The 215,682-nt window shown below is 40.6% G+C and overlaps 4 protein-coding genes across 8 annotated transcripts in view; 2 read left to right on the top strand and 2 right to left on the bottom strand.

The window, feature by feature from the left end:
- Window positions 1-22,875: 22,875 nt before the first annotated feature.
- Window positions 22,876-169,690, bottom strand: vti1a (vesicle transport through interaction with t-SNAREs 1A). 4 transcript variants are annotated; one of them, XM_047032869.1, is made up of 9 exons: window positions 169,493-169,690; window positions 147,975-148,033; window positions 146,979-147,089; window positions 132,305-132,382; window positions 127,709-127,729; window positions 121,318-121,402; window positions 83,510-83,580; window positions 81,039-81,100; window positions 22,876-24,540 (listed from the first exon to the last, which is right to left on the bottom strand). In XM_047032869.1, exons 1-9 carry the CDS (start codon window positions 169,584-169,586, stop codon window positions 24,447-24,449), a joined length of 675 nt encoding a protein of 224 aa, XP_046888825.1. In that variant the 5' UTR covers window positions 169,587-169,690; the 3' UTR covers window positions 22,876-24,446. The 4 variants fall into 4 exon arrangements, with proteins under 4 accessions (XP_046888825.1, XP_046888828.1, XP_046888826.1 ...); XM_047032871.1 differs by having other exon boundaries at window positions 24,457-24,540; window positions 81,027-81,100; XM_047032872.1 differs by lacking the exon at window positions 127,709-127,729 and having other exon boundaries at window positions 81,027-81,100.
- A 206-nt stretch (window positions 169,691-169,896) lies between these two features.
- On the top strand, window positions 169,897-185,431 carry zdhhc6 (zinc finger DHHC-type palmitoyltransferase 6). 2 transcript variants are annotated; one of them, XM_047032783.1, is made up of 11 exons: window positions 169,897-169,955; window positions 170,709-171,239; window positions 171,430-171,521; window positions 179,361-179,520; window positions 179,974-180,132; window positions 181,822-181,875; window positions 182,697-182,864; window positions 183,013-183,054; window positions 183,251-183,396; window positions 184,554-184,600; window positions 184,783-185,431. In XM_047032783.1, the coding sequence occupies exons 2-11, from the start codon at window positions 170,973-170,975 to the stop codon at window positions 184,884-184,886; spliced, it is 1,239 nt and encodes a 412-aa protein (XP_046888739.1). In that variant the 5' UTR covers window positions 169,897-169,955; window positions 170,709-170,972; the 3' UTR covers window positions 184,887-185,431. The 2 variants fall into 2 exon arrangements, with proteins under 2 accessions (XP_046888739.1, XP_046888738.1); XM_047032782.1 differs by having other exon boundaries at window positions 183,248-183,396.
- A 532-nt stretch (window positions 185,432-185,963) lies between these two features.
- On the bottom strand, window positions 185,964-198,668 carry acsl5 (acyl-CoA synthetase long chain family member 5). The gene is made up of 20 exons (XM_047032994.1): window positions 198,494-198,668; window positions 198,172-198,280; window positions 197,844-197,908; window positions 197,624-197,725; window positions 197,406-197,505; window positions 196,811-196,989; window positions 191,716-191,748; window positions 191,473-191,524; window positions 191,293-191,366; window positions 191,086-191,163; window positions 190,863-190,997; window positions 190,627-190,761; window positions 190,333-190,428; window positions 189,961-190,033; window positions 189,674-189,762; window positions 189,386-189,502; window positions 188,372-188,515; window positions 188,200-188,301; window positions 187,783-187,854; window positions 185,964-187,419 (listed from the first exon to the last, which is right to left on the bottom strand). Exons 1-20 carry the CDS (start codon window positions 198,647-198,649, stop codon window positions 187,273-187,275), a joined length of 2,058 nt encoding a protein of 685 aa, XP_046888950.1. The 5' UTR covers window positions 198,650-198,668; the 3' UTR covers window positions 185,964-187,272.
- A 10,938-nt stretch (window positions 198,669-209,606) lies between these two features.
- Window positions 209,607-215,682, top strand: part of gucy2g (guanylate cyclase 2g) — a 15,655-nt gene continuing 9,579 nt past the window's right edge. Inside the window, exons 1-7 of the mRNA XM_047032505.1 lie at window positions 209,607-209,641; window positions 211,715-211,897; window positions 212,200-212,344; window positions 212,513-212,648; window positions 212,870-212,973; window positions 213,091-213,257; window positions 213,607-213,753. Coding sequence (XP_046888461.1) covers window positions 211,736-211,897; window positions 212,200-212,344; window positions 212,513-212,648; window positions 212,870-212,973; window positions 213,091-213,257; window positions 213,607-213,753 — 861 coding nt within the window. The 5' untranslated portion in view covers window positions 209,607-209,641; window positions 211,715-211,735. The remainder of the gene's footprint in view (window positions 209,642-211,714; window positions 211,898-212,199; window positions 212,345-212,512; window positions 212,649-212,869; window positions 212,974-213,090; window positions 213,258-213,606; window positions 213,754-215,682) is intronic.

Raw genomic sequence — 215,682 nt, 5'->3', positions numbered from 1 at the left:
CTTAATAAAAAAATAATCATAATGGCATTTCCCCCATACTTACTGCAATGTTCTGCTTGAAACGGGGACAGACAGTGCTCTGTAGGCAATGCACAATTTTAGAGCGTGGCACTAACCAGTTTTATAATGGAATAAAAAGCATTTTTGATCTGCATATACTGGGCCTTTTCCTGGGATTCTAAGTTAAACAAGAATAAATTGCATTTATTAGAAGACTTCAGAAATGTTGATGCTTTTTGAACAGAATAAGATCGTCTCAAACCACCTTTTTGCGTTTCATGCAATAACTTTCACAAATTGGAATCTAATCAGGCCATGGCCATTACAAGGAGAAGGTCATCATTTTAAGAATGTTCAGAAATAAAAAAGTAAAAAAGCTGAATTCTCCTTGTTTTTCAGTAGCTCTCTTTAGTCCTAAATGGTAAGGTTGAACAGTTATGAATTCTTGAGCGCACTTACGCGCCATATATTCTGTTGCAATAGATCAAGGTCAGGCAGATAAAACAGCGAATGAATATCACAAATTAGGTAGTGTTGGAATAGGTTTAAGTGTGGAAACAATACAATACAATCTAAATGATGGCCCCTTTTCTTGTGTACACTGTTGGTTACTTCAGTGTAATTTGAAAAAATAATCCATCGCATTTTATTATTTATTTGATGTTCATAGACACGGTTCTATGCTTGTGTGCGTGCTCATGTGCGCTTGTTCTTTTGAGCACAGGTGCACCGCGCGTTCCAGTATTGTCCATTAAAACAGAAAAAGATAGTCTTGTATACTTCTATTTGAGAGAAGACAAAGTTTAGATTTATGTTTCTATCAAATTATATAGAAAATTATCAATATTTGCGATACACAATCAAATATGTAGCTAATGACAAAGATGTTTTGAGCTATACAAATGCGTTAAATACAAATTCAGCTTAGTTATGAAAATGCTGTGTTGGCAAACAGTTTTTGTGTAAATGTCCTAAACCTAAATATAAACTTACCTAGACCTAGGTACTTAGTTATCATGCATTTCTGCAATCCTTTCTGCAATCCTTTCTGCATCATTACCACTAATTTATCATAGCTAAATGAGGTGAAAGTAAAATGTTTGTTATCTTGCGTTTACCTACCCAATATCATTCCCTTATTGAATAGGGAGGGGAAGTGGAGCAAGCATCAGAGAATATAGTAAAACTAGCATGCCTATCTTGGGTAATCATAAAGTCTGTGTAGGCTGCAAAGTGCCCCATTGCTCCAAGCCCTACAAACATTGTGCCCACACAGACAAGACCAAAGCAGTGGAGTTCCAAGCTCACCTCTCCCTGGATTGCCTCAGCAGGTCCCAGAGAGTTCAGTGGGGTTTGCAGTGTGTTATCACGCCTGCAGCAGGGCACCTGCTTATGATGGTATCTTATTGACTCTAATCTAAGGGAGCTTTTAATAGGCTGATGACTGACTCATATGTTGTGCTAATCTAATGTGACTAATCAGTGAAAGCATATTACCTACTCCATTTTGCACTGTTATTGTTAACATGTGTGATCTTGAACTTAGACTGATATTGAAACATTTAAATCACAACTGAAAGTAGTGTCAATGCTACCATGACCGAATACCCAGAATTATTTTGTCACTGTGAAATTGCTGTGTTTGCAATGTCAGTGGCCCATTCTTGCTAACTTGAGGCTGGAGAGATTGTCCAGGGGTGTATTCCAGAAAGCAGGTTATGAGACATACCCGGGTAAGTTAACTCCCCAGCTGACATTGTAGCGTTGTAGCAACATTGCCAGTAAGTTGCTGCAACATTGTGTATCAGCTGGAGAGTTCATTTACCCGGTCAAGCTCTGTGTACAAATAGTTAATTACCCACAATGCACCCATGTTCCCAACAGTGAGGGCTGAAATAGCTCTGGTCTTAATTAGCATATTATAGGGTCTGTCTACACAGTTGTTTTCATAGTAACAATATGTGCTTTTTAAATACCTTTTTAGTGGTTACAGCAGCTTGATTTATGCCAGATTTTCCCTGAGCTAGATGAATAAAACAAAATAACGTTTTCTCTTCAACAAATGGAACTTGGCATTTCACCCTATTTTGCATTTAGTCAGTTGCAAATGTCCTTATTGTATGGGAATATCTGCTAACCATGAACATTTTTCAGTACTGTTTAAATTAATTCTATCAAATGAATAATCACATGGTTAACCACAATTATATATCTTCTGATGGCCCTGGACATTGTGTAAAGGACAGTAATGTGATTTAATATGCATTTGATTATGTAAACTTTTTGTGACATATGTTCATTAGTGTATGTTTATTATGTTCATAGTAAAAGCAAAAAGCAAAAAGAAAACCATACTTGTTTGTAAGTGGTTAATTCTGGTGCTGTTCAGTAATCAAACATACAACAAAAAGAGGACAGAAACTGGGGGGAAAAAGTGGGGGGAAATGTAAGGGGGAGATAAACACTAAATTACGAGTTATTTAAAGTACAAATTATTTAAAGATTTCTTATATATTTATAAAATATTATTGTATTGAAAGCTTTTAAACTCAATTTCCGACAGTGTTGTACAGAATTATTTTTTGGATTGATGCAGTAACTGTTAATAACAACATTGAAAGCCTCAACCCATGACAAACAAAATCAAGGTGTGCTTTTCTGTGGCAGGCAGGCCAGACTTTAAGTTCATGATAAATAGCACCATACTGGTGTTGTATCTCCACTTTTGTAGGTGTTGGCTGCAGGAATAAGCTAACTGTCTCCCACTTATCCACTGTTACAAAACACAGCACCGTGGGAACCATATTAGGAAAACCGAGTGAACCTGTCTCCTTGATCCAAAACAAACACAGTCTTTTCAGATATAGTTGTGATAGTCATTAATCAGGCCAACGTGGGCTCCAAAACACTTCAAACATGGGAGCCACCTGCAGTGGTGCTGCTGCTACACAACATGCCCTAGCATTCCACAGCCTGAGAGTCATCATTCCAGCCGTCCCAGCCAAGGCACACTGCACACCTGCCTGTGGATGGTCTCAGCCGATGGTGTGCAAAACCACCACTCACTTGTAAATGTTAGGTAAAGGTCAATGATATACAATGCAGCATGTATAACATGTTGCATGTTGTTGTTGTATCCTTATCTGGCACTTCACATGTGTACATTGTTTATTCCATTCTGACGTCTGTCCAGGCTCAATTTGATCATGTGCTATTATGTGACAATTTTATGTATATTACATGTTTTGGAATATATATTTAATGTATATTACATACACATTAATAACTTAATGTATATGTGGGCAAAATGTAAGTGGATGTGCCAAAGGGTTTTTTGTGGTCTGCTTTTAGTGGCAGATATAATTTGGGGATTTAAAAGTGCCAACCAAACCCTAATTATGGCTAGATATTATAAGAAGCCACTGGTGTATATTAATAAACAATAACATAAAATACTTACTGAGTATACAAGGCTACTGCTCATACCATAGCCTTAACACAGCATTAAAAACAGATATTTAGACAGACATAACTTCACCTCATAACATGTTTTCATTTAATTAAACATTTACATGCAGACAAATATGATGTTTGTTTATCTATGCAGTAGTACTGTAAGTCATGTGTAGACCACCTGCCACCTGAGGACAACAAAGAAAACATTAAGAGAACTGGCCCCATTGTGCTGACAGATTTCCTACTGCAAGTTCCGTACCTTTCATAAACCAGACAAAAAGGAACGTCAAAAGAGATGCACAGAACATTTGTGAAAAACTAAAGTTTTGTCCAAAACACAACCCCCACTTAATGTTTTGGACTACAATGAAGTACCTTCTTTAATGCTAGTATTGTATTAGGACTGTACCACCTTTTTGCTTCAGTGTGGGGGGGGGGAGGCTCTGATTGTGTGTAAAGAAAGAGAGAGACTGAGCAACTCATCTCAGGAGCTTCTTCTTGAGTGGGAACAGGAAGCAGGAGACCACCTTGTTGAGAGAGAAGAAAGACCAGTAACAATGTCTGTCATGAAGAGGAATGGCCTATAATTAATACCATGCTGTGAGCTATCTGACCTGACTGAACCTTGATTGAGCATTTAACTATGTTGTACGTTTGTCTGTATATGCCTGTGTACCTGAGAAAGAGAGGGAGAGAGAGAGGGAGAGAGAGAGAGAGAGAGAGAGAGAGTGAGAGAGAGGGAGAGAGCGAGAGAGAGGGAAAGAGAGAGAGAGGGACAGAGAGGGAGAGAGGGACAGAGGGAGAGAGGGACAGAGGGAGAGAGAAGGACAGAGAGAGAGAGAGAGAGAGAGAGAGGGACAGACAGAGAGTGAGGGACAGAGAGAGAGAGGGACAGAGAGAGAGAGGGACAGAGAGAGTGAGAGAGAGAGAGAGTGAGAGAGAGAGAGAGAGAGAGAGAGATAGAGAGGGACAGAGAGAGAGAGGGACAGAGGGAGAGAGAGGGAGAGAGAGGGATAGAGAGAGGGACAGAGAGAGAGTGAGGGACAGAGAGAGAGAGAGAGAGAGAGAGAGAGAGAGAGGGACAGAGAGAGAGAGAGAGAGAGAGAGAGAGAGAGAGAGAGAGAGAGAGAGAGATAAGAAGATGAAGTGGTATTGATTGAGGGCTGGCTTATTTAAGAGGATCACCTTCTGTCCATCTAATGCACTGCCTTTGCTTGGGTCTTTCATTTAAACGTGTTTATGAGACACTTATTTTAGGTTATATTTATTGTGTTTCTGTAAAAAAAAAAATAGAACAGGACAACAAAGATGACAACTAATTGTATTACCAGTATTGATTATTTATCAGTATTTCAAGCCAGGGGCAAGTTTGTAATAAAACCATAAGAAACTCAAACAATCCCTTTGTTTGCTAAATCACCATTTGAAAAAAACGGTTTTAATTCCATGTTTATAATTGTAATAGCTTTAGGTTGTGGCTACACTATTGTACAATCTACTAAATTAATTGCCATTGACAGCTGCCACAATGCGTGTGACCTCCAGGAAAATTAGATGTTTTATGATGCAAATGTGGAGTAAGGTATCATAAATGACTCGACTGTTACTCTGATGAATGAATCTCAGTTAGTTTTCCCTTCTTTTCATAGACAGCAGGTGGATGAACAGATATAGATGAAAAGTAGATCATCAGAACTCTATGCCACTGTAACACAAGGAATACAACTTCTGAATGGTTTTCAGACTACAGGCATTCATGTTTTTTTTGTGGAAAGGCACCAGATGAATGGAAGGGGACACATACCATATTCTTTATCTGCAGGGAACAGCTTTGGTTTGGGGGATGACAAAAGACAAAGTTAAGTATGATGTGATTTGGAGTAACCAGATTGCTACCATGCAACTAGTTTTTGACTGCTAAAGCAATGTTCAAGAAATATATTATTGAATAAAGACAATGTTGTTTTAAATTATAAATATTTTGTCAGTGCCTGACAACACTGACCTTCTGAACTGAGTTGAGTACCCTATTTAGTTTAGAAAGTTTGACCTTATAATGAGGACAGTTAACACTATTAAATAAGCTTGGAATTAAGATGGAATTTGGTCTAAGGGCATAGATATTACCAATATTGAGCACTTCTGTCCAGAAAGGAAATTATGAAAAATATGTTCTTTCTCTTAGAAAGGATATACCCCATATATTAGCCATATCAGATTGTTCAATGTCAGACAATCAGATCTGTGAAAATGTATATTCCCAGTCCAAGTCCATCTCCTTTTATGCCCATGCTTCTTTCATCATTGGTATCTCATCATGGGACTCTACTAGTGTTTTCTGGCATAGTTGCTGAAAAATACTTTAATTTGAGAAATGAATGCAGCAAAATCAATCAGCCTCAAATTCCTGTCCACTATATTTGTGATGGCTTCAAGCAAGGGGCAATCAATACTTTTCACATATCTGGCTGACAAACAGGCCTCTTTTGTTTTGGATGACTTATAGCTTGACATTTTTATAACAAATTCCAGTTAAATTAACACTTCTGTAAAAATGTATTTCCTGCAATGTGCCACTTTGTTTAGGCTTTTAAGAACATAAGTTAATTTGGGCCTCCTTAAATATTTGCACTGCATCAAATTTCTTTCAACTGAGCTCAACCTTGAATTATTTGACACACATTACTGACACAATTGCCTGTCTGTCTCCCTGAAATTTACTGTAATTTCTAATTGTTCACCAGAAAAACAAATAAGTACAAACTGGAAAAGCTAGAAGCTTGTCTTTCTCAACAACAGTTTGATACTTTCTTTACCTCCCTTCTCTCCCCAGACACAGCATGGATATATGATACCATTGTTTAATTGCATTGTCATTCTTTGGCAAAACCACCAGTGTGAATGAACAAGCAAATACTTTTTCCTCTTGGTTCATGGATTGGACTCACTAGGGTAAAATGAGTCATATATATATATAAAAAATCTTCATTAACAACCTCCCAAATGCATCATAAGCTCAGAGATCAGATCACAGTATATTTTATCAATATTAATAAGGATAGGCGAAACTCCTCAAGTAATTACCAGAGTCCCTGGGCTTTGATTTAGACTGTTACTAACGCCTCTGCATCTTTAGATTAAAAAACCAACCCCTTTTATTTAATAATATTAAATCTCGACATGTATCTTCTAAAAGCTTTAATAAGACAAAGATAAGATTTGCATCCCCATACAAGTGTAGTTTTCAATTGATTATGAGGCCGCCATTGATGTGTGAGAAATTGATGTTTTCCTCTGTTCTTAAGGGGTTCTAATAGAAGGGGCGGGATTCGAGGAGGAGACTTTGTCACTTTGATCTTCAATCAGTAAAAATACCCACCTCTTCTTTGTCAGACTATATTTGGTAAATAACGGTGAAAAAACATGAGCTTTAATGAGATTGATGGACTGAGAGACTGATAGAGAGATGGAAGATTAGAGAGAGAAATGGAGGGAGAGAGAACAAGAGGGTGGGATAGAGCTGGAGGTGGGAAAAAGGAGGAAAGAGAAGAACCGACAGAAAAAGAGAGGGGACAGATTCAGAGTGTTCACTACTAAAAGGTATTTCTAGGTGTTGGACTGATACGCAAACAGTGTATTACGTACGCTTGGCCAAACTCATACTCATATCAAGTGTGGTTCCATTTCTGGCGTCAAGAAACCTATTTGTTTTTAGTGAGTTTTTGAGTCAAATTTTACACTACTGGCACCATGTGAAGGATGACCTATGACACATACCAACCACCTGGCTCACCAAAACCCACCCTTGTTTCTGTCAACAATGTTGTGGTTTGTAGATCACACATACGGAGGAATTGCCTATCTCTACGTAACTTATCCTATCGAGCATGACTGCCACACTGTAAATATAGACACTACTGGCAGCTACTCTATATAAAGCTGTTTAAAAACCTGAAAATATCAGGTGTGTGAGATTTAAGACTGACGACTTAGAATTCCTGACATCAGGTAAATGGTTGCACACATTTGCAGGAAGATAATCAACCACGTTACAAGTTAGGTATTTGAGCGCTTACTGAAACAATGCCATAGCTTTTAAGGTTCGACATCCTTAGGTGGCCTATTAGAATGCCCCATAGAAAGTGTGCACTTTGGGAGTGGGGGGAGGGGCTGTGCTGAAAGTCCTAATTAGCATGCTTTGTTGTTCACCAGAAAAGGAGGGTAGAAGGCAAATTAAAATTAAAGAGGTGACATAATGAAAGAGACACAAGGTGGAGAAAATGGAGATATGGCCTTTGTGTCCCTCGTCTGCAGTCACACCTGTGGACAGCAACAAGAGAAAGAAATTAAGGGGTGGAAAGAGGGTCAGATGAGGTGGATTAAGAGACTGAGTCATGAATGACAGATGAGATATTTCTGGACAGGTTGGAGAAAAGGAATGGTAAAATGGATAAAACAAATATATTTGAAAACATTGTTGATCACATGGACAAAAATGAACAAAAGATTGAATGAAAAGGGACTTGGGGAGTGGACAGAGTTACAAAATAAAAAGAGAAATGGGCATCATAACTTTTAAATACATTAATAGGTGTGATGTAATGGAAAGGAAGATGTGAGAGGAAGAGGGAGGAAGAGTAGAAACAGAAAAAGAGAGAGATCACAGCTGGGGGGGGGGGGGGGGGGGGGTAACAGTAAGGGCATTCAAGGATTTAAAGACCCAGATCAACAATGGCTCAATAAAAAACCCATGCATGGCATAAAAAAGGTGTACAGCTAGACACAAACATTAATTTACAAATGTTTGCATTGTTAAGGAACTAAAATATCTGTCAATGGCATTTTAAAGCATTTGTGGTTTGTTTTTGCATGTTTTGACATCATCTCATTTTGTCCTTGTGGGCCTTATGATATAAATTGACCTATATTCTGATATCTGTAGGGGAAAATGCCTTGTTTTATTTGGGATTACATTTCATCATTCAGTCTTTCAATTTGAATGTGTGTTCAGCTGTAGAAGAAGATGATTTTCTCAGAATAGTACAGTCCAAACAGAGGGGTTTTGTCGTCAAAGTGGAGACATGAGACAGGAGACATGAGTTTTACCATAGGGGTTCAACTTGAACCATATTAGTTAGGCAAGTCGAGCTTCCTAGTGTGTTTCCTGTTTCACCAATCTGTGACCAAAACATATCAACATAGATATAACATATTTATCTGTAAATATAACATCTATTTATAAAGCTGACAAGGATTGCATTTAACTTTAAAAAGCCACCTTACATATAATAGATGTACAAGTAATAATTATTTAAACTTATTAGACAAAATGGGCCTGCTTCACTTTTGTGACTTTGAATTCAGCTGAGGACTGAACATTCATTCATTTCATCTGAGGGCTTAAGGAGTGTGGAAGAGTTTAGAACTGGAAAGCACATGTGAGGTCTGAAGGCTCATGTTGAGGTTACCGGCTCAGTGAAGCCTCTGACCCAGCGACCACCAGCCTCTCAAAAGTAACTCAACCCAAAACAGAAAATGAGAGGCCCTTTCTTTCACCCCTGTTAGTGTCTGCATCCATAAAAAGCTCAAGTGGTGAGTCTGGCCAAAGATGGCTGCTTTAAACCTAAAAACCTTTTACCAAACCATTGAAACCTCCTAAAAAGATATATTAAGATGTACTGTTTAGAAAACAAAATGAAACACAAAACAATGTGTTCTGAATTTCTTGAAACAACAAACAGTTAAGATCAGTTTTCATTATATTGAAAGCTATTCCTTTGCTCATTCTCTTACCAATACACATACTGTACATCATAAAAATTATTCACATACCAGCACCATGGCTTTAACCATCAGTCCTGAAAAATTGGTATTAAACGGGTTGTAAAAAAGCACTTCTTAAATCTGTCAATTATTGGCGTTATTGATGCACATAGTATAGCAAGAGAGGCAAGAAAACAGCTTCAGGATGGAGGGCATAAAGAGGAAGGTTTCTGTTAATTCATGACTTCTAATTGGGCTGGTAGGAGCACTTTCTCATGAACTGCTCCTAAACTGTGGAACTCACTACCTGTTTCCATCATAAATGCTCCTTTGCTTGGCCATTTGAAGAATTAGCTTAAAACATGCCTTTTTAATCAGGTTATTAATTTAAATGGTGTCTGTTCTCATTGTTTTAGTTTTTACTGTTCTGTACAGCTTTCAGTGCAAGAAAGGCAAACTGCAAATATAATTTATAACAAGAATAAGAATACATTTCCATCATGTAGATGGGGTTACCATTTAAAATCAACACTGACCCCTTAAGGACATTGATTAATTTCTGCCCTCTTTCATTTCTAACTGGCCCTAGGACAAAAAAAGGAGGTGGAAAAAGTTAGATCTCATTTAAAGGAATGAACATTTAGAAGGGCAGTTGCTCTCAACACCCATCAGGTACTTTAATGCCCAGAATTCTCCACGATTGCCCCCCCCCCCCCCCAAAAAAAAAAACAGTGTCAAAAAGTCTGTTTTCTGACCGCGTCTCATTTGCATGTTTGAATAATACATGCTACTTATGAGCATATAAAATGGAATATGGCGTCATTTGAAGGAAGAAATAAGACCTTCCGAGTTAATTATAAAGATGTCAAATGTCAGCTGGTGAACCCAGGACCTTAAGGTTGCCCTCTTTAGTTTGGTGATGATATGCACAAACTATGGATAAAGTGTCATCATACATATGGTTTTCAGAGCCAAAGAAAAACTTTCTCCCTTACTTCATTACTATGCACCATCAGCTGGGATCCTGGATCATACATTTCCAATGCTATCACCAACACTTATTATGCTCTTCTACCCGTCTCACTGTGAGCCAGGAATGAATACAACAAGGAACAAAAGGACTGCTAAAAGGGTTCCAGTAATATCTATGCATTGGTGTGTCACATGTTAGCCTTTAAAGGAACTGCTGACCAAAAAATCTAAATAATCATTTTTCCTCTTACCTGTAGTGCCAATCATCCATTTAAATTGCTCTTGTGTGAGTTACTGAATTCTGTAAATACCAGTCATAGAGATCTCTGTCTTCTCTTGAATATAATGGACCTAGATGGCACTTGGTTTGTGGTGCTCAAAGCTCCCAAAAATCTATTTGTAACACTCAACAGGACTGGATCTTTCAAGAATTCATCTCTGTCCGGCTGATATCTTCAAAACTTGGCAACAACAATCTAGATTAATAAATAGCACAACAGGTAAATGGAAAAATATGGACGCTTGATTTTGAGGTGAGTTTTCCCTTTAAATATATCCCTTGGGGTAGGGGGGTTGGGCTTCTTTCAAGCAAAAAAACATGTATATGGCTAAAACATTGCAATGATGAGTATGTGGTTGTGTATGCAAATTGGCCTATTTTGGTCATTATTGAGCATTACACAGGATCATCTCAGGGAGTCAGCAAGTGGAAAGCTGTGTGGGTCTATAGTGCCCGTGGGTGCACTTTGACAGGGCCCGCCAGTCAAACAGGGCAGGCTTCTCTGTGTTTCTGTCAATCTCCCCTCCTCTGAAGTTCATTTAAAGGGAGGAGGGATGCCTCACTAGGTTCTAACAGGTAAGAAGACCTCATATTATCATCCCTCAGAGAGAGCAGGGGGAAAATCTGATGTGTTCTTTCAACTGTACTAAACTTTAGCCAGGCCCACTGACTACACACAGTGGCAGTCTGCTTATTAGGAAAACGGAGAGCAGGCAAAGAAAGAGAAGAAAAGAGATAAAGAAAGGTCCAAGATGTGGGAGATGGAAAAACACCAGAATAAATATTTAAATTAGGGTGTTAAAGTGTTTGTGTAAAACAGACAGATTAAAAGATAAATACAATACAATCTGTATCAGCGTGTGAATTGTTAAGACCCAACGACAAGGCTACCTGAATAAGCTACAGGAAGTTGAGAGGTAAACTGTCCACTACCCCTAACTAGCCAGTCACTAGCTCCTGTGAGCCTGTGTGTTGCTCTTACGGTGGACAGCTTGCACCACAGGGTCCATTTAGGATATTTAAGCTTTACTTTAGACTGAGTTAGGGTTGATGGTAATGCTGATGATATTGTTACCCACTCTTTTTGTTTTAACAGTATCCATGTTTGCAATCACTTCACTTCTGGACCCCCATCCCTCAGCCAAGTGTATAGGAAATATAATGCATAACTTACCTATTATATAAGATCCATGTAAATCTTTGCAGTAATTTACAATATTGCCATATACTCTGTGCTCTGCTCATGGTAGCATATTTGAGACATAAGCTGTTTGTTTAGTTGGTGGGTAGCAAGTTGGAACACAAGCTCTGAAGAGTCCAACCTTAACCCTCAACACCCAAGTGCACGCTCATCAATCCCTAAACACACACACACACCTCTGAGCTTCCTCAATATTTCATACAGTCAGCCCCAGTTGAACTTCTCAAGGCCGGTGAAAACAGGGCTCAAAACACAGACATGAAGTCAGGTGAGCTTCTCGACGCCCAGTGACTAGCTCAAAACACAGACTTCATTTATTTTCAGTCGTCTGGCTGTCAAAAGAAAGACGATTAATTAGTTCAACATTGTGAGATGACTTCCCACAGAAACTCTAATTTTAGAGAAACAGGTCTTAGTTTAATCAATATTTTTTGAAAATATCATATTCTCTGCAACCTGGTATAAATGTTGAGGGTTAGCCACTTCCTGTCCTTTGCTGACCTCATCAAAACATGGTGTATGGGGGGTTAGGGCAGTTGTAGCATGTAGTCTTGAAAAAATGTTATTTTTGAGTCACTCAAACTGAATATCGAACCATCAAACACACCAATTTTCGCCACTCTGTTTTGTCTGGATTTTCTTCAAGTTGGGTGTTATCAGAGTGTAAACTACTGTATGTGTATGTTTTCAGCCCGTTATTTTTTCTCTCTCTCCTTCACTGGCTTGCCGGATGTGTACCAGTGAATGTGTGTTTGCAAACGTGTGCTGGCTTTGTTTTGTTTTTGAAAATTCCTTTGATGTCCTTGTTTATTTATTTGTCTGCAGCAAAGGCCTTTTCAGCGGTTAGGGCTACAGTGGATTGGGCACATGTAGTCATCCATGAACAAGGAGCCTCTCTGACAGATGAACCCCTGACCTCACCTTCCCAGCATTCTCTAGTACATACTGCTAAAGCAGGCTTTTTAAAGATACGCAACACATCCAGACATTTTTGTCTGTCTGTCTGCCTGTCTGTCTGAGTATCAATGTGTGTCACTGTGCAAATACCAGCACAATAATATCCTGTTTTGTCTCTAAACAATAACATATCAAATAATAGAATGTCTATTCCTTAGTGAACAGATAGATGCAATTAAACATGTGACGATAGCTCATTAAATTAATCATTACTTTTAGCCATTTTCATCCACTGCTATCATTCCCTCCCAAGTACCTATTTAGACCTCCACTATAGGCCTATTGAATGACTTCATACTCTAAGGGTACTTTGTTACTTCTGGAACCCTGAAACTTGAACCTGCATTCCACACCTGGGAATAATGCACTATCTTGTCTAAGATCTAATTTAATTGCCGAGTTTTTCAATTATTGTATGGTGAGGTTGCTAGCTGAGTACACTGTATCATTGAAGGAAGAAGGGTAAAAAACATTTATGTAAGTACTACAAAAGCCTTCAGGTAACTCAAATTAAAATGGTCAATGATGATGTGACAGAAATGTAAAAAAGGAGCATCCAAGGGACCACCACTTAACCTGTTGTATTATTATAATTTTTTGAGCAGCCAAAATGGGTTTGATAAAAGTATCTGCTAAATTAACATAATAAAATGTCAAGAGCTGTACACATGCCATCATTACAATACACATATTATGTATTGATCTGAAACAGGCCTACCACTATTTGGAGCAAAGCACAATATGCAACAACTTGACCCTCTCACACAATTGATAAAAGTAAGCATCCTAAACAAAGTCAATAGCTTAAGGAATTATGGGTTGGTGCCCAATCAGGATGCTTTTTGTAAGGAGCCCATCATTACCTCACAGTGTGCTAATCAGTCACACAGGTCTGTGCTGCTATTTGAAGAGTTCGCCCCAGATGTAGCTACTTTAGGGTAGCTACTTCCTATAGTATGTCATTTGTATATATAGATATATATATCTATATATATATATATCTATATCTATATATATATAGATATATATATATATATATATATATATATATATAGATATATATATATATATATATATATATATATAAAGAAACTGGGGGTGGGGGCACAATCTGTTGTGGCACTGGACTCGCAGCTGTGTCTGAAAAAAAAATTCTTACAAGTGCACAAATGCAATCAGATTTCTAGTGTTCAAGTGGAGCTTTGGATTCAAGTTAACTGAATAGACCTGAAGTGACATTTTTCATTTTGTTGTTGTTCATATAGAAATACTGCAGCCTAGGATCAATCAATAGGCTCCAAGAGGCTCCATACATATTGTATTGTGTATACTGAGTATACTGTAAATAGTTGTCCTTTCCTGTTCAAATTAAAGTGGATACTTTTTTGTGTAGTGTACTGTATCTTCTGAGGCGGGCAGTATACACCATCCCCATCACAAATACATGTATTTTATATCTAACAATATCATTACATACTAAAGCTGAGGTATGAGAGATGAGTAGTTCAGGGGACTAAAGTATAAGTGTGCATGTGTCAAGGGTGTGTGTCGGCCATGGAAACCCAAGGCTGCAAGCAAACTGTTGACAAAAACAAAGTAATCTAAGAAATCAGAGCCGTTGGATACTCTGGCAAAAATATTAACTTGCAACAAAAACATCTGGATTGTACTTACAATTGAGGACAATTCATAAAATTGCTGTTTTTCTGATGCAGTATATTACATTTCTTGACCCACTGTTGCTTATTGAAGGCTTGCCACCACTTATAGAGACATTTTTCACTTTGAATGAGACCCATGATTCTAACCACTATTTTAAAAAAACTAGATGTTTATAAGAATTTGAGATCATGTGCTAAAGTACTGTCCTTCAACTACTGAATCTTCTCAACACATTCGTATACGTATGCACATATGTTTGATTTGTTGATGATTGCAAATACTTTCCCAGTGAAAGAGAAGCATTCATGAAAGTGTTATTAATGGCTGCCATACTTTCTATGGACTGTATGTCTCAGAAATTATGTTCAGAGAAAAGCTTCCAGTTGACATTGAGCATGTCACCTTCTCAGTGTGCTGCATCACTTTTTCTTCTGTCAGCCATCCTTTCATTCATTTATTTGTTGCTTACTGCTATGTGCTCACCCCACACTGCTTTGCCCCCCAACCTCGCAGATACCCTCCCACTATTTGCCCAACAGAAACTTAGAACCACATGAATACCAGTTGAAATGTATTATTCATAAGTTGCTATGTACACAGTCATTATTATTTCAATGTGTATAAATGCCTTAAACATTGGATGAAAATATGCCTTCTCAAGAAATATCAGGTGCCACTAATGAACAGTGACCATTTATTACATACTGTATTGGATATCTTGTTTCAGTTACATTTGTGTTCTTTCCAGGCTGCATATAAAATAATGATTTCCCATAATATTAAAATATTACAAGGAAGACCTTGGTTTCTGTATAGTGCTGTTTTGGTAATGAGAGATTAGACCCTAACTCACTGTAGTTTTGGGTTGCCACTGCGAAACCTCTGGCTGATGTTTTAAAGATTGCCAGTGAAGGTCATCTGTATTTTTTTCCAGAGCAGTCTGTGAATTCAGCATTTATCCCATAGTGTAATTGAGCACCTTCAGAGTCTTTAGAGCACACTGAGGAATTTAACCTCAATCAATCACTCTTTGCGGTCAGTTCAACTCAGTTTTCCTTGCAACTACTTAGGTTATGAATTCTCATCTGCATAGTTTTTAGATTCAGAGCTTGTTTGGACACCAGGTTGTTTACTCTAGGAGCAGGGGCGGTTTTAGGTACTTGGAGGCCCTGGGCAAAGAACAATTTTGAGGCCCCCCATAAGCCGTACCCCCAGGAAAGAACCCTGTATGTATGTGAAGTGAAGTATATACTGCACTTTTAAGCTATGAACATTATGTTGCGCCTGCCCAGACGCAGTTGTGTGGTGGACAGCTTGGATACCGATCTAACTAGACAACATTTGCAATCTAGGTGAACACTCAAATTATTTAACCTATAGACCATAGTATTACACATATCAAAACAGAACTAACACAACAATAGAACTTCAAACAACTCTTATTTAACTAAACTAATGTCCTTAACTTAGTAGCTTTTCAGCTTGCATTAGGGCATTCTGGGTACCAACAGCAAGGCATGAGTATAGGCAATCTTACAGCATTGTGTAACACACTTCGGTTGTGGATGGTATGTCCAGAAATAAAGCCAAGTCACTAATTTAGTGGCAGAATCCATTGTTGTGTCTAAAAAACTATTTTAGATACAGTTTAAGTTTAGCTAGCTTACAAATCCTGAGGATAGCCTACTGTAGCAGACCTTTCTATGTGACAACAGACAAGGGTGTTTATTCCCTCCGGAGTTGCCGTAGGCTGATGCAGAAATTATTAACGCTACGTGAATTCAGTGAGGGCTGCTGATGTCAAGAAAAGCAGTGGTAAAATACAAGTTATGAAAAGAGACCGCGTCCGTGTCTTATTGTCCACACGATCATATGTATCTAAAACAAACTTACAAAGAGCTCGGTTACACTACCAATGTTGAATTAGTAATGTTTTTAGCGATGCTAGCGTTATTTTGCTAACTAGCCTATAACATTTCACTGGGTCTTGCAGCTGTTTGATTAACTGAAATTATTATGAAACGTTATCTTCTACTAGCCATTTGCCTACTTTAGCAAGTCACTGTATTTCCAAGCCCTGATAATTTAACTAAGACGACACAGTAAATAATTCCTCTTTCAAGTAATAAGCCCCCGTTCAATCATAGACACTCCACCACACGACAAATTCTCCTGATAGAAACTTCATGACCTGAATCATATGTTCCATGCAGGATTTAAGATAAAGTTTAGCTATAAAGAATAGAATTAAAGAATTGCGTTTTCATGATTGATATGAATTGTCATTTGTTTGCAATGACTAGTGTTTTATTTTAATTAATAAAAATAATAAAAATACCATGTGCCGAGGCCCCCCTGGTGGCCGAGGCCCCGGACAACTGCCCCGACTTGCCCAATGGGACGCACCGCCCCTGTCTAGGAGGGACTCAATACAGACATGGTGTGATTTTGCAAACACAGCAAAAACTAATTTAGTTTTGATTAATATGGGGATGATCATTTTCAATCCCCCCATCACATTTGCTTTGAGATCTTCAAATCCTCTACATCAAATTATGCAGATAACCCATACTGTAAATACACATGTATGTGACAGTATTAGGTAGAGAAGCACAATATACAACTGTCCACAGGAGTTTTATGGCTGTGATTCACTTTAATAACCACGATAAAAGTAAGAATTTATCTATTCAGAATTTCTGGTCAACTCAAGACCTATGGGCCAAACTGATAGGCCTGTTCAGCATAAACGAATGCACTCTTTTACACAAGGAGATTGTTATTTAGTAAATTACTTGATTGCCTATACAGGTCAAGAGTGGATTGGCACTTAAGTACCCCCTTGGGTGACACCAATAATGACACAAACCATGGGTAGGAGTTTCAAACACTTCTGAATTTGAAGATACACAGGAAACCTAACCTTTTTATATTGATATTACATCATCTTTAAACTAAATATTGAAATACCTAAGATTTGTATACAAATTTGACAGCTTATGCTGGCTCAACAGCTTCAATAGATGTATACAGAGTAGTCTGAACAGTAAATAACGTATCATTCATAGACATGTGTTTTACTATGTTCTGATTGGTGAGGAAGGTTCGACCCTGTCTCCCAGACTTGGTCAATTCAGATTGCTTGCCTTTATCCTCGCTGACTTCTTCCCCCTTTTCTCAACTGATTAAAATTTGTGCCACAGCCTCTGGGATTCGACGATTTGAACATATTTTATTTAACCGCTTTTGTAAAGCCTGATATTCAACAGCTGTGATCTTATCAGAATTACAATTTTCAGGGTCAAGGAGGGACTCTGCTTTAGAAAGGGTGGGCACCATCACTCTGTGGAAAAAGAATGTGATACAAGGAGGGAAAAAAAGAAAAGAAAAGGGAAAGAATCTCATGAGTTGTCTTTAAAAATGAATGAGAAAATGGGTAATCCCAGAGTCTCGGAATGGGTAGAGGGAAAATCAATATGGGCTCACGGTTCATCTAGGCAGTCAGAAAACCTTGAGATGAACAAAAGTTGTGCATTTTGTTGCCGCCGCTATACGTCTCAGTAGAGATGTGTATGTTTCTGAAAATTACCTATGTATGTGTGTGTAACGGGGTGTACTGAGAAAGTCTTACAAGATATGTGTTAAAACAGACAAAAGTGTGTTAAAATGTGACAGTGTTGTCTTGTTGGGCCCTCACCGAACAATAATGTTGTCATAATTTGCTTATTTTGATAATTTCTTTACTTTGAGACACCATCACACACACCACTATTATCTCACAACCACGTTAACTTTACAGTACAGAACACGTAGTGTAGGAGAGATATGAGGGCAGTTGGGTACATAAGAAGACATCATACAGATTCTGTAACCTTTGAACTCCCCATTCAATTGACCCCTCATGCTAACCTGGCAGGATCCCCCTTTGCGAGCCAACACCCCTTTCATGAATATTTAACAACCTCCTCCCCTGTCTGAGACAGAGGTAACACAGAGGGGGATAAGGAGAAGTGGGAGGGGGCTGTGGGTGACGATGGCCTTTCCACACATATCGCAAGCACAATACCATTTTACAATTTGCACCGGTGTTTCTCTCTCACCCATCGATTAATCAGTCGGTCCATCTATACGTTTTTTGTGTGTGTGTGAGGATTGAGGGGTGGAGTGCTGTTCAGGGTCACACTGAAAAAATCCACTTCCCTCTCCTACCTCCTGCCCCCCCAAATTCATCCATACCCCTTCGCCCCCTTTTTTGACACCCTCTGTGTCACTGCCATGCTAAGCGAAGATCCCCCCCCCCCCCCAATGCACACACACACAACCCCCCAGTTCATTAGCAATCTCTTCAGTAGCCTGTCATGGCGGATGTGCTCCATCAAAGCTGATCGACTCCCCATTTTTTCCAGAGAGATGTCGCGGGTTATCACCGCTTGCTCAGATCTCCAGCTACGGGGGGAACATGACTGGCAGGCCGTCTTTTGAAGACAGTGATTTCTCCACTGATGCCTCCCAGTTGGAAATTTAGAATCGTGTCTGGGAAGACACAGTATGCAAAGTAAATTACTGTATAGGCCATGGAACTGGAAGAAAGCTCCATGGTTGGGCCTAGTGTGCCTTGCAGGCAACCTGGCTCCAATCTCTTTTCTTCTTGATTTGTCTTCTTTCTTGAACCATTTTATAATGGAAGACAGGTCTCAGTACTGACCATTGAATATCTATCTATACAGGCAGGAATCTGTATGTGTGTGTGTGGCTCGATTATCTCGAGTACCAGGCACTGTATAAAGTTTGAGGTGTACTGTTCAGGACCCAAGGACGTGCAATGTCTAATGTAAAGTTTTTGGGATGTGCCATGATGTTGACCTGCACTAAGTGATGGAGCCATGGATCTTGCGGGAACGGGCACTGCACTAGCATTCACCAAGAATGGAAACCGCCAACAGTGACTGCACTACAGTACACAACTGCACTGTTAGTTTTAATCTAAAAAGACAAAACACAATTAATTGTCATGATGATGCACAGTAACCGTATTGTAGATTTTAAAGGGGGTGGCATCCCACAACTAGGGTAAAATCAATTTCTTAATACTACAGAAATAAATACTTTTACCAAAAATTACAAGGTTAACAGTACACAAACATTTAAAAGGCTTAAAAATACTGGGTCTATTATATCAAGTCTCCATTATCATGCAAATAGAAAAGCTGGTTACAACTGTATTCCTTTGCAGTAGTAAAACGATAATTTTAGCTCAAAGGCTATGCCAGTATTCTACAGGGAGTGATGAGAAAGAAAAGGAGAGGGAGATTGAGGGAGGGAGAGATGTAGGAAGGGGGAGGAGGGGGTATCAGTAGTTTAGTCTGGCACAGTCTGGGTCTGACCTAGACTTTGTTTGCTCATATTGTATTATATAGTTTGCTTGTACATGACCATAGTTATTTGAGGAAGTCTAGGTGTGCACTGACAACAGAGTGCAGGAAAAGCCATGATTGGATTTGACTGAGATCTTGCTGTGGGTGAAATGTAAACTTGAGTTTTTTATCCATCCATCTTCCTGAAGAGTCAGGTTCTATTTTTCCCCCAGCATGGACCAGCAGAGAAGGAGGAGTTATGACAGGGACACTTCGTTATTGTTGAAATACAATACTGCTTTAATGAAAATTTTACCACACATAAGCACTCTACACATTGACAGATTACAAATTTACCAAACTGCACTACCAAAAAGGTGTGGATGCAGCATCGTGTGTTTGTTGCAACTATGGAAGACAGAATCTTCTGATCATTAAACCTAGAACGTGCAGCAGGGGTGGACACACTGATACACATATATTTGAACAGGAGTACCCTTCATTGCACTGACCATCTCAGCTCAATCACTTCAATAGACACGCACACACACACACACACGCACACACAGGCAAGCGCACGCACACAAACAAGCGCACGCACACACACTGCTTTAGCTTTGTGACACGCACAGATAATGGAAACATTGTAATGTCCTTGTAAGCCCAAACTCACACGCATTGATGGTATCTAGAGAAGACAAGAAAGGAAGAGAAAGAAATCCATTCTAAGCTAATGAGTAGAGGGTGACAGGGGGGGGGTGGAGGATTGCACGTGTGACAGTTGTGATGGATATGTGTGTGTGTGGGCACGCATGTGCATGGTCAAACAGAGAGGCAGATTCATCCCTTTAGTCAAACAGTGTCATTGTGGATGACTCCCCTAGCTAGTTCGCTGAGGGCCTCCACAGGCGGGACCCGAGGGCCAGGCAAGGTGGCCTGACTCTCCCTGAAATGAAACGGATGCCTCCCATCGAGATCTCCCAGACAGGATTGTTTATCCTGCTTTAGAGACACCTTTTCAGATGGAGAAACATCCCTACTGCGCCGGTCACAATCCCTGTTCACCTAAACGTCTGACAAACTCCCGGACTTTGTGCTGAAAGGCGTTTTCTCCCCCCTCCATCTGGCATAGTCAGGGATTTGTCCCTCTTCCTGGTGTTATAAATGTCTAGGATGCTATCACCAGAAAGCCTTTCACGAATTGTGTTAAATACTACAGTGTGATGTCATCTCTGCTGAGGTTGCAAAGATATGATCTGTATTGTAAACATACAGGATCGTTTAAGTGACAAACACATTCAGCGAAATACACATTCCAAACCACAGTGGGATATAGCTATAGATACAGTATAGCTCTTGAAAGAGCTTTAACTCTGGATAGGACACCTCACACTGTCAATGATCATATGACAGTAGAAAGGGACCCCCAAAGACTAACTTACTTTCTAGTAAATGGGAAATAGTGAAAGCTTTGAAATCTGTTTAAGATATTGAATGACTAATCATTACCCCCTCCTGCTTGTTCCTACCATCCCCCCATGTTTTTATTTTTCTCTATGCTATGTGAAGCATGCACTTTCACCTAATGAGGGTTAACATCCAGCTTAATTAAATATTAAAAAGTGTCTGTACCTGCTACTATTGTTGCCCCTTGGAATAAGATATAACCTAATTTTGACAAGTTTTCATCTTTCTCTTTCTGCGGCAAGATGCTCATCGAAAACAAAATCAGTCACAAAGAGAGGAGGGGGTAATGAATAATCTATTTCATATTCCAAAGGCACCCGCTGCTCCAAGGGAGGGGGGAAAGAAGGAGAGAAAAGTACGGATAGGAGTGTGGAGTGAGAGAGAAGAGACAGATTGGATGAGAAGAAAAGAAAGGGATAGGTCGAAAAACCAAAAGATGGAGAGAGACATAGAAAGAAGGAGTGAGAGAGAAAGAGAGAGCTGGCAGATGATCCTCTGCGTCTGCCAAGGTATCACATGACAGGGCCTCCTGTTTAAATAATAAAAAAGGGGTCTCTAAACAAATCGTTATTTCCTTCCCCCCACCTCCCACCCACATACCCTCCTCCCTCTTCTATAAAAAAAAAAAGAAAAAAACTTGTTTAATGCCATTTCTTAATGAACATAATAGCCGGCACTAATAATGAAAGAAAATAAATACATCTAAAAACGGGCTCCCCGAGTTGTCGCCGGTGCTCAATTATTTCCTTGTCAAGTGGGTCTGGTTTAATGAGGCCCTGTGGGACTGACGGCTGTCAGTCAGTCCTGACTTTTTGACACCATTACAACTTCAAATAGAGGCGCAGCCACGCTGCCTTCCACCGGCGCTGCAACTCGGCTCATCTGACAGGCTGGAAGTGGGGGGAGCAGGAGAAATTGAGAGAAAAGGAGGAAGGGGGAGAGTGAGTGGAGGAGAAGCAGGTAGAGAGAGAGAGAGAGACGGATAGGAGGATGGTGGTGATGGAGGGGGGGGGGGGGGGGGGAGGGGGTACGCACATACCAGTACACAGGTACATACTGTAATACGCACTCCCACACAAAGATATTTAAGCCAACAAGCGAGCGCATGCACGCCAAACTACGTACCAACATCTTGCCTATCTACGCTAGAAGCTCCCACAATTCCGTGCACGTACATGTGCACATGCAAACTCGGCTAACAGCATATGGCTGAAAACCGATCGCAGGTGTCATTATTAGATGAGATTTGTTGAACTGTCAGGTAATTTACTTCACTCCTTCTTTTTCCAAGATGATATTTATTTCTGTCACCCTTTCATTCATTACACCCCAATTTAATGATGAGCCCCCCACATAGTAGAGTCGTGGCACACTATTTTGCTGCCTATTAATTTGGGTATTTGAAGCGGTGCGCTGTGCTGCTGGTAGTTCTGCCGACTGGCCGTGGAGCGGAGGGCCCTCCCGCAGGGACCGTGAGCCTCCAAAATAAGATGATCCCACCCAGCTCTGACATGTAATAGCTAATGGTCCTGTCGCTGTGTAGACCGACAAACGGACAGAGGGAGAAGAGAAAGAGGTTGTCTGGGCCGGACTTGGGCCAGACTTGGGAGGACAGATAACATGTTCCTCTATGCGGGCATGTATGTGTTTATGTGGATGGGGTTAAGGGGACATGAAAAGTTTAGCTGAGAATGTATGTGCGTTATGTGTGTGCTCTCTTATGTACTGAGTTGACGGGAACTCTACACCACAATCACCTAGAATTGCTTTCTCCTCATTTTAATAAAGAACTTATAATAAGAATTAAACGTTTAAAACACACATAGCATGCAACATTTCAACGTTAAGTCTAAGTATTTTACAAATCCAAACTCCAAATAAATACCAATTATATGACTGAAAAACAGAACAGTTCTTTGTTGATAAAAAAACATGGTCCTGTTAGTTATCCAATGATCTCCAAGACAAAAAACAACTGTCTGCATTCATTTAAGTTTAGAACACCCACAATCCTCTCTAAATACACACCACTATCACAGACACTCTAATAAAAATCAAAAAGCAATCATTTCTCAAACACGTACATAAATAAATAGTAACCAAATTAACAATACTGTGTAAAGAAAACACATCATATGCTGATTTGCCAGTTAGTACAGTATATTGCTAACAATGAATTGAGAATCTATTTCAGAAAACAGGAAATTGGAGAATATTGAAATCCCATTCATTGTGTGGACAGTGGAGCAAAGGGGGCAAAGAGTCAGGGCTTTTAGAAAAACATAACATTTCAGAAGGGTTAAAGTTTTAGTAACTAAACTTGAAGTAAACCTCATGCACTTTGCTTTAAATCTATGTGAGTTATTTGTTATTGGATTATTTGTATACTCTTGACGTCAATAATTTGATGTAAAAAAACGACAACAAAAACATACAAAAGTCAGTCACCAAGTCTGCAACCCGAGAAAAAATGTCATGATTAGGATTGCAACAGCTAGTTCTTACCCATCAATTGTGTTTACATCATATACATGGAGGATGACAACTTAAATCCCTTTAGGTAAGTAGAAACAGAATTAAAAAATGACTGACTACCAACTCATTTTCCTTTTGTATCAAGGCACTGTCCTTTGTGCTGTAAAACATGGGTGGCTTGGTTTTATAAAGTGGGTAGCAATGTGCTTCATGCCTGGAGCTTGAGTCTGAATTATAACATAATATAGGTTCCCGTGTCTATAGGCTATCTATGGAAAGTAAACAGATGTCGCACATTCTACATAGATGCAGAAAAAGTTGATATTGAGAATGTTCTCTGCACACGCTTTCAGACAATGCAACACACACATACACATGTTTTAAGCAAGCATGTTTTTTATACACACATGACTGCACAGATATTACATAAGATTTGGATGTACCAAATAAACAACAGCTATTCGTTCTGCATTCCCATAGGTCTTCTACCCCGGGACAGTCTAACCCCATGGAACATCAGTTGAATGACAATGGTGAATCATTTCAACTTTCATAAAAATATGTACATACAAAATAAAACTGAGGGTCAGTATGCCCCATGTGCCTCCTTTAAAAGTAGAAAAGAAAGAGGAGGGAGAGACAAAACAAAGCAGCAAGAGAGTAAGAGAGGGAAAAAGAGTGGAGAAAAAATAAAGAAGAGAAAGAAAGGAGAAAGGGCCCTGTCAGGCCCTGGAAAGAGTGATTAATGGGAGCCATTTGTCCTAATTACGCTAGAGCAACGCTTTTTGTCGCTATTAATCACAAGTGTTTGTGTGAAGGTGTGTATGAGTGTGTGAGGGTGTGTGTGAGTGTTTTGAGATCAGTGGCCTCGCAGATTGAAATAGATGGCCAGAATGATGGTGAGGAGGATGATGGCACCAAGGATGAAGACCAGGATACGGTTCTGGATGATCCTATGGAAAGAAAGAGGGAGAAAAAGGAGAGAAAGAAATATAAGACAGAGGGGAAGACAGAGAGAGAGGGTTAGCTAGAGTTCACAGTCGTAAATTTGTATCCAGAGAGACATGTAAAATACACCAAGAAATATGAATGTATTTATGCTCAACACAAATGACCTACTCTATACTCATGTTATCATGTTTAATGGATACCGTGGGAACTACATACAAAAATATTTGGTTTTGTCACACACACATGCAAAGACAGTAGGATGTAAACATTTGAAAGACACAAACTGAGTCCAAACAAACCTAAGCGTTTAACTTACAAAAAAGTGAGTGAAGGACAGACAGAGAGTTATAGAAACATTTTAACATTATATACATGGATTTATTAGTGATGAGAGAGATTTAGAAAGCATAAGTGGAGGCTACAGTTCAAGACCAGTATGTACAGTAGTACATTTTGTGTGTGTGTGTGTGTGTGTACATTTAGCTCCAGCGCTGGTCTCTGGAGTCTGTCTCCCCAAACACACCTAAACCCCACCTCCCCCATACTCACCCCACCGTCCACTGGTTCTGACAAATGGCAGAATTATCACATTTGCTGACATGTGGAGGGCTGGGTGGTGGTGGTGGTGAAGGGTGAAGGGTGGTGGAGGGGGGCAGTGTCCACTGCTCTAAGCAGGAGATGAATGGCCCATGCTTCAACCATTCATCATTGGGGCTGTGGAGCTGCAACTCTGGGACTGCATTCTCCCACCCCTCCCCATCGCCTCTTACACCCTTTTATGCCCCTACGCTACGTGCCCCATATATGCATTCGCTAGTATTGTTATTGTGGGGCTGTCGTAACCAGCGTTGCTCCACCACAGTGGCCCAGACCAGGCCGCAGGGAGCCCCACGCTGACACTCAGAATCAGGGGCCCCTAGGAGGGAGGCTACCCCCCTCTGCCTGGCAACGGCTCAGCACTGAAAGACCGAGCAAGCACGCTGAACACTGAGTGCCAGTGAAATGCTTGTATCAAGACTGCTTGTATGTGTTACATTTACATTCTGTGTTTGAGTATGTTGACTTTGAGCAAAGCTTTGCTGCCTTTCTGAGTGTGACGTTTCCTCTGTCGTTGTGTACTTCAGACGCAAGCAAGCGTACATAATGGTATACATTAGTAGGCCTCTACGTCAGTGGGTTGAGATGTTTATGACATAGCAGCGTAGCTCTGACATGCTCCTAGCATCCACTGTGTTTATCAGATGGCGGCGCTCAAAGAAATGGTGAGTCTGCTTCGCTGGCAAGGGAGCCCGCTCCCAATTGGGCGGCGGCGCCTCGGCGTTTGCATAATGCAGAGGCGATGGCAAGGGTAAAGCTTGGAGAACATTAATCAGAACGTGTTTAGCAAGGCCGCATCTCCCTCATGTCACCCTTTAATTGCCATTCATTATTTAGCATGATTATTTACCCACCAAAGCCCAATGGAGTCCCTAGCATGTATGTGTGCGTTGTTCTGGAGGGGGTGGGGTTGCTGTTAGTGAATTTTACAGCAGTGGAAGGAGGAGGTAAGGCATGTATGTGGGTGTGGGTGTTTATGTATCTGACAAAGACTTAGTGTTGTCAGAAAAGTGATCTAAGGCAATAGTAATAAAGGAAAAATAGATTTAGTAGCATAGTGGTTCTTCTAGGGTACAGTAGCTGTAGGTCTAATTCAGAGAATTCACCTTTTTTGTTGGTTAACTTGGGTACTGTGTGGGAAATATCCCTTCGCTTAAGGCCTCAAACAACAGAGTATTGGGACACCACTAGCTCTCACGGGAACGCGCAAAACTAAGGGGAAGGGGTAAGGGGAAGGGGTAAGGGGGAGTGTTGGGATTCGGCCTAAGTCCTGCATCATAATTTACTTGAGCCATGCTAAAATCCATTTAAGGAACAGTATCTGTGACACGCTAAAAAGTGTTAGCCCTGCCCTCCTCCAACAGCCGCTGATGTCCCGTCTGCCCCCCCCCCCCCCCCCCGACAGCCCCCTGTCCCCCACACACACAACCCACCCATCCATACACACCCCACCCCCAAAGACAGAGGGCAAATGAAAAGAGAGAGAGCGGGACAGAGTAAGGCAGAAGAAAGGAAAATACTGTAAAACAACAACAACAAAGTCACCAAAAAGTGGTCACCACGCAAAGTTCACAGTAATTGCAGGAACATAAGAAATCCATCTCTACTCAACGTCTCGGACATTTTAAACAGATCACGGGTCAGAAAATAAGACGTCATATTCTTGTTTTCCATCATCCAGTTACTTAATTCGAAAAATTATTAGTTGTTGACTTGATACAAAAGACCTCATAGACAGTGTATATATCCTACTTAGTTCTAGAAAGTGATTCCTATCAGCATCTCAGTCAGGAACATTCACTGTCTGTGGTCATTAAAACGTGGTAAGTTAGTTCAACAGTGACATTTAAATCGGAATCAAGCTTACAAACGGAACCTGGACCAGAGAAAAAAACATGATATCTTCCACCATACGGTAGATCCCGCTTTGACAACCTTGCCAGACAGAACAGAACTTATCAAACCGGATCCATCCTCTGTGCTTGACACTTGACATGAGAGAAAGAATAGGAGGGGCGGGGTGAATGAGGGGAAGGAGTGAGTGGTTCCTGAAGGCTTGGGATAAGCCTCACCTTTTGCTGCACCTTCTCAAGAGGCCTGCTGTGATCCCCCCTTTCAATCTTTTTCCTTCTTTGTCATTCTACCTCCCCCCAAACACACACATATTGATACACACTTGGCATATATGTGATAGAGGTAAGATACATAAATAGAAAAAGGGAAGAGAGGAAGAAACAAGACAGATAGAGTGAGAGACAGAGGGAGGGAGGGAGAGAGAAAAGAGACAAAAAAAGAAGAGCAAAAACCCTCGAAGAGTCCATTTACCCGGGAAAGGAGAGCTGGAGGAGAGCCTCCTCAGAGACAGATGAAAATAATGAGGACTTTTCTGTCAGGAAAGATTTACAAAATCGTACCAGTGTTATTAAAATTTAAAATCTCTAGCTTTTTTCTCTCCTTCTCCCTCTCCGTCTTCCTCTCCCTCAGTGTTTTTTTTGCAGTGCACCCTTATTACCAGACCTAATGAGGCCAAGGATACACCTCTATGTTGTGTCTGTGTGCGTGTGTGTACATGGTGGGGGTCCAGCCCCCTTGTGCTCGAACCCCTGAGTGCCCTAACACCCCCTCCGCCCTCAAGGGAGAACACATGCACAAACACACACTTTATGATGGTTTCTTGGGTGGACAGACACACAAACATGAACACATGCACACAGACCTCAGAAAACAAACCTGCTCCCACAGCCCCCCTTTCCCCCACCCCCCTCTTTCTACTACTATTCCAATAAAACAAAAATCAATCGCTGTCTGACCCGTTATGGGTCTCTTTCCTCTAAATCCTGGGAATATGCAGCATGGGAGAGAGGTAGAAGAAGAAAAACTAAAGGAACGAGGGAGGGGAAATGAGGGAGTAAAAGAGGGAGGGAGGTGCACCAGAACGATCAATGTGTTCACAAATGGTTTGAGTGATGGACACAGCACTGCAAAGCTGGGGGGCCCAAGCCGTGACTAACATGTGCTCTTGTGATCATAAACTAATACAAATAAATGTTTTATTATGGTGCCTGCACACCCTCTACTGAGCACATATGCCCACAAGTAAAAGCAGTCTTTGAAAACAGGGGTTATGGAAGAGCAGTGAATTGAGTTTGAACAAAAAAAAGCTTTTTGAAAAGATTTGTAAAATTTCGTAAAATACACTATACACAACCATACACAAAAGTAGCTGAGATGTGATAACTTTGCACTGTGACTGGTAAATACAAACAGTTTCTTGACTCCGACCACTGAAATACTTTTCGAACTATGCACCTCTGACCTCAATGTTCAGCTGTCCTTACATGCATTATCTGTCATTCGCTTTGGAGAAAAGCCTTTGCTGAATTCATTGTATGCAAAAATCTTAACACACACACAGAAATGCATACAAACACAGAAAGTGTAGTCCAAGCTGCTGTTGTGAAAACTGCTCGACCTGTACTGGGAAGGTTGGATCCAGCTTTAAGGATGCTCTGGCCCCCAAGAGATTTACAGACACACACACACAAGGAGTGTAAACTCTAAAAAGTTAAGGGTGCTAATACTGCTAGAACCATTACATTTTTGTAGAAAAACAATAAAACAGCTCTGTAAGGGACTGTTTATGAACTATGCTACTTTCTTTTGGACCTGAATAGGGTTGGGGATCAGCACTTCACAACTTATTTTGGCCAGGGACTAGCAAGGCGTGATCATTTTTCTTCTCTGGGGACCATTCACCTTGGATGAGTGTGTTATTGTGATACAAATCTAATCCTGACTAATACACAAAGTACTTTGGTATGAATACGATGCAGGCAGGCATTTCTCTATAGACCATGCATGTATGTGCACAGGTTTATTTTCTTAATTACTGTGCAATGAACCAGTGTCAACATCAAAGATTTTGAGTGAAAAAATTACCAAGACAAAACTAAATGAAATTATCTAAAACAAATATTTTAACCCTAACAGTAATATGATCATACAAAACTTGATGTTGTATCTTGTGTCTATATTGTAAGGAATGTCTTCTCAACTGATTTGACACCTGTCAGAGCTGCAGTCCTAATCCCCATGCTTCATTCAAGTTTCAACGGTATTTCCCTAAAAGCTGTTTGTGATCTATTCAGTACATTGGTAAACACAACACAAATGCATGACAGAGAAAAGTGAGTTATTTTAGGTACAATATTAGGGCCCATCTTATTTTTACTCTACAAGTTCAGAAATCTTTTATTTGTCAGCTCACAATCCTGGCCAGCAGCAGGTTAGCCTGGACATCTCCTGGAAGATGTGTTGGAGGGCAGAGGGAGGGATATCAGGATGGGGTAAGGAGGGAGAGAGGAGAGGATGTTGGGAGAAGGGGAGATGGAGGGGGAAAAGAGGAACACAGACAAAGAGAAGAGCAGGGGTCTAAGCGTGTATGCTGTGCATTTGTGTTTATAAAAATGATAAAAAGAAAAAATGAATAAATATGAAAGGTGGGGTGGGGGGCTGGATGAATGGATGGAGAGAATACCTTGTTTGCAACTCTTTCTGGTATTTTTAAGAACTTTTGCCTGGAGTGTTTTTAGGCAGCTGCAGAATCCTAAACCTGATGTGATGTGTACCGGTGGCTTTCTGAGATTTTCTCATATTTTTATAGATACCCGGATCACTCTCCTCCATGGCAGCCAGCCAGCCAGCCCGGTAGCTCTCTCCCCCTCCTGTGTCTCGTACCTTTTCCCATTCCTTACTTCAGTCCCCTCCATCGCCCCCTTTACCTTGTTCTCTCTCTTGATTCTTCCTCTCCCTCCTTACTTACCTCTCTCTCGCCCTGCCCTACTCTTTACATCCTTTACACCCTTGTTTCTCCCCTTATCCGTCCTTCACTTCATTGTTGGGGAGACAAAATAAGTCTCTTTTCCTGCCCCTTCCGTGTAGGAAATATCACTAAAGGGAAACTTGATTTGATGTAGAACAATGCAGGATGAAACAAATATCAGAGACAATTTTGGACACAAAGGACACAAATCTGAACAATGGAGGTACAAAAGAGGTTCAAAATTCCAAGTACACAGGATTATAGGTAATGAGATGAGAGTGAATTGGACTCTAACTGGAAAAACAATCTTTCTGCAGGGTACCTCAAGTGCCTGACTCCTCCTACAACAGAAGTTCGTTGTGACAAAAAGGTGACCGTAGCAGAGGGAGGGAACCACAGTAGCCTCCAGGTTGATGTTGGATATCATGCTGTCTCCAACGCTTCCAATAAATTACTTTCCTTACAATTTAGCCTCGCTGCTAAGATTTCCGAACACAAGAAACTCTCGACCACATTCCAAGAGCCTGGGCCAGCTGCGGATCTTGTTACCGGCCCCGCTAAAAAGGACGTAACATGAGCCGCGGAACCATAGGCCTCGAAAACTATGTTGCATATACATTTTTATAGTTTGTTCAGCATTGAAATCTCATTAAAGGACATGAATCATTTTTGTGCACTGGCCACTCGCTTCACCAAGCATGGGGTGAGTGGGAGTGACAAAAAGAGAAGCTGAGCTGGGATGCAATGGGAGACAGACCTGGGGCACTGGTTTATGACGCCTACATGCTGTGTTTCTGTCACACAATATCTGGCACACAGAGACAGAGAGAAAAGAAAGCTAGACATTTCACAACGATATGTGTTCAATTCTTTCATGAACAAACTAATCATCTTAACAACAACAACAACAACAGGTTGCATAACTGCTTTCCCTAAAATATACTGGGCCTCATTCTCGAACGCAGTTAAGAAGAATTTAAGAAGGAATTTCTTCTGAATTGGATTTATGAAAATATTTGGCATTCATTAAAGTTCTCTCATCTGGGATTTGTTCTGAACTTCAGAAGACTTTCCGAACTCGAAATAGCAGTCGTAAATCGGCCAGAGTTGTCTCAAATGCGATTCCTTAAAAAACCACAAGGATCACATTTAAGAAAACTCTCTGTATTTGAAGTGTTAATGAAGTTATGAGAAATCGTTGGTGATTACGTTCAACTATACAGACTATGGCAAGCCGTTTCATCATTTAACCAATGAATTCTTTATATCCAGAATTTCATTTTGGATATCAAGAATTCGAATTGTTGATATCAAGAATTCATTGGTTAAATGATAAAACGGCTTGTCATGCTTAGTAAAAAAGCTTAGAATTGTATTTTTTATATCAATAATTCAAATTTTGTATATCAAGAATTAATTGGTTAAATGATAAAACGGCTTGCCATAACAGACATCCTCGGATTTAAATAATTATAATAATTATCCTTGCTTAGTGTGCACACTGTTAGATCCAGTGGAGAACAATTCCACTGCTCATCTTACTGGTATGATGTTGCACCGATGCACCTGTGCACTGGTTGCTTATCGCTTGGACATAACTTGCGTCCTGTTGCTTTCCTAATTGTGTCAATTCTGAATGCACACGTCACTGCTGTTGCGTGCCCTTAAAAGGAGCTTTTTGGGGCGTGTATGTATGCAAATTCAGGAGCACGAGGACGCGCTTTCAACTTCAGAAAACTCTTCCCGGGGAGCACAGCTCAGAAAACTTCTGCTGCGTAGGAACACATTTTGAAGCGTTCATGAATTTGGCGGATATCTTTTTCTTACATTGTTTTTCCAAAGCCCGTAAGATACATTTCAAAAGAAACTTAAGAAAATGTTCGAGAATGAGGCCCAATGTTCTCAACATGCTTTGACAATGCTACAGGCTGTGAACTTAACCAGGATGATAATTTGATACCAACCAAAAGTTAGGTGCAAGTCCATGGCTCACTGACTACTAAAGTATATAAAATTATCTTTCACAAACAACACAGAAATTCACATTCAAGGCAAGCTAACTTATTTTACTGATCCATAATTATTCTTAATTCAAATTAGAAATAAACTGCCTAAAAGTAATTGAGGCTTCATTGTGCCATTTTTGTTTATGTTTGCATCTTTTTATTAAACGGCATGGAGGCTGCTTTTGTCTTTTTTTCTGAGTTTTAAAAGAAAAGTCTCAAAATATTAGTTTTAAACTCCCTGAAGCTTCTTTCAGCATCCTGAGTCTCTAAGATGATGTTAATGTATTGCTCTTTCTCTCAGGCGCATCTACAGAATCAGTTAGAGCAGAGGTCTTCAACCCTGGTCCTCAGGGACCCCCTGTCCTGCACGTTATAGATGTTTCCATGCTCCAACACACCTGATTCAAATGAATGGATCGTTATCCAGTTATGCAGAAGTCTGTTAACGACCATTAATTTGTGAATGACCATTCATTCAACCAGGTGTGTTGGACCAGGAAACATCTAAAACGTGCAGAACAGGGGATCCCTGAGGACCAGGGTTGGAAACCTCTGAGTTGGATAGGAAAGCCTGTTCTATAATGTCTCTCATACAATGTATATAATTCTTCAAAATCCTTACAGGTATATTCGCTGGTCACCTGTCACTTCTGCAAGAGTCTGCCATAAACAAAATACTGTAACAGTCTGATGTCACTGGCATTGTCAACAGATCTGTTAACACAGCAAGTGATATTGCAAAAGCAGACAAGCAATGTTCCCTACAGAAGTTAACCTTATTGAAAGCACTTGTATGTCGATACGTGGTACACAGACAATACATGCTCCACAAAGTGGAAAACAGACTTTGTACAAGAGAATAATGTGCAAATTCTATAAAAAAAACACTCAATGGCTTCATGTTACTGTCACTTCAATCAGGTATGAAAGAGTGGTAATAGTACCGCCAGGCGGTACAATACCTCGACCGTCCTTGCCACGGCAAAGCACAAGAGTTGTGGAGTGGTTTGGGAGATGAGGGGGTGGTGGTGGTGGGGAGGGGATATATGGAAGACACTTTAAAGGCTGTTCCTCAACCTTTGGAAACAATGCCAGGACTGTTAGCAGAATGGTTCTTTCAATCTAGTTCTTTCAGAAAAAGAGAAGCCTTCCATATACATCTAATTCCGACAGCTTACCCATAGCCAATAACAAAAATGGTTGGGTGCTCAATTTGGGTCTCTTTTGTTATCTTCTGTTTACATAGTTAGAGTACTAACTATGTACTAGAGACTAAAAGTCTGTATATGTTCACAGGGTAAAGGTGAAAAGGAGATCATTTTGGTATAGAAATATGCCTATGCGAGACATAAGGTCAAAGGTCATGTCAATATGCTGCAGGGCTGCAAGCCCAGCCTTAACGTTGACCACACGACCTTCAGGTCACTGATCCACTGTGCCAGTGTGGCCGGCAGGCAGGCAAATTTGAATGAGAGTCAGACAAGTTTTGTGTGAGCACATGGTATGTGTGTGAGTCTGTATCAGTGCATGCGTGTTGCATCAAGATGTGTCTTGTGAAATTTAGTAAAGTGGCGACATGCGAGTGGTTAGTCCATGTAAAATAACTATTGGTTGACTGAGAACAAAGAACTTCACCGCTCCAGTGTACTGCTGTTTCTAACGCTCTAGTGTATAGTCTAACACAATTGTCTAATGCTCATAAAATGAAAATTATTTGGTATCTTGCTCTTGCAATCAATTCGATATCATTGACTTTGATTCGAAGTCAATGATACCAGATCCACAATGTGGGTGAAATAATTGCATTGTTTAATAATTTTGCTGGTCACTATAACCAGTCAGGTGCCTGAAAGTAAAAAAGGTTATGTGTGAACAGCAACAGGATGTAAAAGACTAACTATGCAGAGGTGAACACAACCTGAGGTTCAACACCTACCACGGATTGCTCATTTTCATACACCTAAATATTCAACTAAAACTCGGGACATTGACAGCATTAACTGAATGAATATTGTCTCAGATGGGGATTCTGTACAGTATGGTACCATATCCTATCAGTCTTCCTATCGTATCAGTGACCCATCCAGAGCTTTCTTTGGTTAGTTATGCATTTTTTTATATAAAAGGGTAATATGTTGAGCCAAGGTAATTGCATACAATAGACATGAAGAAGAAACATTTATTTGTCTATCAGCATGACACAAACATTCAGGGAGTGTCTGCAGAAGAAATGTGTTCACTGTATTTTCTCATCCTGTTGTCCTTCCTTCAAGGGCAGCCATGAGCAGAGATGTGCCACATCAAAGTGTCCAAGTGGACCACATGGATACGATATTTGGTTCATTTGACACACAACTAGCACTGTGCCGCTTGATTTTGACTGACACTCTCGACCGTGCCCCCATGCCCATTTTGGCACAAGCGATGTCATGGCGAGCTGGGTAATTTCACATTCCTACATCCCACATTCACACAAATGTGCTCACGTGAGAGAGAAACCACCTTAAGCCCAACAGAATTGTCACCTGTACTATGATAGTGCTACTGCCGGCCTTGCGCCATCCGAAAACCATAGCCCTCAAGGTATGGAGTGAGTATGTCCGGTGTGTTTGAGGGGGTGGGGAGGAAATAGGGGGATAATGTCATCTTCCAACCCAACGTTTGACACTACAAGTGAGGTTTTAGTTAGTCTAAATAATCAATGCAGTTACATTAAATTTGCAGACTGGCTTCCCCTCTTTTCCATCTTCAATCTAAACTGCCGCTGTGTGTGTTGCAGAAAGAAAGAAAGAGAAAGTGTGAGATAGAGAGAGGGGGGGAAAGTGTGGAAGAGAGACAAAGGAGGAGAAAAGGAGTCATGTCAGTCAACAAGAGAGAGAAAAAAGCGAATGAGAGAAACAATGTTCTTGGGAGAAAGTGAGAGCACTAATATAGAGCAAGGGAGAGATACAGCTCTGTGAAAAATTTTGAGACCACTGCAGCTTTTCCTTTAATTTCTAAAAAAAGTTGAGAAGGAAAATTTGAGTGGGTAACAGAACGGTAATCTTCTGTTCCTAACTCAAATTTTCCTTCTCAACTTTTTTAGACACCCACCCACACACATTGAATTAGCCTGAATTAGTTGTAATTGTTAGTTGTAATTGTTTCTGAGTGTGTGCCCCCTATAGGTCAGACATTTACTGGCATCAGGATAAAGGTGTGACAGGCCAAGGAGAGCGGAGGGTTCCGGCCTGTGAATACCATCATTGACCGTCATCGGGAAGCGTGACCAGGGAAACGTGCCTTGAACTGATTATAACAAAACACGACAATACTTTAATGCTTTACTTTACTTGGATGGAGCTTGCGAAATAAATGGAATCAAGTTCACTAAATCCACGTCTCCTGGACTCTATTTAGATCACGCGTCAATATCCAATCACCGGAACCCCAAGAATGTCAAACAAATTAGCCAAGTTTTAGCCATTACTTCCCATTCCATATGTTCAAACTTTTGACTGGTACTGTATATATATATGTGTGTATATATATTAGTGCTGTCAAACGATTAAAATATTTAATCGCGATTAATCGCATTAATGTCATAGTTAACTCGCGATTAATCAATTAATCGCACATTTTTATCTATTCTAAATGTCCCTTGATTTATTTTTGTCCCATTCTTTTTTTCAAATTTTAAAGCTCTTATCAACATGGAAAAGTGGTTGGGATTGCTTCGTGCAAATATTTTTTTTATTGAAAACAACATTGCAATCGCCTGGCTTTGACGAGGGGGCGGAGAATTCGCATGAATCGCATCAGCTGTGTGCTTGGCCATCAAGTGGTATCTCGCGCTCGCCATCCACTCAAAACATAACGTTAGCCTACTACCAGAGAATGTCTAATATCCGTAAACGGGCTCTGCTACTACTCTTTAGCCGGCTCGCAAGCCAAACAAGTGTGTGTGGCGTGCCTGTTGTTTTATTTCCGGTCTAGCTAGATCCGGTGTGGTGTTGTAGTCTTTCTAACGTCGGTAATTGTTGCAACATCATGTGAAAAAAAACTACAAAGTTTGCTAGGCCAAAAAGAGCGTTAATCGCGCGATAAAAAAATTTACGCCGTTAATTTTGGTTTGCGTTAACGCCGTTAATAACGCGTTAAACTGACAGCACTAATATATATCTATCTATATATATATAGATAGATATATATATATAGAGAGAGAGACAGACAGAGAAAGAGAGAGTGGAAGAGAGTGAGAAAAAGAAGGGTCAGAGTGAGAGGGGAAGGGGCACACAGATAGCAAGATAATGATAATAGAGATTGGAGAGGGGTAATGGGGTAGAAGCTTTGAGTGACACAGATTAACTCATGATTGGTATGCTTTCTATTCTTGCCTCCCCAACGCAAATTTTTTTAGAGTGTGTGGGTGCGTGGATGTGGGAGGGGGGCACCAGTGCGGCGGATTTGTTGCAACAGTTATTGACTTGTTGCTCTGAGTTCATTTGCTCAGTGCTCTGGAGGCTAGAATCAATAGACTCTGTTCTATACATTACAAATCAGGGCCTGCAGCCACTCTAGGTCAGAGCGGCTTTTCTATGGGAGACTGAGTGACAGAGAGAGAATAAAGGCACAGAGAAATATAGATGGAGACAGAGATAAATATAGAGGGAGACAGAGAGGTAGAGAGAGACAAAGATAGAGAAGGGTGGGGGGGTGTCTACATAAACTAATATGTTTGTGTAATTTACACTATCTTTTACATTTACATTTATTCATTTAGCAGACGCTTTTATCCAAAGCGACTTCCAAGAGAGAGCTTTACAAAGTGCATAGGTCACTGATAATAACAACAAGATAGCCCCACAGCATTGCGGGTAGTTAAAAACAAGAAGTACATATTGTGAACAACCAAAAAATTGTGCTAAAGGGAAGAAACCATAAGAGCATGTAGTTAAACAAGTAAAAAAATTACACAACATTAATCTCTAAGTGCAGGTGTACCTGTAGGAAAGCAATAAAAATAGGATTAACTAAAATAGAATACAACAGTTTAAATCAGCTACCACTAACCAACAAGAGCAACAGTCTAAGCAAGAGTCATTGTGATCCTTGAGGAAACTTTTCCTCCACTTCTGAAACAATTATGTAGAGGATTGCCTCCCTCTTGTACCCTTGTCAAGTAGGCGTGAGGCACATTGAAAGTCCAGTGAACAAAGCTCTAAAGTTGATGAGCCATTGGGGCTGCATGGGGACTTCCTCTTTTAAACAAAAGAAAGGAGACAATCTATATCTGTAGTTGCACTCTGATGCCTGGAGAATTTTCAGTATGTTAATGATGGACTACAATGGTGTTCAAGTAGCCATGTTTGACATGCCTAAAGGTGCCAGTATGGTACTCAGACTCCGTTACAGATGGGCGGGCCGCCGGATAGGACGGATTAATTAGCATTTCTGTTGCCTTTATGGTTCTCCGAAGGCTGGGGGTGCTGAAAACAATTCACCGCCAGAACAGTAGGTGGAGAAGCGTTTTTTTGTCGAAAACACGTTGCTTTGTTGCGTCTTTGTAAGTTAGAAATCGTTGTTGTTTATCTCCCACCTCTCATCACACGTGTTACCAGCTGTCACTAGTCAGACGATGAGTGCAGCAGGTGCAGTCACATAATATTATATTAAAGACTGTGGCTAATGCAATATAACCACCTGAAAGAGCAAACTTATCTCTATCATGGTAGGTATTATTTGTGGGGAAAATAGTAGCACTCTATAACAAAATGATATGCTTATCTTTAGAAACTTTTAAAAACGATTACATGAAATGAATACATTCTTATTTTCTTTGGTATTTTTGTGATTAGCAATGATGATTGCTGGGTAATATGTATGTTGTTGTGCAATGGCAAGTCTCTATTTGATCATGTGACGAGACGATACGATATAGCACAGGTGTCAAACTCAAGGCCCGCGGGCCAAATGTGGCCCGCCACATCATTTTATGTGGCCCGCGCAAGCTTAATGGGCTATTGAAATAAGTCTACGCTGCTTTACAGCGTGCATTGACCATAAACAACATCTCTCACCATGCATTTCGATTGTGTTACGGCAAAGTGACGACATCCCGCCTCTAGAAAGCAGTGTATGCACATCAGTGTTAAACGCAAAGTTAAACTGGGTGAAGGCGATCATGGTTTGAATGACAGCACTCCAATGCAGCCGGTTCTGCGAACGTACCCCATGTGCATTTTCAGCCAAGGTTCTCGGGCATTCAACCCAAGTTGGTATCGCTCTCGAACTTCGAGCCAAGCTAGCATGTTTCTGCTTCCCTTGTCGACAATTTGGAGCCAGGAATGATGACGACATCACCTTCATTAGACAAGGTTTTACCAATTGGAAAACGGCAATGTTTATTTTACATAAAGCTCAAAAAGCTATTCTGCTTTCAAATGAAGGGCAAAAAAAGTTTTGCTCTTGCGCTATGCGCGCTTGCATTTTGTCACCAAACACTGAGAAAAATTTTCACATTTTTCCTCCAAGAAAAACAGCAGATTGTCCAAGAATTAAAAGGCGGACTTCAACTGCAGCATAATAGGCCCTATGTTCACAAAAGCTACAACAAAAACACCATGTTTTTACATCGTTACTGACGTTACATCGTAGTTACAACTGGCCCTTTGACGGCAACCATAATGCTGATGTGGCCCTCAGTGAAAATGAGTTTGACACCCCTGCGATATAGACAAGGCTCTGGTTTTGTGAATTCATTTCTCCACCACCAAGTGCATAATCCAATGTGAAAAATGATAAACAAAAAGACTGATATAATTGGAAACAAAAAGATCCATACAAACTGTATGTACAGTCAAAACTACAATGTACTACTCTAGGTCACTAAACTGTGGCAGTCAGTGCACAGACAACAAACTCACGTTTCTGAATTCGCTAGAGTAGAGCATAAACTAGCTCACAATAAACTTTCTCTCCAAGAAGTTCTCATCACAGACGTCTTTCAAGAAGACGACCTTAGAGAAAACGCCTTTCTGTCGAAGTCGGAAATGATGTCGTTTGGAAATGATGTCGTAGCGGACCAATCACGGCCAAGGAGTATCCGTCGCTGAACAGCACGGCATGGCGGATCGACAGGAATTTCAACGGTGCACGGGAGAGCTCTCCGACGGCCCCGGAGACGACGGAGAGGGCGTTCCAGGGCATCCCATCTATGTGTAGGCCCTTCCCATGTGTCCGTAATCGTGAAGTACGGAGTACCATATAACGGCCTTTAGACACGTCCACCACACTGTTGTGTTACACAATGTTAAACAACATTACAGTCACACCTATCATGCCGTTGGAAATAAACGCCTGTTGGCCATGGTGTGTCTTCATCTACCAGACTGTTTAGACCTGACTGTGTACTATGGGTTAAGTCCCTCCCTCAGTCTGCCTTCCATTGCTATCCCTGTGCATTCAGCACATCAGAGTCTGACGAGGACTCATATAGAAAATTCATGGGGGAACAGGCATCAATTATTAATACAATAGTAGAAAGAATTTTTGGGGGGGTTTGTGTGTGTGTCAGTGACCACTGCTGCTCCGAACTGAGAGTTCAATTATATCCACCCAAAGAATGATAGACATGGGAAGGGGAGACAACAGATAGAGAGAGAGAGAGCAATAGACAGAGAAAGGAAGGGAAAAGATGAAGAAGGGCAAAGAGAGGTTTGATGGGCTTACAATATTGGGTGTTCAATGAGGTTTGATCAGGAAAGCGATTTGGCTTCAAGTTTGGAGCAGGGCTCTAGCAACTCCTTGAAAAGGGGAATGGAGTTCCCCAGAGTTTAAACACAAACTTGGGCCTGGTGCTGGTTCTTCCTGCCTCTGTCTCTTGGTTTCTCGATGTGGTGTTCCGGTCAGCAATCTATGGGGTCATCTCAGCAACATTGATGTAACCAAGGTTTGCTGACTGGGGCACTTCCCCTGCCTCTGCAGCCAAGGAAAAGCTGGGAGAGGAAGGGAGGCAGGGGCTGAGGCAGGACAATGACTGGAGAGGAGCGCTGAGGATTACAGGTAATACCGTGTTCATAGGATCATACACTGCCAGGTTAGGTGTCAATTTATTAATTATTTTGTTTTGTTTCTGTTGAGAAATTCACACGTGGTAAGAAAATTGTGTATTTATAAATAGCACTAAGCATGCAAGGTTCAGAATATGTTAATAAAACCAAATGGTTTACCATCAATACAAACTAAGGCACCTGTCAAACCTTTTTTTATTAACAAAGTCTGACTCTGACCATCCATGCAGTGTCAGCAGCATCCCCTCTGGCCTCATAGACATTCTAATAATCAACCCCTCTATACTGGCCAACTGCTGGATGCTTGCTGTATTTGCCCTCTGTCTCCCACCCAGTCCAGGTGCTTATGGAGGCCCTGTGCTTCAATGCATTAAAACTGCTGCCCCTTGATCAAACTAGAAAATACCTCCCAGGTCAGTGAAGGGCTACCTCACGCCAGTTAACAATGCAGCATTTAAAGATCAAACAAATGCAAAGTGGCGGGTACACAGGGGAGAATCCGTGCAAGCAAAGCAGCAACAGAAAGGCTGGCCCAGACTTCTTCTCCATCAGGGAGGATATAACGAGCAAGGGGGCCTGTCAAAACAGTGGCGTTTACAGAGCAATTCTATTAGCTGCGTTGTATCGTCGCTACAAAAATGCAAAAAAATTGGTTGAGAGCTCTAATTTGGGATTATGGGTTAAATTGTGTCAAACAACGCAGTTGACACAATGTACCATTGCTATTTCTGGCAGTTGGTGTAAAGTGCTAAGAGGGTGAATCAGCACTGTGCAACATTAGCTTTGAAAAACAGTACAGAAAAGGTCACGCTAGGTTACCATCTTATTCTAGGTTACTCCATCACAAGACTCCAAAAGGAGCACGGATATGTCCTTGAGCCATCTCCATTTCCAAAAGAAATAAATTATTAACGTGGAAAGAAAACGAAAGACAATTATCAACACTGACATAAGATTATTGTAAGAAAAATGAAATATATTTTTTAATGAGCACCATGCGAGACCCATCTGAGGGTGTTACAACAAAGCCAAGTGAATGCAGGCCCACACATAAAACATGCAGCATAGGGTCAAGCTTACCCTTGAACTCTAAAAGCAAACGCTCAGATCCATGTTTGCTGACAAGCAGCCAAAACATTCCAAACATGAGTAAAGGCCTTCTGAGGCACTAATTCATCTCTTCCTCCCTTCTGATATAAAAAAATATATAATAATATTATAATAAGTAAATAAACCAAAAAATACAGAAATGACTACAAACAACACCTCCCAAGTTCTTTGTTGTATATAAAGATGCCTCTTTTTGGGGAATAGAAAGAAGCAACATGGGTGGGGAAGTTTTTTTTTCCTCGACTGCATGGTTAACCAACTGACCTGCTGTCAAAGGAGCCTTTGTGAGCTTGCCCTGGCAACTGGCCAATCAGATCCTTTGGCTTGTCTGTCTCCAGGAGGAAAATGGTGCCCCTGGTATGTAATCCATGGCAGCAATGCTCAGACAGGCCATCAGCAAAAAACGCTGGGCCATCCAGAGTAGCTAGAAAGAAAATTACCTGTCTGGCCAAGAGCCAAGTGACTTGCGACTTCAGAGCTTGTGGTTATTTACTATTCCCTAAGAAATCTTCTTTATTTTTGCTACTGAAGTTGGCAAACACAGTAGGTCTACTTAAATGATCAAAACCAGGAGTGATTTCAAATAAGTGGGTACATGTGCCTGTGAGCAAGACCACTTTCATAGAAGAAAGCAATTGGTATGTATTGTTAAGATTTTTGGGGGGCGTTTAGGCACACAACTGAACTGACACCATAAAATGTCTACTACTACTGCTACCATTGAGGTATGTCGAGAGGTTTTCAGACTTGAAGTGTCAGCCTCCACTGAGCAAACATCAGATCCTGTATCGTTTACTTGCTATTGTGAGTATAGTGTCATAAGGAGGGGCACCGTACATACCGATACACACACCTCAAAACTGAATTGATGACTGAACCTATTGCATACATATGCATACAGTACACAGACCACATTGTAAACACATTCACACACACAAAATCCTCCACCCGAACACTGACACGCACAGTATTGTTGGCAGTATACTCGGAGGGAGATTCAGGACACCAATTTCACACCACCGGGCCAGTGAAGGAAGAGTAACAGAATCCAGTTGTTAAACCGTGGAGGGGAGGGGAAAAGGGTGTTGGGTGGTAAGTGTACAATCCCATTCCCTCAAACGTTCTCACAGTTATCAATTATCACAACCCCTGCCACACAAGCATGGCTGTTGGCCTTTGTGGCGGTGCTCTAGTTAACCCCTGTGGACATAAACAAACCAGCTTTGCTCTGTATGCATAAGACAAGGAGTGTAATAATAAACCAACTGTATTTCTGTTGTCCCTTGCCAGTGAAGTCATAGCTATTGTGTGATTAAGGTATGTAGAGTATCAAAACATTTCACAGATCTTTTAAGAAATGATGGGATGACAAATTGGAAGCATTTATTCTTGAACAGTAATAAGCGACAACAGATTATGATTTTTTTATTTATTGAATCATTTATTTGGGTCCGCCAACACAAATACTGAACTGGGACTGGACTGTTGCCAAGCAACACAAACAGTTTCCTACACACCAGCAGGCTAGCTTTGTGTAGGTCTACACACGTTGCAGGCAAGCTATTTTAAAACATGTCCATTTATCTGTATGTTTCAATATGTTCTGCAACCAGTGAAACAATAGTCTGCTGTGGAAATATTTTCATCATTGAGGTGCAAAGTTTGTTCAAAACTAAGATTGATAACAATCGTTATGCAATTAAGTGTCATTAGAACACCTGTATAGCAGTGACACATGTACAGTTACCCCATGCTGTTATACTCTATTTCAGAACTCATGGAATGCTTCTTGTCAAATCAAATTACTTGGTCGGAACCAACTGTTCTATAATTTTAGTTTACCCCTTCAGCTCAGCAGATATCTCCAAAGGGGTCAGCACCTCAAACAGCAAGGGAATTGACAGCAATAACCTTGTCTTCCTCTTCAGTTGGGTTAAGTGCCTCACCCCTGAAACTGCCCACGCAGGAATAAATACAGGGAAGGGGAGGAGTGAAGATGAGCAAGGTGAAGGAGTAGGTAAAATGTAATGGGGGAATTGTAGGGAACAGTCTTGCAATAACATGACCAACCCCCCAGTAGACCATTTAAATTAAGGCTTGTGAAATGCAATAAACATAATAGTATTGAAGAAAGAAATACTTTTGTTTTTTTAGCAGGGTTGGTATACCTGCTCATGGCAATGAGGGTAAGAGTGGGGGGAGGGGAGGGGACTGAGGGCAATTCACAACATACATCAAGGGGCAACTTTGCATTTCTTTTCTGGGTATTCTATTCTGAGCTCCAAACCACAGTGGTGAGTAAAATGAGAGGGAATGTTGTGTTTGGTTTAAATCTAATTTGAGGCTCATGTTTGTTTTCCAGACCTTATTTTGCAAAAAAGAAGTGGACTTCCAAAGCTGTAGGTCTTCCTACCAGACTCTCTGACATTAACTTCCAACGACTGCCTTACTGAGAAATTGTGGGCCGTCAACTGTAACAAGCCTTCCCATTCCCCCCCACAAACCAAACTGCCACCATAGAATTTAACCTAATGAATTGCAAGGTTATTCTCTGTGTCACCAGAACATATACAACCACACATACATATAGACATATTAAAACACAAATATTAGCAGTCGTCTTCTTGCACTAATTGCGACTCACTCCCTGTGGGAGGAGAGAGGGGTCCTTGGTCGATAATTAAACGTCGTTTGGGAAAGCAAATGACATTTATTAGCAGGGAATAGGGCCAAGTGCCATTATTTACATGGAAATAATCTGGAGCGTTCTGGTGGCGCTCTTTTAATGTTACGGAAATAACTTGGGGAAGGGGATGAGTACAATCGCTCGCTCCCGTTTCCTGTCTTCACACCCAAGAACAATTAAGCCTGGGCGAACAGATGGGGATGCTTCTGAGAGAGAAAAAGCTCCTCTGAACGACTCTTCATCTCTTTCTTATCTCTCTCTCACACACTGATACACACCCAAACATATGCGTGTACACACACACACACACAATCCTAGAGCTCAGTAAAACATACTCAAATGGGAATGTAACAAACTGTTCTGTGCAAGAAGGGGAGAAGGCCTAAGCCTTTTTATTCCCCAATAAAGTGGCACAAATGACCAGTCTTGAATCTTCCCTAGGATGCACTACACTTTGTGAAAAATAGAGTTGATTCTTCAAATAAAAAGATAAAACTACAAATTCACATTCCAAAAAGAGCAAGGTTGATCACTGTCAGTGATCCTGATGGATTAAAAGTGCATTTGAGGTAGAATCCTATAGCCGAGAATTATTTTAAAAAGTACATAGTCTGTATCGTATATTAATGAAAGGCCCAGTAAACTCCATATTCCTTATCTTTAGAATGGTCCTTGTCCGGCAATGAATTTGAAGATCAGAACATGCTTTGTGTAGTTGCTAAACTCACAAACACACACAAAAGAAAATGGATGTGTTAATGTTGGCAAAGCTGGTGTAACAATCAGAAAATTACATAAAAGGGCGATGTTGTTTAATCTCACCCATCCCACAGTTGGGCTAGTTGACAATATATATGTGGTTGGATGTACCAAAGAAAAAACATGTGAATATTAAATAAAAATTAAGCAGCAGAAGCTGGCCATGCACAAACTGCAGGCACTTTATAAACATATTTTTATACATATAAATAATGGATATCCACATTTTTGTGTCACACTGCAATTACTGTGACATTTTACTTGAAAAAAGTTGTCTTTCTTTCAGGCCCTTGACTACAGAAAGCAACATAGACAACCTAAAAGGCACTGTGGCAATTACCTCTGCAACAACTTTCCTTGGTCTCCCCTATGTAATAAAGCACAAACACACACACACACTAAGGACAGAAATATAGTAACTAAATACCTACACCAGCGTGTAGCTATCATGAGGAAAGTACAGACCTAGTCTGACATAGGGTATGACAAACACTACTTAATACATCCCCACCTCTCCAGCAGTATCAACAACCCTATTGACCTGGATCCTGAGGGGGTTAGCACTTTATCCTTCTTCAGGCATTGGGTCACGAAAACTGAGTCCCCACCATTGTCACGCTTGTTTCTCATCTTTGTCTCACTAAGTACAATGATTGTGCTATATATCCTTTGGGAACACCGCAACAAAAAGAAGTGAACACCCCATACCTATCCACTCTACTCTGCTTCTTGCCCTTTCAGCCCCCCATTCAGGACAGGCGAGAGTCTTATTGGTACAGCAACCCCAACCAGACCAGATGAGGTGGTCATAGATCAGATGACAGTCCGACACCACCACTTTTCCCTTTAGGCCCACCTCTTCTTTAGATTAGGTTTCTGAAAGAGAATATCCTGACATAAAAGTATAAACATTATATTTCAAATCACGCCTTCAATTACCACTGATATCAAATGCCATATTGCACTGTACCTCAAAATGTTATCCAAAATCTCTACCCAACTCAGAGCATTGGAGAGTGTCAAACCTCATGAAGTCATTGTTGTCTGTTGCTACATTAAAAAGGCAAAACACCCTTTCACCCTTTGTCTACTGATGTATGGACACCCCCCCCCCCCGCACCTGTCAATGGATAACATGAGTCTACAGTGACGTGTATGTGATTATCAAGTGTCCCACTGCCCACTTCAAGCTCTGATCTCATGTGGGTTTCTGATTTGATGTTAGGGCGAGACCGCTTCAGGCTTTACTGAGTCAAAACTTCCAAAATCTGATAAAACAGAGTACTGGTCAGCGTTATTAGTTTCTGTGCCAGATACCTTTACCTCACCCCCATCACAGGGATTGATCTGCTTATCGTCCCAGATCAAAGGCTTTCACCGGCACTGTACATTTAAGCTCGGCCGGGTCTTCCCACGTCATGTCTAAATATTAATGATAATAAAGTCTCACACCCATTCTGTGTCATAGCCAACATTGATCGCTCAGCTCACTCAGCCAATTAGAACACAGCCATCGTAATGTGTCTCGGCATATCAAAGGGGAAGATCCATCGATCTGTTCCTGGATCTTAACATTTACTGTAAAAAGGTCTCTATTCTGAAAATAAATACAAACTAGAGAGGGTACAATTTCTGGGGAAATTGTAGGGTGTGCTTGCTTGCGTCGGTTGCAGGTGGGTCCGTTTTCCCATCTAGTGATATTTCCAAGCATTTAGCCTACTCATATCCAACTTATTCCTTGCTCCCATGATCCATTTCCTGGATTGTGGGCGCGACTTCCGGAGCCGGCAATTGTCATGGTAACGCTCATAAACAGTCATCGTGATAAACTAATTCTGATTCGAAATAAAACATGTGGGAACACAGCCTGTTACACCTGAAACGGGACAATTTGATCATACCTCTGCTTTCTACTATCGAGGGATGGGAGGACGACCTGAAAAGGTGGACTTAACGTATACAAGCATATTTAGCTACTATATTAACTCTGTTGCTACTGACGGTGAAGCGATGAATAACCTGAAAAGCTCTGAGTCTTATCAGTACTGTAGCTACCTCCACAGCAATAAAGTTGGCCGCGTTTTAATAAAGTTGGTCGCGTTTTAATAAAGGAGGTGGGACACAACCTTGTTGTGTAGACCGAGCCTAGTCCACATCACAGGTCCTGGGTTTTAGTTTCATCGTCAGGTGAAATACAAACGGCTGGGTGCTCATGTGTTTCTGGACCAGGGCACTACTAACCAACAACAATTCCTATATGAACACTTGCATCCCACCTTTACTGGCAGTACTGCAATTAAATCTGTGGAGGTCTTTCGTATCCCAAACACAAAGTAGGAAGCGGATTTCCTCCGTCGGCTTTTTGTCCACAAAATGAAATGATTAGACATACGATAATGTTTTGGGTGGTCTCTTCAGCTACATTCTTTTGTAGTCCTCATCTGTTGGCAGGCGATGGAAACTGTACCGTTTGTCACAAGAACAATCCCTTTTTGTTGTGGGTGTGTGTTCAACACACTGTCGTTGAAGCCACAGATTTAGCTAAGTCTGGTTGTTAGTAAAGCCGCAAACAGCGCAACAGGTAGCCTACCAGAGGTCCGCAATGACATTTTATAACAATAATAATCACAATATAAATGACAACATATGTTTAAAAACAAACCAGTTTTAGTTAAATTACAGTTGAAATTACTTTAGAAAGAATCACTGTTGACGGCTGGCTGGGACTAACGTATAGCAAACAGCAACTTCCGCTACTCACTGGAAGTTTCACCTATAATCATTTCTACAGTAGACCCCCTGAGAATAAGGTGGATAGGCTCTGTGCACAATCGTACTGACGAACTTCCGCTGTAGCCAAAATTCGGGCTATATAAGGCTATCATGTTTCAAAGAAAAACGATTATGGATAGAGAGGGGCAGAAATACAAATGATAATACATAAAAACGGACAAGCTTCTATACTACACTAAAATGAACACATCGCTAGCTAGCTTAGACGCTAGCCGACCGGAACACCACATTATACTACTTACGCTCATAGTTGTGCAGATAACTGGATATGTACAGTTTGAATCCCTTGTCCCGCTTGCTTGTTGGAGCAGGGGAAAAAAGCATTTATGATGCGATGGACGTCACTGACGCTTATTTAAGGCAGGTCTTGGAGACATCTACTAAAGCTGAGCATTTTGGAAACTCAGGTGATGGTCTCCAGTAAACCGGAAACTGATTTCCCGAATTTTGGCAACAGCGGAAGTTCGTCAGTACGATAGTGCACAGAGCCTATTGCAAAATTCATTAAGAACACCCTTTGAAACAAGAAAACCCCTTTGAAACAAGCTCCTATAACAACTTTGTCACTTGCAGTATTTCAGATGGAATTGCGATTCAAATAGTACCGTCTGCTAACTGAAAATAAGCCCCCCAAAACGTCAATAAGTTCAATATTAATTTAGGAGGACATAGCTAATTAAAAAGCAGTTTGCTATAGAGGCAAGCTAGCTGCTGTTACTATCCACACTTCACTGATTGTTTGAAAGCGCCGGAAATGAGAAAGTTTCTTTTGTAATGGATAATGTATAGAACGCCGGTCATTATTGGGAAAATAAGCCCCTTCAGGACGAAACAAAACGCCTTCACTTCGCGTCGGGGTGCTGTTCGCCCTGTCTGGGTTTATTTTCCCAATAATGACCGGCGTTCTATACATTATCCTGCTTATTACATGGCTACTTGCCAACAAAAATAACTTAACACAGTGTGTCTTTTTACAATGTATTTGTTACCATTCGTATTGTTGATCAGCAGAGAAATAGTTCGCCAAAGACGTTGAACTTCATAGACTTTGAACATTCTTTAGGCTTCAAATCAGCTGAGGTTGCTAAGCAACAGAGTACGCTGGGGTCAAATATGAGAAAATTGTTCACCGCAGAACGTTGGGAAGCCTCATTCAAGTGAATGGAGCATTCTACAGTATTAAGAACAGCCGTGTAATAAGACATAATAAAGTTTAGCCATAGCTGTGGCATTGAAGACCGTACTGTAGCATACTACTACACACTGCCAGTGGGCGAGCCGAGTCTGTGACTCAGAGGCTAACGTCAAAACAAGACGCGGTCTCACTCAAATACCAAGTTTTACACAAATAACAAAAATATGCTGACCCGCTGGCTGTCTTCACAATCGCCATATCTTTAAAACACTGCTCTCCATTTGGATGTAGTATTGACCCTGGTACGAAATTAAGAAAATACTCATCAGACGCAGATCGACAACACTGTTAACACTCGTTGACAACACTGTTGTTGCTGCCGCAATCGTCAATGGAGGCTGACGGGTCTCTACTGTATCAAACAAATCAAAGTTTTTACAGCAACCTACATTAAAATCTCACCACCTGGCTGTCTTCACAATAGTCATATCGTCATAAAATTTACCTCTTTCTGTTTTTTCGTGTAAAATTGAACCATAAAATTAGCTACGAAAATACTACTATGACGCTTTCTAGCATGGCTACCGCCTAAAAGACTAGGCGGTCTCACGGGCGACCCGCACTCGCTCAAATTACAAAGACTTTTACGACCTAAATCAAACATCCGAGATTTCAGTTCCATTCGAAATCGCTTTCTCAACAAAGCCAAATGGTTGGGATTTTTTGGGGTGGTATTTTTCACTCGTAATCCAAGTTCCAATTTGTGTAATACAACGTCTATATGACGTTGTATCCATGCGTCGATGCTAGCGTGTGCTGACATGGTGACGTAGCTAGCACAGATTACCCTTCGTCGACTAAAGGCACTTTGTCGCCACAAAAACGTTGTAACCTCCTAAACTGTGCAATGGAACGTAAATCCGAATAGAAGCAACGCAATCGCTACCAAGACCAAACTTTTGACACCACCGTTGTCTATGTAGTCCAAATATTGACTGAAAATAAACAAAAATAATAATAAATAAATATGTGAGATAACAATGGTTGTGCCCTTGCCGAAGGCAAAGCACACCCAAAAAAAGGGCTTAGGGGAGGAGGAAGGGCCATGGAGCAGCTCAATAATGGCCAATCGGACAGTGGAAAGTGCATCTCGTTTCTTGGACAGAACACAGGATAAAAAAACATGGAACAGAATGAAAAAAGTTTTCATGCTACATACAGAATAATGTTTTACAACTCCGTTCCAAGGCACTTTCCTCCTATTTCTATCAAACTCATTAACATATTTTTTTTACTTGGAGGTTTCTAAATCAAATTACCTGCTTACTGTAATGATACAGTATGGTTAAATTGTTGTACAAAAGCAGTGACAGGTTCCCTTAAAGTGCCTATTTACAAAGCTTTCTGACATTAGAAACAGTAAACATCAGCACATTTCACAATATCAATATCAGCAGAACATTCCATCCCGATACAGAAATCCGTGTCAATTGTGTATATAATATGCTTATACTCATTATTGGAGTCTTAAAGCCAATCAATCACAACCACCTAATCCCCCAAACTTTCAAGCTATTATTTACATATACATTTATGCATTTAGCAGGCGCTTTTATCCGAAGCGACTTCCAAGAGAGAGCTTTACAAAAGAGCATAGGTCACTTATCATAACAAGGAGGTAGTCCCAAACATTGCAAGCAGTCAAAACATGAAGCATACATTGTGAAAAAACTAAACAAGTGCCAAAAGGGAAGACCCATAAGAGCATGTAGTTATACAAGTTACAAATTAAAACAACATGAACCACAAAAAGTGCAGGACTGTACCTGTAGAAGAACAATCAACAGTAAAATGTATTAAATATTATAAAGTGTCTCAACATTTTTGGCAAGGGGTAGTGTTCAGTGCAATTCGGTGAAGGAGGGGTAAAGACTTCTCCAATTAATGATCAATGTGGGGTTAAAGGTTAGCATCAGTTGTTACTATAGGACCACTCTCATCCAATACCACACCACCCGACATGCCAAATAACATGCGGAAAAAGTAGTTCTCTTTTATATGACAGTTTAAGCCTCATAAGGAAAACATTTTGTACAAAATATAGATCAAATCAACTTGCCCTAAAATAAATCATTAGGACAATGAATCAATGAATACTACAGAGAGACAAAATGGGGGTGGAGGGCTTGAGAGAAAAGGATACATAGATTGGAATACAACACATCGAATCAGCCATAAATGCTCGTAAAACCAGGGACACCACTTGTACAAAAGAGGCTAAACAATCCAACCGCTGACACTATTATCCCACTGTGGGGCTGCCATCTCCGATAGCCCTGGCCTAGAACTCGACTTAACTGCAGCCATTGTACTAAAGCTGGAGGAAGGCTTGTTCATTACTATGGTCTACAATACTTCTCTTCATAACACCATAATACACCACAACACTATGCAATGGGAATGCGACCATAAGGTTTACATTTCAATTGACAATTGACTGACCATGACTGGCATGGATTATTTTCACCATGAGCAGTTAACAGTATATGATTGAAAGTTTATTGCGTGGAAAAAAGTTGGGCATTATTAACACTTTTGAGGATAATATTTTAATGGATCCATTTTAACTTATTAATCAGGGCTCTCAAGTCTCACGCATTCGCCGTAAGACTCAAGCATTTCAACCCATTTCTCACGCTCTCATGCCGACACCTTTTGTTTCTCACGCATTTCAACCATTTCTCACGCCGAGAAGTAATGGATAACTTGTCCCGCTCTATACAATTAATGAGGCGCAGGCATACTGAGGGACGATTTCTGCCGAGATGACAGTTGTCTCGAGTTATACAAAGTTAAATGCCAAGTCATAAAACAACACCCCCCCTCCCCTGAGTGGTGTCTGTTGTTATTTCCACCAAAAAATAGCAGTTACTGAAAACGTTGAAAAGAATATCTACAGAAACATTGTCCCTGAATAAGTAACTAGAGGTGGATGATATGAACGGTATAGAAATATGCCGGTATGAATTTGGCCTATAGTATGGATTTTGACTATACCATGGTAGCCTGGTCCTAACTAGGGATGTCACGAGAACCGATACTTACGGTACCTTCCGATGCTAAAATAACAAAACACTGACGATGCCCATTTTTTTTAAGCACTGTAAGTACCGTGAGCGCCGATGCCAGATGTTAGTATCGGTGCTGCGCCTTCAGGAGTGTTCCAGTCGACGTTTACATTAAGAAAAACAAGATAACAACTGCTGCTTTAGCGATCGCCCCGCTTCGACTTGTTGACAAGAAAGGCAAAAAAAGTAGTTTGCGTTTGAGGCAGATGACCGTGGCGTTATAATTAATCCGCAGAAGCCATTATGCAAAAAATGCTACCGCAGTCTTCAGACCAAGGGGGAATACTTCCAATTTAGCTAAGCACCTGAAAGATCGTCATCTGGATTTTTTTTAAGAATTCAAGGCAAGTTCTGATTCAGTTCCAGAAGAGGCGCAGCACCGATGCTAACATCTGGCATCATACAAAATAAATCAATGTTCGTTGAAGTCGCGGCGAAATTCTGAATACATCCAAAGAATGCTCTTTTTCTGTTTGTTTAATCTGTCATACTAAAATACACGTTACATGATGTTTGAGATGGTGGGCACGTGTGTTACAATGGCTTATGTACATAGTTTAGGTTAGCTGTAGTTTTAACGTTAGCCCATAGCTTAGAAGGTAAACTCATGTCATGTTCATCTTATTAGCTGAAGGGCTTCCCAGCTAACACATGACGTTGCGGCAACGTTGCCAGTAAGTGCTCAGTTGGTAACCCGCGACGTTACCTTCTGGCAACGTCGTGGCAACGTCGTAGCAACGTTATAAAGGGAATGTTGCCAGTTGGTCCCATGGGCAACGTTGCCACAACGTCGTTCCTTGGTCGGCTGGTTCCGTTATTTTTAGACCAGTGGGCAACGTTGCCGCGACGTCGTACCTTGGTCGGCTGGTTACGTTATTTTTAGACCAGTGGGCGACGTTGCCGCAACGTCGTACCTTGGTCCGCTGGTAACGTCATTTTTAGGTCCGTGGGCAACGTTGCCGCGACGTTGTACCTTGGTCAGCTGGTTACGTTATTTTTTGGTCCCATGGACAACGTTGCCGCGACGTTGTACCTTGGTCGGCTGGTTACGTTATTTTTTGGTCCCATGGACAACGTTGCCGCGACGTTGTACCTTGGTCGGCTGGTTACGTTAATTTTGGTCCCGACGACAACGTTGCCGCGACGTTGTACCTTTGTCGGCTGGTTACCTTATTTTTAGACCCGTGGACAACGTTGCCGCGACGTCGTCCCTTGGTCGGCTGGTTACCTTATTTTTGTCGCAGGACAACGGATCTTGAGTGCAATATAGTGGTTTATATATATAAATGTAGACACTGCATGTAATTCATGTGCTGCTCAGCCCCAGCAGGTCATTGGTCATCAATGTTCTCATATGCAGACACATATCGTAAATTAAAAAAGACAGAATGTGGAATATAATTTAGTCTTTCATTCTTTACTATAAACATGTACAAAAGCAATCAATGTGTGATGAGTAACATGATTAAGCAAACATTATTTGTAGGCTATAGCACACCAAAGCTGTATGACACACAATGCAAATTTGTGCTCCAATAGTTTTGTAATAGGCCTACAAAATTGTTAAATGTGACCAAAAGGTAAGCGACTCTTAAGAGTTTCATTTTCAAAGACAAGTCATCACAGAATATTACAATTCTTCCTTAGCAAACCTGCCCCTCAGTCTGCCCCTGAGCAACAACTTTGCGCATGCCCATTTCAAGGCATAGCTGAAACTGGGCTTCCTAAACAGTTTTTGCCGGGGTCCTACCGTCTTTTACACAATGGATTTTACCTGGAAATAAGTTACTTCAAAGGTGAGTTTCTTTACAGACATAGTTTTAAATATATAAACATATTTTTAGAAATTGGATGGGGCATATAGGTTTGAAATTGAGTTGTTTATAGCGTTATATCAGATTCACATTGTTTACGTTAGAATTTCGCTAGCTAGGTTAAACCCTCCAGAAAGTTGTTTTGAAATACTGAAAATGCATACATGTTATCAAAGTTTAGAGTCTCAAAAATCACCCTCAAAAGAATCAGTGAAAATAAACGTTCAGAACTGTTAGAAAACCTTGTCCCAAAATAGTTTATTTAGCTAGCTAGCCCTGAATTTTCAAAGACGCTAGCGCGTGGCTGATCACGTTCACAGTCGGTCATGGCATGCACAGCAATGGTGTCTGTAAAAGTATCATGTCACTAATTCTTCCAATTTGTACATGACATTTGTTTTTGGATAAGTTTATTCGTTTTAACCTTTAGATGCGTGAGTTCAAATATTTCAGACACTTTCACCAGAGTCGTGAGTTATTTTTCCAAAACGGAAGGTATGTAGCTTTAATTAGCTTCCGTTACCTAGCAACCTAAGATAATACTCGTACCAATGCTACTACTTGCTAGTGTTACTTGTTAGCCTACTAATTGTACATTTTGAAGCCATACTGTAGTGTTTATCATATAGTTTCTGCCCATCGGAAAATAGTTGGTTGGAATGTTCAGAATCACACATGTGCGATGCTACGCTGTGGGGCCCTGCTTTCGAACGATCACATATGTGCGATGCTTCTTCAATATCAATATACTAATAGGCTACTATGTACGTAAACTACATTCCACTTTCATTTCTGTACAGGTGATCCGACCACCATCACAAGTACTGTGTCCCTTGGAAATTATGGTAAAGTAATGAATGACCGTTTATAACAGTGACAATAATTGTATGAGCCATGGCAACCCTAAAGGCTATGCTTTGAAGCAAAAGTATGACTTAAAACGTTTGCATCACCAGATGCCATACCTCTAGGTGTCAACTCTGGTCTGGTGGAGGAGAACCCATAGGGCGCCCCGGAAAACAGCTGGCAGCCAGGCTAGTGCAAATATAAGACACTCAAAAAAATACTCATACCATTGCCATTGTAAGGCATACCTAAGTTGTTCTGATCGTGGGGGGAAACATATTTGTCAAAACAACAAATGTTGTCTTACTAATGCTTTGTATACCCCATTCAGCTGTACCATCTTGGGCAAAGACCAATCAAGGTAACATTTGTTATGTACATCAATGTTACAGCTAATCTAGAAGAACCACAGTGTATGCCAATCATGCAAACTCTTGTAAACTTGTTTTACTTGTCTTTAATTACAGACACATTACAGGTTATGCTCCGGAAGATAGAGACATTGGAAGAGAACCAGCGAGAGGCTCTCCTGTTCAGGCGACCACAGGGCAGACACACTGAAGAGGTGCCAGTGATGGACCTACAGGTGGCCCAAACACAGGCTGAACTTCAAGACCTTGAGGAGCGCCTTAAGGTGCTGGAGTTGCGAAAGAGAGCGGTAAGTGTTTGGAGATCCCACAAACTATGGCTTACACGCATTCAACGTTCACATTGGTGCTGACAATAAGTTCATGACTTCTAATTCCAAACGCTGTGATGAAGTAGAAGACGGGACTGGGAGAGAAAGCTGTGGAGCTCCGCATAGAGGAAACACTCAAACACACCCCGGCAGCCCATTCAAAACCAGCCAGGTGAATGAATCATGTTTGCAACTTCCATATCCAATCTTTCACATGGCTATGACACAAATCTAGAATCACATAATATTTTAATTGATGACGTATATTATTTTAGATGTGATTTTTTTAATGACTTGTATAGCCCCTTTTCACACGTGCGATTATGTTAATCGAACACTAACTTATTTTGTGCTTCCTTGTCAGGGCCAACAGACAGAACTCATAGCGGGGACTGGAAGAAGATTCTAATTCATTTTTTGCACTTTGTTTGTTTGGCACTTTTGTTTTGCAGTGTTTGTTTTGCAGTGTTTTTTTTCTTTGCAGTGTTTGTTTTGCAGTGTTTGTTTTGCAGTGGCACTTTTTATCACGTATGTATATATTTTGGCCATTTTAGTTTTTTAATTGTAAATGTTACATGCATACTTTGTGCATTGTCATTTTAGCAGACGCTCTTATTTACAGTAAGTACAGGGACATTCCCTGGAGGAAAGTAAGGTGAAGTGCCTTGCCCAAGGACACATCATTTGGCAACCTTCTGATTTAATAGCCTGATTTCCCAACCGATCAGCCATCTGACTCCCCTTTAGTATAGGTAGACCACATATTTAGGATTCCTATATGGTGAATGTACAGTGCCCTCCAAAAGTATTGGAACAGTGAGGCGAATTCCTTTATTTTTGCTGTAGACTGAAAACATTTGGGCTTGACATCAAATAATGAACGTGAGACCAGAGATCAACGTTTCAGCTTTTATTTCCAGGTATTTACATCAGGATCTGATGCACAACTAAGAAAATATCACATTTTGTTTGAATCCACCCATTTGTCATGTGATCAAAAGTATTGGAACAGATATACTTAAAACATATTTAAGTGAATAAGACTTAATATTTAGTTGCAAATCCTTTGCTTTCAATAACTGCAGCAAGTCTGTGACCCATTGACGTCACCAAACTTTTGCATTCTTCCTTTTTGATGCTTTCCCAGGCTTTCACTGCAGCCTCTTTCAGTTGTTGTTTGTTTTGTGGGGTTCCTCCCTTCAGTCTCCTCTTAAGCAGGTAAAATGCATGCTCTATAGGGTTTAAGTCTGGAGATTGACTTGGCCAGTCTAATACCTTCCATTTCTTGCCCCTGATGAACTCCTTTGTTGTTTTGGCAGTGTGTTTTGGGTCGTTATCTTGCTGCATGATGAAGGCTCTGCCAATCAGTTTGGTTGCATCTTTCCTTAAATTGGCAGACAAAATGTTTCTGTAGACTTCCGAGTTCATTTTGCTGCTGCCATCATGTGTTACATCCTCAATGAAGATTAATGAGCCCGTCCCAGAAGAAGCCATGCAAGCCCAAGCCATGACATTACCTCCACCGTGTTTCACAAATGAGCTTGTGTGTTTGGGATCATGAGCAGTTCCTTTCTTTCTCCAAACTTTAGCCTTTCCATCACTTTGGTAAAAGTTAATCTTTGTCTCATCAGTCCATAAAACTTTGTCCCAGAATTTTTGAGGTTCATCTCTGTACTTTTTGGCAAATTCCAGCCTGGCCTTCCTATTCTTCTTGCTAATGAGTGGTTTGCATCTTCTGGTGTAGCCCTTGTACTTTTGTTCATGAAGTCTTCTGCGAACAGTAGATAGTGATACCTTCACTCCTGCCATCTGGAGGTTGTTGCTGATCTCACTAACAGTTGTTTTAGGGTCTTTCTTTACAGCTCTCACAATGTTTCTGTCATCAACTGCTGATGTTTTCCTTGGTCTACCTGTTCGACGTCTGTTACTTAGTACACCAGTAGTTTTCTTCTTCTTCAGGACATTCCAAATGGTTGTACTGGCTATGGCCAATGTTTCTGCAATGGCTCTGATTGATTTTCCATCTTCTCTAAGACTCACAATTGCTTGTTTTTCACCCAAAGACAGCGCTCCGGTTTTCATGTTGTTTTCACCTCTGAATACAGTCTGCATAGACAAAACCTATCTTACCCAATCTGAACCTGAGTGTAGACATTCAGTGGTATTTATTGATTGAATAATGTATGTAATAGGACACACCTGGGCAACAAAACACACCTGTCAGTCATATGTTCCAATACTTTTGCTCACGTGACAAATGGGTGGGTTCGAACAAAAAGGTGATATTTTCTAATTTGTGCATCAGATCCTGATGTAAATACCTGGAAATAAAAGCTGAAACGTTGATCTCTGGTTTCACATTCATCGTTTGATGTCAAGCCCAAATGTTTTCAGTCTACAGCAAAAATAAAGGAATTGGCCTCACTGTTCCAATACTTTTGGAGGGCACTGTATGTACCTTCCTGCCAAAGTAAATTCCTTGTCTGTGCAAACTTTCATGGCGATTAAAACACTTTCTGATTCTGAAATGCTGCCTCGTTTATGATTTAGCTTGAGTCAGGCTACACATCACACTAACATATTCCTCCTAACGTTGGCTATCTATTATACCAAAACAAGTAGCCTTCTGGGCAAATGAGGTCTGCATATGAAATATAGGTTACTTCATAATTAAGTAAATTGTTGACGTTGCAGTTACGGACTAGCAACGTCACAAAATTACGTTGCTAGGAGGTTGCCGTTACGGACTGGCAACGTCACAAAACAACGTTGCTAGGAGGTCGCGGTTACCGACTGGCAACGTCGGAAAATAACGTTGCCACGACGTCGCGGTTACGGATTGGCAACGTCCTAAAACAACGTTGCTAGGAGGTTGCGGTTACCGACTGGCAACGTCGGAAAATAACGTTGCGACGACGTCGCGGTTACGGACTGGCAACGTCAGAAAATTACGTTGCTAGGAGGTTGCGGTTACGGACTGGCAACGTCGGAAAATAACGTTGCCACGACGTTGCGGTTACGGACTGGCAACGTCAGAAAATTACGTTGCTAGGAGGTTGCCGTTACGGACTGGCAACGTCACAAAACAACGTTGCTAGGAGGTCGCGGTTACCGACTGGCAACGTCGGAAAATAACGTTGCCACGACGTCGCGGTTACGGATTGGCAACGTCCTAAAACAACGTTGCTAGGAGGTTGCGGTTACCGACTGGCAACGTCGGAAAATAACGTTGCGACGACGTCGCGGTTACGGACTGGCAACGTCAGAAAATTACGTTGCTAGGAGGTTGCGGTTACGGACTGGCAACGTCGGAAAATAACGTTGCCACGACGTTGCGGTTACGGACTGGCAACGTCGGAAAATTAACGTTGCCACGACGTTGCGGTTACGGACTGGCAACGTCACAAGATGACGTTGCGGCAACCTACTGGCGCCCCACAGATGCACGGTCCAACGTATGTTTGGTCATCGCGTGACGTTGCGACAACGTCAGGGCAACGTAAATGTGTTAGCTGGGTTAATTGCACTTTATTATGTTGTGCTATGCTCTATTGCACATGTTTTGTATGTCTTTGTAGGACATTTTGCTATTTATCAAATATTTTAAAGAAGTTCATGGTTCAAGTAGCCTACATGGAATCTTAGACAATCCTCTTTTTTTACCATGGTATCGAAATTGGCATCGAGAATCGTGTTATTTTAATGGTATTGGCACCGACTACTGAATTTTTGGTATCGTGACACCCCTAGTCCTAACCAGACCCTCGTGCATTTCATTTGTACTGAGGGTCTGGGATCGCTCCATTGACAAGCGTTAACTTCCTTGAAGGCGGGTACTCTGATGAAGTTTAAAACTATTGGATCTGCCCAGAGCCACTCTGATCTGCAATAACCAACCGCTAACGTTCGCCTTAGACAACTCCTTCACCACTTTTGTAATGGAGCTAGCTGCCGTAGCTGGAAAATCAAACTTTTCCTGTTGGGCTTCTAAGTTGCGCTGGCAGCCAGGCTACATAAGCCCCCCAAAATGAAGTTAAAGACAGTAGCCTATCCTATCCTAACAGTGACACCTAATAATAAACGAACAGGCCTATATAACAATTCTTTCAGCAACAATTTGGGCAAGCTATACGCGACACCAAGCCCCCATGAAAAAAAACGAGTGTAACACACACACGCGTGACGCGCACTGCATTTGACCACCTACAGGCATGCTACGATTGAACAAAAATTCCACTAGACTATAATCATTTTCTTTTCCGAACTGATATGTATTGGGCATCTCTCAAAACCGGCAAACTCATAGCCTACACACAGGTAAAACACAAACACATTATTTATCAATTTCAGACGGCTGTAAGTTCTCTCTGCTTTAGCACTGCTTATCGGAATTGTCAAGTACCTAAATGCGATAAAGAATGGCAAGGTTGGGGAAAGCACGGTCCATGTCGTTGACAATAAGAAATGGTAGGATGCTGTGTGTGTTTAGTTCATTATTGTCCATGCTCAGCTCCCGGTACATAGTACCAAGTGTAACAAATTCATCAACTACATAATCGGCCTTAGACAGATATTCCGAATAGAACTCTAACTTTCCGAGCAGCTTCGGGGTGACAAAAATGTTTTGGGTTCATCACAGCAAATTTCTCAGCCATTCTCTTGAAATTAGCAAAGCGATGCTCTAACTGCGAAAGTTTACTCAACGTCTATCCTACTGTACATCTACTACGTCTCTACGTCATGTAAACAAATTGAAAATGTAGCCTATATATATTTAGTAAAATTGTCTTTTAGTTAATCCCCATGCTTGATGGAGTAACAGGAATGAATGAGACACTAAAACCACCTGATGATCACGATAATCCTTGTTCATACAACTAGTCCAGGAACACTGCGCCACAATAATAATATCACCTACAATGAAGGAATCTGATATATTTGCGAAGAGATTGCACACAACTATATTGAAAAACTATATTTAGTAAAATTGTCTACCATAGATACAATCTATCTAATTCCACTTAGTACTGCTAGTTTATGTACCCTTAGTATAGATAGTCCACATATTTTAATTTTAGGTTCCTATATGTTTATTTTATGCACCTTCCTGCCAAAGTAAATTCCTTGTCTGTGCAAAATTTCATGGCAAATAAATCCCTTTCTGATTCTGATCAATGTTTTGTTGCCAAAAAGAAATTATGAAAAGAGAAAAAGAAAATCATCGATCGCGGGGCCCCCTCGGGTGCGGGGCCCGGGGTTTACGGCACTCCCGCCCCATGGGCGCGGTAACTAGGGGTGCTGAGGGTGCTGCAGCACCCCCTGAGAGCACGATGATTTTAATGATATCGAAAATCCACCACTGTGGCTGCGCGGCACAGTCCCGCAGTAATGGACTGGACATCGAGAGCACCGGGAGAAAATGATCGAAAACCAGGCCACGAAACGTAAGGGTGGGGCTGAACAAATAAGAGACAAAAAGACATCACCTTCACTCGACAAGGTTTTACCAATTGACCATTCCCGAAACTCCTCCCTAGAACGGCCATCGTCCAATCGTACCTTAGCAACCGCTAATAAGAGAAGAGAGTCCGTCAAGCTTTGACTCAGAAGCAACATGGTTAAACGGTGTACCTATGAGACGTGTCGATCTGACACTAGATATCCCAAAAGTTTAGAGGGAGGTGTGGTATTTTTTCCATTTGCAAAGCCGAAGACTCAAGAGGGAAGGTGCCTGCAGTGGATAACACAATGTGGGAGACCCCACTCCCAACTTAATTCAGAGAACATCACCAAACACACATAGAATATGTCTGCTCCAAGGTAGCTAACGTTAAGCTGCCAGCGAACGATATCTAAGACGTTAGTTGAGAGAACATCCCCAAACAGTTATGGTTCATGTAAACTTGTATTATTACCACTACTAGTGCATAACTAGTCACTCCAACACATTTGTTAATGTTAAAATCAAAATGTTAACGTCTGTAAAATTGCAAGCTGAGCTAGCTAACGAACGCCAGCAAGTTGCCAGGAGGTTAAAATACTGTATCAATGTTGAACAAAACGTCCCAACAAGCCATTATAAACGTATCTTATTTTAATCTTTGTAGAATTTTGTTAGTGGGCGACTTATTCCTGAGTTTCCCAACCCTGTGCTTGCTGTTCAAGTGCCTGGCCAGACAAGGCTACTTGAGACCTGAATGCTTTGGCTTCGATTTTTTTGTTTCCCCTTCGTTGCTAATTTTTTTATTATTAATTTTTTATATATCCTCCCACTGCATATTGCAGTCCCTTGTGCCTTGATCTGGAAGATATCACGGAGGTGTTACTCCAAAAATCCTCACTCACACTGACAGCTATTGACCTTATTACGGAAGTCTTGATTGGCGCGGCCATCCGCGTATTCTCATTTCCGGTTTAGATACTTTCTGCTTTATAAAGGTACTAAAAGAGAATGTTAAACAGGCTCTGGTACTAATTTAAGGCTAATAGAGATGCCCAGTGTGAACTGTTCAATTTGTGGCTACCATAACAGCTGGAGAAAACGGAATCTAACCCTGTATTATCATTGTTTTGACCATGGAAAGAAGAGGTCAGAGTGTTGTGGGTAGTGATGGGAACTTCGGATCATCTTACTGATTCCGTTCTTTGAATCTCGTTCAGTAAAATGAACAAATATTTTCTCTATATGTCCACTGCAAACACGTATCATATTATCATGTAGGTTAGTGCATGATATGTGCACCATCAGATACTATTTCAAAAGAAATTCCTGCATTAAGATAATGTATCATGACAGTTTGTATGATTTGGTCATTTATTATCACACTCGCATTTAATTATCACGGCAAACAATTACACTGCCCTAAACTGTAAGTGTAAATGTAAAGTGAAAATAACAAAACCAGTCAGTATGATGACTTGAGCAAATATCATTCACGCCCTACTAAAACAGCGGCCACGCGAAAGGGAATGCAAACTCTGCCATAGCCTGCTTTGTCGGTGTTATTAGTCAAAATGGCAAAGAAATCTGCGGTATGGCAGTATTTTATTAAAGTACATTTACATTTACAAAGTACCGGGTGACTCGAAAAACGTTGAATGCAAACTCTGCCAACAACGGTTTATTTTTCATAGTTCGACGTGGAATATGATGTAGCCTACCACCTGAAAAATTGAAGTTGGTCTAGCCCTACTTCGGGTTGGGTTGAAAAATGTATTTGCCTATTATAAGAATCACATCCAAATCAAATGACATTATCTTCTCCGGCCAAGACAACAAAATCTTTCTCTGTTACGTAAGTTTGCATCCTGCAAGTTTTCAGGCAGTGATAAGCGCGCTCTGATGATTTGCATGTTAAACAAACAATATTTTTTCATTTGTAGTACATTGTAAGAGATACTAAATACCATCGGCATTCGGTTACAACAGGACTGGTGATACGAGTCTTAATATTAATAGGCTATTAACGGCTGAATCTGCAATGTACAGCAGCCATCGAGTCAGATCGCGAAAATGTTTGTTCGTTTTTAGTCGATTTTCAGACATTTTAGTCGAGTCTTGGTCGACCAAAGAAAATCTTTGTCGGGGACAGCCCTATTATTTACCTAGGTTATCAAAAAGTCAGAGCAAATTTAAAAAATTAGCCGTTTCATCAATAAAATAAGCACATATTCAACGACTACACTGCCCATTTTTCGTCACATTTTAATTCAAATACTGATTTTCACGTACCGTTTAGCTAAAATATGAATAGTAAAAACTGAAAGTTATGAAGTTTGTCCGCCTCTCCTGACATCTTGCAATGACTTCTGGGAAATCATGTGAAAATTAGAAAAATAGTTTTTGGAGTTTTATGTAAAATAAACAGCTGTTTTTTCAATTGACAAAACTTGTGAATGTGATGTTTTTTTGTCTCTTAATTTTTCAGCCCCATCTTTAAGTTTCTTAGCCTGGTTTTCCATCGTTATATTGTTACTAGCTAGCTTTCGATGTGTCAGTCCCACTGTTGTGAGTGACTATAAGCTACGACAGTGACACCCGAAGTACGTTCCTTATATCCAGTGTAGGCCTATTTAATAATTGCTGTCACGGCAGAAAATCCCGCTTGATGTTGGAAATGGAAGCAGGGTTTTCAGTGCTTTAGTGGCGATGTCAGGATAGCCTTCATCCAAAACACCGATAGAGTTGTTGTCTCAACAGGCTTCATTGAGTGGTAACTATCACTTGTCATGTGTCAAGAGGAAGAGGCATGATACCACTCAATAAAGCCCACAAACTTGCAAACAAATTGCAAAAAACACAAGTCTTTGCAGAGCTTTTTTGCTCAGGGGAAAAGGCCCGCGAGAAGGAGAGAATCAGGTCATTTTTCAGAATAAAACGTCTTTCAGACTGATAATAAATTAAAAGGAAATAATGTTATAAATTATTTTTATGCAGCCCGGTACGAAATGACCAGTACCGGTCCGCGGACCGGTGGGCACCGGTTGGGGAACGCTGCTCTAAAGACCCGGCAATTCAATCAATTTTCCGGCACATTTCCAATGTAATGCAATGCAGATGTGCACACCACACTCAGGGAGCTGAAGGAGAGTGGGTACAGACGTCATTTAGCTGCGCCACTCAGTATGCTTTTTCGTTCATTTTGCATTTCTGGAAATGCATTTGAATTTGAATTGTGGTCACGATTTTGCAGTCACGTTCTTAAAATGAAAATGAATTTGAATTGTGGTCACGATTTTGCAGTCACGTTCTTAAAATGAAAATGAATTTGAATTGTGGTCACGATTTTGCAGCCACGTTCTTAAAATGAAAATGCGTTTCTGGAAATGCTTTTTAATTTTCAAATTTGACAAATTCAAATTGAATTTTTGCATCTATTTGCTGGGGAATATTTTGAAAATTAAATATATTTCTTTTTAATTTTAATTAAGTGAAAGATTGAGCACTCTTGAAGAAGAAAATAAAAATGCAAATAGGATGATTGATTACTAATTTAATTTATGAGTCAAATAATGCAGCCACATTCTGAAAATGCTAATGCATTTCTGGAAATGCATTTGCATTAGAATTTTGGTAACAATTTGCTTCCATATTATCCCCGTACTCGCCATTTCTTTTGGATTGACCATTCTGGGAATTGTGTTGGACGTAACAACAGTAACTAAGGGGGCATGGCCCTGGGGAATGGTTAATTGAAAACGGCTACGTTTTTTTTACATAAAGCTCAACTATTGCGCTCAAATAAAGGCCCATAAATGTTGCTCGGGCGCTACGTGCGCTCGCATAAAGTATCGGAATCCCGAAATAGTATCACATCAAACACAGAATGTGCATGCATTAGCAGGGCAGTTGTGGTGGCGTATACGGGGCCGGTTCTGGTGGGCTGGTCAGGATCAAAGTCTAGGGCCTATTTCTACATTTACATTTAGTCATTTGGCAGACGCTCTTATCCAGAGCGACTTACACTAAGTACAGGGACATTCCCCCCGAGGCAAGTAGGGTGAAGTGCCTTGCCCAAGGACACAACATCATGTGGCACTGCGGGGAATCGATCCGGCAACCTCCTGATTACTAGCCCGACTCCCTCACCGCTCAGCCATCTGACTCCCAGTCCGTCCCTGCCGCCCCGCAACATTAAGCCCCCAGCACCCCCTTGACAAAATATGTTCCCGCGACTATGCCCCGGCCCCAACCCCCCTTCGCTACTGGACAGAGGTTTTTCTGAGACTGAAGCTGTTTTGCACAGCTGAATCCATTTACTGACATCAATAAATAAATACATTCATTTATTTCAAAATGACGTTTTTGTAAAGACAACATTTATTTATTTAATGGGACTTTTATTTCCTAATGCCACATTTATTTATTTATTGAGACTTTTCCACACCACATTTATTTCCACACATATTTCCACACCACATTTACTTCCACACCACATTTATTTCTGTGCTGTATTTATTTCCGATCTCACATGCAAACGAGAGGGGCGTGGTTATCTTCAGACCAACGCAGCTGCACACAAGATCGAAAGGTAGATAGTAGGGACACGTCGTGTAATTCTCTAGCCGTTTTAAAGGCTATCTTTTCCTGGTTTTCTGCCACCATGCTGCGCACGCATCCCGAATGTTTACAAACAAATAAATGGTCCGGATCCGTCTCAGACCGGCGAGGAGGGCAATCCGCGGCTGGCATGACTACCCATTAGCCAATCAGAATGCTCGTATTGTCATTGCCATGTAATAATTCATATGAATTATTACACCATTAGACCACCATTTCATTTTCGCCAAGAGCGTTAACGGACAGCTGCCTTAGACAACAAAAGCATGGTCACGCCCATAGTTTGTCTAGAGGTTCAAAAGTTGTCAACCACAATCATTTTGTGACAGAAAGTCTAAAGCCAATTTACTTGAGATATCCCTCACTGCTATACAGTCTTTTTGCATGGTGCTTTTTTCGACTATGTGCTTAGGACTGTGCCAAAATATGTAATTCAAGATTGGTGAATGGAAACCAGTGTTTAGAAATGGTTTATGTCAAGTCTGTCCTGAAATGCTCTACCACAGTGCAGCTTTTAGATGGGACTGGTGTGTGTCGACATCTTATTAAATAGAAGACAGTCTAGCCCAAGATGCATGCAAAATGGACACACAGAGCTTCTCTGTTTCAGCCAGGTCATAAGGCCACTGTCTCTAGTGAGGAGGTGCAACGCTAGGGCAACGTTTGCCCTGGCAGGGGTAACTAGCTCCTCATATGTGTGTGATGCTCAGGGATATATTCAAGTTGGCAAGGGTTGGGTTAGGTGTGTCTGTGGGGGGGGGGGGGATTCACAGGCTCCAAACACTGACTGGGAAAATCGCACAATGCTGCTAGGCCATGATGCTATTGTTCTTACACTTACACTTTAACAGTTGTTGCCCTGTCCTTTTAAAGCTGGGTGTAAAGACTGTGCAAACAGGAAGCACCTCTGTGTCCATGCAAAGATTCTGACAAATAAACTGCCCTGAACTTGAGAAGTGCATTTGCATTCTTTTTAAGTACTGGTTCTGTTTAAAGACATCCTAAATGATAATTGGAAAGTTGTACAGTAGATACAATTAAGAAGCTCATTCAGACAATACCTATCTTAGGGGGATCTTGAGCTGACACATTTAAAAACTTGATTTCCCATTAATTTGCCTCTTCTGGGTCAGCGTTTTTATTTTTTACATACTAGTGAGAGCTTTGGCAGACACAAGGTGAGGGACAGACACTGTGAGAAGAAACTGAAGGCAGGAGGGGGGGGGATGTCATTTTAAACATTCTGCTATGATCACATTTGCGAGTTACTGAGAAATACAGGAAAAATGAAATAATAAATTGTACCCTTCCGAAAACCTATAAGCGTAATTCAAAAACAAACATCCTGTACATAAACTTGACATACAGCTGTCTTCAGTCAAGGTCATTTAAAAACAATAAAGTGGTAGCAGCTTTGAAAACATGGTGTGTGTGTGTGTGTGGTGAGAAGAAGTGGCAAAAAAAAGAATTTAAAAAGATGTAATTTACAGTGAGGATAGCGCAGCCGTGCGAGGAGGGTCATTCCAGTTCGGACAGGTAGCGACTGGGTGATGTTGACAGTAGAGGTGCAAACCAACCCCCTTGTCGCCACGGAGACGCTAGGGTCGATGGTAAGAAAAAGGAGTCTTCTCTCAAGCTGGCATGGGGCCTAGTCTAGCACAGGGGTGCCCTGCCAACTGCTCCTCCCCTGCCACCACCCAGCTCCCTGGCTGGCTGATGGGGCCAAACAAGCCCAAACGTTGGCCAAGAGGGCAGAGAGGGCAGTGCCAGCTGGGCTAGCACTTCACTGCCGAGCACCACTCTCCAAACAAACAGCTCAGTGGGCCACAAGCCACAGGCAGCACGGAACCTGTCATTACAGACTGAGCGTGGCTTGTTTCCTACATCTCCGGCCTCGCTCTGCCCTGCACTGCACTGCACTTGTCACATGTAAAATCTCCTGAGCGATGAGTCTTTCCATTCATAATGTAACGGAACATTATTCGACTTTATCACCTATGGACCTCAGAGGTTAACAAAGTGATCAGATGAATTAGAAATGAGGAGAAGAATATTGAGGAAAAACCTTGCGGACGAATGTGAAGTGCGTGTGAGAAAGGTTAGGGACTTGAACCAGTGGTTGTCCAAAGGTTTTCTTAGAGATGAATTACACAGTGGCAAATTATACAACATTCAAGCAACTTCCTCTGATCTCTTGCTAAAAATGGACTATAATCCGCTACGCTATGTTCTATGAAAACGTCCTCAGGATAATTCTGCTGCTTATTACATTTATGCATTTAGCAGATGCTTTTATCCAAAGCGACTTCCAAAAGAGAGTTTTACAAAAGAGTATAGGTCACTGATCATAACAACAAGCCCCAAACATTGCGGGTAGCCAAAACATGAAGCATACATTGTGAAAACTAAATAAGTCCCAAAGGGAAGAACCATAAGAGCATGTAGTTGAACAAGCTATATTTGAGGGAAAAGACCAAGACCAGGAAAAGGGCTTTCTTTTCAACAATGCTAAAAGGGTCAGTTAAGACAGATTATCATACAAAATGTCTGACTCTGCCCTCTGGTATCTGGTATTGCTGGAATGTAATAGCCAGGGGAGAAAAGGGGAAGCAAACAAAACAACCCGTGTAACCAGTTTGCCTGCAACAATGATCCCGATAGAAAGAATGAGCGTGAGCAATGTTATTCACGTAATTCAATATCCAACCCCTATCTACAGTATACCTTTTTTCTCAAGCAAAGATATGTTTCTCGGTAGTCATCCTCAAGTGATTTGAAGAGGTACAACAACAACAAAAAAATATTGGCACTGCAAAGCATTCTGTTTATAATTTTTTTCTTTTTTATAAACTTTTAGAAAAAGGGAAAAAAGGCTTATAGGCAGGGTAGGCAATGTCGTTGAGCAGCACTTTGCTGAAATACATGTACCATCCTGATAGCAACCAATAAATATAAAGGTTTGACAGTAAAATGGATTCAATCTGATATCTGTGGGCGTTGCAGGACTGTAATAAAACACGACCAATCATTAAAGTCGGACCGACATTGGACGGCATTCGGACTGAATGCAATCATTTGATGGGCTACTTGTCTGTCTGTCTATCTACCTACATCCCGGCAGTAGTCAGGCAGCATGTTCATCTGTTTTGGGGGAGGGGCTTTGAAGGGAGGGGGTGGGATATTTTGGTAAGAATCCTTTCAAACTTGATCTAAAATGGCTAGGTTTGAACTTGCCTATCCTGCCTTTAAGCTAAAACAAGAGATTTGTTTGAAGCATAACGGAAGAAAACATTAGTTGTGCATCTTTAGGCTCAAGTCTTACATTTAGAGATGTTGAGTAAATATAAAAATGTACACTCATGCTTTTCTTCATAAGATACTCATCAGATGGATACTTCAAAAAAATGTGGTTTGTCAACCAACCAGGCCTACTGTACATTTCTACCACAATATAAAATATTAATGTAGTCTGAGCCGAATCAACACTTTGTTACAGCCACCAAACTAAGGCTCAAACGGAAACACATAAAATAAGTGAGGCCAAACTCAGAGTAGCTGTTTGTATAAAATTTAACTTTTTCTGGAAGATTTATTGTGCAACAAAAGATCGGCACCCCCATCTTACTTTACAGACACCTCTAGTCTAGATAGGAAACCGATAATATGAGCCACCTTACCAACTCACCCTTATCAGAATATATCAGTTTATAAATTAGCATTCGACTGAAAAAGAATTAAGTACTCTGCCGAGGTCATGATCTGGAGACAGGCCTTTTCCAATAGACACCGGAGCCATGATTTCATAGCCATCCTGTCGGCTGTGGAAGGACACACCTACTCCAATCAAGGCCACCCAGGTGGAGAGAGAGATAAAAAGCAAGCAGTCCACATAACTTCATACTCTCCAACATGAATATTGGAAATAGTTTGTATTTAAGCATTTTACTTTGAGTAAACAACTTCTAATAATTTAAGAGATCTCATGAATCCATATAATTTGTGAAAGCTCAGTAATAATAATAATTTTAAAAAGCATTGTAAAGAGGTGTGTTACAGATACCTCACCCATTCCCCATCTTAAGAACATTCAAGACTTGACTCACTACACAACATCACTGCAACACCACCACTGCACAACACAATTGGGTGAGTGACACTGAACACTCTCTCTCAAGTCGGCTTTTAAATTAAGACAAAAAAATTATTGGAGCAATGAGAGATGGAGATGGAGTAAGGGGGAGGGAGCAAAGAAAAAAATTAAGACAAAGACTGAACATAAAAGCTTCTGCCTTTTTATGTGTGAAAGAGAGAGCAGCATTGAAAAGCAAAATGAGAGTGATGTGTTTAAATAAAAAAAACGGAGGACAAGTGGCAGCTGCGTGCCTTTATCTTGGAATCTGAATGAATCGAGTCACCGGCGGTAAACACACACACACAAACACTTGCCCTGACACATCCGCTTAGTGTATTCTCCTGCACACATGGAGCTTGATTAGGATGATAACGGATAACATCATTCACGTATTGTCCCATCACGTTTTTGATGACATTCAAAAACAAAATTGGCTCATGATGTGCATAGTTTAGTCCATTTCATTCAGCAAAAGTTTGCGTAAAAAGTCATTGCTACTGTATGAGACAAACGCTGCCATACATACATGGGATAGAATTAATGTTAAGAACTTAACAACTAATGCCATGAACACTTCAACAATTCTCATCTCCAAATTAACTTCATTATGTGATGAAAATGATGATGTGATAATTGAAGACTTTATGCGTTTTTGTTATAACAATAAGTAGAGGGACAGGAAAGGCAGGGGAGAGAAAGGGGGATGACATGCAGTAAATAGCCCAGGCTGGAATCATATCTGGGCCGCTGAGGCAAGGCCTTACAGTGCGTTCACACTGCAGCGACGCGAATCGCTTGCCTTCCCACAGTTCACCACGCTCGGGGGCGTTTCAAACAGATAAATGTAGAATGTAGTTCTCTAAAGTCACTGTTGTAGTTGTTATGGCCAAGTGTGCAGACTTGGGTTTACGTAGTTGCAACATCGATCAAAATACAGCTTGTATACAACATACAAAACTGTTTAATAGACATACACGTTGACATGTGTAAAAAACGTTTTACTATATTCCTCAGTCTCTGCTAATCTGTCGATACGATAGGGAGTTCCAGCCGGGCTAGCTAGCTAGTTACCACAGAGCAAAGTTACGTAATGTGACTAAACTGACAGGTACAAGCACCCACAACTTCGGCAAACCTTGCGCCATGCATTGTTTTTTTAAAATTAACATCTCTGTACAAATACAGTTATGTATCGTACAGGACTGGGTAAGCAGCCACACAAACGATTAGTTTCTCCTCCACCTTGAAACCTAAAAAGCTAGAAATGTTTGCCATGGTTGCTACGTTACGAGAAACAAGAAAACACTCCGATTGGCCATCGCTAGCGAAAATCGCTCCTCATTTGCATAAAGTTTAGAAAATCTGAACTCTGAAACAATGAAACAAATGAGGACCTGACTACAATCATAGCATTAGACCATAACTTTGTTATGATGTCCTAATATATTATACAATTGAGGGAGACTCTTAAGCTATAAATTCACTTCCCTAATTTAATTATTATTTGGGTATTTTGATAATTATTATATTATTACTATACTTATTTTTTTTTATATGAGGTTGTTATGATGAAGTGCTCTGTCCTAAATCCAAGTGACATAGTGTGTCAATGGGGTAGTCTGTCTGTCGGTCCTCCTATCAGTCCATAAAAAAAAGTATTTGTATTTATTATGAGACCTCTCAAGGTTGGAAGCTTTTATGCAATAGAGGGGGGTAAAGGACCACAACCCTTGAGAACTGGCATGACAACTAAGCCCACAAAAGCTTCAGCTTGATGGGAGTGATGTTACAACCTCTTCAGTTTCTTGAAAAAAATATATATATCTTTGGTCCGTTGTGATAAAGGGAATCTTTTATCCCATCTAAAACATCAGTATCAACATTTCCAAAACGGATGGGCTCACATTGTTTGCTGCACAAACTCCCTCACCCCCTCCACACACTCCAAACTGGGTGTCTGTTAGGGTGTGTTAAAAGAACACAAAATAAAGAGACAGACAGAAAAGGGGAATGTGATTGACAGGATAGAAAAGAAGAGTATAAGAAAAGAAAAATCAAATTTCAACATTCGTAAATATTTCAAGCTTCTATAACCAACCAAGGAGAGATCAGAGAGACAACAACAGCAGCAGAGCCCAAGTTTTATCACTGCTTCAGATGCAAACCAAACATCAAAAGTGATTTTGTACTGTGTATATATTTTTTTGTTTTGTCTGAACAAAACTACACAAGTCCTCCTCAATGGAGGAAAGTAATTAACCTTAGTGTGTACTCCAATGTACTTCAACGTACAAAGATGGGCCATTCATCTATTCACTTTATCTTAAAATCCATGCCATTTGAACAAATGCATCACAAAGTAAATGGTGACTCAAAATATCTGTGCCATCGGACTCTTAATAGCGTATCTCCCAGGCTTCCACCATAGAAGTGAATCGAACTGCATGGGGCACACAATCTGAAGAAATGTATGCACATGGCATCTGAAAGTTACACATGGATTTACATTGTTTACTTTGAGATGAGACTGACCATGTGAAGGAAAGGCAGAGCCTTACCATCCTGGCAGCCAATCTTAAAGTACCCCCGCTGCAACTTGGCATGGCACTGCCATGCGTCTATGCCTGGCATGGCCTTACGTGGCATGCAGCCCTACAAGCAACAAGTGGGCATGGGTCCCCTCGGCGATGGAATATGGGGAGAGACTGTCAATTTATCTTCTTCCACACACACATGCCGACGTCCACCAATGCGGTGGCATTCTGTATTCTTCCAGGCAGCTGTTGTGAGCGGCCCAGACGTATGCACAATGGCATGCTGGGAGGGAAGACAGTCAGGGTAGAGGCAGTGTGATCGGTTCTAATTGCTTCAAAATGTCCAGAAGAACGCCCCCTATTATCTATTTAAAACGCCTGATAATGGTGGTGGTGTGTGTGTGTGTGTGTGTGTGTGTGGGGGGGGGGGGGGTCAATGCGACCCAGGCAGAGCGAGGGAGCTTCTCCGTGCCGTCTTCGCCTCATTATTTCCATCTTGACGGACGCCTGCGCTCAACCCCTGGATGAATGGCCCGTGCTGAATAAGTTATCACGGGGCACACAAAGGGAGAGTGGGCTCTACAAACAGCACGGCGGCTCGGGAAGAAAAAACAAATATATAAATCCCATCCTGTTTTCCCAGACAAAAAGAGACCCACTACAGACTGTGAACTCACCTGTAATTTCAGCAAACATAGTAGGAGGAAAGTAAGGAGGGATGAAGGAAACAAAGGAATGAAGAAAAGGAATGAGAGGCATCTGTGTGCATACTGATATCCGCAGAACATTATTCTGTTTAGTTTTTTTCTGCCCCTCTGTTGGCAAAGCTTCTCTTTAATTTTGTGGGGTGAACAGGGACTTGCTTTGGACAGCATGTAAGATGTTTCAATGTGGGTTTTTTGTTGTTCCTAAGACAAGTCTCTGACTGAGATCACTGCATCAGTTTGTTACCCTGTTTTATATTTCTTTATCGCCTTGTTGTTTTGTGGTTGTTGGTGGTTTGTCCACCTCGACATGTTCTCTCACTGAGAGAAGACTCGGGCCTTTCACGTTGGCTACACTTAGTGAGCAGAGTAGGGTTGGATTCAACTGCCACTAATCACTGCAAATACTGGTGCCACCACCAATCCTCCTTCTCTCATTCCTTCACTCCATCACTCAAAAGTAGTGGGGGAACTTTTTGGACGGGCACGTCTTTTTTCCTCTGACTGGGAATCAGAGGGCGCAGCAGCCCGACAGGCAGATCAAACAGGGCGGGTACCCTTGGAGTGACACCTGGAGCCACTTCAAGGGGGGAGAGCGCCACAGATCTCCAGTCAACTTGTCTGAACGATGGCCTGTCAGATAGGGGGAGGGGGGGGGGGGGGGGGGGGGGGGCTCAAGCAGGAAGTGGTAGTGGAAGTAGAAGAAACAAGAAGGGGAAAACACACCACCACCCCAATGTCATACGAGGTTGACCCACTGGGCTTCGTAAATGTAAGAGAGCAAAGTCTCTCCTGCAAAAACTGGGTGGATAGTGTGGTGGGTTACAAATACCCCCTTTCCACCAAAGTGAACCGGGAGCTAGTTCGGAGCTGGTGCTAGAGCCAGTTTGGAAATGGTTCAAGAACGGAGCTTACTAAGAACCGGTTTGCTTTTCCACGGGCGAGAGCCACCACAGATCCACGTCATTACGTCACTGTATACGTCTCATATTTCCCAGCAACGCTAGTGCGGTAGCGCCAAACACAAACACAACATCAACAATGGCGGACGTTTCGGTGGAATCGTAGTAAGTCGGAGCAAATTTACAAATGAGCAGTTTCATCAATAAAATAAGCACATTTTCAGCAACTACACTGCCCACTTCTCGATACATTTTCATTCAGATTTACAAGTACCGTTTATCTGAAATATGAATTGTAAAAACTTTGCAATGGCGGCCAAAGCGTTTTGTTGGTCACGGTAACCCCGCCCCAAGTGGTTCTTTGTTGGTTCGTAAACTAGACCAGCTCCGAAGTGGTGCTCGTTGCGAACCACGTACGAACCACGTACAAACCACTTTTCCGGTTCCCAGTCTGTCGAAAGAGGAAGAACTGGTTCGCGATTAGGCACCGGCTCCGAACCGGCGCCCAAAATGCGTTGGTGGAAAAGGGGTAAAAGTAAATAAAAGCTGAGGTTTAGGATTTCCTACTGAGCTGTAAGTGGCATTTTTGATTAGACACTGTGTCACGCAACATGTACTCATGACTCCATACACACAATTAGGTGGGCCGATAACGAACAGTCATTCCGTAAAACCATCTTTGCATGTCTTAGGTATGGTCCAGAAAATTCAGTTGAGGAAATGTCAGTTTTATTCCTCAATAGGTGAATGAATCCCTTGTATGAAAAAACGTTATGGATTTGCCCTATGATTTGTCTACCTCTCTCTTCTCTACAACCAGACTTGTTTGTGTCTTCTTTCTTTAAAAGCGTCAGATCAGCAATCTATAATGGGTGAGGTGGAGGGAAAAAAAAGTAAGAGGAACATTGCATAGGGGAGGAGAGAGTGAGAGGGAAGAAAAACAGAGTTTGAGGGAGTGAGTAAGAGACAGAGTGAATGAGTGAGTCAGTGAGAGAGAGAGAGACACACACAATGAGTGGATGAGAGAGAGAGAGAGAGAGAGAGTAACAGGCAGAGAGAGAGAGGGGGAAAGGGGTGTTACTGGTGCTTGTTTGGCTCTGGAGCAACTGCTAATGAGGCTAAGGCGCACCCTGTCATTGTCCCAGCAGTAGCCAAAGCACACATTCACACACAGACACATGCACAAATACACACACACATGCACAAACAATCCTGCAATTTCCTCACACAGCCTGAAAATAAAATAACACGTGGCGAAAGATCTGTCTTACGGAAAAAAGTTAACTAAAATTCTTGATTAAGTACAATATTAGAGAAGACAATTTTACCCAAACTATTCTAAACAGGACTACTGTGAATCTCATATTGGACTAACCCTATCAAACAAATACATGTGTACCCGATTTAACCTGTATACATTTATACAGTGGGAAAAATGGGTTTCAACAAACTGTCAAGCATCCATATGTTATTGTGGCTGAAATAACATTGACTTATATCTGGGTTTGGTAATACAAAATTTACAGTAGTCGTCAATGGTCAGACATTTCTAGATCTCTTAGATCTACCTATTTGTTTTAGCCAGCCACGAAACCCATCTCTTCTGTAAGTGGTTTCTCAATCTGCTCCACAATCCACAGATGCCAGCTCTGTCACCTATAACTGTCCACTAGGCTCTTGGCACTGAGCTTTAACAATTCCATCCCTATAGTACCAATGCATCCCCTATAGTACAGTGCATTGATGTACATGCACAGACACGCATGAAGGCATGCACGCACACACTAACACAAAAACTAGACGCCTCCATTAGGAACTGGCGAGAGGGAAAGAAAGAGAGAGAGAGCACCCAGATACAATTCATGTTTTAGCTGAACATTTGCCAGAGAAAGCCACAGAACTGAACGTGGAGAGTTCACAGATAGGGCTGACCCAGAGGGGGATGCACTAGCAAATAAAGAGGGGGATATCATGCCAGGCTGAATAAATTGAGAGACAAATGAACAAGTACAAATGTAGAACATATAATTTTCAGCCTTAACATCGATAACAGATCAGTGAGGTTGATCCACGGGGAGGGAACCCACTCATGGGACAGGGAACATGAAGCTGTGGCTAGCACTTATTATTATTCTTTTTTTGTTGCAAAACACCGTTAAAGGCATAGGGTGGCTTTAGATGGAAACTTTTCACACAACCTTAGTTGAAACCAAGTTGCAGTTGAATTGTATTGTGTAAAGCCTTCTGCAGCACACTTGTGGAACTAGTTTACAGCCACCAAATGCAAAAGTTAGTGAAGATATTCAAATAGATTTCATCCGGTGAGAAATTTATACAAAATAAGATACAAAGAAGCAAATGTACCTTCGATGACACTTTCCACTTGATAACATCTAGCGAGAAAACGATAGCATTCAACAAAAGGAAAAATCATCAGTCTAGTTTGCAAATATTTGTGAAATAAACATTGCACGAGACTGATTATTTTTTGCTTCTGGTAGCGGTCAAACAAGTTGCGTGAAAGTTTCACTGTGTACACTGGCCACTACTCAACATTTCTGAGTCCTATGAATGTGTCAAAGTTTGATTAACAGTTTTGCAGTATAGCTGGGTGGCAAGCACTTGCATGATTCTACTTTGACATGAAAGAACATGATAGGATATTTTCTGACATCCAATCATTTGGTGTCAAAGAACCTATTAGTGTCAAACTATACAGCACGTTAGAAGTTGTACAATATGCTGATTTGATGTAGATTATACAGATACGGTAACATTATAAGCCTATAATTTAGGTTCTGAGTATGTGTCATTATCGTTTGAGGCCACAGGGGCTGTTCCACAACTACCAAAGGTGTAAGGCAATGAAAATGATAAAGACACATCAGTGTTAGAGCTTTGTCTACCACCTGAAAGCTAAGGTAGGGGAACGGGAAATACATTCTATGACTACTTCAAAAGGGGTAACTCTTCTTTCCAAGCATCATTCTGGGATACAGGTGACACAGGTGAGTAAAAACTCAATATACAGGCGGGCCATCACACAACCCAAAATATAAAATGGTGTGGGTGTGTGTGAGAGAGAAAAAAAAGATACAGTGTAGGAGTGTGTATGTCCATGTGTAATGTGTGTCTGTATAAATGTGTGTGGGAGTGCACAAGTGGGAGAAAGCACCCCTTGAAAGCTCCACCCAAACCTCCCCCTCCCCTGGTACCAGCTTTTCCTCCACTTCTTGAGAAAAAGGCATACCAGATAAATACAACAAAAAAAGACTGACTGGGTGTAAAAAAAGAGAGAAGAACTCAAATTTGTTCTGTCTTTCAGCTTCAATTAAAAATAATATCAAATCTTTTTGTTCAACTTCACAACAAGACTTCAAGAGGGCCCCTAAGACTCGCATCCATTTGCATCCCACCACAGCCCACTGGTGTCTTCTGAATTCCATTAATTATATGACCTACATATCATATAGTTAATATTTCAAACTGTGTGTGTGAGAGAGAGACTCAGTCAATACTAGAAAAAGGGCTAAATTAGGAGATCTTGAGGACATCAGAGCCACTGTATTCTAGACGCTTTTACTAAAGCTTCAGACTTTGATCTACTCCCGTCTCACATTGTTTGCAAATTCCAGTTTATTGGGATTGGCAAACAAGTGAAGACAGCCACACATTTTCTTCCTTTCAACAGCCCTATCACAACCCGTTTTCCACTAAATCAAAAGGGAAATAGGCCAGGCCACTACTGCCTTGGCTTTAATTGAGAGAATGTTACAAACAAGACAATAGGGACAAATTGCCACAGTGAGGGTTATGTTATATCTACAATGAATGAAATGTAGATATGAACTTCTTCTACAAGAAGATCTACAAATCTTGGGTTTCGTTAAAACAGAACAGTAGCTGTGGTGTAAGACAAACGTTGTCAGTATTAGTCTGTGTCCTCTTGAGGTCCTAGTGCAAGCTTTGCTAGCCCTATTAAGGTTATTTCTGTGAAAGTAAAGGGAAGTCAACTAACAGTGGCGGCTAGTAAACCTTCAGTCCTGAGCCTGGGTCGGATCTCTTAATCAGTGTTGAGAGTCAGTGCAGTTCCCTCCTCTGGAGGTCGAGGCCCAGTCCTGCCACCTCAGCCAGCCATGCTGCTGCCAGCCCCCCCATCATCAATATGGAGTCCTTTTGCGGCCGGGCTTGCTTACGCTTTCTGTCTGATATCTCGGCCCCATTCCCATTTCAAAGGGAGGTCCACACGGGGGTTTGACTTTTTGATCTGCCTGGCAACTGACTCGACCACCTGCATATGCAGGATCAGCCGCCAGCGAGAACAGACCCCCCCCCACCCCCTCTTCTTCCAAGAACCCCACCTCCTTCCGAACCCCCAGTGGTCAGAACTGGGTCTGGAGCAGCATCCCAAGCTGTCCTGACCGGGAGCCTGCAGAAGCTTGACATGAATGGGGTGTAGCAGCAGCAAGAAAGCTTGCTCTGCCAACGCTGGTTCCATTTCACTGGTGCAAGAAAAGTTGTGGGGGTCATTTTTTGTCCGGCGTGAGGGTCATAGAGTAAAGGTGCTGTGGCCACAGACGTGACGAAGGACATCGCAGGATTCCTGGAGCTCCTCATTCGGACATGGCTTAGACACCCCACACTACCTTCACTGTAGAACTGTGTAAAACATCCCCCCCCCTTTCACAGCCACACAAAATACTACACACAGGCAGACACACACACTGCTTTCGCCCTGACTAAGGAACAAAGAGCTGCCACATCTGATGTGTTAAAAGAGATCCTTCTATTTCCCCCCCTCCAAGGTCTAGCTTTTCATTACACTAGAGAGACTTGCTGTACAATAAATTCAGCGCTTTCACTTACATGATATGCAAGGCATATTTGTCCACTATTTAAAATGGTAGGTTTTAACCAGGAGTCAGAGTATAAATGATTGATTTGAGCTGACGAGATCCTTCACTGAGGTGTCATTGTTGCTGCATACCTCTTGTACAACTATTCTTTATTCCCTTGAAGGTTTTCGTTACAAAAGAATCACTGCTGCACACTGCTGAAATCACGGTGAAAAAGCAAGCATTTTAATTGTGCATCATCAAATTTCATAATGCTTCACTCCTGATAAGTATCATTGATATTATTACTTTTTAATAACATTATGATTTCCTTTAACAGGCGTTCCCATTAAAAGTTAATGAGATCACCATGACCATGACAATATAATTAAAACCCTCAGGATTTCAGATGATTTGTATGAATAATTGACTCTGAGCTGAAGCGCATCAGATGACATTCGCTGAGTAATTGAGAAGTAGTGGCATTGTGCGGGGCGTGTCATACAGAGGGGTGGTGTGTGGGACACAGGTAATTCAACTTTCAACGCACTGTCTATGTAGGTGTCTATTTAAGCCACTCCCATTCAAACTAAACTCTGTGGTCGACACTGCCCTACCTATCCAACGACCACTCGAGATATTAGTCTAGAGGATTTTCAGAACGCGCTTGTTTTCCAAACACTTTGTGTTAATTTGTTCCCTTGAACCAAAGAAGGTGGAGTAATAAAGTGTAAATACTCAGCTGGAGTGATATCCAGAATAGATTTGACCCATGACAGATATTAGATGGGAGTTCCAAGTTGGAGACATTCCAAGAAATGTTTCTAATACTTGGATGTATTTCACGCTTTGTATTTTTTATTTACTTGGTAGTATCACCATATCACCCTAACCATATTGGGCAGACACATGTTGTTTACCTAGTGTGTAAGTAGCTAGTTTTCAACTATACCTGAACTATACCTCTTTTTTACATGACGAAGATACAAAATACGGAATTATACACAGTTTCAATACATACAACAGCCAGCCATCTTATTTGTGACTAATATACTCTATATTTAACTTTTAGTACAGCGAGATAAATAAAACCAATGGATAAAATTAGTTTAAAAAATCTGCCGAAGTTGCGGTATCCAGTACAAGGTGTTAAACTTTCAGTTTAATTTGCACATGACACTAAAAACATGTTACAATACTGGGACACTTTAAAATGCTAAAGACACAAAACGGTGACAAGTGTAAAGTAAAAGCCAAAGGAGACAACACCATAAAATAACAACAATTGCTATGACATCTAATACAAATGTGCAATAAATCTGTGAAACCCATGGAAGCAAATAATATAGTAAATAATTGTCTGAAAATAGGCCTGATCTGAGATATAAGAACACATGTTTTTGTGTCTCTTTCCTTTTCCCTGGCTAGACATGACTGATAAGATGAAAAACCAACATGCATCTTCAAACCTTTAACAAGAGAAGGGTATGTTTTTGGTGGGTATTTCTATAATATGAGGAACAAGGGTGCTTTTTCAGGCAGAGAGGTGGTTGAGAAGAAACTACGAGTCAAGCCGCTTCGGAAAGCCCTCATAAATCCTCATTTGAGCCTGCTAACCAGTGGAGACGATGTACAAGAAGGAGGGTGGAGAGGGTAGATGGGGGGGGGACGTGGGCTTGACAGGCGCAGAGCTCTTAAAATGCTACATTTGATTAAGTCTTCCCATTAGGTGACAGCTGAACTTTAACATTAATATGATAATATTGAAATAAGTGTGTGTTATTTACTTTGGAGCCCATGGAGGAGAGGGGGGTGGGGGGAGTGGAGACAGGATGAGGGATGATGAATGATGTCTGGACAGCTCTTGGGTGACACCGGGCGAGCTGAGCCCCCCCCCCCCCCCCCCCCCCGTCTCTAATCAGACTTGACAAAATGGAGACATATGCAGAAATATTGGTTACAGTCGGCGTCACAGGCTGCCCTGGGCCTCCTCCATTGCAGCGTGAGGGGCCCTGCACGCCTGCCCCAAATTGTCTATGGGCACTGAAGCATCTATTTCAATTGGCACTTCCTTCCTGGCCCTGGGATTTTACATTAGGCCAGTGTCATTTACATATTACTCTTAATCAAAAACCACACGAGGCAATGGTGGAAAAAAAAGAAAAGGAAAGAGTGATACAAAACCGTGCCGTCATGGTTCAGGGGCATAGCCACAGAGGCATTTTATAAAATGGAGATGTGACAAGACATTAGTCTGTGTGTGGGTGTGTTTTGCATGTGTGTGTTTAAGAAGAAAGCAGGGTAGAGAGAGAGGGAGGGGGATGTTTGTCTGCTTTGAAAGGAAGGAAGTGTGTGTGTATTAGGGGAAGAAAGTAGGGGAAGTTGTTCCTATGCTTTGAGTGAATATCAATATTGTCTATGAGCAAGTGAATGTGCAAAGATGACAAAGGACGGAACAAAGAAAGAAAAGTTGGTCAGGCTGAGCTGGTGGTAGGTTATACAGCAGAGGAGGAAGAAGAAAAGCATATCAAACAACACAAACAGTGCTGTTCCTGACAGTTCAAATAACAACCCTTCTCACAAATGACAAAGAATGATGCTAAATTCAGACAACAACGCAAATTTCCCAAACTAAAATCTAAATGACAGGTGAGTACAGATGATCACCCAGTCTCTAGCAGGGCCCTAACCACAGCCGGGCAATTGAGGGAGAATGTGAACAATGAGATATTATCACAGGTAAAACAACATCAATTTGACAATGAAAGATGTAATGTACAGACAATGAGGTCCTACATGCAACCACAGCACCAGTCTTGCATTAGGAGGTGGTAGAACGGAATGATCACAGGTGAAGAAACATCTTTAGAGGTGCAGTAGAAGCATGATCCCTACCTGGCCTCTTACCTTCTCAGCATGCCTGTCAGGATACGGGAACTTTTGCCTAGGTTGGCGTCTGTCTCCCTCAGCTGATGGAGGAGAAATAGAAAGGAAAGCCAAGGTGACTACAGCTTACAAGGATGAGATACATGAGAGAACAACAGGCTGAGCACATAACTCTCACCAGTGAAAACTCAGATTACTTACTCACTAACTCTGTTTTAAAGCATCATACATACACATTTCTATTTTACGTCAGCCCCTAAAAATGTAATGTATAAAATGAGAAAACTGGCGGTAGTCCAGCCATTATGAGGGCAGGCATTGAAAGAATTGTTATCAATATTCCTCTAAATCCATTGGTGTTGCCTGTTGCTTGTCAGACTTGAAGGTTGACATGACTCGGCTACAGTACTCATCATTTACTTCACAAGTCATTTACTTTTTAGATGCATGAGTAGCCTAGCCTATGCATGTAATTATTGAGCTCAATAGCTGCTACGAAAAACATGAATTATACTATAGTAATACTGTATGCCATGGACGACACACGATATTTATGGCGTTCTTGCCTGTTTTTCACATCTGTAAAACCATCTGCATATTTTCTTTGTCTTCCATCACACATTCCCTCTTTTGCTCTGCATTTTTATGATTGTTTTTACTCTCACAAATATACTTTATTAACTTCTAAAGATACTTTATATACTTTTAATAATATGTGTAGAATAGGTGCATGAATGTGTGTGTGTGTGTATGCACACACAAAAAATAATGACAGTGCAGTAAAAGAACAGCCACTAAATTCTAGCTGTAGTCATATTTCTGATGAGGGGCCTTTTCCCAGTATGGGGCGTCTGTCTATCTGACTGTCTGTCTGTTTCCAATCCTTTTCTTTCTTTTTCCATGGATCTTTATTTATGTTCCTTCCTCCCCCATCTCTCTATTTTAATAAACTGCACTGTTTAGAGAGATGGCCAGAGTGTGATCTAGCTTAACATTTCCCATATTTTCCCTTCCTCTTTCTTTCCCCTCCTTATTTCACTTCATTTCCCCCTCTCCCTCTCTGTTTCTAACCATCTATCCATGTTCCAATCTATACCAATGTCTCTCTTTCCCCTCTCTCCCACCTCCCTCTTTTTCCAGCTCTCTCTCTTTCTCTCTTTCTCTATGTCTCTCTCTCAGTCTGGCAGGCTGTGTTGGGGAGATGCTGGATGCCAGATTCAGGGACAGATGTGGTTTGGATGTGGATTGGGCACAAGCTCTGACACTAGCCCCACAGCTGCCTGACGTCTCTCTCTAGCCTGGATCTTCCCCGGACCAAAATCCTACATTCAGAGATATTTATTTTCATACAGTACTTTCTTTCTCTCTATCACTACCTCCTTCATTCACTCATTGCCACTGTTTAACATTTTGAGAAAATGACAAATGAATGCGTAGATGTGTGGTTTTCAAAATGTTTTAGTTCTGATAGTGCCACTGGACCACAGTTTAATACTGTGCCGTCCCACATCCAATGATGTGTCTTAACATTGGCCCTCATACTCCTCCTTTCTCAGTTTTAATAAATAAATAAATACAAAATGTGCAAAGGCATTCACCGATCTTTCCATCATGTGTCTTCCCATCTTGTTATCCTGCTCTTTGACCTCCTTCCTCTTTTTGCCCCACAAACTGTCTTGGAAGGGAGAGGCTGTGTGGGAGAGGGGGGGGGGCTTTGCTGGCTCATGGGAAGAGGAGCGAGGGATGACTATTCTCTGCAGACGGCAGACCTTTTTGAAAGGGGCTGTTTGATTTTCTTTGAAATCGGCTGTGAGGCGCACTGCCATGTTGTGATCTTTAAGCATCCTCCGTCGAGGAGGCCATACGAACCGGGGCCCCCTGACTGTGCCCTATCTCCAGCGCTCTCTCTTTCTCGCTCTCTCTCTCTTCCTGCCTGTCTGACTGTCTGGCTGACATGCTGGCAGGCAAGCAAGGTTGGTGAAGAGGACACAAAGTAGGCAAGGGAGGTGATGGAGAAAGAAAGGTGTGGGGTGGAAGGTAAAGACTGATTTTGAGGACAGCGTTAAGATACAGCCATGGAGATAAAGAGAGGGAAAGGGATTGCTGTGTTTGTTTCTGTCTGTCCATGTAGTGTTCAAATATAAACTGATTAATAAACTTAAATATGTATTCAATCAGAGAGTATTGATATGTGCTGATGTCCGTGTGTCTTTGAACATGTGTGATCATGTAAACTGTGTGTACTAAAGTGTGTACTAAAGTGTGTACTAAAGTATTCATGTGTATCCTGCTTGACCAATCTGACATCAGCCATCACATCACTGCCTGGGACAGATAAAGCTTTCATGCTGAATGTCCCTACTTGGCTACAAAGGGTTTGTTATGTGCCAGCCATTAATCTGCCTGTCCCTTTGGAACTGCCATGTAAACACTTGTTAGATCATGAGGGTTCATGTCCGGTGTGGATGTGTTGGCGTGTGTATGGGTCTTACCCTCTCTCTGGCTCTCTGAATCTTTTCACGGTCAGTATTTAAGTTAGCCAGGATCTCTTGGCCCACTTGCTCTGTAACAGAAAGGCAACACAATATAAGTTTGCACCTTGTGACCTTGATCTTAGAATCACTTTTGGGAAATTGCTATAATAATGGGATATTAGTCAAGTGATTTTTTTGGTATGCAAAATTCACCTAACTAGATTCATTTTTTATCTATGCATTTTTCTGTTTATTGTCATTCAGAAGTGTATTTCTTACGTATCTTTTTTTCTGTTTATACATTTGTGCCAATTCATTAACAATGAACCTTTTCAGGGTTTCTATAAACCCAAATTTATCTGAATCCATAGTTTGAGTAGTGCTTAATCAAGAAGCCCTTGCGTAAATGTACAAGATGTTGTAGGACTCACCAATTGACAAGGTGACAGATGCTTTTCCTTGCCCCATGCACCACTACAATATAGCAGCATGGATTGAAGGCTGTATTGAGCTGAGGCACTATTCATAAGACTTTTTATAAATGCTGTGCATCAGTTGTTGGTGTAAACACATTAACGCACATGTTCAAAACATCTTCAACAAGACAAGTGACAAGCTTGTCATTGGTCACTGTCATTCCCCCAGTCCCTTGGGTTGGTTAAAAAAAAAAAAAAAAAAAACACCAATACCAAATAAACAACAAATATCGCACCATTGCCATTAACGTAAGATGAGACTGCATAAGTGTTAAAAAATAATGTGAGGGGAGGAAAGGAAAAAATAGATAAAAAAAAGGATCTTTGCGCGGATCAAAGACAGGCTTTCAAAAGCACCAAACAAACGGGAGTAAACAACGCACTGCTGACTGTATTACACTACACAGGTGCCGAACACCAAAGGGCCCACGTGCTGTGCGCCTGTTTGGGGGAACGCCTCAAAAATGGGCTACATCTGGCAGCTAAACAAGATACAGAGAGACATAGACAGAAACAGAGAGAGAGAAAGAAAAAGAGAGAGAGTGAGACAGAAGGAGAGAGCTCCATTGAATGAGTGACGCTTCCCTCCCTCTTCCTCTTCCCTTCAGTTGTTCCATCGCTCATGCACACTCCAAATATGTCTCTTCCTGCCTTCATTAATATCTAATCAGGGACGAGACAGAGTGAAGAATACCCAGATTAAAGAGTGTAGTGAGACAGTCACATGTGACAAATAGGCCAGATTAAAAGACTGAGAGCAGGTATTAATAACCATAATAATACATGCCCCTTCCCGGTCCCCATCAAAAAAGAACAAGGGATAAACAGGAACGGAGGTGTAGCGGAAAGTAAACCTTCCGTTAAAAGACGACAGAGTGCACCTATTCATCTTTGTCCAAGATGCGCTCCTTTTTTTACAAATTTGATGACAAAAACTGTACAAGCAAAGTCACTACGGCTTGTGCCATAAAAGGAAACCAGAGAGCATGCTTCCTGAAGAAGTATAGGCTGTGAGAGAAGATTTATGATGCCAAAGTGGGGAAGAATAGGTACCCCAGTACGACCCTTAGTGTAAGGACCTCGAGAACGCAGGATCATTAAGCCCACACTTGTGATACAGAAACACATTAACACACAAAATGCAGGAAGAGAAAACCAGTATTGGCGGACAGTCACCTTTCAGTAGCTAACAATGGGGCCTAGTCGGGTCGCTTACATAAGAATTTGAGTTTTATCCATTTATCCCAGTTAAAGCTTCACATCAAAGATATTCAAATCAAAGATTTGAATACTTTTACTATGCACTGGCAACAGTAGTGCAGAAAGCACTGTCCTTTTGTTTGGTATTATTGTCCTTGCGAAGGCCCTGTATGGTGTGCTGTCGTGTAAAATCCATCGCAGGAATGATAAAGTGTTCCTCGGCCTGACAAACACATTACAGCCTCTGGATTCAGTGGGTACAGGCTGCAGTAGCTCAGAGATTAACATTACCCTTAGCTATGTGACCGCAAATGGATGTTCCCATTAAGACCCTCCCACCCCAACCAACACACTACTCCCTGGCCCCCTCTCTACCTCCTTCCCCATTCCCCACCCCTGTTCATTCTCCTTCTCATTGCACCATTAGCTGTGTACACACTGCCCACCTTCTCCACCCTCCCCAGGGAGGTAAAGGGGAGATATGGATGACCTTCTCCTCCTCCACGTTCGTTACATCCAGTATTCCTCTCTTTTTCTCACTTGCACTTTTGTCAGAGTCGTTTGTCCTGCCATGCATTAACAGTTTAGTCAATTTTCATGTATGTCAATGTTTTCTACATATCTTACATGCAAAGGGGATTCTTGTTGCATGGAGGGTAGTTTAGAAATGTTCAATATGGCTTTCTATAAAAATTACAAAGAGACTGTGGAGGAGGATGAAAGATGGGTTCTCTCTAATAACAGTCTCCTCCCTTGGCATTCCGTCTAGAAAACAAAGGGAAAATAAGGATTTCCCTGCAAATTTCTATGTTATTTTGACATTGATATGAGATATTCACTGCAACAGCTGATCTGACATTGTGCTTCTTGAAAGTTTGTGTGCTAAAGAAAATGTACAGATGCATTCGCTTACCATTACCTCTCTCACAGTCGAGTAATAAATCTAACATCAAAGATCATTGTTAACTTCTGTTAAATTTTTGTTTGTTTAAGCTAAATCTAACACTTTTATTTAAATAGTCCCTTGCATATTGATTTAACAATCGAATTTGTTTTGGTTAAGGTGATAATTAATTTAACATGTCAACTGTTAAATATTTATTGAGCATTTATAGACCATCAATGATAAGATGGGCTACCCAAACAGCGTTAGTAGCAATTTAAAGTTGGAATTAATTTATCTTCCTGTGCCACTAATCATTAATCATTATAACTAACCATTATTACTGTACTTTATCATTACTAGATTCCACCATAGAGATTCCTATTGGCGAAAAACCTCTAGAATGAGATCCATGAGGTCTGTTTGATTCCCTGATGAAGCTTGATGCCTAAACGTGTCAGAGTTTGTGTAAGGTTTAACATGACAGGCATTTCAATTGTTTTCAGTGCCTTTGAATTTTCATTCCTTTTTAGTCCATTACTGTAACGCTAAATCATATTTATTGTCACTACAACATTTGTAGAAATGATGAGATTTTGATGAGAGAAACAAGAAGTAAATATGTTCTCTCCTTCTCTTGTAAGTAGTGTGGGGTCTCTTCATTAGGAAAGCTAACCATCACAACTTATAAACTGATCATATTAGTGGCTTTTTTTAGGTTACTTCCTTTAAACCAAGGATGGCCAAAGCATGGGGAAGAAACAATTTTCCTGTTCATGCCGATGGTTTGTACTTGTTGCTCATTAGTATTTAATGTATTCCAATCCCGTTTAAGCAGCTATTAACAATTTAAATGACCCCGGCTCTAAGGCCTTGCTCCGTCTCACTCGCTGAAGATCCACATCCCCAAAGGTCCATTTAACAAGGCTATTACTCCATTATATTATAATCACACTATCACGGCAGTGACTCGATTTCACTTGTCTTTTCACCCCTCGTAGGTTAGAATTAACCGTTGGATTTTTTTATTTTTATGAACACAGTAAGAAAACAGAATGATAGAAAAGCTTTGAAAAGTTAGGAGCAGAGCTATGCTCTCAACTTGGGGAAAAAAATTGCTCCGTATGCTTGAGCCTCGTCCATTAATTTTAGCGGGACAGGTTATGCCTTTTCAGCATGAGAAACACTAGGTGTTGCGCGAGGACGTGAGAAATAGTTGAAATGTGTGAGTATCACGACAAATGCATGAGACTTAAGAATGTTTTTTTTTGCGTGCTAGTTTGCTCCTTGTCAAGTGACAACAGAGCGCAGTGAAAAGGAATGACTGATGGCTAATATTAATCAATCAAAAATCTGCATTAAAGTTAAAGAACGTAAAGATTATGTTTAATTGATTATGGAACTTTGGAAAGGACGGTGGACCATTCACTACATCAGCTCACAGCAGGCACCTACTGTGTAGTAGGCTAATTAGCAAGCGTTTTGTAAGAAATTAAAACAGGTTGCACCATAACGATAATTTGCACTCAGTACAAATGCTCTAAAATATATTTTGAGGTCGCACAGGCACAGTTTTGGGAGCATAAGCCCCAAATGGTCGCAATTTCAAACCATGAGTGGGTTAATGGTGTTTGGTTAGTCTCCACATACTGCACAGTGCTTCACACCGTTGGCAAAGAGGAGACACAGGTATCCTACTTTAGTAATCAGTTATTCTACTTTTTCAAATTCCTTTCCAGTAGTCTTTCACACATCAATTCAGTAGGAAACGACTTAACTTCAGTAGAGGGTAGTGACCAAAGGGTTAACATCTAGTTGCTTTCAACACTGGGGCCCAGGCTCTACCATTCTCCAATGCCGAACAACAAGTCAAAGCCACCATTCGGGAGCTAATTCCCTTCCCTCCCCCACCCCAGCTGCCCTCAGATCTCCTTCTGTGGACATATAGGTATAATTGGACACGTCATACATTTTACAGTAACTGTTTCAGAGCATTTCCTCAGTGAGATGTCTAACGCTTCTCTTCCTCTCTTTTTTCCCTTTCCCCTGAGCCAAAAGGGTACAAGCCCTGACATTGGTGCATTCTGAAGCTCGGCACAGTTCCTTTTCATTAGGTGGTTGAAACCACTTTTTGAAGGTTACCACACACTTTTACGCAGACACCATACGCGCAGCAACACACACACACACAGGTGAGTATATATATACACACACACACAGGTGAGTATATATATACACACAAAGTCAAGTAATACATTTAACATCAATTATCATTGCCAGCATCTGTTTCATTTTTGTTTGTTTAAGCTAAATCTAACACTTATTTAAATAATCCCCTGCATATTGATTTAACAATCGAAAATGTTTTGGTTAAAGTGATCATTAATTTAACTTGTCAACTGTTAAATAGTTATTGAGCATTTATAGACCATCAATGATAAGATGAGCTACCCAAACAGCGTTAGCAGAAGTTGATTTCAAATACACCTGCATTTTGACTAAATCAAGTTGGAATTAATTTATCTTCCTGTGATACTAATCATTATACCATGGTCTGGGTGAATACTCGATTTTGATTGGCTGCAGGGGTGTCCATTATCCATTATCGGGTGATAACGGACACCTACTACCAGGGCCGGACTTAGGGGTGGTGGGGGCCCCTGGGTTTGGGTACATTTTCGGGCCCTACCAACTATAGGCCTACATGACTTTGAATAGAACAAAATGATACACAAGCTATATGTATTTAGAGCTGCACGATTCTGGATAAATTAAGAATAAAACAGAGATCACGATTCTGAACAAACAATTAAACAAAATAACATAATTTATGAAATCTATTAAAAAATAATTTATTAATTAATTTATCTGAGTGAGATGGTCTGGGTGAATACTCGATTCTGATTGGCTGCAGGGGTAATCAGCCAAATAGTTCCAGCAAAACTGTTAACCGTTCTAGATTATTGAGGGACAATGACATGGCTAGATAGCTGGATAGTCTTGATGTTAAACATACTGAAAAATTATAATTACTGTTTGGAGAATATGTCAACTTTGACGTAATCATCTCACATTCATTTGCAATTCAACTCATTACACATGCTGCGGCCGTACTGTAGCCTAGTACTAGTATATGGCCGATACCTTGTTCGTGAAAATCTTGATATTGATTTTGGGACAGTGACATGGCTGGTTAGCTAGCAAATCTTCTTCTCAAACATACTGTAAAATTATACTTACTGTTTGTCAACAGAAAACAATGTTATTGCCTTAAAATCTTGCTAGCATAATGTTAGCTTTCGGGCTAATAGCTCAGCCAAAGGAAAGCCGGTGTTGGTTTTATGAGCTGAACGGACTAGAATTATCAGAGTTGGCTTGTGTTAAAAAAAGTTAAGATTTCTATTGCAGAATGCCTGAAAACATGAATTAATGTAAAAAAAAAAAATGATGGCAAATGACCATGGTATAAGTTGGATAGTGCCCTTCGAGGTGTCTAATATCACCTGATAATGGACACCTGATAATGGACACCTGATAATATCCCCTGATAACGGACGGTTCACGCCTCCGCATTGTTCATTATGTAAGGGATAATGTATAGAATGCCGGTCATTATCGGGAAAATAAGCCAGACAGGGCGAACAGCAAGATCGGTAAGCCCTATATGTTTATTGTTTGCGCCTTCCTGCCACAGTAAATTCCGTGTTTGTGTAACATAGGCTACTTGGCGAATAAACCGAATTCTGATTCTAATCCTAATGGAGATGGGAGAAGAAACCCACCCAAATTAGCTTAGGTTAAACAGACGTGGGAGGAAATTGCCACAATTGTTACAAATCAAGTTCACATACATTCAGATTTCTCATGAAAATATTTTTATAATCATTGAAGAAATGTAACACACCATAAATCAAAACAATGTAAAGTATGCTTCGCAGAAATAAGACCCTGGCCTCGCCAGCAGTGCGCACGGACCAAGCTTGCGCCCTTAAAATAGCATCTGAATAATACGCCATTGACTTTAGACCACGTTTTTCCTGGTCAGTGGCGGAATTGTTTTTCGAAAACTGCAAAATAGCATCACGAGAGCGCAAAGTCATTTCGACGTGCGTCTGTGGAGGGAAAAGTCGGCTTTGCGTCGAGTGCAAACTAGGAATTACACTTGTCTCGTTGACTAACTCAATAGGGGTTATGCGGAGCGCTCAGCGTTCGACCGGAAAACAGATGTAATCGTTTCTGCTTCTCATTTCTGTACACATCTGCAGCGCCAGGTGATCCAAATAACTTATATTGACAGGGAAGTTCAAGGATTTTATAAGTTGTATTACTCTCTACATTAGGCTAAGTGTGACAGGAATAAAGTGATGAGTTCATATAACGTTATAATAGCCTAACGTTAGTGCTACCTCCTGGGAAACGGTCTAACACTAGCTCTACACATTAACTACAACGTTACAGTAGGCTACACAGCTACACAACTAGTGCTGAGTTATCAATGAAATATATGAATTCAGCAAATTAATTTAAGAAGCTAATTTTAATTTAGTGTCATATCCATATCATTATTCTGGTTTCTATAGCTAGGACCTATCATTCCTAGAAGGAATTGCGTTTATTAGCCTACTACTAGACCAAAAAAAACGTTAAAGTTAGCAGGTGTATAAGATAACGCTACCAACAAAATTGACCTGTAAATAAATACTGTCACACTGGTAGTTGTTGCAGTTGATTGCCAAACACTGCATTCTTTGAGTCCACTTGGACTTCTACAGGTACAGTCTTCTTTTGACTGTTTTAATCGTCTGCAAAAAAAAAAGGGTACTCGGGGCTCTGGAAGTCCGCTTGGCAATCCTGTGTACATGGGAAATTGTAATTAAGGGTAGCTCCTTTAAACACCGGCTATAGTAGGTGGCCTTTACTACACTGTGTTTATCTCAAAAGCGGCCGGCCGGAAGTAGTTACATCTGTTTTGTAGAACCCGGAGGAATGTTGCGCATAACCCCTATTGCGCTGGGTGCAAGAGAGGGCCCAGTGTGTCTTTTTACAGTTTATTTGTTACCATTCGTAGTGTTGATCAGAAGAGAAATAGTTCGCCAAACACGTTGAACTTCATAGACGTTGAACATTCTGATTAGAAAATCAGCTGACGTCGCTAAGCAACGGAGTACACTGGGGTTGAAAAGTTACCGGACTACTTGTGGAGTGCTACGAAAGACGTGAATCCGAGGCAAAAAGGCCACTTCCCTTGACAGCGGTCAGTTATACATAGCAACGGTCTGTTATCAAAAAATAATTGACCGCAGAACGTTGGAAAGCCCCAGTCAAGTGAATGAGGCATTCTACAGCATTTAGAACAGCCGTGTAATAACAGGTGATATTGGACATCTCATTATCCCTTACTTATAACTAACCATTATTACTTTACTTCATCATTACTAGATTCCACCAGTAGAGATTCCTGTTGAAATCACACACATATATTCATCTTCTGAACAGGCGGTGCACTCAGCCCAGGTGAAGGCCTATTTTTGCATGTGTAAGGGAAGAATGGGAAGCGGCCTTTAAACTGACCTGCCTACAGTGGCTCTCGGGTGAACTTTCCTGCAAGTACATACAGAGACCCACAGTGGAAACAGGCTAAGGAAATCTTTTGCGCAGGCAGGGCAGTGACAAGCCCAGTTCAGGGCCCTTCTCTTGCATGTGTATGAGGAGCGGCAGTGGGCAGTCAGGGCAGATTTCTGGGGCCTTTCTTCACTCCACTGGGCTCTGTTTTATTCATTGGCTGTGCCCTGACCCAGCAGAGCTCCTGTTCTGACAAATCACTTCTGATTAAGACAGATCTCTATTAGTCAGCCACTCAACTTGGCCTATTCATCATTCTGTGCAATATATCCCCTCCTCCCAGTCCTCGTGCGCCTGTCCGTCAGACCATAGCAAGGCGCAAAGGAAATTTCCGCCCCGGTTTTAAATGGCTGATTACTGCCAATTGGCGGATGGAGAGATGTAAGGGGGTCTTATGGGTGATAAGACGCAGGTTTAATGGGTATAAATGACCGGGCCTCTCAGAGACCATCTGGTAATAGAACCATTTGTTTAAGGCAGAACGGAGGGTGGGGAAAAATAAAGGCTTGTTCGTTTTTTCCAATTGAACTCCCCCTCCTCAACCTCCACCCTTCATCTCCTACTCAAGCTAAAACACTCTGGTTCCTCTTATTGACTTAGCGGCGAGGTCCCTCTCATTTGTCGTGAATGAGAATAAATGAGGTTCGGAAGAAGGGTGGTTGTTTTACATTACAAAATGACTCATACATTGACATTATAGATTGCAGAATTAGAAGAACATATGTACCCTGATACTTATTTTTGACTGGTCTCCTACTTAATACCTGCAATTGCTAAAATGAACAACTATAGCTGGTGTTAAATACATCTGACATTGTATTTTTTGCTTACCTGTAAAGGTTTTAACACTTTATTTAAAGGATGCAGCACTTTTTTTTACACGCAAACAACACAACAAAAAACTGCCAAACCGTCAATTCATAATGTTGCATTGCCAAACAAGATGGATGATAATTAACCCAAACCACAAAACTGGTGGTGGAAGAGGGAAGAGAGAGATTGTGGATGCAAATCGGGGGAGTAGGTTTCAGTCAGCAAATTGCTTGGACTTAATCAACCAGCATTACTGAACCATCCAAATGAAAACGAATGGACTTAAGGCAATTGCTGTGATTGCCTCACACGTAAAGGTACAGGAGGAAAACGACACTTTTCAGGGTCTTCAATTAAAAACAATGAATTTCAGAGGGCTGGTCAGGCTGTGCGTCTACAGTATGCCCGCTGATCAATTGTACGTCTCAAACAGACTTGACTGATTAATTCAATTTCGACTGCCAGTGAAATAATTTCACTTGCGTTGATTAAGCTTGTGGTCGAAACGTGTAAAAAATTTGTTGAACTAAAAGTAATCTCCAAATAAGATAAAGAACCTACATATATTATTCATAAATGGATGATGTTTGTGTCATATGAACTATACCTGGGCCGCAATACAAGTAAAAGAGAACAATCTGTCTCAAAATCTTTGAAACAGATGGAAATCTGGTTTTGACAAAGCTTAGGTGAACAATGAAAGATATCTTACACATGAAGCTTAGCGCCAGTTCAGTCAGGCAAGACCAAACTCTGCACGCTCGGGCCATACACGTTATGTCTCACTACTCACTCCCCCCGCTACGCACGCTCTCTCCTTTCCCTCTACTTCTATGCTGGGGCAGTCATTGGGGTTCTATGTTCGATTAGCCACACTCTATGCCATACTCCAGCTAGCTGGACTTCTGTGTGTGCGCTGTAGAGGCTATTATAGCACAAAAGAGCGTGCGGACATGGAATTCTGCGGGCATGCATTAGTTTGTGTCTTCTGTTTAATTGCGTTGATTTGGATACTGCGTTTCTTTTTTCTGGGATTATCAATCTAAATGAAACTGACAAATAAAGTAAAGTGTTAAAAGTGTTTACTGGGTCACAGGAGATTTATACTGGGGCAAGTGGATCTCATCACTGACAACAACATGTCTATAAAAAGTAGGAAGCTGAATGGACAGAGTGAGTGAAGGAGAACCAGAGAGAGTGTGAGGAGGACAGCCGCGTAGGGAGGATGAATAACTGCCTAAATTGCAATAGCGGGGGTATACTAGGGGAAACTTGACTTACCCCTGACTAATTACACGCTGCATCTGATATACCATCTTCAGGCGATTCCAGCAGAAAAAGGAAATATGTTTTTGTCAGTTTAACAAAACAGACCCGAAGAAAAATATATGGGAAGAAATTGAGGAAAGGTGAAGGGTGTGGGGAGGGGGGGTGGGCTGGGCTGGGGTGGGGGGGTTATTTCTCTGGTTATATTTATACAGTTTAGGAATGTTGATATTCCCATTACTCTTGATTAAAGGCACATCTCTAAATGTACATCTCTAATCAAAAAGCTGATAGACAGATAAAAGCGTGTAACACACATTTCTTGCCTTTTAATTATCTGTACAACACCACACCTCAGGCAGCTCTTCCCTGCCTATCTCCTCAAACTTGGCCGAAACACGGCAAAGGAGATCTAACACTCCTTAACAGTTCATTATCCAATAAGAAGGAGGCGAAAACACACACATGCACACACCAAACGCTTTAAAGCAATCTTCACAATTAGCAAAGACCTGGGGGAGGCCTCTAGTCCTCTTTATTAGTTCGTCCCGAATTGAAACACCTTAATTATCTTTGTAATAAATGGACACGGTGTCAGAGTCATTTGCATGTTTTGACAGGGCTTGTCGAGAAGCAAGTGGAGTATTTAGCACATTTCATCACCTACTGATTATGTTTTTGTTCACAAAAGAAGTAGAATAATTAGTCTCTGCTTTGTTTCAGCACCATCATCCTCATTCCAAAGGTATTGTGTAAATTACAACCAAAAGTCAAAGTGAACAAAAAGTGAATGCTGTCCCGATCAAGGGTTAGGGTTTTGATCGGGGTCATCCTCATCATTTTGATGAACATTCTTATTGGAATTGGACAGGGCACATATGTTTCTGCTTTAAAAAATCTATCCAGTACAAGTGCATCACCAGATCTTTATAAAATCCAAAGCAATCAACCAAAATATTTAATTTCCAATTCCTTACAGCTCACTGAATGCATCCGTCAACGATATGTAAAACACGTGCACTCCCCAAACAAACAAACAATCTGTAGGGACACAGGACTGTCAAAGGTAATTTAGCAGAATACGAAAAGGAGGGCGTGTAACCAAGACATCAAACATTAGCCTGAGCTGAAGGCACAAGCCGGTAAGGGTCGTAAAGCTGACAGAATCTGACAGTTTGTAACACTTAAGGATTATTTTCCTGAAAAGTAGAACTCATTAATACTCATGAGCTAACCACTGATTGCAAAACACGATGAAAGAAGATTGGTTGGATGGGGGGGTGACAAAGGGTGCTCCTCAGGCCAATTTAGTGACCTTGAATAAGGATCCGATTGGAGATTCACTTTCCCATACTGAATCTACCACAATTCATTAGGTAACAAAGTAAATGCACATTTCCATTACTGTAAATTGACCATAATAAAACAAGGAGTCTTGGAGAATGCCGAATAAAATAACTTTTTTATTTTATCGTACAGTCTAAGGTCAAGATATAAAAACAAATCTAAAGCTTGACAAAAAGAATAAAGATGTGGCAATTACTGAATGCTAACATCTCTCTAAAACAGCGTTCAAACCAATAGCTTCATGGGCCATATATAGATCTCTGCTCCTACAACACTTAAGATGTCAGAATATCAAGTCATGTAAAGCAAATACTCCCCTGAGATTGTAGTGATAGTCTGACGTCTCTGTGGCCTGTGATGCTCAAAGGTCACATCACATTCCTATTATGCCATGTGCCAAGTAAAGGTGTTCAGAGAATTTAGATTTGCCAAGTAATTGCTAGCGTATGACACTAGCGTCAGAACACTATGCCATTGTGCCCCTAGTCTCCAACGTTGGGATAATACCAACATGCTTTCCCTGTCTTGTGAAAGGCAAATAATACCACTATTATAGGGGGGATATAAAGCATAGAAGAAAAGCAACAATCACCATGCGCCACATTCAACAATGACCACAGCCACTGAGATAAAGGTGGTTATTGTCAGCTGGCAGTGTGAAAACACACAACACAGTATTGATAGGGAAGAGACCACATGACCCACTGGTTACTGTATACATTTGAGTCCAGCTTATATTGTTCATGTGTAAAACTATTTGAAAATCTCAAAACAAAGAGCCAATAAGACTGAGTAATAAAGTTCTTTACTGGGCTTTCTTTTTTCAAATAATAGCCTATGCTTTAGATGGGAAAACAATTAGTCTTTTATTGAGATGTATGTTGTTGAGCTGCATCTTCCTTAAAAGCAATGCAACTAGCCTAATGTGAGAAACAATCCTTCTGTGTCTTCTGTACTTCTTGGTATACGAGAGCAACCTCAAACATTAAACCTCAAATAAAAATGTATCATGTCTGCCCAGTTAATATTGACAAATATATGCAGAATTTACTAGTGTTCTAGAAATATACAGTATGTTTTCCAATGGGTTTTAACATCTTAATTCATACAGTAGTTACCAACCATCAGAACTTGTTGAGTGGCACAAACCGGAACCAATGCAGGGGTTAACCACCTTCCCCATAAGTTCAGCTTTGAGTTTCCCTTGTTAAAAATAGGTTACGTGTAAGTACTAATGAGCAATGGGATCATCATGTTTGCTAAACCTACATCGGCTTTAAATACAACTAAGCTTCAAAAAATCTAAAGCTTACCTGGTCTTCAAAAAAGAAAAACACCACATTGTGATTCAAAATATATAAATGGATGCGTTTCCCTATCATAGCCTGAGCAAGAAATGTCTCCTTCTCTTCTAATTTAACTAAAACCAGTCTCACTCACTAAACACCCCGCCAACCACCATCTTCTTCACTAATGAAGCATATCTAACTTTTCCGACATGGCAGAACTAATTTAATCTAACTTCTGAGGTGCCTTGGCGCCATCAAATTAATTATTCATAAAGGACACGATATTATAACTCAATTGTCAACTCTGTGGCTGTCCTTTTTTAAATCCCCCCGTCTGTCGCTCTCTTTTGTCTTGGACTCCTTTCTTTTACTGTGCGTCCTTCGCTTTTAATCTATAACTGAGCGGTGCACATTGTCATGGTCGCTGTCGAACAAAATAATTTGCTTTTTGTGTTTTGAAGTTTGTCAGCGGTGGCGGGCGGGGAAGGGGAGGTAGCGATTGGCGCGGCTCCCCGTGGGTACGTGCGGTGTGCCGGCAGGGCCAGCTCCACCAAAGGAAACAGAGACGCTCCATGTTGGTAATAACACAACCTACGATACCTTTTTCTTCCCACTCATGAATAATGCATGCCATCTGGCAGAACCCACCTTGCCTTAATGTTGTTTAGACAGGGTGGGCGCAGGGATGTGGGATGAGTTCGATTTTGCACACAGCGGCCCTGTGGGCCGGCCTGCGTTCTCTTCTCCTGGTGGGATGATGGAATGTGACCCCAGGATGACTGACAGACACAGCGGTGGCCGTGCTCCACCATAGCGCCCCTACGGCACCAGCCCAACTATGCAGTGCAAGTAACATAGACAGAAGACCAACATGCAGATTGTACTCTGATAAAGTGAGACTCAACAGTAATTTGTATGAGGTTCAATAAATAGAAGTTCATTCATCAAGATAAATTGCAATAGACATCATTAAAAGCGTAACTATTGAGAGTACAGTATCTATGCACTGTTACACATAAAACATGGATGCCTTAAGGCAAATTAAAGTATTCCTTTAGGCATTCACCTTTCCAATAGAAATCATTCCAGTAATGGATAAACAGACTCAGGAGCCTAGGAAATGTACACTATCAATAACTATAAAATATAAATGAGTCTAAAAAACATGTCTGCAAAGTGGGTCTGACACTCACAGGCATTCAGATATGCACGCACACATAAACGCATAATGCACACGTCTCTCACAAAGTGACAGTGGTGTGTGTGTGTTTGTTAGACTCAATGAGAACAACTGCAATGGGTGAGGACAGAGGGTATGTTGTTAGCGATACTGTGTTAGATGGACTGACAGCAGCCTCACAAACAGAGTCAGAGAGGAGGACCACAGGCTGTCCTTAGGACTAGGCCACAATGAAGGAGCTCTGTGTTCAAGACCAGCACAAACCCCCCGGGCGCCCTTCAGTGAAACACTACTTTCTGGGATAAGTCAAAAACAAGTTTCCTCTCGAGCTTTGAAAGATCTCTGAAACTGATTAGTTGTCTTCTTTTCTACACTCTATGGACAGGAAAGTTTCAAATATGTTTTTTTTGTTGTCATAAACAAACTAGTACTAGAACCTGTATACTCAATATTTTCTGTCATGAAAGAAAACTACCAAGGATCCAACCTTTTCATATTGAGCCTGTTGCTCAACATCACAATATTGGACACATTGGAGTTTCTGCTCACAAAAACACTCACAGGAAATACACAAGTACACAAATAATGAGAAGGATCCATAAATACTGTCGCAGCATAACAAAAATGGAGGGTCAAATTTATACAACAAACCTTCAAGGTTTAAAGGTCCGAACTAAAGGTCCGGATGTGGCCGTCCGTAGACTACTTGTATTAATTCATAAACAACATTACAATTGTGGCAAAGTATTTGTATGATAGAGTAGTAAGTAGTCTATGCCATAAAATAAACTTTTCATTGTTAACGCATAGATAAATATGTTGAAGGGAGAAAGTGGAAATTGAAGAGAGGAGACAGTAAAACTGTACAACGTTTGCTACATGAGTAAGATCTTGCGTGCATATTTCTTTGCCAGGGGTTCCAGGGTCACCTTAAGTGTGTGGAACCCACTTCTCCACCATGGCAGTTTGAAAAGCTTCATGGGTGTCCCTGACACCCCTTTACGGGGGCCTGTGTGTCAATACACAGCCACTCTCCTCTTCTCGAGTGACAAAGTGTGAGAGAAAGAAAGAAAGACTAGTTCTCTAGTATTGGAGGTGACAACTCAGCTTCAACATGCTGTTACTCCACTGCAGTCAGCTATAATATGATATAGTGGTAACAGCTACAACAGACCACACAGCCATGTTGTGTGTCCTGATTGTAATTGAGGCTGACGCATGACAGCCCTCTGCACGGACCCTCGATGGTGGCCTGGGGCAAGGGGCCACACTGACTGAGGGCACAGGGGAGGGTGGCACAGGGTCCCGCCCTGGCACGGCCATGGCACAGCACCCTTGGGGGCACAAGGCCCCCTGCCCCCCAAACCCTCGACCCCTCCCTACTTCACCCCTGTCAGGAGGCGTCGTGGAGGCTAACGAGAGGGCAGATGAAGCTGCTTAAGAATTCTGCCACATCCATTTCCTGGGTATGTAAGCTAGTTCTCCCCCCCCCTCTTTTTCCCCCATCCTCGTTCTCATTCCTCATCTCACTCTGAGACCTTTGGTGAGGTACGTGTCGGGCAGAGGCAGACAGGCAGTCATCAACAGTGATACCTAGGAGGTATATTAATAATGCTGGGACGCAGCTGAAAGGGAAGAAAATAGCTTTGTCCTAACGGAGAGATGAAGGACAAAGGCTTTGCCAACTTTGAATCTAAACTTCAAGGATATTCTGTTTGCTTGCCGTTTGAAGATTAATGAGTACTAGTGGCAGGTTATGCAACGTTAGTATTTATTTAGAGATTTCTTTTTTTACATGATCCCAGTAGAGAACACGGTATGTTATGGACTACAGTTTCTGTACTGTACATGTTCTTTATTTTGGCTGTAATGAGGAAAAGGCTAAAACATATCCAGCATGGGATAGAAAGAGCAGGAAGAGGGATGCTGAGAAAGGAAGGACGAGTAATGTTGCATTAAAGTCTCCCCTCAAAAGTTTCCCCAACAGGACCCAAACTACAAATAAAACTGAAGTTCCAACAATCTTGGAGACTACAGGGGCCCACCGTATCCAGTCTGATGTATAATTAAAGGACATGATAGAAAGGCGCATTACCAGTGTTTTCATTAGGCCAAGTTAACTCATTCTCCCACAAGGCCTATTGAATGGGAGACATGGGGGAATGTTAGCAAAGACCAGAACTAAAAGTCATGACTATCTCATGCCGGTAAGGTTGTCTTACTGCCTGGACAACACATTCAAGTATGATAACATTTATTCACATTTCACACCATGTTGGAACCAAAGACATGTTGGACTTCTGTTTTCCCCCCACTCTTTCCCAACTTCCAGGCTTAAATTAGCCAGGATTTCTAAGACCAGGGGCTGTTTTTTAGGCTATAAAAAATTGATTAAATAAAGAGGAAGTTGAGCTAATGAGCTCCCTGGGCTACGGAGCAGAGGGGACCAGAATGCGAAAAGAGGGGAGCCTTTGAGGAAGAGGGGCTACGGACATGCCCAGAGTGTACCAGCCATGCAAACTTGGCACCGATGGCTTAACCAGCACCTTGGAGAAAGTCTGGACATTATGGTGTATACCAAAGCAAGCCAGGGTCGTGAAGTGTTATCACCCACCCTTCTTTGTCTTTCAGGCTTACATACTCTTCTTATGGTCTCTGACTTAAGTTTTCTATCCTTGAGACGCTACCCAACTTCCATGTCTTCTCTTTTAGCTTTGTTCCTTTTGTTACTTGGTCTGTGACAAATGGATTTAAGTGACGCTACAGAAATGGTTGGCACGCAAAACATTATTTTCCTTTGTTCAAATTTTGCAAACTCCAAGTTATTTAATTCAGTTTAGAGGTCATTTACAATTGAAAGCTGAGATCTGTCATATAAAAATATTTCAAGTTCTACCAGTCCATATTCACAATGGAATCAAAGTAAGACAGGCGGATTGCTGTTATCTTCTTCCTGATAAATAACTGCTAGTATTGTCCTATATTTCCACTTTAAAAACAATTCAATTAAGTTACTTGGGTGTAATTCCATGCCCTAACATGACACTTCTGTAATTGTTAATTTACTCAGTTTTACATTCAAAATTATCTTAATAAATAGTGCCAGCGGTTGAAACTATTAAAATCTTTACTTCTTGACTACCAGGCAACAACATAATAATTAAACACTAGACCGACTGCTATTACCTTCTCAAATGACTAACTTAATAAAGCATAAAACAAAATCATTTAAATTCACCTGAAAGACATAATTATGCGTAATTATTGTGAACTGTTTGTTAGTAGGTCTTATGGGAATCCATGGATTTCTCTACCCTTCTGATCAGCAGTGACAAGGGATTCAGGCATTGGACACCAGAGTGATCAAAGATTGAGATAAGATCCCAGCATTCACTCTAACAAGAGCTGTGGACAGCTAAAGAACAACTGGCACTGTGAAGTATACTACTATAACCAGAGCATTATGTTTCTGTAATTGCCAAAGAAATATGTATAGTCTGGCAGGTGAAGATTATGGAAAGTGTGGTGTGGTTTGTGTATGTGTGTGTGTAAAGAAGGGGGGGGGATAAGAAAGCACAGACACAGACACTCAAGCGCCACATACTTTTCGACTCAAAATCAACCCCTGTTCCTGTCAATGTTGACAACCGCCAGTACAACACCAGAACCACAATCTAAACCAATCTCAAACACGCCCCTCCCTCTCTTGACTCCCTCCAGCGACAGACGGCCAGACAGACAGAGGGCACTGACAGACTGAACACCGATGACAATGCACGGCACAGAGACAGGCATGCTTTTCACCCAGGGAATGTCAACAACTGTCCGCAACTAAGAGGGGGCAGGGAGCCGGAGGGGCAGATTTGGAAAGAGGGAGGGAGGGATAGGGAGGTGAGAGGGAGAGAGCTTCGGTGGAAGGTAGTGATCCTGGATCCTGGATATATGCCAAAAGGCAAGTGTGAGAGAGAGGGAGATCAAAAAAACAAAAAACTAGAGATTGAGAGAGACAGAGATAGGGGAAGGGGGGCTAGTTGGCACATTCTTTAGCTCCTTTTCTCTGTCAGCGATTAGCACCTGTCAGAGCCTCTCTCTCTGTCTTTCTCCAATCCTTACCACTGCCCTTCCATACTGCAGAAGTACTGCCATTACAAATACCCCTGATTAAAATACCATACTACTGGGGCCCAGCCCAGTCCCTTAGACACAGGGATCCAGATTGACATAAGAGAGGGGCTAGGAGGAAGGGAGGGCAAAGGTAAAAAAGGGTTAGGTATAAACCAGAGACTGAGGGGGGAAGGGAGTTAATTAGATGAGGGAGGATTGAAAGACTATGGATACAAGGACTTCCTGAAAGAGGAGAGGTGATTTGGATGGACGTCAAACTTGAGATTTAACTGGACTGTAGAACTTTAAGTTTACTTATTGAGGTGTAGCTTATTCAATTGATCCATAAAAATAAATACTCAAAAGGCTCTAGGCAATTCATTTTATCAAACCATTTGAGTAAACCTTTAACTAATGTATCAGGTTTTACAGAGTGGGTTTATTAATTACAACTATTCACATTTGCACTTGTAGGTCTAACAAAGTCAGTCACTAGCAGGTCTATATGGAGAAGTGCAAATGGAGAATAATGAGTACACATGCATGGGATCAATCTGGTGGCAGGGTAAATGTTCCATCCTGACACTGAAAAATAGCCTGTCTCTCTTGGATACTGTGTGTGTGTCAGTCACCTGCACTGCTTTGACAGCCAGGTACAATGAAGGAGTAAGGTATCATTACAATGCACCTTCAAAACTCGCCACATACGCACGCATGTTCGCACATACACACACAAAATGTTTTGTTCAGGAATGTTTATAAAATGCTGTGTGAGGGAAAACATCTACTGTGTATGTCACCAGACAATTTAAAATGAAAGACAACTTAAAACATTTTCAATTTAAATGCTCTGAGTATGGCCTAGAAAAAATTATATTGGATGAGATGGAGAAGTGGGTTCCACTTAGGGTGACGGGAAGCCAACCTCAACTGAACAGACACGTTTAGACAGAAACACCTGATGGTAATCTGTGGTTGAGAGCTGGGTTACATCGCTTAGCTCCAGTAACAGCAATGGTGTCAGGGAGCAAAAACAACACCAAAGTAGTTCTACATTTCTAATCTCCCATTACAATGTCAGTTCATTGCAAAACGGCCAGGCATGATGAGGACAACAACCTGTACTTGTGTATGTATGCTAGCAGAGCAGAGATTAATATTTGCTAACAGAGCATGTGTGGGGTTAGGATTAACAGTTTCTTACCCCTAAAGTAGTCAACTCTCACACCACCTAGAGTTTGGAGTAAATCCCTTGAGCTGTACCTTTCAAAACACAAAAGTAACCTAATTAAAACAGCAAACAAAAACTACAGCTGGACAACATTCACATATGATACCTTTCTGGCACAAGCCTATAATGTATAATGTATGGTGCTTGCCCACCAATGTGAAAAAAATATGTACATATTCCAAAACAATGAGGCAGTACACAAGTGTGAGTACACAGAGAGAGAGAGAGAGAGAGAGAGAGAGAGAGAGAGAGAGAGAGAGAGAGAGAGAGAAAGAGAGAGATCCTGATAGTGACCCCTTGCCTCATCTCCAGGGCATAAATAAACATGTGTGTGTGTGCGCCTGTGGATCCCAATCAGAGAGAAAGAAAGTCAAATGTATTCCTGGTGGCTATTAATATTTCAGCACATACTGTAGCCCATGTGAGAAAACATGAATGATTAATTTAGACATCACCTCTGTCACAATCTGTTACCCAGACCGTTGGTGATCTACCTTTGAGAATACCAAAAAAAGGGTGGTTCCCTTTTCTGGTTTTGGTTTAAATGTCTGGCATTGGGCATAGTAGAGGTTGGCATGAGTGTGTGTGTTGTGTATTGTGTGTATGCTTGGGTGTGGGTGGTGGCATGGTGCCATTGGTGGACACAAAGGAATATCTGGAAACAATTTACGTATGTGTATGAAAAAATGTATACATTTAGCCTTTTTTGTGAATGTGGTTTGCTTATCTAAGTTTGTCTGCTTACATTGTCCCACATGTAAACCTTGTTTGTGTGTTACTGAGAGTGTATCTCCATATAACATTGTTATTTAAGTTTTGGTAATTTCTTATCAATTGCCACACTGGATCCCACTATCCACCATTAAACCCAGTCAACCAGCTAGCTATGAAATCAAACTCAGACATGAAAAATATTAGGCTCCATTTGTTGTGCTTAATGACAACACATGGTGCAAACACAGCAACAGCCTCCCTTTCATATGGTGTGTCTCATTCCATGTTATAATAAGATCCTTTCACTCTATGATGGATAGGAAAGCATCAATGGGACCTTTTCAATGTGCTCCACATTTACTTTTGATTGCACTTGGTTTTTACATGGTGCTTGCCTGACAAGCCCAGATCACAGGTAGATGAGATCACCATCATCCACCGTCATCCTGCTGTCTCAAGGGCATATGGGTGTTGGCAATGTGTGCATGCGCATGTGTACGTGTTCCTGTATGTGAGTGTGGTGCTGGTGTGTGTGTGTGCGTGAGACTGTGTGCATCGTTACCTGTCGAGAGACGAGCCGTGGGTGGAATGAGGGGGAGGGCGTGACACTGATGTGACGCGTTGGCATGTGCCCTCGGGTGGTTTTGGTGTGGTTGTCATTTTGTTGTTTGTTTGGTTTTCTCCACCATCCCCACATTATTCAAATAATTCACACAAGCTATTTAAATAAATAAGGTACTCAAACTTACAGGATTGATAAGTTATGATAGTGAGGTTTTAGTATTTTCCCGTTTACTCACAACTCTCAGCAAACTCAGATATTTGACAGGAAGCTTGCCATGGGGAGTTAGAGCTAATCAGCACAGGGAACGGGAAAGCAGTCAGTGTTTGTGTACGGTCCTATATTCACGCTTTAATGTCATCAAAGTCTATTTGCTACACTAAGCATCATCTTTATGGATTTGGAATGGTGGAAAGTGGTCATTGGTTTCATTATTGAAAAAATCACCAATGTCAAGAATGACATAGGTTAACCTAAAGATGTAGGAACATGGAGTTTCCATACAGTGAAGTAAAAATGAACATGCAGAAGACACCAAAATAATTTAAGGAAATAAATAAATAAAACAGAACTAATCTCCATAGATGATGGAACCTGAAAAGGTCAGCGCTCAGCTTGATCATATACCCAAAAATGTGTGGGACTTAAAAGAAGGGGGTATAACTAAGTTCCCCAGTACCTAAAGCAAATCCAGATCAATATGCCATATACTGGAACTGGAAGAACTCCGGCCAAAGGTTACCTCTCTCTCTCTCTCTCTCTCTCTCTCTCTCTCTCTCTCTCTCTCTCTCTCTCTCTCTCTCTCTCTCTCTCTCTCTCTCTCTCTCTCTCCTCTCTCTCTCTCTCTCTCTCTCTCTCCTCTCTCTCTCTCTCTCTCTCTCTCTCTCTCTCTCTCTCTCTCTCTCTCTCTCTCTCTCTCTCGCTCTCTCGCTCTTCTTGCTCTCTCGCTCTCCCTCGCATTCTCTCGCTCTCTCTCGCTCTCTCTCTCTCTCTTTCTGTCTATCTGTCTTTCATCATACCCGGCGGAGGAGTAAGACTAGAAGAACAACAAGAGAATGAGGATGAAGAAGAGGTAGTATAGGAAGAGGAAGGTTAAAAAAAAGAAAGAAAAGAACACAACCTAGGATGATTCCCCCCCCCCCACCCCAGTGCTGTTGGTGTTGTTAATAGGTTTTGACAGAGCGCCAGCAGGCCAGAGGAAGAAGGGTTGGGGTTGAGTCGATAACAGTGCGCGGCGTTGGCTAGGCGAAACCCCTGGCACTTGCATAAGGGGCTGACCACTGATCATTAGAAAGTCAATGAGGCTTCCAGCGCTTCCAGCTACACTTGCTTTCCCAGGGACCAACCAGGGCTAGGCGCAAGTAGGGGTATATTGCACGCACACACAAACACACACACACCTGTGTCTCACAAACATACAGTACTATCTTGATACATGTGAGTGAAAACATGAGAATGTGAGCAAATGGTGTGCAAAGCATAATTTAGAAAAACCTACATTAAAGTCAATGTACACTAATCAATCGAAGAACAGAAAAGGGCCCACAAATGAAATGCTTTAAAAATTCCTAACTCAATTATGTCCCCATTTAACTACGCACTGAAACACAAATGCTATGGCTGCCTTAAACAATCATATGCTCGCCTTACACACACACAGCCTGAACAAGTCCAGCACAGATACATATTTTTTGATGTGTGCCAATGACAGTTAGAGGAATTAAGGACATGCCTCCTCTACATTATTGAAAATGACCTGTCTTCCGGCCTCTACAATGAACACAGTGTCTCTCGGGATTCACACTGGCAGACCACAAGTCTAAAGCTGGGCACCCCACCTTTTAAGTCATGCATTTTTAACAACCTTAAACTGATCCCACCACTCCTTGGCTGTACTCCATAGACCTGGTGTCTTTCTGCAAGTAAGGCACACCATCTGACTACACAACTTGCTTAATGCTAATTAGTGCAAAGTTAATTGGAGTCACTCAAAAGTCTATGTGAAATGTAAAGCATTTTTTTTTGTGATGGCAAGTTATTGTAGGCCTATTCATTACATTTACATTTACGACTTACAGTAAGTACAGGGACATTCCCCCCGAGGCAAGTAGGGTGAAGTGCCTTGCCCAAGGACACAACGTCATTTGGCACGGCGGGGAATCGATACGGCAACCTTCTGATTACTAGCCTGACTCCCTCACCGCTCAGCCATCTGACTACCTACAGTTTCATTATTCAGTATTCATGCAGTATATCCCACACTGGGAAATTAGAATCACATCAAGGTACAGAAATATAGAAATATATATACACTCAGTAGCCACTTTATTAGGTACACCTCGCTAGTACCAAGTTGGACCCCCTTTTGCCTTCAGAACTGCCTCGATTCTTCATGGCATACTTTCAACAAGGTGTTGGAAACATTCCTCGGACATTTTGGTCCATATTGTCATGATAGCATCATGCAGTTGCTGCAGATTTGTCGGCTGCACATCCATGATGGGAATCTCCCGTTCCACCACATCCCAAAGGTGCTCTATTGGATTGAAATCTGGTGACTGTGAAGGCCATTGGAGTACAGTGAACTCATTGACATGTTCAAGAAACCAGTTTGAGATGATTTGAGCTTTGTGACATGGTGCATTATCCTGCTGGAAGTAGCCATCAGAAGATGGGTACACTGTGGTCATAAAGGGATGGATATGGTCAGCAACAAAACAAGACAGACAGAGATTCCTGGCATTATTAGAGCCAGGAATCTACGTCTAAGTCTACCAGTCTATGCATTTAGATTAAATACGAATCACGGAATCTTGTACTCTCCAGAACTTTGCAAGGAACTACCTATTCGTAGTAGTAACCCTGGAACTGTCCCCAGAAGATTTGGCAAATTAATCAGATGACATATGCACAGTTTTTTATATATAAAGGCCAGAACTTTGTTGTTGGTCTGTCTATCGTATGTTCCTTTGTTTTCCATGTTGATGCATGTTTAAAGTGAGAATGGTCCAGCTGCTGATAATGCAGCAACATGTTATGCTTGTTTGTGGCCGTATAAAACATTTAAATAAAGGTTAAAATACTTTTATGCCGCTAAACCAATTACAATTATGCGCACAAAGTCCTACTCAAAAAGAGACATAGTTCCAGAGCAGGGACTCAATAGTTCCTGCTTTTTAATTCCAGGAACTCAATTTAAAGACTGGTTTCAGAGGAAACACAGTGATTTTGGGGAGGTACCTAGTTTGGGATCAAGTTCCAGCAGTGGACACATAGATTATTTCAGTAGCGCTGTCCATGCTCTGGGCTTGTCACCATGGCATCTGGGGGTCAGTTTTGGATACGTTGATCGTGGTTAACGTCATACCCTTAGTTTCGGTTGAACAGCTGTTTGGTGAACATGCTTACAACTGAGATTGGTGTCCTGATCAGGCATTAAAATAATACTAATCTATGACAGAATACGTCATTGACTGTTTAGTACTTGAGGTTACAGGTAATGGTATGCACATTTCAAAGTTAGTGTCAGATATTATGAAGGAGTTGATTCCCTGCCAACCTGTCAAACAGTCCTCCAGTCGGGGAAGAGCAAACCCAAGTGTTCTCGGATTTAATAGATATCAGATTAACAGTTATTTGTTTGCTTGATAGCTAGAGGTGAACTAGATGATTTTTAAGAAAGGTTCATCTCAATATGTAGGATATGTTAGCAGGCTACATTACGGTATGTAGTTTACAAGTTGGTAACATTGATTGTTTACATAAACAACACATTTGGTGTTCCATATTGAATGCCATGCACTATGGGCTATTGCCACAGCAGTAATGGTTTTAATGGCACCATGTTTCTATTATCATGGCCTTTTAGGCGACACAACATTTAATTGTTCTTAAATTAAAGTCTTAATTGCGACTAGTTAGTGATTATTTTATTTATTTCAAGGAGTATATTTAGTATTATTGTTAATGTCTTCCCTTAAATTTAAATTACATATTTGTGGATTTTATAGCTTGAAAAATATTCTGGCCAGGGGACAAAAAATATTGTACTTAATAAGTAAAATGTACAAATTATATGTATTATAATAAAAATCTGTAGTGACCAAGAAAGTAACACTGCCCTTGTACTCTGAATTGTATATTCAATCAAACCAAAACAAACCAAAATATATTCTCCTCCTGCAGATTCCACTTTGAACTGTTCATTAATTGTTTTTTTCTTCATAATTTTCCAGTCTAAAAACAGACTTCTATGGACCCATTTTAAACAATAACAGGGCAGTCGGAGAGTTCAAATACTATGACTTCTAGGCTCTGACCAACTCTCTTGGACTCTTGGATGTCATTATTGGATAGCATGACTGGACTGCATAGGTTGATTTGATGCAAGTTTAATTCTGTGAGTATATGTGTGCATCTATCTATCTTCAGGCTGTGTAATTGAGGCATAGGCTCCAGTGAGAAAAAGACAGAGACAAGGAAAAAAGGGGAAAAAAATTAACCCAAAGACAGAGATTGGTAGAGAAAAGAAGAGGAAGGGAGGGCTTATGTGGGTGGAGTAGCCAGTGCAGGGGCTAACAGGGGATTCACGTTCACTCAGGCTCCACTGATACACCGCCAGCCCTTTGAAGGGATTATTAACACGTTTTGATTACTCTGGTCCAGTTGTCACAGAAAATATAACCTCCATCAGGCTATGAAACGAACTGCCTTTTTGTTCTCGCACGCCCATTTCAACCCTCTCACTCACACCCCCACCCCCATCCCCACCCTGGCCAGCCCGACTCAAAGCAATCCACTAATTACAGTTTCAGACATATTGGAGAATAGACTACTATACCATTAGACTGATAAAGAAATTAGTCAGCCTCTCTGGTGGCCTCTGAATGAAGGACACACGCACACAAAAACGTACGTACGCACACACACACGCACGCACACTACCACACACACAATGGATTTCCAGCAGCCAGTAAATTTTAAGTTTAAGGACACTGGTGCTTTATGAGAAACTTTCAGAGCTGTAGATCACTCTTTAGTACAAATCAATGAAAAAAGTGTATTGCTAATGTTTGCTAACAAATTATTTTTCAAACAGGATATAACATCAGGAAAAAGAGACATGTCAAGGCTTAAGTCCAATGGTAGGACTGTCTAAGACACTAATGGATTTTACCTGCCATGTTAGTTGTTATTAAACATTCTTATTATATGGCAATGACAGTACGAGCGTTCTGATTGTATACTTATTGCCCTCTGACGTCATCTGCGGTCTGATACGGATACTTATTTCCCTCTAAAGTCATCTTCAAAATGAGCAATATCGAGGAGTTTTACTATCTAGATGACAATGAATACATCAACAGCGACAAGGAAATTATTAACTTTCTGAAAGAGCAAAAAAGTATGAACACAGAGAGAAAAACAACAAGCGCTAGGCAGATTGCTAGGTTTGGTTGCTCAGATTTCAGATTGGTTGCAACACCTGAAACAAACCGTGAGAAGACTTGAGAGCTGAACAAAACAACATTTTTTAAATGAAAAGAGCTAAAAATGCCATATAATAAACAACTTACTAACCTCGACCGTTCGGTCATGCCCGGAAATATCAAACTGAGGCTTCAACAAGCGATAGCCCGGCATGACCTCACTCTCGTTTAGTAAGTAGTTATTATTTGCATGCAAGATAAGTCTCTTCATTATCGATACTTTCAATAATGACTTTGACTTATTGACTTATTATACTACTATTGACCATCTCTCTCACAGGATATGATGAGCCTGACATTTTATAAATATGAAATACATAAAAGACATACATCCATTTTCCCAGTTACCCAGGCAACTGGTGGTGCTATTGGTTCTAGCCCGCCCCGGCTTTATAGCCTGGGAAGCAGTGCCGGCCCTATTGGGATCAATTAGAGCTAGCACCAGACTCAAACACAGTACAACTACTTTCAACTGGTTGGTGGGAAACTGTGGGGCTATCGCTTCGCCTCTGTCCCTCTCCAGACAGGGCACGGTGGGGGCCATCGATTAGCACGTTAGCGTAGGCTGCTGTCTTTCTGCAGGTGGGCAGATCTTTCTGCAGCTAAGGTTAGCAGGGTTTGCTACATGTGTGGCTACTGGTTACAGCTTCTGGGATACTGTACAGCCTACCAAAGGCAGAAAGGTTTGCTAGGGGCATATTCGTGTTTTAACTTTGTAGCAGATGCAGGTCAGCGCCTCATGAATGATGAAGCAAAAAAAAAAAAAAAAAAACGAGGAACTAAAGATTTACTATCATTAACATCTTGTTAATTGATTTTCAATTACTGCCTTGCGATGAAGCACCAAAAGAGATCAGTCAGTCAAACATCAGGAATAATCAGATAAACAGGCATAGAAGCAAATGCAGGAATTGGGGCGCCTGAAAGCAGTCAGCTGCTTGTGTTTCCCTTCAATCCCAGCTGTGGCAGAACACACTTTAAAACAAAGCACCTGACTTATCGTCTCATTAGCAGATCTCTTTTGACTTGCTGGAGACATACACTGCTACCGTTTCTCACCCTGTCGCTTGAAGACGAAATGAAAAGATTCCAACAGACAGCCAAACACATGCTTTTCCTAAAAGTGAATTAAGTCAAGAGATTCTTTAGCAAAAAACATCAGCAAGTCAAATGCAAAATGAATAAAACACGCTGAAAAGAGACATGGGTTTCAGCTGACACCGAACCTGGGTGTATGGACAGGCGGTAGAGGAAGCAGGGAAAGCCATCTACAGACTGACCATTAACTATATATCCCTTATGTGAAATGTATATACATAAACAGGATGTGTACTGAGTGAGAGGCTGTTTGTGAAATGTACAAATGATCTGTAGATGGAATGAAGTGGCGGACATCAAAGGATTTGGAGTGGGTGTGAGATAAATAAGTAGGGCAGGCAATGGACACAAACAGACAGAGAAACACACGTATATATATACAGCGAGAGAGAAAGAGAGAGAGAGAGAGAGAGAGAGAGAGAGAGAGAGAGAGAGAGAGAGAGAGAGAGCGAGAGAGCGAGAGAGCGAGAGAGAGAAAAGAGAGAGAGAAAAGAGAAAGAGTAGAGCTAAAGAGACAGAAAGATCACAAACGATAAAGGTAGGTCCCAGTCTGGGAGTGAGCTCAGGTGTGAGCTGTGAGTAGGCACCTTCTGTTCATGGCTCTAAGGCCCCACACGGGACGCAGGCAGCAGAAGAACCCTGATGAACAACAGGCCTCTTGTTTGGCCCAAATACATCCAGGTGGCCCACAATGTATGCACTGGACACTTTACACAACATTCACCTTTAAACAAAGTCATACACATGCGCTTCGCATGTGAATACATACACACAACCATACTATACTGTCCTAATATTTTAACAGTTTTCAGCCTTTAATGTTCCTGGCTACTTGCCAGTGAATGGAAATACAGTGATGAGTGATTGATTTTGCAGTGATGTGGTTCTGTCATCTTCACAGAACCAATAATCAATTATCAGTTCCAATGACATAGTATAAAACTTTCTGTGGCAAATTAAAGTAAAAAGTCTTGAGTACAAAGGTTTTTGTAACTAAATATCTTTAGATCTTTTACAGATCTTTAAGCGTTTTTAGACACAAGTCACCAATAAGAAAGAGCTTAAGCATGTTGTTAATTTACGCCAAAAATCAGACCACCCAACAAAGACTCCCACTGACATATCAGACTCGACTGTATTCAACTTAAATGCCAAACACACTGAAATACCAAATGTTCTTCTAACAGGAAGCCTTCCAAAAGGTAACACTGTTTCTTTGATATCCATTTTCTGCTGACATTTAGTTCCACTTTTAAACAAGCTAAATTGAGCACTTGGGTGAAGCTGCAGGATTCCCATTTCCCAGATCGAGCACTGCCTGAATCCAATGTGGATACACAATGACGGTATCTGTGTGTGTGGATGGACACTGTGGTCTCAACAGATTTGTTTTCAAGGCCAGACAAAGGCAAAACAATCATGTTCATGGCATTTTTTATGACATTTGTTTATTTTATTTATTTTAAATGTCAAAACACTTAAAAGCTATGGAATTACCTGATAAATGGATAGATACAAGTGTTAGTGGTCAGTCAAATACAATTATGATTTAATGGCATAAAATGCCTTATACAACATTTTTGTACAACCAAAATGCCAATATTTGCCTCTAAATATTATTCTTACTTTACTGTACAGAAAATGATCCACAAGACAAATACTCAAACCACTCATATCAATTTGCATCAAAGGTAGAATTCATGTGTTGGAACATGTTAAGTTAACTATAGTTACATCGTAAAGGTAGGGTGCCAAAGTCATTGTTGCCATTTCACACTGACATTTTCTAAATTAGGAATGAGTGCCTCCCCTTGAGAGAGGAGTAAACTTGTCATAGAAGACTGTGAGGATGACATGTATAATGGTTTTATTTAAAGCCCCAGTCAGACACAAAAACAACAGCATATCCATATGATTATGATCTTAATCATCATCATCACTTTCCCCATCTCCCTTTGTGCGTAAAAAACTCTCTCTCTCTCTCGCTCTCTCTCGCTCTCTATGTATGATTTGGTAAAAAAAAAGAAAATCCAAGATCAGTCAGAACTGAGAACATTTACTGACCAAACACACACACACACAATGAGGTTCTCATGAACACACACACCTAAAACTGTTCATTTCCTCCACAGGCACGGCAACAAAAACAAAACTCAGTGATAAATAATCTGCCGCTTGAGCGTTCTCTTTTCAGGAACTATGGGGCACACAAAGACCCGTCCAAAGACTTAAAGAGTGTGTGTGTGTGTATGCCAAGCCCACCTTGTCACCTACTTACTACATTGGGGAGAACAACCAAGCCTGGTTTTCACTTTTTGATGGCTCAAGGGCGCAGCCTATCTGCCAACGAGCAGAATGCAAGACTAAAGATTCCCCACTGATCCAGTCCGGCAGTCAGCAGGCAGTTTCATTTATATGTGAGTCCGACTGTTTGTACCGCCAAGGTTACAGTATGGAGTAAGGTTAAGCTTGGAAAAGCTGGGACAAACAAAAACTCCTGCAACCTAAAATGCAGATGAGCGCCAACAGTGAAAAAGGGAGGGCATATCAATTAAGTGGGATGAGCTGGAAATTCAGGGACAATCTTTTATATGCATCTACGCTATTATAAAGAACTACTGTCAGACAATACTGTCAGTATTGTAATTGTGACAACATTCCATTACAAACTATTTTAACTGCTGCAGTGAAAGAAGGTCTGAAAGAAAAGAAAAATATCCTCAACACAAGATTTTCTAATCAGCACACATCTCAGCATACCAATTCAGTCATTCCTCGGTCAAAGACATGGTTCCAATATTGAATCTATTCCCCAAACCCCCCCCCCCCCACACACACACACACTCCACCTGACACACACACTTCTCTCCTATACCCCCCAGACAAAAGCTTTGCTGTCCCACTGACAGACAGATGGGCAGACCAGCTGACATCTCAGCCCAGGCTTTTTCATGTTCCCGGGGCGTCCTAAACGTGTGGGCGCCCTGTCCGTGGACGCGGGGCGGCCTGAGGAGGAAGCTCCTTTGAGGAGATGGAAGGGGGAACGTGAGGACCCACTCCGCACAACCGGGGTAGAGATGAAGAGCAAACAGAGGAGACACACAGAGACGGCTAATATTGGATCTAATGCATATCTAGCATGTCTGTCAGTCTGTCTGTCTGTGTGACTGTATGTGTGAGTGTGTGTCATTTTGCAGTTGAGTTTTGATGGAGAGTGAATTACTATATGTAACCCTTCCCTGTCCCCTCACACAGCAAACTTTACTTAACATAGGACCTGCTCATCTACATAAAACAGATGCCCTACCTTCTGACATGCAAATAGCAAATGAAAACAATTAGATCTAGACAGCTTTGTGTTATGTAATGGGACCAAAATACATTGCCCCTAAATAACAAGAAACAACTTAACATATTGTTATATAATAACATATACAGTTTGACTTATGGTCACAGCAACCCATTTGCTTAATGGGTCTTCAATAGGAACCATATTGCATTGTAGGTTTGAAGAAGATTTAAAAGTTGTTAGCAGGTTATTAACAATGGGGAAAAAATACTAAGAGGATTCCTAACTTCTCTCTTTTCCTTCTCCTTCTTATTCATAAACGATCAATCTGCCGCACTATTCTTTGCTCTTGGTTTTAAACCGGCATCAATCTACTATCATCAGTATGCCATTCTCTTCACAGAAATATTATTTCTGATCTGTGTCCCGGGTGATGGGGTGAAATGATTCTCCAACTCTGGCTCTCGTTTACTTGATTTCAGCTCTTATTCTCCATTCATTTTAAAATATTTCAGCAGCTCAGATGTACAGCTCTTTAAAGCTCCCATAGGGCCCCTGAGTCCTCTCTTTTGTCTCCTATTTCCTTCTGAAAGTGCTTTCTTTAACACATACCCCGCTCATCCCAGTTGTTTTGGAAGGCCTCTCCTTTCTTTATATTTTTTTACCCTCTCTTCCCTTCTCTTTCCCTCTCTCCATGTCACACGGGGGTCAATGCTACACTTTTTCTTGAGCGCAGAGGGAGGTGGGGGGTATCTTTATAGGGCGTGCAAGCTCAAAATAGCAAAAATAAGCCGCTTCAAGGTTCAACACAAGCTGTCTAGCGATTTGAAGGGGCTTTTCCGATATTTTGAGATAAGGCTACATAAACACATTTTCACAATAGATACTGTGATAATTACCATTTATGATATGATTAAAATAATTGGATGGTGGTTTATTTCTTCATGATCAATGCTGAGATGAATTCATCAAAATACTGCCAAACTTGGTTTTAGTTTGACGGTAAAAGACTATGGCCTCAGACATAACCTATGACATTTAAGCACCTACGAAATCTGATCATGTCTGAGAGGAGTGCCGATATATTCTATTTGTATATTTATCAGAAGATAAATATACAAATGTAGCTATACAAAAAATGTTATAATGTTAATTGTGATACTGTCCTATATAATGTAAAGCAGAACACTTATTTTGTAATTTAGGAATTAAATAAATACTTTAAGAATAATGACATACAAGTCTAAACTATAGATCCGTTTCATTTTGTAAATACCAGCGATCCCTGTTAACATCCAGGATGGAGATAAAATGGATATTAAAAGGTGCGAGCAGTGGTTGTGGATCTCAGATTTAAGGAAATTGTTTAGTTGTATGGTATTGGTATGGGTTGGTATTGGTAAGGACAAACACCTGCGGGAAACGCAAACAAGCGCATATAAAACCTCCACACACACTCAAGTCTGTTGGTTGAGCTCTTGCACGAAGGGTCCATATGTTGGCTGGCCATTGTACCAGCCTTGGCTTTTGTCTGCAGCTGAAACCGCCGATTGCACCTTAGCTACCACAGTTCAAGCGTAAATATGTTTTGGGGGGGGAACTACAATATAGACTGTTGCCAGTGGATCCCTAAATCCTTGGAACAGCTGAGTCCTAGGGTGACAAAGATAATGGCGATTTATTGCAATGTGAAGCTTTCTCATTGCCACCCTCCTACCCCACCCAAACCCTACCCCTCCCTTCTCCTCCCTCAAACCGATTAAAATTAAGCCGTAAACATGTGAGGATGGAATTAGCACATTTAGCGAGTCTCCTCTTCCCACATCCCATTTTCGCTCTGGAGCGGCTGATCCCCGCAGCCGAACGCGGGTGCAATTTTAATGACTCAAGACGTTTTTGAAGTCCACATGAAAAAAGCGTAGCTCCCCGTTTGTGGCGGTGCTAGATATGGCGAGGCCGTGGCCGGCCGTGATTGGGGGTTGGGGGGGGAGACGACACACACCGCCGACTCGGACTCCAGGCTCTTCGATAGGATCGGTGTCATTTTCCTCTCCACGATAAGACGCCTCGCTGACAAGGCCCGATTAGGAGAGAAAAAATCATTATTGAGACGCCTTTCATCCGCCAGGGGGTTTACCGATAAACAGCCTACCCGTGGGTAGATTTACTGAAAGCAAAATGTTACAAGTTATATAAGCGTACATGTTGTTGAAATAAAGTCTTGGGCTACATTTTTGTATGTTCCATAAAGAATTTTCAACTTTTAGAGACGGGAAATACGTTAAAAAAGGGCTTCAGTCTGTAAAACTGCAAACTCAAGATGTGAAATATTTTTGTGCCAGCTCTCAGTAATAATGATCAAATAACTTTCAAAAATATTCTTCATTCTAACAGGATCCGAGAATATTATATATGTATACATATTATAGACAATGTTTTTAATATGTCTAACTTTTTAAACCAACTTTTTACATCAGAGTATGAAGTCAAATTTAGATTATAGTAAATATGATTTCATTATATAATCTTCATATTTAACTAAATAACCCATTGTTTAAAAGTGATTTTATAACAAATATATAAATAAATTCAAATATATAACTTTTACTATCATACCAAGGAAAATGCCTAGAAAAAGGTGTTTCTCTGCATTTGAATACCTACATACAGTTTAGACAACAAAATACTACTACTAAAACTAATATTTGCTAGTATCCCATATCTCAGCAGAAAAACAATACATTTCTCTCCAATTGTTGTTGTCAATTGTTGTTTAGAAAAAAGTGCTGTTTAGATCATGAGTGGAAAAATTGCTATATTAATTGATGTTATTTGATCTTATCATATAAAATGCAATTGTTAGGTATTCCTAATCTGATCACGCTGATGTAAAATTACATTCGCAGTCTCCCTTCCTATTTTCTTATAGAAACAAGTTTCTTCAGTTTTTTATTCATTTATTTTTTTAGAAAAAAAGCATATGTAAAAATGTATATGAAAATGTAAACTCTTATAATAGCCTTCATTCTATTTTTAGCTTATTATGCCATTTACCATAATGGTTTGAAGCTAAGGCTCTTCTTTGGTGGCTCAACACCAAAACAAACAAGAGTGTGATCTTTGAGAGAGTAGAGATATAAAGACAGTACAAGAGAAGCAGAAAAAGAAAGCGTAGTGTACGATGGAGGAAGCGAGATAGTGTGAGCCGGGGACAAGCATTGCGCTATGTTACTGGGGCACTCCAGCACCCATGGACTCACAGCAAGGCTCAAAGCTATGCTCCGCTTCAAACAGGATCCGAGATTTTTTTATGTTTACAAAACATATTTATTTATTTCTCTGCTCCCATCATTTATCTATTTATTTCTCTGTGTTTCGACACCCCATGCTTTGCCACTGGAGTCATGTTGGATGACGACGGCGTCAGCAATACTACCTCCCTCCCTCTCTTCCTTTCGCTTTTAATGCTGCTGCAGTTGGAAATCAAACCGCTCTAAAACAAATTGATGTACTCTTTAATATAGTCGTCACATCATCACAGGGTCCTTGTGCGTCTGCCTTGGTGACAACTGCAGGGCTGCTTAGCTTAGCCCCGCAATAGCTGACGCTTTGTTGGTCGCTTCAATGATTTATCACAAAAAAGAGAGGGAGAGAGAGACTAAGAGAGCAGGAAAGGGAGAGAAAGAAAGGCCTGGGCTCTCGATTGAGTCATTGGCACCTTTGATTGACAAGGCCTAATCAGCTTATCTCTGTGCTAATAAAGTTGATGGCCTGCGGTGCTGCTCTCTACCTGGCACGGCGTGAACTTTGGGCGAGCGAGGGGCCCCTGGGGGCTGGGCCCCGACCCTCTCTGCTTATCTAAACGGGGCTGAAATCAATCCCTAATGAGCTGTTTTCATTTTCCCCTATCGATCGCGGCGAGCCCCGACACCAGGGCCGCAAGCCGGGAAGTGACCTCGGCCTCATCGCTGGCCCCTTCAAAATGCAGAGTTTGTCTTTTTTCTGGCCACCCTGTTATTTGTTGCATTTGCTTTGCTTTGTTTAGACTGCTGAGCTTTACAGAGGTGGCCCTGAATGTTGTTTTGTTGTTTTGTTAACAGGTAATAACATACAGTGTCAGAAAAAGGTTCCACACTAAACTAAGCACACTAAACTTTCTGTGCATTAAGAACACAGCAATACAAAGGATTATGCAATAATCTTCCTGACCACATTTCAATGATGATGATATACTTTTAGCCAAATATATAGTACCTTCTGCCTGTTTTTTCATACTATTAATAGGCAATAACTATATATATTGATGGTGTCCACTAAAATGAAAATAATAATTAAAAATAAAAAGAATAATCCATATTTTAGAATTAACCACACTAATACCACACAAAACTAATAACAACCAATTAATAATGCATCAGATTATTTTGAAAATGCCCACGGTAAAGGTATGTGAAAGGTATTAATCAACTTACAATCAACTGATTAAATACAATGCATTTGGCTTAAAACGACAACATAACCTACAACATAACCTCACTCTCCAATATAATATAATCACAAAGCAAGAAAATCACTACTAAGATGTATTGTCTATCACTTAACTTTCCGAATCATACTCTACTCATATCTTACATAAAATGGTACAATATCTAACAAACTGACTAATCCATTTGATTTTGGAACTAGCCTGGGCCTCCACATTTAGGCTTTGCAAAAAAAAAAAAAAATGATTCAAATGCTTTTAAATTGGCAAACTGCATATCCTCCGCCTATATTTAAGGCCCTCTTTAACAGGGTAGCCCTCTTTTACAGACTAGTCTCCATGTTAGTGTGCTTGGCTTTTAAGTCCATGGCCTGCGCTAATGAAGTTCCATACTTTATTTATGAGACAAACAGAGTGCCCAGTTCTTAAGAGTGCGTGTGGTAAATAGCTCTGCATGTCCACAGAGCCTCTTCAATATCCCTCAAAGGGCCCTCAGTGCTCTTGGCAAGTATGTCCCGCTTTGCTAAATACACTGGAGAGAGAAAGAAAAAAGGAAGCAAAAACTCTATAAAATGATACTCTATGAAGACTCACCATCTCTATGAACTGATGATTTTCTTTTCAAACATGACCTTGCAGCACCCTGACTTTTTATTTTATTTTCTGGTCATTAAGACAAGTGTTGTTGATTGCCATGAAATGGAAAGAGAACTGCAGTTGAAGAACCATCTCGTCTCTGCCTTTGTTCAGGGTGTATCTTTTTTTTTAAGGCAAAAAAGTTATTTGTTTTTACTCCATGGTCAATTACAAATTAGGAGTTCCAAAATGTCTGACTATGGATTCAGAATTGTGCTTTGACTTATGTGAAATAGCTATAACTGTGTGAAAAGAGTCAATTCTTTCACATAAAACAGACATGTACATTCAGTATATGACTAGAGGGACAATTGAATTAACAATTACAGCACCAATTGGTGGTAAACCTCTTTGGGTGACATGGCTTTAGCCATAATATTTGCACTGCACACCTTCAAATGAGTATGATGAAATGTTTAAGTGTGAGTCGTCATTTTTATATTACTCAGTTTAAAACTGAGTAAAATAAACATTTAATGGACAAAAGTGAACAATTTTGCACTGGGTAGAATTGAACACTCCTGTAAATTGTATCTGAATGGAATGTGTAAAAACATGAATAGATGTGCCTGATAGCGTGCTCTGGCGTTTGATTATTCTAGAATAAATAAAAAGAAATATAAGGTGTATTACTGGTGTAGAACCCGATGGAATGCTTGAAGCTTGGCCAAGGTGATTTGGGAATGCAGGGATTAGTTGGATACATGTTAAACTGATAATAACTTTGTAACCTTGCAGATGGCGTTGTGTGTGTGTGTATGCATGCATCTGCAGCACAGTGGTGGTGAGATGCACATGAGCTACTTGTTTTCAAGTAGTATGACTATATTCCCAGGGTGCCTGTGTACCCAGGGAAGTCGTGTTTTCTCTTCGTTTGCTCGGTCCTCAGCAGTTGCTGTTTAACGCTGTGCATCTGAGCGGATGACCAGTATTGACAGGAGGGTGAAAGAGGTTGCGGATTAAACACTTGGGGCAAAGCCACATACATCCAACCGTACCCCAAACACACCCCACGGCTGCTGGTTGAGTCTTGAGCAGTATGTGTGTGTGTTGGACAAAATGCAATATTTCTCAGTTAGAGGAGCACACAGAGGAGATGAGACGGCCACTGGTGACAAGAGGTCAAAGGGCGCATGGCTGCCCCTTATGGGGGAAAGTACCGAGCCCAGGAGGTAGTGAACACGGTTAGGCCATGGCCCATTTTTTTTTTTTTTTTTGACACCAACCGACATGACAAAACATCAAAACAAGGTACTCGACTGAAAGATATGACTGAATGGAATCAAAACTACGGGATTCCACAGAGTTTGACATGTTGAAAGATAGGAATAATGTGATGCAGCAGATCATCAGAGACATATGAAACAACATTTTTAAGCAGATAATGCAGATTGTATTTATGAATTTGTGAGCAAGACTTTCTTAACATCAAAAGCCGGTGGTCTGCGAAACCCTTTCTCGACTTGAATTATTAAATCTGTGGGTGTCGCACGCACACACACCACCCTGCCATTATACTGTAAATTAACAAACTTTTTCAAAACTACTGCAGAAGCCATATAAAGCTAGTTGATACTTCAAGAATGAGCTTTGATATTTCTCTAAGGAATACACTGTGCCTCAATAATGTGGTGACTGTCAAGAGGAAAGGGAAAAAATGATAACTGGTTTAATCTTTTTTAAATCCAAATTAGATCATTTTCCTGAGTCTAAGATAAAATCCAACCTTGATAATAAGCAAGAAATACATTTATTTAGGGTGTGATGTTACTCTTTGTTCTCTGAATTAAGAACTTTTGGTGGAACACTGACATTAGCTATAATCGGTAGACTCCCCTGTCTTTTTGAGCTAAAAAGAAACACTGCACAGACACAGAGCCACACAGATGCATGGAGAAAATGTTTCTTTTTTTCTTCTGGGAGCCGAGAGCGGAGCAGCGGCTCCCACTCTCGTTGCCCATACACCTTGCTTTCCCTCGCATGTCTTTGATGTGCCCCTGGAAATGTCACCAGTCGTCAAGGCATTATTTTTTCTCCCTTTCTCCACCTCGCATACCAGCAAGACAATTTGCTGTCACTCACTGACTCCCCCCAGAACCACCCCCAGCGCCCGCCCCTCAACCCAATCCAAACAGAATGCGTACCAGTTTCCACAGCTATCTGGTAGCCAGCTTCCAGCCTCCGGGATGACCTTTCCAACTTCTCTGTGTTGTCCAACAGATGTGCTCTCTGCATCAAATAGAAAAAAAACACAGAAACAAAACTTATTATTGAGAAGGCAGGGAAGCAACACAGAGAAACACTACAATGTCACCAAAAGAGATGTCTTTCTGGTCTATGTGGCCAGTATAAATGAGCCACAACAAAGAAACAAACTCCTAAAATACTGTAAGGGTCACATGGTTGCCTTTTTTAAATGAGGTATCCCCTCCTCATTTGCTCCAGAGGCACTGTAATGCAACTCATTACTTCACATTTAGTGTGGAGGGCAAAGTTGAAGAAGGCAGGAAGAGCTAATTGAGATATAATAAATTACAATTTGCAGCTTTCATGAAACAAATCAAGCCAATGGCTCTGAAATTATGTCAAAATTAAATATGTTTTTGTCATGTTTTGGTTAAAGGCACATTGAACATGTTGCTTTCCCAAAAGTACCATTGGTGGGAAATAACATTAAATATGTACAAAAGTTAGGGTTAGGGTTGAGATAGACACAAAGACAAAAGTCATAGTCTAAATGGTCCATCTACATAAAACTAAATTGACACTGAGAGGCTGAAGTACAACAAACATGTTTGGAACCTTTTTAACACAGGTTAAAATGTGCCTGTAAGATTCCCAATTCACATACATCAGAAGAATGGCACCTCTCCCTGAGATGGGTCTAGGCCCGTTTCTGCACTTTGAGAGGAGGGAGGGGAAAACAAAAAACTCTAGTTATAGTAAAGCTGTCAAAATATGTACTGGCTAATCACTCCAAGGAATAAAACAGAAAAAAACACGACGACATCCCACTTTTCAAAGTTTGACAGTGAGAAAAATAAAAAAAACCTTCCTCTGATTTTTATTTTTTTTTTACTTGTCTTCTCTTTGCAGTTGACAGATGTCATTTAAAATAGCAGAAATCCATTTTAATAGTTGAAGGGCAGGGAGGGGGTTGATGAGAGATACTAAAAGGGTGAGGAGGAGATATGGAGGGAGAAAGTGGAAGTGGGGGTGCGTAGATGGGTAGGTGTGCGGATCTGCTAGCAATAGTGGTGGTGAAGCACAGAGGGGAAAATGGAGCCAGCTCGGGCTTAATGAGCCCCTATGGATCAGCGGAGATGGAGGGGACGTATTGACATGCAACGCTTAAGCTAATACACCTAGACCATGGCTGTGCCTGTGTGCCTGGGAGCATAAGGCAGACGGGGATACTGACAGAGTAGCACGCTCCCCCGGTTCTTCAAAGAGCTCAAGTGATTAGTATGTTATCATTACCATTCGAAACGTGATTTTCCTATTCCCTCTCGGCAAAGGTGACACGTCTCGGGGAGACGGCCAGCGGACTAGCAGCACAGAAAAGCCACTTCAAAGCGTTCCACTGAATTTCGCTCCCTCTCTTTCTCTCTCCCTCATTCTGTCTTCTTTCAGGCGGGTGGGGGAATTCAGGGAGGTGGCGGTGTGTTTGTGTGTTGGGGGCCATTAGAATAATGTGTAATATTATGGTGACAGAACCTGAAGGAGGAGGGAATACAGCACCCAGCACGGAACCAGTATTCACACCCCAACGGCCTCCAAATGACTTCTGCTTTAAAAAATGTCCTTTCATAATATGAGAAGAAAAACACTAAATGTCGATGTCGATACCCGCATTTTTGTCAATAAAGAGTACTTAAAAAGAAGATATAGCACATACACTTCAGGATGTTTAAACATTTAGAGATTCCTGCTAAATAGACCATTCTGAAATCAATGCGACTGTAGTTAACTATTAAGATATGCAAAACATCTGGGCAGGGGAGAGTCCAGGATTTTTTTTTCAAAAGAATATCTCCCTCTTCTTCCCTTGACTTTTTTTTCCCCAATATCAAACACAGGCGGTTACTATCACAATTTTCAAAAGTTCAGATGATTCCTTATTATTTCAATAAGGGTGGGGGAGAGTCAAAGTGAATAATGATGACAGCTGTGATTCAGACTGACTGTGTGATCTTCTCCAGGGTTTGTTTGGGAGTTGTAAGACGAGGAATTACAAGTGTCAAACAGCTGTGAATAGAGGTGTTAAATATTTAAACATGTTTTCCAGCTGAGGAAAAAGTATAGTTTTTTAAAGCTGGCTTAAGTGTGTATAAGCTGTAAAAGCCTTTGATTCAAATGCAGGAGAAACTGGAAGGAAAAGGAAGAACAGAGGAGGTTGATGGTGAGGAGAGTGTGAATCAAACCAGATTAAATGCTGTTCCTCTACTTTCCAAAGGGAGAGGTGAGGTGAAGACAATCCCAGAACCTTCAGTGACGGAAAATGTAAATCAAGATGGGAGAAGAGGGGAAACCAAAATACCGCTTTCTTGAACTATACAAAATACATTTGCAGTCTGGATCGTCTCCCTTTCCCACACAATAAGTCTCACAATGGCTGAAGAGATGCTACAAATTTTGCAGAACAAACACAAAACATGAAGAATTAAAATGTTCCTGTAATGTGTTTTTATTAAACTGTTATAATGACCACTTAATACTGCCTCAAAACTAAAGACAGAACACTTTGGGTGAGTTGGACTCAGTGGTGATGGAGGTGGGGGGGTTGAGTAAGTATTACAATTAGTCATTTTATTTGAGGTTTTTATTCAAAATGCAAAACCATTGATGACATTTCATGCAGTCTGTTTCATGAATTAGCTCCTATTTAGAATTAGAAAAAACATGACTACATTTAAAAATAATTTTCAACCCTTCAGTCAGCCTACCTAGTCTTAATAAAAAAAAGATATTAAAAAACGGCAGTCCATTAGGTACATTCAACTTGTGCTTTGCTAGTAAATAGGTTGTTAATGTGTGTGACTCCTCAAAATACCTACAAGACCCATCATGCCACCCCAAGTAAAATGCTCTGGACATGCCACTGTCTGAACTAGCTAGCTATGCCAGATCAAAATTCAGACCCTATTTACACTTGGTTTTAAAGATGCTGTAAAGCAAATTCCATGATTTGCTTCTCAGTACATTATATAGGTGTAAAATTAGTTGCTGAATGCAAAGCTCTAAAACTTTGTCGCACTGAAATGTGGAGTTAGACCGTTGAACAGTTTGACACCCGTTTTCCGCTCAGGTTTTGTATAGGCGGGGCAAAACCCAAACTATCTACGTCACACCCACCTATCTACGTCAGATCACAGACAGTTGCATTCTGTTACTCAGCTGGTACAATGCAAAGACAAAGAAATTAACACAAAATATTCAGAGACTGCAGGTACGTCTGTTCTGATATCTGCATTGATTTAGCTAGTTTTGCTAAATTCAATAAATTCTAGGGGGCAGAGCTTTAGCTCCTTCAGGCGACACGCCCCCCCCCCCAGTCTCAAGCAGAGAAGACTGTTTATTTTCTCAAGATTTCAAAGCCTAATTTAACATACTTGCCGGTGTTTTTTTTTCATTTGAATTTGGATGGGTAGTTAACAACACATTCTTCTGTGGTGTGATGAACTTAAAACTCATTTTCAATTCCACTTCACAGCATCTTTAAAATGTGTCTGGTGTGATCGGATCACAAGAGGACAGCACTAATTTCAAGTGTTAACGACTACAATGACGCACTGTATCCAATCTCTCAAACCACCTGCCAAGGTGGTCTGGGACGCATTTGATCATATCTTTTGTAGTGTAAACGCTAAAGCCTAATTTATACTTATGTTGGCGACACTTTTGAAATGGTCGCTGACAATAAAAAAAAACGCTCAGGCTGCTGCATTTATTCTTCAGCGAACAGTCGCCTGTGCTCAACATTCGCATGACACTCGACGTACTGACATTGGCAGTTTCTTCCATCGCGCCTTGCACTGCACTACCGTCAAGCCAATTGTTTCCGAAATCTCCCCCCATGAATTAAGCAACACTTGGGCATTTAAAAAAAATAAACGGCAGAGAGGCATTATAGAGATGAGGATATTTCCTCACTTGCTGTTGAACGCTCGCTGAAAATTCAAACAATGAAGTCAACGATGCGTGCCGTCTCTCTAGCCAATCACACTATGTGACGACATCAGCGCCAGTAGAAATTTTTCCTGGTAGCCGACACTTCCAAGCAACATTTAAAAGTGTCGACCATGACGTCATTTCTGTCGGCGACCATTTCAAAAGTGTCGGCAACCTTAAGTATAAATTGGGCTTAATGCATCATGATGCGTCCACAAAAACGACGTAACAGGAAAAAACTTAAATCGAGAGCCACTGCTTTTCTAACACTTAAACTCACTTTTATCTTGTCCTGCTCTTTTCCAAGTAGCAACTGACTTTGTCCAGACAATCTCAACAAGAACAGCCCATACAAGAATACAAATTTTTTCTTCCTAGCTAGCCCATGTGAAACAAACCTGGCGCTATTTGGACTCACTTTAAAGGAATTGATGAAGGTTTTGACAAAATCTGAAGTGGTCAGCTGGACACCTTGAAGACCTATGAGAGACGGTGGTGGTGAGCGGTGATGTGTCTTAACTGTCCACTTGTGTTTGGATCACTGGATTTTTTTTAAACTAAGTATAAACAGGGACTGAGTCGGCGAATAGGATGGTAATTATTTTCTGTGCTTTAGAACAAATTGGGTTTTGAAAATACAAATATGTACTCTTTTGTAAAGCTCTCTCTTGGAAGTCGCTTTGGATAAAAGCGTCTGCTAAATGCAAATGTAATGTACTTTTGCACTTGCAAATATATTTTTTACTAATTTATGTTCGTAGGCTAGCATGTCTGAGTCTATTGGCTCACGTGACAATTGGGAGTGGGATCAAAAGGCACACTTTTAAACTGTGGCAGAGTTATTCAAACTTCCGCCCTACATGCAGCATAGCAAACTGACAGATTTCAGGTAGAATTCTATCCTTGCTCTTTGAAAGTACACAGGTAGGATATTTGAGCATTTTAAAAGTTAGCTACATCAAGTGGACTCAATATTTTACCTCTAGACGAGATTAGATATAATTTTTTCAACTCTGAAGGGAAATTAGACCAGCTGTAGCTAGCTCTGAATATTAGAGCCGCCCGTTTGATAGCTAGTGAATGAATATGGCCACAGCAACAAGCAAGTTGTAACAGCAACTAGCATAGCACTAACATGATAGTAGAGACTGTCACTATATGCACCATGATTCAGTGCAACCTGGTAACTTTTAGTGAACACATTGGGACAACCTAGGGAAATGTTAAAGTCTAATTTATGTCTGTTGATTACAGATTCACACTGATATGAACAGATTACTATGCTGGCTTGCATTCATCAAGAGAGCTGATTGAAGAATCCCTTCCACACATTTTCATTCAAGGCTTAACTGACCCTTGACAAGCACGCCGACACAAACTACTGAAAGTATAGGCAGAGATATTCAATACATGTAGACGGTGGTCATGGAAATTGTGCCTAAGAAAAGCTAACCAGCTAATGTTACACTTTGTGCAACAAGATGTACTTCTTCATCTTATATTCTTCATATCTGCTTTTGAATCCCATATTGCTGCATGTTGGACAATTGCACACAATACCTAGGTTGTAGTCCAGCCTCGAGAGTGTGGGCATGCTGTACACACTAGGACACGCTAGGATATATAATTCTAAAATACTACTGTCACTTAAATTTGTGTTAAAAGTTCATATAACTGATTTACTGGTGGTCTTAAATTGTTAATATAAGCATCATCCACTATACAATGCTTGAAGTAATCCTAAAAGTACTAAAATCATCATATGGTTTATATTCTCCAGCTACATGTACTATACTGCCTATTCTACTAAGGTTTTGTGGTGCAGAGTTAGATTGTTACATATAAATAAACATGAGCAAATCATAACATGTTTTTGCATGAAATCTGAAAACAACTAATACCTTGATCATATTGATGACTATATTGGTAGAGCTATTCCACCACATACCAAGCCAGGAACTACACAATAGATTTCTTAACAAGATAAGAAAGAAAATATGAGCTGAAAGCAGAATAAATAAACAATAATGGCTGCTGCTCACAGACAATGAGCTTTCTGAAATTGTGAGGCCATTCACTCTCCTGAAGTGTCAATTATCCATGCTCTGTTTTAATGTTAGGGTTTTGAGTTTTAAGAGCAAAACATTGGAAAATATTTCATACCATTTCATTTAAAAAATAAATAAATGACCTTTATTATAATAATTCCCTAATAGCGTAATAAATAGCCTTGGCCTTTGGGTTGGGTAATCAGAAATGTACAAATAGTATTCAAATGAGCTGATTTTGATTTCATGTAGGAGAGATGAGGTCAAAATCTCTGAATGAAGGAAATCTAAAACAGGAAGCGAGAAAGGCACTTACCTCTTCACGTAACTTTATCAACTGCCATGTGAAGGCAAAGAGAAAGAGACAAAAATAGAGAAGTAAAGGGAGAGAATGAGGGACAGATAAAAAGGACAGCAATGGCAGGAAGCAGATCAGTCATGCGGCTGGGTACAGAATTAACCTTGACGATTTATCTGTTTGCATGTTTAGCATTTGAAAATCACAGACAAACACATTAAACGAAGCTAAACACGAGACACTTGCAGATATTTTTGAACAAACCAAGATCAAGTTCTGGTGCTGTCACAATAAACAAAGAGAGGGAATAGATTTCTCGACTTGCGGTGTCTAAACAAGCATCATCAAGGATTTCACATCACAGAACTTCATATGAAAAATCTGATCTACTTTACAGTGGGAAAATGTGATTTGGTACAGACATATTATTTTATTTTAAAAAATCTCAGGAATTCAGTACAAAAACTAAAACGCTATAATAAATGCTCCATTTAATTGCAGATAGGGGAATATTGGGCCACTTCATTGACAGTTATATGTGCACCATAGCTGACATTTTGTCAATATTTCATGTACTGGTATTTCAATATGCCTTCTGTGTGCATCATGTGTATACATATACATAAATAAATAACAGTAAAGTTTATAATGAAGAGGTTATGAATCTAAATGAAGCTTAGCATTACTTATTTATTATGAAAAATAATAGCACATTTTCAGTGGAGTAAATAAAGATAGGTATTTAATTATCCATACCTGTTAGCTAACATAAAAATAAATACAAATATTGGGGGCAGATATAATTCAAGCCTAATAAAGATTACAATTTTGTTTTAACAAAAATGTACTTTTCCTCATGAAAGGAAAGGGGGAATATTATATGAGCACAATATATTTGATAAAGAAAGGGCAGGACTTGGTCTTTTTTTCTTTTTTGTAATCCTTTGCAGGTGTTTTTTTTTATTTTTATCAAAATGTCTTGAGATGTAAGGTTAGCAGATCTAAAGGGAGGCTCTGGGCCACTATTACTGCCCTCTTATCTCTCTTTGTAAGAGGTGGTCATTTTGAATATTGGTGGTTTGACATAACCTGGTATCTATTAGAAAAGGGAATGAGGAGTTGGATCATACATTATAAACCTGAATGGGCGACAAAAAAGAGAAAAGTTGTATCCGTGTTTGACTGTTACTCGTTACAGCTACAACTGACACCAATATTGGACAATGCTGAAACATGGATTGTCACACGCAAGGCCTTATAAGCAGTGGCATTCAAACAATTTCTAATATTTAAACACCTACATAATATCGAGATTTGTATACTAGTATAATCTAATAATTGTCTAAAGAAAAAGTTAAGAGCATAAATAGAGGAAAAACAAAAAGGTCATATCAACCAAAGGTACTGATCAAGTTTAATCAAATGATCTACAAAATAATCTGTTAAATTTGTTCAGAGTAAAAATTCCGAGTACTAGCCTCAGGAGTAGTGACAATGATTGGCTGTAGTTTCACAAACTACGGAAAATGTGTTTTTCTTCTTACAACCTAATGTTGTGAAAGGGTTACAAACTACACCATAGATCAGAGATTTGGAGTTTGGACAAGCTCACCAGAGCTGGCAATCACGCACCACAGCTCTGCAGTTCAATTCAATGAGTACCGAACAAAACTTGTTCCATCTTATTTGTTCTGCTTGGCCGATTGTAAGTCCTCATTGTGGATTTGGAGCCAATATTCAGGGCTTTGTGCAGTGTATTTTTGTTTGAATTTTCATGTAGCTTGATTTTGCTTTGGCATCCCTTCTTTAAAACATAAACCCAAATGCTAGCTTTGCTAAAGCAAAATAAGGTAGTAAATGCTGGATATTGTAAATGTTATAATTAGGCCTCAACCACCGCCTTTCCCTGTGTTTTTCTGATGCCAGCCAGTATTCAAAATGCACTGCTCCAATTTTTCTGTTATGATAATCAGCAGATTTTTCAAACAAAGATTTTTTTTATTCAATACGGAATTTGATACAAGTGGTAATCTGCTTCCTTTGTAGCCTGTAAAATCTGGTCCATGCCGGCTCAAACCAGCACAATCTCTTGTGGCCAAGCCTTCTGCTGTGACTGAAATCGAAACTATTCCGTAGTGTGTTCGTGTTCAAAAAATTGTGTGTGTGTGCTGACTGCTATGCGTGTGGTATGATGAAGTGTATCTGTGTGTCGTTTGTGTATGTGTGAGCTGCATGTAGAGAGGAAAATAGAGGGGAAAATGTGCAATAGCAGACTAGCACATTATTAAAAAAGAGTGATAGCGCCAATTCAGTCTCTGTCCGCATACAGATAACAAATAACTGCTGAACTCTATTAAATCATCTTTTAGCCATTATCACGCCATTTTCAGAACTTATGACAACTCCCTATTTACTTCCCTATAAATCCTTGGCAAGTAAGAAGAGATTTGTGACTGGTAATGATCTGCTCAGTCAGGGTTATATGAAATGATCCTGACCTCTTTCAGATCGTCAGGAATTAAATTGAACAACTCACCCTGGTGCCCCCATCTTTTCCCCTCCATTCTATTGCTGTGATCCCGTTCGATAAAAAAAGTGAAGTTGCAAACACTCCACTCACAGCAAGACCAAATATTATGTTATCTCAATAAGTTTTTAAAATGTAAATGAGGTAAATATGGCAACAAGCAAAAAAGGAAATATATGTAGCATCTATTTACTTTACCTTGTCTCTGGCTGACACATTAACGTTTCTTCTGCCAGCTTGTAATGGTGTGTCTGCTTAAGAGTTTTACAATGTTATTAAGTATTTTATAATTTAGATTGTGAAAACTCTGCAGTCATAGTTAACATGAAGGTACTCCATTTCAAATAAAAATTGACGTTTTTGGACATTGCACGTTTTTACACAACTGGAGATTTTGACAAGGCTGAAAGAGAACAGACATACACATGCATTCTGATCAAATTAGAGCAACATCCCCCAGCTTAAGTTACTACTTTTGACATATCAACCCATGTCAAATATTTTTTTTGTATTTAAAAAATTGTTCTCACAAACTTTTTCAATTTGGGATTTCAATGTTTGTGAATAACAAAATAACAAAAAGCTTGTTATTCAATAAAGCCTTTAAACATCCACAGTATTTATGCACCATAGTAGCTCTAGTACTTGAAGAAATAAGTGACAGTTTGAATGAAATATTAATTGTGAACAATCATTTCAGCCATGAAAGTTTTTGGGTCACTTTTCTTCTTTTGTCTTTGACAAGATTTGGATGGGAAGCATCACTGTCTGGAATGTGACAGCTTTTGCAGGAAGTTTACTTAAAACTTCTGTATGAAAGTTGAATTAATTCATTTTTGTGCCTCCTTAATTTGAAAATATGCATATCAGTTTTCCATCTCGAGTATACATATGTTTGTAAGATCCAAACATAAGTTTGGATCTATTCCATAGTTCATCCATTAAAAGGCAATGAGAAAGCTATCAAAAAAGTATAATATAACTTTTTAGCTATTGATATACAATTCTGATTTAGCTGTGCTCAGCAGTTAACATACTGTGACAAAATGTGAACATGCATTTAATAATTTTACCATTTAGTTTTGTGTGCAAATACATACCTTAACCCACACAATTTATATTGAATAATCAACGAGTAAAATACAATTACACTGATTTAAGAAGTGACAGACAGGCAGGATGTCTCAAATGAATAACAACCTTCGCTGATGATTTGTGCTTTAGAATGCTTTACTTCAAAATCACTTTTTTTTATTGTGGCATTGTTGAGCGGTTAAGATAACTTTTGAAAATATAATTTCCGTTTTTTTTTGTTAATTTCATACATTAATTTCAGTAAATGTCCCCGTTTAATGTTTCTGCTTATGGTCCTGAAATAAAGAAAGATTGTTAATATGCCACACATCTGTTGCTTTTAAATGCTTTGAATTTAATATTACCTCAACCTCAGAAAACCAAAACATTTACTTGGATAATAATTATTTTCAGATATTAATATTTTCTTCAAGGGTAATTTGATTAATGGTAATTTCTTAGAGTGAATGTAAGTTAAGAAAGCATGATAGAGCTGTGACAAAAAAACCCTAAACAAAACAGAATTGATGTTGATTTGGAATTGAGGAACCTAAGGTTGATACTGAATCTGTTCTGACGATCAGTATTGTGTGGGGTATTTAAATCGGTCAAATATGTTTTTTTGTTCATTTTGTTTTATATGTGTGAAAGTGTCTGCCTGTCTTCCAAGGGGGAAGGTGCTTCCATTGGTGAAGGATCTTGATGGAGGGGATAAGTACACAGCCGGCTGGAGAACAGCTGTGAGGATAGGGGGTGGGGTAAGTGGGGCTTGGTTTTGACCCAATCTGGTGCTGCCCAGACGCTGGGCCCAGACCCCGGAGCCCATTCATTTAGAGCCTGGCCAGCTTTGCATTAAACAGGCCTCCTTCTGCATGACTTGGTGCCAATGCTATGTTGGCCCTTGGTGGCCCCTAAGAAGGGCCCTGACAGGCCTTGACACCCCACCCCAATCCTCTCACCCGGGGGCCAGCCACCCACACAGGGAGCTGCCAGGCCACTGATTAGCACCTTACCTGACTCTCTGAGGAGCCCGGGTCCTCCCCCAGGAGCTCGTTCCGCACCTCATCACTGTAGGCAATACGTGACCTTTTCTAAAGGAAGAGGAGGAAGTGGGACAGAGGAGAAGAGGAGAAAGAGAGCAGAACAGAGGAGGAAAAAAAACAAGAGGAAAAATAAGGCTTAACAGAGTTGACTTGGGGGGGGAAAAAACATTAGGCATTTCTAAAGCACGAGAGCCCCCTAACGGAATCACACAGACAGGCAAACGTGTAACAAGCAAATGATGGCGAGACGATCTGTGTTTCAGATATTATGTGCCTGGTCTTCCAGTCTGAGCTTTATATTGCTCCTGAGGTGATCCATTACTGTGGAAATTATAGGGGAAACAATATTTTGCCGCTACTAACAGACCAGGTCTGAGTCACATATTGAGTCATACACTGTATAGGGAGCAGCATAGAAGGGGCATGGACAAGGACAGAGATGTATAAGGGAAGTATCACTTGGCAAGGCTAAATCTTCTCTGGGGGTTGTCACTGCTGTCAGCCCAGTACAGTGCCAGGCTCTGTGATACTGTCGATGCAGGGACTTAGACGGGGACATAATTAATCACCCATTGGCATTCCATCAGATTTGGGCTCCCAATCTCTCTCGTTCACCCTCTCCCCATATGCCCCTTCAGATAGGAGAGGGAAAGCAATGTCCAAAAAAAGAAAAACACTCCGACACAATCGTTTCATTCACGCTTCAGACTACACCACCACCATTTCTAAAGGAATAAATGTGTGTGTGAGGTGTGTACAGCTTGTTTACAGACACATAAATGGGATACATGTTCTCTGCAAACATAATACAACAGAACATTTTGTATTAAATATAGTATACATTTGAATGCTTAGCCAATCTCTTGCAGTGGAGAGGAATAAATGATTGATTTGAGCACTCAGTGCTCGGTTTACTATCTAATTATTTTGATTAGAATAACTTTGGCAAAACAGTTGGATTTACTTTCAGTCAGATGATCTGGGATAATCAGATTTTAAAGATTTTTTTTAATTTAAATTCTGAATTTTAAAGTATTAATCAGTATGAATGTTCTTACATTAAGCTAAATATTACTACATGTAAATGCAAAAAAAATACCTTTCAAGTTTACAATTTGTACAGTGTCAATGGTTATTCTTAGACAGTTAACTCGGGAAGTAGCACAATTCCCCATCCATGCATTTCTATTCAACTTTCCTTTAGTGATTACGGTCAGGCTTTTGTAAAAGCTTTAGGGTTAGAGTTGCACTTTTCTATTATTGCTACAATAAAAAGCAATAGTAAAACAAATAAGGGGTGCGCTAGGCTGGTTTTGAACTTGGTGTTCCCAAAATACCACAGTGAGCAGCTTTTTTCTCAATACACAATGTCTCTCCCAAAATGCGTCACAAACCATTCACTGACTACAACTGCATATGTATAGATAATGCTTCCATCCATTGCCTAGCTTCTTTTCTTAGTAGATATAGAATAGACATACAGAGGGAAAAACATTCAAATAACTGTGTATCCTCATCTGCCCTGACATTGTTTTCATGTAGAAACCGAGGCATTCTTCTAAGGATATTCACTTTTTCTTTGAGTTTATCACGAGAATTGAACAAATGAGGGGAATAACTACATCAATAATTCCTCTCATGTATGTAGTTTAGCAAAAAAAACTTAATTTGCTTAATAATTAAGCATCTAAAACCAGTCTAAAATAATTTGATAGAGTTTAACTTAAAGTGGCAAATCTTAATGAGGGGGGGGAACAAACAAAGTGGCTATATTTTGGCTGTTATTGTCACTGAGAGCCTGGGAATTGAACAATGATTACTGATGTCTGATTAATGAGGTCAAGACCAGAAAAATGTATTGATAAAGAAAGTGTCCAGTTGCATTATAACCATGGACTCAGCCTCCACAATTAAAATGACTGATTTTAATTTATTTTAAAAGTATATTTTATATAGAAGGGGTTATGAATGACTTATGAGTACAAGGGAAATATACAGGTGCATCTACAGTGGAATAAAAGGTCATTTGGATAGAAGGGCTGTAAGATATTTATGTTCTGCTAACATTATTGTTCATTGTGTGAGCTAAAACTAAAATAACATAAACCTGAAAAGAGAATCTAGCACAGACAGAGTATATTCATCCTTGCAAAGAAAAACTCAAAAAAAAAATTGTCAAGCTTCTGAGTTGCAGTGTCACTTGAGGAAATGACGGGATGACAGTAATTGAGAACTAGAAACTTGATATAGGGGTTGATTTGAGTGTGAGGAGTGATGTCTTCTTTAAACCCGACACCGATGTTACGTAGATCTAAATAACCGTTTGTTGCAGCTGCATATTGACAGCTTTTAAAATGAATGAACGCAAATGACAACAAAAACTAACAGGAATGAAAAAAAAATATATATATAATCTAAAATAGAAGACCTACTACTACTAAGAGCTACTTCTTGTTCCTGTTGACTTGAAGTTAGAATTCCCCTCTGGAAAACAAAAGAGATTCTTCCCTCGCCATTGAATCCAACACAAGCATCACCCATTGACAGACTACAATTACCTGTTGGGTTAATATAAATAAAATTCACTGAAATGGTTGGACCTTATTTATGTAAGGAGTGGACATATGATATATGAAATCAATTATTGGAAGACAAGACAATTGCCTACTGCCTATTGTTGTTTCATCTCATGACAGAGCATGAGACAAAGCATCATGTAAGATTAGTATTCCCCCAGATATCTAGGGTAGAAGGATATATATTGAAGGCTGTATAATGCATAGAGAAGACTTAAGTATTTTAAAGATAATCAATAGTTGAAACTTTCTCATTCAAGTTGTTATGTATGATTGAGAAGGAGAATGAATGCAAATAAAGCATCATGGAAGCAGAAGAGGAGGCTTTGTAATCTAAAAAGAATGTGCACTTTTAGAAGATATCTTATTGCCGTGGAAAACAATTATAAAAGAAAGATTTCATCCTTCTGAATGGTTTTTCTTTTGTCACTTTTTCTAATCTTGGGTGAGAATTTACTTCTATTCCCGGAGGCACAAAAAAAGAACAAAGGTCCATCTTAACTTTATGCAAAGTGGACCCCCAGCTTTTAAAACTCTACACATCCCATCAATTTAAAGACTGAGGTGCATAGTGTCCTGTCAGAAACACATGTGTTTTACCTCTGTTGGAAAAACAGAGATCATTTTCAACCCATCAAAATGTAGTTAAATATACATTGCATACAAATTGATATCAGATATGCTAATCAGATATGTTAATTAAGACAATAAGTGCAAATCTTTAAAAAAAACTATATAAAAGATCCTACTGTTTAATCAAATAACACTAATAAAATAAATAACTGTAAATCTAAGCAATTTTTTTTTACAATGAAGAAACTGACGACTCTCACAGTCTTGATTTTTGCACCCTACGTTCTACTCATTAACAGAATAATTAAAATCAAATACAATTATATTTATTATAAACATGTTTTCTTGCCCTCCAACTTCCTTCCTTTCTGTATGCTCACTGCGACCAGCGACAAGGATATCTCAAATAATTGTGGTGCCTGGAAAACTGAAAAATGTAAACAGTTCATTAGATAGAAAATAAAAGGTGTGAAAATATCCAGGGGCAGAGAATAATGAGGGGCCCTGAAGTTATCTGCACAAGCTCTTTCCTCTTCATTCTTGCTTTTTCCATTTTGCCACACTGAGATGGTGGTATGGCATAAAGTAATTAATGGTATTTAATTTAGAAACGTGTGTTTCATTTTGTGTTTTTCAACATCGGCAGAGCAACTCACCATTCTGAAAATTGGGTTTCATGCCACCCTTAAATTGGCATTTAACCTTTCATTTCCTGCAAATGTTTATGAACCACTAAGAAAATAGTGTTGGCATTAATTATTACATCATTCACTCATTATGATAATGATGTTAATAATATCATGATTTATATTATTACTTGAAGCAATTATTACTATCATAAAAATTACATCCAAAGCGGAATACAATAAATGAGAACATAAAAATTGAAAAAAAAATGTGCAACAAATTTGAAATAAATTGTTCTTAAACGTGACATAATTTCCTCATCTCTCAGTGATTTTTTCCTCAGCTGAAGTGTGGACCCGTGCCAATGGTTCCTCTATAGTTTCCAAGAAGCAGGGCAGAGGTGGTGTACTGTGGTGCTGCGTTAAAAGAAAGCCGAGACCTTTAAGCAGGCAGAAGTATCACAACAGAGTCTTCAATAATGCATCTCAGCCTAGCAGGGGGTTAACACACTCAACCGGCACAAAGAATGGTACACACACACAAAACTGTTTTTTTTTTTTTTACTCCTTTTAAAGCAAACTAATTGTCTGGGGTTGGTCAATTAAGTAAGTGCTCCTTTTTATGTGTTTGATACATTTTTCGATAGTGAAGCATTGACAATTTGATTGATGCAGATTTTCTGTTTATGCCTTTCTTTTTGGTCTTTGGTGTCATCAAAACTCACTCCTCTTGTCTATCTTCAGAGGGTGTATGTATGTCTGTGTAAGTTTGGGATAAACGGTCGTACAAGCATACAACCCCTTGTGTGCTATGAAAAATCTCCTTGTGTATGTGGGTGAGTGCATTGGGGTGTGTCCCCAATGCCCTCCAGCCCATCTGTGTAAGTTTGGGATAAACGGTCGTACAAGCATACAACCCCTTGTGTGCTATGAAAAATCTCCTTGTGTGTGTGGGTGAGTGCATTGGGGTGTGTCCCCAATGCACTCCAGCCCACCAGCCTTGTGTGTTCCTGTTTTAATAGAAGAGCATCAGTATAGGAAACCCAAGACTTAGACATCAGCATGGGGCCTCTCATTAGCTCACAGGTTGGTGGAGTTGGTGGCTCCAACAAATACAAGGCATTGTGTTCCACTTCCATTACAAAAATAAGTGTCTCGTTAGAAAGCCATCACAGAGACACTCATACAATACACTCACATCATAAACTTGAGACATGAAATAGACTAATATGCAACAAATCTACACTGAGAAGGTTTTATTTTAAAGTGCACACAACTCTATGTTCTTCAGAAACCTTAACTTATATGAAACAATAGCTGCTTATCTATGAATGTATTATTTCTGCATTGCATTTGCTAAAAGAAAAACTTGATATATATATATTTTTCATAATCCAAAAGTAAATATTTTCACAGATGTAAAAACAACACATTAAGAAGTACAAAATTGTTCAGAAATGTTGTCTTACAACACGTATACAACGATTTACAAAATAGTATTATGCTGCATGCAGAAACATTTAACATTTCATCTCTGGGTCTTGCCTCACCTTGCCTTTTGTTTTGTCACAGAACATAGGCTATGGCTGCAATAGAAGCTTTTTTTTCACCACCTCTGTGATACATGTGCTGTATTTCCCTGTCAAAGTCGTTTCTATTGTTAAGTAGAGCTGAGATCAGTCAATAAGCCTAACGACTGTACCCGCAAAGCAAGAGGGCGAGAGACAGAGAGAGAGGAGAGGAAAACGATCGCAATTGAACTCCAAACAAAAGAGCAAATTCGAGGGGCTTTGATTGAGGAAACGCCATATACTTTTTGAAGGCCAGGGAATCATCTCTCAATGGTTATTTCTTTAAGGCATGGAGGGCCGATTAAACCCAATATTAAAATATGGAAGCGCTTCTAATGAAAAATCAAAGGCTCTGCTTCTCTTTCGCCCGTCTCCTCCATTCTTTCTCTTTCTCCCAGAACATGAATCCCAGGTTACGCGAGGAAGAGCAGGAGAGGTAGCTAGAGGAGAGGGGCAGGGGACTGGTGGTGCAAGCACACAGGCAGACAGCCATGGTGGAGGAGTAAATCAATAAAGCAGAGCCGTCGGGGAGGTAGCTGGGCGAGGGGGGAACCAGAGCAGGGCCGGGGCTCCGATCACAACGCTGGCTTCTGGCGTGCAGTGGGGAATAAAGTGGGCCTCCCGGGGTCATTGCCAGAGAAAAGGTGAGATTAGAGGGAAGTGGTGGAGGGATTTCAGAGCGGAAGGGATATGGAAGGAGAGAGTCTGTGTGTTATGGGGGGGGGATACCTGCAGAGGGGATACGAGGGACCAATCGGCCCATTAGCCTGTGGCTACCTACATATGGTTCATTGAACCCTCCACTGAGAAATCTTTTTCAATCCCCCCCCATCCCCTTTTTAAAAAAAAAACTTAACTTTTAACCTTTTCTCTGTTTAGGCGGGGATTCTCTCCAGATCTTGATATAAGATTTGTATCTGATGTTTATTCTCAGACTGTAATCTAAAAATGGATATGCTAGACATAAAGACATATGTGGACTCATTTATAGGATGGTTACAGTGTATGTCAATGTGTGTGTTCGTATTGGGGGCAGGGGACAATGTCTTTGTCTGTCTATGGAAATGTGCAGAAGACCACCTTCCTCTCTCTCCCTCATCTTTCTTTGGAGGAAGATGACAATTGTCTCGACTCAATACCTCCCTCATTAGCATGAGAATACAGCAGCATGCATGAGGGCTTAGCTACATCATTAATGCTATATATTTATGTACACTTTCTTATTTAGCTGGCTAGAGACCCATTCAAATGCAGATGAGGTCTGAATGTCCTTTCCAGAGCTATTCCAACATTTGTCCCCCTGTACACACTTCCACTCTCTATGGGACTCCACAGGTTTTGTAGTGGAATGAAGAGGAGTTGTTTATAGGATTAGATGAGCCATTGAGGTTTGGATGTGAGTCTGAAGGCACATTCCAGATATGGTAATTAGTCTATGCAGGTGAATACCTTGCTGAGACTTATCGTTACGCAGGTTCCATATCGACACCAGGCAAATATAATAACACCTAGGATTCTGTGTCTTGGCTTTTTCAAAAAATTTACCAGTTATCACAAACCACATGCACTGATCAAATAACAACTCTTAAGTGCATTAACACAGTTCAGCAGATAAACTGCTTAATGGTTGCTGAAGCAAGCTGATGCTCTAATTGGCAGGTTCAACCTCTGAGATGACTGAACAAATCCTTAAATCATCCTCTACAGTGTAATTCTGATCAAGGCCACAGCAAGATTTCACCACAGGCTTCAAAAACTATCTGAGAAAAGCCAAAATTGCATTTAGTAAACACCTTTTTCCTCATGTTCCTCATTAGACTGACAAGGAAGTCAAAAGTACACTAATTAATGTTTGATTGGCAAACATTATCCCTATATACATTTTCATCTGATAAAAAAACATATTTTGCCTAGTTTAATTACAATTACTGTGCATAAATGTTTAGCTATTACGTTCAGAAGAACAGTGGATAAAAAGGTTAGGAATTGAGGTGTTCTATGGGAGGAAAAGGGGGAGGTAGTTAGTGTCTACCTATACACATCCACAATTGCACATAAATGCATCTATGTATGTAATATACTGATGTCAGCAATACGAGAAACACCACACCTAGCTCTTACTTGCACGGTTTACTAAGACGCAAACAGTGGCTGGAAGTACACAAGCACATATCCATTTAGAGAAATGACGCATCAAATTAGAGAACCCCCACCCACCGTATATATTGCATTACAAGAAGTGCTATAGAGTAATTGGGAGAGGAAGCCTCACTCTCACTTTGACAGAAAAATATGAATAACAAAGTAAGGTGCGAACATGCTTTACTTTCCCTCCATGTTTGGCAACTAACCTGGTAAGATTCTGTTGTTGGTGTGGTTGTTGATGATGGTATTAGGTATTAGCAAAACACTTTTTGCAATTTTTAACAACTCTTCATTGAGTTCAACCTGACAACAAAGTAATAAACTAGATAGCTATGTCTACTGTGGAACATAAGTTAATGCAGCCAGCCGACATGATACTTCTTTACCATTTATGTGCATTTTTTATGATAATGGCATGGATTGATTTAAAATAGCATTCATCCACATCAAAATGTGGATATATATATATTAGTTTCCTGTAATGACAGATTCTGGTTAGTGAAGCGACTGCTAAGCATTCAATAAATGTATCTATACACATCCAAATGTAATATTTATGCACACTTAATGAATAATATGCAGGTTTTGAGGCATTCTAGGTGCTTATCGAACAAATGTCAAACTATAAATAACTAGGCCTAATTCAATTAGGCACACTGTATTTCAGACAGAAATGCTTAAAAAAAAGTTCACTACTTTTCTCTCTTTCACATTCGCCTCTCCAGTACAAAAAAAAGCAAAAACCCACAAAAACTGTGGCAAAACAGGCCCACTGGATGATTCATAATGCATTTCATAAATACTTTATGATTCTCCCCCATATTAAAGCCTGTCTGGGGGGGAAAAAAAAAAGAAAAAAAAAAAGTGTCACCTTTTCTGGTCCTGCTTGTCAGTGCATCACATGGGTGTGGGTGTCACATGTCACTTCTAGTTTACGCTGCTGCATGGGACAGGTTTGGAGCACGGAAATCGGGGGAGGACAGTACTGACAAAAGATGAGAAAATGGATGGGGAGAAGGAGAGGAATGATATATCATAGCCCCTTCTTTTTATTTTCTATATTCCTTACCTTATTATCTTTGGCCCCCTCTCATTCGAGTCAGTCAATCACACAGACCCCGAGGATACAGAAGACCTGGGAGGGCCTCACTTCAGGAGTCACATGCATGCACACGTCTGAAAGGTATACTGATCGCTGTCAGAGTTGAAGTGTGGTGACTTTGGAGGACAAGAAGATAAACGAGATGAAATGATGATATGGACAGATAAGGGGCTAATTTGCACACTGCCAAATAAAACCAATGCTTACGGCGTAATGCATCGCCTCTCCACAGTGAAGTATTAATAATGGTAGAGAGGCGGGGGGGTGTACGTATTTAGGAACTTGAAGAAGGATAAGAGTTTTGTTACTCTGGTCTGTACTGGAGTAAATTGACCTCTCAGTTTGGAGCACCATCATAATGACAGACAACAAAAATGACATCCATCCGACTGATAACAACCTACACTGGCCCTGTGGGTGTTGTTGGTTGATGTTTATCAAAAACTAGGAAGGTTTCACAACACTAAGTTAAGTCTTCCAAGATACATCTTTTGTCTCTTCCAAGATACATCTTTTGTCGCTACTTTGAATTAACCTTCCCAACTTTGATCGAAAAGCATCACTTCTCTCATTTGGTTTAACAGACTTGACATTATAGGCCTAAAACTTCACAATCCAGAAGAAGCATGCGAAAGAACCAGTGTAGAACAGCTTTCAAATGAAAGGCAGGATTTATAAGATGAGATAATTGATTTATAAAAAAAATCTTCTTTGTTGAGCTCAGAGTAAAGGGTGAAAAATCCCCTCAACTATTTCCTTAAGAAATTAGATGTTTTTAATCTGGATGTGATTGGACTTAGGCGCTATTTATCACTTGTTAGACTATAGAACACGAGAATGATTCGCATTAACTGCTTAGTGGTATAAAACAACAAATATGTTTTAGTTACAACAAGCGTAGTAAGGGGAATTACAGTGCCTTACATCCAACTAATGTCTGTCTGTCATGTCTTATGTTTGTAGAAACCCTGTATTAGACAACGGGGGTGGGGGGGTACATGTTAGTTTAACAATGAAGACCCATTCATGTGATGAACAACTTGCATGCATTATGAATGTGTCTATCAAGTATGTTCTATTTATCAATCAAAATGCTAAATGATCCATATTTGCACATTATATCGTACACTATAAATACACAACCAATGTTGTATTGTATGATTTTGCACTTAGTACCCAACATAATTTAAAAGTGAGGAATTTGTAATGACGTTATACATTTTCTTAAAAAATAAGACGTTTCTGATTAAGTGTCTTTGTAAACAGTTTATTCCCATTCTCCGCAAATCCAAACTGAGTCTCTGAAGAAGACTTTACTATTCTAATCACTGGCAAAGTTAGTGTTGCTATGACCGTGACCATGGCCAATGACGCGTTATAAGTTTGTTTATGTTTTATTTTTTATCATACATTGTTTGTGCTTTCCTTGCAGATCACTTAAGATGTCAAAGCCTTTGGAAAAAGAATAAAATAATGATAACATTATAAATAATCTCATACAAAGTTTGTGAATGTTAAGGAATGACAATGTACCAATGACAAATAAAGCTGGTCTCGTAGATAAGTCTCTGTTTGGAAATGTATTCCAAATGTATGCAACAATTTAAGAGTCATTTAAGGCTGATTCAATCTGAGGGCACATCAACCTAAACCTAGCTTAGACAATGTAAGTGCTGTTCCAAGACTGCATTTTAAGTTAATAATATACCCTGCAAAATAAAGGTCTATACAAAGAGCCTAAATACATTTCAATACATTTTGCATAGCATTTCATCAGAGGGATTCAAATGTGTAACTCAAAAGAGATGATCGATCAAATTCTTTCTGCCTTTATTTTAAACCAAACTAGTTTTTTTCCCTTTAGCAGACTACACTAAAGGCAGCCTAAGGTGCACATGGGATTCTATGGCATTCAATATTTGCCCTAACAGAGAGCACATTTCCATTTTTTAACAGTTGTTGATGATCACTTTAGAGGCCCTGAAATATAGTTTAAAAATATATAATAATATAGGATCAGTTTAGAAAGCTTTTCATTTCTATTTACCAAGCAGTATCAAGTGAATAAACTGTTCAATATTTCAAGGCTGGTTGACTGTATGTTTTGAAAATGCATTAATTATCTCCCTTGGTAGACATTGGAAGTATTTCAGTCTTAAGGTGTTAAAAAGGGGCCAGAGCTCCTTCTTGACCTTGACTGCAATATTTAACTGTGTTTTCATAAGAGGTTGTATTCTTTAAGATGCACAGCAAAAACTATGTTATTTTTCACATTATGTGAAAGTCACTTTATCTTGTTTTGTATTCAATGTCAAAGACCACACCAGCAGAATCCATAATAAACATTCTCATTTGTATTAGACTACTTGAAAGAAGACATGTTTTGTAATATTTTACCATAAGTACTGATTTCATTTAGGTGTTTTTGCAAGAGGACACATTTCTAATTGCTTTGACCTGACCATCTGAATGTGCAAACCATTCTAGTAAAAGTTAATATCATACGTGTCAAGTTGTACCACTTTTATACACATCAGTGTACAAAGCTGAGCTTTTTTTTTATTATTAAAACCACTCCAGCTTGGGTGGGTGGCTCACCAGGCAGAGCAAACCACAGGGACCAAGGCCTTACCACAGGGGCCCGGGTTCTATTCCGACTCAGGATGTTGCCCCCCTCTCTCGCTCTCCCTGCTTTCCTGTCTCTCTCTGACTGATATCAAGATAAATAAAGCCAAAAGCCCCCAAAATATCTAAGAAAAACTAACATTGCAACATTAGGTGTAACATTTGAAAGCAAAACAAAATTATTTTGACAATGTTGATGAACAATGTGATGATGATCACTGGATGAAATCATGGACAGTAAATTACTGTGTGTTTAAGGTGGAAATATACATATTTCTACATATGTAAATGTTAGCCTTGGTCAACATTATTGAAAAGGAGCATAGACTATTCTGCAGATAAAACCACACTGAGAAAGAGCGTGTTGTGTCAGTTATGCGTCTGACAGACAATTGTTCATAAATATCACTATTGAACTCTTGCATTCCTTAAGCAACATCGCCATCTGGTGTTAAGCAAAGAAACAGACCTGATGTCCAAAAAGTTCAAACTAGACCATGTGAATTGAACACCTCTAAATATATAAACATTTTACAATCGTCCTACTCAGAGATGTTCCATCAGAATGTCGCTCAGGGTTAAGGTTGGACCTCAGCTCTCTTTGGTGGAACGAAACTTTGTCTCTACTTTTGAAGATGGAAGGTCTGTTTACCCAATGTATTTAATAAAATGAAGCCTCAATTGGGCCTCTCTTCTAGCTGATCAAAGTCAACGCTAAGAGGCATTACATTCCACTTCCCCCGACTTGCGTTGCTTCAAATATATATAAATATATTATTTAGAATTTTTGGTTTTAAGTTTAGGAGGCTTTTTGGTTGTGCCAGGCTGCGCTTCGGTTGTTGTAATGCGCCACTGCAGGGGGCTTCTGGTCTAAAGACCCCCCTATGCCAGGCATAGGGTTCAGGCATGATCAAGCATGCAGGAAGCATGAAGACAAAACCTACATGAATGAGTGGATGAGAGAGAGGGTTAAGGGGATGCCAATAGGGGAGATGACCGGGAGCAGAGGAGGACAAGGCCATCATACATAACAAAGCTTGAGCTTTTTATAAGAGGAAGAGACATCCTTTTCAGGTGGGTACTGCTTGAAAGAAAGACGAGAGAGAAGGAGGTGACCAGATTTAGTTACTAGTTTTGTTTTGTTTGTAAACTCCTGTTCAACAATAGAGAACATACTTCTTTAGCCTAATAAAACATGGTTAACAACAACCAGGTTAACAACAACCATGTTAACAGTTGTGAATGTTTTTCTGCTTGCAAACTACTGCTTGCTGCATTCCATGTAGTCAAGTCTAGTCAAGACATTTGCAAAACTAAATCACTCCCACATGCCAATAATTAATAAGAAGTACTGGAGACATTTATCTGACCATTTAAATGTCATTGAAGCAGTAGGTTATAGGAATACTTCACCAAAAACTCAAATCAACAATTTCTCCCCTAGAGAGCTATTTCATGCTGCCTTGTGTAGACAAACAAAGGCCATTTAAAAAGTTGTGCCTAAGGCATAACAATTTACACTAGTCCCCCCCAAAACAATAAAGAGATAAAATACTTGTAACACCATATTTAGATGTGTGTTAAATGTTTGGCCTTTTTTGAACCAGTACAGAAAAACTAGAACTGGAAGTTTTGGACTATACATTGAAGACCTACAGTACTTCGACTCTCTACTCCTGATCTACAGCTTTGAACAGCTAAACATCTACGTAGGTACTACTGTTGTGGTTACATAGTACATGCGGTTGCAGGCAGTTTGCATGTAAAGGCAACCAGTGAGGGTGAGTCATACCATTGTGTCCTCTATACTGTACCGCTGTCTCTGAGAAAAATTTATTGACGCTATGAAAAAGCTCACTGGTCGGAATAGCCAGAAAAGCATCCTGGCTTAAATACTGCTAAATAATACCAGATGTAGTAGTTTGTCCTGAAATGTTGGGTGTGTTGAAGACATTACAACACAGGATAATAACTTACAAAAAAGAAGGGTAATATTCCAATAAGATCACAATATAATTGAAGGTCTCACTTTTAACATAACAATTTAAACATATAAGTATTTTTTAACTGAATTATTCCTTTAAGTGGTCTTATAAGTTCTCTTAGCATAACTAACTTCTTAAAAGGCTGACAGTCATTTTCTCAAAGGTAGGGGATGGACTGGAGGTGTTTCAATGAACCCAAGCAACCTTGTGTAAGCCAAGAAAAACACTAACTCTGTTAAATGTTTCACCATCTCTTAAGGCTACACAAGAGACAAACTACATAAAAACCCCAGGACACTAGAAGCAAATTAGAACAGTTTACTGTTAACCAGTGCATCAAATATTTTGTTTACGCAAAACAATGTCAACGTTACAATACAAACCTCTCAGAAGAAATCAGGATAGCCCCGTGAAAAAATGTGAAGAAAGCAAATAAATGGCAATATCCTCCACAGCAGGTGTTAATTGCTTGATAATTAACCACTGCAAGTGTCAAGAGGGGAGAAGGGAAAGATTAATCATCAGCCAATTAAATGCCCACCGTGAGGAAAGCGAACCCTCTCAGAGTAGAGATCTCCTCTGTGATCTGAGGTAACGAGTCTCTGTGGCGTAGCGATAGATCACTAATTTCAGATCTCTAACAAGTGTTTATTTATTTGTTTCTTTGTTTATTTCTTTAATGTTTGGAAACCTGAGGCAATGACTCCACAATGGAGGCACTGGTATCACATATACTGCAAGTCTGTATTGCATACACATCAATGTCAAGCACCACTTTCAGCAGCTGTGCTGTATATGAAAACCAACACAAAGTAATCTCAACCTAGTTTTGTAAGAAAAAGAGTAACACCTATTTTGTTGGGGATAAACGACAAAGGAAAGATGTACAGAAAACACCATCCAACAGGGTAAAACACAGCAATGTGAAAATGTTATATTAACTGTATCGACGGGAAATTTAGGCCAACACAAAATTGATCAGAGTGGTTAGAGAGATAAAGAGAGAATTGAGAACATGCTTCAAAACATACGGCTGGGCTCCTTATTAAGGTTTTATATAGGTAGAAGTCTGGATTTGGGATACAGGTAGCCTATGATTTATGAATTACTAAACAAGGCTACTATCTGTAGCATCAACACATGCCTGCTCTCCATGGACATTGCTTGGGCTTTCAAAAACAGGCTCTGAATTAACCACAGTGGACATACTGCTGACCTTCAGTTTTTGGGTAAGTACGTGTAGCACTATGTGTGAGGGAGAAAAAAAGACAGAGAAACATCACCCAAAATAAGAGGAGATGCAAGCACGAAAATATGAGGAGGATTGTAAGTATCAACTAATGTACGTTAGTGTCTTTTCATGTAAGCAACACATAGCCTCTGTCTGCATCAGCATTTGTGGACAGATGGTAAAAGTGGTAAAATGATGGTAACCACTTACAAAGTCTTTCTCCAGCTTCTCCATCTCCTGCTTGTAGCTCTTCAATCTGCTGTTGTACATGCCTCTGCTCTGGATGGGTATCTCTCGTACCTCCAGGTCCATCTGCTCCAGCTATAAACCCGCAATCAGATAATTCACCAATAAATGACCCCATAAAACGTATCCTCAAGATGACAAATGATGTGCTTATAGCAACAATGATTTAGTTGTATACGACTAGCAAACTATATTACTGCAAGTTGTGCCTCATTTAGTCCGTTAAGACTGTAATATGATTTCAGTAAATATTAGCCTAAACAAGATGCTGTAGCTACGTAATATACGCATACCTACCCACACAGTCTAGCTCTATAAAAATAAAAAGCTGTATCGTAAATTGCATAGCAATTGTATTGTAAAATTGTTTTCCTTATAGAGAGCTGCTCATGCTGAAACACACATTTTAATACAGAATAAATACATTCTCAACATGAGCAGCTTGCACTATAACACTTCCATGTTTACTTAGAAAACCATGACTGTCGCATGGCACAGATAAAAGTATGAATGAATAAGCAAATTACAAAAAAAATTTAAGGCCTTGGTTTTAAACATATCTGTTGAGGCACACAAATGTCATTTGGAATGAAGACAGCACAGGCTTACTTGTGAGGAACAGAGAGACAAAACACTCGGCAGGGAATTTGTAAGACCGCAATCAGTCTGACATAATAAGTTAACTAAAATCGAAATGGTAGTTCTCTTCAATCACTCTAGCAAATGAGATGTGAAGACTCCCTCCACCATCTTGAAATATGTCAGGGGGGTGTCACATAAAAGTGAATTATCGGGACATAATCTCACAGCAACCACAGAAGACACCACACGTGAAATGTGCGTGTGTGTGTATCATGTCACCACTCAGATAACACAGGTGATGTTGTCTGTGTTTTCCCCCACCCCAAACTCATTGTTTAGGAAATCGAAAGAGTGAAAAATTAATGATCAAAGACATACCAACTCTCTGACTTCTTCAAGCTGTTTGTCGACATTAAGAACCAGCTGTGTCTTCTCCTCTGAAAGGGAAGCAGAAGAAACATATTGATCAGTTGAGGGAGGACTAGCGCTTTGTGACAACAACCTAACTCCCTCGCAATGCTGCGAGAGATGGAGGGGGATCAACATTTGAAGATATATTTACACATTTTCTCCGCTCACCGATTCACATTTGATGTTTCCTATTTATTCTGTGTATGAGGCCTTTGTTGACTTTGTTGAGGTGCACTGAGACACTATGTGCCAACTCAAAAAGAAACAAGATGTCAGATATGCCTAGATACCAGTAGTAAAAATATACATACCCACTGGCATAAAAAATTCTTCCAACCTCAGGAAATAATTACATTTGGACAATTGTAGTCAAATGAAATTTTTTTAAAAGGTTGATGCTTAGCTTAGTTCGATATGGTAGTACCGGTATAAGTGAAATATTTAACACTTATTTTAGTTATGGGTCATATTTCATTCAGGGAAATGTTTTGTTACAGCCTAGAAAAAATCGTACATCATGTAGGCCCATTTGCAAAGAAGAGCATTCAGTTGTCCAAAGTTTGACAAATAATTTCACATTTAAGAAGTGGAATGCACCTGAAGAAACATCAAGTTAAGCAGCAAACCACAAGGACTACTGGTGAAGGAATCGCAAAAGTGAAACATCAGAGTGGATCTTCATTTTTACCCTTTGGGTCTACACTACGTTTTTGCTAGTCATCAAATCCATTTTTAAAACCTGTGTCCAACCTCAGAAGCTACACAGCAAACAGCCAGAGGCGATTCTCCATAAGGTGAGACAGTGTGGTTCGCTCTAACACAGGTCCAAGCTAGAAAAGCCTGAAATATGCATGGATATTTATCAGACGCTCCGCTGACCAAGGGTTGGAAAGCCTAGTAGTTTTGTAAACATAGCACAAAAAGGAAAAATAGCTGCTCTCTACAAGCAGAGTGCTTTTCATCACCACTCAATATTTAATCTGCAATGATTGACAGGTCTTCAGTTTTCCGTAAACACTTGTAAGACTGAGAAAATACATTTATGTTTAATAAAGTGAGACCTTGAATCATATTGTGTTCTTATTTAAACCCTACCAAGTTTTGGAACAGTAACAAAGCCAAATAAAACTTGTCCATTTGATTCTCCTGTGAATGCTGAAGACTTGGCCAACACAGTCAAGGACATTTATTCTTGCGCAATAGCCACTATCAGCAATTGTGCATGTGTGACATTGAGCAATGGCACAACAACAGCGACAAAAGCTTTTTGTCAAAGCCATTGTCATGGTATGAAATGGAGGGCTGTCAACACATGGACACGATTTAACCACTTCAGCGGGTGAGAAATAAAAAAAGGAAATGAGAAATGTCTTCATGAGTCTGAAAATAATTTACATTTAAGAGCACACTATTCTGGCAGAAGCGGAGGACAATTACAGATTGGTATGATGGGTTGACAGGCTTTGTGTATATTTACATGAGCTTGTATTAACACACTCCACATGGTGGGAGGGAACAGTGAAGAAATTACTTTTTTGGAAGAACTTTGTTTCCACCAATAATTCAATTCATTACCATGACCAGTCAATCATCTACATATTCAAATTGGGCATTGGAAAAATCTCAAAAGTAAATGCAAGCAAGCAAATAATCATAGCCTAACAATAATAATGGGGTCCTGGACTGTATGTCTGGTACAAAGTGCGGTAGGCATACTCAAGCACGCTATAGCCTTTCAGGTTCCATAGAAACAGAAATTAAATGGAATGAACACATAATGTCCAGTATTGAGGAACTCTATAATTGTTATTCTAGAGTTGAAAAGTGGAGTCAGGTGGCTGAGCGGTTAGGCAATCGGGCTAGTAATCTAAAGGTCGCCAGTTCGATTCCCGGCCGTGCCGAATGACGTTGTGTCCTTGTGCAAGGCACTTCACCCTACTTGCCTCGGGGGAATGTCCCTGTACTTACTGTAAGTCACTCTGGATAAGGGCGTCTGCTAAATGACTAAATGTAAATGTAAGTGCTTAGAAGACTCCTGGTAATATTGTAATAAAACAAATGACTAAATTAGAACTTAGAAAGAATTAGAAATTAGAATGTTATGAACACATTGACTTGAAGTTCAATACTAAATGTACTTCTACTCTAGAACTGCAAGGTACAGTAGAACAAACAAATTCTAAAACTGGTTGTTCCCATCCTTCATTGTGATTGGCTATTTCGCGTTCCATGCCGTTGTAAAATCCAGCATAACCTCACAGGTTGTCCTCATAACATTCTTTAACATTCCATATTACTGCGCATCGAATATTTCAAATTGAAAAAGACGGCAAAGGTGTCCATCTGGCTGTTGCGTGGCAACGATTTATGTAGGAACTATACTTTGTAGTAGCGGAAGAATGACGGTTTATTATTAAACTATTTTGTTTCCAATTGTTTTTATTGATGAATCCATATAAAATATGTGTTGTAACAGTTTTAGAAAAGCAATAAGCCCCGCGAGTCCGTGGTTTACGCTGATTTTAGAACAGGTAAGGGGGTTTTCGGCACTCCGCTTCGCGTTGTGCCTAACAACTCCTCTTACCTGTTCTAAAATCAGCGTAAACCACGGCCTCTTGGGGCTTATTGCTTAAGTAGGCAACTTTGGCATGCCAAGTAAAACATGACCCCAGCTCCACAGTTCCATTTGGTGTATAGGATATTGTAGATGTCCTACATCCACAAACACTCAGTCAAGCACATTCAGCATTGTTGTAACACTCATTAACCTAATCTTAATCACTTTTTTGTATGTTTCCTGTAATGCTATAATTTCTCTTTGGGATGAAGAAAGTACTTACTATTACCACCACCACTCCTTCTCCAAATGTGATACCAGATTCAAGCAGGCAACAGGAAGGGAGCCAGGACAGTCCCATGAGTGGCCCCTGTCCTGTTGACCACTTACTCAGACACCCCTGAACTCGCATGTTGTGATCTGCCTGTTGGATCATCCATAATCCAAGACACCAAAGGGTCAACCGCCTGCATCATCCGCATCACTTCCAACCAGGGATCTTAAGATATTTGAACAAGTATTTCTGTTTTCAATGGCTTGTCAGTGGCAATGGCCTTTAGTCAAATAAGACAGACAGGTTACCGACTGTGTAAAGTGAGGTCCTTCTGGGGAGGGGAGGGGGGGTTGGTTCCATGTTAAAGGCAGGGTAGGATCATGTTTGAAATAAACTTCACATCCTGATAACCAATAAATCTAAAGGTTTGACAGTAAAATGAAATGATCAGATAACTGTTGGGCGTCCCAGGACTGTAATAGACACAACCAATAATTAAGGTTGGACTGGCACTAATGATTGGACAGCATTTGGACCAAAAGTAATGGTTGGACATTACTTTTTACTTGTCATTCTCTGTCTGTCTACAGTCTACCTACCTCCTGGCAGTAGTCAAGCAGTGCATTAATGTGTTTTGGAGGAGTGGCTTTTAAGGGAAGGGGTGAGTTTGAATCCTTTCAAACAGCCAAAATTGCTTTTGCAAAACTTGCTTATCCTATCCTACTTCTGTTTAAGACGATCTTGACAACTTTACTCAGATGTCCACCAAACAGAAGGCAGCAGGGGTGCAGATGCTAACAATAAAGGGAATAGACGGATGAAAAGTTCAAGAAAAAAACAAAACTCTAAATGGGTAATCATTACCACTACAACCAGTGGAAGAGGAAGCTATAATAAATAATAAAACCCATAGGACAACATTGAGTAACAGATCACGGGGATTCTGGGTTTGTGTTGTCGGTCAGTTGGAAACAAATCTACTGTCCAGGCAGAATCTCACAGTTGGGTTATGTTTATTTTCCAAAGCGCGACAGAACAGTCCTTTTCCCAGGACCCGTGGCAAAAGAGAACAACAATTATACAGTTCATAAAAAAACAAACCTCGTAAGGGAACCAAAATTGGGGTGGATGGACCCAAAAAGAGGATAATCCACAACTTCCTCCAGTCTAGCTAATATCCAAGCCCAAATCTGCAGACTTTTTTCAAATTTTCTGAGATTATTCAGACTGAAAATCTGTGGAATTCTGCTAGCCTTCCTGTTCTTATGTCGAAGCGACCAGTAGGGTGACCAGAAGGATGACCCTAAGAAGGAGGACACGTGGGTCCAAAAAGGAGGACAAAGGGTCCAAAAGGAGGACAATCCCAAAAAGTTGTTGACCGGGGGGGATGGGGGCCATTAGTATGAAATTAAGACAATAACATTAGTCATTTTAGTAAGTCAACAGTCTAAACTGCAGTCTAAACTCCTGTAAGAGTGGTGATGTTTCACAGCAGGAAATAATTTGTTCAGCTCAGCAGCGGTTGTTTTATCATCCACTGTTGTTGTGTTGAGAGTACAAGGAACAGTGCCCGACAGAACTAGCATTATCCTTGTGCCGTTCTGTAGCGGCATGCCGCTCTAAAGCCCCTTTTCCCCCTACTACTGCCGTCTATATCAATGCGACAGAGCTCAGCATGATATTGATCTCTGCTGCTCTTGGTGGCAACGTGTTCTGAAGAGTTCTGAACTCCACGTAGGTTTGAAGGAGGTCTTTCTTTTTGTCACTTAAGCTCAAGCCAGTGGTAAATTGCGACAGTGCGCAGGAAGGATCAAAAAGGAGGACAAAAGGGCGAAAAGGAGGACACGCAACAGCAGTCCGGACAAAGGGCTGGAAAACCATACTGTCCGGACAAAATTCGGACGTCTGGTCACCCTAGCTTTCCTAGTTTGATGCAGAATATGGTCGATTGAATGTTGACAGAGTTTGCAAAAAAGCACTGATCCCCGTGTGCGAATTATGGGGGGATCTGACCCTCCTAATTAAGACTTGGACCCCCCCCAAAGAGGTAAAAAAAAAACAGGTCGGGGGAGTCGATACATTTACATATTGTTCTTAACAGTAATTGTAAATATTACAATGTATTTACCATATTCATTCAATAACAGGTCACGATACACAAATGTTGACTTTAGGGAAAGGAATATCACACACAAACACGAGTGACCAGTGTGCAATACAGAAGCTTGTTAAATCACCTCAGAGTGTAGCTACCGCATAGTGAGAAAGTGCAAGAAAGGTAAGTTAGCTAGCTAATACCCCCCCCAAAAAATACAAATATAATTTAGATCTATAATATTTTTGTCACAATTGTATTTGTAATGGGGTGGTTGACGTGAACTAAAATCCAAAGCGGAAAAAAAAATATTTGTAAAATGTATGTCAAATGACAATTTATTGGTCAATAGGTGAATAAGTCAAAACTGAATGTGTCCCTTTTCTAATTCCTTATTTATTTCGCATTTTATGAACTTTTTTCTGTGGTAGTCACAAATATTGTCCACCGGTGTTTTAATGTTAATATTTAATTCAGAGATTGTGTGACAGATAACACAAATATGCACAATCCATATCAATTTGTCATAATTATATTCCCGCATCAAAAGTAACATATACAAATTCACAATCATGTTATTATCCTTCTATAGGATGTACACAATGGGACTTTACCCAAACACCTGGATTAAATTCATTATAATTAAGGCCGAAATATGCTTCTGCGTCTCCGTTTACGGATGGGCGGGCGCACGGATACGCACGGATACGGACGGATAGACTGCGTTTATGGTTCTCCGTAGGCTGTGGGTGCTGAAAACAATTCACCGCCAGAAGAGTAGGTGGAGCAACTGTTTTTTGTAAGACGTCTTCGATTGTTTATTTACCTAGGTTACCGAGAAGTCGGAGCAAATTTACAAATGAGCCGTTTCATCAATAAAATATGCACATTTTCAGCAACTACACTGCCCATTTCTCGTCACATTTTAATTCAGATGCTGATTTACACGTACCGTTTAGCTGAAATATGAATTATAAAAACTTTACAAGCAATGGCGGTCAAGGGATTCTGTTCATCCTGCTATCATGGCAACCCCGCCCCCGCCCCTGACGCAAGCGGTACTTAATATTGACCAATCACAGCCAAGGGGGTCTCCGTAGCTCTCCGTAGCTCTCCGTAGCTACGACGGATTCAGGAGGTGCACGTCAAGCTCTCCGAGGCTCTCCGAGGGCTGACGTAGAGCTTGTAGAGGGCGTTCCACGGAGACAAGGGCGTTCCCATGTGTCCGTTTTTCGAAAAACGCAGTAGCATCTATACTATCGGCCTTTAGTATAGAACCTAATGAAGCTTCATTTCATCCTTATGTTCATAGTGATTATATCATTATTATACTATTTAACACTTTTTACAAGAATTTGTGCATTATAATGCCTTTTACATTACATTACGTCATTTAGCAGACGCTCTTATCCAGAGCGACTTACAGTAGTTACAGGGACATTCCCCCCGAGGCAAATAGGGTGAAGTGCCTTGCCCAAGGACACAACATAATTTGACACGGCGGGGAATCGATCCAGCAACCTTCTGATTACTAGCCCAACTCCCTCACCGCTCAGCCATCTGACTCCCTTTTCCCCTAATAATTCAGTTGTCATACCACAGCACATTCCGTCACACCATTGGACAACAAGTAGGTACCGGTATGCCCCTGTTTTGTACAAAGTCACATTTATTATTTATTGCTCAAATTAATTTAATTCTTTAAAATAAAGTTACAAGTTCAAATATGTTTTGTACAATTAAGTCAGAGATGACACTAACAAGTTGGTCCTTGCTGTACATAATGCAGTCTCGCCTGGCAGGCCACTTGAATGTTTTTCCCACCAATTGCACCATGCAATTGACCTCAATGTGCTCGGCATTTAGTTGTGTGATCTGGCCATCAAATGGCTTCTCGTCATAGCGGACAAGGACAAATTTCCCTACAGTGTACTCTTCGTCAACCTCTTCCTCCTCTTCCTCTCTCCTAATGGGACTCGCAGGCTGGGTCTCAGACTTCACAGACAAGCGGTTCCTCTGAATCTTTTGACCATTGTCTGGCCACATCTTGCTTGGAGAGAAGACTTTACACACTGTCACTTTAAGCTACTGGTTGCACTATCAGCAATATTGCACTATTGTACTTCACTTGACTTAGGTTAGTATAGGTTTATAAGGTTAGTATAGGTTATTATGTGTATGTGTATTTAGAGGTTTAGTATACTGTATATAGGAGATTTACTATATTTTTGCTAATCATAGATGTAATCTGTTATGTGTACTTATATGTTATGTTCAAGTTCAAGTCTTTTATTTGTCAGGTACACAGAACAACACAAGGTCAGACTGGGCACTGAAATTCTTAAGACAAGACAACGCAAGCACCTGGCATAACATAACATATAGAACATAATTTACATCTATGCTGAGCTTAAATAAGTGAAACTTCCTAAATATACATATAGCAATAAATAATCAAATATACTAACCCTAATACTAAAACTTCCTAAATATACAGATAACAATAAATAATACACTATACTAACCCTAAATGCACATAATATCTATTACAACCCTATAACCTATTGTAACCTAGGTGGAGTACAGTACAATAGTGCAAATTTGCAGATCAGTCACAATGTCAATGACCATGCAGGAGCCTAATGGCGAAGTACAGTGAGGTACAATAGTGTAATGTTACTGATGGTGCAACCAGTACTGAAAGTGACAGTGTATAAGTGACTAGTGTGCAGTGAATCAATGTCCATATCAGTGTCCATTCAGAAGCCTGATGGCCCTTGGGTAGAAACTGTTGTCCAGTCTGCGTGTGCGCGACCGGATGCAGCGGTAACGCCTGCCAGAAGGCAACAGGGTAAAGAGACTGAAGGATGGGTGGTAACAGTCTCTTAGAATCCTGCCGGCTTTCATGAGGCAACGTGTGTGGTAGGTGTCCTGTAGGTCTGGGAGCTTCCTGCCGATGATGAACTCAGCAGAACAGACCACACTTCGTAGGGCCTTGCGGTCCCTGTCTGTGCAGCTCCCATACCACACTGTAATGCAACCAGTCAGAATGCTGCATCTGTAAAAGTTAGTGAGGATGACTGAGTCCATAGCAAACTTCTTCAGTCTCCTCAGAAAGAAGAGGCGTTTACGGGCTGCTTTGACCACCTTGTCCGTGTGGACAGACCAGGTGAGGTAGTTGCTGATGTTCATCACCGAGGAACTTGAAGCAGCTGACCTTCTCCACTTCCGTTGGTGAGTAGGGGTGCACGCTCCTCCTCCTGCTGCCTCCTATCCACAATCATCTCCATGGTCTTGCTAATGTTGAGAGAGAGAGGTTATTGTCCTGGCACCATGATGTCAGGGTGTCAACCTCCTCTCTGTAGGTTGACTCGTCACTGTCAGAGATGAGGCCCACGATGGTTGTGTCGTCAGCAAACTTAGCAAGGAGGTTGGAGCTGTGCGTTGCTGCACAGTCGTGGGTGAACAAGGAGAACAGGAGAGGGCTGAGCACACAGCCCTGGGGGGTGCCTGTGTTGGTGATCAGTACAGATGAGGTGCTGTCACCGATTCTCACCACCTGTGGCCTCCCCGTCAGGAAGTGGAAGATCCACTTGCAGAGGGAGGTGCTTAGTCCCAAGTCCACAAGCTTGGAGACCAGTCTGGAGGGGATGATGGTGTTGAATGCTGAGCTGTAGTCAATGAACAGCATCCTCGCATAAGTATTCCCTTTGTCCAGGTGGGAGAAAGCGGTGTGCATAGTCAGAGCGATGGCATCGTCTGTAGACCTGTTGGACCGGTATGCAAACTGCATAGGGTCCAGGGTGGGGGGCAGCGAGAAGCAGATGCATGATTTGACTAGCCGCTCAAAGCACTTCATGATGACAGAGGTCAGTGCTATTGGGCAATAGTCGTTCAAATATGTGACCTTGGTGTTCTTGGGCACAGGGATAATGTTGGTCCTCTTGAAGCAGGTGGGGAGTACAGACAGGTTAAGGGATAGGTTGAAGATGTCACTGAAGACCCCTGCTAGCTGGTCAGCGCAGCCCCTGAGGGCCCTACCTGATATGCTGTCTGGGCCAGGTGCCTTCCGAGGGTTGATCTTCTTAAAGCACAGCCTCACCTCGGCTACAGTTAGTGTAGGCACACCACTGGCTTGGCCTTCAGGTAACTCCACTGCAGGGTGGTCACTGTCCCTCTCAAAGCAAGCGTAGAAGGAATTCAGCTCGTCTGGCAGTAGGACAGAGGACTGGATTTCACTGTCCCTCCCTCCTCCCTCCCCCCTCCCTGGGCCGCGGCATCAAGCCAGGGCTTCTGATTTGGGAAAGACCGGACAACCTTCTTGGGGAACGTTGTCAATGCAGTGTTGGATGTAGCTGGAAACAGTGTCCGTGTATTTGTTAATGTCCCCATCTGCTGCGTCCTTGAACATCAGCCAGTCAAGGCCGAAATATGCTTCTGCGTCTCCGTTTACGGATGGGCGGGCGCACGGATACGGACGGATAGACTGCGTTTATGGTTCTCCGTAGGCTGTGGGTGCTGAAAACTATTCACCGCCAGAAGAGTAGGTGGCGCAACTGTTTTTTGTTTAGACGTCGTTGAGTGTTTATTTACCTAGGTTACCGAAAAGTCGGAGCAAATTTACAAATTAGCCGTTCCATCAATAAAATACGCACATTTTCAGCAACTACACTGACCATTTCTCATCACATTTTAATTCAGATTTACATGTACCGTTTAGCTGAAATATGAATTGTAAAAACTTTATGCGCAATGGCGGTCAAAGGATTCTGTTCGTCCTGCTATCACGGCAACCCCGCCCCTACCCCTGACGCAAGCGGTACTTAATACTGACCAATCACAGCCAAGGGGGTCTCCGTAGCTCTTACGGAGAGTTACAAAAGTAAGGAGGTGCACGTCAAGCTCTCCGAGGCTCTACGAGGGCTGACGGAGAGGTTGTAGAGGGCGTTCCACGGAGACGAGGGCGTTCCCATGTGTCCGTTTTTCGAAAAACGCAGAAGCATATATCGGCCTTCAGTGGTGTCAAAGTTGTCCGGAGGGTCGCCACACACTCGTCACTCCAAAGGTGAACTGACCTCTCAACCAGTCTGACCTGTTTTAGCTTTTGTTCATATGTGGGGAGGAGCACCATGGAGGTATGATCAGCCTTCTCAAAAGCAGGGCGGGGGGGGGGGGGGGGGGGGGGGGGGGGGGGGTTGTAACTGCCCTTGAATGATGTATAACAATGGTCAAGGATATGGTCTCCACGTGTGAAGAAGTCAATGTGCTCGTAGTACTCGGGCACGACTTTCTTCATGTTGGCTCTGTTGAAATCTCCAACAACAATGAAGGCTGCCTCTGGGTGCACATTTTCCAGACCATTGATAATCCCATTCAGTTCATCCAAAGCAGCGACCTTGTCTGTCTGGGGGGGGATTTAGACTGCACCCATGATGACCGCAGTGAATTAACGGGGCTGATAGAAGGGTCTGATTTTTACAGTTAGCAGCTCAAGGACCGGAGCAGTGAGATGCTAGTACCGTTACATCCGTAGCCCAGAGAGAGTTAACCATAACACAGACACCTCTGCCCCTGCACTTCCCTGAATCAGCTGTTCTGTCCTGGCGGTATATGGTGAATCCCAACGGTGTAACCAACGTGTCGTAGATCTCCAGAGACAGCCAGGTCTCGACAAATACTAGTACACAGCAGTTCCTGATGTCCCGTTGGAATTTGACACGAGCGTTAAGTTCATCCATTTTGTTGTCGATGGACTGAACGTTAGGAAGTAAGATGGTTGGAAAAGTAGGTTTGAAGCACCGTTTCCAAGTTCAAACAAGAACTCCAGCACACTGGCTTCGTTTCTTCTTCCTCCGTCTCGCAGGTAAACAGAGCGGCGGAACAACAAAAGGCCAGCTGTAGTCCGAGCTCGCACTCCGAAAAGTGGAAATAAAGTTTGTAAAATAATCCTTGCCAAGTGACAACTTAATGTCTAGAAGTGTCTGCCGGTCGTACTGAATAAACGACAATATAACATTGACAAAACAAGTAACGAACACTAACATGACAAACAAAAAGAGGTTTTTGTCGTCATCTCTAGGCGCACTGAATTTAATCCCGATGCCAGATACTATGCCAGGTTGCTTTGCGTTGTCTTGTCCTAAGAAGTTCAGTGCCCAGTCTGACCCCTGTGTTTTTCTGTGCGTCTGATAATAAATGACTTGAACTTGAAGGAAAGCAGTCGCACATCTCTGGGTAGCGGCAGAAACAGCTGAGCCCTTTAGAAGATCTCTCCTGCAGAGAAGGAAAGTATTTGGTGCATGTTTAAGATGACAGGTAGCTCCCGGACAGATGGTGGCAACATCTCGTCAAACCCCTGGATATCTGCCCCATTGAATTTTATGTTTGGGAACTATTTTCGGGCTAGGAACTCAGAGGTTCTTAGGGCTTTCTATCTCTTGCCCCCCATGGACCTAGTTGTCTGCCATGTGTTTCACTGATCCCCCAACTCCATCGGGTAAACCTTTGCCATGGGCTCCGAGTTATTCCAGGTGATTCCCTTCAGCCTCCATGTGTATGGTACACTGCTCAAAAGGTAACAGTTTGCCTTGTTTCTGTATTGGGTGACTGAACCATCACTCAACACCTGAAGCGTGTCAATCTTGTGGCCAGAGTTTGCTATAATTTCCTGTACCACTGGTTTGAGGTGGGCACGTTTGTGGCTGACAAAGTCAGATATTGTGGCATAGGATTGTAAGCCTGTGGATGTGTAGGGAGTCAGATGGCTGAGCGGTGAGAGAGTCGGGCTGGTAATCAAAAGGTTGCCGGATCGATTCCCCGCCGTGCCAAATGACATTGTGTCCTTGGGCAAGGCACTTCACCCTACTTGCCTTGGGGGGAATGTCCCTGTACTTACTGTAAGTCGCTCTGGATAAGAGCGTCTGCTAAATGACTAAATGTAAATGTAAATGTAATGTGTAAGCCACTGCTGTATGGATGGATGCCTGCTGCCGGTTTCCTTCAAAATGAAAGGACTGAATTTCTGTGTTCAGTTTGCGGTCTGAAAATTCCACATGCAGAACCATTTTGTTTTGTCTTTTAGATTTTCTGTAAGATGCATGAATTTCTGGGCCTGGTGAAGCCAGTTGAATTGATGGATGGCAATACCCTCCGACTCTTTGTTGAACTCCTCAACCAGTTTTCCAGGGTTAGAGTGATGGTTTTGTACCCCTTGATAGAGCCTACATCCACTGGTGTGACAGCCATTTCCACCATTGATTTCATGTCACACTAATAGGACAGTGCTGTCACACCAGTGGACATTTTCAAGATCAAGGCCAGTTTGCGGCCTAGCTATATGAGAGACAGTCTTCAATCCTCACCAACAGTGTTAACATTTACATAATTTTCAATAGTCAATCAATATAAATTGATGAAAATGTTCAGATCAATTCTTAAATTACATCACACCAATGGACTGCATAATGGATCTTATTTCCAACAGTGCACAGAAATAGCAATATTATGAAAATATTTGAGACAGAACACACCTTGTGTTAGGGGTGGAACGGTACATGTATTCGTACCGAACCGTACGGTACGGGCGTCACGGTTCGGTTCGTGAAATTGCACGGAGAATACACAGTATAAAAATTAATAAAACTTGCGTGCAAATTAATTAATGTAATGCGGAACTACTGTAAGATATTCGTGTTCTTTAGGGACAATCTGTAGCCCCGCCTTAGCTCTTTAACTGATTGGCGCCGTCACCTGTGTAGCCGAGCTGTGTTTGAGTGAGTCAGAGATAGCTAGCAGCAGCAGCAGCACTGAAGACGTAGCCTATGCAACGCTAGTGCTAAATATGAATGTTCGTAGTGTAAGTATAGCGAAAAATAGCCTAACCTTTCCTAGACTTTTAGCTGCGGTACTAATGCTGAGGGCTCGCTGATTTTGCGGTCTTACTAGAACGTGCATTTAGTCTAGCAGACGCTTTTATCCAGAGCATAGTATCTATGAGTTGTTGCTAATGTGCGCTGATGTTGTACACACCCAATAAATTCCAAATTTCCAGGCCTCTAGTTTCTACTCTGCCACGACCTTCTGTAGCTTCTCAGCTAGGTGAGTGCTTGTGTGCTGCTCATACAGGGGCCGTGTTTGTAGAACTGACGCTTTAATTTCCCACTCAGTCAATAAAATGAGTAGTCACCGTGAGGTAGCTTTCGGTAGCACGAGAAGTCCAACCATCAGTCATTAGTGAAACGGAGGGTGCAGCTGACAACTCGCGCTCCATCAACGTCGGTGTTTTGTTGTATATGTAAGGGACCAGGGCCGGCGTTGTTGCTACTGTATCCCTGCCTGTGTTTGCGCTGTTGCTCAGCTAGTAGCCTATCGTGTCGAGGTGTAGGAGGACTGATCGACAAGCGCATCATACATTTATCTAAGACTTGCATGTACAGTAGTTAGTCTGGAGCCCTGCTTCCTTTTTTGTTTTGCTTTTCCCCCCATTGTACCGAACTCGTACCGAACCGTGATGTCTGAACCGCGGTACGAACCGAACCGTGACTTCAGTGTACCGTTCCACCCCTACCTTGTGTGTAGTATAAACCTTGCCAGGGGTGCCAAATATGCTAACACCACCACTGAGTCCGTCTTTTAGTTCTTGGACAATCTGCTGTTTTTCTTGGCTACATTTGGCATATTCGTGTTTGGTGTCAAAATACCGACGGAGATTGTACTCTTTAACGACTGACATCGCCTCCACTGTAGCAAGGATTTGCTAAGATGCTGTTGCTGAAAAGAGGTGCTGTTCCGACAGTATGCTCATCACAAACTCAAGCTGTAAGTATGATTTTGTCGCAAACAGTTATTAGCAATGCTAACGTCTCCTGTATCCAGGTTTGAGGAAGTTACTCAAAAAAAGTAATAGATTACACACTACTTAAAAAAAAATAAGTAATGCTTTACTTTACTGGATTACTCATTGCTGTTAGTAACTAGTTACATTACTATAAAAGCTTCCATAGCATTTCATCAGAGTGAAAGTACCCAAGTCGACACCATTCTTCTGCTGCAGTTCAATAGCCCAGGGGAACGAGGCGAACGGCTGGCCTACGTGATATGCCTTGTTATAAGTCGTGCAATAACACGATGGGCATTTGCATTTAAATTCCTGACCAGAATGTTCAACGGCCTGGAAGATGGATTGTCAAAGATGGTGCCTGTGTAAAAATATCCACTTTTGTCTGCTTTAGATGGAAACATACGACAGACGACACAGTGCATTTTATTAATCTCACTGTAATCTTGGCGTTGACCTAGATTAATTTAGATAAAAATGGCTCATTTGAATTCCCCTGAAGGCATTCAGAATATATGTGTGCTACCCAAATAATGACTAAAAGTAAGTCTTTGAGAATGGGTTTCTCAAGCCAGGTGGCGCATTAAACCAGGGGCTCATCTCCTGTTTCCAAAATGCATCACAAACTGCTTGAGAATTCTGTTCTACTATGATAATTGACAATGAAAATAAATTATGTTCAATAAGATGTACTTGTGTGTTCAGGGATGGATTAACCAACGGGCCTACCGGGCCCAGGCCCAGGGGCCCATGAGCTCAGGGGGCTCCTAACCCAGAGCCCCTGCGTATCGTCGCTGTTATTAACTTGATATGTACTCGTGTATGATGATATGCGCAGTAGCCGGTATATGCTAGGCTTAAGTCATTAATGTCTTTAACAGGACCACAAAAGTCCTACTGATTAAACAAAAAAATAGCCTAAACATTCAATTTGAAGATGTCACAGAAAGAAACCATCATGATACCTTTCAAGTGAGTGTTTATCCCCTCAGTTTGTCTATAGGACTTTAGAGGAGTACTCTTTAGCTGAGTACTCCATGCAATATAAGCCCTTCAACTTTGTAGGGAGAAATCCAAAAAGCAAGTGCAAAACAATACCATTAGAGCTGTATCTAGGCACCCCCAACACACACTATTTACATTTAGTCATTTAGCAGACGCTCTTATCCAGAGCGACTTACAGTAAGTACAGGGAAATTCCCCCATACACACAGGTTCGAAGATTTGTTCTCGCCCCTTACAGTGCAATTCGGCAAGGTTTACATCCGCGCTAAAATATCAAGGTGAAGGTGAAAAAATGTATCGATATTAGAGAGTTACAATTTGACAATCACTCGTCACTCACTACTCAACTCTTGTATTTGCCATGTGTGCGCCCCACGAGCTGCAACGTTATTTATGCATTTAGCAGGATGTTAACTTTTACATTGCACATTTTTTTTAAATCAATAATTTGCAGTGGCCCGATCGGGCCAGTGAGTTACATTTACATTTATTCATTTAGCAGACGCTTTTATCCAAAGCGACTTCCAAGAGAGAGTTGCTAGTTTAACTGTCCCGACGTTGAACAAACAAACGCCACGGCTACCGGCTACCTCGCCACGGCTACCTCTCCCTGTTAGACAGACCTGTTCCACTGCCACCGGGGCCCATGGTACAGCCCTCTACTCAGGTTTGTGTGTCTTCACAGGAAAGAATTATCTGCCCACCAGAGAGACTGAAGGACTTTGTGATTAACACATAGCTTGCCTATTGGAGCAGAATAATCTCCTGCAGCTATGGAGGTACATGAGTAGTCTACCTCATTACCTCAGGTTACCCCATATCCTTGAGTACGATAATTAGAAAGAAAAAAAGGGGGAAGTGAAATGTGGAGAAACTAAAGAAAAGACAGATCTATGTTGTTTATTGTTAAAGAACAGTTGAACAGTTTCTCTTCCGTTTTCAGCTCAGGTTTTGTATAGGCGGAGCCAAAACCCGACCTATCTACGTCACAGTGACCTATCTATGTCAGATCACAGACGGTTGCATTCTGTTACTCAGCTGGTACGATGCAAAGACAAAGTAATTAATACATAAAACACTTAGAGACTGCAGGTAGGTCTGTTCTGATACCTGCAATTGATTTAGCTAGTGATGCTGTTGTCGCTAAATTCAATCAATTCGAGGGGGGGATTTTTTCAAGATTTCAAAGCCTAATTTAACCTACTTGTCTGTGGGTTTTTTTCGTTTGAATTTGGATGGGTAGTTAACAACACATTATTCTGTGATGTGATGAGCTTAAAACTCATTTTCAATTCCACTATACAGGATATTTAACATTTTAAGGAGACATGTGGATGTTCATTGATCAAATTGTTCAAACACTTGATGTGGATATTGTTTGCAGTCATAGCATTTACAGAAGCTAATGATAGGGCTTATAAAAGGTATCTGTACTGATCAGTACTGATCACCAACACAGGCACCCCCCAGGGCTGTGTGCTCAGCCCTCTCCTGTTCTCCTTGTTCACCCACGACTGTGCGGCAACGCACAGCTCCAACCTCCTTGTTAAGTTTGCTGACGACACAACCATCGTGGGCCTCATCTCTGACAGTGACGAGTCAGCCTACAGAGAGGATGTTGACACCCTGACATCATGGTGTCAGGACAACAACCTCTCTCTTAACATCTCTTAGCAAGACCAAGGAGATGATTGTGGACTATAGGAGGCAGCAGGAAGAGGAGCATGCACCCCTATTCATCAATGGATCGGAAGTGGAGAAGGTCAGCTGCTTCAAGTTCCTCGGGGTGAACATCAGCAATGACCTTACCTGGTCTGTTCACACGGACAAGGTGGTCAAAGCGGCCCGTAAGCGCCTCTTCTTCCTGAGGAGACTGAAGAAGTTCGGTATGGACTCAGTCATCCTCACTAACTTTTACAGATGCACTATAGAGAGCATTCTGACTGGTTGTATCACAGTGTGGTATGGGAGCTGCACAGACCGGGACCGCAAGGCCCTACGAAGTGTGGTCCGTTCATCATCGGCAGGAAGCTCCCAGCCCTACAGGACACCTACCACACACGTTGCCTAAGGAAAGCCAGCAGGATTCTAAGAGACTGTTCCCACCCATCCTTCAGTCTCTTTACCCCGTTGCCTTCTGGCAGGCGTTACCGCAGCATCCGGTCGCGCACACGCAGACTGGACAACAGTTTCTACCCAAGGGTCATCAGGCTTCTCAATGGACACTGATATGGACATTTTACTGCACACTAGTCACTTATACACTGTCACTTTCAGCTACTGGCTGCTCTTTCAGTAACATTGCACTACTGTACCTCATTGTACCTCGCCACCAGGCTCCTGTTTGGTCATTGACATAGTCACTGATCTGCAAATTTGCACTATTGCACTGTACTCCACTTAGGTTAGATTAGGTTATAGGTTTGAAACAGGTTTTTTGTGCATTAGGGTTAGTATAGCGTACTATTTATTGTTATCTGTAATTTAGGAAGTTTTAGTGTTAGGGTTAGTATAGTCGTTTATTTATTGCTATCTGTATATTTAGGAAGTTCACTTATCTAAGCTCAGCATAGATGTAAATTTGTTCTGTGTACTTATATGTTATGTTAGGCGTCCTTGCGTTGTCTTGTCTTAAAAATTTCAGTGCCCAGTCTAACCTTGTGTTGTTCTGTGCACCTGACAAATAAAAGACTTGAAACTTGAAAAAGGTGCCTTATGAGTTATAGCTTTCAACTCAACAGCTGAGAGGTTGATTTACAGTCTCGTACTGTGATTTCCACAGTAAACTGTATTTTCTTAAGAAGAGATGCTGCACTCTGTTAGCCCTATGCCGTTAATTAGCCTACAACTCAAAAGGAGGAAGATGTCATGTAACTGGATCTACTTAAAGGCGTAATGTTATGGTAATAAAGATTAGGCTACCACAAGGGGGCCAGGGAGCAAGGTGGTAGGATATAGGGGTGTCACGATACCAAACATTCAGTAGTCGGTGCCAATACCATTAAAATAACACGATTCTCGATGCCAATTTCTATACCATGGTAAAAAAAAGAGGATTGTCTAAGATTCCATGTAGGCTACTTGAACCATGAACTTCTTTAAAATATTTGAAAAATAGCAAAATGTCCTACAAAGACATACAAAACATGTGCAATAGAGCATAGCACAACATAATAAAGTGCAATTAAGCCATTCAGCTAACAAGATGAACATGACATGAGTTTACCTTCTAAGCTATGGGCTAATGTTAAAACTACAGCTACAACTACAGCTAACCTAAACTATGTACATAAGCCATTGTAACACACGTGCCCACCATCTCAAACATGTAACATCATGTAACGTGTATTTTAGTATGACAGATTAAACAAACAGAAAAAGAGCATTCTTTGAATGTATTCAGAATTTCGCCGCGACTTCAACGAATATTGATTTAATTTGTATGATGCCAGATGTTAGCATCGGTGCTGTGCCTCTTCTGGAACTGAATCAGAACTTGCCTTGAATTCTTTAAACAAATCCAGACGACGATCTTTCAGGTGCTTAGCTAAATTGGAAGTATTCCCCCTTGGTCTGAAGACTGCGGTAGCATTTTTTGCATAATGGCTTCTGCGGATTAATTATAACGCCACGGTCATCTGCCTCAAACGCAAACTACTTTTTGTGCCTTTCTTGTCAACAAGTCGAAGCGGGGCGATCGCTAAAGCAGCAGTTGTTATCTTGTTTTTCTTAATGTAAACGTCGACTGGAACACTCCTGAAGGCGCAGCACCGATGCTAACATCTGGCATCGGCGCTCACGGTACTTACGGTGCTTCAAAAAAAATGGGCATCGTCGGTGTTTTGTTATTTTAGCATCGGAAGGTACCGTAAGTATCGGTTCTCGTGACATCCCTAGTAGGATATATACCACACTGTGCACTAGTTTTACATCATGTGTGGAAGCCACTTGCCCCATATCCCAGTAGGAGCTAAATCTTTTTTTGCGTTTTGGACGTCCATATGGACGTCCATAGACTGACGGCGATGGCTGCTGATCTTTGCATGGATGGAAGGACGGCGATGCTGTTCAGAGTGCCGTCCATAGAGGGAGCATATATTTTGGACGGCGTCATAGCCGTCCATATGGACGGCGATGCTGTTCAGAGTGCCGTCCATAGAGGGAGCAGATATTTTGGACGGCGATGGATTAGCAGGGACGTCCCTCGTGCCGTCCATAGAGGGAGCAGATATTTTGGACGGCGTCATAGCCGTCCATATGGACGGCGATGCTGTTCAGAGTGCCGTCCATTTGCGTTTTGGACGTCCATATGGACGTCCATAGACTGACGGCGATGGCTGCTGATCTTTGCATGGATGGACGGACGGCGATGCTGTTCAGAGTGCCGTCCATAGAGGGAGCATATATTTTGGACGGCGTCATAGCCGTCCATATGGACGGCGATGCTGTTCAGAGTGCCGTCCATAGAGGGAGCAGATATTTTGGACGGCGATGGATTAGCAGGGACGTCCCTCGTGCCGTCCATAGAGGGAGCAGATATTTTGGACGGCGTCATAGCCGTCCATATGGACGGCGATGCTGTTCAGAGTGCCGTCCATAGCATGTAGCTAGCTACATTAACTTTGGATGACTCAATCTTTTGTCAAGTTAATTTGTATGAATTGCATGTTAGTGCAATATTTACGCCTTTATTCTGTTTTTTTTACATAATCAGCAGTATGATCTCATGACAATATAGACTTGAAAAACAATATGTTATGGTTTGGGTTTGCCTATAGGCTACATTTATTTTAATTATTTCGAGAATTGTTAATAAAGACTCATTTAAAATGTTAACATTGTGTTATGACCCTATGAAATACATTGCCATTTAGGTCTTTTAAACAGTCAGTTTAAAGTGTTTTATGGGTGGATTTGAAGCCACCAGTCAGTAGCTCCAATCTTGCGCACGAACTTTGCGCACGGAGACAAACGCAAAACAACAAACACTCGCTTGGAGCGGAGACCAATGCAAAACACAATACGATGTGTTGAGCCAAACCAAAGCCGTCAAAGGCTACCATAAATGTAGCTACAGCAACCGTGGATGACTCAATAAGTTTTGTCACGTTATTTTGTATTAATTGCATTTAAGTGAAGGCTATATATTTACGCCTTTATTTTATTTTTAACATACAAAAGTAGGCCAATCAACAATATAATCTCATGACAATACAGACTTGAAAAACAATATGTTATGGTTAGGGTTTGCCTAGATATAGGCTACATATATTTTAAATATTTCGAGAATTGTTAATAAAGACTCAATTAAGATTTTAACATTGTGTTATGACCCTATGAAATACATTGCCCTTTAGGTCTTTGAAGCCGTCAGTTTAAAGTGTTTTATGGGTGGTTTTGGAGCCACCAGTCAGTAGCTCCAATGTTGCGCACGAACCACTTTGAGCGGAGACAAATGCAAAACGTAATAGCCTATGGGCCTAACACTCCAAATTTTAAAATTTTAAATGAGTCTTTATTAACAATTCTCGAAATAATTAAAATATATGTAGCCTATAGGCAAACCCAAACCATAACATATTGTTTTTCAAGTCTATATTGTCATGAGATCATACTGCTGATTATGTAAAAAAAACAGAATAAAGGCGTAAATATTGCACTAACATGCAATTCATACAAATTAACTTGACAAAAGATTGAGTCATCCAAAGTTAATGTAGCTAGCTACATGCTATGGTAGCCTTCGGCAGTTCTGTTAGCTCAACAGCCTGCTAAACATTCAATCCATCGCCGTCCAAAATATATGCTCCCTCTATGGACGGCACTCTGAACAGCATCGCCGTCCATATGGACGGCTATGATGCCGTCCAAAATATCTGCTCCCTCTATGGACGGCACGAGGGACGTCCCTGCTAATCCATCGCCGTCCAAAATATCTGCTCCCTCTATGGACGGCACTCTGAACAGCATCGCCGTCCATATGGACGGCTGTGACGCCGTCCAAAATATCTGCTCCCTCTATGGACGGCACGAGGGACGTCCCTGATAATCCATCGCCGTCCAAAATATCTGCTCCCTCTATGGACGGCACTCTGAACAGCATCGCCGTCCATATGGACGGCTATGACGCCGTCCAAAATATATGCTCCCTCTATGGACGGCACTCTGAACAGCATCGCCGTCCGTCCATCCATGCAAAGATCAGCAGCCATCGCCGTCAGTCTATGGACGTCCATATGGACGTCCAAAACGCAAAAAAAGATTTAGCTGCCTCTCCCATATCCCCTGATGACAAGTAGTAATACAGCTCATGTTAAAAATATATTGTCTATAGATCTAATCCAAGCATGTATAGTAGGGTTTCGAGTATGACAGTAGATCATCGAATCAATTCTGATGTGTCGGGACATGTAATCATGTGACTGCATCTGCATTAAAACATTACCACAAGCCACTGCTGTTACATGCTAGGTGTTTCCTAGTCTCATGCCAAAAGTTTTATATGCCGAATGATATGTTTAAATAGGCCTACAGTGTAACAGGGTAACTGTGTATCAGGGTAACGACGCTAACTGATTAGTTCGTAACTGTCACGTTGTCGCAAACGCAGTAGTTTGCTAGTACTGTTCAAATGTAGCTAATGTTGACAATACTAGTAGCACAACTTGGCACAGCTAAATGGCTAGCTAGAAAACTGCAGCAAACTTGCAAAGCTTACCTCCACCTAATTTGGGAATTTTTCCAATTTTGTTAGTTATTTCTGCTGTAAGGGTCCCAAAGTCCTGCTCGTAGGATTCAAAGTCTGAAGACATGTTGAAGTTAGTGATGTACAGGTGGTATTCTGTCTGGTAGCTCAAATAAATGAAAACAAACTAAGTGCGAAATGCTATATTGGTCACTTCCTTGAGGTGTTACAGCAAAATATACTCGGTAAGAATGGACGGTTAGCTAATTAAATATGTTCCTGGCACTGGAATTGTCGTGTTCACTAAATAAATGTTCACATATGACTATTTTATAATTAGCTGTTCAGAATATTATTTATAAACATAAATATTATAAAAAGTTAAACGTGTTAATGAACCAAACGTGGTTCCATACATTTTCAGGGGGTTAATAGATGTTGTAACACATTCAGGAAGTATCAATCGAAGGGTGTAAGAAAAGGAAGTGGCAGGATGGTAATTTAAAGAGACAGTTTTTATCTCATTTGTAAAACAGTGCATATATGTGTTGGTGCTTTACCATATGTAATGTGAAATGCTTTGGTCTTCCAATAAGAATATGCATTTTTAGGTCAAGATAATAACGCAAACACCGAGCGAGTTTCTAGATTGGTTGTCAGTCGAAAAACATTCATCATAGCAACATGGTTATGACGACCTAGCTAGCTTTAACCAGCCAACTAACGTAATCTAATGTTTACATAGCTAGCCAGATCCACTGACAGTATTGTCTTTACCTATTTTACCGTTACTACTATTTAAAAAAACATTTCACTATTCCCCTTGTGGTCTCAACAATAGGTGGTACCAAGGCAAGGGTGCTAGATAGCTAGCCTAGCTGACTGGCTTGTTAGCTAGCTTAGTACTGCTGGCTGCACTAGTTTAAAATATTCTAAATTTCGGATAGGAGATGGCATGAGTGAGTCTTCGTGAGTTTTCCGACGTATTAGCTACAATCGTATTCCCAATCCGCTAAATTGTTGAGATCTACTTTTTGTCGTTTTAAGATCACGAGCGCCACATTTGAACGCCAAATTGAGTTCCGTTTTCTCAGTTGCTAATGCAATTGATTTGTATTAAATTCGTGTTGGATATTTTGGTTGTGTTTTCAATATGTGAATTGTACAGTTATATCAAATGTTAAATGCTAATCTACAAACAAGTCCATTAACCTGCAAGGGTGTCACATTTGTTTCCTTTTCCCCACAGATGGGCAACATGTGTCTTTCAAACGGATAGTGCAAGAGAAGCAAGATGGCGCGTTTTGTTAATGCAAGGACCTCTTGGACTGGGAAAGCCTCTGTGACCCAGTTGTTTGCTGGGTGTTCAGAAGACCGGAGGAAATATGCTTACTGTTATTGTTGACTTTTTTAGGATAGCAGTAAAGAGCACGGTATCCAAGTTCTGTGTGTGCTGTATTCAAATAACTCACAAACGCCTTTCCAAAACCCTAAAAACACTGAACTTTAAACCATGAACTTTCTGTCAGCTTTAGTGACATTTGAAAACCTCCATGAGGTTCGGAGGTTGTGTCACTGGGGCCCAGTCATAGCTCTGACAGTCATTGCCATATGTTCTTCAATGGCGATATTGGACTCAGTTATCTGGTATTGGCCACTGGACACTACAGGAGGCAGTGTCAACTTTATCATGCTTATCAATTGGACTGTCCTCATCCTTTACAACTACTTCAACGCCATGTTTGTTGGCCCTGGATACATACCGCTGGGATGGAAACCAGTAAGGGCTTTGCTTCCCTTGTGTGTAGTCCCTTACCCTTTTGGTGTTCCGTTCATGTTCTGTAAGCATGACTGTCAAGCTTATCCCTCCATTAAAATTCCTGGCTTGTTCTCCTCCCTACTCCTTAATTCAAGATGCAAGCCAACATGTTTTCAACGTTGTGTGTCTGACTGTGTTTAACCTCAAACAGGAAAAACAACAGGACACCCAATATTTACAGTTCTGCAGACTGTGCCAAGGCTACAAGTCCCCAAGATCCCACCACTGCCGCAAGTGCAACAGGTAGGTTTCCAATGTAGTCAGTGATAGTTCTGGTGTTTAGTTGATTGTAATAGTAGTGTTCTGAGAGATCAACATAGTAATTGTTGTAGAAGGTTCTAAAGAAACTTGCTTCACTTTTTTATGCAGAAGGGATTTGAAGATACTCTATAAGCCAAGTTAATTAGGGCAGGTCATATTGCCGCTGGTATTAAAATGGTCTGAATTGAAATGCTCTGCTACAGTGATGCACTTGGGGGAGAACTGATTACATACTAATGACTGACACTATTTAGTTTGTGACCCACCTCATGTTTAACTGCTGAAATTGAATGCATTCTTCTTGTGATCATTTTTAAGACTGATTCTTAACACAGATGAACTGCTGTTGTCAGTGTCATGAAATATTTGTGATATTGATCATTGTGCAGGGCTCCAGACTTACTTTTAACCTTGGTTGCACTGGTGCGCCTAACTTTTTTAATTAGGTCCACCAGCACAAAATGTAGGCACACCCAAATCTTTATTTGCGTCGCCACAATTTCAAAGTCACCTTTCTATCACGCCCCATATACATTCATATATATTATGTAAATGTTCGTAAACAAGAATAAGGTGTAGGTTAATATTTTTTTATTTGAAGCACAATTATACTGTATATAAAAATATTAATGTTTTAAGTGCTTCACTGAACTGCCGAACTAAAACATTTTACGCAAAATAAAACATTTCAAAATAGAAAGTGCTACTGTTTAAAATTGCTCCCCTGAACTGAGACCTAACACTTCATGGCTCAAAGTCTTATAGCGGGCTTTCCCCTTGCTGTCGCATGCCCATCTGATGGCCAACACCTGTAATTTGGCCTTTTGGCCTTGGCTAAACCAGCTTGCCACACTCTCCCTAGCATCAAAATCCCAGCTCCATGGGTTAGCTCCATGGCCCAGCTCCGTAACTCATGGGTGGGCAATTAATTTTTTCAAGGGGCCACATAAGAAACCTGAAATGTGTTGGATGGAAATTAATTCTGCCCACTATTCATTTTCTACCAAAAGCAGTAAAGTATATATTTTGATTAGCTGCTACTGGTTATCAGAAGGTTATATATTATATATATAATAATAAGGTTATTCTGTAAGTATTTATATAAATATTTAAAATGTAGTTGTAGGTCAAATAGGAAAAGACTACAGAAGTAACAGTAAAAACAAAAACAGTGTTTCATTTGACTTGTAACTAGTTAATCTTCACAAACACTGAAAAGTTGTTTTGCAGTATGTTAAAGATAAATCAAATCAAATTCATTTGTATAGCCCTTTTTACACGCAAGCATGTCACAGAGGGCTTCACATACGCCCATAGAACTGCCCCTCAACCAACCTAAACCCTCAAGGAAGACAAGGAAAAACTCCCAGAAAAACTCCCAATAGGAGAAAAAATGGAAGAAACCTTGGGAGGAGCAATTCAGAGAGGGATCCCCTCCTCCAGAGACGGTTGGTAGGAGAGAGGAGCAGAACACAAGCTAAACATAATCATACAGTGTCAATGGGTTTTGAAACACCAAAACCCATTGTTCGCCTTTATAGACGTTGGATGGGACCGGGAAACTCGCTGTTGGCCGTCATGTAGACTGGATTCCGGGTGACGACCTGGTCCAACGTTGGCAGACCGACGACCAAGCAGGTCCTGACAGCTCCAACCCCCCACACCACAGGGAATGTGTGGGGGGGGGGGACAGAGAGAGGAGAGCAGGGATTAGAGAATGCCAGGAGCAGCTAACAGTTACAGTCATGATAGAATGAGATCCCCACCGGTCAAGTGTGGACTAGTGCAGCAATTTAACAGAGCTAAAAAGGGTATTTGATGCAGCCCCACACACCAAAATAGCGACAGCCCCCCTCGGTTGGAACATGAAATCTGTTCCAGGGGAAAGAGGGGAAAGAACTCTAAAATAGGTTATACTTATACGAATAAGGATGAAAACAACCAGTCCCCCGTTGTCTCCAACTAGTAATAAAAACTATAATAGTGACAAGATACAGTAACCGGTTTACTTTATTTGTAACATCTAGATGGGCAATGTGAACATAAGCTATAATTACAATTTAAAAGTGACATGTGATACACACATAGGCAAGCACACACCCCAGGTTTACATAGAAAGTACACACATACTTCCTTTTAACAGTCATAGAATTGACTAAACAAGAACGTTTTTAATCTAGTTTTAAATGTCGAAACAGTATCAGCCTCCTTAATTGAGATGGGTAATTTGTTCCAGAGAAGAGGTGCTCTATGAGAACGCCCTACCTCCAGCTGTTTTTTTCTTAACTTTGGGTATTACCAGATAGCCGGCATCTTGAGATCTTAGAGTCCTAGCGGGGCAATAGGGTGCAAGGAGACCGGAGAGGTACAGTGGTGCCAATCCATGCAGAGATTTGTAAGTTAGTAGTAAAACTTTGAAATCAGCTCTGGCTTGGATAGGGAGCCAGTGTAAAGAGATAAGAGTAGATGTTATATGATCAAACTTTCTTGTTTTAGTCAATAGTCTAGCAGCAGCATTTTGCACCCGCTGTATATTTTTTAGGTAGGTAATTGGGAGGCCAGAGAACAACACATTGCAGTAGTCCAATCGGGATGTAACAAAAGCATGTATTAGTTTTTCAGCATAATCTTTTGAGAGGAATTTTTGTATTTTGGCAATATTACGTAGATGGAAAAATGCGGTTCTGGTGATTTGCTTAATATGGTACTCAAACGAAAGGTCTGGGTCCAATGTGACTCCTAGATTTTTTACCAGCTGGCTTTGAGATACATTGACGCCATCCAAGTCTAATGTCAGATTGGATAAATTATTTCTGTGCTTTTTTGGGCCAAAAATTTGAACCTCGGTTTTATCCGAATTAAGAAGAAGGAAATTTGCTGTCATCCAAGTTTTCAACCCGGAAACACATTTTTCCATAGCATGTGGAAATTCTCCAGGCTTTATAGACATGTATAGCTGAGTATCATCTGCATAACAGTGAAAATTTACCCCAAAACTTCTAATTATGTTTCCTAAAGGCAACATATAGAGTGAAAATAACAGAGGGCCTAGAACTGAACCCTGTGGTACTCCGTATTTTACAGTGGAGCTCCTGGATGAGCAACCATCATAGTGGACATATTGTGATCTATCAGATAGATACGATCTAAACCACTGAAGTGAAGTACCAGAAATCCCAACATAGTTCTCCATACGTTCCAGGAGAATCTCATGATCCACAGTGTCAAAAGCTGCACTTAGGTCTAGAAGAACCAGGACAGAGCTGAAGCCCGCGTCAGAGGCTTATAATAGATCATTGACTACCTTGGCTAATGCAGTTTCAGTGCTGTGGTGAAGACAAAATCCAGACTGGAGAGGTTCATAGATCTGATTTGAGGAGAGGTGCTCAGTAAGCTGTTTTGCCACAGCTTTTTCTAAGATTTTGGAGAGAAATGGCAAATTTGAAATTGGCCTGTAATTGCTAAGACAACCTGGATCCAGGTTTGTTTTTTTAAGAAGGGGCTTAATAATAGCTTGTTTGAAATCGTCAGGGACTTGTCCAGTTACAATAGATTCATTAATAATACTAAGCATGGGTGGTCCAATAATAGGGAGAAGCTCCCTACAAAGTTTGGCAGGGAGGGGATCGAGAAGGCAGCTAGTGGGTTTCGAGGAATCTATCAGCTTGATGAACGCTTCCATAGAAATAGGGTTAAAGTGAGTGAGAGCCTCAACAGATATGCAATTGATCATCTTTATACAAAAAGCTACACTTTTTTTCAGGTCATTTTGTTCTGTTGCCCAAATCCAGTGGGCTTGCACAAGTGCATCAAAATCTGGCTGAATGTATGAGGTGAATATGCGAAGGACAGCAGACAGGTGATGATCAAGGTCTGCAGTTTAACTAGCAAACCATCAGCGGCCCGCGCCCACTGAATCAGTGAAGTTCTTATTATGTCTGCGTTCTTTTTTTTCTTTAGTCCCTTAGTGCCGATTCAAATTATAATCCTTCACCACAGCGACTTGTTCTCCACAAACTAAGAACACAGCTTTGACTTTGACCTCAGTAAACAGATTCTTAGAAGTCTTGTTAAAAACTACCTTCTGTATCAACGTTTAGTTTTTTATTTTCGAGGGCTAACCAACAGCTACAGTAAGTCTCCTGTCGGTGAAGTTGTGCAAGCGTACATATGTAAATTGCCTGATCACTGTAGTCTTTCAGGACTACATATTTACTACCGCTCAACACATTTATTTATTTAACATTTTTTTTATTTACCTCGTGCGGGCCAGATTGTGACAGCCCGTAGGCCGGTTGTGGCCCGCGGGCCGTACAATGCCCAGGTCTGCTGTAACTGATTCTCTGGTGCTCAGGTAGTAATTTCAATCGCACAGCACGGAGCAGTGTAGGCCTACAGGACTATCTGGACCACAGCCAATCAGAGGCAAAGACCCGCCCCATCTCTGTCTCTGATTGGTTTAGACCATAATAAGATCCAACCATGAGTGTGAGTTCCGTCAAAGGAAAATGCTTCGTTCGTGGAGAGGCAGCGGATGCGAGGAGGTTAGGTGCACCGGTGCGACCTAGGAACATTTTTAGTCAGACCTGTACAAATTTTGGTCGCATATGTGACAAAATTGGTCGCATTCTAGAGCCCTATTGTGGTTAACCGGTTAAGTGCTTGTACCATATAGGGTAAGGCCTTTCTGCAGGGGCCATTTCCTGCATTTTCTCCCCCTCTCTCCCATACAACTCATTTTGCTCATCACTATACCTGTCCAAATAAATCATAAATGCCACAAACAAGAGATATACATTTACACATACACTCACCAGCCACTTTATTAGGTACGCCTGTTCAATTGCTTGTTGACACAAATAACTAATCAGCCAATCACATGGCAGGATCTTAATGCATTTAGGCATGCAGACGTGGCCAAGACAACTTGCTCAGTTCAAACCGAGCATCAAAATGGGGAACAAATGGGATTTAAGGGACTTTGAACATGGCAGGGGCGTAACTATAGGGGGTGCAGTAGGTGCGGCTGCACCTGGGCCCTTGGGGTGTCGAGGCCCGCACCCGGGCCCAAAGACATACACGCGTCACTCGACGGGTGTATGTCTCTAAATACCGTCGCTCGACGGGCCCTCCTTCAGTACAGCGCTGTACTCCCTCTCGGATATGCTTATGTTCAAATACGCGCTGCTAATATAAGATTCATCGAATGAGCTGCGCAAGGAACAGACAATGCCCTTGAATTGGAGCAGTCAGGCCTGAACAGGCTTCTTACCCTTCATGTTTGCTCCATTGTCATGTGCCTGTCCACGGCAATTATCAAACGGAATGTTGAGTTCCTTCAACTTGTCTAGAAGGACAGTAGACAGGTTCAGGCCAGTTGTTTCAACCACCATATATACCCAAGGAAATACTCCTTGATATTTGGCTTTGGCACCAAATCAGCAATGCGCACAATGAGGCTTATATCAACTGTACAGTCAAGAATTATTGAGAAATATTTTGCTTCTTGAATCTGTGTCTGAGTTGTTTGTGATACTTTGGTGGAGATGATCTGGATCAGTTCATTTTGTGTCTGCTGTCCAAGATAATTATTTTAAGTAAGCGTTTGAGAACATCTCGCCAACTTCTTTTTTCTGCCTCCAGCAATGTCAGCTCCTGGTGGTCTATTGTCATATCTTTTGTAAACGCATGTCCAGTTCTCTCCATTTAAACATGCACTGGGCATAGTCTGAGCTACATTCATGACTCTTCAATCTACTGTTTATGTTAGACCAGTCACTGTAGCCCTCATCTCATCTGCAGCCCTGCCATCTAGTCCCCTTGGAAAATTAAAATCTGATGGGATTTTAAATGGACCTCTTCATACCATTTCAACACGATCCGCGTGCAAAGCTTGTGGCGGCCAAAGAGCAGGATCAGTTGGATGGGGCACACAGGTCTCTACATTGTCACCTGCTGATTGACTCAATGACAAGACTTGTGCTTTCAGAGGTGGTGGTTCTCTGCAGATCTGGGGATTGTAACTTTTTAAATATTATAACTATGATGATTTTTCAGTTGGATAATTTTCGGTGCCCCCTCAGGACTTGGTGCCCTACACACAGCGCGTAGTGCGCGTTATGGCAGTGGCGGCACTGTGGGCTCCGAAAGAAAAAAGGCAGCACTTCGCAGCAGATACGCCTGGGACACACTGGCTGCGATTAGCTGCAATCTGCTGCGACGCGCCGCCTTTTTTCTTTCGGCGCCCTTGTTATCAAATGGGACCGCCCAAACCACACTGGGCACGAAGCGCAGCAAAGCGATTGCCTTGGATCTGCAGCGATCGTTTCGGCAGCTGGTCGAAATTTTTCGCAAGACGATCCTGCAGCCAAATCGGCTGCAGGATAATAAAAGACACAATTTTAGTTGATATATTTGAATAAAAAAAACATTTTATTCAGATTTTACTACATGCATTGTAGACTACGGTGAACATTTGTAAAGTTGTAGACTTTATAATGATTTTTTTTATATTAATTTGAAGCAGTGGCGGATCTAAGGGGTCGCAAGGGGTGGCAGCTGCCACCCCAATAAAAAATACTGCCACTATGCATTTAGCAGACGCTTTTATCCAAAGCGACTTCCAAGAGAGAGCTTTACAAAAGTGCATAGGTCTCTGATCATAACAACGAGATAGCCCCAAAAAGTTCTGGGTAGCCAAAACATGAAGCATACATTGTGAAAAAACTGTCCCAAAGGGGAAAACCATAAGACCATGTAGTGAAACAAGTTACAATTAAACAACATGAACCTCAATCTTCCCATGGAAAATATTATTTGTACATTACAGAACATTTCAATAAATAATATGAATTTTACTAATTTAAACTACAAGTATCTAGCCTAATCATTTACCATAGGGAGTACTGTACCCCTAGCCTGGCTTCCAGCCCAACTTAGCCCCGCCCACAAAAGAAAATGGTCGGGAAGTTGGGTCTGGGGGGGCTTTATTCGCGACAAACTATATAAAACCAGGATCTGGACGGACCAATTAAATGGTTATGGCGGGCTTTATACGATGATGGACAGATGATCAACAGTGACGTAATCACCCACATCACTAAAGAGCTCTTGGGTTGAATTCGTTTTCAACAAACAACATATTACGTTGCTCTGATTGGTTGTAGGTCTATCCAATTGAGTGAAAAGGCATTTGTTGTACGAGTTGGGTTGAAACACGCCCCATAGTCACAGCCCAACGGAGAGTTATCAGACTCATATTCTGACTAGAATCATGAGTATAACAACGTCAGGCTACTGTACCCCCCTACTTAGGGTTTGATTCGCCTCCAAGAGGCCACCCAACAACTTCCTTCTGCCACCCCATTGCCACCCCGAATTAAAATCTCTTGATCCGCCCTTGCTTTGAAGCGTATGTACTTTACCAATATTCACACTATATTAAACCTAACTACACAATGTTGGTAAAGAACGGCCTATCCATGTGGTTACTCTGATGAAAACGAATGAAAATAAATGGATTGATCTGTCGCGCTAGCACGCCGTTAGTTGTTTTGTTTGTTTGAGAGAAACGAATGGTCATGCGATGCACGCATCACACACGCGTGCAGATTTAGCCTACCGAGCGAAAACCCCAAGTCGATTTCTAAAGTCAGCGAAATATCTGAAGCTGAAAGGCTTGGTGTCCGGCGCGGGGAAATGCGCGTCGGTTGTGAACAGCTTTGAGCCGATCGTAGCCAATCGTGGCGCTGCGCGGCGCTTCCAAACGCTTCGCAGCCAGTGTGTCCCTGGCGTAACTCTTCCCCCTGCTCCTCTCCTTAGGTGTGTGATGAAGATGGACCACCACTGTCCATGGATAAACAACTGCTGCGGTCACCAGAACCATGCCTACTTCACCAGCTTCCTGTTATTAGCGCCTTTAGGCTGTTCTCATGCCGCAATCATTTTCATCATGACCATGTACACACAGCTTTACGAGAGAGTAAGTGGGTAGTGCCAGACTACATTGGATGGGCGGTGTACCAGTTTTTCATATTATGTCTCAAGCTAAAAGTAGCCTGAGCAAAAATAAGTTACAGTTTACATTGTTTCCAAAAGAATCCATATAGACTTTTAACCTATTATACCTTCTGTAATATTTGAAGTCATTTAAAAAAATGCATTTAGGTGGCTTATTAGCAGTACAGCTGTTTGAGAGGTACTGTTCTTCCTTCACTCTGATGAATGTTGAGGTGTGTCTACCTAACTATTTGTTTTGTGCGCAGCATTAGCATATCTTTGGATGGGCATGGGCCATTTTGACCTCAAAACCAACTGAACTATTAACCAGAAAGTCAATTTTTGAATGACTGGATATGTTATTCTAACAAATATTTTCATTATTATTAGGTTGTTGTGTGCTTTTGTTAAATAAAAATGGTGTGCTCTGTTGCAGATTTCTTTTGGCTGGAGCACTGTAAAGATTGACATGAGCGCCGTCAGAAGTTTTCAACCCATCATGCCATTCAGTGTGCCTGCCTTTGCCGCCACTCTCTTTGCCTTAGGGTTGGCACTGGGCACAACCATTGCTGTTGGCATGTTGTTCGTAATACAGGTATTCAATGTTTTTGATGTTTGGGTGTGAAGTGTGATACTTGGGACCCAATTAATGGGCACTATATGGATGTTGTGAAACTAACAACTTAATATTATACCATAGTAAAAATGGAAGTGTATCTGTATAACTCCTTGGAATGTATTTAATTTGTAAACTTTCTTTTTTTAATATTATTATAATATTTCGCAATTATTAGTAAATTTTCTACATTTGGTATGATTCAATATTTTCATAATCAGCTCGTAGAAGACTGACAAACTACATAAGTATTAAGAATGAGTGTGGTGTTATCTGTTATAAAATTAACACCATAGCAAAATCAGTAAGCAATATCACACTTAACATGTGAGTACATTTACATTTATGGGGAGCGGCGGCACTGTGGGCTCCAAAAGAAAAAAGGCAGCACTTCGCAGCAGGTACGCCTGGGACACACTGGCTGCGATTAGCTGCAATCTGCTGCGACGCGCCGCCTTTTTTCTTTCGGCGCCCATGTTATCAAATGGGACCGACCAAACCACACTGGACACGAAGAGCCGCAAAGCGATTGCCTTGGATCTGCAGCGATCGTTTCGGCAGCTGGTCGAAATTTTTCGCAAGAAGATTGCCAAATCGGCTGCAGGATAATAAAAGACACCATTTTAGTTGATATATTTGAATAAAAAAAAACATGTTATTAAGATTTTACTACATGCATTGTAGACTACGGTGAACATTTGTAAAGTTGTAGACTTTATAATGATTTTTTTTATATTACTTTGAAGCAGTGGCGGATCTAAGGGGTCGCAAGGGGTGGCAGCTGCCACCCCAATAAAAAATACTGCCACTATGCATTTAGCAGACGCTTTTATCCAAAGCGACTTCCAAGAGAGAGCTTTACAAAGTGCATCGGTCACTGATAATAACAACAAGATAGCCCCAAAGCATTGCGGGTAGCCAAAACAAGCACACATTATGAACAACCAAAAAATAAGTGCCAAAGGGAAAAACCATAAGAGCATGTAGTTAGCAAGTTACAATTTAAACAACATAAATCTGTAAGTGCAAGTGTAACTTGTAATCAGACCGTATAGATACAGAGAAGGTCAGGTAGCTATAGCAGTCTCAAGTTAGACAAGCTTCGCTGTTGCCATAATGTAACATGCTGGTGTCAACAGAATAAACGTTAGGACCAGATCCTAACAGCATTAGACAGAGACACTGAATTAAAAAGGGACTGAAATATCTCAAACTTTAAAACACCTTTATAACAAACAGTCCTCCATCACAAAATCGCAATGAGCTTATTGTGCATTTAACTATCTTTGCTTTACTACACCTGTGAGTGGTAACTACTCAACTCAAATATGTTTTTTTTTCTCCAAAGCATAATGGATATTTACTTCTTAATGTCTACTTGTAACTTGTTTAACTGCATGCTCTTATATGATTCTTCCCTTTGGCACTTATTTGGTTTTTCACAATGTATGCTAATGCTTCATGTTTTGGCTGCTTGCAATGTTAGGGGCTACCTTGTTATGATCAGTGACCTCTTTTGTAAAGTTCTCTCTTGGAAGTTGCTTTGGATAAAAGCGTCTGCTAAATGCATAAATGTAAATGTCTAACTTGCTGTGTGAGCTCAGCAGTTTATCTAAACAAGATTAAACTGTAAAAATTACTCTCCTCTCCTTTCACTTTTTTCTACAGATAAAAGTCATCCTTCGAAACAAGACCTCGATCGAGGCCTGGATTGAGGAAAAGGTGATTTCCGTCATTGGCTGTCTTCATTTAGTTACCTGAAGAATACCAGCTGTTTAGATGATACATTCTTGAATGTTGAAACTGACTAATACTGGCCTATCCAGGGTTCCCAACGGTCCTTGACATCCTTAAAAGTTTTTGATAAAAATTAAATCAAGGCTTTGAATGTTTTTGATAATAGATATAAGTAGACATCGGTAATTGAAGGGGAATTTATATTTGTTCGTGCATGAATATAAATTGAAGTGCTCTGCTGTTTTAGAGAAAGCAAGAGATCACAGAGTCTGCCGTCACTGTAACACAGCACATTCAAGCTTCTCTTTTTAGTTATCCATGAGCCTCTGTAAAACGTGCTAGTTTTTGTTTTAAATATGATCAGTGTTGGCCTTGATCCATGTATCAAACTATGTTGTGTTAGGTCCTTGAATTTGAGGGAATTGGGCCAGGAAAGTCTTTGAAAAATACTTACATTTGATGTGCAAACACTTCCTGTTCAACATTAGAGTTTATAAACAAACATAGCAGGTATTTTAAGTGGTAGTTCAAGGTAATAAAATAGAAAGCTATGATCTAGACTGTGTTATTTGAGTGCCCCCTGCATAGCATGATGGTACAGTACAGTACGATACAGGTAGATACTTAATTGTCCCCATAGGAAAATTGCTATGCAGCACAATCACAAGGCATTTTGTCACTAAATCACCTTTAGACAGACTTATACACACACATACCTACCCCGCTCTCCTTCATATTATTTTGAAACCAACTCTTTAATCTTCCAACTTGTTTGTCTCTTTGTATATTTACCCTTTACCCCCCAGGCTAAAGACCGAATCCAATACTACCAAACCGGAGAGGAGTTCATCTTTCCCTATGACCTTGGGAGCCGCTGGGAGAACTTCAGACAGGTGTTCACCTGGTCAGGGATGCCTGAGGGCAGCGGTATCGACTGGCCCGTCCACAAGAAGTGTCACCAGCACACCTTAACAGTACATATCCCAAAATGACACCAACACCATGGTTGAATTGGACACCAACAGTTGAATTGTCCACAAATTTGACAGATTGATTTGAATGCTGCTTTTGCTGTATTCAGGCTATTTAAGACTATCCTTTACCATTCATACATTTTGGCAGATCGAGCAACTGAAGCAGAAAGCTGATAAGAGGGTGAGAAGTGTAAGTAGCTGTCATTGTTGTTTTACCAGCAGAGGGTACCATTGCACCACAGTGTGAAAAAATATTCGTTGTGTCTTTTTCTAATTTAGCCTCTTTTGACGGTCTTGTTTATATTTAAGCCCTAAGCCAGTTTAGTATGATGATAGCGAGTGGTGTTGGTAGAATAATGTTGCTTTGGTTGTGCCTTGGCCAGCAGGTCCAGTACAGGGTAGTGGAGGACTACAATGGGGCCTGTTGCCCACTGAGCAAGGGGATCAACACCTTCTTTAGGACTCCATGTACAGAGGAGCCCCGGATCCCCCTCAGCAAGGGGGAGACCATTCTTGCAACCCGGGGCACCAAGTAAGTTTTGACACAACATGCTCTTTCATGCTTAAACTCAAGGCCATGCATGATTGGAGGCATTTTGGCAAGTCAGTTGATAGGTGAACGAGATGCTGTAATCGTAAAATATGAATGCAAACAATAGAAATAGAGGGAGCTACGTAGAAGGTTGAAATAGTGGTTTGGTCATGAGAACCATTTGAGGTTAGCATTTGAATTGCAAGTACACAAAGGAAATGTTGGTACACTGAAAATATATGCTTAATAAGCAAATACAATTGCCTTTCAAACCTTTTACCTCCTCTGAGCTTTCCTTTGTCACCTTTAAAGCTGACATGGTAGATAAATATGGCATAGGCTATATTTAGGCAACTTATTATTCAACAGCTGTCGCAACAGCATCCCAATATAATGTGGCAACCTTTGTCTTTTTTGCCGTAGTCTTTGTAAAATACGGGCTGTGGGTCATATAACTCCATGTAGGCCTAGGCTACTTCTCAACTTCAATGATAAACTTTGGGTCGTCGATCTTCCAAAATGTCTCAGCTGGTTTATGATGTAAGCCTAAGGTTTTGGTGTCTCTTCTGCTTGAGTGTATGCCAGCTCGTCTATCTCGCTCTTTGTTAATAAACACTGTTTACTGTTTAGAAATAACTGACAATTGCAATCATCAGAGTTTTTTATAAAAATGTTAAGAATTGATCAGATAGCCTATAGTTTTTATCGGGCTAAACACATGGTTAGCCGTTTGTTACTAGCATAATGAAGTTAGGTAAATGATAGGCTAAAGCCTACAACTTACATGGTAAAATGTAATAACATGTTTTTTTATCCAAATATATCAATTATGGTGTATTTTATCATCCTGCAGCAGAATTCGCAAGTGGCTCGCAAACAAATTTGACCAGCTGCCGAAACGATCACTGCAGAGCGCGAACCAATCACGGCACTTCGCAGTGCTTTGCAGCCTCTGTGTCCCTGGCGTAATGCGTGCACAGTTTCTCGTGCTCACCTGAAAAGCTTTTCATGCACACAGGATTTGTTTTGTTGCACAGGTCACATCGGGGTCTTTTTATTTATTTTTTACCTTGAGATAAGTGGTATTTAACTGAAAGTAGGTAAGTGTCATTTCTCAGTACAGATTCTAATCACTCAAATGTTCTGGTTTTCTGTAGATGGTGGATGTACGGAGACAAAGTCCTGGACGAGAAACAAACAAAGGGTAGGGTTAAAGTTTGAGCTATTAACTTCACCAAAGAGCTTCCTCGCTTGAACTTGTAGTAGAGAGTTCAAAAATTGAAACATAATTGATGATTATCATCCATTTTAAATTGATGGGAAATGTACTGAAAAAAACTCATGTTTGTCACATTCCTAATGTCCAGTTTTTAAATTACCCTCTAGCTGGAGCTCGCATGAGGGGATGGTTTCCAAGGAGATGTGTTGAGAAGTGCCATTACGACACGGCAACCACTGAAACCACTAGCGAAGAAAAGAAAGTGAATTAATGTATTGCAGTCTGAACATGGAGCATGTTTCAAAGTAAACCCCTGGAGAAAAGAGGCAGATGGTGTTTTGTCTTCTGGGTGTGGCCTCCTCTGCTATTAAAAGGATAAGTCAACATTTCTGTTTGCTTTTACTAGCTAGACTAAACCAACCCTGTTGATTCCCTTAAATGTCTCTAGATATCTAAAGTAGACAGGATTTTGCAATGCTAATTTGAACAATTTGACTAATTTCTTTTTCTCTAGAAATCCCCCAAATACTGAAATGGGTACATCAGGATGAATCACCTGGGGCCTCATGTATAAACGTTGCGTACGCACAAAAAGCTTGTGCACGATGGTTTTCACGCACACTTTGTGATGTATAAAGATTTACTTGACGTGAGAATGTGCCGGCCGTCACGGAAACTTTTGAGCAGACGTGAGAATGTGCGGACCGTCCGCAAAGTCTTGTCTGGCTCTGTAACATGGCGAATTCTAACTGAAAAGTGTCGAGACTCACCAAACATTACAAAATAACGTTTCCACTTGTACGTTTATGACGTTGACTATTCAAAAAACATAAAAAATAAACGTTTGATCATTAATGTGGATGATCATATCAAAATGCCAAAACCCAAAACGGGAAAAGCTATATAGCCTTCTGTTTATACCGCCACCACTTAATAACTTCTGTTAAACTTGAGGCTGTCAAACGAACGACAAAATCATGCTGTTACGATGCGCCACCACTCGTTTCTTCATTTAAAGTTTTATATCGGACCATTTCTTCTTAATTTCTGCCATGGTCCGGTTCTCTGAACCCACAGCATTGATGGCCCTATAATAATAATGATAATTTTATTTGTAATGCACTTTACATTTAGCTAAATCTCAAAGTGCTGTCTTTTGTCACTAATACCTGATGACAGGCCGCCAAACAGGACACATTTTCTCGCCTCCACCTATGTTGTCAGAACCTCGATCACACAGTCACCTTATTTCTTCAAATAAACGCTGCAGCGTTTAACGTTCATTTTTGGTGCTGCGTTTCTTCGAGGGCGGCGTTTCTTCGAATAAATACGGTAATTCAGACAACGAAATGACCTCAGGAGCGCATTTATAGTCCATCTGCATATTAATTTATGGGAGGAGGCAAGGCGGGGTCAGTGGCTCGTTCACGTGCGGTCAATCTCACGTTGATTGTGATTTATAAAGGAAAGGTGCGCAGGACCTGGCTTACGACCGGTTTTATACATGTGAATATTTCTGTGCGTAGGTACTTTTCGAGTTTTGGCCGTACGCCATCTTCTGGTATGAAAGCTGCGCAATCCTTTATACATGAGGCCCCTGGTGTCTGGATAGAATAAAAGCAAGCAAGGTGTGATGATCATCACAAATAACACAGATTTGTGGCTGGGTGGCATCTCAACATGAAACGATCAGTGTCTATATCTCTCATTTATAGTCAGATCCTACTAACGTAAGGTATTTGGTTGCTTTTCAAATTGGAATTGAACACGTGTCAGGTTTGAACCAAATTTTATTTTCTTAAAGTATTGACTTAAACGCATTTTAGCAAGCACTACAACTACATTTTACAATGGTACAATCTGCAGAAAACACTGTCATACCTTCAAGAGTATAGTTTGATCCCTGTCAGAAAGAACTTAAAAATAAGTCTTAGTTGTATGAGTAACAACACAAAGCTCATTTGCAACTTTGTTTACGAGATCATTTGAATCTGGAACTTTTTATTTTTGTTTATGTCCTTTAATGCTGATTATGCAATGCCTCCAGCCCAGATTAACCTAGGGCTTTGTCATGCAATTTGTCTTCAAAGTACGAAAGAAAATGCTTTCATTTAAAACATTCATTTTATTTTTGTAAAACCGTTACCCTCAAAGTATGAATTTAATCGAAATTAAACAAAATTCTCAGATTTTTTTTGCATTGGTTACAATTCATTTCACCATTAAAACAAAATCATGTTCATGCTGTTTATCACATTTTCCAGTGAAACTACCATTTTGGGAAGCAGCCTCACACTTCCACAAAGTCATTTTTGTTTTTTAACATTGTCGTCTATTTCTTTGGACTACCATTCCTGTACAAACCTTGAATGCAACTCACTGTCAAAACAACCCATTTGATCCACAGCACATGGAGAGCTGGTCTGAAGAGTAAATGCAATATGTATTCAGACACTGGTGAATAATCGAGTGAAGATTCTGGATGTTTTTTTTATTTGTTGAATTAAGGAGTCTACCATTCAATTGGCCTCCTACTTGGGAAGGCAATGTACTAGATTAATCATTTATCTATACATATGAGATAGTGAAAGGTTCTTGGGTGGAGAGGTCAAATGCTCACTAGAAGCAAAGTTGGTTATGCTTGTACTTTGCCCCTTTCAAGCCTGTAATTGGATCTTGGCATAAAGCATGTCTATTTGTGATTGGAAGAAAGACTTAAGTTCCGCCCTCTTGGCCTTCAGCGTTGGAGTGAGTAGGCCATTCTCAATGGTGAAAAGCTCAGAATGGAGGTGTAGGTCCTTTACCTTTACAACAGAGAAACACAACAGGTATTAGACACAGTTTTACAAACATTACATGTTTTCAGATTGACCTTAAATCACAGAAATCTGCAAAATATCTTAAACATCTGTTTTACTCTGTGGCGTTGTTCTTTTTAGACAGTGATCATCATTTATATTTGTGAAAGCGGCACACATAATTTAAATGATCAGTATTTAGAGACCCTGACACAAAACACTCGCCTTCTGCAGCAGTTTTGTAAACCACAACATTGCTGGACAGAAGTAGTTTTGAATGAGGGGATCTACCACAGAACAGTGCTGTAGGTGGATTATCACCCCTTTTCGCTATGGCCACATGAGGACTACTTTGTTGTGATCACTCACCTGTTCAAATGACTTCAGCCCAGCTTCTCTGCCTAATCTAACCATGTCTGAGAGAATAGCCTTTTTGACTTCCTGTTCAGAAAAGAAAAGGTTCAGTACTGAGGTACAAATGCATTGTTGAGCATTCTATGGCACATTTGTTAAAACAAATGTTTATCGCGGTATGTTTATATATAAATAAACATACATTTTGTTTATATACATAAACAATACATGTTTGTATAACAGATTTAACTAATCTGGTTATTTTGTTCTATGCAATGCAGTGCTTAAAAGCATATGCACATATTGTTTCTACTTAAATAAGTCATAATTTCTTCGTCTTGGCAATGGAAAATTGTAAGCAACTATACAGTATCTATAAAAGGTAGCTACAGAAGTAGAATGTGTGACACACGGGTAAGAACAATCACTCACAGAGCTTTTGCACAGCTCCTCAAAAGATCCTTGTACTCCCAGTGTCTGAGTGAAGACAGGCAGGACCTCCACATCAGGGACTACAATGGCTACTAAACTAGACTAGAAAAAGCACAAATCATGAGTTATTTGTGTGTGTGTTTGTGTGTGTGTGTGTTTGTGAATACAGTACCTGTAGACTGTCTCCATGTACAAACAGTTGGGCCACAGGTGCACTGCGAATGTAAACATTCTCAATCTTTTCCGGGGCAATATATTCTCCTTGTGCCAGCTTAAAGATATTTTTCTTGCGGTCAATGATCTTCAAAACTCCACTCTGTTAAAATGAGAGTGTGTGTGTGTGTGTGTGAGAGAGATAGTTTATATGTGTGTATGTAATTACAGACACCAAAGAGCAAGCTCACACAGGTCTCTAATGGACCAGGTAACCTGTTCAGAAAATGTCCCCTGGAGAAATTAAAAGGCATTAATTGAGACGTAGTCGATCAACTAACTTTCTTGTTTTCTGCCTCTCTGTGTCTTCCTCACACACAACACATATTCTCCCCACCCCCCAACACACAATGGTTATGCATTGTACAAAACAAAAAATTATGTCCAGTTTCACTTTCCACCACTTTCTTGCTCCCTAACATAATTAACATATCCCATGTTGCGCCTACAGTGCAGTAAAACAAGTCATTAACTTGACTAATGACCATGACCAATGGCTTGTCCAGAACTGTTCTCTGACATCTGCGATTGGCTTAACAGGCCAAGAATGTATATGCACTCAATGTAAGGTTAATGGAATTCAATTTTCACAGTTCTATTATTTATGTTGCAATACCAACAGTCAAATACTACTACAGTACATGCACACTACAGTCTAAGCAGATTACATTAATGTAGTACTTATGTTGGGGTCATGGCTTTAACTCTTGAACAGTGTGGCTTGTCATAAAATGTCATTTTACTACTGCAAACAGCAATACATGATGCACCTGTGCAATGCAAGTCCAGTACTAAGGAAATATGTAATTAATCAAGTCTATGACCTACTCTAGTCATGTGAAAATAAGTTGCAGTCCCATTCAATCATGGAAATCGTCTTGTAAAATGATACTGGAAATAAGTCTTGAATTGTTTAAACAACAAAAATAAGTTTCAGAAAGTTGAATAAAAAAGTTAATTTAACCAGACTTACCGGCAACCATTTGCCAATATCTCCAGTGTGTAGCCAACCATCTTCATCTAAGGCTTCTGCTGTCTTTTCTGGATCTTTAAGATAGCCCTTGAACACGTTTTTACCTTTTATGCAGACCTGAATAATTGGTGAGAATGTGTTTTGTTAAAAACTTCTTAAGAGTGGTGATAATGTAAAAAGGTTTCATAAATTTCTTCTTAAGGACAAATCAAACAAACATTTTGACTTTTTCATAACAAATGTCTCGCTCCAGCAGGTGGCTTGGGTTTAATAGACAGGTCACCTTACCTCGCCTTCACCATTTGAAGAAAAGTAGTTCATCTCCTCAACGTCAACCAGTTTTACAATGTTGCAAGGAACAGGTACACCAACATGCCCTGTATGAACATGTACCTTCTTAGAAAGTTCCTCCATACATTACAAACAACCATCTGTGTTCCTATTAGTAGTGACCTATATTTATATTTCTGTGAATCATGATTCTGATATGTTGTGTAATTTCCCCCAAAACTTAATATTTGTTAAAAAAGATTAAACAAAATAAGATAATGTTATTTTTTCTATGGGTGACTGACCAGATGTGGCATCCCCTGGCATGGTAAAGCTGCAGGCTGCAGTGCACTCTGTCTGGCCATATGCCTCGAAAATCTAGAAGGAGACAGCTCAGGGAGGTCAGTGGGACCAAGTTGTCAGGGTAACTCAGAGATTAATACCGCAGGGAAGTGATGCAATCTCTGCTCTCTCTGGAAAACACTAAGGTACTTTACCTGGCAAAAACTGAGATGTTTTCTTTATAGTAACAGGACAAATAAACATGCCACTGTATGATGTTTTAACTTAAGGTGAAGTATATAGCATGCCAAATTCCATATCTCTTCCAAATCTATTTAAAATGTGCATGTGAAAATGTTGGCTTAAGTGTATGACTAATTTGAGACTCTAGTTACCTGACAGCCAAGTGACGCCCTAAGGAAGTTAAGGACGGAGTGAGAAATGGGCGCTGCTCCTGTCACCATCACACGCACTCGTCCGCCAAATGATTCCTAGGGAGACAGTAATTCTAAAGGATTTAAAATGTTTTACTGACTGTACTCTTGCAATTATTTTCAGATTTTCTGTAAAACTGTTGGTAGTGTTACATTATGTTTTCCTCTTGCTTTTTAGAAACTTCTTCATTCTCAATGTTTAATTTTCGCATAATTAAAGTATGACTCCATGTATACAGGAAGACTGAAATCTACCTGAACTTTGTGAAAGATTAACTTGTCCCATATGCTGTCATTTCGAATGATACCCTGCATCACTTCAGCATGCTTCCTGTTGACTGCAAAGTTCAACAACCATTTCTTGAAGGGAGTCTGTGCTCCACTTTGTACCTACAGTTGAAAGATATTCAAAGGTGCAGTTACAATTTGTTAATTATCTTTCTTCTGTGCACACAAAATACATTTGTTTTTTGACAAGGCTGCTTCCTCACCTTGTCATAGACCCGGTTGAGAAGTCGAGGCACTACAGGGATAATGGTGGGCCGTAGCGTTTTCATATCATCTGGGAGGAGTCTTATATCACCTTGGAAAAAGCCTACCTTGGCTCCAGCACCATACATCACAGTCTGTTGCACAAAGTTTATAACATTGTTGAATGATTAGGTTGAGGAATAACTACTAATAATGACCAATCTTTTGACTTCCAGCTCTCACCTGAACGACCCTCTCAAACATGTGTGCAAGAGGCAGGAATGAGATGCTGACATCATGAGGATTAGCAGCAAAAGAGCTCTGTGAAGAAAAATGGGCCACAAGATGTCACTTGCTATCACACACACAAAACAGAACATTAAACATCTGTGTAGGACAAATGTCACTGGTGTGTGGGTGACACTGGTGTGTAATCTGTTTCATACATACCTCAAAGCTTTTCAGCACACCGGCTGCATCAGCAATCACATTCTCATGAGTGAGCATAGCTCCTTTTGGGTTGCCTGCATTAAAAATGATCATTGCTCACATGATATAATGGACATTCATGTAACATAAATACACGCATGTATCTGCTTCAAGAAATTACAAAAAACAAACAATAAAAACCTGTAGTGCCGCTGGTGAAACATATTATACTGAGATCTTCTGGCTTTGGTAACTGAAGGGAGAAGAAAAACATTATTAAATGCATACACATGATTGAACTAATCGTATTCATTGTCTGGATTGGAGGATAATGTCTGTATTGACAAAAATATGGTTGTGTTTTTGCTCAAATTTCCTTGGAGAAGTATGGCCAATTTGTCATTGGAATTTTATGGTAAAATTACTTTTAAAAGGTTGACTCACAACTGGCTTTTGTGGATTGTCTTTTCCCAGGGCCTGATAAAAAAATGTTTTATATGTTTTGTATATGAGTATCAGATCATTGTAGAACCACAGAACCACATGTTCATTAACCCATACATGAATAAAGAGAAAGTACTTCACAAAATTACAGTGATCTTGAGATCCTGAATCTTTGGTGGTGTTGAAGTAAATTTGCTTCCCTGGTGTTCTGTCTCTTATACTACCAAGTAACAAGTGACTAAGAGTTCTGAGGCTTGATCAAGTTTAACCACAGAGTTAATAGGTGCGTTCGACATGGACTGCGGCTGCATGAAACAGCCGACGAGAGTGGCCGCTTGCAGTCGGGGAGGAGTTGAAAACGGCTCTGTGAAGTTGGACATTTCAGCTTCTCGTGGTTTGCTGCGTTGACGTCAGTCACGGCCGATTAAGCGCTGTTTGCTTACTTTACTCTACTATAATTAAACGTCGTCTTTCCGTTAGTGAAGAGGCGGAGTAAAACCTTTTCTTCCATACATTTTTTATTAAATTGAACTGTTTGGTCCGGATTGGAGAATTTGCGAAACTGGAGGTGTCCGAATATTACAAAACACGCGTCAAAGTTGTCGTGTGTGAGGCTGGCCAATCATGAAATAGCTGTGTCGTCACTTGAACCCGTACCGTGCAGTTGCTCTTGAGAAAATGCGCTCGGCTACAAAGGCGGCAGTTCTCGAATCGGCCTCACGGTACTTTGATGGCGACGTCACAGTGACGTGTCCTCGGCGCCGTCTCAAGTCGGACAAGTCCAGTCAACATTTACAAAACTATCTCCCCCAAATTTTTTTGTTCCATTCTTGAACCTGGCTCATACTACTAGCTTTTTCATATAATAGTTTTTCAGATTTTTGCAAAGTTTGAAACCAATCCGAAATGGGTAAACTAGCACCCCATTTATTCGCTTAAGTCAATAAATGTTGGCTGCAAATGTGCTCGCGGATTCTAACAGGGCACGAGCACAAAAGTTCACATTGGCCGATAGCCGATTTACATTGAGCTGAATGAGCCATAGACTTAATGAATGAGCACAGGGAGAAATGGCTTGAGTTGCCTGCCCTGTTGAAGCTAGTTTAGCAAATGGTTGTCACACATACTTGAAATGTTGTTAATATAGTTTATTCCCGTTATTTTAAAACATATTTGATTTTTCGTCAAAACGTTCATGACATGATGGCAAATATAGGGTGAGTTCAGGTAATGTGGGACATCAGGTAAAGTGGGACAGTTATTAATTTTGATGATTTAATATGTGCAAAACTGACATCCAATCACCAGAGCTGATCTTGACTTGTAAATACAACACTTCTAGTCACTATGCAGTGTTTTTTATTTGTCTGACATCATCATAGTAGGCGTGATCTGGCTTGACAAGAGGTCTATACAGAAAAAACGCATCGAAAGTTCAGCGGCATATGATCTATTTCTCAATGATAAGGCTGGCAAAGGAATTTAAATTAAGTTACAATGAGTACTATTGCAGCATACTGAAGGGGTTTAACCACTGATTGAAACACACACAAAAAATTGTAAAATAATGCTTTGTTAGAAAGAAAAATACTTTTATGTGACTGTCCCACATTACCTGATCATGTCAGGTAATGTGGGACAGCATTTTTCAGGTAAAGTGGGACATCTAGTAATGCTGTGTTTATGCTATAAAAGTAATTTTATTCGACAGTTCTCAAATGTTTGATACCAGTGCATCATACTGCACTTAAGTTCCCAACTAAATAACAACTTACACTGTAATCGAACCAGCGCTTTCAGACTCGTAAGCGTGACCGCTAATGCTGGGGACACACTAAAAGATTTTAAAAATGAATTTTGAACAGAATTTTATAACTGTGAGAGACCACAAACATGAGGACAGAAAATCCTAAATTGAGCCGTTTTGCTCCTACAGTGTGTGGTCACTCTTAACACACCTCACACCAAGGGAACATCTGATAAAATCTGCGGAACCATCAAGATAATCGGGACATGTTACCTAGGATTGTCGGAAGGGCCGAAATCGTCCCGATTATCCTGTGGTGTGTCCCCAGCATAACGCTAGTCCAACAAAATGCTAACGCAGTGGGACTAGCTAACTAGCACATAGACTGCAGATCACTAAGGTTTACATCAGTTACACTTTATGCCTATGGTATAAGTCAAACTCCACAACTAAATTAATCTTGCCACACCCTTGTACCTAGCATTGTTGTATATTAACTAATTATTATTATATTAGCAGACTAGGCTGACAGACGATGACTGTCCCACTTTACCAGACAAGCTGTCCCACATTACCTGAAAATGCTGCCTGAGTGAGAGAGGGGGTCATGTTATGTTTGAAAGAGTGTAGCTTCTAAAATATTGTGTATTCCCATTTCATTCCAACATGAAAATGTTCCTAAGCCCTAAAACGATTTACAGAAACACCACTGGGGCAAGTTAACAGTTATTTTGTAAGTCTACTGGAGCCTCTACCAAAAAGTGTCCCACATTACCTGAAATCACCCTATTATGTTAAGAGCGAGCATAGATTGTTGACATGTCTATCTGGAGCAAAGACGAAACAAATCAATAAACATTCTATGAAAAAGCTAATAGTATGAGCCAGTTTCGAGAATTGAACCAAAATTATTGGTGGAGATAGTTTTGTAAATGTTGACTGGAGTTAATAGAATAAAAACGACCAGAAAAGTCGGAAGTCAAACACGAAATGCAATAGCCTACCACCTACTTCCACCGGGGCCGTTGCTTCAAGCCGAGGGGCGAGGGGTGGGGGCTTGAGTTTAACATGAGCTTACAGGCAAGAACAGTCGTATCTGTACGGTGGCCCTGAAGTGCAACACATACCCACTTATATGAGTAGGCCTACATCCCCCAGATGAAAACACTCCCCCCCAAAATGAGTCAACTCCCCCTAAATAGGATGACTTTCTCATCTCCCCCAATACAAAGACACGCTCTCCCAAATGGGAAACAACATTACATTAACTCAGTGTTTCTCAAACTTTTTCAGACCAAGGACCACTCCGCCAATAAATAAAAACTTGTGGACCATCCAACTAAAGAGTATATACCCGGAACAACAGGCCTCCTACCCAGACCTGGCGCCATACAATTGTTAGCGGCACATGATTTTCTAAAGGATATTGTATTTAGCTAATTATGGTTTCTGCTAAGAAAAAAATAAAAGTTTTGAGACTGCTTAACAATCTTATGTTAATCAGGCACGGAGCCAGACGTTGTAAACATTCGAGCCCAAACCTAGGACGTATGGGTTTGATGTGATGCAAGATAGGGATTTCCACACTTAATGCAAACATTTTTGGCCATTATTTGAGAGCAGAATAGTTTTTTGAGCTTTATGTAAAATAAACAGCCGTTTTTAATTTATTGGTAAAACCTTGTCTGGTGATGCCATCACTCCGGCCCTGCTCCCATCCATCTTTCCTGATGTGTATCGTTACGGTAGCGCCGCCCGGCCCAGCTATCGGTAGCCTATCTGAGAAAAGGTTTAGGAAAAGACGGGTTATGGACCCAACCAACTGTATTTGGGAGGGGAGAATTCCCTTACATGGTCCAACCCGTGCAGAGTCAATGCGGAACATGTGTAGCCTACTTTAATAGATTAGGCCACTACTGACTGCGTTCTCTTCGTTCTGAGTTGTATGTTAGAAATGTCGCAATGATTTACTTGTGGCCGTTGCGGACCACTACGGGGGCAGTGGCGGACCACACTTTGAGAACGACTTTACAGGACTTTAAGCTCGCTTTAAGGATTCAACTCCCTAACTCGCTTCCCATTGAACACAGACTATGCTTGCATTAGCAGGGCAGTTGTGGTGGCGTATATAGGGGCCAGTTCTGGTGGGCCGGTCTGGATAAAAGTCCAGGGCCAATTTTTACTCCCAGTTCCTCCCTGCCCGACCCGCAACATTAAGTCCCCGCCAGCACCCCCCTGATAAAATATGTTCCCGCGGCTGTGCAGCCGTGTAAACTCGCCTTTGGGGGGAGTGAAGCTCGCAAAAGCTCGCCAAGGTTTTTGGAAAATTTGGCAGCCCTGCCAATGTCTTGCAAGAACGGTCTTGCAAGACCCCGAGGACGGAGAACGATTTGAGATTTCCCAGAAGTCATTGCAAGAACATATGCTACGCATCTAATGTCGTTCTCCGTCCTAGCGGTCTTGCAAGACCGTTCTCGCTAGACACTTGGCAAGAACTTTCTTCTCAAGAACGCAAGTATGTTCTTAGCGTTCTTCGGATTGATAAACTATAGACATGTCTATGTAATAAACAGCCATTAACTGAAACGGAAAGGGTAGGTACAACATTTTCGTTGCTGATTGGATGCACAGTAACTAACAGGAAATAAGAAATTGATCGACAGAAATACGAAATGCAATAATGACAGAGTTACGTGTACCAGGACAGTTGTTTGGCTATCAAAGCATGTAGCAAGTAGGCTACTATATGCAAAAGTTTAAATTGTGTGTTAAATGTAAAAATCGATTATCCTGGTAAACGTAACTGTCATTATGGCATTTCGTACTTCTGTGGACGATTAGTTTTTTCTTTTGAAAAGTCCTGCTTCCTTCAATGCGTTTTTAGCGTGCGCATACTTACTTTCCTGCTTCAAGTCAGCTGGGATGCAGTCGGCTGCAGGTGACGCCGGCGCTGCATGAAGTCGAACGCATCAATTGTAATGTCGTTTTGAGTTCATGTATTGTCGTTTCCCATTTGGGGGAGTGTGTCTTTGTATCGGGGGAGGTGAGCAAGACATCCTATTTGGGGGAGTGTTTTTATTTGGGAGATGTACTCATATTTGTGGGTGTGTTTTACAGGTTCAGGGCCACCGTATATCTGGCTTCCTTCAACAGAAATAAATATATCTTTCATACAAAAGCCTACACATTCCTATTTAAATGTCATTTTTCTGATCAAGCCTCTGTAGCATTTACTTATACAAAACAAAAAGGATTATAATTATTGCATGCACTAATTTATCTTTTAATCACATAAAATAAACAGAACTAAATACAGGCTCAATCAGGTCATTCTTCTACAGGGCCTACCTCAATATCCTTCAGTTGTAAGATGTCAACGCCACATTTAACTCCTCTTACAGTTAATTCATGGCCAAAAGAGTCCATAAGGATGATAGTTTTGAGCACAGAAATTTTGCCATCCTCACAGTTTTCCAAAAGTGTCTCAGCTTTGTCCTGTTTGTCGCATAGCACTGTGGAGATTACCGCTGAAAGTATCCAAATTTGAGTGAGTTGTAGTAGAGTTTGCTGAGGCAAAAAACTATAGAACAGAGTTATTGAATTTAAATATGGATTGATATTTACATTAGTGTATTATGCTTTCTGTTCTCATTTGTTAGTCTACATAGCAGTAGACAAAATGAAGTAAAAATAAGTTAATATAATAATTTACACCACACCAATAGAAGTTGAACAAGTGTTTGAAATGGCATTCAAGGTTTAGCAGGTATTGGTTGTCCAAAGTGTTGAGAATTAACAGAGAAAGAAGAGTAGAATGATTGGACTTATGATAGAGCTTTGGGGAACCACCTCTGTGTGTTTTGATTGTAGGTCACAATCTTAGTCACATCATTAACATAGGTAATGAGATGCAGGAAGTGGTATAGCAGAGGAAGAAAATTACCTGTTTTGATAATGTACTCAAGAGCTTCAGATCCCAGAGTGTCGTACAAAGGTACTGCCACCATAGAATAAGTGTAGCAAGCTAGCTCACTAATAATCCACTGCAAAAAAAGTGCACTGACTCATTGAAGCAATGTGACTCGTATTAAACATACTCAAACTTAATTATTTAAGTTAGATGAATGACTTATGATGCCACATCCCTAAAAAAAGCCTTACCTCTGGTCTGTTCTGAGCAAAGATGCCAATAAAGGTGTCTGGGGTTGGCTTCAGGCCCCTATGAAGCAACCCTGATCCCAAGTGCTCCGCCCGGTTAATCACCTTTGCATGGGGAAAAGTTTAAATGTCTTTGTGATATACAATTTGGACTTTTTCTTATAAATCTTGTTTTTTTGTTCTTGACCCCTTGTGCAATGTATTACATCAACTATTGATGTACCTGTTTGTATTTCAGCCACTCGTAGGGCTGCCCTGGCTTCCTGAATCCCAGACATGGTCCATTACCTGTGTAAAACGAAGATAACACTGGAATGTTCTTTTATTGAGTTATGGTCCTAAGATCATTGCATAATTTTTGCTCTTTGATATTGGGTAAGACGATATGTGACAGGTAAGAGTGCTACACAAGTTTGCCAACTAACAGACCAACTGGAGATTTCAGGTTGTTAAATTACATGATATGTAACGATGATGGACAACACAAGGACTTCTATGCCACATAAATAGGATATGAGCCACTCTGGTCAAGTAAGCCATGTTGTTGTCACCTGATACTTGAAGTCCCCTCTGAAATACTTCATATAGAGTTTTGGCATCATCATAGTAATATGATATCAAGTTGTCATCCTCCATCAGGGCACACCTCCTTGCACCATTCTGAGAGTAAAATATTGCTAAGTCATTCAGTAATATTAGGAACTAAAAAGGCACCTTTATCCACTTCATCCAATCCATCCTACATACATTAATACACAAATCATTGGTATGGACACAAACATTGTCAAATTCAACATGCAATTTTTTATGCTGTTCATATTTTCATCACACAGGTATTTCAGAGAAAGATAGAAAGAGAGAGGTCCTCCTCACCTTAATTCCTATGGTCTGGCAATTAAGATCCACCGCAGAACGCAGGGCTTTGGGTCTTGTGTTTAAATAGACCAGGACTGCAGCGCCGAGGGCAAACAAGGAAAAAATAGCCGAGGAGGGCAGAGGAGAAAACAAAATCTGGAAAAGTAACTCCATGCTGTATAGTATCGAGATCTGATTAGAGAAAAGCGACAACAGACAATATCTAGTAGATGCATAGTAGATGTATGTACAAAGTCGTTTGTATGTTTGTTTGTGTTCATGGATAATCATGTGTGGTCTGTCATAACCTCATAGACTTTACCCCATTTCCACATGCCGCACTGTAGCATATCAACATATGTTGCAAGTTTATTGTTGGTCTAATTACTTTTCTGTCTCTGTTCACACTACTTTTCCTGTTGCGTAAAACTATAGCATTAAATAGAATCCTAAACAGTGGTATTTAGATACGTTTAAATATAAATCTAATTTTACTCTAGGTAAAGATCGACACATGGATTGTAATGGAAAACTGGCCATGGCTATATTATTGTTAATAGGATGGTCATTCTTTGCTCTTGGCATTGATAAAACGTCATTGTAATCCAGAGTGAAAAAGTAATATCTTCAAGGCCAAATGCAGGTTTAAAAAGCATTTTAGGATCTCTAAATTGTGAACACATTACTTACTGTACTATTGTCCCTCTACTATATCATATTTAAATGTAGATTAATATGAAACTAAGTCAAATTACTGTTTATTTGGACTGAACATTCCAAAGCTTAGAATAAACAGTAATTGTCATTTAATTTGTTCAATTTAATTAACTTCATTAAAGCAAGTTTTAGAATTGCTAGGAACTGTACAGGTACTGTACAAAAGCCTTCTTAAACATATTCAACAACCACTCTGAAGCGCATTGAATTTAGTGATCTAGATTAAATATTATCTATTTTCAATTAAGTGTCTTAAAATGGAAGCCTCACTACGGTTGTATTACTGTGGGCTTTTGAAGTGCCAAACACTGAAAACATTGCTCACAGCTTACGGTAACACATTTGTTTGACCAGAACAGTCACTGTTATACTGCTAGTTAAATGTATCATTTATTTACTGTTATTCACCCATAACATTGTACCCCAACATCTCGACAATTTTAATATACATGTTTACACATACACAATTAAGTATACAGTTTCTTATTTTATGACCAATATAATCGCTGATATGCCATAAAACATGAGTTTCAGGTCTGAGCTGTCTGAATCTGTGTTTCTACCTCTATTTAAAAAAATCAGGTTTGGTGTATTTGTTTGACTATCAGTGCAATCTGTACTTATTTCACTGTGCTGGATTTACACATAAACAAGGCTCTAGATTGTCCTGCAACAAGTCACAAAGGATGCTGCCCTATGTAAACTTACCTGTTAGTTTTCAAATATCAATTAATGTCGGACCTCTGAGAAGTCACTCACTGCTCTGCAGGTGTGTGCTGATAATAGGTGTGTAGGACTACCCCTGCTTTGCTCAGTGACAGCGGGGGAGTAATGAAGTAAAACGCCACAGCCCATAGGTAAACTTTGAACCTTGGACACAATCTTTGCCAACATTGTCCAGGCTGTTAAAAACAATACAAAGTGTAACTCAAAATGTTGGGTAGTTTGAATTTAAAATATATTGTAAGAATCCTTCCGAACCATATATAAACACATCTTCATACATTTGCTATGGATTGCAACAGTTTAAATAGTGAGGCCAAGCTGCTAATTTACATATTATAACATCAGTAATACATGTAGTGATGTTTCAATAAGACTTGCATGGCCTCACTACCAGAAGATAACTGTACCTCTATAAATCCCTTGATTTGATCCTGAGAAGGGTTATTATACGATCTTACAATATGTGATTTAAAGTGATTGAATATATTGTGCTTTTGGACTTTGCTAATTGAATGCCTTTCAAGTTAAATAACTTCCATACACATTTGGATGGATAATTTCTGCTATAAATAAATTAGTAGTTTGCATGGATGGGATTAGATTAACTAGCAAACAGGGCAAGGTTGAACGTGCGGTTGTGCTTCGGGGAGCAAACCAGGTCAGATTTGCATGAATGCAAGTGCCATTTAAATAGAGACAAGATTAGATAGACACAAAACTTGACTGACTTTTACCACTTATGGTTATACCAGTTTTCGTTGTTTTTGAAATTACTGCATATTGGGGATCCCTGGAGAATGTCCCAGTCCTGCCTAAACCAGCATAGCCTTTCCGCCACTTAAGATTGTTTGCACATTGAACTTCAGCAGAGCTAAGTGTGGCCCTTAGCGGTATTGCATCATCTTCCTCATCAACACCTACATTTGGTCACCAGGTTAATTATATAACCTTACGGTTTACAGAACTTTTATTTGTTGACATGACATTTTTACTCAGAAGTTAAATGTGTGTATGCATGTTAGATGGCTATTAGCTCAATTCTATTATTGGTCCACAGCTTGAAGCTTTTTTTCTTTTTTTCTTTGGATAAAAGAGTCAGCTAAATGAACACATTACCATCAGTATTTGTGCAGTGAGGCAGATAGTTGTACTCTGAGAAAATCAATTACTATGAACTATCATTGTGTTCATAAGTTTACAGATATATGGCTAAAGTTGTAAATCCTCTTATGAAAATCCTCTTATGAAAGTGGGCAACAATTTTTCTATCATTCTGTAATGGGGTGGGGATGTCAGGTATTTTCAGAACAATTACATAATACAATACATACACAGGAAAGACATGTAGAACCTATAAAATAGTCAAATTTACACATATTGCAAATGCATGAACATTTTCCTTGTGGCATACATTGTACTCACTAATTTGTTCTGCTCTGAAACACTGCTTAAAGGAAAAGTACAATAAAACTATAGCATTTTCCTCCCTATTGTGAACAATACAGTTCCAGGTACACTGGAAGCTTCCAGGGCATCCAATATAATTGCCTGAGTTTGTTTTCAAGCGCAAAGTGCATTCTCCTTACAATTATGGTTTCTCCCCTCCTTCTCCCACTGATCTCAACCATTATCAAGGGAATAAGTATTTAAGCCTCTTGCAGTATAAAAGCAGAGGATGTGCCTACCTGGTGATATCTTGGAAGATGTCAGGGATGTCTTCTAACGCTCTTACAGGCTTATCACTGCTTTTCCTCACAATGCAGATTGCTGCAGGCTCAGTTCCAATTAATAACAGGAATTGGACAAATTCAAACAGGCTACTGATAGGCTTCCAAGCCCCCTGGAACCTGTCTTTTCCCTTTAGTGCCCTCCGACTAGGGTCTGCCATCCAGATAGCTGTGGAGAAGATAAACACCAATCCATCCTTCTTAGGAAACTACACACTGACATTTACATATGTGGACTCTGATTGTGATGCCAAGACATCCTTGGGAGCATTCATTCAACAGGTCTGGAAAGAAAACGTGTCAGCAGTCTTTGGTCCCGCTTGTCCAGAGGCAGCTGAGGTAGGCTGAAAATCTTCAAATATGTATTTAATAAGTTACAATTTTTCTATGTATGTAATAGTAATGTGTTGTTGTTAATATACTGGATTCATACATATTTGTAAAGTGATCATTACTTTTGTTTGAATAAGTATCTCTGCAATATGCCACACAATATGACTGTGGAGATTCATAAACATTGTCAGATTGCTCCTCTAGTAGTCACATCAACGCTTTTATTTCATTTTTTTCTTCCCATTGGGAACATTAGCCCATACATTGACCTATACATTGTGTACCAGAATACATACTTGAACTGCTTACTGTTTGTAGGTACTGCAGCTGTGCCAACATACTGTTGTGTTAGAGTACATAAAGAATATAAATACTTTTGTCGGCAGTTTAGGACCATGAGCTGGTGCACACACATTTTCGTCCATTTGCTATTGCGCAAATCTCTGCCAATGGGTTTCAGTTCAGAAAAGTCTGAACTGCAAAATTATGGGGGTAATTTGAAATAAACTTTAAAAAAATAAACGTTAAGTGTTAAGAGTAGGGGGAGAATATGCAATTTCCTTGCATTTAAATATTAGTTAAATAGTCATATGTAATGTGTAATATAATTATAGCTTTTTGTTGGCTTTGTTGCCTCTCTGGTAATTATGGGAGGCACCACCTTTTTTGTGTGACGTTATATGCTTTTACACAGAACTTCTCAAAATAAATTGTGTAGATGGAGATTTAGCATGCTAGAATATGCATGTTTTAGTGTGGTAGGTGTTTGGGTGTTTTGTTATTCATTTTTATTCCTTTTCTATACAGGTAACTGGTCTTATTGCATCAAAATGGAACATCCCAATGTTTGGGTTTGTTGGTCAATCTTCTAAGGTAGAAAATGGTATCATTTATGACTCATATGTCAAAGTGGTTCCCCCCCTGAAAAGAAGTGCAGAAGTCTTAGTCAAGACAATAGAATTCTTTGGATGGAGCCATGTGGCTCTGATTGGGGGGGGATTTGATTCAAACACATGGGACAAAGTTGATGCTCTCTGGAAGTCAGTTGAGGATATGCTGAAAGATAAATTCACTGTGACAGCAAGTGTCAAATTTGATACCAGCAACCTTGACCTTGTTCACAGAAATGTGAAGTACATCTCTACTGTTGCAAGAGGTAAGGTACCATTGAAGATTCTGAACACCTTTATTGTCCATGTGCAGCCTTCAGTTCCATGCCTCAATAATGCTGTGAAATTCACTGCGTTTACATAATGGTACTAATTCAAATCTAGCTTTATTCGGATAATACAAATTTTTGGGGCAACTGATATTATCCGAATATATATGGCAGTGAATAAACCGAATCACTGGCCGAAAGCATTTCATATCCCAGTACGATAGGTGGCGCTGTTTTCATTACGTTTAGTGGTGATACAGCCCTTTCCGCTTGACCTCTTCACCACTACCTACAAGAATAACATCAACATTTTGAAAAAGATGGCGAAGGAGAGCAAAGTGAAGCTACGTCCCATCTACGTCCCCTCTTCATTTCGTGCATGCTAACGGCGCTATTGGCTCGCGTTGTTGATTGACAACCGGCTCCCGGCAGCGACAACTTATCGTGTTTTTCAACTTCCAGGTCACGGCCTGGGAGGGAGGGCGGCGCAAGCCCCCACCCCTCACCCCTCGGCTTGAAGCAACGGCCCCGGTGGATGTAGGTGGTGTTGCATGTAGGGTTAGGTTTCCGACTCTTCCGGTCGTTTTTATTCTATTAACTCCATTCAACATTTACAAAACTATCTCCCCCAATAATTTTTGTTTGATTCTCGAACCTGGCTCATACTACTAGCTTTTTCATAGAAGAATTTTTCCTGATTTTTGCTAAATTTGAGCCACTGTTTAAAGCTAGACAGGAAGACACGGAAGTGGAAAGATGGCCGCGTCCAGTCTCGCGCTCTCGCTTGCCTCACTGCGCCACTGAGCACTTTTCATAGAAATGAATGGGGACGCCATCTTGGAAGACAAAAGTAGCTTACTCTAGTTATATTAACTTTATGGGGCGGCGGGATTTCAAGCATGCGCAAAGACGCAGGGTCCAGTTCAAAGTCCAATTCACCGTTTACAAGCATGCAATGTCCGAATTATCAACCGACTCAGACCGAGTTATCTCGGGGTGTTGATCAGATTGTAGGCGGACCGCAATTATTCGAACAAAGGTATTTACGAGAAACTGATAATTATATTTCAGTCCAAATAAGCAAGTGAAATCAGTTTCATATTCGAGATTCAACAGACATTCATATTCGTACCTCCGTTCAGGCTCTGCGTCATATTTAGGTAGGGGGATATTTGGGTAGGCCTGGCTTAAAGAGTAGACAGTCCGAATGTTTATTCAATATCTTTGTCAAAATTTACCATACAAACTTCAAACTTGTTGCACATTCTTCTACTACTGACTAACCAATTTGTCCAAACTTTGGTTTGGTGATAATGTTGATTATTGATTAACCCATAGCCAATAAATCAATAAAACCACACATTTTCCAGTATTTCATCAATATCTTTGTCACAAATTACCACAGAAACTTCAAACTTGTTTCACATTCTTCTACTATTATCTGAACAAGTTGTCCAAGCTTTGGTTTGGTGATAAAGACGATTATTGTTTAACCAGGGCCATAGCAATAAATTGATAAAAACAACAATATTTCAGAATTTCCTCAATATCTTTGTCAAAAATGAACATAAAACCTTCAGACCTGTTTCACATTCTTCTACTACTATCTGACCAAGTTGTCCAAGCTTTGGCTTTGTGATAAAGTTGATTATTGATTAACCCATAGCCAATAAGTCATTAAAAACACAAATATTTCAGAATTTCCTCAATATCTTTGTCAAAAATGAACATAGAAACTTCAAACTTATATTTTTAGGAATTACAAGTTCAAGTTCAAGTCTTTTATTTGTCAGGTACACAGAACATCACAAGGTCAGACTGGGCACAAAAATTCTTAAGACAAGACAACGCAGGCACCTGGCAGAACATAACATATAAGTACACAGAACATAATTTACATCTATGCTGAGCTTGAATAAGGGAAACTTCCTAAATAGGCCGTAAGGTGAAGCGGCTTTTCGTTTCATCCCGTTCCCTTATATGGGGCACTACATTCCTTTGATTCTGATAAAAACACCTATTGGTTTTGAGCAAGAGAAAAAAAGTTCTCCATGTGGAATCCTGCAGTTATTTTTTTATTAGTGTTTAAAGTCAGCGCTAGTTCTTTCATCGCGTAATTATATTTTGATCATGAGTGATCGGGAAATCATCACGTGCTTGCCGCTAGACCAATAAAGTGGCCGCTTTTTGTAACAACATTTAAAGAGTCCAAGATGTTTTCTCCATCAATCTCATAAATATCAACTAGCAAAAACAAGGAAATTATGGCCAGACCTTCAAAACTAAGTGGTAAAGATTTTAAACAATGCTATATGCATCTCACGTCCATAAAGAAATAATAAACTAAGTATTTTACCTGCACACGGTGGGATACATTCAGAAACCGGGCCAAACGGTGGCTTGGCTTGCAGGGTGAGAATCAGAAAATAGCGGAAACTTACAAACATTGTCTAGAAGTTGGCAATGTTCTCGAAGACACTGGGTTTCACTCCACTCGCTACAGGTGTTTCATTGACATTTATGGCAAAGGCAAAAGAAAGGCATTTTCTGTTGCTTGTGAGAAAGATGAATACCTGACTGCATTTATAAATATGGGTAGCAGTTTTAACCTGGACCAGTCTAACTTTGTTCATGTTCAAGTATTTTACTGTCAGATGCACAGAACAACACAGGGTCAGACTGGGCACTGAAATTCTTAAGACAAGACAACGTAAGCACCTGGCATGACATAACATATAAGTACACAGAACATATATTACATCTATGCTAAGCTTAAATAAGTAAACCTCCTAAATATACAGATACATATAAATATATACTAAACCCTAAATACACAAAATACCCTATTGCTAACCCTATAAACCTATTCTAAACTAAGTGAAGTACAGTGAAGTACAATAGTGCAATATTACTGAAAGTACAACCAGTAGCTGAAAGTGACAGTGTGTAAGTAGCTAGTAAGATGTGAAGCAATGACCACGTCAATGTCCATTCAGGAGCCTGATGGCGAAGTACAGTGAGGTACAGTAGTGCAATGTTACTGATAGTGCAACCAGTACTAAAAGTGACAGTGTATAAGTGACTAGTGTGCAGTGAATCAATGTCCATATCAGTGTCCATTCAGAAGCCTGATGGCCCTTGGGTAGAAACTGTTGTCCGGTCTGCGAGTGCGCGACCGGATGCTGCGGTAACGCCTGCCAGAAGGCAACGGGGTAAAGAGACTGAAGGATGGGTGGTAACAGTCCCTTAGAATCCTGCCAGCTTTCCTGAGGCAACGTGTGTAGTAGGTGTCCTGTTGGGCTGGGAGCTTCCTGCCGATGATGAACTCAGCGGAACGGACCACACTTCGTAGGGCCTTGCGGTCCCTGTCTGTGCAGCTCCCATACCACACTGTAATGCAACCAGTCAGAATGCTCTCTATAGTGCATCTGTAAAAGTTAGTGAGGATGACTGAGTCCATACCAAACTTCTTCAGTCTCCTCAGGAAGAAGAGGCGTTTATGGGCCGCTTTGACCACCTTGTCCGTGTGAACAGACCAGGTGAGGTCATTGCTGATGTTCACCCCGAGGAACTTGAAGCAGCTGACCTTCTCCACTTCAGATCCGTTGATGAGTAGGGGTGCATGCTCCTCCTCCTGCCGCCTCCTATAGTCCACAATCATCTCCTTGGTCTTGCTGATGTTGAGCAACTTCCTCTCTGTAGGTTGACTCGTCACTGTCAGAGATGAGGCCCACGATGGTTGTGTCGTCAGCAAACTTAACAAAAAATACTGAAATATTGGTGTTTTTATTGACTTATTGGCTATGGCCCTGGTTAATCAATAATCATCTTTATCAGAAAAAAAGCTTGGACAACTTGGTCAGATAGTAGTAGAATAATGTGCAACAGGTTTGAAGTTTCTATGTTCATTTTTGACACAGATATTGATGAAATACTGAAATATTTGTGTTTTTATTGATTTATTGGCTATGGGTTAATCAATAATCAACTTTATCACCAAACCAAAGCTTGGACAACTTGGTCAGATAGCAGTAGAAGAATGTGAAACAGGTCTGAAGTTTCTGTGGTCATTCTTGACAAGGATATTGAGGAAATACTTGAAAATATGTGTTTTTATTGATTTATTGCTATCCCCTGGTTAATCAATAATCGTCTTCATCACCAAACCAAAGCTTGGACAACTTGTTCAGAAAGTAGTAGAAGAATGTGAAACAAGTTTGAAGTTTCTGTGGTAATTTGTGACAAAGATATTGATGAAATACTGGAAAATGTGTGTTTTTGTTGATTTATTGGCTATGGGTTAATCAATAATCAACATTATCACCAAACCAAAATGTGGACGACTTGGTGTGCTAGTATTAAAAGAATGTGCAACAAGTTTGAAGTCTGTATGGTCGATTTTGACAAAGATATTGAATAAACATTCGGACTGTCTACTCTTTTACCCCGGTCCCTAAATATGACGCGGAGCCTGAACGGAGGTACGAATATGAATGTCTGTTGAATCTCGAATATGAAACTGATTTCACCTCGGTTTATTCGAATCCATGCAAACGCCGTGAATAATGATGTTTGAAGACTCATCCTTGGATGATTGCAACAATTAAACAGAATTAAAAATCTTTATTTTTCTTTTGTCAAATTCAATCAAATGCATGGGTACACACATAACTGTGTATGTCCTTTTGTCCAAATCATGAGTATGCATGCTCTTCGTGCAGTGGCAATGTGTCTACAGTTAACTACCTGAATACAGCAAAGAAATTAGTCAAAGAAATGTAAACTTTACCGGTAGAAAGATGAAAATATAAAAACTTCAGATACAGGAGTCAGGGGAGTCAATTAATGTTGAGCATAATTGTATTGAGTGCATAGACACATCCTTTTGGGTCTCTGTCCGAGAAATTCTACTCGAGACTTTGTCTCGACAGTGGCAGAGAGCTTAGATAATATCAGTTCCCTGATGGATTAAGGAGGTGGAGCCCTTCAAAGTCACCTGTCTGAACAAGCTCTGCCTGTTTGCAGTAACTACGATGTAACTACATAATCATCATAATAGTGCATACAACATGTACATAATAAGTATATGTTGTAAAGGGTAGTTGAAGGTTGTTTCACCCAAAAATAAATCATGATTAATATCCACATACCACAATGCCCAACTTTCCCACACCAAGTTTCATAGTAATAATTTGTACCACTAAACCTTGATCATGGTTAAGTTACGTGTAACAAGATAGCAGTTTCCATTGAACTACAATGTGATTACAATAGATATCATTATGTTACATGGTAGTTAATGTAACTTTTACGTCTTTACAGGTGTTGCCAACATATTCATTGCTACTGTACTTAGTTTGTACAACAATTGTATGAGTTGCTGCTGTTGTTCCAAATCTTTATCAAAAGTTTACCTGAGGTTTTCACTCATTATGTGAACGTATAACTCACCATGTAAACTCCTTTAAATCACATAAACAGCCATTTACTGCCCCACCCCCATTTACTTCAGTAACATGTGAACTGTCTCATTTTTTTCACAGTGATTGTGATACTGACAAATGCAGATGACTCAATGGAACTCTTATTAGAGGCTGAGAGACAGGGCCTGATTGACGGACAGTATGTGTTTTTTATTGTGCAGCATTTTGAGGTCAGTGGCAATGTGGTGAGTAAGATTTACAATTTGGCGACAGGTAACTATTTATTAAAATCAGGGGTTGGTTTAAAGGGATAATAAACAATGACTTATCAGTCATTGAGAAACATTATCATCGAGGTCAAAATCTAAAACAATATGTATACATATTTTTACTACATTCATATTGTAGCTAGTATGCGATCTTTCACATTTTCAGTTCACACTGAAATGCTTTTGAGGGCTAGTAAAAAACTAGAATCAAACAAATTTTACAATGAAATGAAGGTGATGTAGCATGACAGCTGCTAAAAGCCAGAACCAGGTTTGCCAATTCTGACATGCCAGCAGGAGGTTTAGCCTTCATTCCTGTAATATTTGTTTTTATATTTTAAATTGGCAACCTATATTTTATTTTATGGCAACTTATATGTTATTTTATTGTATATTTTATTGGGGTGTGGTTGCCTTTCGGCGAGCACAAACCATTGTTATCTCACATATATATTATTATTTTTATTATTGTTTATTTTCGCGCCCCTAAGGCTCAGTCAATATTTGGACTACATAGACAACGTCGATGTCAAAAGATTCGTCTTGGTCGCGATTGCGTTGGTTCTATTGGGATTTATGTTCCATTGCACAGTTTAGGTTTTAATTAAGTTTTTGTGGCAAAAGTGAAGCTAACGGTGGCTAACTTGCTAGCCACAGTCACTGACGTTACCGACGTCACTAACGTCACGAAATATCGCGTGACTACCTCTAGCAGAACATTAGTTTAGCAGCTCGTTAACTTCTGGGAGATAGCTAGGCTAACTGCTTTACTGCAAGGGAGGAGCAGAAACACCACAAGCAAATAGGCCAGGGTGATAACTATTTACTCATTTTACTTTGAGATACTTTTACTTTGTGATATGAAACACAATTGTGAAGTGTAATGTACAACATAAGCTGATATAAGGAAGTAGTTACGTCTACTTTCGGAAACAGTAGTCTACTATTTCACTGAAGCATTAGCATCATGACATTAGCCTCTGTTGCCCGGGCAACACATACTACAGCGTCTATGATGCATCTGTTTTCAATCGTTAAAATAAACATTCTTCTCCGATACATTTTCGTTGTAGGATTTATTATGACATTATATTACAAGTAAACGATTTTTGGGTGAAATTATCATTACCTGTGGTTTCAAACTAGTGTAGCTCACTGCAACACTGTACAGTAGCCTAGTAGGCTACTTACAAATCAGCGTTAGCGGCTAGGTAAAGACTACTAACAGAACAGTGCTAGCGGCTAGGTAGCCTAGTAGGCTACTGTAGCTAACAAAAACATCTCCACAGCTGTTTACAGTACTGTAGGAAGTCAAACGGCGGCACATGTTTTTGGTGAAACTATCTTACTACTGTAGTGACTACTAACCTGAACTCCATTGCCACAGCCTAAACTTTGCCAATCTGTTCATGAAAATAATTCATTTCAGCCTAGACCGTACAGTACAATGGAAGTAACGTTAAATCGAATTCAACCAACACAATCGCTACCAAGACAGTCTAGTAGTTGTAGCCTACAATCTACCGGGGCAGCTTCTCCATATCGCATTTTGCCTTGTTACTGAGAATGATCGCTACCACTGACATTCTTAGAATGAGTGATTTTCCCCTAAATAAATGTCAAGCTTATTTATGTTTTTTGGGGCATATTTTCACTTAGCAGATGGTACTATTTGAATCGCGATTCCATCTGAGATAGCTTGCTACTGCTGGTAACGTTGTTGTTAAAATACATTTCAAAGGGGGTTCTTTATTAATGAATTAATGCAATATGAGTAGGCTAAATGCCTGAAAATATCACGAGAATGGAAAAATTTACAATGACGTTTAAGTCATAGAGATAAGGTAAATTTTTACACCGGTCTGCAAAATGTATTCGTTTTGATTCAACTATGAGGTTGCTGATCACCATTCCCTCTTGCAGGGGAAATGAGAAGACAACTATTTCATTCTACTCTTCACTCTTAGTATTTTGAGTTGTAAATGAGCAGAAAAAAATATGCTTTTAAATCTATGTAATCTTTATAAATAATAAGTAGGCTATGCATTTTAATATAAAATATACAGAAATTTAATTTAAATACGGACCCCTGCAACCAACACAAGTAAGCAAGCACACCCTACAATTTCCCCAGAAATTGTACCATCTCTAGTTTTAATTGTATTCCACTTAGTGTTGCTAGTTTATGCATCCTTAGTGTAGTTAGACCACATATTTAAATTTAAGATTCCTATATGTTTATTGTATGCACCTTCCTGCCAAAGCAAATTCCTTGTCTGTGCAAACTTTCATGGCGAATAAATCCCTTTCTGATTCTGATTTTCATTGATTGGTTGATAGTGTAGTTTCGCTGTTATCTTGCCTGGAGGTTACCAAGTAATGGCCTGGTTGAGGGGATGGTGGGGTGAAAAGTGAAACTCAGTGATGCCTATCAGGCATGTGCATAGACACAGGTCTATTTCAATGGGTGAATGACTGAAATATATATGAGGAAAATGTGAGACAGACGTCAAAAGCTTAAGTTTCATGCCAGAGTGAAATCTGCTACCCTGTACTTTACTGTTACTATATTGTGTTGTTTAGTTACCTATTTGTATACCTACTCAGCTTAAACTACTATATTGTTGCTAATCACCTCAAAGACTCAAGCCCAGAATAATTTATGATTCATTTTTTGTCAATTCAAATACACATACATGATATTGTAGTACAGGACTGTAAATCCTGTAGTTACAGATGACCCAACATGTTACTTTAAATGTTTGTTATATATATAAATAATTTGATTTCACATTAATCTTTACTGTTCTATTCGTTGTTTTTTTTGTTCCATTAGATTTTCTGCTAACTAATCTCCATCTTTGATCCATATTTGATTTGACCAGGATAACCTCTGGAAATCTGCAATGAACAACAGAAAAAATCAGGCAATCTTCAAAGCTTTAGACATGACATTTGTTATAGGTCAGAAGTCTTACGAGGGATATGACTACTACGATTTTTTTGAGCAAGTCTACAACAGACTGAAGAAGTATCCTTTTTATAGTAACCTGTCATCTGCAAAAGAGGTTCGATCCATCACATTGATTGCAAATTATAGATTCATTGAGATTAAACCAAATCTTTCAAAATGATTGTAAGGGTGTGAAAAAATGGCTATGGTCATATATTCACCATGTATAGTGAATGCTACTTGAAGACTGAAAGTTCACAAGAAAACATATGAGTTGTGTATGTAACAAGAAAATCTATTGTAAAAAGTCTCATAATTATAAATGTAGTGTAACCATGTGCACATTTGTAAGAACAAGAAACCCGAGAAACTGCAGGGGGCATTTCCGTATTTATTGTGACTGATGTTCTCTTTCAGGTCAGCCCCTACTCTGCCTATCTGCATGATGCAGTCCTACTGTATGCCATGGGTATAAAGGAAGTCATAAAGGATGGAAAAGACCCCCACAATGGACGGGAACTCCTGAAGAGGCTGAGAGATAAGAATAGCATCCGATTTCATGGTTGTTATTTACCCTTCAGTTAATAACTTTATTTCCAAAATGACAGATGGTTGTCGTTATATTTTTGGTGTCCAAGTGCTTTGGTTGTAGGCCAGTCATTCATATTAAGCATTGCTTCAATTCTGCTGTTCAACCACACATACTTTATTTGATGAACTGTCAATGCAGGAGCTTCTGGTCTGGTCCATTTTGATAAAGAAGGGGAGAGGAACATGGACTACTCCATTTATGATCTACAGCTTACCGAGGGCACAACACAATTTGTGCCAATTCTACATTTTGATAGCCACACCAAAGTTGTCAGGTGACATATATGATAGTCTTCTCAACTGAGAAATATCCCTCTTGAAATAAAATATCTAACTAAAAACAAACTTTCATTAATAGATTTTGCATATGTTACCTTAGACCTTTTTAGATGATCAAACTATAGAAACGTCTCTAGAGTAAGAGAAACAAGTCTAACCTTTGGTATATTCCTATAATTTATTAAGGAATATGAAACTATATGCGATTCCATTTCAGGCCAACTCCTAAATTTGCATCAGTCGTTTGGCCCAAGGGGAAACTACCTACAGATAACCCAGACTGTGGTTTTGATGATCAGCTTTGTGAATGGGTATTTAATGGTAAATCCTGCTTGTGTATTCCTGATTGCATTTACCATCATAGCAGTGTAAATTAACTATGTTGTCCTGTCCTTGTCTCCTGTAACTAATGGAATACTGTTCTTAACCTCCTACCAGATATATCAATGGTAGTCTTAATGGTGGCTTTCCCTGTTATTGGTGCATCTGCCTTGGTGTGTATTGGCTTTCTGATGCTGCAGAAACTGCGTCTTCAAACTCGCCTGGATGGCTCTTGTTGGTGGCTTATCAACTACAGTGACATTGCCATAATCAAGGAACCCAAAGTATGACAATACAACTTTATTGAACAACTGTTGGTGTAGAATATTCCAGTTTAAAGTAGTAGATCTTTATCTGTAGATAGAAAAGCAGCTAAATGCTGCCACTGGATACTGTTAAAAGTGTGAACACATGTAGACATGGCAAAGAGGTTTGTCACATGAAAGCAGTGCACAAAATGCAAGCAAACTATTAGAACAGCTTCAGTATACTTCGACAAACGTAGATTATATGTCTGTGCATTCAAAGTTGTATTTACACACACGTCACATGACCTCAATGGTATAGTGAACGAGGACATGACAAATTATTATCTGTATGTAACACCTGTGCATGTTTTTGTCACATATCCAGGGGGTGCAGGCACTGTCACTGAGTACAACTGCCAGTAAAAATGGAAGTGGAAGTGGAGGCTCACAGACAATTATTTCCTCCTGCAGCTACGGCTTAACAGACAATGCTGGGAAAGAGCAGATCTTCATAACCATAGGACTCTACCAGGTCATTAATAACTAACACACCTACAACCCTCTCCATTAAGGTTCCATTCACTACTGCATAACTCCATTTAAATACCAATAGTACAAATATTGGCCGGGTTTCCCAGATTCGTTAAGAAGCTCTTGACGCCCCTAAGAAGCGTGCGTGTCCACTGCAGCGACGCGATGCGAGCATAGAGTTAATATAACTAGAGTAAGCTACTTTTGTCTTCCAAGATGGCGTCCCCATTCATTTCTATGAAAAGTGCTCAGTGGCGCAGTAAGGCAAGCGAGAGCGCGAGACTGGACGCGGCCATCTTTCCACTTCCGTGTCTTCCGGTCTAGCTTTAAACGGTGGCTCTTTTTTTCCCTAGTTCAAGTTCAAGTCTTTTATTTGTCAGATGCACAGAACAACACAAGGTTAGACTGGGCACTGAAATTCTTAAGACAAGACAACGCAAGCACCTGGCATAACATAACATATAAGTACACGGAACAGATTTATATCTATGCTGAGCTTAGATAAGTGAACTTCCTGAATATACAGATAGCAATAAATAAACGACTATACTAACCCTAACACTAAAACTTCCTAAATTACAGATAACAATAAATAGTACGCTATACTAACCCTAATGCACAAATAAAAAAACTGTTTCAACCCTATAACCTATTCTAACCTAAGTGAAGTACAGTGCAATAGTGCAAATTTGTAGATCAGTGACTATGTCAATGACCAACAGGAGCCTGGTGGCGAGGTACAGTAGTGCAATGTTACTGAAGAGCAACCAGTAGCTGAAGTGACAGTGTATAAGTCACTCGTGTGCAGTAAAAATGTCCATATCAGTGTCCATTGAGAAGCCTGATGACCCTTGGGTAGAAACTGTTGTCCAGTCTGCGTGTGCGCGACCGGATGCTGCGGTAACGCCTGCCAGAAGGCAACGGGGTAAAGAGACTGAAGGATGGGTGGGAACAGTCTCTTAGAATCCTGCTGGCTTTCCTTAGGCAACGTGTGTGGTAGGTGTCCTGTAGGGCTGGGAGCTTCCTGCCGATGATGAACTCAGCAGAACAGACCACACTTCGTAGGGCCTTGCGGTCCCGGTCTGTGCAGCTCCCATACCACACTGTGATACAACCAGTCAGAATGCTCTCTATAGTGCATCTGTAAAAGTTAGTGAGGATGACTGAGTCCATACCAAACTTCTTCAGTCTCCTCAGGAAGAAGAGGCGCTTACGGGCCGCTTTGACCACGTTGTCCGTGTGAACAGACCAGGTGAGGTCATTGCTGATGTTCACCCCGAGGAACTTGAAGCAGCTGACCTTCTCCACTTCCGATCCATTGATGAATAGGGGTGCATGCTCCTCCTCCTGCCGCCTCCTATAGTCCACAATCATTTCCTTGGTCTTGCTGATGTTAAGAGAGAGGTTGTTGTCCTGACACCATGATGTCAGGGTGTCAACCTCTTCTCTGTAGGCTGACTCGTCACTGTCAGAGATGTGGCCCACGATGGTTGTGTCGTCAGCAAACTTAATTAGGAGGTTGGAGCTGTGCGTTGCCGCAGTCGTGGGAGCTCCGAGACCTCGTGCACGCTTGCAACTAGCTGTACACGTCATACTTTGCGACAACCAGTCGCGAGCATAGATTTATATGGTTACGAGCGTGTGAGCTAAGGTATTGCAGTTGCAGAATCTATGGGCAGAATGGGGTACAAGTCCGATAAGAATCAGACACATGATGCAAACTTAACGGAAATGTATTCTGTCACTGTATAGTATTTTTTTCACTTGTTTTTTAGAAATAGGCTATAGGGCTAAATATAGGGCTATTCTAGATGGAACTCATCACATGTTGCTTTTTTCTTCGTGATATGAGTATGATTTCCAACGCATTGTATCGGATGAAATAATCTGTTAACATGAACAGCTCCGTCGTTGTTCTCGCCAGGCAAAG

Source organism: Hypomesus transpacificus, chromosome 13, assembly GCF_021917145.1.
Source record: "Hypomesus transpacificus isolate Combined female chromosome 13, fHypTra1, whole genome shotgun sequence".
Taxonomy (NCBI): domain Eukaryota; kingdom Metazoa; phylum Chordata; class Actinopteri; order Osmeriformes; family Osmeridae; genus Hypomesus; species Hypomesus transpacificus.
Note: the sequence above shows the minus strand (reverse complement) of the source record. Positions and strands in the feature narration are given on the sequence as shown.

What these genes read in the sequence shown, in the direction of transcription:
- vti1a (XM_047032869.1), bottom strand. Translation starts at nt 169,586, where the DNA reads ATGTCTTCAGACTTTGAATCCTACGAGCAGGACTTTGGGACCCTTACA. An exon ending in AATTCCCAAATTAGGTGGAG is followed by an intron (nt 148,034 to 169,492) that starts GTAAGCTTTGCA and finishes CTTCCCTTTCAG; the next exon opens with AGGAGAAGACACAGCTGGTT. An exon ending in TTCAGAGAGCCAGAGAGAGG is followed by an intron (nt 81,101 to 83,509) that starts GTAAGACCCATA and finishes CTCCTCCATCAG; the next exon opens with CTGAGGGAGACAGACGCCAA.
- zdhhc6 (XM_047032782.1), top strand. Translation starts at nt 170,973, where the DNA reads ATGAACTTTCTGTCAGCTTTAGTGACATTTGAAAACCTCCATGAGGTT. An exon ending in CTGATAAGAGGGTGAGAAGT is followed by an intron (nt 183,055 to 183,247) that starts GTAAGTAGCTGT and finishes TGCCTTGGCCAG; the next exon opens with CAGGTCCAGTACAGGGTAGT. An exon ending in CTTGCAACCCGGGGCACCAA is followed by an intron (nt 183,397 to 184,553) that starts GTAAGTTTTGAC and finishes GGTTTTCTGTAG; the next exon opens with ATGGTGGATGTACGGAGACA.
- acsl5 (XM_047032994.1), bottom strand. Translation starts at nt 198,649, where the DNA reads ATGGAGTTACTTTTCCAGATTTTGTTTTCTCCTCTGCCCTCCTCGGCT. An exon ending in GAGGGGACTTCAAGTATCAG is followed by an intron (nt 197,909 to 198,171) that starts GTGACAACAACA and finishes CGTTTTACACAG; the next exon opens with GTAATGGACCATGTCTGGGA. An exon ending in GTGTGCTGAAAAGCTTTGAG is followed by an intron (nt 191,164 to 191,292) that starts GTATGTATGAAA and finishes TTTTCTTCACAG; the next exon opens with AGCTCTTTTGCTGCTAATCC.